This window comes from Balaenoptera physalus, assembly GCF_965194825.1.
Source record: "Balaenoptera physalus genome assembly, chromosome: 6".
Classification (NCBI taxonomy): domain Eukaryota; kingdom Metazoa; phylum Chordata; class Mammalia; order Artiodactyla; family Balaenopteridae; genus Balaenoptera; species Balaenoptera physalus.
The window spans coordinates 90147437-90391229 of NC_138885.1; the positions used below are offsets into that span (position 1 = coordinate 90147437).

Genomic DNA, 243793 nt, shown 5'->3' on the forward strand with positions numbered 1-243793 from the left:
AATAGAGCTGCAATGAACATTTTGGTACATGACTCTTTATCAAAAATAAGGTGACCATAAGTGCATGGGTGTATCTCTGGGCTTTCTATCCTGTTCCCTTGATCTATATTTCTGTTTTTGTGCCAATACCATACTGGCTTGATTACTGTAGCTTTGTAGTATAACCTGAAGTCAGGAAGCCTGATTCCTCCAGCTCCGTTTTTCTTTCTCAAGATTGCTTTGGCTATTCGGGGTCTTTTGTGTTTGCATACAAATTATGAAATTTTTTGTTCTAGTCCTGTGAAAAATGCCATTGGTAGTTTGATAGGGATTGCATTGAATCTGTAGATTGTTTTGGGTAGTATAGTCATTTCCACAATGTTGATTCTTCCAATCCAAGAACATGGTATCTCTCTCCATCTGTTTGTATCATCTTTAATTTCTTTCATCAGTGTCTTATAGTTTCCTGCATACAGGTCTTTTGTCTCCTTATGTAGGTTTATTCTTAGGTATTTTATTCTTTTTGTTTCAATGGTAAATGGGAGTGTTTCCTTAATTTCTATTTCAATTTTTCATCATTAGTGTATAGGAATACAAGAAATTTCTGTGCATTAATTTTGTATCCTGCTACTTTACCAAATTCATTAATTGGCTCTAGTAGTTTTCTGGTAGCATCTTTAGGATGCTCTATGTATAGTATCATGTCATCTGTAAACAGTGACAGTTTTAGTTCTTCTTTCCGATTTGGATTCCTTTTATTTCTTTTTCCTCTCCAATTGCTGTGGCTAAAATTTCCAAAACTATGTTGAAAAACAGTGGTGAGAGTGGGCAACCTTGTCTTGTTCCTGATCTTAGTGGAAATGGTTTTAGTTTCTCACCATTGAGAACGATGTTTGCCGTGGGTTTGTCATATGTGGTCTTTATTATGTTGAGGAAAGTTCCCTCTATGCCTACTTTCTGGAGGGTTTTTATCATAAATGGTGTTGAATTTTCTCAAAAGCTTTTTCTGCATCTATTGAGATGATCATATGTTTTTTATCCTTCATTTTGCTAATATGGTTTATCACATTGATTGATTTGCATATATTGAAGAATCCTTGCATTCCTGGGATGAAACCCACTTGATCATGGTGTATGGTCCTTTTAATGTGCTGTTGAATTCTGTTTGCTATTATTTTGCTGAGGATTTTTGCATATATGTTCATCAATGATTTTGGCCTGTAGTTTCCTTTTCTTGTGACATCTTTGTCTGGTTTTGGTATCAGGGTGAAGGCAGCCTCGTAGAATGAGTTTGGGAGTGTTCCTCCCTCTGCTATATTTTGGAAGAGTTTGAGAAGGATAGGTGTTAGCTCTTCTCTAAATGTTTGATAGAATTCACCTGTGAAGCCACCCGGTCCTGGGCTTTTATTTGTTGGAAATTTTTAATCACAGTTTCAATTTCAGTGCTTGTGATTTGTCTGTTTATATTTTCTATTTCTTCCTGGTTCAGTCTCAGAAGATTGTTCTACTCTAAGAATTTGTCCATTTCTTCCAGGTTTCCCATTTTATTGGCATATAGTTACTTGTAGTAATCTCTCATGATCTGTTGTATTTCTGCAGTGTCAGTTGTTACTTCTCCTTTTTCATTTCTAATTCTATTGATTTGAGTCTTCTCCCTTTTTTTCTTGATGAGCCTGGCTTATGGTTTATCAATTTTGTTTATCTTCTCAAAGAACCAACTTCTAGTTTTATTGATCTTTGCTATCGTTTCCTTCATTTTTTTTCATTTATTTCTGATCTGATCTTTATGATTTCTTTCCTTCTGCTAACTTTGGGTTTTTTTGTTCTTCTTTCTCTAATTGCTTTAGGTGTAAGGTTAGGTTGTTTATTTGAGATGTTTCTTGTTTCTTGAGGTAGGATTGTATTGCTATAAACTTCCCTCTTAGAACTGTTTTTGCTGCATCCCATAGGTTTTGGGTCATCGTGTTTTCATTGTCATTTGTTTCTAGATATTTTTTGATTTCCTCTTTGATTTCTTCAGTGATCTCTTGGTCCTCCAAGTGTTTGTACTTATTCACAGATTTTTTTCCTGTAAGTGATATCTACTCTCACAGTGTTGTGGTCGGAAAAGATACTTGATACGATTTCAATTTTCTTAAATTTACCAAGGCTTGATTTGTGACCCAAGATATGATCTATCCTGGAGAATATTCCATGAGCACTTGAGAAGAAAGTGTATTCTGTTGTTTTTGGATGGAATGGCCTATAAATATCAATTAAGTCCATCTTGTTTAATGTGTCATTTAAAGCTTGTGTTTCCTTATTTATTTTCATTTTGGATGATTTGTCCATTGATGAAAGTAGGGTGTTAAAGTTCCCTACAATTATTGCGTTACTGTTGATTTCCCCTTTTATGGCTGTTAACCTTTGCCTTATGTATTGAGGTGCTCCTATGTTGGATGCATAAATATTTACAATTGTTATATCTTCTTGTTGGATTGATCCCTTGATCATTATGTAGTGCCCTTCTTTGTCTCTTGTAATAGTCTTTATTTTAAAGTCTATTTTTTCTGATATGAGAATTGTTACTCCAGCTTTCTTTTGATTTCCATGTGCATGGAATATTTTTTTCCATCCCCTCACTTTCAGTCTCTATGTGTCCCTAGGTCTGAAATTGGTCTCTTGTAGACAGCATATATACGGGTCTTGTTTTTGTATCCATTCAGCCAGTCTATGTCTTTTGGTTGGAGCATTTAATCCATTTATGTTTAAGGTAATTATCGATATGTATGTTCCTATTACCATTTTCTTAATTGTTTTGGGTTTGTTATTGTAGGTCTTTTCCTTTTCTTGTGTTTCCTGCCTAGAGAAGTTCCTTTAGCATTTGTTGTAAAGCTGGTTTCGTGGTGCTGAATTCTCTTAGCTTTTGCTTGTCTGTAAAGGTTTGAATTTCTCCATCGAATCTGAATGAGATCCTTGCTAGCTAGAGTAATCTTGGTTGTAGGTTTTTCCCTTTCATCACTTTAAATACGTCCTGCCACTCCTTTCTGGCTTGCAGAGTTTCTGCTGAAAGATCAGCTGTTAACCCTTTGGGGATTCCCTTGTATGTTATTTGTTGCTTTTCCCTTGCTGCTTTTATATTTTTTCTTTGTATTTAATTTCTGATAGCTTGATTAATATTATCTTGGTGTGTTTCTCCTTGGATTTATCTTGTATGGGATTCTCTGTGGTCCCTGAACTTGATTGACTATTTTTTTTCCCATGTTAGGGAAGTTTTCAACTATAATCTCTTCAATAATTTTCTCAGTCCTTTTCTTTTTCTCTTCTTCTTCTGGGACCCCTATAATTTGAATGTTGGTGTGTTTAATGTTGTCCCAGAAGTCTCTGAGACTGTCCTCAATTCTTATCATTCTTTTTTCTTTATTCTGCTCTGCAGTAGTTATTTCCACTATTTTATCTTCCAGGTCACTTAGCAATTCTTCTGCCTCAGTTATGGTGCTATTGATTCCTTCTAGAGAATTTTTAATTTCATTTACTTTGTTGTTCATCATTGTGTGTTTGCTCTTTATTTCTTCTATGTCCTTGTTAAACATTTCTTTTATTTTCTCCATTCTATTTCCAAGATTTTGGATCATCTTTACTATCATTACTCTGCATTATTTTTCAGGTAGACTGCCTATTTCTTCTTCATTTGTTTGGTCTGGTGGGTTTGTACTTTGCTCCTTCATCTGCTGCATATTTCTCTGTCTTCTCATTTTGCTTAACTTACTGTGCTTGGGGTCTCCTTTTTGCAGGCTGCAAGTTTGTAGTTCCCGTTGTTTTTGGTGTCTGCCACCAGTGGGTAATGTTGGTTCAGTGGGTTGAGTAGGCTTCCTGGTGGAGGGGACTAGTGCCTGTGTTCTGGTGGATGAGGCTGGATCTTGTCTTTCTGGTGGGCAGGACCACGTCTGGTGGTGTGTTTTTGGGTGTCTGTGATCTAATTATGGTTTTAGGCAGCCTCTCTGCTAATGGGTGGGGTTGTGTTCCTGTCTTGATGGTTGTTTGGCATGGGGTGTCCAGCACTGTAGCTTGCTGGTCATTGAGTGGAGCCAGGTCTTAGTATTGAGATGGAGATCTCTGGGAGAGCTTTTGCTGTTTGATATTACATGGGGCCAGGAGTTCTCTTTTGGACCAATGTCCTGAACTCGGCTCTCCCACCTCAGAGGCTCAGGCCTGACACCCGGCCAGAGAACCAAGACCCTGTCAGCCACATGGCAGACATCTCAACAGCCACAAAGGGAGCAAGCAAGCATTTTAATAGCATTTTGAAAGTGCAGGGGCCGGTTGTAACTTATATAATAAATATTGAATTTAAAATATATATATTATAAAATAAAACTTATAATATATACCTTGATTACTTAATAATCCATCAAACTGAGCATTTAGACTGTTTCTAACTATTTGTTATTTAAATAATACTGTGATAAACATATACTATATATATAACTATACCTATGTCTGATTATTTCTTTAATAGTAATTTCTAGAAGTGGAAATGGTGAACTAAAAGGTACAAATATGTTTAAATCTCTCCCCATATATTGCTGAAATAGTTGCCAAGAAATAATAGTACCAATGTATGCTTTCATCAATAGACTATGATACTATTCAACCTAATAGCTTCCTGAATCTTATCAGTTTTTAAAATTTCTGCCAAAACAAACAGCCAGAAAAATAAAAAAGATAGGCCAAAGAAAACCACAACCTATCTGTTAAAAAGTTTTACAGATGTAAAAAATAAATTATATTTATAATTAATTTATGATGTGGTTTTTGTTTTGTTTTTTCTTTTTTTTTTTTTTTTTTTGTCTGTGTGCCCCTATAGATTATCAGTTCTATGAGGGCAAGTCTCCATGCCTGTTTGAGCCTAGCACAGGGCCTGGTACATAATTGGCGGTCAAAATTTTCATTGGGTGCATAAATGATTGTATCTTTATTTACATCCACTTTTGTATATCAGCATTTTTGCTTGACTTGAAATGACAAAGTTTATCTCTTTGACCAGACTCTAGTCAGGCTCCCCTGAGCCCTCTTCTTGACTAGGCCTCAACCTTGAGAACTGACAGACTCTCAACACAAATTATTTCATCCATCCCCCTCTCTTAACATTAAGTGACTTAAACAAACACTAAAATAGTTTCTAACAGTTCAAGGCTACACCCCTAGAATGATCCCAACCCCCTTCAAGTACCTGTCTGAGAAAGCTCAAGGCTGCCAAAATAATTTACTGTTTTTTCTAGCCAACGCCTGATAGTAGGCCACTCACCAGTTTTTCTTAGAACATTTACTAAAAAGGGGCTTACCATTGTTACTACTTCCTCTATCCCTTGGAGATGTATACATTTCTCCTATAACTGCAGGAGTGTCTTTCTCAAGGACCTGAAAGCCATTCCTTTAAAATGTAATCTTCAGGAAGGATAAAGCCTGTGTATCTCAGCCTCTGTGGGAGGATAGAATCCTAACTTCAATAATTTTCAGCTAACACACAGCTGACCCAGTTAGCGTCTACACTGACCAACCCTTTGTAATTTTTCACTTCCCCTACCCTGCAGAGCTCCTACTCACCCCCCTCCCTACTCCCTCATTCTCTCTTTGTACAAATTGAGTTCAGTTCACTCTGGACCCTCTGTACAAATTGAGTTCAGTTCACTCTGGACCCTCTTCCTTATTGCCATAGTATGTTACTGATTAAAATCTGTTCTTACCATTTTAACTAGTGTCTAGCTTCACTTATCTTTGACAGAAGCTTATCCTTGTCTTCTCTACCATTTTAGCTAATATTAGTGAACCAAATATTCTAACAAAATTAGTTGTAACGTGGTTCTTCAGGGAGTTTTATGACAATGGTATCAATCAACTGGCATTTTCTGTGTGGTTTGATACTTCTTTTGCTTACATCCCACTGGAAATATTGGGCTTATATATGGTTATAATTTGAATAATGTTAGACAACTATTTCCAAGCACAAAATCTCATAGGCCATTAAAATCTACAGAATCTTTTAACATGTGCCTAAAACTTTACTATCAGTCTCTTGGTTTGTGCCAAAAAGTATATTATCTACTCCAATTGAAAAAGTACCAAATCTCATGACCACCTTTTTAAAGGTTTTCCATATTTTAACCCTTCATTGTTTTCTGCATCTGCCTCTGTATTTTAACAGTTCACGAGTAAAGAGTAATAATGGCTACCATCAGTGGGTGCTGACAGTATCAGGCTCTGTTCATGACACTCCATGGGCTTCCCCTCAAAACCTACCAACAACACAATAAGATTGATATTCTTAAAGATAAGGAAACTGAGATGCAAAGAGGTTCAACAAATTGCCAAAGATCACAGACCCTGTACATAATGGAGCCATGATTTGAATCATAGACTGTTTGACTTCAAAGTCTGTGTTCTTTCTATTACACTTTACAACCTAAGTATATATAGTCATACATTGACGTGGGGCTTCTTCATATTTCTCATTTTTAATAACTAACACGTAGTCAAAACAAAAGTGAATGTGAGGGAAAATTACACTCAGAATAAATTTTGTAATTATAAAGAAAGGAAAAAGAAAATGTAGAAAACAGGCTGTGGCAAAGCAAACACCAAAGCAATAAAGAGGCTTCTAAAAGTCTACTTTTCTTCAAAGGAGCTATATTCATTTCTCTGAAAACTGTAGCTTTGGAATTGAAGGTGGCATACTGTTGGGAGACCAAGGAAATTAAACTTTTTTAATCTTATTGATTCCTATTTCTTTCATTCCATCTGTTTCCTTGGCATGGTGAAGGGGGTGACGATCAACGCAGAGTAAGTTGGCTCTGTCAGTCAGAAGATAGGAACTGACAAACCAGACACAGGCTTGGGAAGGCCTTCCATGAGGGAAAGAATCTGTGCCAGATGACAGGACTCACGGAGAGTCTGACAAAATGTTGCAGACAATCAGGAAGTGTCTGATCCAGATTTCTTAGATAATAAGCAGGCTCTTTTCCGTGTGCATGCGCATAGATTTGAATATTTCTGGTCAAGTGCCTCATTTTTGCATATAACAGGAAGTACATCACAGTGAAAAAGAAAGGAGGCAAGAAGGAGGGTCAAACATAAAGGAAAAGCAAACAACTAAGTTAGTAGTATAGAAACCCTAAGAATTTTGAGTCCATAGAGTATAATATAACGATGTGAGGAGGAAGATGCTTCAGAAGTTAATATTTCTAATATCATTCTTAGAGTTCAAATACACTGGAATTTTAGGATTTTCTATAGGTTAGAACCTTCTTTAAAATTATACAGCATTCAGTTGTTCTACCATAGAGAGCCTATTCTGCAATTTCTATGAGGTCTCCAACATAAACTCTCAAATAGCCATTAAAAAATGATAATTTTTTCACATGAAAGAATCTGAAGCAGATTACTAGACAGTCTTGTGATTAAATTCTATTAGGAGATATAAATTCTATATGTCCTTATTAAGAGCTTTGTACAGAAGGGGTTTCTACTTTGGCAGAGAAAAGACTAAAATGGAAAAGCAGTTCATCAAAGGAAGCTCATTTTGTTGGGAGCCAAGAGACCCATATATGGCAAGGCTGGAAAAGGAACCAATTTTACCATCTCATTGCTCTCCCCATCCCAGCCCCCACCACCATTAAGCTACTCTCATTCAGCAAAAGGCAAAAAGTTCTCCCTTTGCCTGCTTTCTCCTGGGTTTGAAGGTGCTCATCAAAACACGAGAAATGCCAAAAAATTGTAATCCTCTGAAAACGAGATTGATTGAGAAAATCCACACGTGAAAAATTTGATTGTAAAACCCTACTGATTCAACCCTTGTAATTCAACTTTTATGGGTGCCTCAGCATGTATCCTTATTTGGAGATAGGGTTTTTATAGAGGTAATCAAGTTAAAATGAGGTCCTTAGGGTGGGTCCTAATCCAATATGACTGGTGTCCTTATAAAAAGGGGAAATTTGGACAGAAAGAGGTATCACATAGAGAGATGCCATATGAAGAGACACAGAGAGAACGAGGTTACCTATCAGCCAAGGAGAGAGGCTTGAAAGAGCTCTTTCCCTCACAGCCCTAAAAGAACCAACACTGCCAGCACCTCGACTTCAGATTTCTAACCTTCAGAGCCATGAGACAACAAATTTCTATTGTTTAAGCCACCCAGCTGTGGTACTTTGTTATGGCAGCCCTAACAAATTAATATAGATTTTGGTATTGGGAAGTGGAGTGCTGCTATAACAAATACCTTAAAATGTGGAAGTGCTTTGGAATAGGATATGCATGGAAGCAGGAAGAGTTCTGAGGTACATGATGGAAAAAGCCTAAAATGCCTTGTATAGAATGTTGCTAGAAATGTGAAAGTTAAAAGTGCTTTTGGTGAAGTCTCAGGCGGAAATGAGGAACACGCTATTGGAAACTGGAGGCAAGATGGTCCTTGTTATAAAGCAGTAGAAGACTTGGCTGAATTGTATTCTGTGCAATGGAAAGTAGAACTTATAGCCAATGAACTTGAATATTTAGTTGAAGAGATTGCTAAGCAAAGTGCTGAAGGCCCACCCTGATTTCTCCTTGCTGCTTAAAGTAAAATGCAAGAGGAGACAGATAAGTTGAAGAGGCAGAAGGAACCACAACTTTTAGATTTGGAAAATACTCAGCCTATCCATGTTGTAAAAAAACGGAAGCACACTCTGGAGAGAGCTCCAAGGGTGTGGCTGGACAACCATTTGCTAAAGAGATTAGGCACGTGACTTGCGGATCCAGGCAACCGTCTCAGCAGAAACACTGCCAATCTGGACTGAAGGGGTCAGAGCCAGGACAAAATGAAGGAAGGCTATCAGACTTCTGGGATTCTACAGGCAGGAAATGAGCTTATACAACTATTTGGCTGCAAACATGTGATAGTGTTCAAGAAAAAGAATGACCTCGAATGTTGTTCAGAGGCTAGTGGTCCTGGTCCTGTTGATTCTTTCACTCTTCACAATCATTACTGTGGCAAATGTACATTTTTCTATTTTTAGTACTAAAAAGCCTTCTTAACTAGTTTTATGACAGTGTACTAAGAACTTTATGTGATTTTTGCTTTATAATATTTATAACAGTGCAATGAGATGGCGTGCTATGCATATTCATCTTACAGGTCAGGAAATTAAGGCTCAGAGAGGTACCAAATGACTATATTTGCCCAAGTTCACATAGTGATGAAGTGTCAAAGCACGGACTGGAAACAGATTTCCTGAGCCCTAAACCACAGTCTTCACTGACACACTCCCTCCTTTAAAACATCTCTCATTTTTGTCTCTTCCTTTCCATTCCCACTGTTACCAACCTAAGTTTCCTAATCCCTCACCCTTTTATTACTGCAAAAATCTTGCATTTCTCCCCAACTCCTGTCTCTCCTTTCAATCTGTAATTTTCATCTCATCTTAAAAAAAAGTCTAAAAGTCACTCAGCTCAAAAACTTTGTGCCTTCTCATTGCCTGTAGGATAAAGACAAAATATCATAAAATGGCATTTCACAATATCTTTACTCATCATGCCGCTTGTTAAAACCTTGCCCATCCTAAATGGCCCATCTCTTTGTGAAAACCTGTCTGTTAAACTTTGATCTGAGCGTTTCACTTAAAAAAATGTTCTCCCTCCTTAAAATTCTATCTGTGATATTCATCTAAACTGACCCCAGGATTGGTATGTCAACTACTGAGATTGAAATCATCATCTTGCCTCAAAACCACCTCTCCCAGAGTTGGTCCAACCAGAGTTCACCTGCCAACCCCTCACCATTCGCTTAAAATCGTGATGCTGCCTTTGACTCCCCTTCCTTTTCACATTATCTGCTGCTAAATCCTATTGTTCGTTCTGCCACTGAAGGTCTCTCAATCTATCCCTTCCTCTCTATTGTCCCTATTTCAGTTCTCATTTTCTCATTCATGCACCTTGGACTTGAGAGTTATCACTAGATTAAGTTTCCAACCTCAAACGAACAAAGATGGACAGGACAGAGGGGCCGGAGGAGGGAAGATGACGACAGCCTACATGGAAAGACCCAGCCCTGTTTCTTTTCTAATCCTACTTGTCTCAAAGTGGAATATTCACCTGTCTTACCTTCTCACTAGAATGTACACAGCCATAAAGGACTAAGGTTTGCTTATCTTGATACATCTAACCAATTATCTTACACAAAGTAGATACTCCATACATATTTACCAAAGCAAGTGACATTCCCAATGGCCTTCCTTATTTTTGCCGCTATTAAGCATTGAGGTGAGTTGTCCACAAGGTTTTGCATGGAAAAGCTTCTCATGGAAAATCTTAGCCTCTTTGTTATAGATGAAGCATCAATTAAAAGGCACAAAGTGACGCAGTCTGAACCTAGAATATATCCTGGGGCCCAGACCAAAGAAAGAGACAAATTTAAAGTTGTACAAACCAACAGTGGGAGGACCGTCTATACTTAGTGACTAGTCTGTCAGAGTGAAAAACCTCAAGTGGGTTGTAAATATAGGGTTGATTCTCTGGGAGATTTTTCTTCTATTTGCTGATTCAGCTCCTACAATCAAGAGATTTTGTTGTTGTTCAATTTTACTTAAGGCAGACTAAATCAACTGATTTTATGTTTATTCCTGATTTTTGTTTTTCTTACCTTGGCTTAACTCTGTGTTTTACAAGGCCCTTTCAGTTTCAGTGATCAGAAATATACTTTTACCCTTTTTATTTTTTTTAAGCCATTTACTTCTTTGCTTATGTCTTCTATGGAAAGCCAACTAATTTGTTACAAAATGTGATTTTTTTTCATTTGTAGGAATCCATAGAACCCTTGACATCTAACATTCTGGTTGATGATATTGATGGATTTTCTGCCAGCATTCATCAGGGCCCATTGTAATTTCACGTCTGCACAACATGTAGATGGAGATGGCTCCCTTGTTGGTACAAAATGGTTGTTTAATATTTTGTATTCCCAAATATACTCGTGTAACTCCTGCATGACTCTCATTCTCTTGAAATAGAAGATAATATTGAAGGCATATCTTTCAAGGGACTGCTTATTTCAGGAAATCTAGGCAACCCAGTGTTTACTTACGTATGATGACTTAAATGGGAAAATTAGCAAAACAACAATGATTAAAGTTTCCCAAGCATTGATTGGGCAGAGGTTTTAAAAGGCTTTTCTCCTAGAGCTACATGATATGGTCATTAGGCATTTAGGGGAAAACTAGAAGATTAGACAAAGCAGACCAGAACTCCTCCATCAGCCCCCCTACTTCTCACCAAAGTTCTAGGCCAAAGAAAGAAAAAGAAAGAAACCTTTTGGGCCCACCATGTATTAATTTCCAGCAGCCTATGTTCTTCTTGAACAATTGCTGACTTCCTCACCTTTCACGCATCTCTCCAAACAATGATCTTCCAAAACTAAGGCTCTGGTTTTTGACAATTCATCCCCATTGCAGGCGCTCACATATGTGCACACATTCACACACACACACACACACACAGAGTTTTTCTTTCATATTTGGATTTGCAGAAGGGTCAGAGGGAAAAGGGAGGAAAGACTTAAAAAAAAAAAAAGAAAAAGAAAAACTCCAGTAAGTTTGATCTAAACAAAATGGTTATTCAAATGGGTCCCCTACTAATTTCACAAAGATGCGTGATAATATCCAACATATGGCTTTAACTACGTTTTTTAATATTAGAAATTGAATGCACATTTTAAGACACAAGTTTTTCTGATAAGCTGTTGATAATACAGGAGAACTATTTTCCATTTGTTTCTAATTATCTTAAAGACAGCCTGGGGATCATTTACCCATGGTTTAAGAGCACTCAGATAAGTCCACAGATGCGACAGGCGGGCATGTGTGTCAGCTACTGCAGTGGGGCTACGTGAGCGTAGCTCAGCCAAGACTATCCTCTTATGTCTGAAACCACTAGATACGGTTCCTAAGGTCAACCAGTGCTGAAAAATAAAAGCCTTCCTTTGTCAACATTCTTAGGGTGTGGGCTCTGGAGCCAGACTGCCTGGCTCCACCGTTTCACTAGCTGGGTGACGTTGGGCAAGTTAGTTAACCTCTCCTTTCCTCAATTTCCTCATCTGAAAAATGGGAATGTAGGTTGTCATATGGCCATCATGAAGATGAAAACACTCAGAATGGTGCCCAAATCATCGAAAGTGCTTTCTAATCGATCTGGTCCTAGCTTAGCTCTCTGCTTCATCTCTCTCTACCCCCCCACAACCCCCAAATCTTCTCCCTGAATCTTACCAGAAGGATTTCTCCCAAGTCTTCCAAAATGAGTTCCCTTACCTCTCTGGGAACATTTTCTCCTCTTCTGGCTAACTCATGCACTCCCTCCAGTCTAAGTTCCATAGTCATCACCTCTGTGAGCTCCCTGGGTTTCCTATTATAGTGTATAACACACCATTTTAATACTTATGAACTACCCCCACTGGAGTCTAACCTCTGAAGTAAGGATTGAATCTGTCTTGGTCACTGTTGCAACGCCACCTTGTAAAAAAGTACTTTGCACTGGACTTAACTCTATTTTTTCTTTGCAAAGCAGAAAAAAAATCTTCCTCCTTCAGTGTACCCATCTAAAATAGATAATAATGCAGAGGAGGTAGGGGAGAATTATATGCTTACTTGAGAGCATTTTTTAATTTTAATCCAGCTTGAGATTTGATGAGCCCTTTCAATCTGAAAATTCAAGTGTTCCTGCAGCTCAGGGATTTATTCATACACATACACACATGCATGGTACCGCAAATGCATACATACCATTATTGCTTCATTTCTATTTCTTCCTCTTTCTCCTTCAGTAACTGTTATAATTTGTTTATTAGATCTCCTGGATTTGTTTTCCTTGTCTCTTATGCTATCTTTTCACTCCTGATTTTCATTTCTTTCACTTCATTTCTTTGCTATGTGTTTAAAATCGTCCCTCTATTTGAAGTTACAGATCACTAATTTTGTTTTGAGTGGTATGAATTCTCTTTATCCCTTCCACTAAGGAATTGTTTTCACTTGAAAATTATGGTTTTACTGTTCTCATCATTTCCTAAAGTACTGCTAAAGCATTCTCAATTTGTTTTTAATAATTTTTTTTTTAATTTTTGGCTGCGTTGGGTCTTTGTTGCTGTATGCAGACTTTCTCTAGTTGTGGTGAGCGGGGGCTACTCTTCGTTGTGGTGTGCGGGCTTCTCATTGCGGCAGCTTCTCTTGTTGCGGAGCACGGGCTCCAGGCACACGGGCTTCAGTAGTTGTGGCTCGTGGGTTTAGTTGGTCCGCGGCATGTGGGATCTTTCCGGACCAGGGCTTGAACCCACGTCCCCTGCATTGGCAGGCGGATTCTTAACCACTGCGCCACCAGGGAAGCCCCCTCAATTCTTTCGTTTGTTTTTCTTTCTTTGTTTTGTTTTTCAAGTTCTCTTCCTCTTCTTTCTTTAACTGTTCCTCTATACATGGCAACTGCATCTCTCTTCTTCAAGTAATTGAGCTCCCCTTGCTTACTCCTGTCAGCTCATGTCATGGAGCGAGTCCGTGAGTACCACGCAGCTCAAGCATCTGTAGTCTAGGGCAGTGCTGACTGGCTGGCTGTGAGGGAGAAGGTGGGAGTTTCTTCCCTCGAAGACTGGTCATGAAGGGCCAGCAGCCAGCTAGGGCCTCTGCACCGAGAGCGCAGGCCTTGTCTGCAGGATCCTGCTGCAGGCCTGCAGGATCTGCTCTCTCCTCCCCAGGCTCCAACAGCAAGGCTTCCCCTCACCACACACACACACACTCACACACACCAGTGGTACTGGAAACATCGGTGCTCTGCACCTGCAACCCCTTGCCCCTCAGGTCCTGACCTTCTTAAGGAGCCCAGATCTGGGGAGATTTTCTTTCAACCCAAGTATATCCTGCAGGGTTCCCAGAGGTAGATGGCAGTCATGGGCATGTTTTGGGGCTACCATTTCCCATTTTTTATTTTAAAATTATCTGAGGGGATGAGGGTAGGGGAGGACTATGACAAAGTCTTTTATATTAAAGAAAAAATTTTACACTCAAAAAAGTTGGCATGCTCAAAGTTAAAACAACCAGTTAGCAGCAATTTCCAATTTTTAAGAGAAAACTACAAAATTAAAACTTCTCTGAAGTTTAGTAAGATATCCTATAAGACACCCAAGTTCATATGGGAAAAATTAGCCTCAAAGCTTGATGTACTCTTTGAAATATAGCATGGCTGCCCTGAAACACTGAAGAGAATGGCAGCATGGTGATTAAGAACATAAACTCAGGGTTCATCACTTATCCTCACTGCCTCAGTTTCATCATCTGTAAGAGGGAGTTAATAATAGTGATTGCCTCATATAGTCATGTGAAATCAATATTTGAAAAGTGCTTAGAATAGTACTGGCATATAATAAATGCTATAAAAGTGTTTGCTAAATAAAGTAACATAAGATAAAATATAATAGGTCCAAGATTAGCATTTAAACCTATGAACATTATAGAAAATGTGATATCTGGGACATCATTATATTTTTTTTAACTTTTAAAAATACCTTTGCCACCAAAATGGGTTCACCATTGCCTATTCAAAAATGATTCTCTGATAGATGCAACCAGGACTATAGCACAGACAGTCCTGGAACGCCAAGAGTATCCAGTGAGAGGAAAGAAGAGGAAATTTTTATTTTACAATGTTTCCTAGAGGCATATGTTTTTATGTAGTCCATTTTCAACTTTATGGTAGAATACCAGTATCTCTATTGCTTAGATAATATTAGAAATGACCTTGAGTTTCACATGTTTTAGAGATCTGTGTGCTCTGGAGACACAGCAGAGGTGCGTCTCCCAGGACGCCCATTTGGAAGCACCCCTACACATTCATACAGTTGCTCCATTAGATCCTAACAGACGTGTACACACAAATGAACCACCTCCCTGTCCCGTTCCTACCTCTCCAGCCACGAAGACGAGAGGAAAATATCAGCATCTGAACACTGACAGAAGTGCCAAATGTCCTAGTGACAAATCATTGTCTAATACTAAAGAATAAAAGCTAACATTTATTGAGGCATCTTTTTTTAAAATATTTATTTATTTATTTGGCTGCATCGGGTCTTAGTTGTTGCATGCAGGATCTTCATTGTGGCATATGGGATCTCTCCTTGTGGTGCGCAGCCTTCTCTCTAATTGTGGCGCATGGGATCTAGAGCACGCACGCTCAGTAGTTGTGGCGCATGGGTTTAGTTGCCCCGCGGCATGTGGGATCCTAGTTCCCCCACCAGGGATCGAGCCCGTGTCCCCTGCACTGGAAGGTGGATTCTTAACTACTGGACCACCAGGGAAGTCCATTGTCTAATAATAAAGAATAAAAGCTAACATTTATTGAGGCATCTTGATAAACATGTTACATGCGTTATTTCATTTGATTTTCTAATAAGTAGTGTTTAATATTTTACTTCGCTGATTACCGCTTAGCTGTTTATGGCCTCTCAGGGTAGCTGTATCTTTTCCATTCCTAAAGGCCAGGAAACAAAACAACTAAGTCCATTTAATTGAGTCTTCATAATTTTGATGAGCTAAATGACAAGGTTTGGGATAAAAATGTGGTTTTGATCTGTGCAGAGGAGGGATGTTAAGTGGCTCGGCATAAATGAACCACTGAACAAGCTTCAGTCAGCTGTATAATTCACACAAAACGTTCAACCTGATCCAGACAACCAGGGACAACGTGGGATTTATCCTACTTCATCCAGAGTGGAAGCACTGACTCATTACATTCATTGTCAGCCTTCTATGTTACTTAATGTCATATGGAATCCAGTTCAAAGATAATCTTTTGGTAATATTTTTTTTTAAGAGCAGCCGAGGCTCAGACATTCAACAGAAAACAAATGTATGTGACACGCAGAGCCAGGGAGGAGGTCGAGTCAACCGCAAATTTGAATTTTCAAATCTACACCATTGCCCAGGTCTTGATCCTAACCTTCTGTCTCCCACCGGCAAAGAGAACCAAAGTGTTCTGCCTCACATAACATGAGAAGCCACTCTTCGGCGTGAAAGCCCACATCAATTTTGCAGAGGTTTTCTGCCATTACCATAGTCCAGGTAGGCAGTTGTCACGAATCATTAGAGCTGAAAGAGGCTGACAGCGTAACTGCGGGCGAGCTCGGGGCTCAGCCTGGTCCAGCACCTGCTGCCTGATCAGGCAGGAGTGGCCTCTGTCAAGACACTGCCTGGGAAGAGACGCAGGAATCCCTTTGTATCAGTGCCCTTCACTGACAGCACGCTGGAGGGCAGCCTGTCTAGCAAAAGCAGGACAGAAACCTTTGCCAGCCACCTGCCTGCCCCCATATGGTGGCCATTTAAAGACCCATCACTTTGATAAAGAAGCTCTCGTGTTATTCGTTCATCGAGTACAGTTTTGACTGGCCCAACTGCCTCACTGTACGATCACCTAACTCTGTGACTTGAAGAACTTTGTTTTCATGGGTGTTATTAAGGAAGAGATTGTGTAAATACACCTGGGTGAGCAAGTCAAGTCTCTTCTGCATTCCTGGCTCCCTGGGCTCCGAGAAGGGCATTGCTGGGGAGCAAGAGCGCTTTCACACCCGTGGATTCTGCAGACGCCCAGGAACCTCCCTCACCGCTCATGGACGGAGGGTCTGACCAGTCATACAATGTGGCACCTGGTTTCCTCACTCTCCAGGATCCAGAGGCAGACACTTAACAGGAGAGGAGATGGGGGGAGTTTATTCAGAAACCATAACAAAAAAAAAAAGAAAGTTACCTGAGTGTTCATCCTATAGATCAACAGATTTCAGAAAATTTAACAATGGAAATACACTATAAAGGCTCCCAGAAATCTGTTGGTACTCGCATGAATGTCAGCATTCTACCAATAATTTTTTCTTTTAAATTACATTCATGAGACAATGTAGGTGTATGGCAATGTTTCGATGGACATGCTAAAGTTTTCTTCCTTATTTATTTCTATGTTTTCTGAATATCACCCTTCACTATCATGTAAACTCCATGAGATTAGGGAGCCTTTGTGTCTTATACACCACTAGGACTACAGGGCCTAAACAACACTTGACACGTAGGAGATGCTCAATAAATATTTAGCGGAAAATTGGGCTAATAAATGCAAAAAAGAATGAATGAATGAATGACATTTGGAGAAAGCACCAGATGTCTTATGACATGGCTTCTCAAAATTTTTGCAGGTGTTGTGATAGAAGATATTGAGTGAAGTTGAGTGATGTGAGTAATTAAGATTTTTAAAAATTTTTAATTAGTCTTGATACATTTTGTTTGAAGATTTAAATTTAAAAAAAATGCAATAATAAAGAATGAATGAACTAGGCATCTGAAGGTTAGATGAAATTCTCTGCTGTTTGAACATGAGGTTCATTATACATGCCCTACCCCACAAAAGAGTGGTTTATAGAAGGCAGGTAGGTGAGAATTTACATCTTTTCTTCCAAAACCAGCTGCTAATCACCAGGTTCTTTTTCCTCACTCACTTTCTGCCAATCTCATCATCTACTCCTCTTTCTTCAAAAGACACCTGTACTGAGAGGCTTTCCACCCTGGGCCTCTCTTGTGAGACTGGGCTCTTCTATCTGACTGCTTCTTAGACCTCTAGCTCCACCTGGGGGTCCCACAGACCCTCAAATGCAACAGTCCCAGACTGAGCTCCTGACCACCCACCCACACAAGCTTTTTCTCCCCTGTCTTCCATCCCAGTGAACAAGGCACCAACATCAGCCAATCCAGAAATCTGGAGATATCCAGCATCCCTCTCAGACTTCACCTCCCACACCACATCCAATCAGTCACCAAACCCAATGAATTCTAATTCCTTAACCTCTCTCTTCCATCCTCTTCTCTCCTTTACTATAACCATTAACTTAGTTCAGCCTTTCATTATCTTCACTGGGATTATTGCAACCATCTCTCACTGGTTTCCCTGCCTCCAGTTTTGCCTGGGTGATCTTTATAAAATGAAAATGTGCACGTTACCCCACCTCTCCATGCAGCTTGACTTAAAACCTCCTCACTGTCTCATGGGATACGACTGAGCTTTCATGATCCAGACACCGTCCTACCTCTCAACAAGACTCTTCCTTTGCTTCCTCTCCTTCAACCATTTGAGCTACACAGAGCTTCTCAGTGGGTAAAATTGTTTCAGACACAGGGCCTTGGGGCTCACCGATGCATCTCGCCATAATCCAACATGCCATTTCTGCCCCCAATGCCAAAGGAGTTAGGCCTTGAAAAGGGAAGGTGGCACTCAAGAACTAAATCATCTCCTCCTCCAAAGTGTTGGAATGGGAGAGGTACTAAAAGAGAGAAACTTGTCTAATACTGCGACTGCTTACTAAGAAATCCCACCTGATACACTAACTCACTGAAGGTCTCAGTTATTCTCCTAAAATTTTGCTGTGAGAAAGTATCGGTCAGACCCACATGATTTCTTGCTTGGACCAGCAAAATGCCTTCTGTACTATCTTGCCTTCAGCCCTTCTCCTAATCCATTCTCCATACTGCTGTATGGAGAACATCTTCCCAAACCTCAAATAGATTCACATCACACCCCTACTTAAAGTCTTTAGCAGCTCCCAATCTTCTACTTGGTTCCTGAGAATGTCTTCCACGTATTCTCCAGGTGCAATGCGTGGCACACTCCACAACCTCCTGTTGGATGTCAGTGTGTTAGCAAATTGCAGATTGGTCCAACTACATGTTTAATGTTTAAGTGAGAATAGACAGGTTTAAAAAACAACAACAGCAAACATCAGCCTGGGACTTCCCTGGTGGCGCAGGGGTTAAGAATCCACCTGCCAGTGCAGGGGACACGGGTTCAAGCTGTGGTCCGGGAAGATCCCACATGCTGCGGAGCAACTAAGCCTGTGCGCCACAACTACTGAGCCTGCGCTCTAGAGCGCACGAGCCACAACTACTGAACTTGCATGCCACAACTACTGAAGCCCACGCACCTAGAGCCCGTGCTCCGCAACAAGAGAAGCCACCGCAGTGAGTAGCCCACACACCACAACGAAGAGTAGCCCCTGCTCGCTGCAACTAGAGAAAGCCCGCATGCAGCAACGAAGACCCAGCACAGCCAAAAAATAAAATAAATAAAATAAATACATTAAAAAAAACCCAGCCTGTCAGAGGCCACCACTCTTGTGACAGGAATTTGGGGCCTGTGGTTCAGGTTGCAAGCCTTGCCTCTTTGCCTCTCCCAAATTTAAGCAGCAGGAAGTGGCTGGAAAACTACTGGCTTTGGACGGCGTGGGCCGTGGTTCAAATCCTGGCCCCACCTGTGTATGATCATGTACAAATGCTTTACTCTGTGAGCCTTGGTTCCTTACCTATAGGTAGAGATCATAATTCCTATATCATAGTAATTGTGAGGATAAGTGGTAGGTATGCCTTTTTCAGAAGAGACATAACTCATCTTCTCTTAGTAATACAATATGCCTACCCATTCTATTGATAATTACTTACCTCAAATTTAAAAGGAATTATAGTTTCTTTCTATTAAAAACTATTGTTAAAATGAAACAAATAAGCAAAGACAACAACAAAAATGTTTAGCCCACAGCTGGAGGGAAGTTTGTGAGTCTGTAGGATAAGCTGGTTTTTTATTTGTTTGAGTTTCCTTCTCTTGCACAGATGCTGGGATGTGAGAGACTGGCTGAAATGGACACTGTCAGGAGATCATGTGACAGAAGGAGTAGACGCCAAGGGAAGGAAACCCTGCCTTTAATTCTTTTAAATCCTTAAGGTCAGCTTCAAATAGGGAGTTGGGATAACCTAACCAAATTGGCAGTGACTAGGAAGTGACCCAAGCCAGGTTGCAAATTACTAGCTAATAGAACAAAGTCACCTTTATCGCGACCCCCAGCTGAGTTCCAGGTTTGTCTGCCTGCCACTGACACACGCACGGTAGAGAGTGTGTCCTCAGAGGGACCACCTCCCACAGAGGCCGGCTCCAGTTTAAAGTCTGGATGGAAGGTATTTAGATAAACTAACAATTGCACAGGGATGTGGTTTGCGCTGGAGAAGTCAAGACTGTGTTTAAATGTCTGAAATTACTGGTGTCGCTAATAATTGTAACCTCTGCTTCAATAAAACACACAAATAATGTTACTGAAACATTTCCAATCACATGGTATTATTTTTGGTCTAAAACAGATGCAGCCCTCAGTACTTAAAAGGAGGGTGTCTGGTGGATATACCTCTGCTTGAAGGGAAACAAAACTCCTGGAACTTTGGCCAAGGCCCTAAATCTGAGAAGCATCTATTAGAACAGTGGCAGGTTAGCAGCATGACGATGGTACCATTCCCAGCACAAGTAAGGACCATACTGGGAGACCCACTTAAGGTGCTGGATGGAATATAAGCCAGTAGCTGGAAGGGAAATCAGCTGCCATTTTTGAACATATAATAATCGTCAGGCTGGGCATTAATATAGATGATCTCGTTCAAGCATCACAGCAATCTCATTTTACAGATAAGGAAATTGAATCCCAGAAAAGTTAAATAATGGACTCAAAGACACCCACCTATTAGGTGTAGAATTGGAATTTGAACCCAGGGCTGTCTATTCATAAGACCCAAGACTTTGCATTCTATCATATAGCCTACTTAGGGAATTATAAAGAGCTAACTGCAAACAAAGGGGTACCCAGGGTCAAACTGCCAGGCTTCAAATATCTGCTCCATCATTTGCTATTCATGACCAAGAAGGAGAAGGCATTTAACCTTATTTTGTCAGAATAAAATGGGAGCAAATACTAGTACCTACCTAACAGTGCTGTTAGGCAAATGAAAGAGGGCATACTATACGAGGCTCAGGGTTATACCTTTATCCTTGTACCCAGTCCAGACCCTCAGACGTCAAGCCGTCAGGCAAGCAAACTGGCTTCTCTGTTCAGGCAGGACTTCTGGATTAGCCCAGACACCACTTTCCCGAGCCTAACAGAGGACCCAACACTCCACTAAATACCCTGCAGATGCTTCAACGTCCCCAGGGTAATAAGTCACCTCCCACATTTTACATTGAGCTGTAAGCATGTACATTGTAAGCACGTACATTGAGTCTAAGCGTGCCATGAAGAACGCTCCTCAGACGCTGCGAACTCTTAGCCCAGTCACAGTAATTCACGTTTCTTTAGTATTTCACGTCGCGCTGGAGTACACCCATAAATATTTGCTGGGCACATGTGGAAAGCATTAGTTATTATGTGGATTCAGGCAAAAGGTAGTTAGTATCCAAATCAGATTGATGCTTTATCTAACCACCACTAAAGCAAAGCCTGAATGCAACATTTTCTGACTGCGGACAAGACTTAATATAAAAAAAAAAATCACCCCACCTGGAAAGAACTAAAGTCTTTAGTTAGGGTAGTGCTTTCTCCTTTGCCAAAAATAAATGTACACTAGTGTTCTAGAAGTTAATATCGTGCATGGGATATATTAAACAAAGATAAGGTACACAGCAATTGTATGGAATCATGAAAAATTAGGCAGTGGGGTAAAAGAAATCCTTCTTTTTTCAGGTTAATCATTAACATTTCTCCAGGACACAAACAACTGAGACTACTGTCTTATTTCCAAAGGTTGCCCAGGGGTGAGCAAAAAAGCTAATGTCATTAGATGCAATATATAATCCAAGGGCGGTCATACAATCATTGCATGCATATGTGCCTGACCATAAAAATACCTCAAGGACTAGGAAGTTTCAAAGTAAATGTAAACATAGGACACAGGAGGATATTTTCACACAGTGCTTAAACATGTGTATGTTTCAATAAAATGCACAAATAGTGTATTCATTTCTTAGATACAGCCAATTGGCCAATGTTCAATGCATGTCAGGTGTTAAAAGGGCAGAAACTGACTTCCTTTTCAATGCTGTTTTTGGATTCTTAAAACAAGAAGTAGAGAAACTTTGGAAACAATACATCATACAAAGTAATTGAAGAAAGCAGCAAGAGGGGGGAAAATCAGAATAAGTAAACGAGAATTTAAAAAGAGTTCTTTCCATGTTTATTCTCAAAGTTACACAGTCAATAACGTTATGAGTTAAATATTTTTCACTGCTAAATGTTATTAAATTTCATTAAATTTAACAACTATCAGTATGGGGCTTTGTAATATAAGGAGACCCCCTAGTATAGTGCCTGGCTCATATATGAACCTGTGATTATTATTAACTATTATTCTCTTTTCCTGACATTGATCTTAATAATGGAATATGTCACAGATTTTCCTGGTCTGAATGTTTCTTCGCTGGAAAGCAAATATTAAAGGAAGATAGTTGCCACCTTGGGATAAATCTTTGAAAAAGAGATTCACGTCATGTTAAGTCATGAAGACACACGTGACTCATGCTCAAAGACCTTGCCTATTTTTATTTGTTGAGGCTCCCAATGAAAGAGAAATGCCACAAAAAGATTACAAAACTTACACAGTGAATTCTAAATGTTTACCCTTTGCAAATTTACATTTTTAACACAAAAAAATACAATGGAGTGTATTCACAACATGATGACAAGATTTACTTTTAAGAAATTGAAATGTATGACCCTGTAGTTGGAGAGACATTTAAATTTGTCTGATGTCTGCTATCCTCCCTCAACTGCCATAACTAGATGTAGAGCCTCAGAGATCCATCCAGTCTAAATATGAGGATTCCTGGTGTTATGGGGTAAGCTATGTCCCCCCATAAAAATCATTTTTAAAAAGATATGTCGAAGACCTAACCCTCAATACCTCAGAATGTGAACTTATTTAGAAATAGGATCTTTACAGAAGTAAGCAGGTTAAAATGAAGTCTAATTTGTGGACCCTAATCCAATATGACTGGTGTCCTTATAACAGGGGGAAATTTGGATATATAGACACACACAGAGGGAAGACTATGAAAAGACACAGGGAGAACATTAATGTGAGGACAGAGGATTGGATGACGCATCTACTAGTCAAGGAACACCAAAGATTGCTGGCAAACCACCAGAAGCTAGGAAGAGGCAAGGGAGGCTTCCCCTATCAGTTTCAGAGGGAGTATGGCCCTGCTGACACCTTGGTTTCAGAGTTCTGTTGTCTTAAGCCACTCAGTTTGTGATATTTGTTAAGTAGCCCTTAAAAACTAATACAGCTTGGAATGGGAGGTGTTCCTGGCAGCTGTCATGGCCTCTTGCCCCTGCTTCGTTACTGACCTCAGGGTCCCTCCCCTTAGACCTACCTGTGAGGTAGCACGTAAGAATTCCAACCAGTAGCCAACCCGACTTCAGCAACTAGACTGGAATTTGTCCGCAGTATTATCATGGTTTCTTTAGATGTGCTGTGCACATGAGGAGAAATAGACATCTCATGAAAATATTTTTATACATTACAAAATAAAGTTCCAAAAGGAAAGCAAGGAAAGGGGGCAACAATCTTCTATTACATGTTCATTTTAGCTGCATTAGTAATTAGCTATTACAGAGTTATCAGAGATCACTTAGGTAGGTCTTTGATCTTTCTGTGATGGTAAAACTCAACATAATTTTCTAAGCTGGCAGTAGTTCTTGGTTAAAAAAAAATGACAAACAGTGAGTGTGGTCAAAATATACAAAGACACATGTCCACATCACAACCTATGTCAAATTACTATGCCAAGCTGGTTGGAGTATATTTTAGTATATGTTCAGCTCAGTTTTCTTACTTTTGAGTAATTTTTACATTTCCTTTTCCCTAAACCTCCTCTGCTCCGGAAAGAGTCCCTGGATCTAATAATAATAATGATTATGATTATAACAACAACAATAAGAGCTCACATATACCATATGCCACCCACCATACCAAAACTTTTATGTGCTTTATTTCATTTAAGCCTCACATTGGTCTGTTGAAGTAGGTACTATTATTTTTGGAGATGAATAGACAAAATCAGAAGATATAAGTCAGTTGCTCAAGATAAGACGTTGAGTAAGAGGGGCAGAGCTTGAGCCCTGGTTTGTAGAATCCAAAGCCCCATATTCTTCAGCACTGCACAATTCCCCCCCTGCTAGATGTTTCCACCTCTTGTGTAATATGGGATAAGCCTAAATGCTATGACAAAGATGCTTGGATACTTCCTGATTAGACTGGCAGCTCTCATTCTCAATCAGGCAGCCTTGAGCTCTGTGGCGTGACTGGTCAGCACACACATATATAAATACTGACAAAAATCCTGATTGTCATTTGGTGGTGTTTATACTCTCTCCATTGATTTGAAGTACTTCATTTTTAAACTCTTAGTGAGCCAGTCAGAGGTTATTTTCAACATCATTTGACAATTTATACTTAAAAGCACCCAGAGAGTTGATTTTGACTTCAGGTCAACTATAGTTATTAGTCAAACTACCATTCTCTTTACGATAAAGGGCTCAAAATGAAACTTACAACAAATGCACAGTTGCACAACAAATATCTTACAGTTCCAGGTCTCTGGTGATTCAAGACATCAGGTCAAATCTGGGTCAATTTAACTCTGTCACACAGAAATACTACATCTATTGGCAGTACAACTTGATGAAAGATTATTTAAATAGGAACAAATAATCCAACAAAACAACAGGAACATCTGGCATTGGTTGAGTGTCTACTTAATCAACGTGCCAGACCCAATGCTGAGCACTCCTGTGTCCAAAACTATCATAAGTTCCTCATTTAACAGATGAAGAAACTGATGTTCAGGTGATGTCAGAACTTGCTGGTGGCCTCACAGCCAGTCAAAGGAAGCACTAGGATTCCAACAGAGAACAGTCTAAGTCTTAACAGTCTCACTGCCCTAACTCTCTAGGCACATTATCAGGGTGTTGACCTGGAAGACAGACAAGAAGAGTAGACAGTGACTTGGGCAGAGTCTGGAGTCCTGCCTCTGACTCCACTTAAATCACTTTTTCTGTCTGGAGACATTTTTTTCTGGAGACAAAATGAAGAGTTACCATCAATTATGACTATTCTGATTAAATAATCCTGCCTCTGGAGAATCTGTGAGTTTTAAATCCAGATTATCCAAAAAGATCAGAAAATCATTTCTCATTCATCATCTGCTCTAAGCATAAAATAGAATTCACGGAGGGAGCCAGTGGTGCTCATCTCTTAGGTGGGGTATGCTTTGAAGTAATGCTTTGATGAGTCAAGAACACACTTACTCCAAAGTGGTCCTTGGTGCTATAACCACGTAATGAGTGCTCACATTATTTTGTGGAAGCCACTGAGCTCAGAGTCAGGCTCAGTTATTCTTCTATCAGCTGTTACCCTGAAAAAGGCCCCCAAGTATCTCTGTACCCAGTTTACCAATTGGGGGTATAGTGAAAACCATATCTGCATGCCAGGAATATCAAGTACTACACAATTTGATGCACTAATGCTACCAGCATTTCCTTTTCCTTTTATTAGCCTTAATAATAACATGCCCCGGACTTCCCTGGTGGCACAGTGGTTAAGAATCTGCCTGCCAATGCAGGGGACACGGGTTCGATTCCTGGTCCAGAAGATCCCACATGCCGTGGAGCAACTAAGCCCGGGCACCACAACTACTGAGCCTGCGCTCTAGAGCCCGCGAGCCACAACTACTGAGCCCACGTGCCACAACTGCTGAAGCCCGCACGCCTAGAGCCTGTGCTCTGCAACAAGAGAAGCCACCGCAATGAAAAGCCCGCGCACCGCAACAAAAATTAGCCCCTGCTCGCTGCAACTAGAGAAAGCCTGCGCACAGCAACGAAGACCTAACGCAGCCAAAAATAAATAAAAATTTAAATAATAATAATAATAATAATAAATAAATAATATGCCCCCTCATAGTTCACCACCAAATACTAGGAAAGTTACTATTTATGCAAATTCTCTCACTTACTTCCATGAATACCTCAAGTAGAAAATCTCAGGAATAGTTTTGTTTTTCCTGGATCTTCACCCTGAACTTGTCAGCAGCAGGCCCAGGGCCACCCAGTAGCAACGTACTACTCCTCCCCCACTCCCCACTCCACCTTGTCTACCTGGTAAAAAATTGGACCTGCAATGGATAAAAGATATGTTCAAACACTGTCATTCTTGGCTTGCTAAATAATACTATTGGCCTAAACTCCTAATTCATCTTCACAGCCTCCTAATTTCTTCCGTTTAGTCTGACTGACATACATTCATTCTTACCGAGAAGAAAAACCAATTGGCTCACTTTCGGCTCAACATTTATTAAGTACATTAAAATTTGTTTCTTTTTCCTTGATAGTATCAAATCTCTCTTGAGCCTTCTTTTACTTTTTTTTTTTCCTCTCTCTCAGAGGGGAAGGTAAGAAAAGCTAGATCAATTACATTCTTTCGCTCATCCTTCTCTGACACAGAACAATTATTCTGGTATTGGCAAATAGCTGCCTAACACAAGGCTTATTAACCAGTTACTTAGAGCGCTAGCTCTCAGACTTGGCTGCCCATCGGCATCATTTGGAGAGCTTTAAAAATGCTAATGCCCAGATCCCATCCTCAGAAATCCTGATATAATTCATCTGGAGTGTGGCCTGAACACTGAGATTTTTTAAAGCTCCCTATGGGGTTCCAAATGCAGTCAAGTCTGAAAGCTACTGATTTAGAGCTTAAAGACTAGTTTGAGTAGATTTAGCAAGTCAGGGGGAGAAAATTATAATAATAGGGATAAAGATATCTTGATTTCTCTTTGGTAAAGCAGCCTTACAACTGGCAATTCCTGATATACTCCAGGACATACTGGTACAAAGTTCTAGGGTTTGACTACCTCTACAATTTCCCTGTGAGCCTCCTTTCTTATGGAGTTTACTCCTTAGTTTTCTTTGATTTTTATTTACAGTGGAGGTATTTTTAAGACAGTATTGAAATCAATTATGATCTTTCTTTTGCAATGCCGCAATTTTTAATAAAGAGAGTCAACTTTCAGGTAAAGTTGAAACAAACAAGCCCTTCTGTTTGAAGTTGCTTAGCCAAAATTCTAAATACCAATCCCAGCAAAGAAAACAGGATAGATAACCTGAGGGAGTGGAGATCATTTCTCTGTGAGTAGTGACTAAGTTGCTGAGTGTCAAAATGAAAAGCCAAGAAAACACCAAGTGAAGAAAGAATCCTGGTAACACATCAATGTGGCTGAAAAGGCAGTGTGGTCCTGAATATCTGACCTTAATTTGGAATTTCCTTGTTTCGGTGACTTTAAATCCTTCGCCTAATGTCATGCAGTTATTTTTATATGGTTTATTTTCTTCTCCTTTTTTTGTCATTTAATATTCAAAACGATGTGAAATGTACATTCTTCATCACATGGAGAATGAATTCAGCAACAACTCAAGCACGTAATTCTTCTCTGCATGGAAGATGCTGGACATCTGCTCATCCCAGATCTACAGAACAATGTGGTACATTTACACAGAGTAACTGAGGGAGGAATTCTCCTGTGAGGCTCTCACATACACTTCAGGAGAGGTGCAAAAATACAAGCTTTATGAGAGGCAAGGAACCTAGAAATACCATATTTAAGAAAAGAAAATCTGTTTATTATTTGCCTGTCTGCCCCCTTGAGAATGAAGGCTCTGTGAGACCAGTACAGCCTGTTCAAGCTGTATCCCTGAGCCTAAATAATGCCTGGCATAGAGTAGATACTCAATAAATACATGTTAAATGAATGAAAGATTCCTCCTTCAAATACCAAGTCATGAAGACGAAGAAAAGTACAATGTATTTCCTTAGTCTCAATGCAAAGAAATGGGATTAAACTGAGTGTTTTTCTCCTAAACTCCATAGACAAGTTTTTGCACCTGGAAAAACTAACCCCTAACACCTATCCTAACACCGTCTATCCTAACACCTTCTGCAGGCATCCTCTGCAGCCCAGGCAAGCTCAGCCACTCCAGGTAACATGCAGGAAGGGTCCCTTGGAGCAGACAGGCGTCCACATGGAGCTCCAGCTTGTTCCTCATGCTGTCAAGCCAAGCTTGGCTCTATCTCTGCCTTGATTCCTGACTCCCCATCAGTAGCCCAGGACAGTCTTTCAAGTCTTAGTGCATATTAGGATCACATGGAGCACTTGTTAAAATAGTTTCTGGGACCCCACATTCACGTCACAACAGAATATACCTGTTTAATAAAAGAGCTTCTGCTTAGGGCTTAGTTAAAGAAACTGAGTTTGCACTTAGATTAGGAAAACTGGCTCTTAGTTTTGAGCCTCTGCTCCTGAGTTCTTCTCTGGATAACCTACTTCCATGGTAATTGCTTGAGTGGCTTCAGCGAGCTACTTAATTTCTCTGTGTCCTGAGCCTCAGATTTCTCATCTACGAAATAGACACATTTCTTGAAAAAATAATAATACTTTTTTCAAGCAGTTTTATATTCGCAAAAAGATTGAGCAATATGTTTCTATATACTGTCCCTCCATACGGTTTCCCCACACTTTGCATTAGGGTGGTACCTTTGTTAAAATTAAGGAATAAATATTGATACATTATTCGGAACTAAAGTTCATAGTTTACATTAAGGTTCACTCTTCGCATTGTACACTGTTGTGGGGTTTGACAAGTGTCTAATGTCCTGTCCACCATTACAGTGTCATACAGAATGATGACACGTTTTTAGTTTTATTGTTCTAAAAATGTCCACCTATTCCTTCCTACCTTCCTTCTTTTGAACCCTTGGCAACCACTGACCTTTTTGCTATCTTCATAGTTTTGTCTTTTGAGAATGTCATACAGTTGGAACCTTACAGGAGATAGCCCATTAAAACTGCTTTCTTTCACTTAGCAATATGCATTTAGATTTCCTACATGTCTTTTCATGATTTGTGCTCATTTCTCTATCACTGAATAAGATTTCATCGTATGGATGTACCAGTTTGTTTATCCATTCACCTATTATGAAAGAACATTTGGTTGCTTCCAAGTTTTGGCAATTATGTATAAAGCTGGTATAAACTCTCTTGTGCAGGTTTTTGTGTGGACATGTTTTCAGCTCAACTGGGTAAATACCTAGGATCAGGCATAGGGTAAGATTATGTTTACCTTTATGAGAAGTTGTCAAACTCTCTTCCAAAGTGGTTGTACCATTTTGTACTCCCATCAGCAATGAATGAGAGTTCTTGTTGCTACACACCCTTGCCAACATTTGGTCAGTGTTTTGAATTTTACTATTCTAATGTGTGTGTAGTGGTATCGTATTGTTGCATTAATTAGCATTTCCCTAATGACATATGATATGAAGCATATTTTCACGTGCTTGTCATCTGTATATCTTCTTTGATGAGGTGTCGGTTCAACTCTTTTGTCTATTTTCTATTTAGGTTGTTTGTCTTCCTATTATTGACTCTTAAGAATTATTTTTATATTTTGGATACAAGTCTTTATCAATATTTGTTCGGCAAATATTTTCCCCCAGTCTGTGGTTTGTCTTTTCATTCTCTTAATAGTGTCTTTCACAGAGCAGGAGCTTTTCACTTTAATAAAATTCAACTTAGCAATTTTTTTTCTTTCATGGATCATGATTTGGGTGTTGTATCTAAAAACTGATCACCAAACCCGAAGTCCCCTAGATTTTCTCCTATGTCATCTTCTGGAAGTTTTGTAGTTTTATGTTTACATTTAGGTTTATCATGTTTTGAGTTAAGTTTTGTGAAAGACGTAAGGTGTAAGGTCTGTGTCTCAGTTTTGTTTTTTTTTTTTTTTGCACAAGGATGTCCAGTTTGTTGAAAACACTGTCCTTTCTCCATTAACTTGACTTTGCTCCTTTGTCAAAGATCAGTTGACTGTATTTGTGTGAATCTATTTCTGGGATCTGTATTCTGTTCCATTGATCTATTCGTCTATTGTTTCATGACTATCACACTGTCTTAATTACTGTAGGTTTATAGTAAATCTTGAATTCAAGTAGTGTCAGTCCTCCAACTTTGTTCTCCTGCTTCGATGTTGTGTTGGCTATTCTGGGTCTTTTGTCTTTCCTTATAAGCTTTAGAATCAATTTGTCAATATCTACAAAATAACTTTCTAGAATTTTGACTGGGATTGTGTTGAATCTATAGATCAATTTAGGAAGAACTGACGTCTTGACAATATCGAATCTTCCTAGCCATGAACATGGAATATCTTTCCATTTATTGAGATATTTTTGTCTTTTTAAAAACACTTTATGCACAGCAAAGGAAACCGTAAATGAGATGAAAAGACAACCCTCAGAATGGGAGAAAATATTTGCAAATGAAACAACGGACAAAGGATTAATCTCCAAAATATACAAACAGCTCATGGATCTCAATATCAAAAAACAAACAACCTAATTAAAAAATGGGCAGAAGACCTAAATAGACACTTCACCAAAGAAGACATACAGATGGCCAAGAGGCACATGAAAAGATGCTCAACATCACTAATTATTAGAGAAATGCAAATCAAAACTACAATGAGGTTATCACCTCACACTGGTCAGAATGGCCATCATCAAAAAATCTAGAAACAATAAATGCTGGAGAGGGTGTGGTGAAAAGGGAACCCTCCTGCACTCTTGGTGGGAATATAAATTGATACAGCCACTATGGAGAACAGTATGGAGGTTCCTTAAAAAGCTAAAAATAGAACTACCATATGACCCAACAATCCCAGTACTGGGCATATATCCAGAGGAAACCATAATTCAAAAAGAGACATGCACCCCAATGTTCACTGCAGCACTATTTACAATAGCCAGGACATGGAAGCAATCTAAATGTCCATCGACAGATGAATGGATAAACAAGATGTGGCACATATATACAATGGAATATTACTCAGCCATAAAAAGAAACGAAATTGAGTTATTTGTAGTGAGGTGGATGGACCTAGAGTCTGTCATAGAGTGAAGTAAGTCAGAAAAAGAAAAACAAATACTGTATGCTAACACATATATATGGAATCTAAAAAAAATGGTACTGATGAATCTAGTAGTAGGGCAGGAATAAAGATGCAGACATAGAGAATGGACTTGAGGACATGGTGGGAGGGGAAGCTGGGACGAAGTGAGAGTAGCATTGACATACATACACTACCAAATGTAAAATAGATAGTGGGAAGCAGCCGCATAGCACAGGGAGATCAGCTTGGTGCTTTGTGACCACCTAGAGAGGTGGGATAGGGAGGGTGGGAGGGAGGCTCAAGAGGGAGGACATATGGAGATATATGTATACATAGAGCTGATTCACTTTGTTGTACAACAGAAACTAACACAACATTGTAAAGCAATTATATTCCAATAAATATGTAAAAAAAAAAACTTTAGGCATGACTGACATCCAGAAAACTGTACATATTTAATGTGTACAACTTGGTGAGTTTAGAGATAAGTATACATCCGTGAAACCAAGTATACACCCATGAAACTGTCATCACAGTCTATGCCAAAAATCTATCCACTTTCAAAAGTTTTCTCCCTCTGTCTAATTATTTGTAATAAGAACACTTAACATAAGATCAACCCTCTTAGCATATGTTAGATATACAGTACAGTATTGTTAACTATAGGCACTATGCTGTACTGTAGGTGACTGGACTTTCTCATCTTGTATAATTGAAATTTTGTACCCTTTGGCTAATACCTCCTTGTTCCCCTCCCCCCCACCCCTGGCAACAACCATTCCACTCTCTGCTTATATGCATTTAACTACTTTTGAGTCATCATATAAATTTTTATAGCATTTGTCCTTCTGTGTCTGGTTTATTTCACTTAGCATAAGGTCCTCCAGTCATTCATGTTGCTGCAATGGCAGGATTTCCTTCATTTTTAAGGCTGACTAATATTCTATTGTATGTATATACCATATTCTTTATCCATTCATTCATTTATGGACACTTAGGTTGCTCCCATGTCTTGGTAACTGTAAATAATGCTGCAATAAACATAGAAGTACTGATATCTTTTTGAGAATTATTTCAATTCTTTCATATATATATTCCCAGAAGCAGGATTGCTGGATCATACGGTAGTTCTATTTTTAATTTTTTAAGAAAACTTCATACTGTTCACCATAGTGGCTGCACCAATTTACTTTCCCACCAACAGTGTACATGGACTCCCTTTTCTCCACATCCTTGCTAATATCTGTTATCTTTTTGTTTTGTATAATAGCCAGCCCAACAGGTGTGATGTGATATCTCATTGTGGTTTTAATTTTCATTTCCCTGATGATCAGTAACGTTGGGACCTTTTTTTTCCCCTGTTGGCCATGTATCTCATCTTTGGAGGAACGTCTATTTAATTCCTTTGCCCATTTTTTAAAAATATTTATTTATTTGGCTGCGCTGGGTCTTAGTTGCCGTGTGCGGGATATTTTTAGTTGCGGCATGCGGGATCTAGTTCCCTGACCAAGGATTGAACCCGGGGCCCCTGCATTGGGAGCGCAGAGTCTTAACCACTGGACCACCAGGGAAGTCCCTCCTTTGCCCATTTTTAAAACTGAGTTATTTGTCTTTTTGCTATTGAATAGGAGTTTTATATTTTTTGAATATTAACCCTTTCAGGTATGATTTGCAAACATTTCCTCCCATCCTGTAGGTTGCCTTTTCATTTTGTTGATATGTTCCCTTGCTGTGCAAATGCTGTTTAGTTTGATGTTATCCCATTTGTCCATTTTTTGCTTTTGCTGCCTGTGCTTTTGGTGCCATATCCAAGAAATCATTGCCAAGGCCAATGTCGAGAAGTTTTTTCCTATTTTTCTTCTAGGAGTTTTATGGTTTCAGGTTTTATGTTTAAGTCTTTAATCCATTTTAAGTTGATTTTGTGTACAGTGTAAGAAAAGGGTCCAATTTCTTTCTCTTGCTTGTAGATATTTTTTCCCAATACTGCTCATTGAAGAGACTATCTTTTCCCCATTGTGTACTGTTGGCAGCCTTGTAGAAAATCGATCACTTTCAGAAGTACTTTACATGTATTAATTAATTCTCACAACAACGCTATAACGTAGGCAAAATTATTATTCCCATTTTATACTGGTGGAAACTGAGGTACATAGAGCTTTTAAACTTCATCGAGGATTCAAACCTGAAAAGTCAAGCTTCAGGACATAGACTGGCATAGTCAACGTCCCCACCCAATCCAGTCCCACCTTCACCAGACCCTGCCTTTTTCTGACCTCTTATCCCAGGGGCTGGACTCAGGCCTCTGTACCCATCTCACGGCTGAAGTCCTGTTACTGCAGCCAGATATCCTTGACTCTGTGCAGCTTGATGGCTTTGGAGCCACTCGATTATTTTAATTCACTAGCCTTTCTAGATCTGCCTGCCAGGTACATCTGTCCCCTAGTCTGTCTCACACCCCTGACTGATGCTTTAGAGTTCCCATCCTGACCTCACTCAAGTTACAGATGGAAAATTAGAAGAAAAACATTTAAAAGATGAGTTGTGAACTAACAACAACAAAAATGTTTGCTTGTGGATTAACAACAACACACACTCACTTAACAAAGTCTGTGTGGGTCTCAGAGATCCTGTCCTAACAAGGGGGATGATCAGAGACTTGAATACGCTGTTCAATCAGTTTCTTGCGGCCAGCAATGATAAAATGTGAATAAAGACAAACAAGCCAATTAATTTGACACAGCGTTAAATTAAGGGTCTCGGTGTTCCTGGTTAGTTAAAGCCGGATCTCCTTTCCAGTGAAAGGGAAGACACTCTTGTTCCAGGAGAGGCCCCAGGTGAGGGTGAGAAACTACAAGTCCTCCCCCAAGACCAGCTGCTCAGGCCCACAGACCTAGTGGCCTCAGCCATTTTCTTGACTCTCTCCTAGTGGATGGCACATGACTTCTGAGAATTATTCTTCCATGGGAACTACAGGGAGTGAATGGCGGCAAGAGACTCGGTGGTCACTCCAAACCTTCCTTGTCGCCTCTCTGGTGCGTGCTGTCTTTAGGAAGAGCCCTGGCAAAACCGCACCCGCCCCCAAAACAAAAAAAACAAAAAAAACCTTGACTTCCCAATTAGTACCTCACCCATTGATCTAAACAGCCCTCTATAAGGGATCAATTTACATCAGGAGATCAGTATTCCACCATTGGTATTCATTAGAATTCACTAACAGCTAAAATCAATTTCCCATTCTGTGCATTTTACTGCCCTGAAATCATCTATTCAGCCTAGATTTTTAACAAGTTTGGTTCAATTTAATACCTACTATCCCACTTTTGCACTAAGAAGAAGGATCAGTGTCTAACCAATGGTGTACTGGTAAGTGTTTAACAACCAACTCTCCCCAAAAAAGAGAGGGTGCTGATTTGTAGCATTTGCCAATTCATAGGCTACAAATACTGCCACCATGGCCAGTTTTGAACTACCAACATGACATCATCAAGCACTGAGTTGGGAAGAGATTCAGGGTAGCACATCATTCTATAGTGTTTCCATCATACACAGGTGTAAATAACCTCAAGAGCACAAACGATAGTAACTGGTTGGAAAATAACTATGTAGTGATAAGTTTTGAGTACTTATAATCTTCACTTTAATATAATTCATTTAATTCAAAGTTTATATAATTTAATTTTTAAAAGTTAGCTCACAACATTCCCAAATATGTAACGATCAGCAAGCTGGTTTGAGTGGGCTCCAGCATGCTCTGGAAAGGCTGCATGGTGGAGGAATGGAACGATCATTGCAGTAAGAAAAAGGGCCCTGGATTTTGGTTAAGAGACTGTGGGCAACCTGCTGAACTTTTCTGGCTTTAGTGGTTAGAGTAGGTAATCTCTTAAGACACATCCTACTCAAGTTGTAGGGCTCTGATTTATTGTTATTTCCGTTGCCACCTCAAAGAACTCTATTCTGTTGCCCTTTGCATTTGACACTCAGATTCCTTTCTACCCAAACACAAGTGAAATAAATGAATAATTTTTCAATAATAGCTAACACTTGAGCATATACCACATGCCAGGAATATATTAATTTATTAAATTTCCACATGCCAGGAATATGTTAACTTATTAAATTCCCATCAACTCCATGAGATTGATACTGTGACTATAACCATTTCAAAGATGGGTAGAATGAATGCACTGAGAGGCTAAATAAATTACAGAAGATCTCATACCTGGCCCCCTTGCATTTAATCATTCCACGCTAAGTAAGTGAACCACAGCATTTCTATTATGGAGGGGGCATTTTGAGGACTCTTTGGAATTATGATTTCTAAAGGAAAACCTGATAAAATGAGAAGTGTGTCTCTGGAAGCAAACATGTGAAAGGAATGTCCTATTTTTCCAGGGTAAATTTTTTTCAGGGTAAATTTCTTTTAATAGGGCTTAAATTTTGAAAAGTTTATTACAATGACGCATGGCCCCTTCCTTCCTTTTTTACTCTCTATAACAGTTCCTGACAAAGGAACAGTTCTTCATTAAGTTTTTAAAATATTCCCTTACTATATAATGAGAAAGATGGCAGCATTCAGTAACATAAACTTCCATAAACAAATTAGATATTCCCTCACCCCCCAATAAAAATCTTATAAGAAACCACCAATTACTATGAGAATTATCTTCATTTTAACCATCTGGTTCTTCTGAATAGAGAGAGTGTGTGCACATGAGCCTGAGATCAAGATAGAGGACTGTTAGCTTGATATATTGCAACACGTGAAAATAATTGTTTTTAGTGTGGTTAATACTCATATCACACACAATACAACTTTAGGGCAAAATCCTTGTCTGTGTTCCATATAAATAATTTGACTCCCACATTCAACAAAATTGACTAGACATTCTAAGACTGACTTAATTTTGCATAAAATTTTCCTAACTAACTCAGTGATGAAAACTCATAGACAAGAAGAAAAGGTCGTCCTTTTCCAAAATGTTCACGAACATGTGATCTGAGTTTTAAAGAAAGATAATGTGTACTCAGTGTGCTGGTTATTCTCTATTCGGCTCTCAAATCTACCCCACACCCTCCATTCTCTGCTGCATGTCCTGGAGGCTGATCTCTGTTGCTTCACCACCCAGGACCATTTGCCCTCTGGATTCAGGTTGTTCTGGAAATGGAAGGAACTGACAGGAGATTGGAACGTGGAGAGAAGGGATGGTTTATGCCCTTACCTTGCTGTGGTGCTGAAGGACTTCAATATTCTGAGACCAGAGATTCTGTCGCGCAGCCCCTCTTACCTTTCCACATCCTGGCTCCTTCAGACCGACCTGTGGTAACAGCTTCCGCTGTTGTTACTCCCTGGGTTGCCCAACATCCCTTCCTGGTTCCTTTAACAATAGCCACACCTTTATAGACAGGCCCTTCATTAACCTCATTTTGGTTAAATACTTTGCATCTGCTATCTGTTCCCTGCCCAGGCATTCATAGAAACACCGCACTTCAAAGAAATTAAATATGGATATCAAAGATGTTTTAAATGATGGGGTTGATTATTTGTTATATATGATAACTTGTCATATCTATCTATCTATCTATCATCTATCTATCTATCATCTGTCTACATATCCACTCCCTTAATATTCCTTTAAACAGAGAGTAAGTCCTAAATTATTTGATTCAGGTAAAACTGACTTAAAGCAACTTTTCAGGAGACACACCTGTTTGCATAAATTGAGGGATCCTGGAAATTGTAGTTTGATGCTGAAGAAATGTTTAAAGATGCACCTTGGTCTCTAGCCATGGTTTTAGCTGCTAAATAGTGAAAGCCGACAGAGCCCAGAAGAAAATAAGTCCCATTCTATTCCAAGTTGTAGGGCTTTGATTTCAGTTTCTTTTTTTTTAATCACCTCAAAGAACTTGACTTTGCTGCCTTTTGCACTTTATAGCTATAGATTCCTTTCCAGTCAAACACAAACAAATGAATCAATAATAATTTTCAATAACAATAATAATAGCTAACATTTATTGAGCCCATACAAATGATGTATGGGGCGTATGTATATTAAAAATTGTCTGTTGTTTATCTGAAATTCAAATTAACTAGGTGCCCTGCTTCTTTAAATTTGGAGGCTTTGTTTTGTTTTGTTTTTGCTCAGTCTGGCAACTCTACACATGTGTGAGGGGCTATTAGTCAACAAAGATGTAGAACGTTTCCATCATTGCAGGAAATTCTATTGGAGAGCTTTGTTCTAGATTGTTATGAGCTCAGTTTACATTATGTGTTTATTAGTAATAAAAACCAACGGTAATGCTACTCATCACACTCTTGCTGTCTAAAGGGCAACACACGTGGATAAAAACAGGCATTTGTGTAGTTGATAGTCTGAGCAATTACATTTATTTTATTGGTTTTTAAGGGGACATAGAGACTGAGCTTTCTGACACCAGCTTTCAAGTTAACATATTAGGGAGCTGGATAGTCATTTTTCCCAACAACATACCTTTTGAGGTGGTCTTCCTTTCAATATCACACAAGGCATTCTTTTAAAAAAACTGTTATTGCAAAATGCAATCTCCATAGAGAAATGTTTAATACATATTTGTACAGTTTCAAAAATAATCATAAGTCGACATTCTTTTGTCATGTGTGTTAGAAGCTGGTTACTTTCAAGGGATCATTTTGGTCTCTTCTCTTATAATTTTCTAAATTTAGCCAGAAATATTTTTTTATGTTGTACACTCCTCTTCAATCAGCACCTGGTAAATCTGTAGTTATAATCCTCAATAAATTACTTAGAAAATAAAGGAATAGATTGTATTAAAGGAAGGTATTAAGAAAATCGACCTCTGTTTCTCTAATAAAAGTGGGAGAGACAGGATCCTTACAGCCCAATCAATGCCATTAATTGGTTATTGGAGCAAACGAATGATTCTCTTTACCTGTTCTCCTCTAGGTTTAAGAGGCACTGATCTGGTCAATTAACCTTTGGCATCATGGATTCGAAGCAATTTGGAAGAAGGCTATTTTTCATTTCCCTGGGCTATCCTTTTGTCCCATGCACTTGAAGAGAAAACTCTATCCAAGACATTCCAACAAATCCAGAAGGAAAAAAATCCCGATTCCCCTGATGCTTGCGAAGTGAGAATCACAAGCAGGCCGTGGGCCTTTATTTCTGGAGGGAGACAGCTGGAGCGCCTCTCTGAGGGGCTAAGAGCATCTTGCTCTTTATTCGGCTTCTCTGATCAGGCCTTGCGTTGGGCATCAGTTTACCCACTGGTAAATGGAGTTGAATAATATATACTTACCACTCCATAGTAAATGAATATTGAAGATCTTTGGCTAAAGAGGGCTATGAATATGCAAAAGCACTATGAATACAAATCAAGAATTCATGACTTAGTAAAAGCTCAATATGTTGATAAATCTTGAATTTTTGCAAATGCTGAGATGTTTCGCTTTTATTCAGAATATATAATAGTCAGGGATTGAGGTTTAGCCAGAGAGGTTTTATGCAAAGGACACATATGTAACTACATACAGTAAGAAGCTGTACATCTGGCATGTTGCGGGAAACTGGAGGCACCAATCAGTCAAAAGTTCTGACTAACAATTTTTCACTGCTTTTGGTAGCTCTCTTGTTTCTTGTCTTGGCCTGTCTGCTAAAGCCTAGATGGGAAAAAAGAAAAAAGAAAAAAAGAAGGTTGGCGATTTCACTCAGGCAAAGCTCTGTCGTTCGTCCAAAGTCCACTGAAGCAGAGATGTAGCTCCGCCCCACAGAGTGCAAAGCCCAAGACAGCCTAGGAGAGCTCCCTGTTCACAGATCATGAGATCTTTCCATGAGGCATTCTGACCTCGGAGGAGCAAATGCTGGAATGCAATACATATCCACAAATGGACTGTGCACGAGTACAGGCAGAGGCACTCCTGGCCCGTTCTGTACCTTGGTGTTAATTAGAGAGACGGGCCCCTTTCTCTGTCAGAAGCACACCCCACACCAGAGCACAGGATTTGGTGAGCCTCCACTTGACCCTTTTCCTGCACACCTGTGCTATGAAGAACGGCACATTCATATGAGGTGGCCCCGAGTATGAACTTGGGGGAGCTCTTTGGTTTCTTTAGAAGAATGGATTTGCCTGTATGAAGAAATTTTGTTAGGTTAAATTTTTAATGACTTGCTACTAAAACCCCTGTACTCTCCAAACTCAGCTTTCTGGGTAATTCGAGGTGTCACCTCCTTCCCATTTAGAAGTCAGGGTAATTCAGCAGCTATGAGTACACATTCGAGTTAACGCTGAGCTTCCTAGTGGCTAGGGCAAAAAAAGGCAACTCAAGAAGTTCAGTTGCTCTCATTAACAGAAAAAGTAAATAACATATCCATTCTACTGGAGAGACAAAGATCTTTTTTACTTTCAACTGGAAAAGAAATTTCTCAAGTGGAATTTCACTTGGGAGCCACTGAGAGACATTACAGGCAAGAGTGGCATCAAAAATGTAACAGCAAGTGCAATAGCAAGGTCCATATAAGTAGGTTCTTGTAACAAACCTTGATACCAGCAAAGCGCAGTTGAGTCAGTTCTGAGAAGGCTGAGCTAATTTTGGCTTCACTGTGGATCTTTTGGTGCCTGATTCAATCAAAAGATAAGAGTTTCTGGGGAAGTAAATATCCAGCCTAATACTCAGAACGGTGGTTCTCAAATGTCCATCTGCAGTTAACTTCTGGGCGGTGACAAAGTTTTCACTCCTCCCCAGAAAAAGGAGAAAAAGAAGAGCAAGACACACACATTTCATTGCAAATTGGCTAACTTTCCTCACTTGTTTAGGACCTATTTCATTGTAAGAGTATGTGCCCCAAATTTGGGAGAGATTAAAGGTCCTTTCTCTGATGTAATGATGGTAGAGCAGATGGTAGTTTTATAATTTTTATTGTTTGTTGAATGTCTTTATTTGCCAATATGAATTTTTGACAACACTGTTGGCCACCGAGTCTGAGGGGGTGGCTATTACTGCTCCCTAAAATCCCAGTGTTTGGCAGTGATAACCATGGACTATCTTCCCAACATAGGATTTCCCAAAATAGCAAATATTTGAGAGCCATACTTGCTGACAAGGGCTGGGCATAAGTGCATCTTTCTACGCTGATGCTGGAGATTACAAAGTCTCCCCACTATTCCCAGGGCTGGACCTCCTCACTGCCACCAGACCTGGGCCTCAAGAAGGAAGCAATGTTGGATATGTGCAAACATCTTGACACACAATTTGTTGAAACCCCATTGTTCCACGATTTTTTGTTGTTGTTCCACACCTTGCAGCTTGTGGGACCTTAGTTCCCTGACCAGGGGTTGAACCCGGACCCGGCAGTGAAAGCACCGAGTCCTAACCACTGGACTGCCAGGGAATTCCCTTCATGATTTGAGTCTGGAGGCTTTCAAAGCTGTGTCATCTCTGACTTGTCTTTGATATAGAAAAAATTCTCCTATGTTTTGACCATCCTTCTGCTATTAAGCACCCCAACTTGATGCTTGCCCACCATGGAATTAGTTATAAAACATGTTCCCAGATAATCTGATGAGTTGGCCTGCCATCAGGAAATATTTAGTAGATCGAATTGAATACAGAAGAAAGAAGAAAAATGGTTCATGGAGATAATTTTACCTTTGACCAAGTGCACACTGAGTCACACTTATAGGAGTGAGATAGCAGGACTATGATGTGAGGCCACTCCTAGTTTCTGCTAATAGAGCAGTCATCAGCACCTTGGAGGACACTGACCTTCCCATCCACAGTGGATCTAAGTTGTTCCATCTTGGGTTTTAGTATTTTGGGGTTTACATGTTACCTACCCACTGAAATATTTTTCTTGAAGACAAATACCATGACTTCTACAAACATTCCCACATTAAAAAAAAAATTGAACACTGTGTACCAGGCTCCATCCTTGGTAATGGGGATATAAAGATGTTAAGGGAAAACTTTCATGTATAGGCAGGCACTGTGCTTTAGAAGCTTTAACCATGCTTCTCAAACACAAAAATACTGCAAGGTAGGTATTATTTTCCTCTTTTTACAGATGTGGAAACTGAGATCCAGGTTAAACAATAGCCCAAAGTCACAAAGAGCTAAGAAGTGGAGTAGTCAGGATTCATACCAGATCTTTCTGATTTCAGACCAAACACCATGTTGTCTGAATAAGACACAGTATCTTTCCTCAAAGAGCTCACAGTCTAATAATCTCATTGCTGTTGGCATTTGGCATGCTTTGGGGCCCTGAGTACCTCTGACTATTTCTCCTATGTTTAGAGAATTTCCCACCTATGAATCTGTACTTCCCCAAGACAGAAGACAGAAATTCACTTCCCCAACCTTCCTTTCATATGACTTAGACTATTTCATTCAGTCGCATCTGCACGAGACATTGACTGGGAAGGGAGTGGAATGAAGAAAAATGTGCCACGTGGATTCCATTCTGTAAAGGGCAGTAGCAGAGCCCCTTCCTTCAGAGGCAGCAAGGGTAGAGGTTCTACAGGTGGCATCCATGCCCCGGATCAGGGAGCCAAGTTCTGATGCCTGCACCTCATGGGACGGCAGTGTCGTCTCCACTGGAGTAGTCTTAGACCTTGACCATCACCTCTGAACTTGATTTTCTGACCCTCCCAGAAATTCTCTGAGCACTCTCGTGTCTTTTAGTAAATTCCTTTTTTCTGCTTAACTAGCTAGAGTTAGTTCTGTTGTTGTCAACTAAAGATCCTAACTTTGTTTCTCCCACAGTGATTTCAATCCAATAGTCGTTTCATAAATTTGGCTTGTTGGTCGATGAATAAGAAAATGATTGAACCGAATAAATTAATAGGAAATAAGCTCTCCAGGTCCTTCGCCATCCTGATCACCCTGTGTCTTCTGGATATACCTCAGTTTACTGATACATTTCCAAAATGTCATCAGAATTGAAAATAATGCCGTAATGTGGCCTGACAGGCTTGAAGAGGGTAGGGTGATCACTTCCCTTGACCTAAGCGGTGTATCTCTATTCTTGCAGTCTGAATGACGTAAGCTCTCTTTGTGGCTACATCACATGGTTAATAAAAGAAACCTAAGAACTTAAGGGATTTAGTGGTCCTAAATCCAATGTGAGTTCAAATACGTGAGGTGGTTACTGGAAGAGCCCGTGCAGTCTTAGGCGGCATCCATAAGAGCTCAGGGACAGCAGAGCTGACCCCAGGTGGACTGGGCTGAGTCCCACAGTCATAAGCTCCTAGTCATGGATGGACGAAGACTGCCTGGCCTCCAGCCGAAGACGCCGCCAACCTGAAAAGGGATTTCTGCTTCGAATAGAGGATGCGCTAGACAACAGAATCCGTGCTTCAGTGATTCTATCTTCCAAGACAGCATAGAATCACAGGCTGTAAATTACCCACATGTGGGCTTACAAATGTCCGTCTTGGAAGTTCCTGAGGCCTCAGGTACCTTGGTTATGCACTAAAGAAATATTCAGATGAAGTTCATCTCTAGAAAGTAATTGAAATCCTTAATCCAGGCTGAAGTTGGGAAAATTGAAAAATCCAACTAGGTGAAAACTGTTAGGAAATGTAGTCCACTTAAATGTTGATTGGTCTAAAAAGAAACAGGCTTTGTGCCCTCCTGGTGTTTTCACTGGGGTTAAGGAACCGACAAGTAGGCAAAAACATGAAAAATAAGTAAATTATACATTATGTTAGAAGCTATGAAAAAAAATAAGGTAGGGCTTCCCTGGTGGCGCAGTGGTTGAGAATCTGCCTGCCAATGGAGGGGACATGGGTTCGAGCCCTGGTCTGGGAAGATCCCACATGCCGCGGAGCGACTAGGCCCGTGAGCCACAATTGCTGAGCCTGCGCGTCGGGAGCCTGTGCTCCGCAACAGGAGAGGCCGCGATAGTGAGAGGCCCGCGCACCGCGATGAAGAGTGGCCCACACTTGCCACAGCTAGAGAAAGCCCTCGCACAGAAACGAAGACCCAACACAGCCATAAATAAATAAATAAATAAACAAAATTTAAAAATAAATAAATAAGGTAGGGTAGGATAAAAGGGATCCAGAAGGTGGGCGTGGGGTCTGTTGCAATTTTTTTTTTAATAAATTAATTTATTTATTTGTTTATTTTCTGCTGTGTTGGGTCTTCGTTGCTGTGTGCAGGCTTTCTCTAGTTGCGGCGAGCGGGGGCTACTCTTCCTTGCAGTGCGTGGGCTTCTCATTGTCATGGCTTCTCTTGCTGTGGAGCACGGGCTCTAGGTGCGCGGGCTTCAGTAGTTGTGGCATGCAGTCTCAGTAGTTGTGGCTCACAGGCTCAAGAGTGCAGGCTCAGGGGTTGTGGCACATGGGTTTAGTTGCTCCGCGGCATGTGGGATCTTCCCGGATCAGGGCTCGAACCAGGGTCTCCTTCATTGGCAGGCGGATGCTTAACCACTGCGTCCCCAGGGAAGCCCTATTGCAATTTTAAATAAGGTGGTCAGAGTAGTTGTCATTGAGGAGGTGACGTCTGAGCAAACTGAGGGGGACTGAGGAGTGAGTGTGCAGCTGTCTGGGGGAAAAGCTCTCCTGGCAGAGTGAAGAGGGAGAAGAGTAAAGGCCCTAAGGCCAGAGTGAGCCCTGTATTCCAGGGACAGCCAGGAGGCCGATGTGGCTGGAGCCCAGGAAGCAGGAGGAAAGCGGAAGGGAAGGAGGTTAGAGAGGGTCAGATCAGGTGAGAGAGGATGGTGTCTCTGACCGAGCTGGTAGCGGTAGTGAAGGTGAGAGACCGTCAGACCGTGAATGTGTTTTGAAGGTAGAGCCACAAGAACTTTGCTGACAGAAAAATAATAAAGGATAAAGACAAGGTTTTAGGTCCAAGTGACTGGAAGTTTGGAGTTGTCATCAGCTGGGTGGACCAAATTTGGGGAGGAAGATAAGGTCACCTGGGGACATGTTCAGTGGAAGTGTGAGCAGGCAGTACAACTGGACAGTTTGGAGACCCGGAAAAGGTCTAGGCTGCAGGTAGAAAGTGGAGGTCGTCGGCACATGGGGACACTTAGTGTCCCGATAGCGGATGAGGAAGGAGTGTAGATCTGGGAAGAGGAGGCTCAAAGAAGGCACCTGCAGCACCTGAGCATTCATGGAGGGAAAAGAAGGAATCCGCAGAACACAGCAGAACCGAGCAGGAGTGAAGCAGGAGAAAAACAAGAGAGTGGGTGCCATTCGTGTTTAAAGATCTAATTTTGAAGACTTCGGAAGGCTACTAAACCGTCTCTTTCATTTTCTTACTCATTTAGAAAGAAAACCATATTATAGCTCTTGACAGGAAGAAGGAAAGAGAGGAAGAGAGGGAGGGACAGAAAGAGATTGTAATAAGAGACAGTGGAAGAAAGAGAGGGACAAAGGAGGGACAAAAGCAGGACGTAAACAGCGCACACAGTAGCCCTTCAGGCACAAATGCTTTAAATAATGTAAAACAACTTGTAAAAACATTAGACTTAATCCTACTCTAAAACTCATCTGAAGTATTTTAAGTCATTTATAGTATCTTACTATATCCTGCTTCTCTTTCTCTCTTGGAAGGAAGGAAGAAAGAAAGGAAGGATTTGTTCTAGATGCTTCTACCTAGTTATTTTCTTTAATCATAACAACAGTTCTGAGATCTATGAATTATCAGCCCCATTTTATGGATGAAGAAACTGAGGATCTGAAAAATAACAAGCTGCAAAACTGGTAAGAAATAGAACCTAGGATAGCTCACTGCCTTCTCACAATCAACTTGAGAGAGAGTAAATCTAGAAAGAATTTTCTCCTTACCTTTTCCTTAAGGTGGAAGAGGGCTCCTAGGACTGCACAGTCCAAAGTTGCTACAGAGACTACCAGGACTCCCTTAGTCTGTGCTGTTTTGCGTTAAAACGGGATTATGGTTGTTAATGGATAGTGAATAAATTATAGTTCTCTCTTTAATTAATCATTGCTCTGCACTATTCATTACAGTGCTAATGGAATATTTTTGTAGTTATTTCTCCATATGTGAAGGTAACACTTTAAACCTCTTAAAAGGTCTCCTAAGAAGCTACTTCTAGATTTTTTTCTGGGACAGTTTTACAAGCAGAACATGGTGTTTTTTTAAATAAGTTTTTCCTTTAGAACAAAACTCCATCAGAAATGTCATACTCAGACAAGATGATGAAAAAGTGTGTGAAGAGAAGTCAAAAGGTCATTTCATACAAAATATGTTGGCCAATAAATTGATGTTCAGTTCATACAGCCTTTCTAGGACACACTAGGACATAAAGAGAGGTGGTGTGATACTGGGGGTGGAAATGTAAGCTTTGGAGACATGCAGGCTTGGCTTTAGGTCCTAGCTCTACCGTCTCCCTGCAATATTGAGCTGGCAGAGTTCTAAATCACCTGGCTCTCGCTGCACTTTTCATTCTTCATTTCTGTCTCCAACTCAATGTGCCAGTCCTAGACATGCTCATCCAGAGGAAACATTGTCACACCTATTTCCCCAGGGCTCATGCCACCTCCACCAGCCCACCCCTGTTCTCTGCATGGATAAATGCAAAGAAAAACTTCACACTTTCCCACTGGGCAAATACAGCAACCACAATATGCCACAAGAACTGGGACAGTCCTGTGATGGTGGAATACTCTGAATGTTATGTGAGCACAGGAGGATTTGTAACCACACTGGCAGGGCAGATCAGAAAGGCTTCCTGGAAGAAGTGGTGCTTGGACTGATTCCTAAAGTTAGCAAGGAAAAGAACTCAGGGTGGGAAGGAGGAAGAGGTACAAGGTACCAGAAGTGGCAGCAGGATAAATGTGCCTTTTCACTATCTTCTTCTTATCTATTATCTTCAACATCCTTCTGGATACCTTCTCTGGCAGAGGCTGTGAGTTGCCTACCAAAATATCCACTCTACCCTTCTCTCTGGAATTCATGGAACAGCTAGAAACATTTACCAGTCTCCCTTGCATTTAGGTGGGGGACTTGAAGAAGTCCCATAAAAGAAAGGGAGTATGCCATTCTTCACTCTTCTTCCACCCTGGTGTCTGAAAGGTGGATGTGATGGCGAGGCTCTAGCAATCATCCTGGACTAAGAGGAAGAAGGAACACAGGAACATAGGGAAAAATGGAGCTGGGAGCTGGAAGGAGTTTGAGTCCCTGACAACTTCGTGAAGCCAGAATACCTCAGCAATTTCTTTTATGTAAGAAATAGGTAAACTCTTCTCTTATGATTACTTTGTATTTTTTAAAATTATATGCAGCCAATCCTAAGTAATGCACCTTTCAAGACCATTCTAGTTCACAGATAATGATAATTTCTTTCTCTACATTATAGCACATGTTTGTACCACTCACTAAACAAATAAACATCTGGAGACAACCGTTGAATGACAATATCACTTTTCCTGGATTTATATCATACATGTCCAGTAAGTTATAAGCTCCTTGAGGGGAGAGCATTAAATCAGTTTTCCTTGTCACCTCAGTTCTTAGCAAATTATCTGCTATAGAGTACATGTTTAATAAGTGTTTACTGTCTAATTATGCCATGATTGCTCTTTAGAAAAAATGTGGGGACTTTTAAATCTTTGTTTAAAACTTTGCAGAAAGCGAAATAACAGAGTAAAGGAAAGTATCTCTTCTAAGGAAAAAAAAAAAAAGAAAAGACAAAAACTCAACCTGTAAAGTGATGGCTCTGAGATGACATGACTTAACATATAGTCAAGAAATCTCTGACTTTGTTTTCTTGGAAATAAAAGTTGTTAGCACAGAGACCACCTTCTAGGCCAAAGCCAATCCATCCGTGGGCAGAGCCACCCGGTTTTGAGTTTGTCACCTCCAGTGAATTATGACCCCCCAGAACACAACCTCAGGCAGGTGGAAAGCATTTGTGTTAAAAGGCAGACTATCTCACACATGCTTTACTTCTATGTCTTTATCCCAAATGCAGAATTCATGTACATTTGCATAAGCAACTTGTTTCACCCTCTACTGAATCTCTAATTTTTCTTTAAAAACCTTTAGCACTGTGCTGTGGGGCTGTCTGCCTTTCTGCAAACACCCAGTTTCCACAAACTGTCCTTAAAACTTATCTACACAGTCCACGGGCTGTCATCTATCATGTGAAAAAAGGCAAGTGAAACTGAGGAAGAAAGGAAAGAAAAATTACATCTGTATGCCAACCAAATGAACAAAAAAGAAAAAAGAAAGAAAACCCGGGAAGAACAATTTACCATATCAAAAGAAAAAAAACACTTTTTAATTGACATTCTCTTTGTCAGTTCTGAAGCTAAGCACTTGCTCCTTCCTTATTAACTTTAGTCTTTAGAGCAATTTTTTCCGTTGTGAGCACTTTCTAAAAAATCATTTTCACACATTTCTCAGATACATCAATCCTTCCGGCATTCCTCTATGCTCACATTATGGTACCCAGCTCTAAATATAAAAGACTTTTATTATGTCCATTAACCATGGACATATGTGCTCCAAAAGTTTCCTGACACGCAGTCATTTGTGGGTTTTTAATTATAAACAGAAAATATTCACTAGAAAAATAAAGAAGCCCATAAATATATCTTTATAAATTGAGTTTTGTTTGTATACAACAAAACATCTGGGCAAATGACTCCCCCAGTTGCCAGCTCCAGGATGTGAGCATGCATACGTTTATAAACACACAGAGGTGCACATACATTCACATGTGCAATTAAATTCTTGCACTGGACCGGACGCAAACATCTGTAACTGCAGGTACAGCTGTCTTGTAAATAAAGCAATGGATTTTCCTTACACTCACCAGGTCTCCTTCCACACAAAAAATCAAGTGGGAAAGAGGGCAATGCCCAGTAAAATACTTGACAAAGTCATATTTTTTGAATGCATTTTATTTTAACAACCAAAAAATTCTAACAGCCTAACAATGCACATAAGTTAAAAATTAATTATCACTTAGTGATAACAAAGATAGTTGATTTACATGGAAAAAAGAACATTTACAATATGTTAATCCTTATTCACATTGTTGATATCGCAATAAAACACAATTTGTTTTTTCATTTCACAAAAAAAAAAAAAAAGGCGGGAAATTGTGCTTTGTCAAGAGGCACTACAAGAGAAAGTTTCTTCTTCCAAATAGATATTATATGACAGATATTGAATAAATAGACATATATGCATTGTAATTCGCAAAGATCTGGCAAGACCACAGGCTAAAATGCCCACAGATTCACTTAGAACCACTGCACACTTGGCAGTGAAATTAAAAAATAAAAGGCAAGACTTAGCATTGAAAAATACCTAATAAATTTTTGGTTGAAGTGTAAAAGATACCAAATGCGGATGCCATCGATAGATGAACCACCTTGTAAGAGCTTGGCAAAATCAGTTTCCATTACGTGTACAGAGTGACCTTCAGCAACAGTGTAAGAAGACAATTTGGAAAAGTAACTCGGGTATTAGGAAGCAGCAACCATGGACGTTCTGATTAAAGCTGCAGCGTACTACAGAAAATCGGAAGGACGGGCCCAGGGCTTGACTGCAAACAACCATCCTTTTGCAAAGGTATACGACGCTCATGTCAAGATAATTTTTTAAACATCATTATTTGAAAAAGTACAGGAAAATGTCCCTTTAAAAACTCCAGAGGTTACTGAGCAGCTAGAATTAGCTTGTATTGCAACATGTCTTCTCCCTGTATATTGTTAAGTTCTGAGTTAATATCTACACATAGAGGTTTGTTTTTTTTTAACTCCGACCTTTTATACCTTTCAAATATATAAATAGTATTAACAGTTATATTACAATGTTTGTGTAGTAAACAGAAAATAACTTTCAAAGTGATATTGCATGAGGTCTTTGAAAAGGTTGCATGAGAGCACGACTCTAAAAAAAATCCAACCGTGTGGGACTGTTTGATGGCCACCTTGAAGCATGAGATTAGTTTCACTTGGCCAGTCCTGAAGGTGAGGTCTCCTCTTGCAATGACTAGAAGTAGAAGTGGGAAGTAATGGTTTCTGATGGGAAGCTAGAGGCGGTGGGAGGACTATAGTAGATTGCAGCTTTAATGCTCATTCCACTAAACAGCCAGTCGGCATTAGTTCTGTTTTATGTAAGGTAACTGCTACGTAGGTAACTGGGAAAATGTTTCCATTTACGACGAGTACGTGATTCCACTGAAATTGCTTTGCTTACTCTATTGCCTGGAGCTGCACAATGATTCAAAAACGGGTTCTTGTTAGGGCTGCCCCCATAGTAGGGAAGGGATGAGGCGCGTGAGAGCAAGGACTGAAAACGTCTGGTTAGGTGGACGGAATACGTACAAAGAGGAAGCCCAAAGTGAAACAGAAATGAGAAACGTCTTTCGGGAGATGAAGGGATGGAGATTTATTTGAGAGGGAGCCCCTTTAACTGGGCAGCAACTTCTTTTCTAACTTAATATTACATTGAACTATTTTCTATTTAAAAAAAAAAAAGAAAAAGAAAACAGCAACAATAAACAAGTTTTAAATGAGCAGGCTTATTAATTTTAAGATCTGAAGCCACAAGCAGGTAAATTAATTTCACAATAAAATGTGGCTCATACTGTGAATTCCATTTGTCTGACATCAGTATGTCATTTTATCGAGACTGCACTAATGGACAAGTTATCTCTGTACTGAATTTCAGCTTTACTCATTTGGAATTCCACAGAAATGCATCTGTTCACTACAGTAACGACAAGTTGAATAACGGAACGCGAGTCATTTTAAGTGTGCATTGTGTCTTTAAGATTAATTTGACTGGTATCATTTTAAGGTGCCCTGATTTTTTTTTCACTTTACTTTCTTCTTCTTTCTTTCTTCCTTTCTTTTTTTTTTTTTTTTTTTTTTTGGCAGTGTTGATTTGTTTTGTTAAATACATACCTCAAAAATTACCCATCAAGCTGCCAGATAGGAAGCCATAGAATTAAAAAAAAAAAAAAATCAGGGACAAACACAGAAAATAAATAGGAATTCAAAAATAGTCACCCCACCCTGAGAGCAGGCCGCAGTTTATCAAAAAGCCAAAGCGACTCACTGTGAAGTGGTTTTTTTAATACATAAACAAGTCTCTTCTTTAAGAACTCATTTCACAGTCTATTCTTTCGGATTGTAAAGTTCTCTGTCCCATGCAATTTAATATATATATGTAAATATATAGATATATACATATACATATACACACACACTTGTAGCTTCCTTCATTTATTTCATAGGTCTTTCCATCCTGGAACTTGCCTGGTGTCTCTTCCATGAGTGCAAGGATAATGAAGGCAGAGTCTCCTGTGATTATAATGACTATGATCCAGTCCATTGTAAAGCGTTAACACTTTAGTGTCTTTGCCAAGGCGATGTCTGATTCAGAAATACTGAACTTACTCAGTCTACAGGTGTATCCTGTGCAACAGAGAGATGTCAAAAAAAGGTAAGGAAAACAAAACAGACCAAAAAAAGACAAAAATAAAATAAAGCAAAAAAAAAAAAAATGTTTTTAAAGAAACTAAAACAGAAAATCCTTGGACCGATGTATTGCTTTGCCTGGTGGCAGTTCACATTATCTCTGGTCAATTTCAGCAGGCACAGCCTTGCTTTTCTCCGCATTCTCCTCCTCAGCCTCCACTTTGTACATCTCCTCCGAGCCTTCCTCGCTGTCATTCTCCTCCGACTCTGTCAGCAGCTCCTCGTCCTTATACTCGGCCACGTCCACCACCGAGCCCAGGTGTTCCTTGAGCTTCCCGTGATGCTTCACGTGGTACCGCTGGTTCTGGAAGAACTTGATGATGGTGTGTTTGGGGAGATCCAGCTGAGCAGAAAGAGTGTGGATGGCTTCCTGGTCAGGGTACAGGCCCACATCATGGATGAAGCTTTGGAGGATCCCGAGGGCTTCCAAAGAGATCTTTGTGCGAGACCGAGGCTTTTTGGTGCAACTGTCTTCAGCCGGAGGAGGCGGGGGAGGCGCTTCTTCTCTGGGAGGGGAGCTCTCCTTGGCTGGCTGAGACTGCTGTCTATGAAGGACCTGATAATTAAAATTTAAACAAAATTAATATGTGATTCACAATCTCACCTTTCAAAAGCCATCGTCCCTCTGAAATACGTGTTGTCTAGCTAGCACTGTAGTGATGCTGTAGTCATGGTAAGTTCAGGTCTTCTGAAAACTTAAAAGAATTTCTGGAGATTCAGAATCTCATCTACAAAACAAGAGGTTAATAATAGTAATGTCTCCATTCTGAGGCACAAAGAAGTTAAGTCATTTGTTGCCAAAGGTCATTCGAATTCAAAGGATCTGTGGCTCCAGGGCCTTGCTGTTAACCAGCGTGGTGTGCCACCTCTCTGAAGCCCAATCACAAAGAAGCTGGACCCAGAGGAAAAGTGCAGGCTCTACAGATGAGATCACACGGGCTCACGTCCAGACTCTTCCCCTTAGCTGGATGTCCTTGTGCAGGACACTCAACATCTTTAAGCCTCAATTTCATCATCTATGAAAGAAAGATAAGACACTGACTTCCTAGGGATGTTGGAAGGATTAAATGACATAATGCACGTAAAGAACAGTGCTTGCCTTAAACCAGAGGCTGACAAACTTTTTCAGCAAAGGGCCAAATAGGAAATATTTCAGCCTTAGCAGGGCCATGCCGTCTCTGTTGTGATGCCTCAACTCTATAGTGTGAACATAAACAAATGAGCATGGCTACGTTCCAGTAAACTTTATTTATAAAAACAAGTGGCAGGGACTTCCCTGGTGGTCCAGTGGTAAAGAATCTGCCTTCCAATGCAGGAGACTCGGGTTCAATCCCTGGTCTGGGAACTAAGATCCGACATGCCGCAAGGCAACTAAGCCCACGCGCCACAACTAGAGAGAGAAAAATCCACACGCCACAACTAGAGAGAAGCCCACGCGCCGCAATGAAAGATCCCGTGTGCCACAACTAAGACCCAATGTGCCAAAAAAATTAATTAATTAAAAAAAAAACAAAAAACAGGTGGCAGACTGGATTTGGTCCATGGGCCAGAGTTTGTTCACCTCTGGCTTAGGGCAAACATCCGATAAATGATAGTCATTATTATATCAGCCTCATAATTACTCTTAGAGTATAACAGTGGAATAAGTCAGTATTTGAGTCAGAAAATCAATTCTCCATAAAATTAGGAACAACTTCTGTTTATTTTCTTTTAGCCCTGATCTTAATCCTTAAACAAGAATGTTTTTTAAAAATATAAAAACTTCCAAATTAATTAAAAGATATAATTTTTCATTAAATTATGCCCTTTAAATGACTAGATTATACTCATATAAATGGACCTCCCCAATATTACTGATGTCGAGGAGACAGCAGTGAGTGGTGGCTTGAAGCGAGATTTTGGTTCCCTGCCCAGGAATTGAACCTGGGTAGCCTGGGTGAAAACCAGGAATCCTAGCCACCAGAGGCTAGAGAACAAACTATTCATCCTTTGTTCTGCAATCCACTTCCTTTTTTTTGTGTTATCCTTCATGTCAAGGTTTTCTAGTTGTAATTAATTTAAATTTCTCTTTCATTTCTACCTATTCCCCACTCATTAGAAAACAAAACAAAACCAAAAAAAAAAAAAAAACCCTCTAGTATTTAAATACTAGATCCTAGTTGGAGCTACTCCTGCCTGGGGTGCCACATCAGCAGATTGAACTTTCATGTTGCTATAAATGCTCTGCTTGACCAGAAACACAGTATCCTGTCAGCAAATCCCCAAATGCAACGCCAGCTCTGGGCTCCATACTTATTTCTTTGTTCTCTGATCTTTCTAAATAAGGTCAGATATGCAACCCCAGCCAATCACGCCCTGTTTTCTGTGGCGCCACTTCTAATGCTCTATAAAACTGGCCCAAAATCCCTCCGGAAGAGTGTTCCACTGCTTGTGAGGAACTGTACCCACTACAACCCATGGACTGTTCCCCTTGAATAAAGGACATCAAACTGATTACTACATTGGTTTAGTTTTGTCATTTGCCACTCGTTAGGCAAGCTTATTCTTGATCCTCATAACTGCTTCTTCAGCGTCATCTCTGCATGAAATAGTTTCCCATTTTAATATGTATTTATGAACTTTTTCAATCTGACTAAAGAAAGAGAAAGCAATACAGAGGAATCGTCCAAACAACTCGCCCCTGTCCCCCTCAGAGGCCTATGTGAGAAGGGCTTCCTGGAGAGGGCGCATGGGACCCTGAAGAGGAACTCAGCCGCTGCTCACGCCTTGCAACATCAGCGGCAGTGCTGTAACAGTAAAAGGCTACCATGAAGGTCCCCATTAGAAAGTATTATGTCAACTCCAAAGGCAAAGACCGAATTTCCTCCACTCAGATCAGTGTCTAACGTCCTGGAAGTTCCCAAGACCTTTAAGAATAGTGAGTTCACTTTTTAAAAAACACATGTTTCTCTTTTACCATTCTCTCCTATTTTAGGTGGTGTTTTCCATGTTAGAGTAACAAATTAAACATTTTCCAAAGCTCAGGGGGAACTCAGTCCAATCAATGAAGAAGAAAACACGTCTAGTTACACGAGAGAAACATTGGTACCACCACTACCAGCACCACCACACACTACCCAGGTGACAAATTTTTTTTAAACTACAAAACATCAACATCAAAGCAAGCATTTAAGAAAACAATCTCTGCCATTTATCCTAGTCTCAGGGACTACCTGATGAAAAACTAGTTTCTTACCAATGTGAAAATGTCAGTCTTTTCTGTAGAATTTAATAGATATTAGGGCAGATGGCATTGTTACTTAGGTAACAGAAGAGGATGAAACTTTTAAAATAATAATTCATAACAAGTAACAATCAAAATAACAATAAAAGGATAATCAAATGCAAATAAGAATACCCATTATAATAAGCTGATGGCTGGTGGCAGAAAGAAATCTAAAACAGAAGACCATAAAACAGTGGCACTAAAGGTCCATATAGTGTCGACCAATTAAAATGAATGTTCTTGGCATTTTCTTTACCACTTTCAACTAAGAGTAAACGCATGTGGTCTGCTGTGGTAAGCTGGCATCAGCAAAAAAGTGAGAGCTCCATTACTTCAACATCCTAATTATAGCTGGCAGGGAGAGGAGATCTGCACGGTGGACCCACGCTGCTCATGGCAGCTTCGATGGCAGGAAGATATTTGCTCTGAGGTTGTAATCTGGGCAGCTTGAGCACTGTAATAAATGAACCTCTACATCAACAGGTGAAGATTTTTTTTGGGGGGGGGGGTTGGTAAGAAGGAGAGAGAGAGACTGAAATTACGTAGGAATATGTACTCACAGAACATGTATACTCAAGCACAAGGACCCCCTTTTAGAGCAAATGCGTTAATTGGAAAACAAAAGAGAATTAAAATGCCCCGTTTTTTAAATTATGCTTGCCTTCTGTAGTAAAAGTCAGCATAACGGTTCCACTTAATTAAATAATTAGATTGGTTCTTTAGGGGTTTTCCATTGTGCATTGGTTAGATTTAAAGAGATTTTCCAAAACTATACTTTGAAGTTACTGTAATCTTTCTGCATGATAGGGTTTGTTCTTCTCCTGAGGTCCCACCAATTGGCCTATTTCACTCCCCCTTCTAACTCTGAACCTAGCAGTAGTAACACACAGATACAGAGAAGCCACACATGAAATGGAGAAACAATAATCATAATAGCTACCACTTACTGAACGCTTACTCTGTGCCAGACAGTTTTAAGATCTTTACATGGATTAACTCATTTAGCCCTCACAGTTCCTTGTGAAGGTGCTACTTGGATCCAGAACAACCTAGAAACATGGAGCATCTCAGGAACACCCTCAAAATTGGAAATTTTAAACACAGAGAGCTGTCAGTCTAAGACAGTAGGTTTCCACGGAACAATGACAATGTCGCTGCCATCATAGGAGAGGAAGATGTTTCTCAGAGACCTAACAGCAATGGAAATGATCTACAAAGTGAGATATCCTGTGTCAGGCCAGACAGTGTTCCATATTGAGTTGGGAGGCATGACAATATTTGCATGAAGGTTAAATAATATTTCTAGTATCTTCAAGCAGATAGGAAGGAGCACAATATTCATAATATCTGAGATGAAAAGCGTCCCCAAGTTACTCTGTCCCAACTATCTTCATTCCCCTGAAATATTCCGATTACTCCAGGCAGTTATTTATTGTCTTACATAATTTTTAGCAAAAAGAACTGCATACACTTCCTCACTAGCCACCTGCAGTAGCTTATTATTATGACAATCAGGAAATTCTTCTGACTGTCGTGTAATGCTTCTTCCCGTGGTGTGAATACTCTGAACAAAAGCAGAGTAGAGCCTACTGCTTACGATGTGGTATTCCCCAGGCGGGGAAATCAGTCCAATGCTCTCCCCAAATCTTCCATCTAAACAGCGGGATCAAGTCACCTTTTCTGCACTTTCCCACATCTTGACTAACTAATGCCAACTCTTTTAGTCTCTTCTTCATAGGACAGGTTTCTGAACACCCACTTAACTGAATTTTAGTTTTTCTGTCTGAACTTCTCAGAGATGTTTGAAATTCCTTGTTGGTTAACTAGAATGACTCAAGTTTGGTCCTGTCCCCAGCCAGTGCCCTGAGTAACTCCGGCCTGAGGCCATGTCATTGACTCCTGCTGGATGGCCTACACGCCATCCTGTTCCTCAGCTCATTTGAGGAACATATAGGCATATATTTCAGGCATTTATTTCTCACTGATTGACTTTTTGAAACCACAAAATTTACAGTTACTGCAACCAAGACAGAGGATGCCTTGCCAACTGAAGAGAGATATGCTCTTTCCTAACAAGTTCTTCCCAAGCCCAGATTATTGTTTTCTGGTATTTTTTAAAAAAGGTAAGTATAATGGAGCAGCTACCCAGGTATTTATGTAAATCTGCCCAAGTCTGCACACTTTCCAGACTCATCCTTTTTCCCCTTTTTCAAAATGGGCCCAGCAGTTGACCTTTCTATTCCTAAAGTCTCTCATCTCTCTTCACATGACTTTCCCAAATAACAGAATATATCATTCTGTAAAGATAGCTATCCATCCCTTTCCTCTTGACCTTTGCAAACTGAAGCCTGACAGTTCATCCTATCTCATTTTGGTTTGGATTTTTCTCCATCACAACTGAACTTAAATTAATCTGGTCAGCAATTCATTTCTGATATTGATAATTTCTACAAAGAGAGTTTTAAAGGGTTTATTTAAAAGCCTCTTTCTTTTTTTGTAGCTTCTATTGTTAGTTTCTTAGGGTTCGCAGCAGTGAAATATCAAGGTAGCTTCAATAATAATGATAATACTATTAATATTAATAATAGGTGCTGGCATTCATATAAAGTTTATTATGAGCCTAACACTGGCCTAAATGCTATAAATATATTTTATTTTCACAGTAATCCTGGAGTAAGCATTTTTACTCCATTTATGATGAGAAAACTGGGGTTCAGAGAGTGTAGGTAATTTGTGTGAGGCCTCATAGCTTCTAATTAGCAGGACTGGATATCCAAAACATATCTGATTTTAAATCCCATGCCCTTAAACATTATGTTCCCCTGTCTTCTGTGAGCAAGATCACCTAAGAAAATCGAACAAAGGCTCTAGAGTAGAGGAGACAGACCATAAATAAGATATCAGGTAGTAATAAATACTATAAGCAAAAACAGAGCCAAGCATAAGGAGGAGAATTGGGGGAAGAGGAAGCTATTTTAGATTCGGTGGTTCAAGGAAGGCTCCCTAAGGAGGTAGGATTTGAGCAGAGGCCTGAAGGAAGTGAGGACCAAACCATGAAAAAGAGCATCCCAGACGAAGGGAAACAGCAAGCGAAAAGGCAGGGAGGCAGGAGTACACTTGGTATATCTGAAGAACAGCAAGGAAGGCAGCGTGTTAGAGCCGTGCCACCCAGTACAACAGATACTAGCCACATACGGCTATGGACATCTAAATTCATTAAAACTAAAAAAAGAAAAAACTGAGTTCCCTCACTCACACGAGCCACGTTTCCAGTGCTAGATAACCACTCTGTGCAACACCATACTAGACAGCACAGGTACAGCACATTGCCACCAGCGCTGCCATCACAGGAACAGCTCGGACAGCCCTCCGCTGGAGAGAAATGACAACTGAGGGGCTGCCAGGGCCAGAGCCAGAGCAGCAGGGCCTTGGCATTCTACTGTCAGTAAGGTCTACCCTTACTGTGACCTGCAGTCATGTCCTCTGATCTAGCCCAAAACACAGTAGGACTTGAAACCACCACTAACACTAGAGAGAAGAGAAATATTCATGTATCCACATACTAAGTAAGAAATACTCAGCTCATAATATCAATATATTACTGGACTTTCAACATAGTATCACAAATAGCAACACTATCATAAAAACAACCAGAGGGATGCATCAGCACTTCTATCCTCAAGAGAACAGGGACTTCCCCGGTGGCGCAATGGTTAAGAATCCGCCTGCCAATGCAGGGGACATAGGCTCGAGCCCTGGTCCGGGAAGATCCCATATGCCACGGAGCAACTAAGCCAGTGCGCCACAACTAGTGAGTCTGCGCTCTAGAGCCTGCGAGCCACAACTACTGAGCCCGTGTGCCATGACTACTGAAGCCCTCGTGCCTAGAGCCCGTGCCCCGCAACAAGAGAAGCCACCGCAATGAGAAGCCCGCGCACTGCAACGAAGAGTAGCTCCCACTCGCCGCAAGTAGAGAAAGCCTGCTCGCAGCAACGAAGACCCAATGCGGCCAAAATAAATAAATAAATAAATGAATTGGAAAAAAAAAAGAGAGAATGGTAAACTTACATTTAACTGATGGCTGCCTTCTTCATCAGAAGTGCTTATCATGTCTAAAAGAAATTATGTTTAAAACCATCGACCTTGGGTTGAGTAAAAAAAAAAAAAATTCCATTTATCAAATATTTATGGAGTGTATAGTAACTGGACCTATTAATTTACAAAGCTTTCTAGTAAGGAGTCCTGTCTCCAACAGTTGGGTGTTGATGAATAAGTTATGGGTAAGACATGATCAAATAGAAACTTAGAAGTTTAATAAGTCTTGCCTTCCTATTTATTCACTAAAATCTCATCAGGCTGAAATATGACATACATGTGTATAAATGAACATGAAGATGGCGATGAAGAAAGAAAAGGTTGTAAATATATTCAAAAGAGATATCAACTTCTAAATAAAACCCAACACCTCCTTGCCCAGTGACAAAACACAATCGTAATAAGGATATACGTTGTTTTTCTGCCTTCGAAACTGAAAATTTAAAAAACACAAGGACAAAATGGTACTGTGACAAAAGCTGACTAAGAAAGATAAAGCAGCTCTTCTTAAACCGCTCAGTGTTCAAATAGATTTTGAAGGCCTCAATGAAAACCAGCTGGAAGCCATGTGTAAAAAATAATGGCTTTTGCCTGCAGGGAAGGAAGTGAGATCCTAAATGATTAAGTTTAGGAAAGTATATAATTCACTGTATCATTATGGGGTGAACTGGATTACTTATAATATGCCAAGACTTTGTGGTCTTTTTTATATAGAGAAAATGAGAAATTATTAAGGAGGTGACTGTACAGGGCGGCTGATCCAGTGCGGTAATAGGTAATAGGTTAAAATCGGCTCCCAGGTGGCCACATCCCCCTCTCTCTGACAAGCCTCACCCATAGGAGCGAGCCTCACCAGAGCTTCAGGTCCTACATGGTGATGCGCATCAATAGGAGATGACTTCTCACCGCATTTGAGTTAATATCAGAATTATTTTTACTTGTTTAATTTTACCTCACCTAAAATAACAGAATGTAATATAGTTGATCCGAAGAAGGAAAGCATTCTTCCGCTAAAAATCCTGAGAAAATATATTTACCAGGCAGTAAGAACAATTGGTTAGAACAACTGGAAAGCCCTCATGCATAACTCAATTTGAATTTGTTTAATGAATAAGTGCTGCTATTTTTAAAATATACTATATATAAAATACCATATAACTGAGATATTTGTCTTAAGTTTCAGCAACCTAGCTTTACCCCTTAATTTTCCCTTTTTTTCAAAATCAGCAATTAAGACTATTAATTTTAGCTCAAAACCTCAGTGGGGAGAATTTAGCTTTAGTAATTAATAATTAATAGAACTATTATACATCTATCTCATTATTGGACTCTGAGCTACATATTGGCACACATAAGTGCTCAGTACATCTTTGTTCTGCTGTACTGGATTAATTCCATATTCTCTCTTTCTTTAATTGCAGACCAGTTACTATTTTTGTTCTGTACAACTTATTGTTTTTTCTTTCTATTATTCATTTTTAGCAAAACTATGTTTTAAAAGTAAAGAAACTGTCACTCATTATAGGAATTTACATCTAGCAGCTATCTGAGAGCAAATATATATATAATATATATATTTTTTTTAACCATTTTTTTTGTGTTAAAAACAATTCCAGGGCATCACATAATCCTTAAGATTGCTTTCACATAAACCTTGTCAGCAGGAGTTGTGAGGTCACAAAGTTCTGGTTTTGAATCCAATCTTTATCCCCAAAAGCACATCTGCTTACTAGCCTTGCAGCTGTGAGCAAGTTTCTTTCTCAGAGCCACAGCGTTTGTTAATCTGTAAAATCTTCCTTGTAGTTTTATGAGGATTAAGTGAGATAATGCATGCTAAGTACTTAGCAGAGTTCTTGTCATAAGTAAGGTTTCCGGAAGTAGTTTCTGTCATTAAAAAATGAGAGGAGGATTTAAGAATCAGCAGTATAATGCCTCACGTAGTTTTCTGTAACTACACTTATTATGAAAATTAGCAACAAATTCAGAGATTTGTCTGTCCTTTTCACTCCAAAAATCTACAGATCTACAAAGGAGAAAGTCCACCAATAAGTTGTCTTATTTCTTTCATCCATATACTGCACACATCTTTGTTCTTCCACATGGCACCTAGCACGTGGAAGTTGCCGCTAAAGCATCTGTCACATGGAATTACACCTCATAATCATAATCTCTTTCAGGGTGACACCTTCTATATGCACAGCCTGGGATCCTCTTAAGATGACCTCCTTTATCGGTTCTAGAAATGTGATCCACGGTCCCCTGGGGGAATCCCGATATCCCCACAGAGAGGTCCATGAATCAAAACTATTTTCATAGCAAAACTGAGACATTAGTTGCCTCTTTGACAGTGCTAAAACTTGTACTGATGGTACAAAAGCAATGGTGGGGAAACTGCTGGCCTGTTAGCATAAGTCAAGTCAGTGGCACCAAACTTCAACAGTAGTTGTGTTCTTCACTGCCACATACACACAGTAAAAATGCAACTTTCATTTAAGAATATCCTTGATGAAGCAGTAATGTGGTATTAATTATATTAAATCTCAACTCTTGAGTATACTTCATTTTAATAGTCTGTGTGAGAAACTGTGAAGTACACATAATGCAATTCCGTGGCATACTGAAGTTAAGGTGGTTCTCATGAGAAAGAGCATTTGTGAGATTGTATGAGCTGAGAGCTGAACTAGCACCTTTGTCTTGGAATAAATATCATTTTTACTTGAAAGAACAACCAACAGGCAAACTATGATTATTCAGACTTGGGTATGTGGCAGATATTTTCTTAAAAATAAAGTAAGCCTGTCAATTCAAAAAAAAAAAAATCTGGTAGTATTTGTTGCCAATGATTAAATTTTACCTTTCAAGCAAAAATCAGAATTTTGGGAAACTTGTAGCTTCCACTAAAAGCTTAACAGTTCCCTAATACTTAAAGACTTCCCTGATGATATTGGTGGTGATTTAAGAAATTTTAAAAAATATGTCATACAATGAAATGTGTCAATATTTAGAAGATCTGAATAACTCAATATATCAATATTTTCCAAATGAGCAATGCATGATATTATAAAACTATGAATAGATAAAAGATCCATTCAAAGTGCAAGGCAGACCAATGAATTACAATGTAAAAAAGTATGAAAGTTCACTGATATGATTTTAGATTCTATTTTGCAGCTAACCTTTAAGAAACTACCACTTGTAGAGTTTTGTATCAAAGAAGAATGATCATAATTTCCTGGGAAGGCTATTAAAATATCCCTTCCTTTTCTAATTGCATGTCTGTGTGACGCTTGATTTTCTTCATTTACTTCAACCAAAACTACACTTTGTATCAGAATGAATGAGAAGCAATTATGAGAATCCAGTTGTCTTCGATTAAGTCAGACATTAAAAGTATTTGCAAATATATATGTAAAACAATGGTACTCTTCTTATTTTTTTTTGTTTTAGAGATAGTTATCTTCATAAAAATATATCATTTACACGTAAATGTTATTTATAATTATTTTCAAACAAACATTTAAAAGATTTCTCAGAACTAATTTCTAATATGGTAAATATTGACAGATATGCACATTTTTGGAGTCCTTAATAGTAAGAGTGAAAGGGGACTCTGACACCAAAAAGTTTGAAAACTCTGTACCACATGAATCGCTTTGAATATATAGCCTTGTCTTTCCCCTAATGAAAACCAAGCACTTTACTATAAAATACAAAATGGACCTTACAGTTAATAACATCCTTACTTGATCTCAGTCACCTAGGAAAGTCTGAAAGAACGAGTGTAGGAGAAAGCACACATGCATTACGATTTGCCTCTTGACTTTATCTCTCAGAGACATTTTCACAGGCAAAACATATCCGCCTAGGTACACAACTCAGCACTATTTCTAACTTCAAATGATGTTACTTGAGTTGGCTCTTATGGTTGTAATTTCACATCCTAACATTATAAGACTTATTAAAAACCGTGGTTTAGTTTTGTTGCTTTTTTTGGATTATACAGTATCCTAAGGTCAAAACTCAGGAAATCTGTTATTAAAAAAAAAAAAAGTATCCATGAAGCGATGACAAATTGCGGACTACAGGTGTTAGATTACATTTTGACTCCAGGCAGGTTTAATATAAGTTGGTCTCCTTTTACAATTGCTCTTAGCACATACAGCTATGGGAAGGGGGTTGGGGGTCGGGGGTCGGGGGAGAGAATAAGAACCAAAAAAAAGAGTAGAGTTCAATAAAAGAAGACCATGTCGAGAGAAATCAATACAAACAAGCAAAATGGTAGGAAGTCTAACATGGAAATATGTGTTCAATTTCATCCAGCCTCAGTCTGAGTTTCCTTTAATATTGTAACCAAGATGGTATTGGAACATCGTGTATGTTTTTAATGCAGTTTAATAATTGTTTCTCAAAATAAACACTTTGGCCAAAGATGAAAGCATAAAAACACTGTGACACAATAATCTGTTAAAATAAACTTGGGGGTTTAGAGGAAGCTTCTTAAAACAGGCTTTGGCTTATATCATTTCCTCTTTGGTAACAAATTGAGAACAACTATACCAACGACTTTGGTATGGTTTGGGTTAAAAAATGTGTCATAGTCATCAATCTGACTTTGGGGAGTGGCCAGAATCTGTAAAGCCTGAAGAGGTATCTAGCTGCGTGAGCTTCTCCAATATAAGGAGATGAGCTGATAGCAAATTAAGCAGGGTCAAGAGGAGTAGCTATATTTCAATCAAATAGACTCCATGACACATAAAAAACAATTCTCTCTCCTATTAGAATGTACGAGAGATAAAACATAGACATATATTGAACCTAATGGCAATTATAACTTTCCCTTCATCGGCATCATATGATAAATAGGTTTATTTGCCCATTTAGGACCTAACATGTCCAAAATCATTCCACAAACATAACAGAATTCATGGGAGAATTCAGGAAGAGCACTCTTCAGGAAAGTCCAGGCCACAACCATGTGTCCTTCTTCCTGGGAGAAACCATCTCCCAGCCCACCCACCCCAATCCCACTTGCCCGACACCCATGAGCATCCATTTCCTCCTGTTTCCATACACCTCCACCACCCTTCCCAATGTCGTCTCAAATCACAAAACTTTGCCTCAAAATGAATAGAGAAGGCATATATTTTGAAGATCAGATTCAAGGTACAGATAATATTAAAGTGTCTTTAAAGACCTTATATTTGAGTTAAAATGAGTAAAGAGTAACATGACCAGAGCTGACAGTTACCTCTGGGATTCTGATTTCTAAATGACTGCATGACTTGTTTCATTGGTATAGTTGAGAAAAGAGTGGCTTTTGCACCAGCATGGATGAAAGAAGAGCTCCTACATCAAGTTAAAGTTAAGTTAAAGATAATGAAGAGTGTAAAACGTTAGGATGATATACGTACCTGGAATTCATAATGGTATTAAAAGAATCAACATGGAAATTCATGACACTTCATCAATGGCAAAAGGGCAAGAGAGAAAGATGTGCAAAGGTTCAGGATAAGAATGATCCAGTAGAATTCTTAAACAGTTAATCCAGTTGGCTAAATAATTCTCAAGTGAAGTAAAGTGTAAACCAAATGAAAACAACTTCATCAAATGCCAGTGATACATGACCCAGTAAGCTCTGAAATTTGACTTCTTAAAACAGATTCAAGGTAAGCTTGAAAGAATAGAATACATTATTGAGCTTTGCTTTATTGTACTTCTCAGATACTGCGTTTTTTACAACGCAATTTTTATGAATGTTTGTGGCAACCCGACATTGTCAGATGATGGGTAGCATTTTTTTAGCAGTAAAGTATTTTTAAATTAAGGTATACACATTGTTTTTTCTTTTCTTTTTAAGACAAAATGCTCCTGCACAACTAATATACTACAGTATAGTGTAAACATCATTTTCATATACAGTGGCTTGCTTTATTGTGATATTCGCTTTATTGTGGTGGTCTGAAACTGAACTGTCAATATCTCTGAGTTATGCTTGTACAGAAACTGCTTCAGATAAATAAATTTCATCCAACAAGTTTAACTAGAGCTGAGTTTCAATTCCTTTTAAGTGAAAACATGTTAAGTTAAAGGAGGTAGAGAATATATATATTCTACAAGAGCAAACATCTTGTAGGCAGCCAAGAACTGCATCAACGAAGACTTAAAATAATGATTCCTGAGGTAAAGCACTAGAGTCAAAATTCAAACCACTTAGAAATCTCTTACTATTTAGAAATCCAATGACAAAAATAACTTGAAAACACCTATTTGGTAAAGAATGACTTAGAAACAAAGATGATATGGGGGGAAAGAATGTGTACACTTTAAGTCATAGGATCTCAATAAATTAAATAAGCTTCATTGAACTAAAGCATCATTCTTCCTGATTTACATACATATTATATGATGTGAGTTGGGGGTCGTATGTTAAATTTAATCATTCAAATCCTATAATTAGTATGTATTCAAAGTGGTTCGCCATCCTTTGGACTTCTTGTTTCTTAAAAACAATAACAAACTAATCTCACAATGGCGATAGGTCCTGTTGTATTTATTCTTCAGATGAGAAAATGCATACACAAAATTGAACTCTGATCCACAAATCACAAACCCCTGAGTCTAACATATAACAAACATGCCCTTACTGCTGGTTTAGCTGGAAAATTGAGAAAAATACAAAAATTATTCTGTTTAAAAGTTTTGAACAAAAATTCATTTTAGTGTGAATAAACACCTTCCAATTAAGATATAAAAATAACACTAAAAATGACAGAGGAAACTATTCAGTGTTTCAAGTGTATGGTTAAAAGTGAAGACAAACAAGTTAAGAAAATTTATAATACATTATGGAGAAGCTCCTCTCCCAAATGTTAATTTTGAGCGGGTAATAAAGGAATTTTTACTTTTTCTATCTTTGGATACCATTTAAAAATATATGTATACCCAACTTTGTCAAAATTTGCCAGAACAAAAAAGAGAGATTTTGCCTGACACAACTCAGCCAAGACTCAGTATAAGATGAAAAATCCCCATAATTGTAATGGCACTGGTGACACTGCAGTTATGTTGCATTCTAGCTTCTTAAAGAAGAGTGTTTAAATTATTTAAGGAGAAAGGGTGTTTGGATTAGATTTTTTATTAGGGGGGTGGGGGTAAGAAAGAAGGTAATCCATGTGTTTGAGGTCTCACATGGGGCTGTTTAGAATCCCTTGATAGGCCACATTTTCTGTATAATTTTTACAGTTGGGGCACTCAGAAGTCAGAACAATCTGACAGTTATGGTTAGTGAAAATATTAGATGTTCACCAACAAAATACTACCTCAGCATATTTTTTGCTTTCTGGATGTAACCACTTAATAACAGGACTTGAGAAAACTGCACTGTGTGAATCAAACACATAAAAGTACAAATATTCCTTTTATAGAAAGCAAATCTTAAGCAGTGCATTATAATCAACCCCTCTGGTAAAAGACAAAGTATCTAGAATTACCACACCACGGACATATTATGGTTTATTATTCCCTAACATCCAAACTGGGTAAACAAAGTCAAATGATCAAAGAAGGGTTTTCCCCTCAGACTGTGAGGTAAGGGCCACTGATCTCTAGGGAGTGTCAACAGAGATTCCTTGGGGCTTAGCAGTGAAAAGGTGTCAAATGAGAGCTTATCAAACACAGCCTTTAGTTTTCAATTTCATTTAATTTCATCAGAGACTGGCATCCTTGGTTTTATTTTCTTTCAAGGAAAAAAGAATATGGAAAAATTAAATCATGTGAGGTGAAACTTCTGAAAGGTTAATTCTAGAGTATTCTTTTAAATTTGAAACCATGTTTAATTCATTACGAGGATACTGGTTTTACAATGTCCACATCGATCATCTTACTAACGGTAATCAGGTATGGAGAAACTTTTGGTTCTAAACTTTGTGGTAAATACACCAGGTGCGAGATGAAAAGCAGACAGGGCCAGGCACTCTTACTCAGACCGTGGTTTACTCAAAAAAATAAGTCTTTTGCTCCCAGGGTACCAAGGATGGTCACTGGGAAGAGAAATCCCAGTTCCTAATTCCCCGGGGCAAAGTAACTGGATTGGCAATTCCTTTTCCCACAAGAAAGACTCTAGTCTCCAAGCTGCAGATGAACCATTATATTCCCGTGAGGCTGGTCATGCAGCATCCTTATCTACTCAGATTCACAAAGCAAGTCCAATTTTGTCTCTGTGCCACATTGCCTTGGCTTTTCTAAGCATATTTGCTTATCCTGTGTAGGTCGTCCTCAGAAACTAGAACTGTGAAGTCATTACACTTCCAAATGTGAATCTGCTTAGGGGTGGATTTAATTTAATAGCTGAAAACTCAGTACAAAACAAACACACTTACAACTGACATTATCAGGGAATTAATCATTACTGCTCTCAACTGGTGTTCCAAGACCTCACATTGCCCCAGCTAGGATCTGAGAGTTCTCGCTGACTCCTTCCCCTCATCTGAGCCTCCACATCTAGCCAATCCCACGTGCTGTTGATTATCTTTTAAATAGTTCCTGGGTTAATTTTCCCCTTTCCATTCTTCTCTCACTGCTGTTATTTAGGCTTTAAAATCTCTTGCCTGAATTAGTAACTATTACTTCGCAAAAGGCTCCCGGCCACAGCCAACACAGCATCTTGCGAAAGGCCTTCAGTGGTCTCAAGCTGGGTCAAGGCCTCTCGCACATCCAAGAAAGCTCCATGACCTGACTGCAGCATGTGACCCTGCTCCGTCCTTGGCTCCTCAACCCTGCCTTTCAGGCTGTGCTCCAATGGTTCTAAAAGCTATAGTTCCCACCCTCATGCTGTTTTGCCCCTCTAATCTCAGTGCCTGTGCCTCCTCTGTCCCCTCTACCTGGAAAGCTCCTCCAGTGAGGTATTCTGTAAGGAACCTTGAGCAGCACTATTTCCTGGAAGCCTTCTGGGTCCTCCGGCCCACTCGGTTTTGGGCATATGTGCCCATTTTTTGTGCTTTTCTTTCTCTGTACTTACTTACATGCTGTACTACAGTCATCTGTCCACACACCTGTCTCTCCACGAATCTGTGAGCTCCTTAGGGATAGATTCTGTGCTACATTCTCCTCCACACACTCAGCACTTAGCACAGGGTCAGGCACTGTGTTCTGAGAGAATAGTGGAAACTTAAAATTTATCCTAAAACTTCCAGAATACTTCTGTATTGGTAATAGCCATATTATATAGGCCAAAAGTCTTAAAAATTAGAACACGTCTAATAGCTGTAAGGGGGGAAAATGTGGCCAGTTCACACCGACACTCATTTAAAAACACACTTAGTACTGAAAAGGGCTAAATCACAGTAGTTTGTAATGACTTACTAGACTCACAGACACACACACTTGGCACAAGCCACCAGTACCATACAGCGGCTCAAGCAGTTCTTTAATTCCGCTCCTGCCCCCCCCCAATTATCTGCCTGAAAATTACTGACATTCAGAGGCATGCATTTCAGGTGTGACTGTTGTCAGGGGTAAAAACTGACATATTCATCAGCTCGCTTCACTGCCCCCCTCCCCAATCTCCAGAAATATTTCTACTATCAAGAGAATTCAAAAGGCCTGCAGCAGACAGTTTCTATGACCAAAAAAAAAGCTGCTGGCGGCAAAACAACAAGTAACAATGAGAGAAAATTATAAAAACTAGATGTATTTGCTTAAAAGTGGATCATAGGTAGCACAGTAAAGCCTGAGACAGTAATGGCCCTCAATGGAATGAAATGCGAAGGAATGCTGCCTATCTACACAATGCTATGGAAAGGGAAAGCACTGTAGGTCTTTTCCAAAACAAATATTAAATGCCTATCCTTAGAGTAGAAAGAATGACGTTAACTCGCGTGGGAAGAACCAACAAAGAAAGGAAAGTAACAAAATTATTTTCAAAGTATGTATTTTTGCCGCCACTTTGAGTCAACCACTGTGGTTCCAACACCACACAGTCCAAAGCGAGTAAGGCCAATGGTTTAAAGTTAGGGTCAGAAATGGCCTTTGCTGCTTCCTGGCCACCTCTGTAGTTTATTTAGATTTTATTAAAATTTGTTTTTAGAAACATTCAACTAAAACTAAATAAACTGTGGGGGGAAAAAAATCCATGAAGAAAGAATCTAGAAACTAAATATAAGCCATCTCATTTATACTTACAGAGACCAGAAAAGCATTTTGGCATTAAAGAACATTTTTGTTTTCAGGTGCAGTGCTTTTAAGGTATTATATAATTACCCTTATTGAGAGCATACTTTTTAGCTTTGTCAGATTCTCTGTTGGAATTATAATTCCAGACTGAGCAAAGAATTCTATCAAAACTCTATTATCATATTAAAACACTTGATCATGTGTTCCCTCAAGATTCCCAACTTTCTATTTCTGAGAAGAGAACAGATTTAATGAGATATTTTCAAAGTAGAGCTGGTAAAGGGAATATTTGTGAAAAGCACTGCCAAAAAGACAATTCATTTGGTAGACACAGAAAAGGCAAATTTTACCACATATACTGGAGCGATGGATATTAAATAATCATCTCTGAATAAACTCTACAAATAAATACAGTCCTTTTGGTCTAAACTGAAGACGGCATTGCCTAAAGGAAATCTCTAAGGTCAGCCAGCAATTAACTGAAAGGTTTTGATTGAATGCTATTGACTGCTTTCATATCAGACAGCTTCCTGGTTATTATACTTCATGGGCTAAGTAGGTGCCAAGACATTAAACTGTCAATAATCTATTAATACTGGACTGTTCAGCTCACTCTCCCTGAATCTGCAGGAAAAGGCCTTCAAGCCAAGACCTGCTGAGAACTAATGCAAATTCGCCAACCCTGATATGGAAATCATATCTTTATTACCTCCCAGCTTAAGTGCCTAGGAGTGTTGACACAGTATAAGAAGAATATGCAGATAATAAATGCTTATTCAGATGAGTTAAACTAATTTTTTTTTTTTAAGAAATTGCTGAAGGGATGAGCATGTCCTGAAATCTTTTTAACAGTTTCTAAATTGAATGTAATAAACACTTTCAAAGAGAAATGAGAAGTTATTTAAAGTGAGCCTCACAGGTCCCTGCCACTCTGCATCTGGAAAGCAGTTATACACATTGTGGGGTTGGGGGAGAACTTTTAATGAATTTAATAGAGAAAAGCACTTTAATTAAATGCTGTCAAAGTGGATTGTATTAATGACTATACACAGAGGAATTTAAAGCAGCCAAGTTTATTTAGCAAATAGAAACTGGGCTTTCGAAGCCTGCAAGTATTTATGTTTCTGCAGTTGCAGTACATCTAGATGACGATGATGGTGCCAAATGAAACCGTTGAGTTATTAGATATGATTTTATTTATTGTGTATTATTAAAGTTTCAAAGGCCTCAGGGGAATTAATTTCATTTTCAAAATGAAATACCACATCTGATCAGAAAGGGTTAAGAAAAGTGAATATTGTCCCCCAGTTTTTTCTGGGCCCTGGAATTTTGAAGCAGCTAAGTGGCTAATGGGGACAGCCTTCTTTAGGTTCACCTGGTCAGAATTCACATCATCTCATGGTAGTGCAAAGTCAATGACAGTATTTCTTCTATGACTTCTTCTTCTGTTTTTTTTTTCCCCCAGTGATTGGTCACTAAACATAATTCATTCTGTTTCACATAGCAATAAGTTGAAAAATGACCAAAACTCCTAAAAATCTCCATGAAAATTTGGTTGCCATAACTTTTTAAATGAAAAACACGAGTAACACAAACTTCTACAAAGGAAAAGGTATCGAATGTTTGACTTAGGGCAAATGGGGAAAAAAGGGTCTTCCTCAGTATCTTCTACTCAGAGGTTGACCGCAGAACAAACCTATTATTAATGATAGTATTTTAAAAATAAACAAAGAAAATATGAGCCTTAATGCATGAAAGCTGTAAAAGATTGAAAAGCTGGTCTGGCTAGAAAATACTATGTGTGTGTCAAAATGATTTTCTCTACCGTTTGTAAAAATGTAATTATCCATGATATGCTATTATCCATGATAGGCTACAAGGGTGAGGGATTTCAAGTAAATCCACTGGAAGCTAAGGATTCGCCTTTGGTCTTCAGCCCCTGACACCACCATGTCTGTGAGATCACAAACTTCTGCCATGATTTACCACATCCTTTTTGCAGTTATATATACTCTTTCAGTCTGTCTTTAGGTTTTAATTCAAACCATGAGGAAGGGGGAGGAGGGAAACGTGAGGATTGGAGCAAAAAAATAAAACACAAAATCCAGCACCTATTTCCTTTCAAGAACAGAGTAATGATCACAAATGGAGACCTTCAACTTTCTAAATAAATAACCTAATTTTTAATCCTTCCCCTCCCCCCATCCAAGCTATTTATTAATATCATATGTTTGATCTGTGTCTTTGTAGTTCTGGAACTTATAAGCAACTCTGCTTTCCCCATCTGTGCCAAGATGTTTCAGACTAGTCTTTGAAATGCTGCAAATGCAGATGAATGTGACATAAAATAGGAACTGATTACATACACGTTCTATACGTGAGTAATGGTGACATAGAACACAGAGGACGTTACATGTTCATAGAGTGTACTGGGCAACTGTGCTTCACATATGCAAACGTGAAGAGATCATCAAAGTACAGCATGCCATCTCTAGCATATCCATTCTAGGAGCTCAAAATAAATTGGTTGATTTCTTGCAAATAAAGTGACAAGAAAACTTCTCCTCTGGTACCTCAGTAGTTCTAAAATAAAGATATATCAAAGAATCATCAACTGATAGAACATACTGATGCATTTGATCCAGATTATGTTTTACAAGCAAAAGAATCCGTCAATTTGCTTCTCTCCTTTCATTACTAAGGAAATGACTTTATTAACTTACTACACACACTGTTTGACTATTTTAGCTTTATCTCTTTGGGAGGCTTTCATTTCACATGAAGCACAAACTCAAATAAGGATTTCTCTCAAAAGTATACTCCTAAATTATACCTACATGGAAATATTTGACATGGGTCGACCACAATTCCCTTTCTGCTCTTCTAGTACCACGGTTTTGAGTACACTGTTGACATGAATTGTCAAAAAACTGAAATGAGAAAAACTATATTTAAGAAATCATTTGCATGTATATATTGCACTTAAACAGTATATGCTCATTTTGGCACATTCTGTTCATTTAGATCATAATAGAAATAAAAAGACCTTTCCATATCCACATATGTTTAAGCATTCACATCATAGATTTTAGCTCCCTAAGTCTAGAGTACTTTTAAAAAATAATCGACTCCTCATTTTGAAGTGCACTGTCAGTGTTCACTTCATCATATCTAACAAAGTAACTCTGTTAAAATAACTTCCCCAGTGTTCTACCCAAATCTGTTGGGTGTTTGGCACTAGGGAATCCCAGACTCTGGACTCATTACGTTAAATGGCTCTGATTCTGCAAAATGAATCTAACCAGGTACTTCAGTTAGCCTTGTATACCACATACAGAAAGAAATACAAAGACAAATGCCATGAACATGAAGCAATAAATGTAAACTAAAGGAGAGCATGAAGAGGAAAGAGTAGAAACAACGACTGTTTAAATATATATTTCTGATACCTGGGTGATCAAGTTAGCTGTAATACCAATCAGCCATTCAGCTATGGAAACACCTAAACCTTTCTTTCATACAATGGTTTTTGGCATGTCTTACTTATGAAAAATAAATACATGGATATCCGCAGAGCTTTAAAAAAAAAAAAAAGCTAATTGGAGTCTATTCAGTGTTGTGTTGGTAAATGTTTAACAACTGACTCTCTACAGAAAAAAAGCTCCAATTGAATCATTTGCCAGTTCTTGTAGTGTGAATAATTCAACCATGGCCAGTTCCATTCTACTAATGGTGTAAAAACCAGCTTCCAAAATTCCTGAAAACTTAACCATCAGTTCCTGCTAACTGGTGTAAGCTTACTCCAGCAGACCCTGATCTGCTATCCTGTGCTTTCCAGACTTGGTCACTGGAATTCCTTCACCTGGCCCAACTTACCTGTCATTTTCCCAGCCCCAAAGGGGTTAGGATGACCTTGATGTGATATACAATTCCCTAAAAGCTTCCATATCAAAAGGTGAAGGGCTATATGATTTGCAGTGAATTAGATCTAGAAACAACTTGTGAGGAAATTGAACTTGTGACCTCAGAACTGTCAAATCTATCTAGTTTGCTTGATCTCCCATTTCTAGGGTTAAACCGAGTAATAATAAAATAAATGAATTTCAGGACTTTGGCAGTTTTCCTTTAATTGAAAGTATGCTTGTCTATCATTACAAGGGGAAGTTCTAGACTTCAACTTAACAAAAATCAGCAGTAGTTTTCAGCTACATTAGATTTCCACACTAAACAGAAACAGCTGAGAAGCCACAGTAGGTAGGTTTGGCTACGATAGTTTAAAACAGTGGCTGGCTTTCTCTTGTAATTGTCGTAACTATCAATCATAAGAAAATCAACTGGATCTCTCTGAGCCCATATAAGGTGTTCATAATTTGTTATGTTGTTGCTAATTTGTTTTTCCAAAAAGCATGTAAACCTCCCAGGGGCCATGTGTTTTTGTGTTATTTTTTGTTTTTTACATTTGCATGAAAATACTCAAATGGGGATCATAAATAGATGAACCAACTCACAGAATGAGTGTTTCATGTGGGAAGAGTCTCTGCGATCACCCAATCCAGGTTATAACTGTTTACGAAACAGTAAAAGTAAATTCTAAGGGATAAAACCCCTTGTCCAAGGTCACAGCCCTGTGACTGGAGTCAGTGTCACTTACAGGCCCTTTTCTTTACCTTATCATCTTTTTTCCCATTTGGTCAAAGGTTCATTGAAAATAGAAAGTAGTTTCTTTCTTTACAAGATGCTCTAGTTCCTGAAACACTGAATAGAAAGGCTTAGGGGTTAACAAACATATACAGAAAAATTTTTTGTATTTAAGAACTTTTCAACTACACTCAGATTTAAGCAAATCCCAGTCATCTACTTTATATGTGCTTTTAAAAATTATAATCAGAAGGTACTGACTTCAAAAGAATCATTTATGTTTGTTTCTACCATTATGTGAGCAAGGCATCATGATTTTTCGAAATTAAAATCAAATGGTTATATTTATCATTAGGTTCTTAACCCTGTGTCGTTCAATCATGGAGTTCATGACACATTTGTCATGAACTACACTTTAAATAATTTGTTACCATCAATAGTAAAATTTGCAAATGTTTTACGTTTTTACCTTTGTTTTGATTTTGGTAAATTAGAACTGATTCTATTCTTCTACAATGACACTATTCATACATACTTCCTCTTCTGTTTACTTGCTTATCTAGAAGGGAAAGAGGTAGAATTCCAGGTTGTGATGCCAGGAATTGAATCACTTAACACAAAAACCACCCATTATTATTTTCAGTATGTGGGACCCATTAAAGACTGTCTTAAGATCTTAGCAAATTCTGTACCTCTGCTCAACCTACGAATGCATAGCCTGTTCTGCAGAAGTCTGTATTCATTTCCCTGGTGGCCTCCAAGCGACTCAAGACCAGAGAAAATTTCATTCCCCTTAAGTCTATCAGAGCCTGTACAGAGCTGCTGATAGTAAATGCTTATTTAATACTGGACCAAAGAGACTAAAACATCACCACTGCATCTTCACAACTTTGTGGATTCGAATGTGTTACAGAAGTGATTAACATAGTTTTACAAAGAACTGCATATGTAGATTAGTGACCCAAGTAGCATTTTTAAAGACAGTTTTGATGAAAAACAGATGGATAATAATAAGCATGTCTACTCCACCTCTAACTTCACCCCGACCACACAGACGGACACTTCGTTTTTTGTCCTGGTCATGTTCTCTCTCTCCACCCAGGGTGATTTCTCCAAGTGGCAACCTTATTATTTGGCACTAGGGCATGGGCTAATTCATTGTTTTGAACCAACCACCTGGCTCATTGGTGTTGATAAAGCTGGGGCCTCTGGAGGGTCAGGTGTGTGAACTAGTCCCTCTTAATAATGAGCTTGTTGTGGCAGAAAATGTGTTGTTCAAGGACTATGGGAGCTGCTTCTCACTATCTCCTTAAAATTTCTACTGGAATGCTTCTCATTCATAGTTAATTGTTGATATGAAAGGTATTCGTTGTCTTTGCAGAAGCAACAGAAACGTACATCTGCAGAGAAGGGCTTCTCCACATGGATGAAGTTCTTTGGACTCTAGAGAATACACTCAGAAGATCTGTTAGCTTTGGTATCTTCAAACATTTTTTTTAAGATAATGTCATCTCTGAGAGGCTCTATGTGTTTTAAAGATATGACCCAGTACATTCGGGAAACAGCTGGAAAAACTGAGGCACAGAGATGGCACCCAAGGTCGGGATCGGAGAAAGGAATACAATCTATGGATTCCACTAAATCGTAGTCTGAATTCTAGGTTAAGGCAAGGCAGCCAGAGGGAAAATGAAGTCTGTTTAAAAATGCAATATATGTGAGTAAAGGGGAAAGCTGCTCATTAGATGTGTGAAATTCTGTTTTATGTACTGTTAAATACGTGGTGCCTAGAATGCTACCTGGCACAGTGAAAGAACCCAACCAGTATTTGTTGAATAAATGAATAAAAATGGCAACCTCTCAATTGTGTCTGCAGCTTGGGTCTGAAAACAGTTTTATCTGTCAATTTTAATCATCCTTGCCAAAAGCCAGACTTTGCTAGGTATCTATAAAAGTATAAAGGAAGGTATTTTCCTTCTCACAGATGAAATATGGCAAGGCCCTTCATTAGGACAATGACACTTCAATGTCCACAAGTGCCTTAGTTTAAGTTTATTGTTGTTGTTTTTGTGGGTGGGGAAGAAGGCAGGATGCATGTGAACGCACTGACTTGGTCTATTTTGCCTCTCTTTCTCAATTTGCTCCACATTGCTCATACTTAATCAGTTTGCCCCATCACAAAATTTATTAGTCATTGCCCTAAGCTCTCTCAGCTTAAAAAAAAAAGTGTTTCAGATGTTTCAGATTATGGAAAGAAAGGAGAGTGACAGGAAGGAAGGAAGTAGGGAGGGAGGGAGAAAATAGCCACATTGAGTTGGCCAATAGAACAATAGCAAGAACGTTCTCTAACTCTTCCATAGCAATACATATTTTTTAAAAGACAACTAAGCTTTATGTCTGAAAGTATTATGTTTAGTCTCATTTTCTATCAGAACATCAAGAAAAGGCCACGGTGCTAAAGGTTTTATAATATTCTTATTTTAATTTTACCAGAAGGAAAAGAATATGACAGTATATATGAGGAGTACCTTGCTGTCCCAAAACCTTTAAAAACAGACATAAATAAATGTAATTTATATTAGTGATGTTAGTGGTTTCTGAGCACTGAGCAGTGCAGAAACTCATATCAGTGAGGAGTATTTGTCCTGATGTAAGTGACACAGCTAATCCTGCTTCTTCCCTTCACCTATAGAGTGGCACTGGGCTAAGTGCCTTCTACTCAGTTTTAGGATCTGAGAAACAAGGAGTATATGAGTAACCCACAGCATGAGCTGAAGGGATTGCGCTGCCTCTCAAAAATGCAATTAGACTATTATTTAAAGAACACAGCAATTATGGAAGAGCAAGCTACTCAGGAAACCAAGGTTCTCTATGCTGCCACAGGACAGGAAAAGACTGGGAGAAGTGGAACCCAGCTGCTTGACATTTCACTTCCAACCAATAGCTAACCCTGAATGTTTAATTTGGAAGGTGGTGTGTTGTGAAGATTTAGCACTCATAGGGCAAGCTCTGCTTGGCAAAAACACTGGAATAACCAGTGTATTCTCATGAAGAATGAGAAATAGAAAGCTAACTCCAATTATTAAAATGATAAGCCTGGTAAAATGTTGAACCTGCTTTAAAGCAGTAAATAGGCAGACCCAGAACAGAGTACTATAAAATTTTAAGTTTAATTCCTATCAGGATCTATAGCACAGTGCCTGAAAGCATGGATGTACATGATAAATGTTAGAAAAACTGCAATGAAATATAAAGGCATAATACTTTGGATACACACAAACTTAAAATCACTCTTAGGCATTAGTTTCTTACTGCTTACATGTCCACAGCACTTTATATTTAAAAAGTCATATAAATCTCCCTTGATACGAGAATTTTATATTAGACTTGTTAATCATACCTGCTACCATCTATCCTGATAAATGCAGGGCTCCTAAACGGCCTTAACTTTCCAGCGCAAGGACATACCATTCACAGGTTACCTGTAGGTGGTCTGCAGCCAGCTAGCTTTCTACTTCCCAAGCTCCTTGAGGTTATTCTAACCTTGTGCCCAACAAAACTCTTTCTCTAAAATGCAGTGACTTCCAAATTAAGCATTCACATTACTGGTTGGACATTAAGTGTCAAGAAAGTTTGCCTTCATGGGGATAAGGTGGACCAGCCAATTTCTCTCTTATAAGAATTTAAAGTAATAAGAGTGGGTAACAGAAGCTGGATTTCATAAAGGCATACAAAAAAGTCATGAGGTAGAGCAGAGGTCATGGGCAGGCCAAGGTTTTGAGAAGGTAGAACTATAATTCAGAGAAACTATGCATAGTAAGCAGAAGTCATATGGTAGACAAATATAGAGTAAATGGTAAATCAGATGATAGCAGAAAGAAAAAGATTGATAGCAGGAAGAAGCTGATATGGGGAGGGGGTATGTTATATCCAGGATTGCAAAGGAGGGGGTGAATCCATGAACTGCAGCTGCTGAATTACAAGTCCCAGGTTCAGAGAAACCTACCCATATTCACAGTCCTACACCTGGATTTTCATGAAGTTCTTTCACCCTCAATTTCTTTGAATATATCTCCAATAATTAAGCTGGAATTTCTATGTCTTGCAAAAGAAAAAAAAATACTTTAAGAAACTTTAAATTTAAAAAGTAGACAAGCAACTTGCTTAAATCTCTAGAGAAAACAAAGCCATAGCTAATGTCCAATCTATCAGCTAGCAACTCTGTGGAGGTTATTCAACTTTTTCACATCACCACCAAGAGAAACCTGTTCACTACACTTTGGAAGAAGCTGAACCCAAGATAGAAATGTCCATGCCCTAGAATAAAAAGAGTTAGTTGTAAATAACCTCCAAATCTTTCTATATTCCCGGTGACAAATTTAAAAGTTTGGATGTGCTGAAAGGCTAACTGGTAACAAAGAAATGAGGAACGCTCTCCAAGTTGAATAAATGCATGCAGGATAGCATAATGTTAATAAGAAAAAGGCTAGTGTGGGTCCTGACTGATGGTCAGGGACTCCCAAAGTTTTCCCAACTGAGGACCTACGTATACCCAACTGCTGTAATACTTCATCTAAAATGGCAGGTGTCTATCTGCACATTTCCTCACAACTAGGGTAGAGTTTCAAACCTCTAGAGCCACATTCAGATAGCAGGCTTTGAATAGGAGCTTGGAATGAATCCAAAATGGGAGAAATTTTAGTAACCTGGTTAAAGAATTTGCAAACATCCTTAATTAATTAATTAATTAGCTTATTTATATTCTTAGATACTGTCCTTTTGAAAGCAAATTCACAAATCAAAATATACCTACAGCTGAAGCAGAAAGCTATGATCAAATGCTCAGGGCTTAATCATAATCATAGACTTCAAATACCCTTAAACACTAGCAATGAGAGTCACATTCCAAAGCTACCTCAAAAATGCCGAAGAAGCTTAACAAAAAGTGAAAATTTCAGTCACATCAGTTCTTTGACATCACACCAATGAGCTACAGGTTTCACAGCACTGAATATCCTGTAAAAAAGAAGCTAACAAAACTAGATCTATTCAGTAGGATGACTAAAAATTAAATGATGTACATAAACAGCTCTGCCTAATATCAGACAGCTAAGGGCAAGTATTCAGGGAAGACTGGCTGCTGCATGTTTAGCAGTTCTTTCTAGCACAGAGAAAAAAGTCAGACGCTGAAGGTAGACTAATGTGGATTTAAGGTCCCACTTTGAGCAGGTTACTAAACTTCTCTAAGCTTCAGTTTCTCACATGTGAAAGTAGATACTGCTCCCCCCAACCTTGGTGGGGTTTCTACATGGGTTTCTCAGCCCCAGCACTATTGACAACTGTGGAACAGATAAGTCTTTGGTGGGGAGGCTGTCGTGTGCATTATGGGACATTTGACAGCATCCCTGGCCTCCACCCAGTAGATATCAGTAGAATCCCCAAGTTACAGTAATCAAAAATGTCTCCAGACACTGCCAAATATCCCATGGGGGCAAAGTCACCGCTGGTTGAGAACCACTGGTTGACATCAGCACAGGGATTCGGTAGCTTAGAAAATGCTGAGAATCCCCTGAGTGGGTGGCAATCCAGACAAGCTGAAGTATAAAGCTGGTGTCAGCGGTGATCCACCAGGTCTCACATTCTTACTCAGTGTACGGCATGGAATTTTAAAACAAGTACTTGTCAGGAAACCACATAGCAGCAAGCTCAGAATTCCTGAACTTACAAAATAACTCATGGAAACACTGTGGTGGAAATATAATAAAGCAATAAAGCACAAACTACACAGACATGAACAGTTTGGCAAATGCTTCCCAATCAACCCCACTCAGTGACCTAGTCATAGCATGAGCAATGTCCTTTCTTCTCTACTGCATTGAGAGTGAAGTCAGAGGAAAGATTGAATGCCAAAAACTCCTGTGTTTTCATTCAGCTGGCGATCCTGGCTTCAGGCGAGGCTCTTCGTCTCTGCTCCAGTTTTCCCAATTGTAAAATGGAGTTGGTAATAATGAATACCCTGACCTAACTAGTTTTTGATTCTAAGTTGAGGATATCCCCTCGCTATAGGGCCTCAGGTCATAATAACCACTAGGGGTAAAATCACTACAACCACAAGAAATAATTTTGTCTCCAACCTTTTGGTGTAAAAGATGGAATTTATTTCACCTTTTTCATGGAATGTTTTAGCTTGTCATACCATTTCATCTCACCTATGTTGGTCTTCTTTGTGCTATCCATACATGAACTAGAAATATTATGTATATTAGCATTTTGCAACATTTATTTTTCATTATTATTCCCCAAAGGAGCCTTTGTAGGCATTTTTTCCTAATCATTTTCCCTGCATCATGAAATTTTAATACCAGATATACAGAATATCTCTTTATGTACTATGTCCCTTTGGAGGGCAATAAACAACTGTAAACAAGATTTTTATGCCCCCAAGAATCAATTTTTACTCCCTGGGGCAATATTGCCCCCACTGAGGGTCCATAGTGTAGGTGAATCTAGTTTGCAAAGTGTGTTCAGAGCCTGGAAAATCACCTTTTAGACAGCAGGAACTTAAATGGGGGTTTGAAAGAGATTTAGAATATCAGAAAGAAAACTGGAGAAATGGGATAATTCCATATGACATCAAATCTACATCACCTGGAGAGACCTGAATTCCCAAGGAAAAAACATCTCGTTCTTCCAGGACCCCCAAGTCTCTGGGGCCGACTATACACCTTAGCGGCCCCAAACCCAACTATAACCTAGCTTCATCCCTGAAGGGAAATTCCATCAAATATGCATTTCAAGGATTGTTAGGTGTTAAAATTATAAAAATAAATGGCACACAATGGCTACCATGGAAGAAATCAGAAGCACAGGGCAAAGGCGTGTGTGGCTTTAGTGTGACAGCTTCGGATGTAGGACTTGTGGGGCAAGCTGGCCTCACTGGGACAGAGTGACGGGACAGGAGCAGCCTAAATGAACAAAGTGGATGGGACATATGCACATGGAAACAGCATGTGGGCAGTGGGGATCCTGCAGCAGGATGGCAAGCGTGTGCCCTGAATAGAGTATGTCAGCTCCAGCCATGTGGCCCAGTGGGTCAGATCTTCTGAATTTCTGGATTGTTATGTGAAATCCAGATTTTAAATGAAATCTCCTAATTTCTAAATGTGGGCTTGAATTTTTCAAACCTTTCATGGGCTTAAAAAAAAGAAACACATCTGCATACAATATAAGACTACCAATTAGTAAACTACGTTCAAACAAAGGGCAAGAAAATTTTCCTTCCTTCTGTGAGGAAAGAGGCTCTGACTCTAAGGGACTTCTCAACATCACAGAAAGCACTGAATGGGGAGGGGGTGATTCCAAGCTCTTTCTTTTATCCAGTACATCTGTGGAGCCCTAATTTAACAGACTATATCTGGTGAGTAATTATGCACAAAGGTCACCACTTCATATCTTTATAATTTAAGAAAAATTAGGGAATAGTGTACCCTAACTACTTAAAGAAATTTAAATGGTACCTTTCTGTGACCACAAGTGGGGTGGACTTCTGTGTGCATTTTAACATGCTGCATCATCAGAGACTCTTAATAATCACTGATTTCACCCATACTTAACAATTTAATAACCTAAGGAGACAAAAGACCTGTATGCAGAAAACTATAAGACACTGATGAAAGAAATTAAAGACAATACAAACAGATGGAGGGATATACCATGTTCTTGGATTGGAAGAATCAACATTGTGAAAATGACTATGCTACCCAAAGCAATCTACAGATTCAATGCAATCCCTATCAAACTACCAATGACATTTTTCACAGAACTAGAACAAAAAATTTCACAATTTGTATGGAAACACAAAAACCCCAAATAGCCAAAGCAATCTTGAGAAAGAAAAACGGAGCTGGAGGAATCAGGCTCCCTGACTTCAGACTATACCAGAAAGCTACAGTAATCAAGACAGTATGGTACTGGCACTAAAACAGAAATATAGATCAATGGAACAGGATAGAAAGCCCAGAGATAAACCCACTCACATATGGTCACCTTATCTTTAATAAAGGAGGCAAGAATATATAATGGAGAAAAGACAGCCTCTTCAATAAGTGGTGCTGGGAAAACTGGACAGCTACATGTAAAAGAATGAAATTGTGTATGGTGTTAGAACACTCCTAACACCACACACAAAAATAAACTCAAAATGGATTAAAGACCTAAATGTAAGGCCAGACACTATCAAACTTTTAGAGGAAAACATAGGCAGAACACTCTATGACATAAATCACAGCAAGATCCTTTTTGACCCACCTCCTAGAGAAATGGAAATAAAAACAAAAATAAACAAATGGGACCTAATGAAGCTTAAAAGCTTTTGCACAGCAAAGGAAACCATAAACAAGATGAAAAGACAACCCTCAGAAGGGGAGAAAATATTTGCAAATGTAGCAACTGACAAAGAATTAATCTCCAAAATATACACGCAGCTCATGCAGTTCAATATCAGAAAAACAAACAACCCAATCCAAAAATGGGCAGAAGACCTAAATAGACATTTCTCCAAAGAAGATATACAGATTGCCAACAAACACATGAAAGGGTGCTCCACTAATAATTAGAGAAATGCAAATCAAAACTACAATGAGGTATCACCTCACACCGGTCAGAATGGCCATCATCAAAAAATCTACAAACAATAAATGCTGGAGAGGGTGTGGAGAAAAGGGAACCCTCTTGCACTGTGGGTGGGAATGTAAATTGATACAGCCACTATGGAGAACATATGGACGTTCCTTAAAAAGCTAAAAATAGAACTACCATACAACCCAGCAATCCCACTACTGGGCATACACCCTGAGAAAACCATAAATCAAAAAGAGTCAAAAAAAAAAAAAAAAAAGAGTCATGTACCACAATGTTCATTGCAGCTCTATTTACAATAGCCAGGACATGGAAGCAACCTAAGTGTCCATCGACAGATGAATGCATAAAGAAGATGTGGCACATACATGCAATGGAATATTACTCAGCAATAAAAAGAAACAAAATCGAGTTATTTGTAGTGAGGTGGATGGACCTAGAGTCTGTCATACAGAGTGAAGTAAGTCAGAAAGAGAAAAACAAATACTGTATGCTAACACATGTATATGGAATCTAAAAAAAAAGAAAGAAAAAAGATGGTTCTGAAGAACCTAGCGGCAGGACAGGAATAAAGACGCAGACGTAGTGGATGGACTTGAGGACACGGGGAGGGGGAAGGGTAAGCTGGGACGAAGTGAGAGAGTGGCATGGACACATATACACTACCAAATGTAAAATAGCTAGCTAGTGGGAAGCAGCCACATAGCACATGGAGATTAGCTCAGTGCTTTGAGACCACCTAGAGGGGTGGGATAGGGAGGGTGGGAGGGAGGGAGATGCAAGAGGGAGGAGATATGGGGATATATGTATATGTATAGTTGATTCACTTTGTTATAAAGTAGAAACTAACACACCGTTGTAAAGCAATTATACTCCAATAAAGAGGTTAAAAATTTTTTAAATTTAAAAACGGCGTGTTTTCTGCCTAATTAGACAAAATGTAACGTCACCAAACTAGTATTACCGACATATGAATTTTTAAATTCCTAAAACATGTAAGCAATTATATCTTCCTAAAATTTTAATTGATACAAAGGCACAAGTGAATCCCAACCCTGAGTCCAATGGCTTAACTTCTGGACAATTACAGACATTTTTAAGTAGTCTGGGACCTTTTTGAATATAGTCCTTCCCAAGTCACAGAGGCTGTGCTAACTCTATTCTCCAGTCTCACGAGTTTTGCTGGTTAGTTCAAGTTCTCTTCACTTTTCATATCACGAAAGAGAAATACAGCATTCAAAGCAGTGTCACTGAGACACGTATGGCATAAAAAAAAAAAAAAAAAGTGATGTATTGGAGAGTTTCACAGTTGTTATGGGATCAAGGTCAACGGCTAAGACAAAGTCAGTGTAGAGAAAATTACCTTATTTGTAAACTCTTTAGGGAGGAAAGAGTGATAGGAATAACCTTTTATAAAATAAGTGAATTCTCTTAGTGATATCAGAAGTTAATGTTAATAGCCACAGACTGCTTAAAACTAAAAAGGAAAATTACAGACTGACTCTTAGCCATTAAATATTGTTAGCACACTTTAGTTCTGACACACTCACATAAAAGGTAATAAAACTCGTAAATCAATTGGCTGTCTGCTTCTAAGATTTACTTTACTCAGAATGGTGAGTTAAAAGACAAAATATGATGTTGAATGTCATTTTAGCTACCTAAACACAGGGACCTCACAGAGATGAGAATTTCTGGACAGAGTGGAGACAGGAATATACAAGAGCCATCATCCAAATGAAGGGAGGTCCTCATTTTAATGGAAAACAGGTATTAGTATTCTTATCTCAAACGTCTCTAAATTTTCAACTTTGTCATCATCCTATGATAAAAAAGAAATGCTATTAATGTCTATAATAAATCAATTTTTTTCACTCCTGTTCTGTTTCCAGCTTGCTTGGATTGACTAAGATGGACCCTGAATGAAAAGTCCACACAAAGTCAGTAGTTTCCTGAAGCTAGTCATTGGCCCTGTGTTGGTTCAACACAGAAGTTTGGATCAAGTCACATCAAAATGAGAAAAACAAGGGTGATGGTGAGTTTTTCATATGACTGAATTTATACATTTGTAAGATCTTTTGCCTAAGGCTATCCTTTTCATTAGTTTGTTATTTTATTGTATGAAGTATATGAATAACAAATGTGAGTGCCCATTGAATTTTTTTTTTTACTTAGACAATTTTATTAAGTTTTATTTGTAAATATATTTTATAACAACTAATTTTAATGGTCTTTCTAATTCAGCCAAAGTAATATTTTTAAAGTACATTCCATTTCAGTATTTGCTCTTACTTCCACCACCTTGAATTTTTTGAATAAATTTATTTTCTAAAGTAAAAGGTTGGTGAACCTACAATGTGCCCCTCTTTAATTTTAATTTCTACTAAATCCCAAAATCTAAAAACCACCACTCCATGTGACTCAGCACATTGGTCTAATTATCGATAAGGAGGTGCCCTGGTGTTTGGATGAGGCCCCAGCCGGGAAAGGACAAGAGAGGGAAGGCTGGTCCTGAAGGGTAAGACTTGGGGCTCATCTCTGGGGAATGAGTCACCCAAGCACTAATCCAGAGCCTGGACAGTGGGCTCTCCCACTTATTAACCAAGTACCCCTCTTTACCTCCCCTCTGAGTTCACTGTGGATATTATAAGAGACTCCTGCGTGTGTTTATAGCTCTATGAACTCATGAGTCTAATGATCTGGGCGATTCACTCCATGACTGTGGAAAGTGACCAATGAGAGCATGAGAGCACTGACTGAGATGTCAATATTTGGATGAAAAGTGATATAATGGTCCCACTGGCTTCTGGCTTCTCCCCCGGGGATGTGAGGGTGGAGCAAGGGGAAAGGAGACAGGAAACCTCAGGCAGAGCATTTCACTGTGTCCTTTACCACCTCTCCTATGCTCTCTGATCAAGACCCCATGCCCCACACTTCCTTCATCCTCATCTCCCATTCTTCACACACATGTGCACACGTGCATGCACTCCTGCCTCAATGGCTCTCTTCTTGCTACGCACAAGGAGATTCAGACCGGCCTGAGAGGATCCTCTTTGGTGGCAGTTGGGATTGGTGGTACTGGGCAGGAGGACAAGTCTCACAGTCCAACAAAACAATTGGTGGCACAACTCGAAGAGGTGTAACCGTAGAAACCTTCATTAATATTTCTTCCCGAAAGTAACTGACTTTAGGCTACAGCAAGCGTCGGTAGTTAAGCTCAATGACTCTCAGAAATAAATATTATTTCTCTCAGTGAGAGCAAAAATCTAAGCAAACAAAACATGCAACCCAAATGAAGGTAGATTTCTGAAAGACAGGAAACCAAACACAGCAGGAACTCATCTAAAAAATACTAAGATCTGTCACAATTTCTCTCAAAAAGGTTCAACTGAGTTCAGTGGTATTCCCTAGCTCATGTGGATATTTCTTTTCCTCAGCCTAATGAAATATTCCTTGAGGAATTTTGGATCAATTCATTGGCTACTTCAGAGTTTTTTCTTTAGAAAATGAACTGATGGAAACAATGAACTATGGTTTCTAATTGGGAGATTTAATTCTCCATGAGTTCTCTGGCTTCACAATCCCACAAGTAAAATGCTCTCAGGAAAGCAGCTGCCTATGGATTAGACTTCTCAGTCATTTGTGTGTGTGTGTGTGTGTGTGTGTGTGTGTGTGTGAGAGAGAGAGAGAGAGCATGTGTGCACATGCACACACACACACACACACTGTGCCCACTGTGAAAACAGGGCCCTCTGTTTTTGGGGACATGGCATGAGACACCTTCCGAGGGGAGGTGATGTGGTGTGCCCCTTTGACCCTTCACGGTTACTGGCACCAACAGCTTTGTTCTGGTTTGGGGGAGAAGGGGACACCCACCTGCACTGGCTCAGGGGGAAGCTGGACCACGTGTTGCATGCGCTCGCTGTGATGGTGCCTCGATTCCTCCTCATAAATCACATCCCTCTCGTGTTGGGGAAGGTTCAGGAAGCGACGGATGGTACAGAGGTTCTCCCAGAGGGTGCGGTTTTCTGGGCTGGGGTTCTCCTTCCAGCGGAGCAGTTCACACAGCCAGCCCTAGAAACAGAGAAGGTCACCTGAATTAACCTGCAGAGTGCAGAGCAGCAGAGGGGGGTTTGAGTGCAGTCAAGTAACCATACCGGTTTATCGTATTTTTACGTCAAACTTGTTCTCACCAAACTGGGAAAATAGTGATACAGCCTGACAACTCTGAAAACCAACCAATGACCACGCATATAGTTACACCAATACCTGAGAATCTTTGGTCTTTATTAATTATCTTATCACCCTTCCTATTGAATATATTCTCAATTAATTTACAGTTCCTTTGTAAAAGATACTCAAGGAAGATTGTAGCTATCCAATTCTCAGAAAGAGTAATTCATGTTGGTCAGCAACAATTTTTTAAAACTACCCAATTGGATAGTACTCCATTCCAAGAAAAAAGTGAAGATGAACAAATATGTATTGCAAAATGGCAAATTCTAAAGAAGAAAAAATACCTAAGTATAAATAGGGAGGAAATAGTCTCACAATTATCAGTAACTCTTCCATAACAACCTTAGCTAGAATGAAAAACTGTATTCCTGCTCGATCTCTGAATGCCATGGGCTCCAGGCCCTTTTAACCATCACCTTCCTGCCTCAGCCACACCTGCAGGAAGGTAGGCAGTCGGACGGGTCACACCTGCAAATGTCTGCCTCCCAACTCTGGCATCTGGATGTTCTCTTGCAACTGCACAAGAAAGAAAATGTAATGCAAATAATGATGGATTATATGAAAATAATACAGAGGATGCTGTCAACATCGCTCACTGACTCATGTCAAAATATTTTACCCAGTAGCTTTCTAACCCATCATTTCCAAGCTACGTTGCTGATTTTTAAAACAAGAACTGTCCCACATCACGCCTCCTGCAAGAGTAAGAATTTTTCTAAAAAGGTGCATAAGTAAACACAAACGACTTTGTAAAAACTAAATCCCGAACCTCAACAAATTCTATATCATAACTTGTAAGCCAATGAAAGTTCCTGACACGCATTATAAAAACCCCTTATAATATCATAAGCTGTTGTTTGTCTAACTCTCCACTGTGTCTTCTGCCTTTACCCAAAAAAAGGCAAGATTTGATTATCTCCGCTGCATCAGCCAAGACAGCAACACCAGCTGTTCTCATTGTGCAGCCTCTTCCTCGCGGCCTCCATGTTAATAACCTGATCATTCCATTTTCTCCTTCAACTGCCGGCTGCAGCACCGCAAAGAGACAAAAACCCAGGCCCATCTGCAGCAGCTGTAGGCACTGAACTGTGAAGCCACTGGGGATTTATAAACTAATCTGTAACACAACACTGCCTTGTTTTTACAAGTGAGAGGCCACATTTGTGCAGACCTGATCTTTTCTTGCAATAAACTGGGAGCTGGGGAGAGTTAGAGGGTTAGGAAGAAGAATGAAAACAAGATATCTAATCATTTGCTTGGAAATGTTTTTCCAAGTATTTTCATAGATTTCTTTTTTTCCAACTCAATTGAGAGACAGGTAATGGTTGATTTTCAAGGTGCAACATATATGAAAATTGAAGACGATTAAATTTTTATCCCTATCAGAAAATAAATTATATTTTTAAAAACCTCCTAGTCCCAAAGTGTTTCCTCAAGGGTTTCTTTGTACAAAGCAAAGAATTCTTGAAATGGAAAGCAAACCATCTGTGGAAAAAGTAAGCTCTTATTTCTCTGTCTTTTCACAGATCTGAATAAGTCTCCAGCTGAACTCTTTCAAATGTTTCAAACAGGTATGTTTAACATCTCCCAGGGGAGACTACAGCATGGAGACCAATCGTTTAACAGAAAATAAAAACAAAAACCTGCATCTGTTAAAAGATGAAGTTCTGAGATACCCAGACCTTAAGGAGGACAGCACCTGCTGTTCCGCATGAGGAGTGAACTGCATTGTGGGAAGCCACAGCTTGAAAGGAGACAGGTGACAGCTGAGTGGTATCTCCACTTATGATACTCGGAATGTCTCGCACAACATTCATTGCCACATTTGATTTATATGCGCTGTTATAATCTGCACTCATTACAACCACTTAGAACAAACTACAGAGCTCGTTATGGACTGTGTGCTGTCTGCCATCAGTCTTTAAGAAGTGTAGAGCTCAATTTGCCCACTGACATGCAAGGTCCTGACCTTGAAGCTATTAGGGAGCGGATTAGACACAAGTGTGATCATGTGTGCAGACATAAGCAAACCAAATTAATTTCTGGCACAGGGAGGTAGGCAACAAGACCCTGTTCTTAGGGCACCAGAGAACTTCCTCAAATCCCTGATGGAGCTGAGCTAATAGCATGTTTAAGGGAACCCAGTTTTGAAGACGAAGCACATTCATGGTATTTAGAGGGTTATTAATCTAGTTTCCCCACAAAGTGTTTGCTTGGCTGATCAGATTAAGGGATGGAGCCTTCAACAGCGCACCCTCACCACAGCAGGCCCCAAGAAATCTGTGATACTTCACAGCCTTGGACATATTGCACCATGTGTACCCAGCTGCTTCAATAATTAGCTTACGAATGTATCAGCTGGTTCTGTGATTTTTATAAATAATAACTAACCTACTGAGCAGAAACAGTGGCACAAAACTGCAAGGTGCTCCTAACTCTAACTTGCTCTTCTACTAAATGCCGATATTCCCTGCGGGTGGAGCTCCTCTGATGCCATCTATAAATATTTATTCTGCATCGGAAATGGCAGCGTATTTTTGTCAGTTTTCTTCACGGCAGCCAGGATTCGCTTTCCCCTCACTCTGACTCACTTGCTCACTCCACAGATCTGTACGCTTATCTCCCGGAAATCTATTCTTCCACCTCACTTCCCATCTCATCCTCCATCTTTTTATTCACATGATCCTTCCACCAGCCCACTTGGCATGCTTATCTCTGTTTTCTCAATAGTGTCTCTTATTAGCTTGTTTGATGGCTAGTGAACGTGCCAGAAAGTGCCACGCTATTGCCTGAACACACACGTATGTAACCGAGTGAACCCATCACAGAAGAGATAGAGTCCCCACATTGGAACTTTTTTCATTTATATAATTTTTGCATGCCATCCAAGAAAGTTTTGCAGTATCAGGCAAAAAAAAAAAAAAAAAAAAAAGTGTAAATGTCAAATAAAACAGTGACAGATGACAGTATTCTCTATTGAATAGCACTGTTTCTGTCGTGCATGTTCAATGGGAACTCATGAATTATTAATAAACAAATCTCCTTTTTCTGTTAAAATCTCAAGTAGGTTTTTTGTTGTTGCTCCCTATGTGTTATGTGGAGCATTCCAGGAGAATTATTTTCATTTCGGACATGCTGATACAGAAGTTCATCTGATTTCCAGCCTTGTCCAGCCTTGTGAGCAGGCACAAGGAACTGTGGTGTATATACCTAGCTGTGATTTCTCTTTTAGTCTGGTTGTAAGCTTTGACCAAAGGTTGGCTGAATATTCATATAGTCAGTTTCGCATTTTTAGTATGGGAAAACTGAGGCTAAGTAAGTTACATGTGCCAGAGCACAGCTAGGAAGCACAGAATATTCAATTTGGAGACCAAACTGCTAAGTTCCTGCTCTGACATTAAATTATTGGGTGACCTTTGGATAAGTGGTTACCCTCTTGGATCTTCTGGAAGCTTAACTATAAAAGAAGGGGTTTACAAAAGATGATCTCTAAGTTCCCTTCCAGGTCCACATTCCCTGATTTATTACCTTGTTATTTGTCAGAAACAACAGATAATGATTAGCCATCAGGGTCAAAGTACAAAGAATAAAACCACCTTGGTCAAGTGATCAAGGTCAACATCACCAGTGATGACATATTCACAACCATGAACTCCGCGATATGATTCACTGCAAAGGACACAACATAGTATCTGAGGTCTTGCCCAAAATGCATAACCTCAGTCCAAACATGACAAACCCTAACTGAGAGATTTCCAACAAAATAACCAATCAGTACTCTTTAAAAGTGGCAAGATCATTTAAAAAAAAAAAAAAAAGGAAAGACTGAAGAATGGTCACAGACTGCAGAAAACTAAGGATAAATAACTAAACGCAATATGGTTCCTGATTGAGATCCTGGCACAAAAAATGGACATTAGTGGAAATACTATTAATATTTAGTATAATGTTAATTTAAAAAATTAGTGAAATTAGAATAAAGTTTTCAGTTTAGTTAATGTATTAAAACAATGCTAACTTCCTGGTTTTGAGCATTGCACTACGGTGATGTAGCTGTTACATTAGGGGAAGCTAGGTGAGAAATATATGGAAACTGTACTATTTTCCAAAATCTGTGAGTCTAAAATGTGTTCAAAATTAAAAATTAAAAAAATTACAGAGAATACCTGGAACTTACATAGGAAAATGTACATGGAACCTAAGTAAAATGATGCTAAGGAATTTATGATTAAAACACTTTTACCTTCAAAATCTGAACCCAGAGAAAGAATGTTAAGTTCAAAGGCTACATCCTTGTCATCAACGGATAAAGAGTTCCCAAGCATTCAGGGCATAAGCAAATAATACCTATTAACATCTCATTTTAGTCATCTCATCAGCCTCTTAAACAAATATATTTCCCTCAGTAGAAAAAACAACTCTGACCACCTTTGCTCAACTATGCAGGTGAGGTGACACTCACACCAGTCAAGATATATTTTGTTTACAATCCACATGTTCCTACAAAGTTGTACGTCAATCTAAATTTACAAAGCAAATAATGTTGTAAATGTATTAGGAATCCTTACTACTTGAAGAAAGGTATCATTATTTCTTTTTGAAAGATGAATAATAACCCCATAGTTTATCTTTTAGTAAACTGATAGTTTTATTGAGGGTTTACTTAAATGAGACACCTCTAGTTCACAATTCAAGAGCATTAGAAGAGGCAACAATAAGAACCACAATTGGCTCCTGTTTTTCCTTCATGGTCTCATCTCCCCTCAATTTCCCCATGGACCTTGTCCTCCGGCCACTGTGAATTACGCACAGTCCCTGAATAGGCTTGGTATATTCCCATCTTCATGCTTTTGCTCATGTTACTCCCTTTCCTGGAAAATCTCACTCAACCCTCTACCCTCGCTATGAGAAGTTGTACTTCAAGGCTCAGCTGACATGGTCTCAGCTGATCTCTTGTAAGAATTGCTTACTCACTCCTGCATAATTTGAAAGCATGTTGCTTATACCTTTTCACAATTTGATGATTATTTTTGTTACTGCTGGGCATGCCTGCACCCCTATCAGAACAGTCAGCTTCTTAATGGGGGTGGAGGGAAACTGTTGATTTCTTACTCACTTTAGCATTTTCAGGGTATAGTTTCTTGCACATAATAGATGTTCAATAAATGCTCAATAGATTGAACTGAAATTATTAGAGTGCATAGAAATTAGCCCAGACAAATGTTTCATGGCCTCAAATTAAAAGAGTTAGTGTTGGGGGAGAGCACTAGTTTTCAAAAGCAACCCTGTCAACATTCTGAGGGCTCTTTTTCCCCCATCTCTAATGCATGAATAAGATAAAGAAAAGAGGGTGATCCAGTTTACCACATTATATAAATGCAAACAGTGACAGAGGTCTCTCAGAACATTAGTTTATAAGCTTGCACTGATCACCCATTTACTGTGGGCCATGCTTTTTACTTAAAAGGTTAATTGAGATCACCAAAGCTTAAGTAGGTAATTCTGACCATGAAGTTCAGGGAATATGTGATCACAGAGAACAGGACTCATAAGGGGGGCCTTGAAAGATGAAGATGAATTTCACCAGGTGGGGAGAGGAAGTGATTGGAATCACATTCCAAGCAGAGATAACATTATCAGCAAATGCAGGGGCTTATAAAATTATCACATTCAAGGAATCAGAAACAACTTTGTGGGGCTAAAGCACAGTCTAGAAATGGAGGTGGGGGTCAGGTCATAAAGAATACCATGCAAAGAAATTTCATCTTAATCCTATGGGCCATGGGAGTTATTGAAGGCTTTTAAACTGATATGACAAAGAATTCTTTTCTTTCTTCTTTCCTTTCCCTTCCTACTTTCCTTCCTTCCTTCTTTTTTAACAAGAAGTTCTTGGAGAAAAGACTATGATAAAGTCAAGAACACCACTTACCCTAGCCTAGATATCTTTTTTTTTCATAGTGAAATCATGTTGCTGGGTACCAATGAAGGCCCACAGCAGCCTGCTAGTGGTAAATTACATACTTGGTAAGCTTCATCTTCCAGAAGTTTTCATTCTTAAAAAAATGACATATATCATAAGCACCAAACTATATCAATCATTTAAAAAAATCTATTCTCATCATTTTAACCATTTTCGTGTATGTGTGTGTGCGTGTGTATGTTGTTGTTGTTCAAATGAGAATTTTTAAAGCTCTCTCACATTGAAAATGAATGAGGAAGGACAATATCTATTACACTTATAAAAATATTGAAAGGTTTAAAAATTCAAGTAGATAATAAATGAGTGACATATTCTCCAAACTACATACCAAATGCTGAGACTATTCAAATGAACAAGGAGGTCTTTCAGAAGACAATAATACAGCCCAGGGTCTGAATTTGGAGCCCATCAGATATGGGTTTGAATCGTAGCTCCAAGCCTTAGGTTTAAGTGATGGGGGAGGGGAAGGAGATGGAAAGAGTGGGGTTCCTGTCCGTGGTACTGAAATTTCATTGTGTACTAAGTTACTTGTTTTCCTACCCCAGGACACAGGTAATAACTCCAACGTGTCCCTGTTCCCATATTTTTTCCTTTAAAAAGAAAAGTAAGTTCTGTGTTAGTGACAAATTTCCTAGTTTTTATAATATTTCAAACCGAATACAAACCAGGACTTGCTAAGAAACAAATGCAAGTTCACAGTCTGCTCTGATCTCCAAAAAGAGATGTAGTAAATACGTTTGTTCCTGTTAAGTAAGGTTGTACTGGCCTTGAAAGGAAGACCTTGTCACAGTCATTACTGTTCCCTCTGATGTACCTATCACAGAGCTGACGCGTGAACTCAATCTACAAATAGTAAGAAGCCTCCTCCCCCTTTGCCCATCTAGGAACCCCAATGAATAAGTCGGCAAATGAACAGTTCTTCAGGAGAATGACACAAGGCTTCTTGCAACAGAAATGTAAAAGGCCATTTACTCACCCACATCTTCAATACAGAAAATGTCAGCATATGTAACCAAAAGGAAATGTTTTCTGAGCGTCTCAAAAGAAAGTTCGTATTATTAACCACAGGCAGTTCACTTTCTAAACGGAAGCACATAAAGTCCCCAAACAAACTTTTGTAACTGTGAAAGAATTTCTCTTCAGCTGGTTGAGACTCTTCTGAAGTGTGAAATGAGCCAGATAATATTCAGCTCTTGTTTCTTAGTCACCGAATTCTCCTTTCATGAATCCAATAAGTGTCTATTAAAATAAATAAACCCCCTAATGATTCAAGATAACCTAATCAAGAAAACTGAAATGGATAAAAGGCTAAACTGCAAGGGAGACTTGTCAAGGGCTTCAATGAATCCCTGACGAGGAGGTCATCTAAACCTGAAAAAAGATTTGTGCTGAGCATTTGGTTACAGTTCAAGGTTAATTATTTTATACCTTGAACGTAATAAGTAAAAATGATCTGCTTCTTTTTTTATTTCTCAAAATTGTACACTAAGTTCTAAACTGTATTTTCACGGGGACTAATTTTCAGCTGTCTCTGGGCATGTGTCTCACATATCTATGGATGTGTTTGTAAAGAGTGAATCTGTAATTGAGAGTAATGAAAATTTTATTTCTGAACAACTCCTTAACCTCTGTTATAAACGGCCCAAGTCAAGAGGGGATTTCATAAAATCTTGTTGCCTTCCTTACCGTAGAAATATGGGCTATACATAGCTATATAATAGTACAGAGATTTAGTATGACTTTATTTAAGTATGTACACACATACATATACACAGAGATGGGAACATGTACCTGAAAAAAGCCATCCATATCTGTCAAAAAAAAAATGAATCTGGAGTCTTCTCCACTTAAATACTAGAAAGATATTAACAGCAAAATGTACTAGACTAAAATATCAAGGAGAAAACAACCGAAACATTTCTAGTCCCTGACTTCAGGTCCAAATTCCAGCATACCTATGATACAAAACTACATATTATGCCCACTGCCTCAAAAACTCATAAGTGCAGGGGGGAAAAAAAGCAGACACAGCAGAAAACCAGGCATGAGACTTGTTTGAAAGATCAGGGCTGGGACTAGAGTGAGGCAAGCAAGCGACTAATGTGCAAAATTTAAGGAATGTGACTCTGAAAGTGTGTGCCTCCTTGAATTTTGCACCCGAAGACCTAGCAAGCCTACATGCCTAACCCTAGTCTTGGCCCTGTGAAAAAAAGATGATCTTTTTTTTTTTTTTTTTTTTGGCTGCGTTGGGTCTTTGTTGCTGCACGCGGTCTTTCTCTAGTTGCGGCGAGTGGGGGCTACTCTTGGTTGCGGTGCGCGAGCTTCTCATTGCGGTGGCTTCTCTTGTTGCGGGGCATGGGCTCTAGGCGCGCGGGCTTCAGTAGTTTCAGCACGCAGGCTCAGTAGTTGTGGCTCACGGGCTCTAGAGCACAAGCCCAGTAGTTGTGGCGCACGGGCTTAGTTGCTCCGCGGCATGTGGGATCTTCCGGGACCGGGATTAAACCCGTGTCCCCTGCATTGGCAGGCAGATTCTTAACCACTGTGCCATCAGGGAAGTCCCAAGCAAGATGATTAAACAGTCTCTACAGCAAAACAGTAGGAACCACTCACAGGCACCAACATTCTCCAACTGTAAGAACCATGGTTTAACTCAATGTCATCTTTGAAAGAGGGCTGTAGAGTTCAGAAAGATGGCTTTTAATATGTCAACCTGATTTGCTTCAAAGTCAAATGCAAGTTCCTAAAGGTGCCATGTCATGAACAGGCAAAATAATGCAACTCAAGGGTTTCTGCAGTACATAAAAATGTGCTTAAAACCAGTACAGAAACTTTAGCAATGGATAAAGGTATATGACATTTTATAAACTGCATACAAACTGTAATTAACCTTCATTGATATCTAATTATGGGTTCCCATAAAGGCTAGTTTTAGGGCATGAAACATTAACATAATTAATTGCAGGAGTGGTAAAAAGAACCCAATTCCTCATTATAAGACTGATGTAAAAACTGAGATCTTGAGGGAATTTCTGTTGATCACTTCTCAAAAGAATCTAATCCTTTGAATTATGCTGAGAGATAAAGGAAGAAAGTGAAGGGTTCAACTTGACGCTTAGGCATCACTGTATTGACTGCCCACTTAGTTTGGCATTTGAGAATATTGAGAAGCCTAACTTCTTCACTACTTGGTAATAACAGTTTTCTAAAAATGGTAACTGTAGTGTAAATATATTAATTTTTTTCATTTGAATTTGGTGGACAGATCTGACATTGTAGTGTATATGCCCCAGTTGACAAGAGTAGAAACTGCTTTTTGATAGGTTGTCAAAATGTGTTCCAAAGAAACCTGCCCAGCAGGAAGGGGCAGCTACTCAGTCAAGGCCACATGCCTCATTTTAATCTGCCTTACACACTGAAGACAAGACGACAAAAGCAAAAGCATTGCAAGTGAGACTTAGACCACCAACTCATCACCAACTGGCATCATACGGCCAGTTTTTCCTGTCACTTTTTATACCAGAGATTGGGGTAATCAAACATTTACTTCCAATAGCCTGAGCAATCCCAGCCCCAATAAAGCCATCTCCATAAAGAGAACTTAATAAATAAGGTAACTGTCAAACCACTCTTTGTGCAAAGTGGCAAAACCGATCCTTGGGCAATAGTTTCTAAAGGCTAAGAAACAAAACAATGAGACTGAAGATATTTTATAATTCATAAATTTACTCTCCCACATGAAAAGTTGACCTTAAGAAAATTATAGTTTTAACTTATTACAGTGTGATCCCAACTAGGATATAAACACGTGTGTGCAAACCCACACTTACGCATTAGAAGACTCTAAAAGGTTAATGGCAACTACCTCTGGATTGTGGAATTATGGGTGATTCATGTTTTCGCCTTTACACTTTTCTTCAATTTCTAAATTTTTAAAAATGAAGCTGGGGCATGCAGGTGACAGTTCGGGGGTGCGCAGTCTCTTCCTGTCGCCTGCCGCCCCACAAATGGCAGGTGGCACTCATCTCGATGGGCCTCTGCAGTGCTTGCATGGGCCCACAGGCCCCAGAGGGGAGGTGGGCCCCGGCAGGAGTGCAGTAGGGCGGCGTGCGGCTCCATCCCCAGATGCCGCTGCAGGGGAGCCAGACCAGACCACTAGCTTGGGACCTGCCTGCGGGAGCCCTAGCTTCACTTTCAGGGGCCCAACTCATGCGAGAGGGAGATGTGGGAGGTTCCAGTTGTTAAGGGTTTTGTTTTGTTTTGTTTTTGTTTATAGTAAATGTTTTATATTTGCCAAAACTGTAGTCAGCTGAGTCATTTAAAATGTCTTAGGTGAGGGTATAGGGGCTGGGACCCTCAGGCATTGCTGGCAAGGAGGTCAATTGGAATGTAAACACCATCATTTTTAATATGGAAGGATTGGAAACAATTTACATATCCACCAAAGGAAGAGAGTCAAATAAATCATGATACATCCATTCTACTGAATACTATACAGCAGCTTAAAAGAAGAAGGGCTCTGTGTGCTGATGTGGCAAGATCTTTGAGATTTATAAGAAAAAAATCAAGCAGAATCACATGTAAAGTACGCTAGTCATTTGTGCATAGGGACAAAAAAAGTATATACATTTGTGTTTCCAAAGATAGAGGAGAAATGTTAGCAGTGGCTGCCTCTGAGGATGGCTAAGGGGGTGAGGGATGGAGGAGAACTATTCACTGTATACGCTTCTGTTTCTTTTTCAAGCTTGTACAATGAACATATGCTACCTATTCAAAATAAATAACATTAAAGAAGAAAAGAAATGCCTTTGAGAATTAAAAATAAAAAATACAAAATGAAACGAGGATGTTTTACTTAAGTAATCATAAAATAGAAGCTATTTCTTTAAAAAGGAAATATGTACAACTAACTTGTGCCTGGGATATTTTTAAGAAGAGACACAAAAGCAAAGATTAATATAGTAACCCATGATTGAATGAAAAAATTATGTTAGCACATATACTGAATGTGCTATAAACTCCAATAGCAAAGAGCGATAAAAGGAAGGAAACAAACCAAATAATATACCAATTATTTTTCTTTATGTACAGCTGTCTGTCTTTATTTTTGCTTATAAAAGGATCTGCCGTGAAGACCTGTATATATTTTTTCTAGTTTATTTATTTATTTATTTAACATCTGCATTGGAGTGTAATTGCTTTACAATGGTGTGTTAGTTTCTGCTTTATAACAAAGTGAATCAGCTATACATATACATATATCTCCCTATCTCCTCCCTCTTGGGTCTCCCTCCCACCCTGCCTATCCCACCCCTCTAGGTGGTCACAAAGCACCGAGCTGATCTCCCTGTGCTATGTGGCTGCTTCCCACTAGCTATCTATTTTACATTTGGTAATGTATATATGTCCTTGCCACTCTCTCACTTCGTCCCAGCTTCCCCTTCCCCCTCCCCGTGTCCTCAAGTCCACTCTCTATGTCTGAAAGACATGTATATTTTAAATCATTTAGCCTGTTAAGCAAATTAGATCATCTGTAAGGAGATATTTTACAATAAAGAAGAATGTCCATAAAATCTGAGTTTGTAATCTACATCTAAAGCTTAAGAAGCCTTCTATTTAGGATTATAACTTGTTAAGTCAGTAGGTGAGAACACGGAATTTTTTTTTTTTTTTGGTGAGACAGTGATAAGGAATAAAGGCCAGTCAGTACACAAAATCTATTTAATACTAACGTACGTAAAGCATAGGACACATTGAAATCCAATCACCATGAAGAACACAGCTTCTATGGAAGAAATGATTTCAGAATTGTATACTGAAGGCCAGAAACTCCTTCTCCCCAGATGCAGTGGGATCACAATTGTGCCTCCCTCCCTCTTCTGTAGTAGGAGTGAGGACTCCCCCATTCCTGATCCCAGTGGTAGCTCCTGCAGCCTGTGGGCCTGGGAAGGTGTGCGTGGCAGGGAGGAGAACTGGAGGATTGGCAGGGGTCTTGAAATCTTGGTGGAGATGGGGGCACCTCCAATGTCATCTCATCAGAGACCCCTCTGGGTCCATTTATTCCCAGATCACTCCCTTTCTTTTATCCCAGAAGACTCTGGGATTGGCCCTTTCATTACCACCAACTGAGCTTTACAACCAGGTTGTCTATTTCTCCTTTTTGCAATGTCTCAGATTCTCTCTACCTTCCTAATATAGAAAGCAAGACCCCACCCCCGCCAAAAAAAAAAAAGGAAGAAAGAAAAGAAAAGAAACAAGAAAGCAAACCCAGTGCCCTTCTAACATTTTTGTTCATTTGTTTGTTTTTATTTTTTTAATGGGGGCAAGGTAGAACAGGGATTAAAATAAGCCCCTTCCCATTCCTCTACCTACTCTGTTTTCACCCAAACCTAGTAGGAAAAGACAGTCATATACGTAGACTTGGGTCTTTGGGTATACAAATAACAAAGAAAGTTTCACTCTCTTTTCAAAAGAAAACCAGCCTCGGATGATCCTCAGCATTCCATGAGCTGAACACTGTAAGCAATATAAAAAAGAGAAGAGGGCAGGAGAGAAACAGTGAATTAATGTCTGGAGAAGGGGGCAACTGATGTCAAAGGAAAGAAATGTGGCTGAATATGCTGTCGCAAGGCACATGGCCGGCCCTGGAGGACTGCAGTGAGGGTGCCCACGGTCACTGTGTTTGCTCCCTACTGGATTTCCACTGCCCAGATCACATTTGATAAGCTGCAGTTGGGGAGGAAAGGGGAAAGTAACCCTACAGAATTTGAGTAAGAGGGACAGGGAGATTACAAGAAGCTATTAAGGGACAAAGAGTTCCCGTAGCCGCTTAAATTGCATGCTGGGGCACTCATTCCCTGGCGGCCGTTTGTATGTAAGGGCCATACTGAAGGTGTGCAGAGAATGCCATATGCCTTTGCACTATGGCTCCTACTGAGGACCGCCACTCCTAGTTCACAGAGAACAACCATGGACCATAGTACATCCTATCCCATGAAGACCAATAATCTGAATATTCTGCAGAAAGAAAAGGAAAACAGTCTTCAGAACAACACACACACACACACAAAACACCTAAAATTGATCCTAAATTGAAAATGAAGCAAAAGTAAAAGGTGAAATGTGCATAAGCATACTTTTTCCTCTTATTTTTACCCCTGCTTTACGTTTTTGACTTCTCTCCCATGAAGAAAGGGGCAAGGGTCAGATAGGAGGCACTCAGTGGAATCAGATGATGGACTGGCCTGGCCATGACAAAGGAGCGGAAGCCCAATTAAAGGAACAGGTGGTCTACGACCCTACAAATGCGCCCTGATGTAACCCACCCACTAAGAAAACACACACTTTCCAGTAATACTATTTTCCCCAACAGGACCACAGGCAAAACTGCAAACGTTTGTCACTCTTTCAGTTCCTTTTCTGAACCCCTCCTCCAACTGTGCCTGTTCCCTAAACACTTACAGCCCTCAAGGACCATCTTGGCCCACCACCCTTAATCTCTAAAAATTTCCTCCCTTTTTCCTACTCTTCATTCAAAGCGTGCCTAACACACAGGCAGTGTTAGGTATTATTCTTAATATGGTGACAGTAATTCACACCACGCAGTGAATGAGATTTTATGAGGGTTTCCTTTCTATTTTAAAAGACATTTAAAATGGAAGGGGAGGGGTTACTATACATGTTTGAACTGGGCCTCCCAGGCTCTAAACCTACTACAGTTCACAAGCGTTCCTGTTAAAGGTTCTCCTAATTTCACCTCCAAGAGAATGGAGTGCCCTTGCTCTTCGTCTGCCTTCTTAGCCACTCCATACATACACACACACACATCTTAGGGATACACACCAAATACATGTGCAAAGTACCACATCAATTGATTTCACTAAGTATGCTTTTTATCAAGCAAATGCTGGTAGTGCTTACAAAGTAGAGTGAATAACTTATGTTAAATTGCCTTTGAAACTGTCGGTTAAGTTCATTTTGTTTGGCAATGCCGTTTTTAAAAAACTTAATGCCTGATTTGCAAATCTAGTCAGCTATTTACAAATAAAGTTCCCTATTCATAAATGAGAATGAAATCATTGTCCCAAAGGAAAAAAGAAAAACAAAGCATCTTATCCCCACTTAGGCTCAATCTCATCCTTCAGCATATTAATTCCTAGTACTATGTTTTCCTCCAGATTCGGCAAAAACAGGGCTACTGAGTTCTTCAGGAGGCAACAAAAATTTGGAGAGCTAAGTTTGTCCAACTGGCAAACACACTTTTCAATCAGCCACCTGAATTACTTGGGGAGGCTGGAGGCATCACTATTTCCAGAAGCAATAGTGCCAAGTCAACAGGAAGATTACAAGCATTCTGAGTCAAGTTCTCAGACTGTGGTCTTCAGTTTTTCTTGAAAGCTGCTTATAAAAGGAGGACTGAGTGAAACTTTGATATTTATGTCAAGTCACAACTAAGGGGCAGGTTTGCAGAATCAATTGTGTAGCTTTATACTTACTGCACATTTACCACATATGTCCTTTATTACACAGTGGAAAACCATTAAATGCACAGTAGTTTTGCCAAGTGGCATTATGCATTTAACAGCTTTATTCGTTTAACAGCTCCAACTCTCATTATATTTTGCCATGTGGTACACGGGATTTTATGCATTTAACAGTTTAAGAAAGCTCTATGGCATTTTCTTTTCATGTATTTCATACTATGGTTGGACATTATATCTTAGCAAACTGTATTTCAATGACTTCATTGTGAGAGAAAGAATAATCTGGAAAAATTACTACATCAAAATTGAAATGGGAAACCAATATTTCAATCCTCTTTGAAATTGCTGGATATTCTACTGCTCTCCCTTTATTAACATCTGAAAAATAACAAGTCAGGTTACTGCAAAACCACAGGTAAAAAAGGCTATTCCCAAAACCATATAATTAGTATAAATATAGCATTTAACTATCATTTTAAAAACTTAATTTTCATTAAAAACCACCTTGCTTAATACAATATTCAGTAACTTCCTTCCTTTATAGCACACAACAGAAGATTTGTTAGGGAGATGGTGGACCATTTTACCATTTACATATGTAGGGACGAAAACATTTGTCATGCAAGGCCACAGAGGAAATCAAGCTCAGAATCAAAGGACTCTCAAAATTAAGCTTTAACTAACTTTTGTTTCCTCTACCCTGCATTTGGGTAATTGTTCAACCCAGGGATAAATAAGTAGGCACCTCAACCTAACCCATTCTAGGATAGGGCAGTAGTTGTCCCTTTAAATGAATTGAAACAGAGTAGATCCCATCAACTGTTTCTGCTTTCAGAAATAAAAAACCTAAGCATCTGTCTACCCTTTTCCCTGGAGCATTCCATTCCCCACAATCCCAGCACTCTGGAAAATTGTACTGGATAAGCGTCTATGTTTTTCTGTTAAAGATTTTAGCACTCACTCTGCACCCGATGTGTGTTTTCTCCTGGAAAAACAACTGTACTCTATACATAAAAGAAACACCTGACATTGCAAGGTGTCTCTGGGGCTGAGGAAAAGCAGTTATTATAACAAACTCATCCATTTCCCTGGTGGGAATAAGAGAGGTGATGAGACCTGGCTAAAACTTGGTCTCAGGAAGATGCTCTTTTGGACACACTAAGCTTCACTCAAATACCAAAAGGAAAGAAAGAAAGAAAGGATACATAGCAATATTCAGAATTAGGAGAGAAATCATTCAAGGCTGATTCCTTTTGAAAAAAAATTTCTGTAAAAGAAAAAAAAAACCTGGGTTTTGACTTAGTCTCTATTCTGAACTCTGATGGGAATAAAAGCAAACCATAGAGCAAAATGCAGAACACGACAGGTTCTCTAGGGATTATTATTGTTGTTATTATTATTATAGGAACAGATGTATTTTTATTGGTGGGAGGAGGAGAACAGTCTAATTCCAGCCCTCACTTCTGCTCTTTTAAAAACCACTCACCTGACTTTTATTTGCAGCCACTTTGGCAAACAGGGCTTGAGACACCTTGGCCCTTTTCATCTCCTGTTGGATCTCGTCATAAATGGCAGCTGTGATGTTGACGTTGGCGCCGTCCACCTTAATGGGGAGGTCTGTTGTCGGTGTCGAGGTTTTGGCCTACCAAGAGACCATGAAAATAATAATTTAAAAAGTGCTGCATTCAGCCCAGCCATCTGTGCAGAAATTATCAAAGGATTTCAGTCAGCTGATGCCAAACTGCATTAGCTACAGAGGGACACTTCCTGTCCATTATTCTAATCAGGTTAATTGTGATTGGAAATAATTGCAGTGCATTCCTATAGGACATGCAGAGTCCTGTCAACCTTGTTCTTTCCCTCACAGTAGCTGAGACAGTTCACAGGTACGATGGCTACTCTGGGCACCAAACTCAAGCAATCACTTAACTGCAACACAAGCATGCAGAACACACACAGTTACCTTTTTCTTTCTGAAAATAGTACACCTTGGAGGAAGAGCCAATTCTTCCAGAAAAAAATGAGTAAATGGGTAGAGGTCTCTAAATAATAAATTATTACTCAATTTAATGCACTCCCCTGAGTCTCTCATTCTTTATTAAAGCTTTACGTATGTCATTCGAGTATGTATGGCTTCCCACCGTTATCATCATTATGCTACCCAGACAGTCACCTAATTTCACCTAGGAAATCAGTGGAAATGAAACAAAATTTCATTTCATAAAACGAGGCTTCAGAATGCCTTTGAAGTGCCGTTTTCATTTTCTTAAACTCATATTGTGGTTTTATGTATTCTGCCGTGCTCGTTTTAATTGAATGATTTCCCATCAGCTTCAGAGACAAATGAAGGACAATACAGAAGGTGTCTGTACTTCTTGGGGTTAGGATAACCCTAAAACGTTTGAATCTACTTGATCCAAAAGACTACAGAGCATTTGCTCTGGTGTGTAAGGAGAGGGGGCTGGGCAGCCTTCTCAGAACCCCGGGCAACAGGACAAAGGGAAAAGTCTGCCCCAACCGTTGGATTCCTGAGCATGGCCAGCTGATTTGGTCTAAAGTGGATTTTGTTTTCTTTTCATCCCCACCCACCCTAGAATCCTAAACCACTATGTTCCCTCTGTGGATGTCCTGAGCTGTTGTTCCTCTGCTGGATTGACAGTATGCAGGTTTGGAGAAAGACATGGCATGAAGGGTGGACACCATGGGGTCATTCTCAACAGTGTCTTGAAGCCGGAGTTATGTCCTAAGTTTCCAGGAAGGCTTTGATTCCTACGAGCGCTCAGTGACCTTTGCCATTCTCCTTTGAATTTCCTGTCTCATACTATTTTCTAATTACTGCAAAGTAATAATAAGAATAATTGATGTAGTACTTTTTACGTGCCAGGCACTCCAAAAAGTGCTTTTTTGTTGTTGTTATCACAGTTTATTCTTTTTTTTTTTTAATTAATTAATTTATTTATTTATGGCTGTGTTGGGTCTTCGTTTCTGCGCGAGGGCTTCCTCCAGTTGCGGCAAGTGGGGGCCACTCTTCATCGCGGTGCGCGGGCCTCTCACTATCGCGGCCTCTCTTGTTGCGGAGCACAGGCTCCAGACGCGCAGGCTCAGTAATTGTGGCTCACGGGCCCAGTCGCTCCGCGGCATGTGGGATCTTCCCAGACCAGGGCTCGAACCCGTGTCCCCTGCATTGGCAGGCAGATTCTCAACCACTGCGCCACCAGGGAAGCCCACGTTTTATTCTTTTAAGAACACAATGAGTTAGACATTATTATTTTCACTTTACAGATGAAGACAACTGAAAATAAAAGAGGATATTTAACTTGCTGGCAGGACATGCAGCAGCAAGTGAAATAACCATGATCTGAACTCAAGTCTCTCAGGCTCCAAAGCACAGGCTCAGGAATCACTGTGCTACCCTGCCTCCAAAACCTCCAATTCATACTGGTGCTGTTTTTACATGTTTCTTCTTGCCCTCAAGTTTGAGCTGTTCCCGTAATAGTCCAATCCTCTCTCATCTTTTTCAAGAAAACTCCCTTTTCTTCTTAAAACTTCTAATTAACGTCCAGTGCTTTTCCTGTTAAGTGCATATTTTAGCATACCATTTCTGCCTTTCTCAGTGCAGGTTTCTTATTAGCCTCACTGACTAACTAATCTTACCTGACTGGTCAAATCTTCTCTAGAACACTGACGGCTAAAGTCAAAGCATTGAAATATATGGTTAGGGGCCCAGCCTTGGAATCAGAATAACCAGAGTTCAAAGTCTAGCTCTACCACTCAGCCATGTGACCTTACACAAGGTATTTAATCCATCTAAACCTCAGTTTCCTCATCTGTAAAATGAGAACAACAGTGCAAAATGGCAAGGATCCAATTCATGCAAAACGTTTGCAGTACCTGATACAATAAGTGCTCAGTAAATGATCATTCTTATACTTGTATTGTTGTTTGGTTATTTTTAAGTACATTGAGGAATACTGGCCAACTGAAGGTTATGAGAAGAGGCTCTGGAGGTTGAATTTGAAACCTGAAAGTCTTCAATTTGTTTTAAACCGATAACAAAGTACTGACGGAGTCTGGAAAATAATCTCCATGGACCTATGCAAGGTTCTGTGTGTGTGTGCCCTGCACTGCTGGCTCCAACTCAAAGGCTGAATCACTGGGTACCCCTCTGACATTTACTTGCACAATGAAAGAGCCTTATAGTACTATGGATCTTTGCTACTGAGATAGTTCTGTAAAGAATTTTGAATTAAGTAGGTAATCATGAAATGTGTTAAAAGTCTTTAGTAACTTTCTCAATGTTTAACCAACAGAAAAAGAAGAATGTTCCAGACAATGTAAAAATGTCGGTGCCATGACTGTAGTCTCAAAACTATTTTGAGAAAAACATTTTATATTTATTTTCAGAAATTTCAAACTGTGAAATTAAACGTTCAATTTCCCTGCTATACTTGTCCCTAAAGGGCACCTTTATCTAGGAATTTTCTAGACAGGATTTTTTGCTGTTTAAAAAAGCAAAATACTGACCTTAACTGTGTGGTGTTGTAAGTTGGTCTGGCTCTGAAAGCTACCAGGTCTTTGAAAAGATGCCTAAGATGTAATCTTGTTGGAAAAATATTACGAAGGAGCGGAAAACAAAACACACAGACCTGTGTGATTTTCTAACAAGGAGGAGTGATTTTCTGAGAAGAGTTGCCCAATTAAATGGCCATGAAGCATGGCTGGATTCTCCTGTAATGGTTTAATGGGCTTCAAAAGTGGCAAAAATGTTGGTGAATTTAATAGAAGTAAATATTAGTGTATATTAACAACTCGTCCAACTCAATAGCTCAACAGGTATGCCCCAAAATTTTTAAAAAATAAAAGTAAAGATAAAAAAGCTTGGTTACACTGGTCCAAAGTAAGCAGTCAAGAGACTTATTTTTGGTTTAACAGTAACTAAAATTCATAATTCACTAAACACTAAAGTCTAAGTATCACAGTTTGGCAGTGCACGATAGAAAATTATCTTCAGTTAAAAAAATCTATTGCAGAGTGCAAAATATAAAAAGAGTTAAGATGTGTGAAAAAATGGATATACTTGAAAAAGCTCAAATATTTCTATTAGAATAAGATTCTGCTTAATCAGTTCCTTAGAACTTATCAGGAAACAAACTCCTAAACCCAAAACTATAGTATCTAAGCAAAAAAAAAAAAAAACCCTTTATTTTCAAAGTACCCATTTTTCTGATTTGTACAAATGTGTACCTGTTAAATATTTGTTTTCAAAACTCAAGAACTTGCAACCATGCTAGCAACAGTAAATGGGGTGGCTTTACCATAAATCCATTGATGAGTAAAAGTTTAGGCGAAGTAGGGAGTAGGCTAAAAATAAGTGGGCTCAGATCTGAATTGGAAATGACTCTTGGCTGACTTGAGATCTTGACCCTTCAGTTAAAATCTTTAAATCACACAACATTACTAGATGTATGCATCTGCAGGAGGACCTGAGAACAGAATGCTTTTAAAGTGTGAAGAAAGGAGGGATGGAAAGCTGAGTCAGGGTCCTGTGGACATCACTGTAGGAAGGAAAATAATTAAGGCCTACATTTCCACTACCATTTTCTAAGGGATCACTGAATGAGCTCCCAGACATTCTGATCTAGCCGCTGCATTTGCATGTTTCCATCACACACAGGTTCCTCCCTGATTTTGTCTCTTTCAGATTGCATCAAGCAGAACTTGGACTACTCTAGCTGTCGCGTGCTCCCAGCTACCCTACCCCCATCCAAATAAATACACAATTGAAGGAAAAGCAATGCTTCGCAAACTCAGCTTCAATACAAATCCCCTAGCCCCTTCTGTGATAACCAAACAGCTGTATGTAGACATCTAGTGCTTACCCTTCCACCCACTCCTGCCTTCCTGCCACATGTGGAAGAATGGGACTTTCTTAAAGGGACAGAAATGGCATGGATGATATAGTAAAAGATAACCACTAGCATATGGTCAGAGGTTCATATCCTCTGACCCACATGTTCAGTGGATTAAAAAGTCCTGGCATTATGTCTCTTAGTTTTTGAGGGAAAACACAGTAGCAGTGAAGGCAAGATATCTCCAAGGCAAAGAGTGAAAAGTCAATGGAGCGAATATCTCACCTGAGGGGTTCGGGAGGAGCTGGGACTGCTGGAGGCCGATGAGACCATGCTCACATTGGGGTTCATGCTCCGCTCTCTCTCATCCTGGTATATGCGGTCCCGCTCCACTTCCGGCAGATTGAGGAAATTCTGCATAGCCCTCAGGTTTACTAAAAGAGACTGAGATGCTGTCCGAGGGTCTTCTTCCTTACGCAGAATCTCAGACAACAATCCCTGATTAAGTGGAAAAAAAAAAAAGTAGGCCAAGTTATATCTGCAGGTATGCGTGTGTGGTTTCCGCCTTGCGCCCCTCTTCCCCTTTATTTGTTTGGTGTAACCAGCTGGCTGTGACGTCAAGAACCTCAGTCTAATTCCTGAGGGTTCTCCAGCAGGAAGATTTGGTGGGAACGTGCTTGCTCTCTGGGGGCTGTGCCTTATTTTGGAACATTCTATTCTGACACTTTATCATCACTGTAATAATCATCAGTGTACAGAGATGCCAGCTAGCAAGGTAGGCGCTCAGAAGAATTGTGAAACTGCAATTACCACCAGGTGCCTCCTACAAGTATTTCAGGAACTGTTAGAACTCTCTCTGCTTGAAACTGGGAACACTTGGCAGTCCTGCTCAGCTTTACAAATCTGCCAAGTTTGGTAAATTTAGTTCCGACATTTAAACAGCATGGGAGATTTACATCGACTTAAAAAAAAAAGTTTGGCTGAATTTCTGTGTGACCGGCCACTGTTTTCAATATAGATGTTTCTTATGGCAAGAAGAAGAAAAAAAAAGACACAAAGCAAATGGCTATAACTTGGCCTCTATTAACTTCCCAATCCACACACATAATAGGTTTCCTTGCATATGTACTAGAGGGCACCCAAACCTTTTTATGAGATGCCCTCATGGGGACGCTCCAATCCCACCATTAAAGCAACGGAAGTATAGTCACATCCGGTAACAGGCCACAGCGCACCTCAGAGAATGCCAGGATAGGCTCAGATACTTTCTGATTGTGTGAACCATCCAAATAGAATGCTTTACATAAAAAAAAAACTGGTGTTTTCATGTGCTCTGCTGACAGAGAATTCACAAAGAAAAGAAAAATGTTGACAAGTCTAAAGAAAAGTAGTACAGACGCAAAAAAAAGGCTAGAGACCTGAGTTAGAACACTGCAGTACTTGGGGCAAAAGCAGATCCATTTCCATTCTGCACACTTGTTAGATTATCACACAGAAGCATCACTTTACATTCCCAGCTAACATCCCTTCTCAGGGCAGTATGAGATCAGGGCCCAGGATTATCCCCCAGAAAAAGCTAAGATGTTAACCTCTGTATCTTACAACAGATGGGGATAACCCCAAATCGTAAAAGTAGATGATGCCAAAGGCATTTCCACTTAGGGGATATTAATGCAAAGAAACACTATCAGATGTGTAATAGATGGCTAAATAGGTCGTATTTGGCCAATAGGCCAAAAAGGCATTGGATACCAAAGAAATATACCATCTCTAGTTGGCCAAAAATCCTCAGGGTAAGGTAGGCGGTTTTTTGTTTTAAAAAATAATGCATTACAATATAGTGAAGCAAATGTCACTTACAGGAATGTGCATCACACAGTTATCAGCTTCGGGAGTAATCACCACTCAAAACATCATGTAAGACAATTTTACTATAACAAACCTACAAGAGGCATGCCATCTGATACCTCTTGCCAGTTTGGTTGTCATTACTTTGATAAGTCTTTACAAATGAGACTATAATATGCCATACAATGAAGCTAGAAAAAAAATGTTAACAAGTGTGTGTCTGTGTGCGTGAGTGCCCAAGGAAAGGTCAAGGTAGGGCATGTATATAAAACTACCCTACTGCTGAAATGATTCTAAGAAAATCTTGATTTCTTGTCATGCTTTCAGAAAGAAGCAACAAGTGAGACACTTGTCTTCCAGAAAATGTTATACAATCTAAGTATTAATTCTCTTTCTGAAATTAAAAGTCAGCTCTGCCTTAAGTTATCCTACTTTCCACTTGGGCTAAGCAACCTGAAATATTAATAACAAATCTGTTTCTAAGACAAAATTCTCCAAATTAATATGTGCAGAAGCAAGAGGGATGTGAATTTAAAATCAATACCAATTTCCTATATATACAATGGAATACTACACAGCCATAAAAAAGAATGAAATAATGCCATTTGCACCAACATGGATGGACCTAGAGATTGTCATACTAAGTGAAGTAAGTCTGACAGAGAAAGACAAATATCATATGATATCACTTATATGTGGAATCTAAAACATGATACAAATGAACTTATTCACAAAACAGAAACAGACTCACAGACATAGAAAACAAACTTATGGTTATCAAAGGGGAAAGGGCAGGGGAGGAAGTTTGGGATTAGCAGATACAAACTACTATATATAAAACAGATAAACAACAAGGTCCTACTGTATAGCACAGGGAACTATATTCAGTAGCTTGTAATAAACCATAATGGAAAAGAATACGAAAAAGAATATATATATATATATATATATATATATATATATATATATATATATATATGAATAATTTTGCTGCATACCAGAAACTAACATGACATTGTAAATCAACTATACTTCAATAAAATTAAAAAATTAAAATTAAATAAATTAAAAATTAAAGCATAAAAGACGATCAATACCAATTTCCAATACTAATAAGATACTAAGATTGATATTTTCTGAGCTTTCTTTAACAATGAACTTTGCACATGAAGGACAAGTTGGTACCCACTCCCCTTCTCTCTGTCTTTTTCTCTCTCTCATAAGTGACTTTAGCATTTTACTAAATGTCAGACTACCAAATTTGGAAAAGTTTTAGGATCTACATGGATATATTCTTTATCCTGGTTATATGATTACACTTAAGATCTCTCAAAGGCGAAGTCTGTAAACTCTTTCTTCCGTGAAATTATTTTCACAAATTGTGGAGGACACTATGGCCAAGATCTTCCATACAAAACATTGAAAAACCAAAAAATATTGTTCTAATGGACCAGGTTCAAAATTGTAAGTCTGTTTATTCCTAATCAATAGAAAACAAAATCCCTCCTAAGGATAGAGTTCTTTCATTTATTTTTTTGTTCAGCTTGGTTTACCTTTTTTTCCCACATTGAAATTGTGGAGTTCCTTCCCCTGCATTTTTTACATGTTGGACAACCTTACAGGGAAATGAAATTCATCTCTAAGAAAAATCAAGACAAAGCATCCTTGTAAATGACAGCTCATCAGCATCACTTCTGAAGTGAATGAGACACAATATTTGTATTTTAAGGGGTTGGTGGAATAGACTGCTGCCTCTGTTTTATTCGCCTAATTGAAGATAAAGTCTCAAACCAACAAGGTGGCCATTGCTGCCCCAGAGAATGAGAACACTGTTCTGAATTATTTACTTAAAGTCTCATCTGTGTAACCCTGGTCCCAAAGCAGAGTCTTTTCACCGCAGACATTTTCAATAACAAGTGGCTAACTGGTGGGTACAAGAAGAGTTTTAGTTGTCTTGTTGAGCCTTCTTCATTTTGGTTACGTGCTTTTAATGACTTAAGCAGGGATTTTTAAAAACATAGTCAAAATTCTGCAGGCACATAAATGTAAAGCACGTTTTATTTAGTTAGTTTAAAATCATCATAGGGGAAACAGATCAGAAGAAAAATGTACGGCATAACTTAAATATACCACAAATCACCCCATCTAACTATCAAGATAAGTAAATGTTTATCATATTGAAACTGTCTTGAATAGAACATAAATTAATAATTTATCTTGCATAAATATTTCTAAAGCCCTTGCTACTATGCTGTCTGGCATTTAATTATCAACCAGCCAGGCAGGAGGTGTCACTTGGACATTCCCATTATGCAGCCTGAGATACAGAGAACATGGCATGGCACCTGGGCACTGAAAAAAAGGTGTACTTTTATGAATAGAAAGGTCATGAATATTGAGAATGTGAAAATTGAGGGAAATTAATAAATTAACCAGGATATTGCTTATTAAAATTTCATATCAGTAATCTTATTAAAACATATTGCAAGTATTCAGTAAAGTGGTCATTAAGTATTTTCCTCATCATAGGCAACAGAGCCTTCTCAAGGGAGAGATTATAAACAATTCTCTCCATGGTGTTAGCTGAGGTTGTGTAAGACCAGGAAACATGTTGACTGAAAAGGAGTAGAACAATCCTCTGCACAGGGTAGAAAGGCACCTTCTACCAGAGCTCTTGGGTTACAGGTCACTGAAAAAAGAAGGGAGCTGGGCAAAAAGAGCCTCAAATTGGCCTTCTCCCTAGTCTTTTTAATGGAGGAATTTGTAAGCTCCATATTTTTTCCAGCACCAGCAAAGAATACATGAGGTTGGCAGAAAAATTCAATAAAAGCAAAATAATTCAAAGCACAAAACAAGAGATAATATAATGCCATCTAGCTTCATTGCTAATACAGGCTATCCCTACAGACAAAACAAAGAACTGGGGCTGGGAATTCCCTGGTGGTCCAGGGGTAAGGACTTGGCTCTTTCACTGCTGAGGGTGCAGGTTCAAGCCCTGATGGGGGAACTAAGATCCCACGAGCCACGTGATGTGGCACCAAAAAAAAAAAAAAAAAAGAACTAGGGCTAATTTTTTAAATAAAAAATTGCTATGCTTATTATTACTAGTATTTTAATAATATTTGTGACATCTTAAATGACCTTAGAGTTTCTGAATCTGCAATTTCTGTTGAAGCGCTTTCTTATTTGAAGAGCTTTTCTTATTATTATGATTTTCATATCCCTTCAACAATTTATATAGTTTGCTCCAAATCGTTAGTGTGTAAAATACACGCTGATACTCAGAAATATTTGGGAAACATTACCATGACTGGCTCTATAAAATTTACTTCCAAGTTTCTGTACTAGCCCTTGAGGCTTCGTCTGGGACGGGTGAGAAACTGCCTTTGATCGGCCCTTAAATCCTCTTAAATCCTTTAAGAGAGCAAGAAGAGAACCCAAGCCTGGGCCAGGTTTTAGGAATCTGAGCCTGAGCCCATCAGACCTCCCAGGTCACTCGAGGAGAGGTCACTGAAGATCATTACTGACTAGATTTCAACAGATATCTCTTCTTCATACTTCATAGACATTTGTAATTCTCTACGATTAGGTTATGTCTCCCATTGATTATCTAGAGAACCCCCAAATTCAATACGCCTATTGCCAAAAAAATGACAGATCAGTCTAGTAATTCACTCCCTATTTACAACTTGGTACAAAGCTCATAAAAGAATGGAAAGATTAATAAGACATAGATTCTGCTGCCAAGGAGTTTACTATACAATGGTTTACAGAAGCACAATGTGAAATATAAGCGTCATAAATTTCAGACAGAACTAGTACCATCTCAGTTCAAAAGAGGGTGAAAGTATTGCCAATCGCAAGACTCAGGGAAAACGTTTTGGAAGAGGTGGTATTTAACTTGGCGGGGATTCAAAATGTGCATAACGCATAGACATAGAGATAGTGATGAGACCAGGCGAAGGGGGAGGGCGAATGAGGGACTGGACAGTATTAGAACACTTGAAGAAAAAGAAAGAGCATGACTAATCCAGAATACCAAGAGAAGTTTCTGTTTCCTTAAAAGCTTAAAAAATAAAAAGTGCAAAAACTGATAAAGTGGTAGAAGACTTTTTGAAGTGAAAATAATACAGTCCACATTAATATAATTCAGAACTACTGGAGTAAGCACAAACTAACCAGCAAACACTACCCCCAGAATGAAGTGATATTAGATAATCTGTTCAGCCTCTTTGTCACCTGCAACAAATTAGGCTTTCAATATGCAAAACATCTTCCTTCCAGAAAAACAAATGATCATGATTCCATTTAATTGTAATTTAATGAGGCATAATTTACTTTTTAAAGTGATATACACCAGGTGTGTATTGAAAAAACTGACCCAGCCAAACCCCAGTGCTATTCTTTGGAAAAAGCCTCAAACTAGCCGGAGACTATTTTCATTTCTGTAAATTATATTTCTGTTCACATATTTATTCTAACATAAACTTTTGAAGTTAACCTCCGAAATACTCATATATCATATAACATACATAGCATATCATAGTTTGAGAGTGTTAGGTTCCAAACAAAGATAGATATTAGAATGTCATATAAATCCCAAAGAAAGCTTATATGTACTACTGATTGCAATGCCAAAGGGAAAAATGTGTGCTTGCCACTTCTACAGAATCATTTGGACTGGTTATTTTAGAGAAAATTAGCCCTATTCCTTTATAATGTATTTTAATTATTAATTGTTGGATGTATTGATAAAGTATATAAACTTTTAAAATGAAGGTCCTTTTCAGAAATCAAGTTACATCTCTTTAAGGGTGTATGGGTTGAAACATATTTGCTTTGCAGTAGTGAGTCTGAAAATACATTTTAGTTCATCATTTGCTTAAAACAAATGATGTCCTAACCAATCAAGTTTCAAAGGCACATATACCCCCATTTTACAGATTAAAATTACAGAGGGTCAGAGGTGGAAGTGGCCTTGGCACCCATATGGGCTAACCCCACATCCTGCCACTGAGCATGACCTATTACATAGTTCCCTCTGAAGGTACTCTTCACGTTTCACCACCCCTTTTGCATGCTTATTGGTTAGCCTTAACTTTATACAATTCTGAAATGTCTGGTTCCAGCTGACATGAGAGCCAAAAAATGGTATCCTCTTATGAAAACCAGGTGATTCCAAATTCTTAGCCTAATTGTACAAAGTGAACTCTTCAGTTTCAGTGGTTAATGCACAGTTAGTTGAAGCTGTGAACTCAGCTCTTGGCTGAACAGAGTATTGACATCCTACCACCTGAAAGCTGACCTAACGGAATCAGTTCTCTCCTAACCTCCAGTCTCATTTCCTTCTAGATGTGTCTGAGAGGCATGTTCTCCTCTGCTCACAAATATAAACAGGTTTCCCTGAGTCCCATATTCATAATCTACAACCCCATTACAAAGCTTACTGCTGAAATTCATTTGTGTTATGCTAAAAAATACTCACCTCCCCCATCACCCCCTAGAGTACCGCTTAGCCATGAAGCCAGAGTACTTAGTCTGATTTGAATAAAAGGTATACAGGGCACAACAATGACAATTTGATTTTTATTATTAAAAATGATGTGTTAAATCCTCAAAGAAAATGTTGTTATTGCATTAGTTTAATAAAAACCTCTCTTTTACTATAATATTTCTTTATTAGAAAAGACAGCCTATGCATATAGCACTTTTGTACCGTGGGGGTAGATAGAATTGAGCATCTAAAGGGAATTAATGTACTCTGCAAATATAAATGCATATACAAAAGTAACATTTGCAGACAAATGTTGTTGCTGTAGAGATGTATTCTGTAATGCACTGAAAGACTATGTATATATCTGTATATGTATATACACTGCAGTTGGCAATACTTTCTCCCTCCTTTGAAGGGAGATGGCACTAGTTCTATTTCACATTTATGACACTTATCATCTTTACATTGTGTACTATAAAACCTCTTTCTCCCATCATATAGTAAACTCCTTCGGAGGAGAATCTGTACATTTTGTGCTTAGTGGTTAGTTGGGGATATACAGGAATATAGGGCCCTAAGAAAGCATCAAATGCATATTTCTCATTTTTCTGGAAGTGGGAGTCCCATCTTTGCTAAACAGTCAGCAGCAGGCCCTGATGGACCACATGTTAAAAGCCTAACTCACAATAACTCAAGATCTTCTCATACAACCTATTGACAACGATAAGATAATAAATACTGAAATTTTGTGCCATGCAAACTCCACTTTAGAACAAATATTCCATGCACCCCAAACCTACAATTTATTAAACGAAACACTTCCCTCACAGACAGGTTTCTTTCTAGTATATATAATAAAACTTCGCTTGTGCCATCTGACACATCAGAATACTGTAAGCATGCAAAGCAAAGTTAGTAGGTGCAACAGAACATTCTTGAAACCAAAGCAGTCTGTGCTTTCTTAACTGCAATCCCCTTGTCCAAGCCACACTTCAGCATGTACCATGGAGGAACTTAGCCAAAACCAGATTCCTGGCAACTTTACTACTTTTTACCTACCTAATCTATACAACGATAGATGCAATTAAATAAACAGTCCTATGTCATTTTCTTCCTTCCCTTCTTATCTCTAGGAAGTCTTACGTACTGGAATGGGGGATGGTGCACAATCTAAGTCAAAATTTTCTAAACACATTAGCACCAAAAAGCAAAAGCAAATACGGAACTGAACAGGTTCCTTTTGGAAACATTTACCAGTGGTGTTCTCAGCTCTGGGCACATACATGGTTTCTACTAACACCTCAAGTACCTGGCACCATGACTATTGAATTCACAAAGTGCTGGGCCCTGGTTATTCCTAGTTTCCATGAGTATTCTGCGAAACAACTGTTGGCAAACTTCCAAAAAATTTACTAGCTTTGGCTACTTTGTCAAAACATTGGCAAAAATAGTACTTTCAAAAACAAAACAAAACAAAAACATACATTTATTGCATATTTATATCTCAAATGTATCAAATGCATTCAGATATAAGAAGAAAAGCAGTCTATTAACATATGAGTTGACTCCGTCCTGAAATAATTATAAAACATTATTTTTTCTTGCTGAACATTTTCTGCCTTAGCTTCAATCACCTCCAGGGTCAAAAGCATCTGTTCTTACACAGTACATGCAACATATTACACTACTTATCATACCACAATGGGATTACTGGTTTAAAAGTCTGTTTATTCCTCGTACCTCCTTGAAGGAGGGACTGTGTCTTTCTGCTCTATGATAACAGAAATGATTGAGAAAAAAAGGGGATATGAGTATGAGTTCTGAAGTTAGAACTGCCGGGCTCAAAACTGGGCTTCAACTGGACAAGGATTAATTAATCTCCCTATGGCACAGTTTCCTCACCTGTAAAATTGAGATAATAATTGCACTTCCCTCATAGGATTCCCTAGAGAGCTTATAACTGTACCCTATATGTGTTAAATGTTCAATAACCGTTAGCCCTCATTATAACCCTAGCATAGTCTCTGAATGCTTAATAAATATTTGTTAAATGAACGGATAAATAAAGACAGAACTAACATCAAAGTACATTTCTTATTTTAAATTTGCAACTTCAAATATTCAAGGCCCTCCACTTATATTTTGCTAGATGTATGTCTTCCCATACAGAACACAGAAAATATTAAAAAAAAATTTTTAGGAAGTATAATAATTAAAATTATTTGGGATAGAGGAGAATGTAAAACAAGATTGAATAAATTATCTAAAGCGAAATGACCATATGGACATTCAGGACAGCACTAAACTAAGATATTCATTTATACTTCAAGGAAGTAAAACCACTTTCCTTCCTTAAGTAACTTTTAAAATCAGCCTTAATCTGCATCACTGTTGAAGCATGGGTCACAATTATTAGTGGATGATAAAATTAATTTAGCATATCATAACTAGTTTTTTATAACAAAATGCAATTAAATAGATTAGAAATTACCACAGTGCTTCATACACGTATTGTTTCATGAAGGCTTTTTTTTTTCTTTCATGAATAAATATACAGACAGATAAAGATACAGTTGGAAATGAGATAGAACTCAAAACAGACATACACACATATGTGAACAAATGTGTGAGTGTGTGTATGTGTACTAGCTCATGATGTAAAAATTACTTCTTACTGGGTGTTGCAGTCAGAGAAATTTGAAAGTAAATACTGTTGTCTACAGGAATAATTTTAGGCACAAAGCTTGCAGATAGAATTTAAACAACCTTGTAATTTCCAATTGACTTCAAAGTGATTCAGTTATATTTTTCTCACAGAATTTTTGGCCTTTAAACTTAATTCACTTTATTTGAACAAACATGCACTTAACCCCAGGCCAAATGGTCATCATTTCAATCAATGGCCAAAAAAGGAACCATTTATGTATTTTTTAGTTACTTTGAATAAGCAAAGGTGAAAAGCATATAAATAATGGAATCTAAAGCTAGTGTTTCCTTATATTTCTTCTGTAAAAATTCTACTTTAATTATAAACATCACCCAGGACTTGGAGAAACTAGTTAAATAATAAAACTAGGCTTTCCCACTAAAAGTGCAGGTCTCTACTGAGACACACTCACTAGAAGTGAAATACCTTATTTAGGACAGAGACCCCCTCATCTGTGTGAAATGAGTCAATCACTCCTTGTTAGAGAATAGTGACAAAAACTTATAAAACCATCATCAAAAGGCAGTCTTTTTGAGTAAAGTAGAAAAACCTGAATTTTCTATAATAGTTCAGCAACTAATTTTTAAGGACTTTGCACACTGATCAGGGATGAAAGGAATAGATAGAAGAGTGTACTGTCATATTTCTTTCCTCTGATTCTTCAGTACAAGTTTTGTGAAGGACGGGGAAAAAGGAGTCTTCATATTTTCTTTTACATAAAATGCTCTATTTCAATTAGATTTAGGAATAGGAATAGGGGTGGCATACGTCTGACAGCTACTGAATCAACATTCTCTTTATGCAAAGCACAAACAGAACCAGCATCTCCCCCATGCTTTTTGGCTGAAATTGCCTAAAAAGTGCTAATTAATGATAGTCTTTATATGTAAGGAGGACTAAATTGAGACCACTATCTAGAGGGCCATCCTTAAGTCACTGAATAACTCTGAGACACTGCTATCCTAGGAGATATTAATATTATTACAATCTTTAAATCTATGAATTCAAGCCAGTGATTCTGAAATGAAAGAGTACCTATTTTATGAAGCTTTGCAGGGCCATCTTTTCCTACTTTATTAATTTAATGCTGAAATCAAAAGAGGGTATGTTATTTGCTTCAAAACCCAATAACATGTTCATGCCTGATCTGCAGCATTTCATATTTACAGCCCATCTTTCAGCTGGAGGACTTCCTTTTTCTCACAGGTTTCCTTGTCATTTTATAACCAGCTTACTGGACCATGGAGTCAGGACCCCTGGATTTACATTGTATTCTATTCCTGTATGACTTGCTGAGTGCCTATATCTCTACTGGATATTGAGAAGTAATGACTTGAGACCAGAGGTCAGCTGAGGAAGAATTCTAAATATCTTGGAGGTCAAGTTTTCTACAAATATAAACCGTACATGTAATTAAATCATGCCTACCTTTGGCTAACAATATGTATAAATCAAACACAAAGTTAGAAGAGAAGATTCCCCCCAACCCCAAAAAAACTAACTGGTAACACACTAAAAGCTCAGACTTCCAAATATTTTGGTTGCTAAAATTTTCATTTTGTTGCTACACACCTCTTCCTAACTGTGCCACTTCGAAATATGTTTAGTAAGTCCTTAGACATTTTTAACCTTAATAATACGGGTGGGCAAATACTATAAACACAGTGCCAATAAAGCATAAAAGCAAAGTCCATGTCATTTCACACAAAGACATTTACATTTCTAGCTGTTGACCTTACTGCCAATTTTCCTGATACATAATTCAATTTAATTTTCCAATCTGTTGAAAACATTCTCTGGTTGCTGAGTGACTTCATGAGCTGTATTTATGACCCTGGCCTTAAGTTTTTTCAACTGATGTGGCTTTGATAGGTAAACAGCAGATTTTTTACAAAGTCTCATAAAAAATAAAAAGTAGGCAAATAAGGACAGGTCAACCAAATGAGTTCCCAAAGGATTTAAAAAATCCTCTTCTCTATCAGGTAAAACCAAGATGAACAGCTTTCTCAAAAAAGGTCTTTGACAAAAGGTTGTAAATTGTGTAACTTTGTGACTTTTTCATCAAACTAAAGAAGGAGCAAGACACCAAATTAGAGGCCTTTCTGTTGCAGAAGAATAACACATTTTGCAAAACACACAAGAGCTTCTACTGAAAACATGTTTCTAAGAATTGGCTCAGGAAAGCTACCTGAGACACAAAATGAACCCGAACTTTCTGAGTTATGGCATAATCTGCTAGAGGAAAAAGAAAAATAACTACACTGTGTAAATAACGAATGTGGCAAAAGTCTCGTTTTCAAACAATACAAACCTCTTAATGCCAATTCTTTGTGTATGGATATTCCCTGAACCCCACCTTCAAGGTAAGGGGATAGTGGTGCAGACAGGGGCAGAGAATCACACCTCATTTCCCTTTGCTGGCATTCTAATGCTCCCATTCACACGTGGCAGGGCATTCGTTCCGATGGATTTAGCCTAGTTTCGATCAAAGCTTCCTCTACTTCATTTAACAGATTTGCTCAGATGGAAGGTCTCAGAGGAGAAATAATGTTAGTAAATGGGGGATTTCTGAACATATGAATATGTAGGTCATTGGATTTTTAAATAAATTAGAGAATAGTTTATCTATTAAGGAAGATTTACTGTACATATTTCATGAAACCATTCTTATTATAGGTCAGTGGACATCCCCTAACCATTCCTGGGCAATATTAAGCCTTGTAAAATAGTCACAAACCTTTTCATATAGTCATAAGCCCCTGATTGATTTTTTTTAAGTCCATAAAGTGACAGGAGCAAAAGAATGCTTTAGGTTAGGATTCATAATTAAACTGTCAAAATGCAAAGATGTAAACACAGTAAATAGCCAAGCAACTTATTTCATGTCCGTAGGACTGATAAGTGAAAGTGTGCCAACACTGAAATAAATTTGGGATAGAAGCAAGGAAAAATGAATATGCAAAAAAATAAAACCTGACAGAGCACTGGTCTTATTACTTCTTGAAACTATCAGCCTAACAGACCCATTTGCATCATTGACAGAGCACTGGCGATGCGGCAGGGCTGAGAAGCAAAGTTACTCTGAAACACACATAAATCACATAATTCATCTTTGAGACTCAGTAAGGATGGCTTTAAGTCAAGTTTGAAAGATCTCATAGGGCCACATATTCAATGTCTGTTTCTGTCTTATTCCTTCTCTCTCTCTCCCCCATCCCTCTAACCAAGCCCCCCCACATTCAATATCCACAAGTAAATCTGGCTAATATCAATATCAGCCCACTGAATTCAGGGGACTCAGTTTAAAATAACAATAATGATAATATTTTCAAGAGAAAGTGGTACAGTAAAAAATTCTATACAATTCTATATTATTTCCTTAACAACATCTTGCTCATGATTTATGAACAATACTGATAATATTTTCAAAACAAAGTAGTACAATAAAAACCTCTATACTATTCCCATAATAACATCTTGCCTTAGATTTGTGAAGGTAGTAGGTATAAAACTGAAGATAAGTTTTATTCAAACTACTATCCCATGGCATAACCAAATGCCAATTAGACTAGCAATGACCTTGATCTATAATCTGGGATAAAAAGCACATCCTGAGATAAAGATTCCTGTGCAAGTGATTTATTCAGGAAGTGCTTCTGAGGGAAACTGGTGGAGGAGTGGGAGAAGCAGGTCAGAAAAGGGAGGAGATCCAAACAAAGTCCCAGCCTCAGCCCGATCCTGCAGAGAGCTCTGGAGGAGAAGTCACACTTCAGTGCTGTCCCTGCTATGGAGGCAAGGAGCTGGCTTTTCACCCTCCTGCACCTATCAGACATTGGTTAAGCATTTCCAGCTCTCTGAAGAACCTAGGGGCAGGACAGGAATAAAGACACAGACGTAGAGAATGGCCTTGAGGACATGGGAAGGGGAAAGGGTAAGCTGGGACGAAGTGAGAGAGTGGCATGGACTTATATATACTACCAAATGTAAAATAGATAGCTAGTGGGAAGCAGCCGCATAGCACAGGGAGATCAGCTCGGTGCTTTGTGACCACCTAGAGGGATGGGATAGGGAGGGTGGGAGGGAGACGCAAGAGGGAGGAGATATGGCGACATATGTATGTGTATAGCTGATTCACTCTGTTATACAGCAGAAACTAACACAACATTGTAAAGAAATTATACTCCAATAAAGATGTTAAATATATATATATATATATATGGAAATTGAAAGAAAAAAATATAATACAGGATACAAGAATATCTGAGACTCATGAAACAACCTGATAAAATTGATTAAATCCAGTTTATTCTGAAAAAAAAAAAAAAGACACATGCAACCCAATGTTCATTGCAGCACTATTTACAATAGTCAGGTCACGGAAGCAACCTAAATGCCCATGGACAGACAAATGGATAACGAAGATGTGGTACAGCAATCAGAGAAGAAAAAGAAATAAAAGGAATCCAAATCGGAAAAGAAGAAGTAAAGCTGTCACTGTTTGCAGATGACATGATACTATACATAGAGAATCCTAAGGATGCTACCAGAAAACTACTAGAGCTAATCAATAAATTTGGTAAAGTAGCAGGATACAAAATTAATGCACAGAAATCTCTTGCATTCCTATACACTAATGATGAAAAATCTGAAAGTGAAATTAAGAAAGCACTCCCATTTACCACTGTAACAAAAAGAATAAAATATCTAGGAATAAACCTACCTAAGGAGACAAAAGACCTGTATGCAGAAAATTATAAGACACTGATGAAAGAAATTAAAGATGATACAAATAGATGGAGAGATATACCATGTTCTTGGATTGGAAGAATCAACATTGTGAAAATGACTATACTACCCAAAGCAATCTACAGATTCAGTGCAATCCCTATCAAATTACCAATGGCATTTTTCACAGAACTAGAACAAAAAATTTCACAATGTGTATGGAAACACAAAAGACCCCGAATAGCCAAAGCAATCTTGAGAAAGAAAAACGGAGCTGGAGGAATCAGGCTCCCAGACTTCAGACTATACTACAAAGCTACAGTAATCAAGACAGGATGGTACTGGCACAAAAACAGAAATATAGATCAACGGAACAGGATAGAAAGCCCAGAGATAAACCCACGCACACATGGTCACCTTATCTTTGATAAAGGAGGCAAGAATATACAGTGGAGAAAAGACAGCCTCTTCAATAAGTGGTGCTGGGAAAAGTGGATAGCTACACGTAAAAGAATGAAATTAGAACACTCCCTAACACCATACACAAATATAAACTCAAAATGGATTAAAGACCTAAATGTAAGACCAGACACCATCAAACTCTTAGAGGAAAACACAGGCAGAACACTCTGCCTATGTTTTAATAGACATAAATCACATCAAGATCCTTTTTGACCCACCTCCTAGAGAAATGGAAATAAAAACAAAAATACACAAATGGGACCTAATGAAACTTAAAGCTTTTGCACAGCAAAGGAAACCATAAACAAGACGAAAAGACAACCCTCAGAATGGGAGAAAATATTTGCTAATGAAGCAACTGACAAAGGATTAATCTCCAAAATTTACAAGCAGCTCATGCAGCTCAATATCAAAAAAACAAACAACCCAATCCAAAAATGGGCAGCAGACCTAAATAGACATTTCTCCAAAGAAGATATACAGATTGCCAACAAACACATGAAAGGATGCTCAACATCGTTAATCATTAGAGAAATGCAAATCAAAACTACAATGCGATATCATCTCACACCGGTCAGAATGGCCATCATCAAAAAATCTACAAACAATAAATGCTGGAGAGGGTGTGGAGAAAAGGGAACCCTCCTGCACTGTTGGTGGGAATGTAAATTGATACAGCCACTATGGAGAACAGTATGGAGGTTCCTTAAAAAACTAAAACTAGAACTACCATACGACCCAGCAATCCCACTACTGGGCATATACCCAGAGAAAACCATAATTCAAAAAGAGTCATGTACCACAATGTTCACTGCAGCTCTATTTACAATAGCCAGGACATGGAAGCAACCTAAGTGTCCATCAACAGATGAATGTGTAAAGAAGATGTGGCACATATATACAATGGAATATTATTCAGCCATAAAAAGGAACAAAATGGGGTCATTTGTAGAGTCTCTAGGATGGACCTAGAGACTGTCATACAGAGTGAAGTAGTCAGAAAGAGAAAAACAAGTATTGTATATTAACATATATATGTGGAATCTAGAAAAATGGTACAAATGATCCGGTTTGCAAGGCAGAAATAGAGACGCAGATGTAGAGAACAAATGTATGGACACCGAGGGGGGAAAGCAGTGAGGAGAGGGGGGGGGATGAATTGGGAGATTGGGATTGACATGTATACACTAATATGTATAAAATAGATAACTAATAAGAACCTGCTGTATAAAAAATTAAATTAAATTAAATTTTTAAAAAAGAAAAAAAAAGAAGTAAATCATGGCGTGGGACAGTGGGGGTTGGTGCCGGGGGAGGCATGAAGCATGGAAAAAAGGGCAGGCTTGTGATCTGCCTCAGCCTCCTCTGGTGTATCACATTACTTTGTGACCACAGGTAACAGAAATGCTTAGAAATTTGTCATAGGATTGCCTGAATATTAATGATCAGGTCAGAAAACATCACGTTTATCTTACTCTTCTCATAGGGTCCCATTTGCCATAAAAGTCTTTAGAGACATGAAAAGTAGGGCTAACCTTTTCTTTCAAAAGTCTAGCACAGAAGTAAGCGATGGTGCTCCGAGTATATTTTATATAAGGTCATAAGGACAAAAATAGGCTTCTACTATGCTGATGGCTCAGATAGGATGTGATGCTCTGCTACTTCCTGCATCTAGAATTACATTAGTCTCATGTCCAAGCTGAAGATTCGACATCTTGGCATTACATGATCTCAAACGTGCTGTTTCCCTTGCCCAGAACATGTGACTTAATTTATGTTCTTAGTTTGGACAGTATTAAGAAACCAATAGAGAAATGTAAAAAATAATAATAAATAATAAAATCAGATTGGCAAAAGGTTGTCTATCTCTGACTCTGGCAGAAGTCATGACCTTGCCATGAAGTATGGGTAGGGGATCATTTTCTCAAACAAATATATTTTATGTTTTTAAAAGACACACTGATTAAAATTAAAATGTATTAAAAAGCAAGTTCTTGGAAATATAGCTCCATTCCCTTAATTATGTTACTTTACAACACCAAATGATATAGTGGCAATGGATCAGACACACAAAGTAATTAATCGTTTTTCTTTGAAGAACTGTTATTTTCAAATGCTATTTATTATGAATTTGAGCTTTTCATCTGGAAGTCTTAAACATGAAAAACTAGACTATTTTTTTTTTACAATTCTAGATTCATTTATGAATGTTGTGCATGTGATTTTTTGTTCTACACACACGCACACACACACACACACACACACACACACACACACAGAGGAACTAATTGCTAGATTTGTTCTTAGCCTAATCATCAAGAACAAATCCAGGAGCACAAACTATAGGGTGACAAATCAAATTGCTTTTTATTGAATTTGATAATAAATGAGTAATAGTTATCATGAACTATTTCTGAAAAATATTCAGTAAGCTGAGGATATGCTACATATCAGTAAAACAACTGAGTACAAGACTAATATTGGCCTTAGGTGTCCATCTAAACTCTGATTTTGTTTGCTTTAAGAAAAAAATGTTGAGATTCTTTTCTATACAAAGATTAACAAGTTGTTTATGTTATTATCCATAAAGTTAATTATTTGTTTATTATAGCTGACAAATCATTTTACCACTCATGTGATTAAAAAAAAAAAGCCTACCATTTGGAAAATCCACAGTTGGTTTCATGGGGCATAGTACACCATATTTTCCATTTAACAATGCTGCTGGTGAAACCTAGCTGTCCAACCTTGCTGTTAGTGACTACAGTATATACAGCAGAAACAATCTGTCTGTTGACCTCCAGCTTAAGTTCAAACTATGTCATTCTGTCAATACCATCTACCTTGATTAGGTTGGGCTTTATACACAACAGGTTATGATCCCAGAGGGATGAAAAGCTTTCCCAAATTAAAAGCAGAAATTTAAAAGGAAATACTCATACATTCCTATGCAGTTTCCATTTGATATCCTCAAGGCTCGCCCATGAACTCAAGCTCATGTTGATTGAATGTGAATGTTTCTTTCTGGGTGTAGCCATCTTACAAATTTAATGGCAGGAGGAAAATAATAAAATGCGTTCCATGCTTCAATTAGACCTTTTATAACTTGGCACTTGAAAGATGGCAATGCCAAAGAAAAATCATTAATCCCCAAAAATAGACAAAAGGAGTTGTGCAGGAGAAGACAGACCTCCAGGAGTCTAGGGCCTTGGCAGAGCATTTCCTCACACCAACACGGCCCGCCTTTTGTCTAGCCTCATCGTGAGTCTTCTTCTCTCATGCTTCACGCTATTTGGATTAAATGTATACTGTATTTGATTCTAAAATCCAGAGCAATACGACCATGCTCTCAATTTTATCCTTATCCAAAGGAGCGGTATAAATAACCAGCAATAAAATATTGGCTAGCCTTGAAATGCCTATTCGTGAACATGAATGATAGATGAAAGAACGCACACGCACACACACACAGACACACACACAGAGAGAGAGAACTGCAAGATACAGACTAAAAGACACATCCTTCTACTTTGTGTTTTATAATAGTATGCAACAGACTTGCCCAAAAGGATCAGAGTTCTTCATAACCCCAGTTCAGATAACTGTGGACACACAAATGCAGCCCCAGTACTTTGAGTCACAAGAGAATAGCGGTGGAGTGATGTTTGGAACATGTGCAGCCCTCTGTGAACCTCCAAACTCATTTTCAAATGATGTATTGACTCTGTCAATAATAGAATGTATAAGTTAGCTAGGAGTCATGGAGCAAGAGATTTCACCCCTCTTGGTCTCCTGCCACACCTAAGCTGTCAGCACCAAACCTCAAACAATCCCACTGCGTTTCTTCCCTGCTCCTACTCCTGCGGTTCCAGCGTGGCTGAAGACTGTTACCAAACCACAGTGGTTGGTTCCATCACTAGTTCATGCTGTTTGACTTCAGCTGAGGCCCCAAACTACCTCACAAATTCTTCTATCTCAAATTGACTCCCTCTCACATTCAAACTGTCAACCCATTTCTGGTCTCCCTTTCAACACCAAATTTTGGAAAGAGTAATTTGCAGCCACTGCTTCTGTATCCTCAAGAGTTAATCACTCCTGAACTCCTAAATTCTCTCTCCTGCCTTCACCACTCTAATGAAATTATACTCTGAAGTTTGCCAAAGATCTCTCCCAACCAATCGCCAAATCTCATGGCACGGTTTCAAGCTTCCCCTTCCCAGACTTCTTAGTTTTCCAGACACGGACCAGTCTCCTTCTGGAAACTCTTTACCCAGGTCCTCTCTACTTTTATCAGCATCTCCCTTTTCTTCCACCTCCACCTGCCCCCACCTCTCTGGGCATTTCTCTGTCTCTTTTTCTGGTGTTAGTAGTGCTGGTGGCCTCTCCCCTCCTTCCCCCGTCTCTTTAAATCCCAGGCTCTGTGAATAAACTTCTAATCTCTTTCTCTAACCCCGACAACTCTTCTTAGCACTAAACTGTTATTTTCAATGACTGCTGCACATCTTCACTTAAGAAGTCTGCTAGCACTTCAAAGTCAAAACAGCCCAATCCAAAATAATCACTTTAACCTTACTCGAACCATCTCTTTCAACGCCCTCCTGGATTCTCTAAATAATTTCACTTTATTCTCAGTCACCAGGCTCAAACCTTGGTGTTATCTCCACTCCAGGCAGTTGCACTGTCAACTTTACTCTCACGATGCTTTTTGACTGTACCGTCTACTCCATCGCCGTCAGTCTTGTTCAAAACTTCTACACGTTTCAGCTGGACACTTAAGGTGGCTTCCTAAATGATATTCCTAACCCTCTTGCTATCATTAAGGGGAAGAAAGTCTTCCTAAGATCCAATTCTGATCACTGGATTATAGCATATTCCTACGTAAAACCTTCAGGGTTTCCAGTGCTTATTAAATAGAGTTCAAAGTTCTTAGCACGGCCTCAAGACCTTTTCAGATCTGTTCCCTCCACCTTCAGTTTTATTATCTAGCGTTGCTATCAACTACCAACTAATCCCGCCTTTTTCTGAATCAACACTTCTTGTGAATTTTTTTAGCCTAAAATACTCTTCTTCTCCATGTTTTCCTGTTAAATTTTATTTATCCTTCAAGGTCTAACTGCCCAGCAACCTCATACTCAAATCAGTTGTTCACATACGTGCTCACCCACGATCTTTTTCATCTTTGCATCTGCACAGAGCTTGGCTTCCTGCCTTGCATTTAGTAGGGTGGCTAACTTAAACCCACCGTCCTCTTAAAAGACTTACCATACTCACTCTACTGGCAGCTAATGACTCCTCATGAACACCCCCTGCAATCACTGCTCACATTATCCTGCATTATTCACCTTACTTCATATTTTACTCTAATTATCTGCATATATATTTTTTTTCACTACCAGGTTGTTAGCTCCTTAAGATTATGCACTTTTACTTTTTCGTTACTCATACAGTTGGTCCTCTGTATCTGCGGATGTGAAATCCACAGATATGAAGGTCCAACTGTACTGCACCATTTTATATAAGGGACTTGAGCACCTGTGGAGTTTGGTGTTCGTGGGGGGTTCCTGGAACCAATCCCTTGCAGATATCAGAGGGACAACAGTATAAGAGCCAGATTACTAGTTCGCAAAGTGTGACCCAGACCAGCAGTATCAGCATCACCTGGGACCTTGTTAGACATGCAAACTTCTGGGTCCCACCCTAGACCTGGTGAATCAGAAACTCTGGGAAGAGGCCCAGCAATCTGTGTTTTAACTGCCTTAAAACAGTGTGATTCCGATGCACACTCACGTTTAGCACTGGTGGGAAAGAACTTCTTAATTATAAGCAGCCCTCAATAAAATAAGACATAAATAAATAAATTGTTTACCGTCTTATCATTTAATATTACTTTGGCATATAATTCCCTCAAAACATTAAAAATATGAGTAATTTACCCATTTTTACTTTATCAATATCTTAAATCTAACTTGTACATTTTGAAGGGTTTATTAAAAAATTATAGAAATGATGACATATAGTGATATTCTCTTTATAAAGTTCAAAGACAAGGTAAATAATAGATTGTTTGGGCATGAATAGTTCTAGAACTAGTTTTTTTAAAAAACAAGGAATGATAACCACAAAATTCAAGATCAGGGTTACGTCCGGGGAAAAGCAAACGAAAAAAAGGGAGGAGAGGAGGAGCACATAAAGAGACCCAAGTCATTGGTAACATTTCAGGTCCTGAGCTGGGTGGTGGGTTCACAGACATCCATTACATTACTGAAACTGATTAATTAATTACGGCCAAGTGTGGATCAATGGTGATAGTATTTCATGAACCGAGGATTATTAATTACTCTAATTCTACATGCTCTGAGATCCATAAAAAAAGTTTTAAAGAGATAAGAAAGAACTAATACTTGCCACAATCTGTCCTTAGTATTATTCTGAATCACCAATTGTGATGTTCACTGCTAACGGTACCTGTGTGCGATTGAATGCCACTCTTGCAAAGACAGCTTGGGACACACTGGCCCTCTTCAGCTCATCTCTGACTTGCTGGTAGATATCTGGAGATACTTCCACAGAAGAGTTGGTTGGCTCCGGCTTAACTGCTCTGGGAATGGGTGGATGGTTCAGGAACTGCTGGTTGATGGCTTGAGGGTGCTGGTGAGCCAGGAGCCGGCTAACGGCAATCTGCTGGTTTATCAGATGGGCCATGGCGATTTGTTGCCTGACAAGTTGTGGACTGAGCTGGGGAGAAAGAAGACCAGGGCTCATGATGGGCTGTAACGCGGGCACTTGGTTTCGGATTGGAGTACTGTGGTGGATTTGGCTATGAGAAGACTGTTCGTTGGCTTTCCCCAGGGATGCCAGCTGGTTCATATTTGGTAAATGCATTGGACGCTGGCCCAGAACACAATAGTCTGAAAGGTTTTCTCGTTCCACTCTTTCCACTGTTAAAAGATAAAAATGATACTGCATCATTATCAACATTGGCATAATTTGTTTCTGATACATGTAGTATTAAATTATATTTTTGGTATATTAATGACGTAGACTTTCTTCATACAAAGCTGGAAGCCCCGGAGTAAAAGTGAGTTATCCTTTCCTGGAAATGTTACAATAATAGATTTTTCCATAGGTTATGATATGAAAGTAAAAATATTTGCCACTTCAATCTTCTTTAATTCCTAAAACTAGGCATTTTATTAAATAGCCAAGACAGAAACCACTAACCATTACAAATTCTAAATCCTCTCATATTCCCAAGCCGTATCATCTCCCTCTGTGATAAAAACACCAGCTGTTTTCATCTTCTGTAGTTTGTGGTTAATGGTGTAGTTCATGGTTATCAGGAAATGACAAGGACAACGTCTCCTGTCAAAGTAACTGCTACCTCCTAATAAAAATCTCACATAAATACTATTATCCAGCTATGGAAACATTTATACAAAATGTCTGTCACATAGTATATCCTTTCATCTCCTCACTTGCTATCTTTTTTATAGGAATATTTCTTTAAGAAATGGATATTTTAATGATGGTGATATGCACTAGGATAAGAAAAAAGTCTCACAAAATTAATAACATCGCCTTGATTTGCCATTAAATAAAATTCTCCCTTTCTCCAGGTTATCTATCTTTTAAGTTTTGTTGAACTTTAGTAAAGATTTAAGGAATAACCTTGAAAGGGAGAAAAAAAGAAAGTATCATATATGTTCATACATGAGGCAGATTCTTTTCTTCCCTCAGGCATATTCCTCAGGAAAGAGTCACATCAGAGTCAAATCCTTACCTAAAACTCTGTATTACATTATTATGTAAAGCAAAGGTTTGTTTGGGGAAAACACATTAAGCTGAAACAACCTCTATCCTTACTAGCTTTAAATGCTTATAGATGTAATCTAACAAAATCTGTTTTTTAAAGCAAAAATTCCTCACAGATTTAGTAAATTTTTCCTACAATTGAAAGTGTTTGATATGATAATGCAAAAGCGTATTAACATAACGTTAAAGAACATTGGAGTGGTTACATGCTGGAGAGCAGAAAAGTATTCACCTATAAGACAAATTTTTAAAATAACTACCCCCCTTATACACAAATAGTGCTTGTAAATTGGTATATGGTTTACAGTGACAGAATCATATTTGATCAAAAAAGTACTGAGTCTCAAAAAATTTAGGAAATTATGTGTGCTGGAAAACTAGTTGAGATGACTCAAAGTGATGACAAAGTCACTAGAACCAAATCACATGCAAAAAATTTGAATAAAATCAACCAATGAACTATAAAGGCAAGGAAAGTGATATTTCTAAATTAATATTTTATGTAATATGTGATTTTCAAATACATATGTGGAAGTAAATTAATACATTAACAACATGTAAATAGATATCTGATCATTTTATCTATATTTCTAAAGGTTTTATATATTTAAAACTTCTCATTGGGAAAATAGATAAACATCCACATCTTGGGAGCACCTTATATTCAGACATATACAGTATTTCTTCCTGCTTTCTAAAAAAACTGAGTGATTGCTTAACTTTCCTATGAACCCCTAAATAAGTCAAAAGTTTACCTCAAACTTCTTTAAGAGTTCAATTTCCAACCTAATCCTTTCAATGTAATTCATATAGTTTGTAGTCACCTTTCCTTCATAAGGTTCAAGGTGAACAAATTATTTTAATCTTATTCTCTAAAGGCAAACATTTTTCAGTCATTGTATTAATTAAACCTTAAGGTATACAGTCTGGAAAACCAAACCAAGCAAATGGTCAAGAGCCTTTAAACAAGGTAATCTAACACAGTTTTCATAGAACAGAAGTTACTATTGTAAGTTCCTTATTGAAAGAAGTAAAGAGACCACGGACTGCTTCCAGAGTAAAGTCATACTTTATAGGCAGAAATATTTGCCCTCAGGTAGACATTTGATTCGCTTTTGTTTGTTTGTTTGCTTTTTAATTCAGCCAAGATAAAGGTAAATTCAAGTAGCAAATTATGTTTTCGGGTACTTAAGAAGCAGACGGTTTATCCATTTCTTTTTCTACTTAAAGAGCATAGAAACACCCTCTTAATGCATACATTCTTTGATCAAAAGCCAATTTTCCAAAATGTCAGTATTTTCATCTTTCAATGACTTAATTACATTTGAGTTACTTTCTTAAGATACATCTAAATCCCATCATTAATAAAAAAACATGTCAGAGCTCCATGAAACCTCTATGAAATTGGTGCAATAAGAATCAGAATAATGTCAGTCCACAGTCCTTTAAGATTATACATAATAATTCTCCTTTTTCTTATGAGTTCCCAGAGCATCATAGTCTCATATAGTTAAGAACAGTAACTATGGAAGCATCCTTAGAGACATGTGGTAAGACCATGTAGTACTAACTGATTAGTAAGCCGTAATGAAGGCATTGCAAATGCAAATGCCTACACATGCAGGTAGAGCACAACAGCCAGAGAAGCCAGACGCAGAGATACTAGGAGAGAGAGAAACCCTGCCCACTCCAAACAAGGCAGCCACTAACTTGATTCAGCCAGTTGTCTTTCTCATATTGTCATTTCTTTAGATTTTTTTCAAAAAAATGAAAAATCTGGATTTTTACATGATAGCTCCTAAATTTAGGTATTGGCAAATAATTCTACTTTCAAAACACAATAAAAGCCAAACAAAACATTTCTGAAAACTAGATCCTGCCCATCCATGGGCTACCAGTGTCAAAATTTTGCCTACGAGACTAAAGACACCCCCTATGCTGTTAAAGAAAAAAATATTCAACAACACTTGTTGAAGATGTTAAGGCAGACCTTATCCAGGACCATCGCAATGGGTATAGGGACCACAGCGATGGGATTTTACAGTGGGGAGAGAGATTGGGCCCAACTCCAAATACAGCATGGGCAAGTGGGAATTTATAGCCAAGGAGCAGGGTGGAGGTCAGGGGATGGAAAATTACTAAAAGGAAACATCAGGAGTAAGTGGGATTCTGGCTAAACCAACCTAACAGGATTCTTTGCTAAAGACAGGCCAGGCTGATCAGACATCACCTGGGGGATGGTGGAGGATGAGGAACCCGATGAGAATGAGATACCGAGGGTGATCAGATACAAGGCTGGGGGGTTCTGGTTAAACTGACTTAGCAGGGTTCTTGTAAAACTGGATTTTACAAGGAAGTGCACAGATGGGCCTAGGCGAAGGTTCAGGAGCCTGTCTAAAGTTTGGTCAAGCAAAGAATCTTTGTCAATGTTCTCCAGTCCCTGACAGCTCTATCAATAAAAGCCAAGTTCTTTACTTCCAAGAATAAAGAAAAAAAAAAAACTGATCATCCCAACTTTAAGGATGCCTAAAAATCAAATGCTCACCAACAGGCTGCATCTCTCCTGACCAAGGCGGTTCATGGTTTCAGGAACGGTTTGCACAGATTTTGCCAAATCTGAAAAACTTTTTCTTTTTTTTTCTGCTGCCACTCTTATACAGATAATATCAGAATATATTTTAACCTCTTATGTCACAGCAGATGAAATACAAACGCTTAAAAAAAAGTCAGAGGAGCATCACAATGTACCAGACTCAATCTGAAAACTGAGCCTGGGCCTTCAGTATTTCTTTTCCCTTTTCTTTCTGGCCTTCCTTCCTTCCTTCCTTCCTTCCCTCCCTCCCTCCTTCCCCTCTCTTCCTCCCTTTTTCTTTCTTTCTTTTTAAATTATTTGAAAGTAACCACAATGACTGAAATGTAGACCTAACAGCAGTGCCTGATTTTGTGTTTTGCTTTTTCATTCTGATAGAAAACATCATGTTAAGTCTATCTTAAACTAAACCAAGACCAAAGGTAACTCCCTGGCTCTGAGGGCCCATCTTATCTCTGCAATACTCAGCCATGGATCAGAAATCCTTAAAAACATGAAGGATAAAAGGCAGCAGTGCCCCTCGTGACGAACGCAATGTTCACATTCACAACAGAAAATATTCTCAATAAAGCCAAAATGCTTACTTATTAAAGAGACATTAAAAACACAACTGCTTCCAGGACTTTACGTCAGAGCTGCAATTTAATTCACAGTGAATTTGATTCTACGGTTGCCAAAGTCCTAAAGGTAATGTGTGGAGTGGGAAGTGCCTGGGAAGGAATGATTACCCCAGCTTCAAGTACAAGTCCCCAAACAGAATGTGGCTTGAGGCTGTTGAGGCAAGTGGGGCTGAAATATTTCTACATCGGGTAGCTGAGCAGCTCTCTGTAGCTATTTTAACCTCTGGAGGAGGGTCCCAGTCCTGGGGCCTTGCCGGTGGATAATTCAGATCTGGAGTCTGCTCAGGTTTCTGAGAAACTCCCAGTTCCAGTAGGACCTTGCCAATTCCTTTGAGCTTTCTGGGATTGAGTGAAAATTGCAAAGACTGGGAAACGATTATGTAATCACCCTCTGAGCTTCTGGGGTTCTATATAACTCCAAAGTAGGAGAGGCCTTTGCAGCCCTGTATTGGAATCCCATGGGCTCCTGAAGCCTTCCCAAACTCAGAGAGTTGATGTTCTAACCAAGATCACCCTATGAACATTAGCTATTCAATGTCCAAGACCGCTGGCTATGGCAGGTTGTTCACAGGCAAGAAAGTGACACCCCTCCCCAGGGATTTATCCACATTACAATGAAAAGATATTCGGTCCAAAAATCTCATTTTATTTCATGCAATTTTAAGTACATTTTGAAGTCAAGTACTCATTTTAATAATCACAAATCCCTGATATACACATATGTATTTTAGGTGGTTGCAAGAACATTCTAAATACTCAAAAAAATGTATGTCTATATATAAATCTTGTCTTATATTCCTCTCTGGCACTTAATTTTTATTATAATTTCTTTATTGCAATTTTGGGTAAATATGTTTTCAGCTGTTGGGAAAGATGTATGGTATAATAGTTAAAAGCAGAGATTTCTAAGCCAAACTGCCAGGGTTTAAATCTCAGCTCTACCATTTGGTAGATGTGTGACCTCGGGTAGCTTACTTAACTTCCCTGTGCCTTAGTTTCCTTGTATATTTAATGTGGGTTAAAACTTATGCCTACCATGAAGGATTACTGTGTGATTAAATGAGAATATATATCAACACTTAGAACAGTATCTGTCACTATGCAGTTTACCATTACTATTACATTCACCTTGCCTGTGTGTGTCTGTGTCTGTGTCTGTGTGTGTACTGGCATAGATGGATGGACGTAAACTGTACATTTCAGTTTTGCGCTAGATCAGAGATATTCAAAATACAGTCCCTTGAACCATCAACATCCATATTACCTGGAAGACTCTTAGAAATACAAATTCAGGATCTCTTAGAGTTCTTATGTACAGCAAATTTCCAATGATTCTTATGTACACTAAAGTTTGAGAATCAATGTCTATATCATTTTTGCTTTTACTTACTGTCTTTTGAGATTATACAAAATACAGCTTCCCAGGTGATTTTTATGCATGCTAAAGTTTGACAATCACTGTTCTATATTGTCTTTGCTTTTATGTTGTTGTTGTCTTTTGAGATTATACCAGACATTTATAACTGTCATAGTCCATTTTTTTGCCATTTCCATTCCATTTGTCATATTCAATCTGACTGAACATTCACTATCCTATAAATGTATCTAAACATTTTAAATTTTCTTCTCTATGATATATTTTTAGTTTTGTTGATGATTAGTTTAGTTTTTGTTATACTGAAGAAGCATTGACTGGACCTGATACTAGAAAACTGCATTCAAATCTACATTCTAACTCTTACTAGCTGTGGGGTCTCTTTGAGCAAACTGGAGATTCTCTGGATCTCAGTTTTGCCATAGGGAAAATATTATTATCTTAGAATTGTAAGAGTAAATTTTAGATGATCAGTGTCTATGTGAAAGATCTTTATTAAAGTGCTACTGTAAATTTCAGAAAATATCTATATAATTATGATTAACAGATTAGGCTTGACATTTCAAAATTTCCTGATTAGGACATTCTGACCAATGTCTGCTGTTTCCCAAAGGTCATCTAAAGAATTGCAACCTTTCCTTTGGTTTAAGTAACTATGCCATGTTACATCATGTTACTTTTTAAACAAATCCCTACAATTTAGAAGAATTCGTTGTCAATTTAGAATCACATGCTTCATGGCATATGCAGGAATATGTTGGATTCAGCTTCTCCAAATGAGGCTTAATAGTTCATATCCTGACCTTCAAATTAGGAGACAGCAGAATCGATGGGAAATAAAATGACAATCTCACAACTCTTGAAATTAAATTTACAGGAATGCTACATAAACATGGCTTTAAGTTTCAAAATTTATTATAAATAAAAAATGGAAAGAAAACTTAAGGAATAAAACATGCTTTGAATGTATACATGTTACATTTACATTAACCAAAAGAAAGAAGGAAAGTGTCCTACAGTTTTTTGAATTGAAGCATAGTTGATTTACAATATTGTGTTGGTTTCATGTGTATAGCAAAGTGATTCAGTTATACATATATATGTATATATCTTTTTTTTTTAATTCTTTTCCATTATAGTTTATTACAACAGTATTTTAAAAAAGCAAATGTTTAATGGATTGCTTTTATTTTCCAGGGAATGAGTAGGTATCAAAAAGGTCCTAACTAAAAGAAATACACACACACACACACACACACACACACACACACACTAGTTTTTCTTCTTCAGTCTAGTGTTTCTGTTAGATTTCCTTATTTTTATTACATCTATATTTGCTATAGATGCTATGTAAAGTAATCCCAGTAAAATTTCAATACTCCAAATATACTCCAATGACTTTATGCCCCAAAGTATACTTTCTGAAGAGGATTTATGAGCAAAAGGTAAAGCATCTGATATGTAGAGATGTCTGTCAATCAAAGCAAGATAGCATAGGATAGGTGGAAAGAAGAGCAAACCGGGATTCCTAAACCTGAGTTCTAACTAGCTGGGTGATCTTGGGATTACCTGTAAAATGAGAAAGATTACCTGCAAACTGGTTTTAAAGCAACCTTCCAGCATCTTGATAGCATCTTAAAGAGTACTGCCGCTAGGATTTTCAAAACAATTCCCTTTCTCAGAATAATTGCTTCTGTTTTTTGACTCTTCGGCAAAAATTCAAGACTTTCCCAAGATATCTCTCTTTGTGAAACTCCCCAATGCAACAGGAATAACAGTAGATTATAGTGGCAATAGCAGGAGTTGTAGTATTGATCTTGCAAGTTTATCTATCAATACTGCTTAAAAGACTGATAATTTTTTCCAGAACTATGAACCTAGTGTTTCAATGCAAACCTTAACACAATTGCCTTTGAGAAATAAGCCCTGGGGTTTTGTCCATAGTTATAATGAGTGGAAAGAAATGAACTGGGTAAAAGGCTTTGCACTGAGAAATTTCTGGAATTTCTGGCCTATGGATTTTTCCTTAAACCATTAAGATGCTTATGCAAATGTAAACAGATTAGCAAGAATGAGTGCTAATGGATTCCTTAATAAGCGAACACTGCAGTATTGCCCAGAACAAATCCTGGAAACCCTGGATAGAAGAATATAAGCCAAATAAAAGAGGATAGTGCATTTCTCTGTGGCTCCTTCAGCCTCAGAAAGTACTCTGGAAGTGATTCTACAAGGTAAGACATAGGCTGGCCATTTGGCACTCTTGGTGGGAAAGTTGCCAATCAAATCGACAATTTTGAATGGGCACCCAAACCTTGAGCGTAGGGAAAAGATATTCTTGAGCATATCATTGCCTTGGACTTCCAAACCTCCACCCCAAGCTCCCTGCTCCCGTGACACTAAACCCCAACACTGGACCCCAATTTTAAGGATAATGATCCTGTCTAATACCAGAGAAGTCAGGGAACTTGTTCAGGGACAAATAGCAGTCCAAACGTAGACAAATATTTAGGAAAAATTAAAATGATTAGGACTACTGGCTCTAGCCTCATAAGCATAATAAACAAATCACAAGACCAGTGAAAACTAGTGGGTTTTTTTTCTCTTTTTCTGCATAACTCAAAGTGAAGTTCTCAGGGCCTAAATGTTTCACAAGCACTTTTGTTGTATTTCCTTTAGAGGAAAATGTTTTTATTATAAGTGCATTGCAGGTAACATCAAGCCTTCTACCATTTATATAGTAGCTGAGGCACTGAGCTAAACCCTTTCACACATCACTGTCATTTAATTCTCACATAACAATCGTATGACATAGATATTATTATGCCCACTTTATTGAAGAGAAGTTGAAGCTCAGAAAAAAACAATGTCGCAAACCTATTAAAGCAAGTAGCAGAAATCAAACCAATGTCTTTAGGACCTTTAAAGTCTTTGTTCCACGGCTTACGCTAAACTGCCCAACTTGGGACATGTGGTTGTTATTAATTTTAGGGTTCAAGTCAGGACTCATCAACTTTCCAACAGACGAGCCCTGCTTTCTGTTTGTATGTGTGTGTGCATGTGCACATGCCGCATGAAAATGCATAGGTGACATGATGAGTGGGCGAGTTATCTGAATGGTGAGGGCTCAACCTGAAGCCTCCACTCTATGCCCTGTAAACCTTCCTGATGTGACAGACTACAGAAATCGGTCAGTTCTAAACAGTGAGGAAATTAATGATTCTTCCCAACTGAATGAGCTAATCACTAAAATAGGATTATTTGCGTTTGCTTGTTTATTGTTTTAATTCATACGATAGATATTTATTAATCAACTACTATGTACCAGAATGATGACAGCCCCTACAGATGCAGTACTGAATAATGAAAGAACTCCATCTACAGATTTGCTTCAGACAATGTAACTGAGTATAGATGGGCCTGTAACAACTGCCTATGATATAAAATGCATTTCTATTTGATGATAAAACATAGCTCCTTTTAATCCCTATTTTGTTGTTTATTAGCAGCTCATTCTAGTCATCTGTAATACTATTTCACACTCACTATATTTATTTTCATGAATCCTTCCATTCTTTTATTTTTTTTGCAGCCAAAAGGCTTTATCCCCAAATGAGTGTCATCAGCACGGAGTCCCACCTGACATGAAAGACATGAATCACGCAACTGAGAGCTCTTGCAAGTACTCTTTACAAACTCTGTAAATATGAAGTGTTTGTTTGAAACAGGTACCCAACAAAAAATAAAATGGGGTATGCACACTCATACAACATGGTAATAACCTGAGAATCTCAGGCAATCACAATAAATTCATATATGATTGAACTACTATATGAAATTGGTGACATACAACAATTTTGACCTATGAAAATGGCATTTACATATGATTCAACCTGATATTTATTTAGACTCCTCTCTCTGAACTAGGCTACACATTAACATTAAAAAGCCCTACTGTCCACCCAAAGTCTTTCACTGAGTTAAAACTCTTTTTAGAATGTAAACATAACACTAATTTTCCTGACAAACCAGAACAGCATCCTGTCTGCCAACACTGAACATGCCCAATCACTGAAAATACTCCTGACTTATTCTCTCCTAGTCAATAACTGTAGGTACAAAGTCAATTTGTTATATAAAAACTGCTTTTCTGTTAACACAAACATAGACAGACATGATCTCAAGAGCTAAAGCCGATATTCCATATATACCAGATATAAATCCCACACTATTGGAAATTAAAAACAAAACTATAACCAGAAGAGTTCACTATATATAATTAAAGAAAATATTAGGAGTCTGAAAGGGCTGAAGGGCAAAAGAAAAAAAATAAGTCTTTTAGGACTAGGAAACCTAAAGATTTTTTTTTTTCCTCTAAATTTGTTAAAGAGAATCTGTCTCTGGGTTGAGAACTTGCTTGCAAAGTCTCTGCCTAGAGCAAGATATTCAGAGCCAACTTGTTAACTCCTAATAAAACAAGACTTGGAAGGAAAATGCTTCCAGCCCCAAAAGCGAAGTGTACCAGCCGGCATTGTGATAATACCATATGACTGGTTTTCTTAGGTATATTTTCCCCTTATTATCAACTTCCTTTTTCCATCATATTAAGATCCACAAAAATATATATTATCTACCATAAAGCAACTTGAAGCTGAACACTTTGTTTTTTGACAATAAAAGTTCATAGGGCCCATTATGTTCCATGGAAAAAGTAAGCATTGTCCACCTTTACTGTGTCTGAATGCCATTGTCCCTTTTGGTTTCAAACAATGCTTTATAATAGTTTGATAACACTGATCATTTCAAATATTCCTATAGCTTTCTGTATAGGTTAAAGCTACTTAGATCTAATAATATCTTGATTTTTACTCTTTGTTTTAATTTAAAACTATAATTTCAGAGGTGAATTCACACATGATAGGAAAAAAATGACATTTCAGAAACTTAACATTATCATTCAGGAGCATTCTCTGTGGATTAATTCTTTAATTCAACCTAATAAGGAAAAGTGGATCAAAGAAATAATCAATCCATAATTCATTATTTTCCATTGGCCATTCTCTCTGATTTCACAGGACTTAAATGTTTGGGGCCATTATTTTAAGTAAAATACTCAATAAACTAGCTGGAAACACCTCAAAGGGATGTTTTTCTTAGGCTACATAAATGGTCCCTAATTTTTACTTAACAAAGGTGTTACTGTCTCTTTCAGTGGAATTGATTAACAATTGCTAAATCTTTAGCTCAATAACTAATTAACAGAAAAAAAGAATATTTTAACCGATAATTTGCTAAGGACATTTGTAATATGAATTAAACAAGCAAAGGTTTTCTTTTTTTTTTTAATATATATTTTTTTCCAGACCTTCTGAGTTTATTCTGAACATGTATATGTGATTATATCATGTTACAACTTTCATCAGACTTAATGTATTTATGACATCTTTCACTTCTGCCCCAACCTCCAAACCTGACACAAGTCCCCACAGAATATTCCTTTTTACCCACTGATTTCCAAATGCAAGTCCTTATCACTCCTAACATTAAGTCTCTTCTAACCTTTGGGAGATGAGGGCTCCACCAGAAAGTAGGCATAGAGGGAACTTACCTCAACATAATAAAGGCCATATATGACAAACCCACAGCCAACATCGTTCTCAATGGTGAAAAACTGAAACCATTTCCACTAAGATCAGGAACAAGACAAAGGTTTTCTTTCTTCTCTCAACTGAGACGTCCGATAGCAAATAAGATTTAGTAAAAATATAATATGTGCAAAAATAAAACTGTTCTAAGTGCATATGTTCAAATAAATTCATCTATATTACATTCAATTCTATTAATATTTACTAAGCATCTACAATATACAAAGTCCTATGTTCACAGGGCTTGGAGGATGGCACAAAATGGATGAGTCCCCCAGATGTTCTTTCAAGGGATTTTTGGTCTAGTAGGGAGATTATTCAAGAATCAAAATTACTACGGAACATGGAACTTGGAAGGTGACAGCTTGAAAGGCCAAATGTTATAACTCATAGCCTGGCTTGTACTCTAGATGATTCTAGATTTATGTCCATTCCCTTGAGAGTTCAGAAGTCCAAGGTCAGATAATCTCAAATTCCTGCATAGGGTAAGAATCATATCACCAGTCAGACAAAGAGCAAGTTAAACAACTGTCTACCATAGACAATTGTCATGGTAGTCCTAGCATCTTACATAGCACTTATATTTAAGAGCTTCAAGCACCTTGCAAACATAAGTGCTTTTCAGCTTTTAACTCTGTAAATCATCTGAGGAAACGCAAATAATAATTTTTATTTAGTCGATCAAGAGACCAAGAGAATTCTCTGATTTTAACCTATGGGTTTCCCCCAAATAAGAGGATGTCACCACAATCATACCAGATTTTAAATAAGCTGGATATTTCCTGGTCTACACACAAAAGCTCTCATTTCACAACTCTGTAGATTCTTCATCAAGCACCGCCAGATCTTTGTTTTTGAGTTTTTAATTTTGTTTCTCAGCAAGACAAAAGGAAATCTGAAACGATGAGAAATCTAAAGCTCACTATAAGAAAAAGCTAAGAACTAAAGAGACCTGGACCACAAGCCTTAACTATGTCATCTCAGTTCAACTCCCTGCTTCTCTCTCATTGTTTCCCAAACATAGTTGGTCCAGAACCTGTTTCAGGGCTCGCCACCAAGCCCCCATACCAACCATTCTCTCCTTCACTGCTAGATAATCACAACAGCCCACCCCCACCCCTACCACATGGCATGAGCTGCCTCATTCTCTACCACTCACTCCATCTCCAAAAACTTGTCTCCTTATCCATCTTCCTTCCTTTCCTCCAGGTTCTGAAGCAAAGCTATTTCTCTTTCTTTCAAAGGCAAAGCATCCTCTGTGCCCCATCCCTTCCTAGTTTGTGAACTGTTGCTTACCACCCCTCTTCCCCTTCAGAGCCCTTGGCCTCCTGTGGCTCCATCGTCTTTCTCCTGAGTATTGGGGTGGGGTGGAAGTATGGGTTACACTTAACCCTAATGCTGCAGTTAGCTGCTCTTATATCCTTTCCTCATTCACTCAGTACCTGCTATCCTCGTTTCCTTGCCATCTTCCATCTCAGATGCATACAGTTTCTCTTTGTTCTCACACGACAGGGAAATAGCTCCCTTTAGTGTCATTATGGTCCCTTTATTGCCAAAGTTAAGACCCTCCAATCACCTCTTCTCCTTTTCCTCCTCCTGTCACCCTTGATAACATTTCTCCACTGGTAACCCATCTTCCCGTGGCCTCCATGAAATCTCACTTTCTTCCTAATCATGTCTTCTTAACCCCTGGCCCTTTTACCTCTCAAAGCTTCCAACCCCTGTCCTCACCCTCCCCTTCAGAGAATCCTCTTTTGGTATCATTTTAACTATTACATCTAAAAAATTAGCTCCAGAATCTATTCTCTAGTCCTGTCTTTTGGTCAGGTGGCTCCACACCTTGAACAGCCCAGTGGGTATTTCTACCTAGTTCACCAACTCTCACTGAAGCATCAGCAACTTCCTCTCAGTTTATATCATCCCATTTCTGTCAAAACCATCAAGAGTCACTTAAGCTCAAAACCTTGGACTCCACTTTGATTTCCCTTTCTCTTCCCACACACACTGCATTGGCCACTTCTCTCTTTCTCATTCCTGCCACCAGAGCCAAAGCTCTACCTCCCTCACCATCTTCACTTCCACATACTACTGCAATAGATTCTATTTTGTCTGCATCCTCCAGGGTGTGCACACCACCCTTTCTCCCTCCCATTTGCCTCCCCTCCTGCCATAAACATATTCATATCCATACATGGTTTTAGATGGCTTCTAGAGGATGTGTTTGGTTTTTTTTTTTTTTTAAACCACCATTTTCATTATTGCTTCATTGTTGAAAAACCTTCATTGATTCTCAGACTATCTCAGCTGGGCTTTCAGAGTTCCCTAAGATGTGTTTACTACCTTCCCAACTTTATTTTTCATCACTATAACACGAACGCTCCCCACAGCCAGGTCCCAAACATTTCTGCTCTTTCACCAATGTTTGGTGCCACCATCAGTCCCACACCCAGCCATGCTCTTATCTTTTCCTTTTCACCAATCAAAATTCTTGGCCATTCTGGGCACGTTATATTACAGTATCATGATAAATGCACTGCCATTCTAGACGTACTGAACAACCACCCATAATTTCCAAAATAAATCATGCTCTTCTGCACCCCTGCATCTATACTCATGAACTTGCATCTGCCTGAAGTGTTCTTCCTTCTCCTTGTCCTCTCTGCAAAACTCTATTTGTCCTTAAGGTATAACTCATGTGCTACTTCTTCTCGAACTATCCCCTGACACCCAGCAGGTATAATTTATGGACCTTTCTCTGTGTTACCACTATACTAGTTTATACCACTGTTATATATTTGCCAGATATACTTATACGGCCACCTCCCTGCTAGGTTGAGGGCGACACAGCTAGAGGTAGGAACCATATCTTAAGTGTTTCTGAATGTCTCTCACTGCTTCTAGCACTGAATATGGGGCTGTAGTAGAGATACTCACTAAACATTTTATTAAAATTAATTATCTAATTGTAACTGTAACTTTCTTGCAAGGAAGGACTAGGTAATGATCCCCACTTAAAATCCTGCCAGGTATATATAGTAGATGCTCAAATTTCTTTTTGAATGGTAGTAAAATATGTTATATTGTTAATTATTTCACAGAGAACATAGGCTTTTTGAAACCAGGAATTGTGTCTCATAATTCTTTCAAATAGTTAAGTATAGATGATGGATGGATGGATGGATGGATGAAGAAAGGAAGGGGTTAGAAAAGCAGATCCTTTTTCCCTTTCCATTCTTTTTTAAATGGCTTATAAATATGAGAAGATAGCAAGTTTGTTTCTTTCCATCTACAAACCACACTGTTGACAAATGATTGTTTTTACTTCTTTAAACATTTATGAATAAACACATTCAGGCTAAAGAAGCAGCTACCAGTACAGCTAGAATAAGCTTCTTAAGATCCAAGCAAGAAATGAGTCCACATCTGAGCTTAGGGTCCAAGGCATTCCCCACATACCATTCTTCCACTTGGTGACACTACCAATAAGCTCCTAATTGGAAGGTTAGGAAGGGTAAGGTGATCAATGAAGGCACATCAGTGATTACCATTGTAAACGCACAAGGTTCTTTCAATTTTTGGAAAACCAGTAAGATGGAAAGTGCTTGTTTGCAGAAGTGATGTTTCTACTTCAATGAATCTAATATATATATAAAATTCAAGGACTTGATGTTGTCATTACTTTAGACAAGGTGCAATATAGGCAGAGGGCAGACAAACTTCCTTGCCAAGCACCTTAATTTAGATCCAAAACTGAAAGCAAATCTCTTTCATGACCCAGAAGAATTAGGTAGACAAAAGTTAAGTTACTGGTAGGAGGGAGATGCAAGAGGGAGGAGATATGGGGATGTATGTATATGTATAGCTGATTCACTTTGTTATAAAGCAGAAACTAACACACCATTGTAAAGCAATTATAGTCCAATAAAGATGTTAAAAAAAAAAAAAAGTTAAGTTACTTTTACCTCATCAGAGCTAAACAACAGCAGAGGCAGAAGTACCAGCAGTTGATTAAAGGCATTGTCCTGACCACCATGGCTAAGCCAGGGCTGCCTTATGGAACCAGGTCAGGGGACACTGATTCCTCTATTCAACTTCGAGGCACCACTTTGTAAATGACACAATCATTTTTGGGTACAAGAGGTGCTTTAAATGTGGTAACATTATATCATTTCAGCTATAATGATCGTAATTACTTATTTCTTTTAATCACAACCCACTTAACCACTTTAGTACAGAGAACTAGTTCAAGGAGTTTAATTTTCATTCAACATCTAATCTTTGTGTTTACTGAAACCCTTCACAGGCTTTGTTTACTGTCTGCTTGCTGGCCTGGACGTTTGATCTTGCAAGACTAGATCAGACAGGGTCAGATAAAATACTGATTACTAGAATAAACCAGGCTTGAGGAAGTAACACTGGGTTTTAAAATCCTCGTTTCTCCCAGCTTTTTAATATTTTGCAAAATAAGCTCAAATAAACAAACAGAATTAAGACAACTAGCAATCAGGGGCTCCTTGAGCAATGACTGAGAAAAGGAAAGTGATGGGGATAATTTTGCTTTCTGGCCACAGTATAGGGTTTGGTTAGGTCCATTCATTCTAGTGGTATTATTTTATGACACAAATAATTTTGAGATATCCACTAGAATTGTGTGAACTTTCAATGACCCCTTAATTCTTGTGACATATTAAATACTTGAAACCGACCTGACCAAAGACGGCAGTTCATTTTGCTTTTGGTGCCAGATGAAAAACACTTTAAATATAAAATTATTTTCTTTTAATTGATTAATTTTTAATTAGGAAACATTTAAAACATATGAGCGCTTCTTTGTTAAGGTACTTTCTTATTCTTATAAGATCCCTTGCAGAATTAGATTGCCATAATAGTATAATTAATAATAGTACTGCACACAATTGCCACTTAGTTTCATAAAACTGATGGGGCAAGTGTATGTCTAAATAGACTTAATCCAAAAGAAGAGTGAGGTTAAAAATATTGTTTTAATAAAATGCGTAGAACCTATGAAAGAAAAATTGATAGGTAAATCCCACATAACCCCCAAAATTCTTGAAAATAATTAATAGCATGAATGTTTCTAGGTCCCAGTGGATTATCCTTGGGTCCAACACTAAGACTCCTACACATTAAACAACCGTTAATATTGGTCTTTTTGTTTTGTTTTGTTTTTCCACAAAATGTATGTATTTTTCTGAATCCTGGGAGCTTATGAGAGCTACATCGTAAAATCTAGGCCAGAAGCAATTACAGTATGAGATGAACAGCAATTAAAAAAATGCCATCTGAACCAACCAACTACCACATTCAACCACTTCATTTTCTTCAGTATCGAAAACTCCTGGGAAGCAGGTTCATGGTTCTGAACTTTAAAACCAGAGTACACAAACTGTCTCCCCATCTATCCTGAATTAACACTAATGTTAACTCAAATATGTCTGTGTCAACTATGATTGCCTTTGAAATTAAAGGAAAAAGGTAAACAGAATGTGCTTTGCTGTGATCACTGGGGAAAATAACGTTAACATGCTAAGCCAAACCAACTTAAGACTTTTTAAAGAATAAGTGTAAATAGTTTAGCTATAATAACAACAAATTCAAAAAATGCACATTAAAATGTTTACTTCAAAATTTAGACAATTCCATTTGTATATAGTCTTTACATCTGTTTTTAATGATATCAAATTATTGATTATTCATTTTTCTCATATTTATTTAAGCATTAACTATAGAATTTGCAATCTGATCTTTTTTTCCTAAAACCTTTCAGTAGACTTTTATTTTTGCCAGGTTTTAGTCATGTTTACTTTGATCTTTCAGAGTATATAATTATTTTACTGTTTATTTCTATGAGAAGAGAAAAAAAATTTGACCTAGGAGATCTATATGTGGCAATTTGTAACAGAATCACATAGCTTATGTTTGGGAAATCATGGTTTTGATTAAGAAGCAACCATTTAGTTCCCACTGTTTTATTAAAACAGACATTAGCAGATAATAGGAAACATATTTAACAATGTAGCCTGCATTTAGTTTGAGACATCAGTAAGCTAGCTTGAGATTTTCTTCTATACTGAATATCAGCAATGATACATGTAAACTGGTAACTATGGAATGGAAACAAGGTGGGGGAGGGGAGACAAGGAAAGACAGAGAACTCTGACTTCTGCGCTCTCAGGAAGAGCCCTAAGGTAGAATTCTGGTTTTGCTACTTTATTTCCAGATTTGAAATTCATTGCTTTTTTTTTTTTTTTTTTTTTGAAAATGGATGGACACAAATAGAAATTTTACAAACAAAATCATTGCTTTCTCATGAGAAATGGATTCTACTAGATTAGGAACTCCCACAGTGACATCTATTCACAGCATAAAGCTTCTAAGGACTGAAATGTTCCTGTATAGGTCCAACACTTCCTTTTCTCTGAAGGTGGAAAGTTAATAAAATGCACTTCTCTGGGGTGTTTATTTTCTCTACACCATTATACCTGTCATGAATTCTTTGTTTTTCCTCCCACTCCCTTGGTTGATGAATCAACACCACTTGAACTGTTTTACGGCAGCTTGTGTTTACTTCACACATACCTTAACCTTCCCTTTTCTCCTCCTACTGACACACACACACGCACACACACACTTTTTAACAGCAATGACTAGCTCCATCTCTTTGAACAGCATGTGTACACAGCGGCTGGCCGCCTCTTCAGGTGTGGATCCTTGACCTCCTGATGGAAATCAAGGTCTCAGTCTGCTTTTATGGCACTTAAAGATTTAACTGTGCATTTACTATCTTGAAGAAAAAAATAGAGCTTGAAGAATTGACTTGCTAAGAAAGAAAGGAGAAGAGTAGAAGACATAAGTGTTAATGTGTGTGTGAACACATATATACACACACAAACCACACACACACACAGATTCTGTAGTGGCGATTCTGAAGACACTAGAGTGAAGAGTTTCCAGTCTTTCTGAATCTGGAATTATACTCCAGACTATTAAAAGAGAACGCTCTCTTCCTTTCTCTTATAATAGAAAGTAAATTGGATCTAACAAATGACCTTGAAGCTGCGTGATTCTTTTGATTTTTAGCCAAAGAGGATGTTGTTCAAGCACTTTAACAATCTGATTTTAAAGGAAAAACTTGGAGACAACACTTACAGAAAAGAAACACTTCCGAACCACACAATCATGTCTTATAATGAGAAGGAGTTATTCATCTTATCCTGTACAAGAGTTAGTATTAATAACATTGTAAAGCAAGTACCCAAGCCAGAAACTAGAGGGTCCTAAGAATTTTAGAATATATTGAAAAGGAATGGATCTTAATTCAATTTTTAGTGAACTTAATTTCTCCTGGGTAGTTCAACGACTTGACTTTCCTTATAAACTGTATATTTAGCATAAAATGCTCTCATTCCTTTGTAATCAGAAATGTGCCACCAATGCAAATAAAGCTCATTTTCTCCAAAGGTAACCTTGTAAACAAACTCCCAAATACTCAACAGCCAAGAGGCATTACTTCCATACTGTCTCCCTAGAGGAAAACTACAGGTAGTAAAAACAAATAAATTAATCCTTTACTTTTACCTGCCCACCATAAATTGTCATTTAACCCTCTCAACAGGGGCAGTGAACCATCAGCAAGTCTCTGAATACCTATAATAAAGCACGATGAATGATGTCATAATCATGCAAAATATGAACTAGAAGGACCCTCAAACATCAACCTGTTCTGTTACCAAAATATCCCCCAATCCCCTCAGGGGTTGGTAGCATTTGAATTGAATAGCAATTGAAGTGGGGTGAGAACAACAGAATTTTTCCAGCATTGACAAATTTGCAAAGGCAAAATATCACATATATTTAAAGGGCTGGATGGCCTAAATAGCATGCCATTTATTATATGAGAATGGTATATTCAGGATCAGATATAATTCTATATATAATATATTGCTGTTAGTAGAATTACTACTATTAATTATTGTTACAATATTATAGCTATTGTTTATTAAGAGATTACTTTGTGCCAGTATTAACGTATTTTAGTCCTCACAGCTAGCCAGTGACTTACTTACTTTTATTACTTCCAATTTTCAGATAAGGAGATTGAGTCTTGGTGAAGTTAAATAATTTGTTCAAGCTCACACAGCCAGTAAACAGAACACAAAGATTTGAATACAAGTCCTCCTGACTGCAGAGTCCCTTTGCTTTAACCACTGTTCTGGAATTGTCTCCAAATAAACACAACATCAAAACTCCATTTCTGACCAAAGATTTCCTGATACCGCACAGTCATTTCAATTTGCTAATTGGTACTTAAACTATAAGTGCTGATTTAACCTAGAATGACTGCTTTTTTCATTAATAAATTAATGAAAATGATTTATTGATTGAGCTTTTTAAATAGACATGCCTATCTGAAATATACAACTTCAAAATATTTTTAAAGATCTCAGCCTTCACAAGCATCTCTTGTGAAAACTACACACTTCATATATTATGCTAAGAATTTTACTTTAGTTCTAACACCATCTTAGTTTTAAGGGAGCTAATCTGGATCTCTTGATGGAAATATTAATAGTCTTATCTTGCACCCCAATGTTCATAGCAGCACTATTTACAACAGCCAAGGCATGGAAGCAACTTAAGTGTCCATCAGCGGATGAATGGATAAAGATGTGGTATATACATACAACAGAATATTACTCAGTCACAGGAAAACAATGAAATATTGCCATTTGCAGCAACATGGATGGACCTAGAGATCATCATACTGACTGAAGTCAGACAGAGAAAGACAAATATTATATGATATCACTTATATGTGGAATCTCGAAAAAATAATGCAAATGAACTTATTTACAAAACAGAAACAGAATCACAGACATAGAAAACAAACTTGTGGCTGCCAAAGGAGAAGGGGGCAGATAAATTAGGAGTATGGAATTAACAGATAAACACCACTATATATAAAATAGATAAATAACAAGGCTTTCCTGTATAGCACAGGGAACTATATTCAATATCTTATAATAACCTAAAATGGAAAAGAATCTGAAAAAAATACACATATATATATATACATATATATATATATATATACACATGTATAACTGAATCACTTTGCTGTATACCTGAAACTAATACAATATTGTAAACCAACTGTACTTACAATTAAAAAAAAGAATCCTACCTTTATAAAAAAGTATATGAAATTTTATTAACAATTGTATCTAAATTAGCATAAATTCCCAAGAATCAACAACTCCTTGACCTAAGAAACTGAAAATAGGCTTCAAAAATAAAAGTCAGTTTACCTTTAATCTTCTTGTACTTCTTATACCATCTCCCAAACTCCTGGCACTTGGTTGCTGACACGTTGGCATAATATGTGCTATTTACAATGGATGAGATCATACTCTGTAAAGAAAAAAAAAACAGTTATTTTTCCATAAATATGAGTATTCCTTTTCAGGGACAAGAAAAGGCACATTATATAGTCCATACCAATCTCCTTTGTCTTTTAAATTTGAAGCAGTCACCCTCCTGCAAACTAAACTATTAAATATGATTAACAAAACTTACTATCCCTTTAACTTGTACGATGACAGTGCATTCTCCATAAAACCAACCCTGGAGCAATGTCAAAGATGGAGGGCGCAGGACACACAGATTGAATGCAAAGGGAAAGAACAGTTGTGATTTAGGAACCCGAGCAAAAGGTGAGATCAGATGCTCCTGCATCTGTAATCCAAATAATGCCTCTCAGATGTTTCTGTTCTGCTTCCAACTGCACCAAGCTTACACAGCCAAGAATCTGAGAACATCCGTGCTACACACTACAGAACAACATTTAGGGAAATAAGTTAAATTAATATGATTTATAGAAACGTGTGATTAGCACTTGTGTGAAAATTCACCAAATGAAAAAATTAACAGTGCTATTTTAGAGCAGGGGAAACTAAACATAACACTTGTTCTGTGTTTCAAGCAAAAATGCATCAAAGCTAAAACTTTGAGTGTTTAAGTACCTGATTCCTTCTTGTTCTTCATACTCCTCTCTCTCCTCAGCTCAACCCTTTAGCTGATTTGTTTGAAATTGCAGTTAACAGGAAAGAGAAAGGGAGCATAACCTAACTTACCACTGAAAAATTAAAAATTATAACTGCACACTTTGAATTCAATTTCATACAGAGATATGTTTTCAGTCAACACGGCATGTTTGGACCAACATTCGTGGCAGATGTTAACTTACACCTGAATGACTGTGATAGTACATGTGTATGTTTTATACATAGATTTTATTTCTGCAAATTCTTTCTAAAAACAAATGGACATAAACGAGTCAAGAGATCCAAATGACCTACGTAAGGCTTTATATCCTGCCTTGAAATCTCATCTTTCTTAAAAAAGTTTTCCCCAGATATGGAACAGTTGAGGGAAATCTTGGAACTTCTAATGTCATTTCGACAAAGTAGTCAAGATAAAAAGGATAACAATAAATCAAGGCATTGACAAGTTATTTAGGTTCAAATGCCAGTAGACAGTCCTGCATAGACTCCCATTTAAGACAGTTTCCTCTTTGAGCCCACAGACTCCCTCTTTTTTAATCACTATGCAGTACTGATGGGGGAGGGAGGTCCTAATTCAATTCACAGAAACCTCTGGTTCTTTCTATATAGCAGATGGCTATCCTCCCTGCAGTTGCTGATCTCTAAATGACAATTCTGTTCTCTAAGGGGAGATAGTAAAGGGAACTCTTTTAATCTGAGGATCTGGACACAGCCCTGGAACAGAAGGAGCCAGTATCACCTGAGTGTATCACAGAACTTGGAGCCTTGCCTGCTGCCTTAGAGGATCAATGGAATCCTAATCTTCCTGAGGCAGGGTTCTGCTTTGTATGTTACTAAAACAAAGGAGTAAAGAAGTCTCTTGGCTAGCTGGGCTAGTTCCTTCCCTCTCTGGGCTGAGCTTTTCTCTCTGTCCCAGTTCGTGAGATCCTTGAGAACAGTGACTCTGTCTGTTTCTTTTTTTTTCTCTCCCTTGTGTCTAACACGGTTCTGATGTGGGATATCTGAGTCACTGAAATATAACAGATGAAAAGGGACAAAGATGAAATTTAAAAATGCCAAACTGAAATGTCAAAATAATGAAAAATTTAACATGAAAGCAGCCTAATAACAGATGCACCAGCTACTCTGGTGTATGTGAATAACTGCAAATGTACTTGTCATCTTTCTATGTTGTTTGTATGAATGTTACCCTCTGGAAAGGCATAAGATATATAGCCATGGCAGAAGCCAGAGCTAAACCTTCTATCACAAAGTGATCTAGAAAGCAGATTAAAATGGAAAGTGTTTTAAGTACTGCCTGCAGCTGCCCCTCAACTCTTCCTGGCCCATAAGACCAGGACACAAATCCATATTACTCTGGTCTCAGATAATCCACATTTCCCCCACTCCCTGGACGTCCTACTTTGTCTTTGCTCCAGATGCATCTTCATTAACACTCTTGTGTTAGTGGCCAGTGTCAATCTATGTGGCAAGAAAATGAATACCTGGGCTTCTGCTGGTTTCATCACCAGATGGTCTTACACTAGAGTCGGTTCACACTCATTTAAAAAGGAGTTGGCAGATGTGGTATATATACACAGAGGAATACTACTCAGCCATAAAAAAAGAATGAAATCCTGCCATTTGCAACAACATGGATGGACCTTGAAGGCATTATGCTAAGTGAAATAAATCAGAGAAACACAAATGCTGTATGATTTCACTCGTGGTATCCTAAAAAAAATAAAAATAAAATAAAAACAAACTAATAGATACAGAGATCAGATTAGTGGTTACCAGAGGGGAGGAGGGTTTTGGGGTGGGTGAAATTGGTGAAGGGGCTCAACTGTATGGTGATGGATGGCAACTGTACTTGTGGTGGTGATCACTTTGTAGTACACACAGATGTCAAACAGTAAACGCTGTACATCTGAAACTCATATAATAAAATAATAACAATAATAATAATTAAAAGGTAATAGGAAAAAAAAGGAGTTGGCTACCCAGAGACTCAGTCAGGTTTGTTCTCTTCCCCATATTATTATAAGCGAGTTTCTAACTCTGCTGACCACAGAACAAAAAATAAATAGGTTTAAGCTATGAACTGAGCAAAGGAACTGGGTAGCAAATAAAGACAGTTTCCTATAACATGAGAAACTTTAGTCACCAGAAATGTCTCTTCAAATGTGTGGCACCTTTTATTCATATTAACTCCCTGCAGGTCTTTACAGTTAGTTGACCCTTAAAGTAGCTCTACTGATACAAATTTTTATAATTCAACCTGAGAGAGCTTTAAAAACAGAAGAGGTACATCTTGGGGATATTTAAGATGAAAGGTCATGTTATGTCTTACCATTACAGTTTCAATTATGAACATTTTCTAACCCTAAATTAGACTGCTATATTCTCAAAGCCTGAGTCTGAACCACTAGGCCTCGCTAGAATACTCTGGACGCACACTACGAGGTCATCTTAATGTTATGTCAATTTACTTTTAAAACATCAAAACTTAATTCATTATAAACAAAATTGAAAGGGGCTAACACAGACCCAGCACATGCTGACTTTTACTCTACAAGGAATAGTGTTCTCCAGAGGTCCTGGGGCACAGAGAATCTGTATTTACCACATTGCATCCATTCTACAGCCACGTTTTAAAAATACAGTCATCCCTCCATATCCATGGGTTCCTCATCCAGGGATTCAAACAACTGTGGATTGAAAATATTTGGGAAAAAAAAAATTCCAGAAAGTTCCAAAAAGCAAAACTTGAATTTTCTACACACACCCCAGCAACTATTAACATAGCATTTAATCTAGAGATGACTTAAAGTATATGGGAGGATGTGCGTAGGTTATATGCAAGTACTATGTCATTTTATACAAGGGACTTGAGAATCTGAGGATTTTGGTATCCGCGTGGAGGTCCTGAAACCAATCTCCTGGGATACCAAGGGATGACTGTACTTTTTTTTTTTTTTTTTTTTTTTTTGGCTGTGTGTTGGGTCTTCGTTTCTGTGCGAGGGCTTTCTCTAGTTGCGGCAAGCGGGGGCCACTCTTCATCGGTGCGCGGGCCTCTCACTATCGTGGCCTCTCTTGTTGCGGAGCACAGGCTCCAGACGCGCAGGCTCAGTAGTTGTGGCTCACGGGCCTAGTTGCTCCGCGGCATGTGGGATCTTCCCGGACCAGGGCTCGAACCCGTGTCCCCTGCATTGGCAGGCAGATTCTCAACCACTGCGCCACCAGGGAAGCCCTGACTGTATTTTAATATCACTGAAATTGGGATGCATCTTACAATCAGTAGCATCTTAGACCTGATGAGATACAGTTGCTGCAAAATGGGATGAGTAATAATTAAAATCTCTCCCACCTACCACCCTGCCAAAAAATATCTAATTTCCATTCACTGCTTTTAAAAATATGTATATAATTTTGTAGTCTACATTGCTCTTTTATGTTTTCCAATCATTCAAGAGCAACCATACAATTGGACTTTTAGAATACCTCCACCTTTTTGATAAATGAACACGATATGAATCACTTTTTCAATCCAGAATACAACCACCTCCTCAGTATCCATGTTAATATAAAGCAATACTGATGCAAATAACCCAGAAGATATGTGTGCTGTTATTTGTAACACTTAAACAAAGGGACTATGTTTTATTAAATATCAATATTTATATTATAATTAAATAGGCTAATATTAAATGACTAATAATATTAAAATGACTTTGCATTTAGGGAGCATGCTTCACTTCTCATGGTGGTGGGATGTGAGAAAGAAAGGAGGAGGACATGTGCGATGGGCAATCGAGGCAGCCCCTCTCATCCTTAGTCACAGCCATAAATAGCACACAGACAGTGATCGTAGACAAAGCTATTTTATGAAAAATATTACGTATTAAAATAAATAGGAAGGTTTAACATGTCTTCCTAATTACAGAAAAATTTTTGAAAGTTTCAGGCTTCTTTGTAATCAATCATGGAATTTTAAATATGAAGACTGTAGATGGGGGATAAAAATCTAAGTTTCCTCATTTGCGGTCACTCTGACACATGTGCCACTTATATTTAAAAGTTATTTTTTAATAAAATAAGGTTTTGAGGAATCAAGATATATCAGAATTAGTTACTGCAAAGCTTATTAGCTAATTTGAATTTGCTCTAAGCCAACTGCAAGAGAATATTATAGTATTGTTATTAATACTTGTTACAGCTAAGTAGAAATATAGCTAAGAAAAATAAATTTTCTTTTAGCTTCCTGAGACAAACTTTAAACTCACTTGTTTTTGACTAGCCCAGAGAAGAGACGTCACCTGTGATTATAAGTGTGGTTGCATTTTTCAAACCAAGGGCTCAGAAACTCGGAATGAAGAAGCATCTTGCCCAAAGTCAAACAGCAGCAGGAAGCACCACAAAGAGACACTACCACCAGGCCACACTATTTCACGGGACATGTTCATCACCATCTCCATCTGCTAGCACAAGCTCAAAGTGGATTCTGCAACCAATGTTTTAGACAAAGCAAGAAACAAGGTGACAAAAACTAAAACAAAAAGTTTCAGCCCCTTATATGAGTTAAGAAGTGTAGAATCAGAGAAAGCTAAGGAACCTAAAGGCAATTTAAAACTTAATAGAAAGAGCAAAACAATAAACACAGGTTAAGATGATTTGTACAATATACTTGGAAAGACAGAGATCTGAGCATCCCCTTTTCCTCCCCCCAAAAAAGAAAGATAAAATAATTGGGTATCTCTCACCACTTTCCCTTTGGCTTAGTGAGATTTGTTTGAACAGCAAAATTATACTAAGAGTAGCTAAACTGCAGATGCATAATAGACTCACTGTAAAAAACAACATTTTAAAACCAAAGTGAATGGTTACATGTTCCATAGGTGAGAATGCCCTGTCTGAGCAAGAAGTAGGGGGAGAAGCTGGCATCTCACGGCCTCCCTTCCCACCTGAACACAGAGGACAGAGCATGATGCAGGCAATGAATGATATATGCATTCTTCGCTTGTTTTCAGCCTTGTCATTCTGCTTGGTAATATGTTAAATAACATATTAAACATGAGATCATAATGATACTCCAATTAAGGTTATAGGAAAGGGAAAAAAGTAATTTGGAGGAATTACTTTATCATGAAAAATTAATGTTACTTGGCCACTTTCTACTATCCCTTTTCATCCCCATTTCTGAGTTATACTATCAGAATGGAAAGCTTTTGCCATTCTAGCTGAAAGAAACACTTCCTCTGGGCCGATTCGAGAGCTCCTCCCCTAGGGGACTGCCGAATGGTTTGCTTGTCTGACAGGGGCACCCTCGTCTGTGAAAGGGGAATACTGATACCTGCCTCAGAGGCTGTAAGGATTCAGAGTTGATCTGCATAGAAGGCTTAGCGCAGAAGAGGTGGAGCCAGCGGACGCCAGCTCTCTCCTCTTCATGCAATCATTTCAGATGGTCATCTCAATCACCCACTGGGAATTATTTAGAAGTTGTCACCTGTGAGCCCTCTTCAACAACAGTTCATGAGGTTGGGCCGTGATCTAAAACAACCTTGCATGAAAATAACTGAAATGGACAGTTGGCACCTCGTTAACACGGGACAGGATGCATCCCCACTACACCCGTGAATTTAAGATTAAATGAAATGAACAGTTGGCAACTGGTTAAGACAATACTGGTCCAGGCAGTTGATCAGCCACTTGTCTGTAGATGAGGGCATGATCAATTTGTTCTTTTCTATTGACCCAATTGGCTGCTTGATTTCACTGCCTCATTATTTTGGCATATTGTACATTTAAGTTGTTCCTTTAATGATCCCCAAATGGGCAAGACTTGCCTAGGATGGCAGAAATCATTATCCTACAATCTATGTCTTTAAAAGACTATATAACCGCTACATCACCATCATACTGGAAATCTAGTAACCTTTTCACAGTTCAAAAACCCCCATCAGTCCTCTTGCTCCTCAAATATTTGGCAATAAAACCTCAACTAGGGGCATGGGACAGAGCTGCTTTAAAAACGTATCTGTATGCTAAGTGAAATGAGCCGGCACAAAAGGACAAATATTCTATGATTCTACTTTTATGAGACATCTAGAATAAGCAAATTCATAGAGACACAAAACAGAATAGAGGTTACCAGGGGCTGTTGGGGGAGAGAAGAATGGGTAATTATTGCTTAATGATTACAGACCTTTTGTCTGGGGCGATGAAAAATTTTGGAAATAGATCGGGGGAGGAGGGGGCGGGTGGGTGATGGTCGTACAACATGTAAATGTAATTAATACCACTGAATTGTAAACTTAAAAACTGTAAACTTAAAACTTGTTAAAATGATAAATTTCATGTTACGTATTTTTACCACAAAAAAAATTTTTTAAAGCATGTCTAGTGTCGCAGAGATAAAATTAGGAGGAGAGGCAGGGGGACACTGGAAGGTGCACCTACATTTGCAAATTGTCTCCATTGGATCATCCTAATAACCTATGAGGTGATCAAGGCAGGCACTGTTAGCTCTTCTTAGTTTAATGGATTGAAACCCTGAGGACCTGGGGTTTTGTCTTTTAACTCTTCCTTCAGTAAAAAAATTAGTGAGCCGTAGAAAGATGTGTTCGTAATGTTTTCAAATTGGAACAGTTAGAGACCATTTTAATAAGGGAGACCTGGGTCTAAAGTATAGGAAATTAGGATGCTTGGGACAGACTATGGGCTGATGGAAGAGGCTGGAAGTGGTGACTCAGGGGGACATCAGAGGAAAAGGAAGAGGCTGTCAGCATTTAAACACATTTTGAAAGGTGAAATCAAAAATAAATACACAGACACACAAATACAACCTATACTTTCCAAGCACCTGGCCAGACAGAGTACAGCTAAATCATGACTTCCCTCCCTTTAAATATATATGCCTCAGCCTACAATTGTTGCCCTTTTATGGACTTTTCCACTCTTTCCTTCTGCCTTCAAGGCTGCTCTTTTGAAATGTAGACCACTGGGATGTTCAAGAAAATATATACTAGCCACGGAATCATTCTTTTATGCAATTGCCAAACTTAAGTGAGGAAACACCTAATATGGTTTGGCTTGGGGTTAGTAAGGGAGAATTATGTTAAAAGCAGGCATCTTTTCCTCATGAACTGAGAATATTTTAGATAGCCCAATAATCTACCGTTCTGCTTTAAAGTAAGTAGCATTTGGTGCTCCACTCTCTTCGTCCTACACTGAAAGCTTCATCTCTCTCTCATCCTCACCTCTGTACCCCCAGCCCATTGTAAAGTACCTGACTCTTAACTGGGACTCCACTAAAGCTGGTAAAATACATTTTTTAATTACCGTTTCACTGTCTCAGAACAAAATTCATTCTTTTTCACACTGCACAGAATGAACAAAAATGTATGCACCTATTCTATGACAGCCACCAACAAAATGAGTGAGCTTATCTCCACACCAAAATGCAATCCAGCTATGCAATTTAAGTGGATAATCTGGAACGTTTCAGGGTAACAGCCATAGGATTAATTCAGGCGCCCACATTACATGCCCATGCTGGCTGAGAAGGACTACCCCAGTGAGATTTTCCATAATCACACAGCATACCAGAAGCCTAAATCAAAGCTCCTCCATATCTAAGCAACAGAACTGAGCCCCCGGTTGATTGAAAATGTACTGGGCATCAACCACCAAAGTACTGTATTCACTGTTTCTCGTTCAAAACATTTTAGAGCTGCCAAGAACACTGTAAATAATCAAACTTTACATTTTATAAAACTTTCTAAAACATTTTAATATTGAATGTATTAAATACACTAGAGCAGTGGCTCTCAAGCAAGAGTGATTTTCCTCCCATCAAAGGACACTTGGCAATGTCCGGAGACATTTTGGTTGTCACAGGGCGGGGGGTTTGGGTAGGGGGGATGTTACCGGCGTCTAGTGGATAGAGATCAGAGATGCTGCTGAAGACCCCACAATACACAGGACCACAGGACATTCCCCCACCACTAAGAATATGCAGCCCCAAAGCTCAACTGGGCCAAAGTTTAGAACTCCTGCATTAGAGTAACCACAACATGCAAGACATACATTGTGCTGAATGCTGAGAACACGGAGATAAGAGATGGCTTCCCCTATTGTGGGCAGTGCAGTAAGTGATGAGAACTGGCAGATAACACTGACAACAGGCTGTGATAAGTGCTGTGACAGGGGTGTGTCCAAAAGGCTACTAAAAGCAGAAGCAGCAACTACTTTAATCAGAAGGTCAGGGTTCTTCACCAGCAGTGACTTTCCAGCTGGAATTTGAAAGATTTCCTCAAGCAGAAGAGAGTAGCGCATGCTAGCCAAGAGAAATCGCATAGCAAAAGCAAGGTAGTGTCACGCTGAAGGACTCTGAGGTCACCATCATTGTGTGCAGGGGCCACCAAAGCCACAGGTTAACATGGCACATCTCCCTTGAGGACTACTCTCATGTGGACAGGGGAGGTTAATAATTTAACAGGTAAAGCGATTTGTATGGCATTTTTAAAAATAGCAAAAACACAGGTATATGGAGTAAACTGTGTATTGTTTTTCATGAATTGTACAAGTAACATAAGAAGTTGCTTTGTCAGACTTGAAGTGCTAATGGGACTAATTAGGTTGCTCCCACCCTTGGGAATATTTTGGTGAAGTTTGAGCAATGGTAAATGTTTCAAAACGATTAATTGCATGGTTTGCAGCACAGAGTGGATGCAGGTAGAGGGAGGAAGGCGACTGGTGGGAAATCAGGTTAGGGGCATCTTGACGGTATACACGGGCTATGCTATGCAGTCTGTTCTTCCTACAGGCTGAGCAGGGGGAGTCGCTGGAGGCTTGTAGACGAGGAAATGGCACAATGTTAGCTTTGGAGAAGCAGGTGGCAGGAGAAAGATTATGATGCGGGATGACTGAAAATATTTCACAGGAGAGGTGACAAAAGTCTAAACAAGGCAGTGGCACAAAGGAGGAAGATTTTAGATACAGAGGTGGTAGAATCCATTATATCTAATATGAGAGTGACAGCAAAGAAACTTTTTAGGTTGGGCAACTAGGTGGGCAAGCAATGAGAACAGAAAATGGGGGAGAAAAGAGGATTCTTACAGCAGGGGTAAAGATGTTCTCATTTGAATCTCAACACAGCCCTGCAAATTATGTGACATATGTGGATACAATCATGCCCAGTTTACAGACGAGTTTAATGAGGTTCTGAGAGTGGATGGGCTTGCCCAGGATCACACATTCAACATAAAAGAACTGAGATTCGGGAATTCCCTGGCGGTGCAGTGGTTAGGACTCAGTGCTTTCATTGCCGGGGCCCGGGTTCAATGCCACAAGCCACGTGGTACGGCCGAAAAAACAAACAAAAAAATTACTGAGATGAGAGCTCAGGGTGCTCAGCCCCTAATGTGGGTTCTTTCCACTCAGGCTGTCCCTCTAGCCACAGTTTATAGTTATAACCAAACCTAATAATCACAGTAGATCAATTTTGACCAAATTCCCATAGGCCTCAAAAGCCCTGGATAAAATTCTGAACTGGTGATATTGTTAGGAGCTTGTCCACTTCTAGGCAAAGCCCAATTTGACTTTCAAGTAAATCCAAGAGAAAATTAATTGTGACTGATTGTAAAATTTAGGAGAAATGATTGAAATTTTTTTTCCCTAAATTGTTCTTTATCCATTCCCTGTATATGATCAGAATAATTCAAAATATTTATTTTTAGAACCTCATAAGCAATCACATTGGAATAAATCAAAATTCTAGCAACAAGCTTTAGCACCTATGTACATACCTACAGGTAGGTATTGAAATGGCCTATGTGAAAGGCGTAAGCACAAAAGTAGGGATGTACCTGATGGTGTCCCCTTCAATCTACCACTCAGGTACATGCCGTCCTGATTTTTTGGAAGCAAAAATATTAATAGCAGGCTTTGTCTCAGAGCATCTAAATTCCAAAACGCTCTCCAAGACGCATATAAAAATTATTCAGTTCACACCAATAATATCACGTCTCAGGAATAACAGCTGGTACTATTCATGGAGTATCACTGTATGCGACGTACCAGGCCAAGAATTTATGTGATTTATCTCATTACTCCTCATTATATGACTTAGAACTATTACTCTCCTGGTTTTACATACAAAGAAACAGGCTCATAAAGATGAGGTCACAAACGCTTGTAAGCCAGAATCCAGATCTGACTGATTCCACAATGCAAGCTCTCAACCACTAGGCTTCCTGCTTCCCCCAAAGACTATTATCCTGGAACATAGCTCAGGACACATCAAGTTTCTATGGTTCTTGTCATCGTCCCTTGAATTTGACAGACATGTAGTCAGTCTACGGTCTTAAATCAAGTGTAGCAACTCACACCAGAAAACGGATTTCCATTCATGGCTTTAAATAATGTTAACCTGAGTTCATTTCACAGCAGTTCTAAGCCACTCCCCATAGCCACCAAAATATTATCTTATCATTAGAAAAAGTGGGGCCTTCTTCACCCATGAACACAAATGGAACCGCAAGCCCTTTCTTCTGCTGTTCCTCCCTTTGATCCTCTCAATCTCTTATTTTTGTGGCTTGTTTTAGTTTATGATCAGTTCAGTAAAAACAGAGTACCACTTTTTCTCGTGAGGCATTTTCATGTGGTGAACTCACTCCCAAATCTCTACAAGTGTGTATGATGCAAAGATCATCTCTCTCTGCTAGACCCAGAAAAGGCTCAATAAACAAATAAAAACAAATTAAGATGGGTTTGGCATGGCTGACCCATTTCACTGACCAAGTAACACAGTAATTTGGAGCCTGAGCTTTGGCAAGGGAGGTCTCAGCTGGGGTTGCAACCTGTCACTTAACCAGCTGAGTAAGCTTAGGCAGGTAAAGTGCTTCTCTGAGCCTTGTTTTCTTGATCTATAAAATGGAGACACTGATACCTACCTCCTACGACATATGTGAGAAGTTAAAGACTGTGAGTTTAAAATGTTTTAATGTGACTCCCACTATATCAGAGCTCTCAGTAAGTGATAAGCTCTCCTCTACAAAAAAAAAAAGCATCACAACCTCCATATTTTTTTCCACCTAAGATGTAGTGTGAATATAAATAAAAGACAGCTGTCTGAGCAGGAGTGCCCCTCCTGCCAGACAGCCCACCCTTGGCTTCTTCATTTCTCCTGAAGACACTGACCTGGGAGAGAGGGCATTCTTTGGCTAATGTGCTCTGGTTCATCTCTTTGAGCAGTTCCTTTAAGGCATTGCGGACCGTGGCGTGGTTCCACTGCTCCGCAGGCAAGTCTTCCAACTTCGAACAACTGGAAAACAGAGCAAGAATGAATGACATGCAAACCCTTAAATGCAGAGTACAGCAGTCACCCCTGGGTCCTATGAAGCATTAGGAGAACCACCAAAGAACAGGGTTGAATGTGGGCCCAAAATGAGGGAAAGGGAGCAAAACTGCTTCTCTAGGACCTTGATAGAGCCCATCACGGTCTCTTTCAGTTGGTTCTCACACTAGCCTGAGAAAACCGGTCACTTCGGATACGAAGAAATGCCAATTTTTTTAAAATAGGATTTCTCCAATCTACTGAAAGAAATGGCATGACAGTGTGATTATAAACTTCCACAATTTAAACTTAATTATTGGACATTCCTAAGGTTAAATGTAAACAAATGCTTCATCAAATTTGAAGGCCTACCCTTCACCCTCATAGAACAATCCAGAGATGTCACTTCGCTAACAAAAAACTAACTAAAGAAAAGACATTAAAGCATTCTTAGACAAGGACAGGAATGGTGGGTCCCTATTAAAGTGTAAATTCTCCGAAAGAGGTAGATTCAAAACCTTTACAATAAAGGACAATATTCATTAAATCACATGAGTTGCAGGCACTTTACAATACAAGACTCTGCAGAGAAACTCTAGATTCTTCAGAGGCATAATTTGTTCTGGATGCTGTATCTGAAAAAAAGGAATCATCCCCAGAACTTCTGCAGGCCACCAGAGAGGAAAGCAAGAGACGTTCAGTGCCAGCACCTTCTTGGTAAGCAGGCTACAAGGGCACCAAACTCACCCCTCAAACGCAAGCCTGAAACAGCAGAGGTGTTTATTCTTCAAATATTATGTGCTAAGCATTTAACCAGAGGACTCATTAAATTAGGGGCTGTGGAAAGTTCCCCTTTAAAGGCTGCAGATTTTTAATGATTTATCAAGCTTCCCCTAGGTTACCACTTCACTGCTTCTGAAAACAAAACATAAAACAGTTGGAATGCGGACTATAAAGATGCCTGGTGACGCCCCCCCTAACTTCTTCTTTTTTTTTCATTTCATCCAATGTCTAGAAATTAACAAAGACAGGATGAGCTGATCTCTGTAGCGACTCTATGATCAACAGAGCAGCTCTGAGAGTTAGGAAGGGCAGATGTTCAGAGACACCCACCTTTGTAATTGGATTTTCAACGTCACAACGTGATAGACATCTTGCAGCATGTCGGCCACTGTCGCATCGGGTGCATCTGTCACATAACTGAGGGGGAGAGGGTTCCACCTCCCAAGCTTGATTATTCCTGCACAGGGAAGAAAAACATAATAAACACATATCTGCTATTTATTAAACCCTCCCATTGTTTGTTCAATGTTAGGAAGGTCATCCAATAGTCAACATTCAAGGCCCACTCAGAGATATTTTACAACCCAGTGCAATAGACTATTTCTTTCTGGCTGACAACTGAGTTAACTATACAGGAAGATGAGAATGAAAGGATGAGGTTTAATCATGGACAATCAGTTTTTTTATGTTTTCCTCTTTCTTAAATTACTTAGAAAACCATACGGATACTTCCTTCCCCCAAAGTCTTGTTTCACAGTCTAACTTAAGACTGATGCTAAATATACCGAACTGCTGATTTCATAGACAAAAAAAAAAAAAAAGCAAGCCTTAAGTAAATATAAGATTCGGTTTTGAATTGTACAAGAAAATTCCTGTGTGTGGGCTCAGCACACACACAGTCACATCCTGGTTGTGGTGTGAACCCCAGTGCGAATAGCATCTGGAGCTGAAGAAGCAGTGAGAGTTCACTTCCAGATTCACATTTCACCAGGCAGAGGGCTTGTTTTCCATAGCACAATGATTGACCACAGATCAGAAATAGCAGAGATGCCTTCAACTTCCTTTTTTTTCCTTTTTTAATTCCTCAGTTCTTTTCACAGTGACAGTGGTACCCTTTCCCTGCGGGTTTCCTGCTACATATGGTAAACACTCGTGACAATGGAGAGAGAATAAAAATCCTGGTCAAACTTGGGCAGACTCATGGGACAGCTTCAGCAACGCGTGGTGAAAATACTAAGTTATTCACAAGACGGACCCATCTTATCTGGTGCACAGGGCGCACATAACACAGATGAAGAAAAATAAAGAGAAGCCCATTTCACAAACAACACAGCAACAAACATTTTATTTGTATGCTATGAAAAATCCAATGGTCCCCAGGATATCAAAAATTGTCACACATCCAAAACAGCTATGTTTTAGCGTTAGAAGAGAAACAGCATTTTTATTTTTATTTTTGACAATGCAGGTGAGTCCAACTACACTGTTCTTTCAAAAAATATATTTTATCACCAAAGGCAGAGAACACCTGTATACCCAAGGGAACTTTTAAAAGCTTCACAAAATGCTGCTTTATAGCTATGGGGCGAAATTTCAATAATAGGAAATGAACTTTCTGGTCAGGGCACACGTCCTGTCCAAGATGAAATCAATGAATGCGCAATGCTTGACATAATGCTTGAAAACAGGGAATAAACAGAACAAAAATATTAAAATGATGCACTGTTTCAGTATTAAGATTTAACAATCTGGTGCTGAATATGCTGCAGTATAAATAGTTCCTGGACTCAGATCCAATAAAGTAACACAGCTCCCATTCATAGTACCGTATGTCTCCAGTTCTGGCTCCTTAAGTCACATCTCACTTGCCAAGAAAAGCTGTGTTCTTGTGGGGATAGTCTTCCTAACATTCTCTCTCATGACAATGAAAAGTGCACAGCACACAGCATGCAGTAGTCATGAAAATGAACATCCAGGGCCCGCCGGACAGCCATCCAGGAGAGGCTGGGTCTGCTTCGCTGCTTCCCTTACTCCTTCTGACATTTGAAAGTACTAAAAAGATACCACGTGACATGCCTAACATAGTTCCTTTTTAAAAAAAATCACTCCACGATTTTAATCCCCTTAAAACGTCATTATCGTGATAGCCCACAAGTTGAGTATAAACAGACCATCTTCTAAAGATGATATTTTATTATAAGAGATTAGAGGGAGAAAAAATGAAGTCAGCAATTGCACACTATCGTAGGCAAGTCGAAGAAGCCAATTTTGTGGGTCATTTTGGTTACTAAGAATATGAAGGTAGCAGGAAGCAAATGAATCCCGTAAACTTTAACGCATAACCCTAGAGGCAATTCATCCATGCTATTGTGTGTGTCATTGTTCATTCCTTTTTATTGTTGAGGAGTGTTTCGCTGTAAGTTTATACCACAGTGCAGCCAGAGACAACAGAATATCTCTGAATGATTTCATTTATATAAAATACAAGAACAGGCAAGACTCATCTATGAGAAGTCAGAATGCGGTTACCTCCAGACAGCAGGGGCATGACTGGAAAGGTACATAAAGGGGATTTTCTAGTTTTGGCTGGTGGTTGCACGGGTATGAAAATTGTCAAAATCCATGTAACCGAACACTTAATATGCATATATCTTATTGTATGTAAATTATACCTCAATTTTAAAAAAGGTGGAGGGGGAAGAATCTCTACAGGAAATGACAGACAAGTCACTCTATTGAAAATAGTAATCTCCATTTAGATAAGTTCTCTCCCCACCTTGATGAGCCGGAAGGAGACTTGTTTGGGCTGGAATTAGACACATACAGGTGTCTTCACAACAGTTAATGCCTCCACAGAGAGCAGCTGCTACAGGGTGGTTTCTACATCTTGGAAGAGAGCTGCTGACACATGCTATTTTCAGGCAATGCGAAGTGCGTGTGCTTTTTCTTTTTCGCACCATATTGACTAACCTGCACCTAGAAGTCATGCTCTTTGCTCAACTACCTACCAGAGTCTGCAGGAACCAGATCTGGTAGGACAGTGGTGTCCAGAGGCTGCTCTCCTCCAGCCTGGCAGGGACTTGGAGTAACTCTTTTTAATAAGCCTTTCCTCCAAATAAGGTCTCTGTCTAAAGTATTAACCCTCTTTGGAAATACAGTCCTCCTTCCCTGATATAAAATAGACAAAAATATTTCTTGGGCTGGTGTCGAGTGTTAATTGAGGAAATCAAAATGGGAAGCAGTAGACCATAGTGACAAAGAATTCCGGCTCCCAAGTCAAATTGCCTCTGTTCATATCCTGCCTCCTCCACCTACTAACCATGTAACTGTAGCAAGTTACTTAATTTCTCTACGCCTCAGTCCTCTCATGTGTAAAATGGAACAATAAACGTACTGACCTCATAGGAATATTGTGCAGATTGAATGTAGGGCCCTTAGTACAGAGCCTGGATATCATTAATCCCAACAATTAATCATTTACAGTAATCATTTAGACATCTTTTAACGCTCCCTAAAAGAAAGATACAGTCAATTTATTTCAAAAATATTTACTCAAGGATGACTTCAATATCATTTAATCTTTAATTTAGTCAAGTGCCTATAAAAGGCCCTCATTATTTTAAATCACAAAGGAAGACTGTACATCAATCACTCGCTCTTCTTAGTAGCCTGTAAGTCATACTGGTTCAAGTGTGAGGCACTTCAGAAGCAAAGACTGGAAAAGATCTTGGTTCCAAGTCTGGAAGGCCTCATATGCCCAGCTCAGTAATGCACCGTATGGGTCAGAGGTCAGGAGCAAGGCCTGGAGTCAGAGGTGACTCCATGCCCAGCCTCCTCTGCTTGTCAGCTGCAAGATTCTGGGCAAGTTATTTAGTTGGTCTCTCTAAGGCTTGGCTTCCATTATCTGTAAGATGGGGATAATAACAGTGCCTACTCTTCAGGGTTGCCACGAGGCTTAAAATGAGAATCAGAATGTAGCAGCAGTGGGATGGTACACAATAAGTGCTCAGTAAAAGTTAGGGGAAAACAGATCTTTGAAAGTTCTTGGGTGTAGATGTAACACCATCAAGCAAAGCTTTAGGATGATTAACCTATACTGGAATTCAGGTGGATTAAAAAAGGGAAGCATTCTGAGGGGAGAAAAAAAGAGCTGAAATAATCCAGATAGGTGTATCTAACATCTATAACAGCCTCTTCCTGGCTCCCTCTAAGGAGGGATACTGACCCCAAGAAATGCTTCAGTACAGTGAAGGCGAACAAAGAAGGAAGAGAGGTTATGTTCCCACTGGGGATATCTGACTCGCAGTGTTGGAGAAATCTCAATAAAAACAGCATAACTATAAGTATACAGAATTATTTCTAATGCTTACACTCCATGAGTAGGTTTTATAGCCCCAATCCAAAATATGAGGAAAACTAATGATGATTAGATAGTACTCTACACACACACACACACACACACACACACACACACACACTCAAGCCCAGTCAGGCACACAGTACATGCTCAATAAATGGCAATTCCCAATTCTTCTCTGAATATATATCACACTCTCACTCTGTCTGGAGTACTGATCCCATGCATTCACTTCTAGAAATCGTACACATTCTTCAAATTCTGCACCAAGAATAATTCCAACTCTGATCAACCCAGCCTGAAGTAACTCCTTTCTCTATACAGCTGCACAATAAATACTCTTGGTTAGTTTGTGTATCTTAGAAGGAGCTTAACTTTATCACAATATCCCTTTATGTTACTTTACAGTTTACAAAGTGTTTTTTTCCAAACCATTAGTTCCTCCTCACGAGGAGAGCAGGGGGTCAGTATTACACCTGAAAGTGAGGTGAAGATCAGAGAAGAGTGAGTGTTCCAGGACATCTGTGTGTGACAGCCAGAACTAGGCCCCAGGGCTTCATCTGACAAGTTTTCCAACTCCTGGACCAATATCCTTTCTACTCAGCTCTGCCCGTGTGCCAGTGCCCAATCACACAGTCACACATGGGGCAGGGTCTTGACATTTAATGTTAAACAAAGGAACATATGAGACCAATGAGCAAACAGGTGACAGGGCCTGAAGAGCCAGCTTCTCTGGAAAAAATCGTCTCCCTCAACAGTGCCATTTCAGACATAAACATTGTTTCCCACATCATCTTTCCTATTTCCAAAGAATTTATCATCTGTGAACATTTACAAAATGCCTGGTGCTGAGGATCATTACAGATGCAATTTCAAGGTCTTTGAGTCCCAAATTATGGGCCTTTATTTTGGGGTTGAAATTCATACAAATGTTAACATGATTGAATTGAGCATAATATAAATAAAATTGTTTATATCTAGACAAATCTGTTCACTAAAATACAGAAGACCAATCCACTCTTCATGTTATGCTTTTAGACCAAATAACAACATGCACTTGTAGGTAAATTTCCCATTAGTGACATAAAATTAGGTTGGGAATGGAGGCAATTTTTGTCTAAAATTAAAAAGATGCAATAATGGAAACCAGTTTTTTACTCTCTCAATGCAGTATTCTGCCAGAGTGGACGTATCACAAAGAGAAATATCAATAGCTGTTTGTGTTCATACGTATTTGTTATTTTTATCAGTTTATAACCTATCTCAAAGAAACCAAATACTCTTCTCAGTAGATGCATAATTCATATGCATCATTCATATCATTTGTACCTCTAACTATGTGAAAACAAGAGTGGTGATAATACACGTTACAGTTCATCAATATTTGATTCAAGTTTTTAGAAAGTCGATCACTTCTGAGTGATAAATAAAATGTGCCGATAATACAATATAAGCAATAAAACATCACAAGGGTTTGTATTAAGCATTAATCATCATTCATTTAACAAATTTTTCATTCGTGTCTCCAGCATAAGTCACTAAGATGCAAAGATAACCCAGTACACACTATCCCTGTAATTATGGAGCTCACAATTGAGTAGAGAAGCTTATTATTACTAAACACATAGTTAAGTGAAACCATTCTTAAAATAAACCAAAATGATAGTTTTATCCCCTGTACCTCAAATATAAGAAATATTTATTTCACGAAGGCCTGCAACAGATCACCTATAAAGTACAAGAGAACAGCCCTCACAGTTTGTGGTAGCATAGAGATAGATGCTGATAAAATAGGTATATGTTGGGTATATTGTAGAATAAAGCCCACAAATTATCTGTGAGACAGATATAGGAAACCAGCAAGATATCAGCAGTATTCCTGTACAACAGCTCAGTGAATAATTTTCTTTTATTCCAGGTGCATTTTAACATTAATTTTCAAAGCAAAATGAAAACTCAGCCTGGGAAAAAAATGAGACATTAGCTTTAATATCTAAAGGCTAGGGTTTATACATTTCGTTAACTCCCTGAAAAGATCTCAGCAAAAGAGTATCAATAAAAAAAATCCCAGTCTCAGAGTAACTAAGCCTTGGGGCTTCTGGTTAGCGGTATTATTTCCACAATACACCAACTGCTGATGAGGCCCCTTTTAAAAATAGGAGAACTCATGACATTGATCGCATCTGTTTATCCTCCTCAGAGTGGTCGTGTCCCTATGCTATAGCGTGTAATTTTCTGTTGTTCAGCTATGCTTTGTTAAAGAAATTAAAAACTGTCCTATATAATAAGAACATAGAATTATTTATCCATAAATCAGTTCACAGGAAATCACTACCCAGCAGTATATAATAACTCAGCCTGTGTTTCTAACCTGTGGCCTGACTGTGGTATATCATCAAACTGTAGCAGCATAAGGACATAAATTGTAGTTATTATTGTGAAACCTGTGGTAGGAATGACTTTTCAATGAGGAAGGAGAAAAAAGGCAAAACAAAAATGGTTTTTGAAGTGTACATATTTTCCTTTTTTAATCCATAGCTTAGCAGTACCCGAGTACAATTTACTGAAACTCTCCTACACATTCAGTGTTGATTTTAAAGACTATCTATATTTCAAATGTCTTGCATTGAGGTAAAAGTAAATGGTAAATGAAATAGCATTCTTCCAGCATTTTACATTATTCAAGTACCATTATAACTTACACAAATTAATGAAACCTCAAAACATACTTGTCTGGGAACCTACAATACATTAATCCTGTATTTATAACAATACAAAAGAAAACACTGGACCAAAACAGATGATTTGACAATTCAGAATAAATACTGAGGCTGTACTGTAAATGAATTTATCTAAAAATACACACACACACACAAATAAACACACAGAGAAAGCTCCACCTGCAGCAATTTGGATATTAGTGACAAACACAAATAAGGTAGGTTTCTACTCTTTAGGACATTAACGTTAATCTTAAATCATATCTGTATCAGGAGAAATGATCATAAGGAATATTATTGGCCTTGAAAAACTGAAATATGAATTTTAGAGCACTTTCTGAATAAACTATAGTGATACACAGCTGTCTGCCAATCTTTTCTTGAGCTGACTACCCCCTTATGCTACAAAAATGTTCTACTTAAAAAAATACATACAGTACCATTTGATGCCTTGTAACTCTATACATGGTTTTTACATTTTGCAGCATAAAGATTTTGTCTCATGTAATAGATGCTGCTTCACATTTGGGAAACGTTATGTTATAACCCTTACTTTTATTAGATTATTTAATATAAGCACTAAGTAACTAGACTAAATTAATAAAGACCCTATTAAAAAAAAAAGAGAGAACAAAATTATTCCACAAATTAAATAAAACTTTCTGAAGTTGGTATTTTAGAAACCTTTATTTAATTTTCAGAATTCCGATTCTTCTGAAAAACAGCCAAAATATTGTTCAGGATATGAAAAAAATATGGTTGGTGTTTAGTTATTTATTTCATAAGAGTGACATTTAAAACTATTACATGGGGGAATAGGACAAATGAGAAAGAAAAGCGTTATGAGAAATTATTTGTGATCAGTTCTAAGCTTCTGCCACTGCTTAAAAACTATTTCATCTGGTATATATTTTCTTATTATTGTTCTCAGTTTAATCATTATCTGAAAGAGTTTAGAATTAAATGATTAATTTTGGCAGGTAACACAAACTTCTCTTCTCCTCCTTTCAACTCAGAAATACATTTGCATAAAGAGATTTTCCTCTAGCATTTGTCCCCCTAAAGTATCTTCAATAATCAAAGACACAGGGGAAAATGTATACTCTTTTAAACATGCTTTGCTATATTCTAGCAGATGCTATTCATAACTTAGGTTTAGCCACTGTTTCTGCATCCTCTGGGGTAAGAAGTATGCACTGAAGATCTAAAAATACAGTTATGCATGAATATTTCCCATCTTAATTAATTACATGTATTTTTTTCAGATGGAAGCTCAAATGCTGCAACAAATTTTCCCTAAGGACCCAGCTTTCCAGGTACCTTGTCACTGGGCTCAGCACCCTTGGAAATTCTATCAACTGCATGCTCCCAATTATATATTGCAGAATTGTCCTTCAGGCATATGCTGTTTCCTATAATTTAAGGTTACATAATATCTGATCTTAAGGGCAATATTATGAGGGCATGTCGATTATCAAAGAAAATGTCGCCATATAATATGAAGGCAAAAGTATACTCATTTATGTTGTACATTTATTCATGTTCCAACTAACCTAATTTCACAGTAATTTGTTAAGAAACTACAAAACATGGAAGCAAATACAGCTATAATGATTACAAAATGGCAACTGCTATTAATTTGGAGGAGTTTTGTTTTGTTTAAATTCTTGGGGGTTTCCTTTAAGAACATTTTAATAATTTTTACTTTCAGTACATCTTCACATATACTCTACTATTAAATCTAAAAATGTACATGGTTTGCAGGTTTCAGATATTTTACATTCAAAGAAGTTCTGATAGTTCCTTGATTTCCATTTTTTGGAAATGTCATATTTAAAAGCGGCAAACCAAACTTTTAAATATGGCACTACCATTTTAACGGCTATACTAAAGAAGCGAAAGGCCCAATACATATGAGGTATGCTCTCATTAGATATATGTTTCTTGAAGTGAATAAAAGGTAGATCTATAGTCACAACATACATGGTGATGAATAATGACAGTGGTCTATCTGAGCCCCCTAAAATATTCAGCCATGTCAGAAAGATGCCATATGAATCAATGGGTAACTGAACTGTAGTACAGACTTAGCAATTATCCCTGACAGGATGTCTAGTTATCCCATGGTAGCTGGGCTGAACAGTTACAGATGATCTGGAGGGTAGGGGAAGGTCAGAAATGGATTTTTTTTCTCCCCATTCCCAGGAATTTGCAGTTTAGTAAAGACTGTCCTGTTGAGAGTGGTCATATTAAGTGAATGGCTAAAGCATTCAAGATCAAGTTCATCCCTAGAGCAGTTGTGGGCCCCACCCGGACTTGTGGAACAGGAGCTCCAGAGTAGATCTTTGGAGATACTGAGGATGAGCCAGGTTTGGGAAGCACTGCCCAAGCGTCTAGTATAAATGAGAACCTGAGCAAGGAGAAGATCAATCCACTGATTCTCCTCAAAAGAAGGGCAGGAAACCAAGAGATTCCCAGATTCCTTTTTTCCAACTCACCAGCAAACACCCTCACTACTGTCAAGGAGGATAAGCAAAGAGAAAGGAGAAAGTTCTGGCACGTGAGAAGGAAAATAGAGTTAGGAGTGCATTGTAACAAAGTTACAGACCCCCTTAAGTTTGCAGGATATGGCATGGGCAGAATAGGTGATGGCAGAAGAAAACGGTTTCCTGTATAGGCATAAACTCCAGAAACTCTTTACCTTATTTAGATTATATGCTTCCAGAAGGCAAGGGCCGTGTCAGTTTAACTGTTCATACAACCCTAGCTACAGCCCCATAAGCATGAGGATGCCTAAAATACAGTGTGTGCATGACAGTCATGAAACAAGAAAGCCACTCTGTCTGAAAGAGCAGCAGACTGGGAATCAGGACACCCAGGTCTGGTGTTGGATCTGAACCTTGTTGGCTGTAGCTCTGCACCTATGGGGAACTCACTTAACCTCTCTGGGCACCTATTTTCTCTTCTATAAAATGGGGATTTAAAAGCAAAACCAGAATAAAACCACCAACAACAAAAATTCCCCTGCCTGACTCACAAAATGGTAATTATAATAAAATAACATGAGCTAAATGGCACTGAAAATTATAAAGTGCTGTATAAACATACACTGGTGTTCATGAATTGTAAGTTAACATAAAAGAGGTAAGCATTACATTTTTTACAATGTTTTTACTTAAGCAAAAACGTGTATCTTCTAAAATGTCACTGGCCAACATGGCAAGTCACCTGACGTAGTCAAAAGAGCCTGGGCTTGGAAATTGTTCTCTCAGTGACTGGGGCAGGTCACTTAATTTCTTTGAGCTTCCACCTTACCATCTTTAGGAGTGGCCGCAATCTGACAGGGATGTCAGGAACTGCATCTCACCCCTGCCCTCTGCTGCAAAGCATCCCAGAGATCCTCTGCACTTGTAAATACTTATTGTCTCGATTCCTCACTAGACTGTAAGCACAGTTCCTGGCAGACGGTAGAGGCACAAAGATATGAGAGGAAGGGAGGTAGAAAGGGAGGAAGGAGGGAAGAAAGAGGGAGGAAGGGAGGAAGGAAGGAAGGAAGGAAGGGAGGGAGGGAAGAAGGAGAGATGGGAAGGGAGGGAGGAAGGGAGGAAGGAGAGATGGGAAGGGAAGAAGGAGGGAAGGGGGCCGGCCACTCTGCCAATGGCCCATGGGCAGCACTAGCTCACCTGGCAGGTTCAACTGATGTTTCCTACCCAGACTCCATCCCTAGCATCCTGTTAACCCTCAACAAGTAGAAAATTGAGCCCTCACACTCTTGGCACCCTGGACATCCAGGAAGACCGGATATTCTAGACAGCTGTTGAAGCCACGGAGAAAGGCCTGAGGGATTGAAACCCTCAAGCCAAATCTTCTCAAGGAATCCACCCCACCCACAGAGACTTACTGATGATCTCCCCCTCGCAGCTCTGACACTCTAAGTCAAAACACTGTCTGAATACTTTGGGGCCCAATAATGGTGGCTTTGATTACTATCATTTAAAAAACACATTAAGACTTCAAAACTGTGAAAATAAACTCAACATTGAATTGGTGGATTGATTTTTCTTTCATTAAAATTCTACTTTTCTATAAAAAAATCAAAAAATGGCAAGCACCCAGCTTTTTGTTTCTCAAGGAGGGCTCATTTTTAAACTTTCGAAGTATAGTAAACAACTTCTAAATTCAGGATAATTGAAGGTCTGCCAGTTGGTGAGCAAAACAACAATGGCTTTCATATCAACCAAAAAAGGGAACGTGGCTCAATCAGGATTGTTTTTAACTGAATATCATTCTGCCAACTGCACTTCTAACTAAAATAACAAAAGCTGCTGCCTACAGACTACTAATGGACTACTACCTGAATAAATATAATTGTGCTCATCACTTCTTTACATTAAAATTATTAGCTAACAGTGGCTTTCCGCAGGGGTTATTTTATGTGAATGAAAGACAATAACACAATTATTAGAAAAGTAAGTTACACTCAGATCAATTTTGCATTTCCATAGCACAAAATAGAAGAAATATAGTGTTTATATACCTCCACAAATAAGTAATTTCCTCTCCTTAAAGATATATTTGTATATGAACTAAGCCCCTAGCATAACCCACATAAGTAAATAAATCTAATTCATTCAGGAAGTATTCTGAAAATTAAGAGCAAGGTACTGAAATTTCAAAATTATCTAATTATAAATACTAAGAAATTCCCTAGGAATCATTGATACACAAGATCCTCAAAATGTAAACAGACTTATTTTTATTCAGGGCATTAAAAAATAAAAACCGGTAAGGAAGACAAGGAGAAGACAGGGATTATATGAGACCTAATACTGTAAATTTTTGTTGTGTTCCATTAGAAAAAAAGGCTGGAAAGAAGCCCACAGGGGCTGTGATATCAAGCGGACTTTTAATTCAATTATTCTTGAAACATCTTGAGTGGTGTTTCATTTTGATTCTAATATCAAGCCACCATCACCTTCCCACCTCTAACAGGAAGGAAAAATCACAAATCTTAAAAACATAGTCAGATCACTAAGTCAAATGTAAAAAAAAAAAAGATCAGTTTATTTCACTTTTCGTTATTTTATTTTGTTGTTTTAACATATATATTCTACAATATATGGGAGGAGTATAGAAAATATTCACTACAAGAAGACTGATTTTCTTCATGTCTACTCTTTCATATACTAATAAGCAGCATGTACCTTCATGCGCCCAAATTTTCCTTTTATGTTCATTTTAGTTGTTCAACAGTATATTATTATAGTCACTTTATAATGATCCAGCAATAAACTGGGTGTTTATTTTATGTTTATCATGGTATTGCTATGTTGCTATACTAGAAGAAAGCAGTTAACCAAGTTATCCAATATCACAGTAAAATTATTTCACACCAGAAACAAAGAATAAGTTATTAAATTTTAAGTTCTGATAAAATACTTTTCCATATCATTCACAGTTCATTAAATGTACTTAAGTTAAATGCCCATGGACATTTATTTATCAATTTGTGGTTTTTACACACTTGGAAACAACTCATAACTAGTTTTAATCAATCAGAGACTATCTCATTCATCTGAGTGCCCTCACCTGATGACTGGCACTTAGTAGAGGCTCAAAAAAATGCTGTAATAGTAATACTGAAACATGATTATGTTCTAAGAACTATGAGTTCAAAAATGATTACAAATTTCTTCCCCAATCACATCTATATGACTATTAATTTTAGCATTCAATTTGCATTTTACCAAGTAAAATAAAGAAATTAGCAACAAGAGCTTTGTAATTCTTGTCCCTGTTACTGAATTACCTGATGGTAATTAATTAATTATGCAAAATGTTGTGGTGGGGTGGTGCATGTAATAATGCTTATAATAAACCAGAATAAGAGCTCTAAAAAACAAATTTTTTTATTCATCCATAAACCATTCCATGTGAAGCAAACCAACGTAAAGAACTTATTACAGTATTTGGGGCACAGTTACTTCTCTCTCTGGTCTAGTCATGATGACATAGACTATGTCAACTATTTAATATGTTTCTTGCTCCTCCACTGGCAAAAAAATAATTTGAGTTACAAAATGACTCCATAGGAGATACTGCTCACATTAAATATGCAGCAATTTTCAAAATGCACTTGATTTAGATGACTGACAAAGTTGACTCTATTTTCTATAACTCTTTATGCACCCAAATCTGGAGATAGGGCCCCAATTTTTTTCGTCCTGAACTTCCAGCCCCTGCTTGGTCATGCAAACCTTTTATTCTTCTTTTCCTACAAAATGCAATCATTGCTATCAAAATATTTCCTTAAAATCTGCTCTAATAGAGACATAAGAGATGCTTGAGATTTCCATATTTGCTGTCTCAATTATCTTTTTGGAAGATAATTAATGCTTCACCCTGAGGCACTGAAAATAACTGTTGCAATAATCCAAAAACTCAATTGCCCAGAGTGGGTATCCTTAAACAAACATTCATTCTGGACAATTTAAGGTATTTGCTTTTGCAAACGTAAAGCCTACAGATGTGTTTTACCAAAAAAAAAAAAAAAAAAAAAAAGACAATAACACTTTGCCTTTGGAATGCAGAGGAAAATGACCTTTCAAAGTCATCATAGCACAAAGGGAAGTCACAGTCTCACTGGTCTCTGGAAACCCCAAAGTCCTCAGGGAGTAGAAGCCAAATGAAAGTGAAGGAAATCCTAAATGCCCAGGTTAGTCTGCTTCATCTACACTGAGAAACTGTCCAAGTATAACGGTTATACCCACGGTTATACCCACGGTTATTAGTGAAAATATCACCTCTGTTGTTAACTTATTCCCAGCAAATATATTTCTATTTCAATGGAAAAGAAGATCTGGGTTGACACTAATCAGACCCAACTGGAAGGCCATATTAGCAATTTGGCAGGTGCCTGAGGGCCATACCTAATCTGCATAAAATGGAGCAGATTGCAACCGCCCTCATCTTTTTTATTTTTAAACTGGTTTTTGAAGCCGAGCATACATAAAATCTCAGAGGGAGAGACAAGGAGATGGTAGCGCATACATTTTCCTTCATGCCTTTATTTTCATTCTTTTTGTGCAAAACCATCTTCCTGAATGCCTATTTACTAAAACAAAGATAAAATAAAAGGTGCTAGGCAAAGGAGTGGGCAGGGATCACAAATGCTTAAAAAAAAAAAAAAAAAAAGTCATATCTTGTAATAGATCTTCACATCCTCTACAGTGTAATTTTTAATCAATTTGAATTTGAATTTAGTGTTTTTATATTTTGTAAAGACGTGCTAAATGGAAATATACCCTGAATGTGGGAAACAAGCTGCAGCTAGCAGAGATTCCAAGACTAATCATTATTTATAAACCTATGATCTGTCTAACAGAGAAAAACATTATATTAAGTATCACCATTATCATCTCAACACCGGCTTCTGCTGCTCGTAGAATAATTTAAAATGACAGTGCTCGTTATATCCCAAGAATTTATAATCTAAGTCATTCAGTTCAAGCCTGGGTGACTCTGAAAAAATAACTCAGCAATAATGAATGATGAGTCATGTAAGCCACACAAAATCTAGAAAAGAAGAATAAACTCACAAAGGTAAGTATATCAAATAATTTTTTTAAATGGAGTTAATATAGACATGGGTGTCCCAAGAGAGAGCCATCATGGAAGAATTTGGTTTCTACTGTTTTAGAAAGACATGTAGAAGGTGCTTAGCAGGGTGCTAAGGAGCCCAAGGGTGTTACAAGAAAAATGGCTCCACTTCAGAGAAGCCACATCTTAAGTACACTCCATACCTCAACAAGATGGTGGAATTAAGGTCAAGAAATGAAGAATCAGGGGTTTCCCTGGTGGCACAGTGGTTAAGAATCCGCCTGCCAATGCAGGGGACACGGCTTTCAGCCCTGGTCCAAGAAGATCCCACATGCCACGTAGCAACTAAGTCCGTGCGCCACAACTACTGAGCCTGCGCTCTAGAGCCCGCGAGCCACAACTACTGAAGTCCGTGCACCTAGAGCCTGTGCTCCGCAACAAAAGAAGCCCGCCCACCGCAACAAAGAGCAGCCCCCGCTCACTGCAACTAGAGAAAGCCCATGCGCGGCAACGAAGACCCAAAGCTGCCAAAAATAAATAAATAAAAATTTAAAAATTTATTAAAAACAAAAAAAGAAATGAAGAATCACTGGTGGTTTTGAGGGGGAATGTAAAAGGATCCTGAAGTTGCTTCATGGGGCAATGAGAAGCCACTGGAGAGCATCAAGAAATTATGGAGAAATACCAATCTATCAAAATCAACAAAAGGCAGGTACAAGCTTTCCTAGAGCTACAGAATCTAGTTCATAGGAGACTGCTGCATAACCCGGGCCATACAGAACTAAACAAGACTGCTGCAGTCTAAAGGAAAAAGGAGGATGAATGCTGGCAACCTTGGAAGGAATGATGGGATCCGAAGACAGGCAAAAGAGAAAGGCAGGTGTGCTATCAAGTTAGAAGTACTGGATTAGAATCAGAAGACCAAGTCATTTACCCCTCCATGCCTCTCCATCGCCTCCCCTGTAAACAAGATCATAATGGCCTCCAACTCAAGGGTTGTTGAGAGCATTCAATGAAGTAATATGAATTCAGGTTCTCTGTAAATTCTAAACTGCTAACCAAACGTAAGCTGCCATTGTTGTTGACGTTATAAAGAGTAAGCAGGATGACAAAGAGTTTAAAATGACTGATTTCTTGTTTAGAATCCCAGAGGAAGGAGGACGGTATTTTCTCTGACCATGAGTGAGAGTGAAATTCCTAAAGAGCCAAGTAAATGTTCTAACAAACTGAATTTGAAGTGGTGATGAATAGTCAATCTTTGAACTTTTAAAAACAAAGATCTAAAAAAGATTTAACCAAGTGAAAAAAATTCATGTTTGACCAGATAAAGACAGTATAACTATGGACCCATGGGAGTGGAGGTCATTTTGTAATTTCCTGTGATAGAGGACAAAATTCCAGGTGGTTGCAAAGAACCCACATATATAAGTCCTTACTATGAGCTGAACACTTTCTCACTGTATTAACTTTCACAAAAATCCTATGACATAGATATGAGAGGCTCCATTTTAGATTAAGCTAAATAACTTGCCTAACATCGCAAAGATGTTAAATAGCAGAGACTGGAAGCCAGGTTTGCCTGATGCCATAGCCGATATTTTTTCCCCATATCATGGCACCTCTTACCCTTTGAAGAACTCCTGCTTAGCCTTTGAAATCCAACTCCAACAATACCTCCAGATGGAACAGCCCTTTTCCTATTCCCCCCAAGATAATTAATCTCACTATGCTGGTATTTATTCATGAGATAAATTACTAAACAGTTCATGTAAAATCCCCTTTCCCCATTAAACTGTAGGCCACTCCGTGGAGCTTCATCTTAGCCATCCTTGCAGCTGTAGCACTGAGCCAAGCACCTGGCATAAAACAGACACCCCATAAGTATGTACTGAATGAATCAATGGAATTTAAAGACTCCAAATTCCCACTAAGTAACTTGATCTCAAGTCCTTTTTTATCAATCACCCTTATTCATTGATTGAGGGTCAACTATGATTCAGGTAGAATTGCTCTAGATGTCCTACATCAATACACTCATACATTGTATCATTTAATCCTCAAGTTATTCCCATAAAGTAAGAATTATCCCCATTTTACAGATTAAGAAATAGTAGCAGGAAAAGATTAAGCAGCTTGCTATAGGCACATAGCTTCTAATAATAATTATGAAAATAATAATATCATGAATTAAGTGCCTATTTTGTGGGAAGCACAGCGCTAGGATTTAACATATATTACCTCCTTTGATCTTCTCAACAAACCAATAAGGTAGATGTTATCATCACATTTTGCAGATGAGAACACCAGAGGACAGAAAGGTTAAGTAGTTTCCAAAGATTATACAGCTAACAAACAGCATAACTACTATTTAAACTCAAGTTTTTATGACTCCAAAGCCAACATTCTTTCCATTATATCAAGATCCTTTCTACTATATTATGTTGCCTAAATCTTTCTATTTTAAATACCTATGATAAGCACTTGAGAGAAAATAAATCCCTAATGGAGTATTTAAACCTAAATTGCTCACATTTAATAAATGGGTCAGTCAGAATTAAAAATAATACATTTATGCAAGCAAAAGGAGGTACAGGGATGTAGACCTAATTCAATGAACTGAATCAGTTGTATTTTGTTGGACCAAAATAACATATATCATTTTTGAACATAAAAATCTTTGTAATATTAATATTCTCTTCCAAATGCAGCATTAAATTATTTCATTCAATTGTTTTAACATTTCTGGAGTGTTTACCCAGGTATTAGAAGTACAGGGTAGTGAACAAGATAGGCATGGTGCCTACACTCGTGAAACTTAAGAGTCTACTAGGTCTAACCAATAAGCAAAGACAAAATGAAAAATTCAACAAGTGCTAAGCACAAAATAATAGGATGCTATGAGAAAGAATAATCAGATAGGGAAAATGGCTCAAGGAATGAAAAGGAAAGTTTTCACTAAAACGTGGTGAAAACAGGGTAGTGAGCAAAAGTGGGCGAAAGAATGTATACGGTCATGAAGCAGGAAAGATCTGGCCTAGGCTTACTTAAAGAAGGCCCGTGTGGCTGAGAGCAGAAATGGGGAGAGTAAGTGCTTAAGGATGGAGGCCAGGACAGGTTAGAAAGAGCTTTGCAGGTCACAGCAAGTATTTGAATTTTAGTCTAAATCAAACAGAAAACCAGGGAAGGGTTTTGGGCAGATGAATGGCATTATCCAGTTTTTGCATTTAAGCCATGACTCTGGCAGGCTGGGGTGGAGGCAGTGTTGTGTTGAGGTCCTGAACTAAAGTGGCTCAGGAGTGAAAGGCAGAGAAGCCAGTTTGGAGGCTGTTGCAACAGGCTAGGTGAGAAGGGATGGTCAACTGGATGAGATGGAAGCAGTGGAACTGAAGACGATTAAACATTTACAAATCTTCTTACCCAGTATCACTGAGCTCCTTGACATTGAAAACGAACACAAACACAGATGACAACAAACACCAATCATATTGAGAACATGAAGAAGTTTCATAGGTACTGGTAATATTCTATTTCCTAAGCAGAGTGGTGAATACAAGGGTACTTGTCTTATTATCTACTCTTTAGTGTTAAGCGTATACATGACATATTCTTGTTGAGTGTGGCATGTTTCATAATAAAACATTTAAATATTATGAATGCTATGCATTTTAAATGACTGCTATACCTTAGAATACTCAGATATAGCTGTCTTGTAATTGCAGGCGTGCTTTATAAATTCTTCAGTTTGACCCTTAAATCAGGACAATAAAGCCCTTCACCAGCCCGAATTCTACTTAAAGTATTTTCTAACTCCAGGTTAACTATAATAACAAGAAAACTCATTAAGTTTTAAGTTAAATTTAAAGTCTGAAGTCTGACAATTTAACATCTTAAATATCAGTGAAAATTAATCATGAATTTGTCACCTGGGAATATAGTCGAGAATTTAAAAAGTATTGAACATTACTCCAATTAGTCATAAACATAGAAGGACATCAAATACAAAGATATTTATTAAAGAGTTATCTGTAAAAATGAAAAGCTCTAAACAACCTAAATGCCTAAAAAAACGGGATGGTTAAGTAAATTATGGTATAACCCACACCATCAACGTTAGGAAATCATTAAAAATTAATGCCTCGGAAAATGTTTGCTATATTAAGTATACACAGATATAGTCCTGTGCCCATGAGGAGGGAAAGGAAAAGAAACTAAAAGGGATGTAGAAATCTTTAACTTTATCAGCAAAACTTTTAAGATAAGAAATATCTTGGACCACACACAGGTGATATCAAAGGGCAATTTTACTTTATCCTTCCCACTGTTTTGTATTTTTCAAACTTCCTACAACGGATGAATTTATTACTGTTAAAATTCTGTGCTTTCCTTGCAAATTATTAAGCAAAACAACCTACACACGAAAGGAAGCTATTTGCATTCAGAAATCTCTGTTCTTTTATACATTCTAGACTATTTTCAGATGAGAAATCGTCCAATTTAGAAAACTTTAGATAGAAACATGAACAGTTCCGATGTTGCCTAAAAGGATATTAAGCAAGAAAGCCTGATATTCAAAGTGGCTGGACAGGAACACCAACAAATTAAATCAATCTGGTCAGTTAGCAGAAATTTACTCCTCTCCTAGTCTTCATCCTCTATTCAGCCAACATCTACACGGTGCCTCCTGGGATGGCAGGACACCAAACCACAGGGGGACACAGAAGTCAGAAAACAACGTCTGTCAACAAGGGGCTTCTTATCACCTGGCTGGAGAAAGAGTAGGTAAGGCAAGGACACCAGGGACAAATCAGCAAGTAAATGATCCCTGGACGGATGCCCAGTGAGGGAAAGAAGGGCCCCTGAGTGCTGGATGAGTAAGACTTCCCCTTTGGAAATACTAAAGAGGGTTACCAAACAGGACAAGCAGCCAATGCCTATTCAGTGAAAGCAATGGTAACATCATGACAAGGAAGGAGATAAGAACTTCTCAGAGGCTAACACTCCTGACTCCTGACATGGACCTGCTTGCTCTGATTTAGCTCACTTCCCTTTGTGGGCTGCCTAAAGAATGATTATTATGTTAACAGATAGAAGATAAAATATAAGTGGCAGCTCTAATTGACATAACCAATAACTCTCAGTTAATGGTTACTTACCTTAATTAAAATAGTGCACATTATTTAGAAGAAAGTTTTAAAATACCATGGTAAAGAGCAATACAGGATATAAAATGGCTCAGTATAATTTTGGGTGAAACCGCAAAAGAAAAATATGCCAGTTAAGCCAGAGATTACTCATTTACCATGTATACTTAGCATAAAGAAAGTATACTCATTTAAAAAAATACGAACACTGTGAATAGTGCTTTAATGCTATGTGAGTCTTTTTAGGCCCCCAGAATTTTAAATAACATTTATAAAAACATTGCGTTAAATTAAAAGACATTTTAAATAAAATCATGCAAATCCCAAACAAGTAATTTTTTAAAAAGCTATTTGGCATTCTTTATTTTTGCCTTCAAAGTATTATATTACTTTGATTAGAATACCGGACTACCCATTTTTTCCCCTTTTTGGTTATGCCCTTAAAATAACTGTGATGCTCCCATAGCTAAGAGCTTTAAACTTGTAAATAACCCCTCCCAGAAGCCTAAATCTCCATATCTTAATATCATGAAAGCTGGAACTGTAAAATAAAATCTGTTAGCAGCTGAAATCTTAATGAGGTTCTACAAAGAAGCGGCTTTTCTGCAATGACTCAATGCATGGAAACAGTTGAGTAATTATAAATGCATGGGCTGAATATGAGTTGGCAAATATAATACCACAGAATGTACCCAGAACTAGGGTTGTCCCAGTTCAAATGAGACTATATTCCTTTACCAGTGCAGGCACACGACTAACCTGAAATGTCTTTGGCTGAGAGATAGGTGTGAGCCCATAAAATTATGTCCCTTGACACCCCATTTACATGGTGACAATCTGTTCTGGCCCACCAGCAGCCTGTTCTTCAACAACAAAGCACTTCGAAAGGAACACTGCATAATGTTGGTTTCATCTGACATTATAGAAGCCAACGACAATTGGACTGGAGAGGTGGTTCTCAAAACTTGGGGACATGAGATCCCCCCCACCAAAAAAAGAATTTACGAAAATGAAGATTCTGGGGTCTGCCACCACGGGACAGGATGCACCGGGTCAGGATGAGCCCAGGAATCTGCACTTACAGAATTACCTCACAGCCAAGCAGGCCTCTCAGGGAGATACTAGAATAGAGAGTGTCTCCCCAGGGGAAGTGTAGGAAGGCCAGAGGGAACAGGCAAGTGATGGGTGACAGAGGGGAGCTACATTTTTTTTAAGTACTCCACCACTATCATTTTTTCAGGAAAAACGAAAGGAGTTTCCTCAAAAGTATTCTCTGAACCTTCGCACATAGAGCTGCAAACTTAGAACATGTCCTAGAAATATTTTAGTACAATTATTCATGGTAAAGAAATCAAACTCCACATGCTTATTTCTATATATAAATATATATTCTTAAAAAGGAAAAAAGAAGAAAAAAGCTCTCAGGGCCAGACACTTTCAAATTCATTCTTACTTAGGAATTCCAAAAATTTAGGAATGCTTAATTATATGAATATTGCATGGTCCGTGGTAAGTACTATTATTTATTCTCTGCATACTACAGATAAAAAGCAGGCAGTCTTTACAATTAACACACCTAACAAGGTAGGAAGTTAAAATGTAAACACGGTGAAACCCTGTATTTTCATAATTATGTTTCCACAATTCTTACTTATTTTTCCCTAAGCCCACTAAATTCCCGGCCCTACATGCTAATAATACGTTTAGTTTTCACCATGTGCAGTCCTTTGTGAGAAAACCCAGGGAAATACCAACATTCTCAGCTGACAGTCTACCCCCTTGAAGAATAGAGGTTTCCACAGAGCCTTCTGAGAGCTTAGTATCTTAAGAGCCATAAGCCACCCCCAGAAGTCATCTGGCTCATGGTACTCACTATGGAAAGCACATGGAACACCTTTATGAAGCTAAACTATGCTGGGCTTAAATCAAAAGAATAAACTTGAAAGATATGGAGCCATAGGAGTCTCAGAGGTACAAAAGCCCGCTTCTCCTGAAACTTACAGTACGTTAAGCAATGACATTGTTAGAAAGAGGTATGTAGTCTATAGCTTAGGAAAGCAGACATCAAAAAGCTGAAAGAAAGTATGGGTGTGATTCTGCGGATAGTGCTGTTTTGAGGGAGATGGTTTAAAAGAGATGTGAGGCTGTAAAAATGCCTGTACAGTCACAAAACTGGGAAAGAATATGAATGGGCATCGTCATGAAACATAATAGTAATAAGAATAACATTCATTGAATATGATGCCACTCACTGGTCATTAAAATAATCTCACTTCATCTTTAAAACTGTCCTAAAGTAAGGTGGGCTCTGAACCCATTCTAGAGATGAAGTGTAGAGAATTTCAGGTACTCTCCTAAGGTCAGCTCCCCTAGTAAGAAGTGAGGTCAGGATCTGAACACTGCACTAGAAAGCCTTCTGTGTGGTTGCTTAGGAAGTTCTCCTATGAGCTTAAAACTTGAAAATTACACAAAAAGTGTAGAAAGTAGAGTGGAGAAATAAGCAGGAATCTCTAAAAGAATCTTAACGAAGAGGTCACAGCCCAGAAACACCTGAGACAAACGAAACCTGCTAACATTCACAAAGGTGTTTGGTAAAATCAGGGACCAAATGATGATCTACGAAAAGACAGGACAACTGTTTACGGAAGATGATGTCATGTAAAAAGATGAAAAGACTGGAGGCAAAACTACCCAATTACCCATCTATCCCCATTTTCTTCTGCTAAAGCAAAAGAAGCTTCAAACTAGAAATGCTAGAACAATGGCTGAGAAGGCCCTGAAAGCTAATATAGGAAATAAAGCCATAAAAGAACACTGGGGGGATTCCCTGGTGGCGCAGTGGTTGAGAATGTGCCTGCTAATGCAGGGGACACAGGTTCGAGCCCTGGTCTGGGAAGATCCCACATGCCGCGGAGCAACTAGGCCCGTGAGCCACAACTACTGAGCCTGCGCGTCTGGAGCCCGTGCTCCGCAACAAGAGAGGCCACAATAGTGAGAGGCCCGCGCACCACAATGAAGAGTGGCCCCCGCTTGCCGCAACTAGAGAAAGCCCTCGCACAGAAACGAAGACCCAACACAGCCAAAAATAAATAAATCAATTAATTAATTAAAAAAAAAAAAAAGAACGTTGGGCTGCTGTAAACGAGTGTAAGTCTCCTGGCCCAGAAAACTCACATCCCAGGGTATTGGAGGAATTTGTACATGTGATATCCAATAGTAAAAATAAGTAAATACATACATACATAAAATCATGAAGAAATAGAAGAATTCCAGAACAAGTCAAACTGTTAACTCCAAGTTCAAAATGTAAGAATCAAAAAAAGTTCAGTCCACAAAGAAAGTATAAAGCCAAATTAAAATCATGTCCTTTGACCAGGGGTATAAGAATGGCAGAAATATTTGAGAAAAGCTTTCATGATACCTTAGTGGACCAGACAGACAGTACAGTTAGGTAGTTTATGTCTTGCTCAATAATAACTAGTCTCCAAGTAAACAGTCAGCCTCCAAGGTGGTCTTCAGGGTTATGACCCAGCATTCTGTGTTTGGCCCTGCCCATTCAACATTTTGCTAATGATTTGGAGGAAGATGCTTATAAAATGTGTAGAGTCCACAAAGCCAATATAGTTGATAATATAATTTAGATTAAAAATTATCTCAGGACTTCCCAGGTGGCGCAGTGGTTAAGAATCCACCTGCCAATGCAGGGGACACAGCTTCGAGCCCTGGTCTGGGAAGATCCCACATGCCGCGGAGCAACTAGGCCCGTGAACCACAACTACTGAGCCTGTGCTCTAGAGCCTGCAAGCCACAGCTACTGAAGCCCGCGTGCCTAGAGCCTGTGCTCCACAACAAGAGAAGCCACCGCAACGAGAAGCCCACGCACCGCAACAAAGAGTAGCCCCCACTCGCCACAACTAGAGAAAGCCTGCGCACAGCAATGAAGACCCAACGCAGCCAAAAAATTAATTAATTAATTAAAAAATTATCTCAGCGGGCCATTAACACTTGAATAAATAAGGCAAAATGAAATTTACCAAGAATTAATATATTAGTGTCATGTATACTGATATATATACAATATATACGACAGATATATATATAAATTCTGACCTTCTCTAAATTCTTGCGAAAAAAACAAAAGAACAAATATCTTGATTACATTAAGGTTATTCAATATGAGCCACTACTGTGAACATCTGCCAGAAACAATTAATGCATTTCTAGAAAGTCAAGATCACATGTGAGGTAATGAGATGAGTTAGTTTCAAAGGGCCATGGACAACTAGAGAGCAACCAAAGACAAGGGTGATACAGAGCATGAAAGGATAGAAAAGGGACCAAATATACACGCAGACATCTGTGGTTGTTTAGCCGACAGAAAGGAAGTCTTAGAGAGGGCATGATCGTTACTTTCCAAATATCTGAGCTATCCTACAAAGGAAGTAGTATTGGTACACTCTGTCTGAAGACTATTTCCTTTTTTCTTTTACAATCCTCAGGAAATGATAAAACTAGAGCAACGTGACAGACATCTATAGCCTCGACAAGGAGTGAGTTCCCCATCCCTAGAAGCACAGGCTAGTAACACTCCACCAGAGAAACTGGAGGAGATTCCTGAATATGGTGAGAGGTGGGAAGAGATGATCTCTAATTATATTTTAGGGCTCAACCCCAATCCTAAGAGTCCATTCCAGTTTTTCCCTTTTCACAGGCAGCCCTACACACTACTCAGCTGTGATCGACACTGCACTGGAGGGGGAGGGAATTTATAGTAGATTTATTGATGTACAAAAGGCATTGAATAAAATAATAGGTAGAAAGCTGAATTCAGATCGTGTGTAAATCTCCAACATTTTACAGAGCAATATTCAGCTATAAGATATTGCACAGTTAATACCACTTCCCTGAGGAATAGCTTTTTCCATGGACAAGATGGTGGATTAACACATTTATCATGGCTAAATTAATCTGTGCCCTACAGCTCTGCCTACTTTATATTTTCAATACCTTACTTAAAAAATCAAAACTAGATTTTTCTATACCATGGTGTTATAACACCACCTGCAACAAATGTCAAGTTTTTATAAAGGAGGAATCTTTGCTTAAAATATGCATGCTGTTTAGCATTGGTTTGTTTTTAAAGATTGGTCACAGTGCGAATGCCCTTTCTACTGCAGGGGGTAATGTTAAGAAATTCAACTTCAAAAGAGTCTGTGGCTCATCTTCCCAATGTAATGATACCGCTGCTAAGTCTGGATTTAATCACAGGAGTGCAAAGAATGAAGCGGAGAGGAAGTGCGTCAGCACGGCTCCCTCTCTCTCCATCAATGCCATCCCCCACCCCACTGACTTTTCTTTTTGGTTTGTACACACTCTATAGGCCAGAGTCATTAATAACCTGTGTAAACAGACTATTTTAGAGACTATGAACTGCCTTTCTCTGTGTTATTTTAGCAGTTAAGGGTATTTGAGGGATTGTTAAAACTCTGTAGAACAAAATCTTTGTTGAAAATGTATCAAGAGCAGGTTGTCTTCCCTGCTCCCTGAAACTTTACCAGGACTCCTTGAACTCTGACCTGAAAAGGACACTTGGTCAGCCAAACTTAATCCCAGGCTCTGAGATTAGTTTAATGATATTTGAGGCAGCTAGGATCAACCATGCTGAATTTTGTGGCCACATTGTAAAACGAGCCATTGTTCCTGGGGCGGAATACTCTCATCTCAATTGGTATTTGAGTTAAACTGCTATTACAGATCACCCACCCATTCCTCAATGCAAATAACCCGACAGTCAGAATAGGACCTATTAATGCCTCATTTATCAGAACTCAGTATTTTCCAGTATCATCTTCCCAAAGAATTGGACAAAGAATGCTGGGGATTGTCATCTTTACCAATTTCCAATCTTGAAGGGAGATGACAACTCTGAAAAACTGACCTCCCAGTGCATGTTGTTACAACTTTAACTATGGAATATTTTAGGTTGCAGTTCAAGATGAATGCTCCATTATTTTAACTGACTTCTCAGGGCGGTCACTTTATTTTTTAATGCAATGTACTACACAAGAATGACATCATAAGGTTATCATAAAAGCAAGTGTTAAAACCTATGATGAATTTTCCTACTATAAGCAGTTAATAAGTGTAAAAGTAGATCAAAACATACACTTAAGGCCTGGTAAAACATTTACATTCACCTTTGTAAATACAAAAATACAAAGTTTTCTAAAAAGTCATAAAAGTCCTTTGTGCCTCGTACTTCTAAAGCTCTATTAGTGATCTTAGACGCCTAGCGGCTTTTTTCTAATTAAAGAAGCCCAAATAGTAATTGCTAATAAATGGCATTTACTGATCTTGTGTAGTTTCTTTCTTCTTATGATAAAGATCTCATCTTTATTGAGTAGAGTTTGTCATCCAGAAGCTCACCCAGCATATTTATGCATGACAACCCCCTTTAATTTTCCTTGCTTATATTTACATTCAAACAAAAAGTGAAAGAGGCGGTAGACAGTATTACCACCAAATGAGTATTGTTCTATTTATTAACATATTTTTTAACAAATATTCTATTAACATGAATATCTACCATGTTCTAGTCACTATGCTAAGAACATTACTTGTATGTCATCTTATCCTCACAACATTGTGAGGGTAGGTACTATTCTTATTTATAGATAAACAAACTGAGGTTCATGGAAGTTTGCACACTTTTTCAATGTCACAAAGCAAGCAAGTGGTAGTCAACATATGCACTCCGGCAGTGTGACTCTAAAGCCAGTATTTTAGCAATAAGAGTGATTATAATGTATCAAAAGTATGGACTGTATGGCAAGCAGTGGGTGTGGATAGTACATGGTCTCTAGACTAGAATAACTCACAGACCAGGGGAGAAAAGATAGGTAAACAGATAAACTATAATCTATCGTGCTAACTGCTGTTACAAAGATAAGTGCGCCAGGAGCATAGAGAAGAAAGCACTAATTAATGCTATTTGGTGAATGGACAGTGGACGATCCTCCTAGGATGAAAACTACAATTGTAATCGGTTCTGAAGCGTTCCACGTAACCTGGAGAGAGAGCAAACATTTCAGAAAATGCATAAAGACAAAGATTCACGAAAGAATATGGTGCATCTGAGGAACAATGAGAAATTCAGCTCTGAATGAGGGCAGAAAACGCAAGCCGTTACATGATTGGAAGGGGATGAAAAGAGGACAAGCTAGATCATGGGGCCCCTAAATTTGGTGACTAGAAAAGCACTGTGAAAAGTGATTTGAGATGGATGGAAGCTAGATGAGAAGAATGGAGTGATGCAAACTTTGAATACATTTAACAAGGAAAAGATAGAATATGGTGGTAGCCTGAGTCAGGGACTAAATACTGAGAATCTCTGTTTCAGTTTGGGGCAGTCTTGATTGAGCATTTCTGTAGACCAAACAGAAAGAGGCGACAGAAAGGGAGAAATCAAAGCTACAAGAACTCTCAGGACAAATGATGAAGAAAAGCCCCCAAAAAGGGGAGAGAGTAAGCAAGTGAGTGAGCCAGGAAAGGACCCCTCATATGGCTGCTCGCCCCACTAACACACACCCACCCCCCAACACACAGAGACGACAATGCCTGCTCCAGCACTTCGTTAGTTCGTCTTTTGTACTGTTCTCAATTCTATGTGTCTTTGTCTTCTCTTCCCAACTAAGTAATAAGTCCCTCAAGGGCGGCGGCCAGGTTTTCTATTTCTCTGAATCTCCCTCCTTACTTAAAACAATGTGGACACATCTGAGCTAGGCATGTGTACCTTGTCATGGTGGGTCTGGGAGGAAATCAGGGATGGATCAAAAGAGACAACACCTCCCCTAACGGGAACAAGTCACAGATGAAAAATAGAAACTGTGCAAGTTTGCTTTGCATGGTACGAGCTGTCCCAGATGGAACTGTAAAATACATGGAGAATGTAATTGAGCTATTTATCAGGAAAAGACCGTGTAATAAATTGTCACATTATAAATAATCCTGTTAGAGCAGGGGCTCAGGGGTGAATCTGTTATCTCCTACTTCCCTTACAGTAACTAAATGCAAGTATAGTTGATAACAGAAAACGCCAGTGCCAAGGAATATTACAATGTTGTTTTAAAAAATTTATTTAAAATTAATACATGAAATGCTTTTGCTAGCTCTCTGGTTCCTCAAATTAGAAGAAAACATTTCTAAATAAAATTTATATCTTCTCATAATCCGTATGTTTATTTTTATAACTTACTCAGTGTTTAATCTGAAAATAGTATTCAAAAGCACATATGCAATCATTTCTTAGCATCATAGATTTTGGCTCACAGGTTTTGAAGTCCTCAATTTTATAGATAAGAAAACTGAAGTTCAGAGAAGTGACTTCTTCAAAAACGTGCATTTTTAATAATAGTGCCAGATTTAAAGCCTAGTTTCCCTAACTCATTGTCCCATAGTCTTTCACTAAGCAAACCTAAAACTGAAACCAAACTCTGAAGTTTTCCTCTCTGAATCTAATCAGAAATCCTTGCTGGCACGATTAGCTTTCTGCCCCTCTGCTCTCAGTCTTCCCTGATTTCCCACGATAGATTCACAAACAAGCTGCGGCCAACACTGCTACTTATCTACCCAATATCCACTCTCCCTTTCTTTCTTCCCAAAGAATCCCAATTTTTTTCTTAGAAGCACTGTGTCAAATAAAAAATTTGATTTCCCAGGCTCTCTAGACCTGAAACTGAGATAAATGACAAAGTCCTAGGGGATGAAATCCCTTCCAGAATAATAAAGACAGAGCTTCATGAGGAGAGGTATTTGGCCTTTTGCCCTTCTTTCCCCACCCTCTTCCTGCCTGGAATCCGCACTGGATGTCTAGAGGTACAGCAGCCATTTTGCAAACATAAGAAGAGAAGCCAGGAAGAGAGCTGGAGGCTGTGTCCCTGGCAGCACTGGGAAATACTGTATTATCCTGGATTGGTCACTACGTAAGACAAATAAAGCCCTTATTTGGTTAAACTACCACCGTAGAGTTTCTGCTACATGTAGTCACTTGCAATCTTAACTGATTAATACCTAAACTAACATCTTACTATGCACTGACATATTCCTAACATAGCATTGCCCAGACTCAAAAACCTTTCAGCGGAGGTCTCAAGCAGGAGACCACTAAATCAACATTAACTCTTCAACCTGGCATCCAAAGCTCTTTATGATAGATTCTTGAGTCCTGATATCGCCCCTGAACACATCCTGCCTACCAGCTAAACAGAACTCCCTGCCAACTGCCTCTCTCACCTCATCTCTGCCCATCAAAATCCTACCGTCTTGTCAAGGCTCCTATCACATATCACTTCCCTCATCAGTCTAAATGGATCCTTCCAACCTGGTAAGATTTCTCCCCATTTTGAACTCTCAAAGTAATTTTGTTTGCCCCCTCCAAGATTACTCTTTATGACAGCCCCTGCACTCGTGTGCCCTCCTAGGCAAGAGGCACCTTGAAGGCAGGACCTTGTCATTCTGGCATGGAAGCGCCACCTCCAACCCCGGCACAGTGCCTGACACAGAGCAGATGATGAATAGCACTTCTTAAATTGAATTAATAAACACTTCCCCCTCTCCTAATGCATCTCTGACTGCTCCCGGAAAGAGTCCACGCCAACACTCTAATGACTTACGAGGGAGCATGTGTGACAGCAGGAGTAAGCTGAGCTGCACTTCAAACTGCGGTATTGTTTTGACACCAGCACAAGTGATAATGGGCTGTTACTCGGTGTGTCAAAGCGCTCACTCAAGACTCCTGCGCCAGCCTCTCCTGCCTGTAACAAACCCCAGTCTGCAAAAACCTTCCATTCGGAGCACCATGTGGCTTCTGCTTAAGAAAAGCCTCTAGCTGGTCACTGCTCTCCCTGTGGATCACAAATGAAACAGAACGATTCCAGCAGGAGCAGGGATCCGTCAGCACACACCTGTCCTTCCAGAAATGATCCCCGGCAGCTAGACAGGGGTAAAGAGCAGGATGTGGTGGCCAAGGGCAGAAGAACAGCGTGTTCTGGTCAGGTAAAGGCTACCCCTCAGCAATACTGAGGAAGCATTCAGTTCAGACGGCAAAAAGCTGGGAATCATAAAAGGAGGAAAAACCTACAGGATGAGAGCCTGTGCAATTTGAATACAATCTAAAAAACAAAATAACTCAAATAAGAATGAGAGCCATAAAATCTACATATTAAAATATAGGACCTGAAGTGAGAAATATGCTGTCCTTCTTCGCAGTACAGGGTTACTATAACTCGTACTAGCTCCACGACCGCAAGTCCCTAAAGAAAATGTTATCTTCCGTAACAGAATAGTTAAGTTTGGGCATTCCCTGGTGGTCCAGCGGTTTTAAGACTCAGCACTTTCACTGCCGTGGGCCCGGGTTCAATCCCTGATCAGGGAACTAAGATCTCACAAGCCATGTGGCACAGCCAAAAAGAAAAAAACCCCAGAAGAGTTAAGTTTGTCATCTGCCCAATGGCCAAGTAAGTGTTCAAAGTAAGCTAAAACAAAGTACACTATTACATACACTATTAATTGGAATGGAGACTAAGTCATCAATATTACTGTAAATCTCTGAGAAAAGTTGCAAATCATTAGCCATATGTATCACTGACGGTGCTACAGAGTATTGTTTTAACTTATTAGCTACTATGTATACTATAATTAAAAATGATATTGCTTTAACAAGCATTTAATACTAAATGCATGCTGGCTAAAAAGTAACTGAATGAACATTAATAACATACACCAATATCAAAATTGCATTAAAATCTGTAGATATTTGATTTGATGGGAAGGTGACTCCTTCATTCATGAGAAATTGCGTTAAATGAAGTCATCCCTCACTCCCCAAATGAGATTGTGCTTGCTAGGTGTCCAGTGACCCATTACCTCTCTAATGCCTCCCCCACAGGTCTGTGGTGGCCACGTAAACCTTTACGATTCAAAGCTAGTCCCCGTGACACCTGCACTGTGCCCCTCCTGGTCTAGCCTGTCTCCTTCCTGACCTGATACTCCACCCTACTCTCCAAGCCCTCTGAGGGCAGCCTCCAGGCCCAGCACCACTCCCTGTGAGCTGCCCTTCTCTGCAGGCTGCTCCCAGCCCCATCAAGCCTGTCAGCCGACTTGTAGCACCACCGCTGCTCCCACTGCCACTGCAAATGGCCACAGGGTAAAGAGGTAGCTGTCATATGCACAGGCCTCGGCAGGGGTGAGTACTCGGGAAAGTTAAAAATAGGACAACTGGATCCAGAAGGCAGTGGGCACCAGGACTTGGCAGGAGTCATCATAATATTTGGCAGAAGAAACATTATATTTCTATTTTAGTGTGTTTTAGTTATTTCGATATAGGTGTGGTTCTATTATACCAAAGTGGGTTATTTTGCTTAAAATCTAGTGGATTATACTTTGTGGGAAATTGAATGAATTTTAAAAATACACAATTTTAAAAACACTACTTTATGTACAAATCTATGAATGGATAATTATCAAATAGGAGACTATCCCCTAATAATTATATTTGACTTTGAGGTACACCATGCAATTTTTGATACAGATTTACCTTCATAATTATACTTTTCTTAGAGTATTAATAGCTTTCAGTTGGTAATTCTAATATTAAAATAAACACACACCAAAACACAGTGGGACCACACATCTACTAGCTGGCAGGGAAAAGGTCTTCAAATGCTGCATTTCCCCACAAGTAATAAATGCATGCTTAATTTTTTTTTTAATAATAGAATATTGCTCAAAAAAGGGCAGGGAGGGGAGACAGGAATTTTTTTTTTTCTAATTTAAACTTTGAATTTTATTCACATTGACACTGGATCTGGCATACCCAAAAGAACAATATTAAGGGGAAAAAAAAGAAATATTGACTTATGTAATCAGAAGAGTAACACTGAGACAGGAATATTTTAAATACTAAGAAAAGGGAGAGAAACGGTGAGAATGGAAGAAGACTACAGAAATCAGGGGAAAGAAATTAATAAATCACAATAAATTAAAACTGCTACTTTGGAGTTCACTGCCGGTTCGTTTCTTATTGCCCTATTTACAAGCTAACTGCATCACGCTGCAACGTAACTGAATATAGCATAACGTGACCTAATATCTTTATCTAGTTGGGCTCTTTAGTCGCACAAATATCACTATTTACTTTTTTTTTCTTTAAGCTGTGATCATTTAGTCCAGGTAAAAGTGTACCAAAGTGAAGCTATCTCCTGTGAGATGCTCCAGGAAGGAGAATGAAAAGAAGGAGCCGTGATTCAAAGGTAACATGACATTCAAATTTTCTAGGACACAAATACCTATTGACAATGTGTCCCCAGGGAAAACATTTACATTCCTTCCGCTGCACACAGCCCCAGATTTGCTTTGAGGCAGTTCCACAAGTGGAACCACATCAGAAGAAAAGATATGAACAACTATTTTGGAAGAGGAATGAGAGGGGAAATAGCCTCGTTTTCAATCCAACTGTGGAAACGCTGTGTTAAACTAGATGGTTTCACTGTAGTCAAGCTGCATTTGTACTGAGGTAACTTGAGATTTAGAACGCTATAGAAGGAGAAGATAGAACAGACACAAAGTGTTTGTCACTTGACTTAAAAACTAGCTCATTTTATTACAAAGCCATTAGTGAAATGTAAAACTTTTTAAATTTGTTATTAATAAGGCAATTTCATTTTTTAAAATACACAATTTCAACCAGATGACTTGGGGGAAGAAATTTTATAAAATTTCTGTCAGCATATATAAAATACAGATTAAATTCTTTGAAGAAAGTGGAGTCAATGTAGTACAGAATACTTTGTCTACAAAAAAAGAAATCAATTCTTTTCCAAGTTGATGCAGAGCCATGGAATAGGATTTTGTTGATCAAAACACAATGAATATCAGAGGATCTATTCTTCCTATACTGTAAGAAAATCAAAATGATTACGGAAATAATATTGGTAATTCACATCCAGAATCTCAGAATGAGGGGCTATATGAATGAAGACCACAGAAAACAAAAGAAATTAACACATAATGTCTAGCTTCTGCTTTGTAAAGTAATAATAATAACAATAGTAATTATACTAGCAACTAACAGGTACCCAGCTCTTACCCTGTGTAGGATCTTAGTTCCCCGACCAGGGTTCTAATCCGCACCCCCTGCAGTGGAAGCATGGAGTCTTAACCACTAGATCGCCAGGAAAGTCCCTGTTACCCCTACTTTATAGATGAGGATGAGGGGCAGAGAGTCACAGAGCTGGGAAGTGGTAAAAGCAAGATTAAAAGGCCAGCAGTCACTCTCCCGGGTTCACAACACCTAACAACACACTCTACTATCCTGTCCTCAACAAGAGCAGCAGCATAGAAGACACAGAACTGGAGGCCCAAGGCCCTGTCCCACCACGTTAGATAGCTCTCAGCTGGTCTGACAGGAGACACTTGATCAACTGTTCACCACGAGCAATTCCTAACAATGTCTTAAAGAAAAACTGGGAAATCCATATGCTTTTAACCATTTATGTTCGTTAAGTTGGAAATTAAATACTTTTTTTAAAACTAATGTACAACTGTGAAATGTTATCAGTGACTTTTACTTTCAAAACTTAGCCTGGTTTCCTTCTGCATCCTCACAGTGTTGTACAATACTATTTGTTGTTTGATTTGGTTTGTTTAATAAACTCTCACATTTAAATTGGACAACCATTTTCAACCACCTTTTTGTTACACATAATAAAAAATGTACCCAACAAGAAAACATTAAATAAAGCATCTAATTCAAGTATTAGTGATACACAATAACATCTCCTGTTATGTCTGAATTCATCCATCGGGCTGGAATCTCATACAAAATAAACCAAGATCTGCCTTATGGAGTTCTGTTTCTGTCTTTGACCCGAAGATCTGATCTCCCCTCCTGTTCCTACCCACCCATCATAAATCACCTGTCATGGATCACAAAAGGGACCAGGTGAGTGATTTTGGCAGACTCAGTGAAAAATCCATCACCGCCCAACAAAACCAACACAATGATTAGGTGCTACCAGCAATCAACCCATTATCAATCTCTCCAACACAGAAGACAACACTTATTTTCCCAGATTCCCTAGTACTACAAACAGAACTATTTTTGGTTCCACACATTTCAAAGACTTTTAAAAATTCAGGGCAAACAAAAAGGAATTATTACTCAATCTTACTATGAATAAATTACCCTCCAGAAGAACAACACATACCTTCCAGGAAACTATTAACTGCACTTAAGACAGAATTTTCTAAATGTCACTCCCCCAGGGCCCTGAAAATAGTACATTCTCTCCACAGGATAAAACAACCTTATTTCTGAAGAGTAAGTTAATGCTAAAGAAGGTCAGTTAGAAAAATATATCTGCATTCCATGACTTTAGAAGTTCAACCTGGGCTTTGCCTGACACTGTTTCAAAAAAATTTTTAGTACGGGTTGTAAATCACCTCGGGATGCCCGTGTGAAAGTAGTGCTGCCTGGGAACGTTTGTGTCATATCGTAGCACACTCAGCTGCTGCATCCCCACGAACGGCACTTGCAATGAAAACACTGCCATATATCTTGATTTGTCAGAGAACAAATCAGTTTTATCTGTTCATTTTGTGGTTTAGTGTCATAGGTATTTTAGAAAACATAATTTATAATTCCTCATGCAATTATATATGAAATTAAGTCATCTCACTTTTCCAGAAGCATCAAAATATTTCAGATTAAGTAGAATGTACTCATAATGTCTTTGAAGTTCTTGTCTCCCAATCTACTACAAGAAGAAAAGATAAATAAATAAAGGAAAAAGAGGGGAAAATAAGTAGCATTTTAATGAGTTAGTCTAGTTATATCAGGCCTTGTAGAGGCTTTTATTTATATTCACTATCACAACAATGTCTAATGATGCCATAGAGAGGCAGGGGATAGTGACTAAGCCACTGTCTCAAGAAGCAGAACGCCTGGGTTTGAACATCTGAATCCTGGCTCCATCACTTACTTGCTGGACGCCCTGGGGTAATTCACTTAACCTCTCTGTGCCTTAGTTTCCTCAGCTGTAAAATGTAGATAATCGTACTTATGCCACACATGGTTTGTGAGCATTAAATGTGCCACATGCCTGGCACACAGTAAGCTCTGTGTTCACTAGCACTATAATTAGCAACAATATACACACCACTCTTCTTTTTTTTTTTTGAAGGACTAAACATACATGAAAACATAACAAAACTATGTCTTACTGATTAATACCGAGGTATTCCAATGATAGACAAGAGAAAAATATCCTATTGGTGTGTCCTTTTGGGGGTGATAAATTGGTTATTTTTGTAAACTTCAAGACAATGCAGCCAAGATTCCTTACCAAGTACTAAATGACACCTCAGTCTCCTGGGGGAACACACCACACCCATGAGTGTTTTAATCCCCCTGATTTACAACAGAGTCGGGCCTATTCTTTTTCATTTACCTGGCTGAATTAGTATCTGCTGAGAGACTCAGACAAATTCATAATCTTATTAGTCACAACAGGAAATTTCCCTTTAATAAGTAAGACAGAAAAGCAGTTATTGATCTTAACTGCATTTGTTTAAGCTGCAAATGGGTGCATTTTAATATCCACTAGGGGTTACAAGTGAAAAAAGGAAACTAGTAGCAAATTATAACTTAATGTGTCATGTAAGATATCTCACGATAAAACACTGGTTTCATAATTAAAACTCTTTGTTCATATGAATTGATATTTTTGGTCACATGAGTACATTTTAACATCTATTATCTGATTTGGGTTACATAAATCCTGACCAATCCTTGCTATGCCCATTATGAAAACCCACCTAACTATTTATTGCAGTCAAATACTTCTCTCTATCCAAGAGCCACCAACATAATCACATAGGAAGACAGTGGTCCCTACCTCTGAAGACAGACCTCAGTGTGAGCTGAATGATTCCAGAAAAGCACACAAAAGGGAGATGATCGGAATGGTACCAATGACACTGTTAGGAAAGGGTGCAGGGTAGGTGGACAAATACATTTGACTTCTAACTAGGACCATCTCACACCTTCTAAGCTACAGAGAAGTCCATGAAAAGAAGCTGGGTCAGTCTTAGAACTATAAAATACAGAAGGGAGACAGAGAGATGATCATCTCTTTCCCATGCCCAGCAGGATCTGAGGTCCTCTAGAAACAAACCACCAAAAAGGGATTACAGCTCAGTGCTCCTGCAAGCCTGGGAGTTTTCATCATTTGTTTGACAAATTCCCTACCTCCCATAGTGAGCTGTGCTCAATCAATTCAAACACAGGAGAAACCTTCCCTAAGAGTTTTCCCCAATGACTCTTTCAGAAAATCTCCATCTTACTGCACAGAGCAAAAACCAGAGGCTAAAAAATAGACAAACTGTCATCAGTTATTAATTCCTGGGCCAAGGGACATCGTTAACACAGGACTGTCATTGTGAAACTAGTAAGCGCTCAGTAACTAACCCACACAATGCTGTGTATGTGTTTTTAAAGAGGAGAATGACCAAAATGTGGTAAGAACGAGACTATTATAAAAACAAAATATGCAATCAATTAACTAAGGTTTCCTGAATGACACAATGTCTTTTAACTCTTCTCCCACATTAAAAAACTTAACTCTTTACCACAAGGCAGAGGTAAGGAAGAAAGCAGGTCAATGCCAAAATTATTTTTTAAATAATCAGCCTTTCACCTGCAATGAACTAACTTAGCCATTTTTTTTTTTTTGGCCACGTATTATGTGGGATATTAGTTCCCCGACCAGGGATCGAACCCACGGCCCCGGCATTGGAAGCTTGGAGTCTTAACCACTGGACCGCCAGGGAAGTCCCTGCAATGAAATAACTTACAAGAAACTTATTTTCAAAGGATAACTATGTTCTCACATAAACAGTGGAGTTGGTCACTCTGATTGTCCAGCATGGCCTAGGCACAGCGTCTGTACTTAACACCTAATTTACTGATCACTCCTAAATCCTTCTAGATCATCAAAAGAAAATGAATCTTTCACATTTGCTTTGAAAACCAAAAACTTGACTATTATAAAATATTAGAAATAATAACAAAGAATATGTAAATTATACATTATAATATTAAGTGAAAAACCACAGATGAAAGTACTGTATATATGACCTCAACTATGTAAAAAAAATGCCTAAACTGTAACTAAAGAGGAGTGTCCTAAAATGTTACCTACATTTATTTCTAGGTGGTTGGTCCAATGCGGGGGTCGGGGGGGGGTTTGTCTTCTTTTTCCATTTTCTGTATTTTTTAGTTTTCTATAATTAACAAGCACTAGTTTGTTATTAGAAAAAGTTGTTTTTTAATTTATAAGTTTATAAGGAGCTTAGGTATACAAAAATGGGGTCTCACAAAATAAATTCTCATAAAATGCCATCCCAAGACAGCAAGTTCAATTTTGTTATTTAAACTCAAAACAAGCTCCCCACTCAATTTAAACATATATATGTTCAGTTACCAATTCCAAAATGTCAATCTTTGGTTTATGCCTGTAAAATATAGTTACTATTAGTCTGAATTCTAGACTAAACTGGCAGGCTACAAATATAATGCCACAGAATGGGATATTGGTTAAGTACACATTCTCTGAAGCTGGTTTTTAGTGTCAGCTAAGCTGTTTACCTCTTTGAATGTCAGTTTCCTCATTGGTAAAATGTGGACAATTATATCATGTACTTCATGGGGGTTATTATGAGGACTGAATGAGCAAATATATGTGAAGCACCTAGAACAGTACCTGGTGTATAAGAAGCAGTAAATAAATAGTAGAACTTAATATTACTAATCAGTTAATAATATTAACTCTATCAAATATATTCATAGCATGTCTATCATGTAAAAGTTTCAGTTTCCCTCGCAAAAACTAAACTATGGCTTAATCTAAGCTAATTCTGACATATTACATTTATCCTCTTCCAAACATGAGATAGTCCAAATAGGTAAATTTCTCAGAAAACTGAGGCTTACCCTTTTCAGTACCTACATCATTTTATTTTTAATCCTCAAACCCCATTCAAAACCTTCAAGTTTGTTCTGGCTAAACGGCTACTCTCCAGAAGCCTAAACTTGCCAAAATCTCCTTCTAGACAAGATTGAGAGAACAGAGTCAACATAAGCATAACTTATTGCCAGGTCCTACCAAACATTTTATTATATATTTATAATTTATTTTCTATCTTTCCTACTGGAATGTATCTTGAGGGCGGAGGCATTGTATGTTCGGTTCTTCACCAGCACATAACAGGCACTCAAGAAATATTTGTTAAGTGAATGAATGATATCATAGTGTGTGAAAGAACCAGAAAATTAAGGTATAATCTTTAAAAGTTTCTGTATTGTGTTCCTCTCCATGAAAAGGGAACAGTAAAACTCAACTGCACTTCTTCCAATGATGCTCTAAAAGACTAACGATCTTAATAAAGTGCTTCCTTCCCAAATAATTCTGGTATCTCTCTTCCCTTGCAGAGTATCTAAAGCAGACGTCCTTTCAAAGAAGTCTCCCCCTTCCCTTAAGGAATCACTGTATTCATAATAATAAAACACGACACTTACATTTTTATTTATTACTCTGGCTCTGGAGTATCACCTTAAGCTGGTAAAACTGGTCAAAGCTTTTGATTAAGAACAGACCACCCTCTTGACTTGGCTCCCAGGATGGTGGGCCCAGTTTTCACACCTGGGAGATTATTAGGCCTTGTAGAGCCAAATCACTGAGGACAGAGGTTTGACCGTGCTATGAGCCTTCCAGCATCTCATTCTTTGATTTACAAAACCGACAGAAAGAATGTGTTGGATGCATTTCTCTGCCGAGCTGGAGCTGGAAACTGGGAGAAACCTCGGCACTATTTGCATATAGCCTGCAGCGATCTTTTCCAACCCGAGTAACGAGCTTGTAAAACAAGAGCGCAGATTCGCGGTTCTGTCCTGGGTGGTATTTCTTCAAACCAAAAAGGGGCAGACAGGGAAAAACCTTTGTGTTTTCCCTCATTGACACACAAATAATTTTGCCAATTACTGCTTTTGAGCAAGTAGAACCTTGATATAAGACTCTTTAAAACTCTCAAAGCTACTGTCAAAAAAAAAAATTGCTTTTCAAAGCACTGGATTTTAAATGCTCATCACCATCATGTGAAATCTACGTGGCACCTCGGAAACCAAACCAAGGAGCCTCTGAGTGACCAACGGCCAGCTGCACGCTTGCTCTATACCCTTGCCTCCCCACAGCCCGCCTCTGAGCTCTGTCACACTGCAGACAGTAGGGGCCCCTGATACTGCAGGGCTCCTCTTCGTGTGCCAAGGTGCCTACATAAGTCACAAATAAGCTGCCCACCAACTGACACTATGCAATGAATGAATTACTGTGGAGTCGATATCCCATAAATATGCTTAAATACAATTATAATTGCATCTGAGAAAATTTGGACATTCAAAGTATAAAGTAAAATGTACACTAAAATAAGAAGTAAAAGGACCTACGATTCTGAAATTTCACAATTTCGCAAAGAATTAACTGAAATTACAAGATTTAGATGACAGAGCTCTTATCCACATAAAAAAGGAAAAAAAGAAAAGAAAGCAGGGAGTTTTTAAAAAGCGTTTGAATATTACAAAATGCTCTATGGCCAAGAATTTTTCACTGTTTATCATAATTGTCAAAGCAGATTTTATTAAGAGTTGGAATATGATTAGTATAGCACCAAAACTGAGAGTTGTACCAATGGAGAGCTTTAAGTATAAAGGATCTACCCAAAAGGTAACAGCACTGTCTATTGTATCATTATTGAATGTGCTTTTTACCAAATGAGTTCCTTTAACGGAATCGCTACCGCATCTTCTTAAAGCACAAAAAAGAGTGGGTCTTCAGCAAATGACTCTACCCTGCATTTTAAATCTATACATTAGTAAAAGAAAGTTATACTCTTGAAGGGAATAGAATAAAAAATTAATCACAATATAAATTTTATCAGAGTATCACCAGTTTTAGATTGTAGGTTTCCTACTCATAACTCCTCAAGAGCTATATATTTTTAATGGGACATACTTTAATTATTAAATAAAAGTTATATATCACTGTGGGTCAATCTGTTTAACCTGGATCATTTTACATGAATGTCAAAACGCAGAACTAAGATGATCAGTCCCCTCCAGGTCATAGGTATTAATGCCCAAATTCCAAAAAGAAGGATTTTAAGCAGTTTTAAAATACACCAAAGCTAATGGCCACCATGGCCAATTGCCCCAAACAAAACAGATAACTGTAAACATTGCTAAACCCTTCCATCATAATAGAGAAAATAATGAGCCTGTTTTTTTAAATGAATTATTTCCACTGATAATGATTTTTTCAACTGTACATTCTGGCAGAAATTGCAAGGTCAGATGTAAAGTGAGATAAGATTTTTTTTTTAATTCACTGCCCTTAACACTTCTTATCAAGTACTTCCTACCCAACAGCTAGGCATTCCACAAATCAAACTGGACGGGGTGTTCACCCTCTACAAATTTACCTGTAGACAATAATTCCATCAGCTGACCTTTAAACGAGCCATAATTACACATTTATATATTTTAAATAACATATTTATGACAATATAAACAAATATAAGGAATACAGAACTATAAACACTTGTATTAGATATTCATTTTTAAGTATATATTAGACAAAGAAGTAAGATGAGCATTATTTTTCCCCTGGCATTTAGTTAAAAAGTAGTGTTTCAGGTTTTGCTATGTGCCGGTGAACAAATATGTATGCACACACATACATGAATATTTAATTTTATATAGCAGAGGAGGGAAGAGCATGGGGGCTTGTTAGACATTTGTGTCAGCCCAGCCAGTGTTTTATATTTTGGCCCATCCAGCTCTAATGAGGGTTGAAACATGGTTAACAGCAATTTTGGGTAACTTTTTTAGCTCTTTTTTGAGAGCCACAGAATTTTGTAAAAAGCAGCTTGTTTGTTAAAAGTTTGCTCCAAGGCCTAAAATTTCTAAATATGTACCTTTTTTTCAACGTTGCCCTTATGAAGAAAAAACTTCTGAGAGTCTCCCAAACATAAGAGTTTAATTAAAGAAGAAAACGTGGAAAAAGAGAGAGAACCAAAGAAAGAAACTAAGGAAGACAAGGCAAGAGATCATTTAAAACATTTTCAGTAGGGAGAATGTCAAACTTTTAGAACATGAAAAACCTTTCAGCTCTAGACAACATATGTCTTTTAACTATCGTCTCTCAAAAAGAAAAACAAAAGTGATTTTTCTGAATTCCTTTCCAAGGTTATGATTAAGCTTGTTAATTTTTTATTTGAAATCATAGTATTTGCAGGCATTTATAGGATTAGGGTTTTCATTAAGTTTAGCAAAATAAAAATAACTCTGAATTAAAGCAGCAAACATAAGTTTTAGAATTTTTTAAAATTTAAGAGAATGGGAAACCCACAGATTCAAAGACTTAAGAGACATCAACCAAGAGCAATGTATAGATTTGTATGGTTCCTGATGTGAATAAACACTAAAAATATATACATATATATAAAATAATTAGGAAAATTTGAAGCCTGACTGGATATTTTATGATATTAAGGAATCATTATCTTTCTTTTTAGGCGTCATGCTGGTATTGTGGTTATGTTTTTAAAATAGTCTTTAAGAGACACTTAGTAAAATATTTATGGTCAAAATACGAGGTCTAGGATTATTTTAAATAATCCAGTGGGAGAGAGGTGCGAAACGGGTAAGGCACAGATGAAACAAAATCAACCATAAATTGCTAATTGGTGATCCTAGCTAATGAGTTTGTGAGTATTTAATACACTAGTCTCTCAACTTTGTATATGTTATATATTCCCATAATAAAATATTTTAGAGAACTAATTTAAGAACAGAGCATTTCAAGCACTGAATAACTTAAAATGAAAGTGTATTCATTTCTAACGATGAAATTTACCTTAACAGTAGCTTCTATGTAAAGCTCTTCCCAATATGTGGTATGTTGTAGAGCTAGTCCACTGGAAAGTGTATGATAATTAATAAATGAATAATATATAAAATAATAAATAAATAATACATAAATTAAGCCATTCCATTCCTTTTTTTTAATGTAAAATATTTTTTATTTAAAAAGGTTTTTTAAATTTGTTATACAATTTTTAAAGGTTACTTTACATTTAGTTAGTACAAAATATTGGCCATATTCCTTGTGTTGTACAATACATCCTTGAGCCTATCTTACACCAAATAGTTTATACCTCCTACTCTCCCATCCCTGTATTGCCCCTCCCCCTCCCAACTGGTATCCCCTAGTTTGTTCTCCATATCTGTGAGCCTGCTTCTTTTTTTTGTTATATTCACTAGTTTATTTTTTAGATTCCACATATAAGTGATATTATACAGTATTTGTTTTTCTCTGTCTGACTTATTTCACTTAGCATAATGCCCTCCAAGTCCATCCCTGTTGCTGCAAATGGCAAAATTTCGTACTCTTTTTATGGTTGAGTAGTATTCCATTGCATATATGTACCACCTCTTCTGTATCCATTCACTGTTGATGTACACTTAGATTGCTTCCATATCTTGGCAATTGTAAATAATGCTACTATAAACATTGGGTGCATGTATCTTTTAGAATTAGTGTTTTTGGGGTGTTTTTAGGATATATACCCAAGAGTGGAATTGCTGTGTTATATGGTAGTTCTTTTTTTTTTTTTAATTGGGGTATAGTTGTTTTACAATGTTGTGTTAGTTTCTACTGTATAGAGAAGATGGATGGACCTAGACACTGTCATACAGAGTGAAGTAAGTCAGAAAAACAAGTATCATATATTAACACGTATATGTGGAATCTAGAAAAATGGTACAGATGAACTGGTTTGCAAGGCAGAAATAGAGACACAGATGTAGAGAACAAACATACCGACATCAAGGGGGTAAAGCGGGGGCAGGGGGGGATGAATTGGGAGATTGGGATTGACATATATACCCTAATATGTATAAAATAGATAACTAATAAGAACCTGCTGTATAGCACAGGGAATGCTACTTCCATTCTTTTTTATATAAAGATTCTCACTGCTTTGGTTTTAAATCTTATTCTATTTATTCTTATCATAGTTTCTAGTTCATAGACTGAAATTATTCACCCTACATACAATGCCTTCAAACAGATGAGGTCTAGATAAATACTGACAAAACATCTCTAAGTTTTGATCAGAAGAATCTGGATCTCAGCAATCCCCTAAGTACCCTTTGAATAACTACTTCTTTGAGTCTAACAGTTATTATTGGAGTGTTTTGTCACCCCGAGCATAGCCAAAACATCACTGACTATGGAATGATGACACAGAATAACCTGGAAATGGTGACAGCTGATCAATAAGGAGTTAAATTATATTTCAGTTCTGATAAAAATAGCTAATGAATGGGAGCCAACTTCACAGTGATATACACACACAAAAATTCTTCATGGATAAAGTTTAGCAAAAATGAACCTTAAAAACTGTTTTCATTCAGTCAGAAAACAATTACTGCATTCCTACAGACTTCACATTGTGCTATGTATCACTCTGTTATAAGGGAACAACATAGTTTCCAGTTCGTAAGTCCAAATCTAATAATTAAAGACAGTAAACTGGCACTTTTTAGGAATCCATATTTCTCCAGGGTAATAAATATCTTCAAGTTCATTTGTTCATTCTTCTAACATCGACTAAATGCCTAGCACAAGTACCACCCTTGTGTTCTGAAGAAATGGGCCTGTGAGAGCGGAAGAGTTTCACCAATAAAAATCAAAGCCAACATTAGGCCTATTTTTAAAATGAAGACAACAATGGACAGAAGAGGCAAATAAACAGCTTTCCTTTAATAAAGCAAAGTAAGATTTCCTAGAAGTTTTAACCCATTATTTCCCATCTCGTCATCTATTTCCAAAAGCTAACAAGAGGAAGAGAAATTCTTAAGTGTTTTTTTCAGGAGTAAAATGAACATTTAGTTAAAAATTAGCACCAGACCTGTAAACAAATTTTATATGCATTTCTATTCTCTGAGCCTCAATATTCAATATTTCTGAGCTCAGAGGGTGAAAATCAACTAGTCATCCACATACTAAACTTTTCTCTGTAAGCTCCATGAAAGCAAGACTTTTTTTTTCAGTTCTTTATCCCCAGAACCTAGAGCAATGACTGACACACAGCAGGCATTTCATACTACTGAATTAATTAATTTGAAGATGAGAATTGCTAAGGAATATGCTTTATTTGCATATCAGGAATCATTTTGGCTTCATAAGCAAAAAATGTATATTTGAATTACTCAACCTACTGTAGGCCCGTTTTTCAGTTTTAGGAGTTGGCTTCAATAAACAGTTCTGTGAGGTTCCTGTTTTTAATGAAATCTGTCTCAGTTACCTTGAAGAAATATCTCTATATATTTCATCATGGAAATGAAATATATATAATTTATCATTATTGAATATATGTAATCATTAGCAAATAAATATAATCATTATATATTTAGTAAGCACCCAATCCAAAAAGTCCTGCCTTTCAGGCCTTATGTCAAAGAGCAAAAGAACAAGCATTAAATAAGAATGCACTCCTACCCCAAGTCTACATTCCCAGTGATCAGGTCTGTCACCGGACAGCCCTGTGGTTAAGGACTCTGACTCAGGAGGTGGTTAACTAGCCTTCAGATCTCAACTCTTCCACCCACTAGCCCTGTGCACCAGGGAAAGTTACTTCTCTCTCTTTATTTGCCTCAGTTTCCTCATCTATGAAATGGGAAACATATAACTTACTTCAAAGAGCTGTTATGAGAATTCAATGAGTCAGTACATGTAAATCTCTTAGAATAGTGTCTGACAAATAGCAATTGCTCAATTTACGTTACCTAGCACTATTAAAACTCTGAGAAATCCTTGTACATCAACTATACTTCAATAAATAAATTTTTTAAAAAAACTCTAAGAAATCCCTTGTTTTATACATCACAGGGGCTCATTAATGACTTACTGATTCTTTTTTTAATATTAAACTGAAAAAACAACAGAAATGCATCTGTATCATGTACAAGTTTTCACACTTATGGACAAATTAGGGACAAAGTGAACTGTTTATCAAAACTGGATAATATGGTGGAAATAACAACTTCCCACTTATTCAGAGAGGAATTCAGAGAGGAAGTGGAATTTCGTACTTTTTTTTTTCTGATTAGAAAAAAAAGAAAATCCCACATAATCCCACTACCCACCCAGTTGATATTTTAATATATTTCCTTTGTTTTTTTCTATGCATATAAGTGAAATTTTATATAATTGAGACTGTATTTGGCACTCTGCTTGATTCACATAACATTGTATTAAACGCACTTTTGTGTCACTTGTTAAAAACATCATTTTAAATGACTATATACATTTAATTTCTCTAACACAAATAAGAAAAACTGGTGACTAATAACACTTCCTCTTGAACTCATGACTTTTACATACTCATGACCCCAAAAATAACCAGCCAGAAAGGATTTTTGCTTATTTATTGTTCAGCATGTTTGTTCTTAAATAAAATTTTCTGGTCAAAAATAAATTTTAATATAAATTTTAAAATAAATTTTAAATAGGAAGCAGGAAAAAGATACGATATCCATTTACAAATTAAGTCAAATGTACACAGTGAGGAATCACGTTGCCATCACTGCCACCTCCCAGAGTCCACCAACCACCTTGGTAAGTACAAATAGCTACTTAATCAGTGAGATAAAGAACCCTCTCGACAATGCAGAGAGGCCCATGACTATTACCAAAAGCATTATGGAGCAAAACTGAAAGGATGAAAAGGAAACAAGAAAGACGAATAAAGGGAATCAAGAGTTTAGTGGGGGACGGTTACTGCAGAGTAATTCCCTAGGTTAATACTCCTCTTCCAAAAGACTGGAAGACTACTTTTGATTCACATATATTGACTCATAGTTCAACATATAACATAAAACGTGCTTGTTGTTCATTAGACTTTAGGCTACCTATTCCGGAAAAAGCCAAGAGCTTGCCATCTTTAGGCTTTTTGCATATGCAAAACAGCAGGTTAGATGAATCCTGCATCTCATATCCTTGAGAATCACAGAGAGTAAATGGTATGTGTTCTGGGATATGGAGGGTTTAGGTCAGTTAAAAACATAATGCCCATGATTTATGACATTATCTTGTGCCCTTATCCTCTCTTGGGTCCAAATATCTGGCTTCAAATAAAGAAGGTACTGTAAAATGGGGAGGGGGGGCAGGATTGGCAACCCCTAAATTCCATTTTAGTGGAATTTCTATCATTCTTTATAAGCAAATATTCTTTCTTAATAAAATCTCTTCAGCTCACCTGGAGGAAATGCCATCTCAGAAAAAGAAACTGACTATACTATGCTCACAAGAACATGGGTATGCTGTCTCTCATTGGAACATGAGTATCACTCCAAAATAATGACATTGCTAATCTGAATACTACTCCAATTCAATTAATGAAGCTCTTTTCTGGTCATGTCAAAATGAAAAATCACATTTCAAGAGTCTCAATTTGTAAAATAGGCTCACGAAACCAGCTCTCCTTGAAGTTTAGTTTGGCCCAACTTTTCCAACACAGGAAGAAGAGGTTCAGAAACACTCAGTTTCTCTGCCACAAATGCATTTGCTAGCAGGTCACCCAATGACTTTCCCATCTTGGGGGAATTATCTAAACTAACAAACAAATAAAACCAAAACAAAACAAAAAACTAGACACATAAAACCTCAGGCCTCAGATATGCAGTCACATTTTGTTCTGCCTCCTTTTCTAGATTCCTCCCACTCTGCTGTTTCTCTAGCACATGAACGACCTGTCTTATCGTGCATTCTGTTTCATCTATAATAAATATGCAGCAAAATGCACAAGTGTGATGATCTGAATGACAACAAAGATCTAATACATTCATTTCCAAATAAACAATTCTAAGTTTTTCCATTTACCCAAAACAGAGATCAGCAATCTAATTTAAAACAAAATAAACAAACTGTGATTTTCTTCCCCCTCTGTAAAATTATAGTACAGGACCTAGCGATAAAACCCTTGTTTACCTACAAAATAAACTATATCATGATCTAGAGCACCTTCAGGATGTTGATTCAACTTTTAAAAAGTGTTAATATTTAGTCATTTTTAACCATGGCTTTCAAAAACTTTGGGGAAGCAAATATTCACTTTTGACTTTTTTCTTCTTTAACCCTCCACTGCAGACCATATATTTCTTGCTAGTGGATCTCACCTTGGTGAGCAAAACTCTCAGTCCACACCACTGAATGGAACAGTGTGGCTCCCTCGTGCAAATTTCCTGAGAGCTCCTTCCCTGAGCATGTGCCAAGAATCAAATCTTGGCCACTTAGTGCTCTGTGCTCCACATGTGAGCTCACGGCGCGTTGAGCAGCCATGCTAACTGAGATGGATAGCCCTGTCAAACAGGAAGCTGGCACACCAGGATGCAAGCAGTGGGATACAATGACCTTTACATTCAGAGAAAAATATCCCTAAAATGGCATGAAAAGTTTACGGTGGGGGAAGGAGGGGGGGATTCTTTTATTTCATTTAGGTACATAGCATGAAATAAAAGCAGTGGTGCCCAGTATGCAATTTGCTCGGGATCAAATCTTGAATCCCTCACACAAGAAGGAAAGTTGTCGGGGAAAGGAAATGAATCATCCTTTATCACGCTGCTTTGAAAGCAGCGGACTCTACGACTCAGCTGTATGTATTACTGCGCCCAGACAGGCCAAGTGCTGGGATTCAGACTGCACTTCAACTCACAATAATCCACGGCCCCGGGAAAACATTCTTGACCTCCCGGTTTCAGATGAGTTGCTTTCTTGGTAGAACTATGATATAATTTGAACATTTAATTAAAACTTTTTTTAAACAGTAATAATCTGCTTACAAAATCAGAATCAAGAGCTGGGGAATTTAAATCCCATGTCCTTGGTCACCATATTTTGTAACTTTTTATAAACTGTTTAATCTCTCATAGTTTCCTTCTCTCAATAAATACAGGCTTGGACTAATAGTTCTTAGGAAGTACATGAAGAGGAATTCATTTGAAAAAGTAGCAAAAATCCATGGCACATACACGAATGTTAAGTAAGGACAGTAATAAAGGAAATAAATATATGGCATAAGACCTGGAAGTCACTTGTTTCTATCCTTTAGTTCTAACCATTATCATAATCTATACAGTTCAATAATTTCAGCTAAAAAACAAAGATAATCATTCCATTGGGTCAAAAATTTATTTTTCCATTCTCCAAGGTTTGGGGATATTTTTGCTATCTGTTTTGTCAATTATCTGGCATAAAAGAACAATGGGCAACACAAGCTCACAATGGATTCCCCAGTGCTGTACAATTCACACTGAAATAATGATGCAATTTTAATATTTAATTATATTTAATTAAATAGGTAAAATGAATTGATCACAAAGACACTGAGCATTTTTTTTTTTTAATGAATGGACCACATCAGAACTACAGAGAGGTTTTCAAAGATACAAAAGTACAGTATATAAGAGGCATACATTTTTTTCTATTTAACTAAAAGCTGATCATAATGTGCAAAAGCGGCAGGCCCAAAGCAATAAATAAATTTAGAAAACTGAAAGCTTATAATTCACATATTAAAGTTTGGATAAGTTAGGAGTCAAATGTCTCAGCACTCTGAGAATACCGATTTGGGGACTTAGAGAAAATAAGAGAGTTATTAATGCAACAAAACCCATGATGAGCACTCTGAAATGCAAGTGATGGCTTGAAATGGGATTTTGGTGGCTCTAGAGGTACTGGTCAAATGCTTCCCAACGCAACCAGAAAACCAGACTCTCCATGAAACATCCTGCTGTTCACTGTTTGGGAAAGATGTTAGATGTAACCACTCTCCTCCGATCCCTGTTTGGAGAATTATTTCGGGGAACACACTCTTCCTCAAATCATGACACACCCGAGGCACGGGGAGGAGAGGGGAGACGCGAGAATACCTTGTGCCTGCGCCGCGGAGCTGTGGGAGTAGCCCAGGGCCAGGAGCGCGGTCTCCACCAGCTGGCTGAAAAGCACGTCCTTGCGAACCAGGACAAACTCCGCGTGTTCTTCCCTGTTGTCATATTCAAGAGAGCCGTCCAACTGCTCTACCACACAAAAGACCGGAATCATCAAACCTGCAGGGACAAAACCCAAGAGCAAAACACAAACATTACAAAGCAAACCCCAGTCATCATGAGAAGGGAAGAGACAGTTATCATCTGTGGACAGTGGTTTGGATTAAACAAGCCTCTTAGTCAGATGGGCCTAATGGGAAAACTGTGGGGGTTTTTTCCCTCCATTATTACTATCAGACTGCAGCAGAATTGCCCCGAGCAGTGGCAGAAGCCCTCAGAGTCTAGTCATTAAAAAGTGGAGCACACCAATCAGAGGTGTCCTGACTGAGAGACCTCAAGTTCACAGCCGGCGCATAGGTGAGATCAAAGTGACCTTCCAGACCCTAGCATCCTCGTATCTATGGTCCTATCATTAACTATTAATCAGGACTAGTACTTTCAGATCAGATCTGCTTTTGTCTAGAAATGTTGTAAGATACCTAGTAATGGTCCTAAGCTATTATGTGACTATGTACCAGAAAATCAATAGGAGTTTAAAAGAAGCCCCTCTTGTATCTTCTCTTTTTCTAAATCCTGGTAAACAGGCCATCAACTAACCTGAAAATACCCTGCTCATGTAAGTCTTAACTGACATTTAATTTATGTCAAAATATACATACAAATATGAAACTTTGTTTTTTAAAAAAATTATTATTTTATATAATAACACCAGTTATCACTGGAAAGGAATATCTCTGCTTGGTTTTCAAAGAAAAGAAGTAAACTACCCTAAAGAATAAAACAAATTAGTGTAGTTGAAAATCTGCTGAAATCCGTTGTCACTGAAATAGTTCTCTCCTTTGTATCAATATGTGAAAAGCTAAAAAATGTTTAATTCACCAAAGGTGTTTTATAAAATGTTTTTTATTTTTTTAAAAAGCCATACAGGTATTTAAATTTAAACATAGCCATGGCAAAAGAAGATCAAAGTTTTACCAACATACGAGTAATAAACATGGACTCTGCCCTACGTAATTGACACAAATTAGTATGTTACAGAGTAAGGATCTGCTCCAGGTCTTCTCTTCGCGCAAGAAAAATCAAAGGTTATGAAGGATGAGTGGGGCAGGTGGAGAGATGGGGGAGGTGGAAGATGGGCTGGCTGTTCATGATGATGGCACTTCACAATAAAAATAAGACCTCTGTGTAAAATGACACGTGCAAGTATGGCCTCTCACGCACAGAATGCAGAGGAGTTTCTCTAGAAGCCCCTCCCTGTTGCCCAGACACTAGAAGCCTCCTGACTCACTCTGATCTGGAAAGCAGAGGGTGGGAACAGATACTCTGCAAACTACCAGGTCACAGATTTAGATTTTTCTTCTAAAGATGATACAATGGTGCAACTGGTTCCCATGTGCTAATTATTATTATTAAAGATAATAAGTGTTGGATGTAATTATTAAATATAATAATTATTAACAATAATAATACTCATTAAGAGTTGTTATCATTAAAGATCACAGTAATTATTACTAAGCCTGCACGACAGACTAGCAAGCCACACAATACCAGACCTGGGACAACTATTAACTTAGGGTTCACGCCAAGGAACAACAAAGCAGCATTATTGTCCATTGCTCATATACTATCCATGGTACAGACTCACGGAACATAGGAAATAAGGGTGGAGCAGACTGATTGTTTTACATAAAGAGGAGAATTTAGCCTAGCCACATGGTGCCTTACAAAATATTTTTTTTAATTGTGACCAGCACTGGCATATCAAATGCTTATTTACTTATATGTCCGGTTTATTCCCCATTGCATGTAAGACATGTAGTGAATAATATAAAATAGATTTCCTCCAAATTATCTCTGTGGTCATTCATTTATCCAACTCTTACTCCCTGAACACCTACTGTGTGCCAGCTATCCCTCGTGGCTCCAGTGATACAAATGAAAACAAGCCTTACCTTGCTCCTGCCCTCAATGCAGTTGAAAAGTGTTGTAAAATCTTCCTAAGCAAGCATAATGGCATTTTATAGGACCCATTCATGAGAGTCCTTACCAGCAGGGAATAGCCCCCATTTAGACCTTTTAACTCTTACATACTAGTATATGATCTTTGTCCAAGGAAGTAGGTTGATTTCTGTTTTTAATGATTTAAACGTAAGCACACATAAGGCCGTGCAGTCAGTGGTGCCATAAGCTACTTCACCACTAATACCTGTGTGTACATAAGTTTCAATGCTGAAAATCCATGTGCAGTTCCTAATGTCAACATCTAAGTGTCACTCATCTGGGAATCACAGATAAGACCTTTAAATGAATCCAGTTGCTCCACAAGCTATCATGTATCCATTACTTAGGAACCATAAATCTTCCTCAAGTCTATGGTCAACTGAAAAAACTTAAGACCCCATTAATTTTTTTAAATAATATTAACAGTTCATGAGTTAGAGATGAAATACAATACTAAAGCACAAGGATCTATATACCATGCAGAGATTTATGTTTTGAAAATGGCAATGACCAAAATATTTCCTAAATATTTTAGTTCAGTGAGTAAAGGAAGCAATTGTTATGACATGACAGCAATAACTCCTCACAGTCAAAAAGCACCAGTCCCTCATAGGCAATCACCTACTTTCAAAAAAAGAAGAAAAAAAAAGGACTTTGAAGTCATTTATAAAACAAAACAGTATTAATCAGAAGTGTACAATAATAGAATCTGTTCTGAAAGCACGTATACATCTGATACCAAAAACAATCATAAACAGGTTATATTTAATGACTAAAAAATGTACCTTTTTAGTAGAATTGGATCAACCTAAACAATGAAATCTTTACAATGAAACGCAATTTTTACAAAAGAAGAAGAAGTCAGGAAAAATAGATGCAGTTACTAGTGACAATGACAAGAGAAATGAAAACGAGTAAAACAGTACAACTGAAGTCAAATGTAAGGAAGAAGAAAATTAAGGCATAGGTTTTAAATGCATTTAAAAACAGCAAATCCCTAGGAAAGAAAACTATAAAAGGATGAGTAGAAATATATATCAAAAAATATACTTATCCATTTTGTCCCCCCATTTGCTCCAGGAAAAAAGAGGGGAAAAAAAGGAAGAAAAAGAAAAAAGTGACAATGGATGAAAGGATAGGGTGAGTATGTGGAAAGCACCTCAAAAAATAAAGAATGGGAAGAATTAATAGATAAGTTCCAACAAAAGAATAACAGCAATAAAACTAAACTGCATCTATAAAAATTCAGAAATGATCAAGAAGAAAAAGAAAGACACTCTTGTTCTAGCCCTATACCTACAGCTTATGGCATTATTTTTCTTTTATTGTAGCACAGACCCATCTTCAGATGATCAAGTAGAGAACTTTGAACCTTTTGATTATAAGCCTCGCTAAGCCTTTTACAATTGCAGGAGGTAAGCAAATGGTTTAATCTAGAGGACAGGCACACAGCCCTAGCCATTTGCTAAAAATTAAGAGCTGTCCTGACAATTGGGATAAATGGTTAATTCTGTTATCACAGAGGAAAAATAAGCAACGGGACTTTCTCTACTGGAAAAACGCATTTTCCCAACTGTCATTAGTTACGATGCTCAATTGTCACTTTCATTATGACATGATCTCTGAAGAAACGCGCATAATGATGAAGCGTGAACCTGGTCTTCACCAGCACAGCCCTGGGAACAGAGGGAACAGAGGCGTGCGGGGAGAGGGCCGCTCTGCACCCGGGGGCAGGCACTCTTAGGTGGAGTCCTGGCACTGCCTTACTAACCTGTGGGAGTGACCCTGGGAAATTTATCTGACCTCTCTGAGGCTCAAACTCCTCCCAGCTGAAATGCGAACAACAGCATCTACATCCTAGACTGGTTGTGACAATTAAACAGTGGAAGGTAGTTAAATTGTCTGACAGGTAGCCCTCAAATAATGAAACCTATTTGGTTTTCTTTTTTATAAATTTATTTATTTATTTATTTTTGGTCGTGCTGGGTCTTCGTTGCTGCGTGCGGGCTTTCTCTAGTTGCGGTGAGCGGGGGCTACTCTTCCTTGTGGTGTGCGGGCTTCTCATTGCGGTGGCTTCTCTTGTTGCGGAGCATGGGCTCTAGGTGCAGGGGCTTCAGTAGTTGTGGCACGCGGGCTCAGTAGTTGTGGCTCGCGGGCTCTAGAGCGCAGGCTCAGTAGTTGTGGTGCACGGGCTTAGTTGCTCTGCGGCATGTGGGATCTTCCCGGACCAGGGCTCGAACCCATGTCCCCTGCATTGGCAGGCAGATTCTTAACCACTGCACCACCAGGAAGTCCCTATTTGGTTTTCTTTTTACAAAATCAGTATTAATACCACTTTACAGAGGAAAAAAAGAGACCAATCATTTTTTTCAGGGTCCATAATCAATGCCCATAATACTTCCTAAAAAGCATTTCTTCAGAATAAAAATTATACTAATAATCACTGAATGGCCTAATTACTGAAGATGCAAATAATAAAGGCTTAAAATGTTCAACAGGCCCACAGCAAAAGGGTGAAAGTGTTAAAAGCACCATACTTTATATTCTAAAATATATTCTAAAATTGCCTGTCCAATACAGGAGCCACAAGTGGTGACGGAGCACTTGAATGTTGACTAGTCCTGCGTTGAGATATGGTGTGTGACATACACACTCAATTTCAACAATTTAATACCAAAAAATAAAAAAATAATTATATTTAACACAAAAAAAATTTTTATGAACTGCATGTAGAGATAATATTTTAGATACATTGAGTTAAACAAAATGTATTATTAAAATTAATTTCACCTGTTTCTTTACCATTTCTTTAAAAGAAGCTACAAGAAAATTTAAAATTATACACACGGCTCTTATTACATTTCGATCAGACAAAGCTGCTCTAAGCAATCTGCCAAATACCAACATATACAACGGTTTTTCTGACCCAGGATAAATACACCACAAACTGATAAGCAGGACAATTGTGCGATTGTCTTGATGCCCCTCACTTATCTTTCCTCTGTGTTCCAGATCTTAGGAGACTTGAGTACAGATGTATTCTTGGTTAAACTCCAAAATCTAACGTGATATCTTCTCCGCATCACTGAGCAAATTGTAGGCTATTGTTTAATTCCTAATTATATTAATCCAACTTCTTTATTAAAGAAAAGCTTTTTTCCCCCTTCCCTTCATTGTAGAGAACAATTACAGTGTTCAGGAAATGACAAGACATTGGCATGAATGTGATCCGAGGAACAAGTACTCTTTAATGGGCTAGATCTAACCTAACAGAGAAAGATGAAAGAAGGTCCAGAGGCAGGGGGTCTAGATGACAGGGTTCTACCGCCTTCTGCGAAAGCTGGACACAAAACAACACTCTCATTTGCACAGGGCCTCCTAAGTCATCGTGTACTCTGACATACATACTTACCTTTGTTTCCTCCCCACGTTTACCCTGTGGGAGGGTTATTATTACTCTCATCTGATAAATGAGAAAGCTGAAACTACAGGAAAATAAGTAAGATGTCCAAAGAAAGCAAGAGAGGAAAGAATAGAGCAGCTCCGATTAACCAACTTTAAAACCCAAGCACGCAGCTTTCTTGGGGGTCGAAAACAACACTCCAAAACCCATGTCCACAGAAATCTAAAGGCGTGGGCTTTTAGTAAAGGACCGTTCACCACACTTGCTGTGTCCAGTGGGTGACCTGCGTCGCTTGTAAGTGAATTTACCTTTCAATGGCCTGTCACCTGTCAGGCACTGTGCTGGGCGCAGAGGAGGAACCAAACACAGATCCTGCCCTTCAGTCACTCACAGACAAAGAAAGGCTCAAATAATGGGTCCTTCTCTAGTGTGGTGCGCACGGGCTCCGGTCTCCTTCCCAGCCCCTTCGCCTCCTGGGTCCACCTTCATTCCTGGACCTGCCCCCTGAATGACAGGAGCCAGTCTGAGATGACAGGAGGCCAGCCTTTGTCCTCCCCTCTTTCAAAGGGCTCCTAAAACCATCTGTTTCCAAAAGGAAGGCAGCCACAGGGCCCACTCCCTTCCCTTGGGCCGGCAGTAGATCTGGTTCTATTACCTGAGAAGGTCCCTGGGCTAAATGAAGATTACAAAGGCTTTAGGGCAGAGTCTCTCATATGTGTCTGTTCTTTGTATAAAACTGAACCTGGAGTAAAACATCACGCTCAGCAACCACCACAATCAATAAATCATAGAACCCCAGAAACACTGAAACAAATTCTACCCCGGAAAGCAAGTGAATAATACAGGGTTTTCCAGAGGACTGGCAGGGAAGGGAGTGAGGGGTGGCAACTATCTTTTCTTATTGCAAATTTACTAGAAAAACAAAACCACCACTTCCTTGCTCTATAACCTCATATCCTCTCCCTCTCTGTCTCTCTTTCTCTCACACACGCACGAGCACACACTCACATTCACACACACACCCTGCGTCACAGACAAGAATAGAAAGAACTCGCCAATATTAACCTCTAGATGCTTCCTCCCACCCTAAAACAATAAAGGCAAGTTTGAGCGCCAAGAATTGCTCCCGGAAATAGAAAGAAAGGATAGGGGGTTCCTCACCTCCTTCTTGGGGTCCCAGGCAAAATTTCAAAATGGATCAAGTGTGTCTTCCCTACTCTCTTCTTTTCTGCTCCTGCCCTTCACTCCCAGGGACTAACCTCCTGAGCTCTGGTGGCCCCAGGCTCCACATTCCACTCCAGCCTCCCATTCCCCCAGGGGCTGAAATTCCAAAGAGATTAATAGATAAAAAGATGCTACACTTCGCTGTTTTAATGGCTTGGTAGTCCCTTAATTTCCTCAGATATATTTTCATTGTAAAAGAAGTACATTGGGGCTTCCCTGGTGGCGCAGTGGTTGGGAGTCTGCCTGCTAATGCAGAGGACACGGGTTCGAGCCCTGGTCTGGGAGGATCCCACATGCCGCGGAGCGGCTGGGCCCGTGAGCCACAACTGCTGAGCCTGCGCGTCTGGAGCCTGTGCTCCGCAACAAGAGGGGCCGCGACAGTGAGAGGCCCGCGCACCGTGATGGAGAGTGGCCCCCACTTGCCACAACTAGAGAGAGCCCTCGCACAGAAATGAAGACCCAACACAGCCAAAAAAAAAAAAAAAGAAGTACATTGTATCCCACATTAACTTCTAATGGAAAGAATTTCAGGTACTGTCATAAAGAAAAACATGCTTTCACCAGTCTTGGGGGGGAGAGCAAAAGCATCTGGGGGCAAAGGAGCCACCCACAGGTGGCCCAGAGGACCTCCAAGCTCCCCTAAACTGCTCCACTTTCCAAAGTTCCTTTCTGTCTTTTGCTTGTGAACTACAGATTCTCAGAAGGATTCATTCATTTGTTTTTGTTGTTGGTTTTGTTTTTAACTCTTCCCGAAGAGGAAGCAGGAGCTGAGACAGAGGTGGGACAGCTGAAAGTCCCGGGTCTTTAACAGGTGGAGGACCAGTCAATCCTACAATTATGGGGAAGGCAAAATGCGCTTAATAATTACTCTACATGCAAATGAAGCCACATATGCAGAAATTCGATCTCCTGTTCATCCATGACCCAGCTGCTTAGACCTCAGAATTAGGCCTCCGAGTAAAGTTTTAACAATATAGCTCCTTGATGCCACTTCCTCTATGGGGAGGTGAGGAGAGGTAAGACTACCAAGAAATATTTTATTTTCAGAAATCTCTCTAGTAAAACCAGACACTACTTTGCAGCCCCTGGGCCAGATCTTAACTTTGGAAGATAAGAACAAAAAATAGGCCAGGGGTAGGGATGGCCTAGTAAACTCTGGTCCTCTCACTTATCACCTCAAAGGCTCAAATTGGGTTTAAAGTGGTAGGGAAGGGAGATGGGTTCTGGTCTTCCAGACCTCTGATTCCAGGCCTGTCCCCAAACTGAGAGGCCACAATTCAACCTGAAGTCAGATCTGAAGGCTGAAGGATAAACTCCAGGTCTCTCAATACTCTTCAGTTATAGAAATGCAGTGGCAGGATCAAGTTGGCCTGGCAATCTGCAAAACAGGATTTTATAGGCACACAGGAGGCACCGTGTGGCTACTTATCTAAACAAAAATGCCTGAGCTACACCTGGGAACACAGCCACAGCAAGCCTGACCCAAGGAACTCAATTCCCAGCTGTCAGGAATGTCCAGTTAGAGTGAACGAGAGGCCGGTCTTTTCCTTCTCCAACATGAACTGGACTTAGATTAAGTCTTCACCCTCCCACTCTCCCTTCCACTCCCAGGCTGACCTGCAGCAGGCCCAAAAGAAATGTTTGTTTATTTTAACAAAATGCTAATTCCACCTAGACATTAGTAACCACCATTAATAGGCAGTGTCCGTTCTGGAAGTCCCATGACTCCCTAGCCACCTAACTTGTCCACATCACTTTGGCCCGACTACACAGCATTCAGCATTGGTAGACAAGGAAAGCTTTCTAGGAAAGGATCCGCACAAGTGGATTCAGGAGCTCACTCCATGTTCTCCGGGGGAAGCGCACCAGACCACAGGGCCCTGCACGACCACCGTCCACAGAAATTGTTGGTTTATCACCACGAAGGCATCACAGTCAACTGGCGTAGGACTCTGTTGGGTAGCAGCACTGTGCTCTGTGACTGTGCACATCCTGGAGCCCTAGGCATCTTAGCTGCAGTCCTACCCATGTCCTGCACTGAAGGACTGCGGCATCTCTTCTAAATGTAGTAACTACAGAGAGACAAAATGTTTACTGATCCCAGAATAAAAAAAAAAATTTTAAGAAAAGGAAAAAGTGTGGAATATGCAAGTTTGTGTATCACAGAAGAGTTCAAACATACGGCATACTGTGTAAGTATCCCCAAGTTCAAAACTAAATTCTTGAGGTTCTTTTCTCACTGGGTTAGAAATGCATATATTAGTAAGCCTTGAGACTCAATGGCATGCTGAAATGACTATACCATAATTCATCAACATTAGGATTTCCTTCCTCCGTTAAGTAGAATTTTATTCTGGAGGTTTCTGGGAGGATAATTTTTTAAATAGTATTGAACTAGAGATGTACTTGCCGCTCCCTTCATTCTTATTATCCTCTCTGGAAAAGCTATTTGCAACTCACAGTCCCAGGAGTCAAAAAAGGCGTTAATAAAAATTATCTTTATACTAACATTTGCTTCGTCATCTCAGGTTTTGAGCTCTGCCTTAAATGTTATTTTATCTAATTTAATAATTAAAATAAAAACCCTTGATTAATTTCTCCAGTGTAGTGGTAAGGAAAGCTTAACTGTACTGAGGTTCTCTAGCAAGGAATTAATAAAGGAATCAAGCACTCGGCTCTCAATAAGACAAGACTACCCAGATTTCTAGTGGGAATATTTCAGAGCACAGGCATGTTTTCTTTGGGGAGTTTAACTCACCAAAATTATTAAAAATTGAGATCAAACACTGGTGCAAAGCCCCAAAGGAAATCATACTAGAGTGGAGAGATTTTTATCAAATAAAACCCTGAAAAGGTAAAGTTTTTATAGTGAAAAGTAAAGACTTTCTCCCTTACGAGAGGAAATCCTACTGTCTATGTTTAGGGTTCAAACAGCAAAACATATATGGATGTTTAATAGATGTATAAAGATCGTCAGTGTGAAATGAACGCAGATTTCACAAGGCCGAGCTTAAACAGACAGGCAGCCATTACCATCCTTTCCCAACCACTAAAAGCCACTCTCATTCTTACACCCAACAAATGCCTCCACTGAGATGTAATAGCAACCAGGTCCTTGAAATGGCTAACACTGGGAGAAGAAAAAGAAAAGAACAGGAGGAGAGAGCAAGAAAGTCAAAATCATGCTGTGTATTCTGCAGTTCCCTACGGGGACACTGGGCCCTCTGGTTGGCAATACACAGGATATTATTATGGTGACTGAGATGAAGTTAATAAAACCCAGCACACAGACTGGGGAAACTCGGGTCCCCACTGATGGAATACTTCCCACACAAGATATTTTACACTTATATGTACCTGTACAATTTACAGCAATTACTTAAACAAGAAAAACAGAACAGAGAAAACTAGTATATTGGTTTTTTTCACGTTAGGATTCTAAGACATCCCCTTTATAATTTATATCATTTCCAAAAGACACTATTAAGTTTGATATTAAAAAACCAAAGAGACCATTTCAGCCACTGCACGTAAATCCATTGAAACTCTTATTCTCATTCTTAATGTTATCTAAAGGATACCACCCAACCAAAGGAGGAAAGTTATTCCATTTTTAACTCTTTGAAAAGTGTCACAAAAAACCTTTTTTTTTTTTCTCCTGGAAAAAAAAAAGTCATAAATCTTTATCCTAAAGAAAATGTTAAGTTTCTAACCTTCCTTAAAGCACAGAAACCCTGGAAGAGCACTGTACTATTTTAAATTGGGGGTAATCCCAGATATGGAATATCTCAACCTCAGAAAGACTTCATTCTCCCTAGATTCCCTGGATTCACAAGCTCTTTAACTCTAGAATAACTTCTGAGCCATAAAACGAAGCATATTAGTATAGTTTCTCCCCATCCCCTGAGAGGCCACAATTTCAAAACAGTTCTCATCTCACAAGCTCAACACAAGACAGAAAGACAAGGCAAAGGCTCTTTTTCAAAATCTGCATTAAAGGAGAAAGGGGTTCTTTTGGAGGCTAACTCAGAGGTGTAGGTTTAGGCTTGTGGGTGAACTCCTTCAACCTCCTGCCGTACTGACAGCAACGCTGTTATCTTAGCACCATCACTGCCCAGGTCCAGGTAAAGATGATAAAAGAAACTATACCGAACAGCTTCGGTGAATATAGGTTCATTTCTTTATTTTGCTAATAGAAGTAGGATCGACAAACAGATATGTTTTCAGAGAGCAAGCCTGTGTTTATCATATACAGGAGAGGCTGGCTGTGAGAAACACGACTTCACTGACTCACATCAAAGGAAGAAAAGAGCTGCGTCTCAGAAGCCTTCCTTGGTTAAAAAGAACTGTCTCCCTCAAACCTGCTTTCAAGCTATACATCAATCTTCAATATAATTATGTTTGACAGAATATAACCTCTCGGCAGTTAACTTGTTTACAATAAATGCTTAGTTTGGGTACATGGACTGTATTTCAGTCTTATAAATATCAAACGCAAACCTACAACACTCCCATTATGGAGCTGAGAATTACCTAGCTATAAATCTTTTTATTGGGGGACTGAGGGAATTGCTTTGCAGCTTGTTTTCCACTAACCACTTGGAACAGTGTGAAAAGAGGTACATTTATACTCTGACCCTGTGCTAATTGGAATTCTATACATTTCCATGGGAGAGTGTGCAGTATCAATTCTGAATATGAAGGTCAGCCCCCAGACAGTTTTGCCATGGCAGCAAAAATATACACATGTAGCAAAATGGTTCTTACTGAAGTCATGGCATTTTCCTCCAGTTCTTTTTCTCCTCCAAGTCTCTTGGGAACTAATGGCCATTTGTGATGGCACTGGCAGGCTTTCAATAGTAAGCTCTAGTTTGGGGGGCGGTGGGGTTTGGTTATAAGTTACCTGTAAAAACGTGCTAAAGGCTCAAGCTTACTATATGAATGGACCTGTAAATAGAGTGAGTTGTGCTGAATATTACCTGGAGATCCATTTGAGAAGGAAAAAAAAAATCTGAATCACCTGGTTTACCCTTGTAAAATGTCTTTACTTGGGTCTTAAACGTGTAATAACTTCCCTTTTCACTAACAATTTGCTCCTCTTATAAATACTGCTCCTCAGTAATGAAGGGTGTTTGGTCATCTAATACCACATCTGCCAAACCTACATACAGGACAAAATCTTGTCTAAATGGAGCCTGGTAAGCTGAAAGCCGGCAAAGCTTCAGGAGAACCCTGGCTTAGCCTCACTCTCCTCCATGAGCGATTTCCAGGCATGCATTCTTCCTAGCGTTCTGAACACTTTCTGGTTTGCAGATCATGACAACTGATCATCACAGAGTTTCCTCAATTGTTTCTTAATTTCACAATTACCTTGTAACCAGATTCCTATAATAACTCAACTTTAACATAGTATTAATATCATATATTTAAAAGATCATTTTAAGAATCCTAGTTTAAGTATATTTTCCAAAATAACAAATACTGGGAAATTTAGTCCCTTTATTACTTAATACTGAGATCCCAACTTCTTTCCTTCTAGTCAATGCTATAATTTCAGGTGACATAAAGAATTTTTTACATCTCTCAGCTTCTAATAAGACAGGTAACTGATTTGTAAGTTTCAAAGGTCCTCAAATATACTTTATTAAGAAAAATTTGCCACATGACTTTAGTATGAGAGAGGGGAAAAATATTTTCATTGTATTAGCAACCTCACAGATCTTTTTTGTTAATATCAAAAGCACTAGTTTGCAATATGAACTAATGGAAAATTGTTAAATTCACCTAAAATAATCACTTCTTTTTTTGATTTAAATAAGCCCTTTTAAAACCTTGACTATTTAACTGCTATTTACTTAGGGGAGGCGAGACATGGAGAAGGTGACTGTATGAAAAAAAAAAAAAAGGTTTTTTTTTTCTGATTGTACAACAAAAATTCCCTCCAAGGCAAAAAGGCATTATGCCAAGTTCCACCCAGAATTAATGTTTAGGTTTAAATTATAAAGCCCAGAAAAAAAACGGAACCACTAATAGACCCTTAAAGCTCGTGGCATTCGTCGATGATGTTAGGTTATGTAAATGTTAAAACTGAAAAACCTTTTGCTGACAAAAGTATTTTAATGAAGGCACTATTAACTAGACTCTCTAAACTGAATTTTTTTTTTAAAAAAAGAAGCTTTTTGAGCTGTATGACATAAATTCCAGTCTGAAAGGGATTATGCTTGGGACAATTCTGGGATCATGAGACCTCCACCAGGAAGGGTTTACTGCCTATCTTATTCCTTTCATTTTGCTCTCAGGAAGGTTTTTAAATATTGAACCCAAGAAAACTCTTAGCTACAGACCAAAGAAACAGTCTCCTCTAACTCTGTCAACTAAGTCCAACCTTGGGCTCCAGCTGCTTTGATGGCCAACACCATTTGCGGTTTTAGTATCCGCACAACGAGCAGGGGTTAACTCCACTGTCTGGGCTAACTCCACTTTCAACACCCAAGTTTCCAGGCACACGCAATTCTATGAATAGAGTAAGAAATACAGCCTAGGGTGAAAGAACGCTAGCCACTGATTTCAGCGGCTGCCAGCCAGCTCGCTCCAAGTTGCTGAAAGCTCTACTCTGGGTAATGAGGGCTGGAGGCTCAGCAGTGTGAAGGATTATCGATTCATTGGTTCCAATGATTGCAGATGGAGGCCAGAGCCTGTGCATCTCAGGTGACAGTCTATGTCACCTACATGAATGGCAGGTGATGTGTCCATGTGGAAACTCGGGGCCCCCAACAACCCCACGTGAACCGAGAAAAAATAATGGTGCTCATTATTCACCTTCAACTTTCTCCCTCCCCTTCAGCCAGGGGAGGAAGAACAGCAGATCCAGGGACCACACCTAACCCTTACTTTGCAGGACTTTGTAACAAGAGGAACATTCATTACTTTTTACTTCCATTTACATAGGTGAAAAAGAGAAAGAGAGAGAGAGAGAGAGAGAGAGAGAGAAGGTAGTTACACCTCAGGTAGAATATAAGAAACTGATTTCCCGTCGTAAACTGTATACGAAGACAAATCAGTGAGCACTTCTCATGTCTCCTGAGCAACTACCTCCCGGGGGCTCCTCTCTGAACTTCCCAGGGAGAAGCAAGAACCAAATTGTCTCTCCCCAAAACAGATTTTAGCTAATAAATACAGCAGAGTAAGTGAAAAGTACTTGAGTTATTCTGCATCTTCTTCAAGACTAAAAATTTGTACGTTGTGTGACAGGTCCCCCTCATTTTTCTTAATGATGTTTTTATTATTCTTTCACTCAATTAAAGCAGAAATGGATATTGCATCTTCTGACTGTATAATTGTTATTGTAATCTGTTTTCGATCACTGCTTGGGAAATGGGTCCGAAACAACATAAACTCTCCACTGCCTCAGAAGGCATGTCATTTTCTTTTACTACGACACTTAAAGAGACATTTATCATGCCGCTCTGTTAGCATCTTTGGGTTATGACTAAAGAAAGCTCTTGTTCTGTTAACCAAAAAGAAATAATAATAATGTTTTGAAAACATTGCTATTTGAAGAGTTTTGATATGAATGCGTTTTCCTCACAAGCTAGCAATTTTTGCTTTTCTTATATGTATATATAAATAATTGGAACAAACGCAAGAAAAACATGCAATTTTAATACGGGGAATAATCAGGAAATTTGAAAATCAATCTTAGTCAGTTATAAAAGAATGGATACATTTGCTTTCTAGCCAAATTTTTTTTAAAAAGTAAAAAATATTTTTAAAAGATATAAAAAGATATCTGTGCTTAACATTATGAAATTAAAATTGTTTCTATGAAAAGTGAAAATCACCTCTGTCAGATCTTAGTGCTTTGGAAAACATTTTCTCTAACTAGAGTCTCTATTAATTTTGTTCATATCTGTGCAAGTCTTCAACAAAACAAAGAAAGTCACTGAGCTGCTGTGCACATTTCAATAACTGTGCAACCATCAGTAGGCACCAAACATTTACTCTGGTGTGAAATGCACCCCTTTTCATATACGGTAGCTTGAAGGGTTTCCCCTTAACTTTTTAATCTTTTTTGTTACGTTATGCTATAGTTTAACAGCCCACTGTGCTAAGGTAGAACTCCATTCCAATGATAAGGCAACTAGTTAAGGGCAGAACCTAATCTACCTCACCCACTAGCCAACAGTAATAATACTGGGAGCAATTTAAATTGAAATATACATCCCCCAGAGAGTTTTACTACCCTAATGTGTCATAAACACAAATAATATTCTTACTACAATATAAGACTGCCATAATTTGCTCATAACTTTATTGCAAGGTTCAAATTCTTGAAATTTCTATTAAGGATTTTTCTTCATTTTAAGCATTTGTCAAACTAATAACTATAATATTCACTAGTTTATTTAAAAAAATTTTAACGGTATACACATCAATTAAAAATGGAAAAAATACACACCATAAACCCAATTGCCATAATTGTATATCTATGGCACATTTACTCCATTTTAGGTCATTTTTACCTGGTTAATAAAAAATCTGGAATAAGTAAAACTTTGCAAATGAGAAGCCAAAGACAAGTTGTAGAAGACAATTTCTGATGCAGCCTTTCACTGCCTCGTAATTATACTGATTTTACCACAATTTTTAAATCACTTGCTATTAAACAGCAAAACAATTCTGTTAATTGAAAGCAAAAAAAATTATATGTATAGATGGAGTTCCATGATTTTGAAAACTCCACCATAGAGCATTTTTACATAAACACTATACAGCATGAAGTCCTTGTGGGGCTTGTTTCATGTAAAAGAAGAAAATAAATGTTTGGTTGCTCACTGACTTCAGAAAATAAAGAGAATCACACACTATAGAGGCCACAACTGTACTTTTTTGGAAATCTGTAAATCCTCAACTGGCTTTTGTTTTAACTCATACCTCAATTCCACTCAGGGCGGTCTACTTTGACTTTGAAATATCTATCGTATTACCCGTAAGCAGTAGGATGATGAATCCTTTGTATATAAAAATCAATTTTTAACACATAGACATTTCCAAACCTCTGTTGCACCTTAAAATAAAAGGAATTCACGGCTCTCCACATTGACACCCTAAATTAAGGATGGAGAGCAGTGATAACTGGAAGTGAGAAAGGCCCAATACAAAGTCAGCAGAAGGAAATCACTCATTTTTAAATCGCTATAAGGAAAACAAAAGGCAAACTATCTTCTTCATTTTTTGCGCTAAGCAAAAATGTCTCCTGCCTGAAACCATTTTCAGTTCTTTTCTTTCTCTCTCTCCCTCTCCCTGTCCCTTCCTTCCTTCCTTCCCTGCTTCCTTCCTTCCTTTCTTTCTTTCTTTTTTTCCAAAAAGTAATGACTTAAAATGTATGAGTTAGATCCAACATTTCACTGCTGTTCTTATTCTTGGGGAGTTCGGGGGGGAGGGGGAACTTGCTGCCAAAGCTTCAGAAAAGAGAGTTTAGGCTGCTAATTTTCCGTTCACAAAACCTAAATTCCCCTTATGCATCTCACACAACTCATGAAATAATATGAAACAGTATTATATCACTGCAAATTGAGACATTTTTATCAAAATAAAGAGTGATGATGCCAACATTTCATTTGTCATTTCCCACTTGTCACTTTCCACTGACAAACTGTTACACATACAACTTTTGTCAAATGCTCCATCCTTAAATATGTTCCAAAATGCCATTGTATCTCAGCATTCATGTAAGGAAGATAGTAAAGCTATGTTACCACACGTTAGTTACATAGGTTAAAAAAAAAAAAAAGCCTACTTATTAGGTAAAAGAGTATAAATAACTTTATTTACATGCTATGTAAGATAAAGCATGGCTTCTTGAAATTAAATAAACTATGTACATATTTTTTGCACCTAATGTGAGATTACTAGTTATAAAAAACGTTTTAGTGATGAGAAATTGTCATTTTGCTCTATACTGGAAACATAAAGTTTTCTACCTTATTTTCAGTCAAAAAAAAAAAAGAAACCTAAAAACTCTAAAAAGACCAAAGAAAATAATACAATTTGAAATTCATCTAACTCTGTCAATTTGTCTTTTTTATATATCATATAAACTGTCTCCACATTGAATCTTAAAAAAAAAAAAAAGAGTTTTAAATTATCAAAGTAGCACCACCAAATTTGACTGCTTACCAGATACGCCTTGTCAGATATACCAAATAATTACCGTGTCTTGCCTGGAATAAAACTGATTTCCATATTCTTAAAATAACTCAAAATTAATATTCTTAGCTATCTAATAAATTATGATTAGTCTGTTTCCCTCCCTACAGAGATAGATAGGCAAAATATATACACACATTCACACAAGGAGAAAAGAATTAACACAGGATATCTAATATGTACAGACTGATACTCTTAGTCACAACCCCCTGAAAAAAGAGGATACTGCTTATTGTCTGCAGTGGTTAAAAAACAGATGCCTTAAGGGACATCTATGTAGTTCTAACACACACACACACACACACACACACACACATTTCACTGCAGATGATCTTGAATATATAATGGTCAGTGGGGTTTCTACTGATGGAATATAAGGCTTCCAAAATTACTCAAAACATCAAATTATGCTCAAGACTTTGAGGGGCGGATACCCTATGTTCTGTTTAATGTGTATGTTCCATTGCATATATTTTTTTAACCAAGTATATCTTTATTTTAATAACAGGCCAAGGACTGAAAACACTTTAGAGAGGGCTATTTTTCTACCTCAGCAAAACTACAGAGGACATGCTAGATTGTTGGATGACCCCAAAGCCTAAGTTCATTCTATTTAAAAGATCTTAAACCCTTAAAAAAAAAAAAAAAAAAAAAAGTGGAGTACAAGACCGAAATACAACCTTTTCACTTTTAAAGTAATAACGTGAGTCTTCCCTACAAGCATAATGGTATACATCCTAGGTTAAAATGAATTTAATGAGTTTTCTCCATTTTGCCTATGTTGACAATACGTTTCAAATTTCTAAATATTTTATACATTTCAATAGGTCAATATCTATACTCTTTCATATCTGCCCTCCTTTCAAAAAGTAAAACATCTCTCTACAACTGCTCATATGGTGACTACACCTGACCTGAACTGCATTTCTTTTACTCTTATCTAAAAGGAAATGTTCCACATGCAGACAATTAAACTAACTGTCGTTGTAGACAGTGTTCAGCTCTAAACGAGGCCCTGCGCAACAATCATGATCCCATTTGCTTCCCTATTTGAGTGCATCAGTGTGTATTGCATAATGATTTTTTTCCCCTTGCAACAAGACAGTTATGTTCTTGAAAAGGCTGCCTGGTAGCAAGAAGAATAGGTTTACTTCGGGTCAGAGAGTTACAAGATAACTTCAATAGACAATTCTTCAACAAAACTGAAGTTATTTTAAAAACTAATTTTTCCCAAAAAAAGCTAATTTTTTTCAAAAAAATCAAGATATTCTCAGTGTTTAAACATTTTTCCTTGAACTCTAGAAGATCTAACACAAAAAAAGTCATCAAAATTCATAGGAAAATGAAAAATATCAAAAAGATTTCTGATGTTTAATGCCTCCTATCAGCAAATACACCATCTGGTATACTCAAGCGCTGTTCATTCAGTTTAAATAAAGCTGTCTGAAAAGTTCTTCTTTAAGCCAAACATTAAAAAATGAAAATGCTTGTGTTAACAATGAATGAAGCACAGTAATTTATTGCTATTAAAGCACAACTGGCCAGCGCCTTTCAGCAGTCCAGGAGGAAAGCAGAATGCCTTGCTTCCTCTGGAAACTTGATTGGCATCACTTTCATTTTATGCTGTAGGTTGTGTGGCTGAAGCATTACATACAGCAGAACATTTTAGGTACTTATGTTAATGGTGGTAAAAGGATCATCTGATTCTTATAGTCATCATCCTTAATAATCTTTTCTTTTTCTAAATCTTCAAATAGATCTGTAAGTTTTAATCAACAATTTCACAAATATAAATTTCCCCACCATTAATCATCCTTTTTCAAAATCCTTATGGAGTGAATTACTAGCTGAGAGAGGACGCCAATTCTAGTAAGTGAATGTTACCCAGCAGGGATATAAAGCTGTCAACACCATGGTGCTCTTGCTTGCTCTAAACTCTCTCCCAGCCTTCATATGTTTTTTAAAGAGATATTAGCCTTTTTTTTTTTCCAGGACCTTCTATAAAAGCTGACTGTCATACACATCTGAGCACTTATATTTTATTACATACATGCTTTAAAACGCACTGCTTAGATAAGAGCAAATATAGCCTACAAAGTGTTAGAAATACAAAACAAAATTGATCTACTTTCTAATAGTCTTCTAAAGCTAACCACATTGTAAACAACACACTCTTAAGCCCCCTATTAAAACAGAACCCTGAAGACTGTGACAGTGTTTCTACCACCTCATCCAGTCAAATCCAGACACTAAAATTATGTCTCTCTCTTTTTTTTAGTTCTCATCAAAAACATAGCAAACTCTCTCTCCCTAAAAAAGGTAGATAACAGCAACAGAATTTATTAGGGCAACCAATGCATTCAGAAGCATTTATTCACCTATTTATCAGAAGCGTAAGATAAACTGACATTTTATTGAGCAACCAATTAACTTAATGATTTCCCCTATTTTTATGGGGAGAGCATTTAAAAAGAGAATCACTAAAGATTGACAAATACTTCCTCCCAAATTTTGAGCTCTATTTTTAAAATATATATTATTATAGCCATCTTTACAACATTGACAAGACTGCAATATATCTGAAAATGGTAATAAATGATGCAGAGCTACAAATATTTTTGTAGTTGTCTATACTTATTATATTGCTTCATAAAGAAAATTTAAACAAAAGGAGGTAGGGTGATAGAAATATAATCTACTTTATATTTACTCTGTTCTAAAAAAAAAAACTTATTTCAATTATAAAAGAACTGCTCAATAGAAATATATTTTCAACATTTTTAAAATTTAGAATGTGCATTTTTAAAAAGGCTTTGCTTTTCTCCAGTCTATATACATGATTAAAAGTCATAATGAAATAAAATTATTAACATCTCAATGTACATTTGGAAACTATATAAACTTAAACCCACAAAATAATCATTAACATTCATAAGAAAACTCTGTACTATTGAAATTTTATGTTCTAAGTTGATATATTTGAAAGCTTTCTAAATTAAAATCTTTCCAAACAATCTATTAAGATCTATCGAGTAAAATCTTTCTTTTAAAAAAAAATCTTTAAAAATCCACCACAGGTAAACTATTGTAACCACTTTACTGTTAAGTATCATAAATGGTACTTACTGAGACAAAATAATGTCATCTTTATTTTCAGTTTGGGAAGCAGCTAAGACCTTTGATATTACTAAATTAAGTTAAGGCTCAGAAAAAAGTGACTATACCAGCTTGTCGAAACAACTTTATTATTCCTCACCAAGACTTAATAATATTTGTCTATATCAAATTTATGGTAAGTGGCCAAATGTGAATTATAGTCTCAGAAAATATGAAAAGTAACCACTATTTTACACTGAGGGTATCCCTGGGTCAACAAAATCAGGCAGTTTCCTTCAGTAAGATATAGGGGGAAAAAAAACTTTTTGTAGGGAAGCACAATTGGTAACCATTACATTCTAAAATGTTTAGAGACTTCTTTCAATTTAGTGAGCTTAGAAAGAAACCAGAATTTCAGTCCAGGTTTTTCTCTTTAATGCATAAGGCCACTTTGAGAACACATCCTCTCCAAGGACTTCCAAAAGTTTTTCAATCCAACATTACCAGCACTTATCATACCATCTCACATTGGGTCCCACCATATTCACCATATATTTTTCTTTCTTATATGCATATACTAAAAAATGATCCGAAAAGTCCGAAGTTATTGCTTCACTCTCAAGACAACACATTAATAAACACTATTTCTAAAAAGTGAGTCACAAAACTACCAAGTTTTCTTTTGCTTCATTAAAGTATATCTTCAAGTCCCTAAAATGAAAGATACATAAGCCACAATCTATGGTCAAATAATTTTGTTAAACCTTTTAAAACTGAGAGAATGAGTGCTTCTCAAGGGAGATGATTAATATAAGGAACTAAGGCAAACCATCTTGGATGTCTACCATGAAGAAATAGTAATAGCAAAATAAGTAAAAATAAAAACCTGTTCTTTTATAAATTGTCTGTTGTCTGTTTATAAAATGTCTTTAAAAGGGACTGGATATTTCGAATTAAGGCTTTACTTGGAAATACAAACTATGGCTCTTTAGAACATGGGAATTTATCACTAACTTTTGCCAGGGTTTTGTTTCATTTCAGGCTGGCTAATATAAGAATCATATTAAACAGGCTACTACTGAAAATATTAGGGGGGAAAAAAAAAACCTTTAGAAGCAAAAAAAAAAAAAAGATTAAACTAGTAATTTATGTCAAACAAAAAAACTGCATGCCATGTAAAACTGTGCATTTACATTTAAAAAACAACTAAGGAGATGTCAAATAAACCTCAAAATATTTTAATAATGTTTAAATTTCTTGCATATCTTTATTTTATAAAATTACTTTCCCTAACCACTTTAAAAGAAAGTGGTTGTTTAAGTAGCAAAAACTACGAAAGATTTTAAGTAATATTAAATTCTTGGAAAGAAAAACAGCACGTAGTCAATAAGACTACTATGCTATTTTTACCTGTTGTGCTATAATTCATAACAAAGTTACAAATGCATATGACTTTAAACTTTATTTTAAAAAAACGGTAGCATTAAAGTCTCTAAGGGCCTGACAGATTCGTAGTGATTCTTTATTTCCCACTTGAAATGTGGCTGGAAATATTCCCAGTTGTTAATCATTTGTCTCGAAGCACTGTCCTAACTACAAAGTAACACCAACACTTGCTCCTGTACTAACCTGAGCATTAAACATTAGTCCATAAAAGCGAACGCACCTAAACTTCATCCCTACAGCAGATACTCTGAGGCAAGGCAAAAGAGTTAAATCACTAAAAAGCTCTCTAGGAAAATCTAGAAACAGTTAGCTGGCTGTGACATAAACCTGCCAACACCTCAGCACACAGTGGCAAAGTGCCCAAAAAATGCCACCCTCCGGGTAAACCACTTTCTTGTTTTAACTCGAGATGAAGCTACCAGTTGCAGAGGAGAGGCGACGGGGGCATTATTTGGCAACCTGGAATTCACTTCCTGTAATCCTACACCGCGACATCGCCTAATCAACCTGAACCCTGACACCCGGGCCTTTATCACCCGGCCGCGGGCTGCGCGCGCCTCCCTGCTCCGGGCTGTTACCTCCCACGGCCTTGGCCACGGCGCCGTTGGGCCTCCCGCGGGCTCCCATGGGGCTGCCGTTCTGCTCCAGCCGGGCCACCTTCACCGGGGGAGGACCCTTGACGTCGGGGCTGCCGCTCCGCCGGTCGGGGCTGTCCCGCAGACACGGGCTCTCGCTCCGCCGCTCCATGCTGCTCCGACTCGGAGACAAAGTTCCCACCGGCAGGTCGCAATAAAATGCACAGGGACCTAGGGAGGGGGCGGGGGGGGAAAGGGGGAGGGAAAAAAAAGAGGGAAAACCGCTCACACACGTGATAGACGTTTAGGCCAGTGGCAGAGCGCTGCACCAAAGCCACACAAACTTCCTCCCACGCTGCCCGAGGGGCCCGAACAGGGAAGCCGGTCCCAACCTTACACTGGGCGGCCCAAAGGAAACCCAGAACTTGGGGTGCCGCGACTCTGCCCAGTCGCTGCTCCCAGAAGTTAGCTCTGGGTCACGAAGTCCGCCCAGGGCGCCCAGAAGTAATCCATTCAATGGGACAGGGTTGACATAAACCGTTCTCCGGTGCGCCGACCTTGCTGTCGGGGGGGTCAGGGTTGCGGAAGAAGTTAACTTCCTAAGAAGACATCTCACTCACTCAAGGAGTGGGTGCGGGTGTACGTAAGTCCATATGAAAACAAATTAACCACAAGAAGAATGCGCTCTGAATCGCGGGGCAGTAGGCAAAGGCCTGCCAAAAAGACCCTTGAATCCCCGCTTTTTACCTTTACCGAGCACGTCCTGGGACACACACACACACTGCACAAAATCAACCCTGATTCCACATTAATAAGCATCCCAAAACACTTGGCGGTATTCATCAGAATAACCTCAAGCTGGGTCTACAATCGTTATTATTTTGGAATGTTCTAATCTTCATCCGATCCTGAGTGATTTTTTTAAATGCTCTTCCACATAAATTACAAAAGCAAAAGCATTTAAATTATTAGGTGCGGGAGCAGCCTTCATCAACCCCAATTTTTAAATCTCTCCAAAAAGTTTTCTCCTGGGTCGCCTGGCTGGCAGCGCGCTCCTCACGGAACCCGCAGATCTCGGCACCCCCGGATTTTTGGGGGGCGGCGGAGGAGGAGGAAACACCTGATGAAACGGCACTCACATTGTCACTGACATCCCCAAGAAGCAGGAGGAACCCGGCACAACAAAGTGCGCTGGGAATCCTCGCGGGCGCTCTGGCCGTGGGAGAAGCCGCGTCGCCACGGCTCAAGGAGACAAGGTGGGGGTGGCAGAGGAGAAGTGAGAAGAGATGCGAGTGATGCAGAGACGGAGCGCCAGGGCTGAGGGCGAAGGTTCCGCCCGGACTCCCTCGCTGCGCTGTCTAACAAACAGAGCGAGAGCTGCGGGGAGGGAACTTAGCAGGACCCGGGGCTTCCCCGAACTCCCGAGCTTGGCGCGGGCGCCTTCGCCCTGAGTACTTACTGCTCACAGTCTGTCTGTAACTTGGCTGGCTGGGGCTCTGTCCATGGAGCAAAAGTAGAGAATCCAGGGTGGAAAGTTTCTGGTGATTTGCCTTGCAGTGTTCTCCTAGTCTTCCTTTCTCTTTACTCCTTTCCCTTTCCTCTTTCCCAGGTCCAAACGTTTAGGGTCCTGGGTCAGGGTGTCTTCTTAGTGCGGCGATGCTTGTTATGATGATGATGATGGGGGGTGGGGGGAGTAGAGGGAGGAGGAGAAGAGGGAAAGGAGGGCTCCTCCAAAGGAACACCCGAGCGAGCGCGGGAGGAGGCGACGGAGGAGGGGAGAAGAGAGAAGGAGGCTGAAAAAGCCTTTTCACACCTTCGGGAAAGAGACCCGTTCTGGCGAGAAAGGGCTGAAAACTGGGAGGCGGCGGAGGCGGGTCGGGGCTGCCGCTTCGCAGGGCTGCTAGCTCGAGAGGAGGCGCGGCCGGAGCCGTAGGGCCGGTGCCACCGAGAAGCGAGAAGGCGCAGGGACCTGGGACCGCACGCGGGAGGAAAAGCGGCGGCCGCCCAAGCTGTCACCTCCAGCCTCTCCCCTCTCGGCCGCCGCCGCCAGCAGCCGAAGCCGGACTCACTGACAAGCCGCAGAGAGAGACACAGTGAGAGGGAGATGATTATTAGTTGCGTTGAGTCATCAGGCAAAGTGAGTCCTTTTGGGTTGTCCTCGGTTTCCGATTTCTCCCCCTCCCCCTTTCCGTCCCCAGATCTAGCGCCTTCAAAATAATAATTTGGGGTGGGGGTAGGGGAAGTCTCTGGGTTATTTCGGGATGGGGGTTGGGGGGGAAAGATCTAAACCCGAGCCAGACTGGTCCACCGCATTGAAGGAGGAGAGTGGGGGGGCGGGGAGGAGGGCCGGGGAGGTTGCGGGGGGAGGGGGCCCCGCCTGGCAGGAAATTAAACATCAATCAATCAATCGCTGTGAGGCCGGCGACCGAACAGCGGCGGAGCTGCAGAGGAGGCAGAGGGACTGGAGAGGGGCGGGTGGGAAGCAGGGAGGAGGGAGAAGAAGGAAGGAGAGAGTCGGCGATGGGAGAGCGGTGTGGCGAGGACCGCGCGCGCGCGGCGCGGCGGGGGACCTATGGCAGGGAACCGAGTGCCGCGCGAGGCGGTGGCCGCGGCTGGTGGGTGGGTGCGCCCGGGTGCAGGCGGGAGCTGGGGCCCGGGGTCTCGTCCTCCTCCTCCTCCTCGCGGCGGGTCCCGGGCGCGGCCGCCTCGCCCAGCCCTGAGGCGCACTAGTCCCGGCTCGGAGGCGGCGGCCAGGCAGGCGCTGGTTGCCTCGTCTCCCGGCGGAGGCACAGACCCACGCGCAGGAGGCAATCACGGCTGCCTCGGCTCCGGGTTCTGCTAACTACGCGGAGTACTTTCGACTTTGGAGATAGGAGGGCTATCACCTCCCCCACCCACCGCCTCCGCCCACCACGCACCGCCTCCGCCCCTCCGAACAACTTTTCCCGGTGCCTGCGAGCTCCCCCTCCGTGCGGAGCCAGCCGTCCGGGCCCGCCGCGCCGCCGCACGCGCTAGGAAGGCCGACTCTCCCTCAGAGCTGGCACTGCCGTGGGTCCAGAACAATAGCCCGGGTGTCCCGAATGGCAGGAGCACCAGCACTGCCCGCCGGGCGGCGGGTGGCACAGGGAAGGGGGCTGCAGGAGGGTCGCAGGGCGGGGAGCATCCCTGGATGACGTCCCTGGAGCGCTCGCAGCGCCGGCGACATCTCGAGCGGCGCAGCCCGGGCCGCCTGCAGGCCGTGACGCGGTGGCAGCGAGGGCGGCGGGGCTCCCTGTCCGCTGGCTGCTGGGCTGGGACTCCTGGGATCCCAAGCCGCTCGGGCCCTAGGCTGAGAGCGCGGTCAGAGCTGTGCGGTGGGGACCCGGCCTCCCCATCCCGGGGGAGGCCGTGCGGGGGCGTCCCCAGCAGGTCCCGCGAAGGCGTAACTGAGCCACAAACTTTTGCCGACTCCCGCGGCCGCAGTCGCCCGTAGCCCGGCTCCAGCCGCGGTGCTCATTTAAGGTGGCCCGGGCGCTAGCCGAGCAGGCCGGGCTCTGGCCGCGCTTTTGTCCCTAAGATCCCTCTTGGACGCGGAACCTCCTTAAAGAAAGCACGTGGGCAGGAGCCGCGGCCCCCGCGAGACCCCGGGGGCGCCGGCTGACACTCGCGGTCCCGACCTGAAGCGGGAAAATGTGGACGCGTCCCCGCTCGTCTTGAGGCCAATGAAGCCCCCTGAGCTGGCGGTATCTCTAGTCGCTCCCGCACACCTTGGTTCTCCCTCCTAACCCCTAGGACCCCGAGGACTCCCCACCATCTCGTCGCCTGAGCCGCCGGTCTCCCTTAAGAAGCGCTGACTCTACGGCGGCGCCAGAGGGCCAAACTAAATTCGATCTCGGGAAACGCGCTCGGGGGGCAATTATGGAAATCTCTGTCGGGTGCACCCGCCGCGGGAAGCCGCGTCAGCCCAGTGTACCCGGGGCCAGGCCGCCGTCCACTCGCCGCACCCAACCGGCGCGCGGCGTGCACCTGGCCTCCCCTCAAAAGCAGGAAACTGGGAGGCGGGGGAGACTCTGGAAGAGAAAGGGTCCCAGAAGTGAAACCTGCCCCCGGCCTAAGTCTCAGAGCCCAGAATCCGAAGGACCCTGCACCCAGTCGCCGCCCACCAAGTTCCAAAGGAGCGCGAGGCGACCCGAGAGGCGGTGGGAGCCGAGCGGAGAAAGGAAGCGAGATGGATAGCAAAGCTTCGGGGAGCCAGCCTGGGGGTTTTAGGCTGCGTTTGCTTTTCCCTGTGCCCTCCACAACCTCATCCCCCTCCCACCTCCCCAAAAGAACGAGTTAGAGAAAACGCACAATTCGGAGTCTGTGAGAACAAAGTGGCTCTAGCAAACCAACTTCGTGGTGGTAGCTAAAAGGTTTGGGGCTGCAAAGAAACAAACTGTAAGTTCGATTGACAAACTTTTTTAAAAAATCTGTAATATCAAGTCGGAATGGGAAGAGGGTGTTGCAAAAGCCAACTACTACCACTGTCAAAAGTTTAAGCCCGTTTTCAAAATGGGGAAAAGGCGCATTTCTTATTAATACCTTAACAACGATAATAATGCTGTTTCTTTCCTTACCTTGGTGTTGAACTGCAGAATCCTCCTCCGGATCAATGTCCAGGAACTTAGAAGAATTGGTGATATTAGGACTTCAGTACTTCTGGAAAAAAATGCAAATGGTTTAGCCAGGATCTTTCCTGTCTGATTCGTCACTATTATTATATCTGATGATGCGAATGGTTGGAGCGATTCAATCTTAAGTCATTAATGAGCTATTTTATAAACACCACTGTCTGAAGATCTTCATTTACATTTTGCGAAGGATCACTTCGCTAACCTCACAGGCTTATGTCAACAGCATGATTATGGGGACTTCAGTTACACTCTTATAAACAACACAGCCGTATAGTTAATCGGTTAATATTTTATAAAGTGTAAATATTTTATTATGTTTTGAAAGGAACTATTGATTCTAAATTATTAAACCCCTGAGACGGGCGATTTGAATAAAATTTACAGTTAAGTACAATTAAATGTACATTGTGGCTAGTTTGTTTTCAGATTCTGCACTCTTTTTAATTCATTGATTTTTCTCTTAATTGGAGTTTACTCTTGATCATTTTTGGTAATGAACAAATCTATCATTTGGGGCAAAAGAACTCAAAAAATTTTAACTGCATTTAACGTAGAAGAAAATGTCAAATACTATGAATTATTACCAGAAATGTATTTTGAATGTTTGGAGATATGTGTTTAGAAATTTTACAAATTTCTTTCGATTTAAAAAGGAAGAATTTTAGGGATTTTTGTGATATATGCCCGGTATGGGGTTTTTTTTTTTCCCCTTGAGTTTTGTCCCTAATGAAGGCCTTTTCTGTTTCAAATTACATAAGCTTTTTACTGCACAATTTTTGTATTGACCTTATTTCAACTGAAGTAAGTGATTATTTCCAGCATGTTTAATTTCGACAATAAGAAATTTTAAATAACATTTTTACCTTTTGCTAGGATATTCTACTTTTTAAAACAGTAAATAAATTATGATGATTCAAAAGTTTTGCTTGGTTTTGTTTTATATTCCTCAAGTGGCTTATTTCCAAACACTTTTAAAACAAAATCACACTCAAGAAAAAAATTGGTTTTAATTACTTTTTAAAAAAATAATTTGATCCCAAACGCATTTTTGCGCATTACATGATAGTTTGCTCTGGTGCTCAAAGCATAAAGTTCACTTTGGGGGACATTTTTATACCTCAGATTGCTTCTCACTGACGTTTTTGTCGGGAATCTACTCAGACTTTTCCCCCCTTCCTCCCCCACTCCCAATTTTTTTCATATGTCATTTAGTCAAAGGTCGTCTGTCTTTCATAATCACACCGAGATTTGTTATTTTAAAAAATCAACGGGTCTTTATACGCTGGGCTTAAGTATATATGCTTTTTCTTATTTCCATGTTCTCCCTTTTTCTCTCTATCTATCTCTCGTCAGGCCTTTCTTCTCCTTTATTTTATGGCCTGCACTTTTAATGACAACATTTCTTGATTTCTGTCTCTCGACACCGAGGTTTGTGCTGTGCTAGCTGTCGACTCTGGCCAACCTTCCTTCCCTGATGCCCGCGCAGGACGGCCTAGGCCCGACTGCCCCGGCGCAGGGTGCCGGGTGCTGGGCGTGGGATCCTGGCTCTCTGCTGGGCCGCCGTGGCCTGTGCCCAGCATTTATCACCAGGCTCCCAGGATTTCAGGTCTGGTCACCCAAGAGGCCCTCCCGGCCGTGCGCTGCATCTTAGAGAACACGGGAAAGTTGTGCCGCGTTTTCCCTCCACTGCCGCAAGCACAGGAGGAAAATTCTATGGGAATGGCCAGCGTCAACAACCTTTGACGGCTCCTAGGAACCCACGCGGGCCTGCCTCTCCCCCACCCCACCCCCCCGCCCGGGGCTTGCTCTGCTGGGGGCGAGAGGAGGCGGGAGGGAATCGTTCCTTTCACTTGAAGCCCACACCAGCTCTGAAGCCAATTTCCGCCACTGACTGTCCGAGGAGAGCTGGGTGACCAACATTTTCGCAGGCCGCATAACTGCGCGGGTCTTGGATTGGAAATTGGATGCGCCGAGGGGACAAGGGCCCGGCGCCAGAATGCCCCGTGGGGAACGCGCCTAGAAGGACCGATCGACCAGGGTGGGCTCCTGCCCTTTCCCAGGCTGCCCCGGGGCGTCTGGGGACTGGCCGGAGCGCAGGGGCGGGGGACACTTACTTCGTTACCCGCACGTCTTCCTCGTTGGCATCAGAGCCGGACAAATCCCAGCCCGCGCCAGTCAAAGATAAATTCCTCCTGGCTCCCCCAGCGGCTCCAGGGGCCTGGGCGGGGGCGGAGCGGTGAGGAGACCGTCGGGCCGCCTAAGGCAGGGGCAGTGGAGGTCGTGCTCCCATCCTCAAATGAACGAGCCCCTGCAGCCCGGACAGCGAGATGCGTCCCAGGGAGACGGCTGATGGGGGAAAGGTGGTGAGCAACTAGTCCGCGTTAGACGGTGAGCGGAACACCCAAGATGCCAGAAGGTCGGGGGTCAGGGGAACAGACAGTGCAGAGGCCCAGAGCTCGGGAGGGAACGCGCGAAGGTCGGCCCCCGGAGCTGCCTCGGGCGAAGACGGAGAGCTTTCGGCACCAGGGTCCCACATGTAGGGGATGGGAGAGGGCGTCGGGGGTGGGCACTGACTGCCCGGAGCAAGGAAAGTCAGCGGACAGGTTTCGAAGCCAAGGGGAGTCGCTGGGTGTGCTTTCGCCGTGGCCGCGGGCCGGGAGGCCCGGGAGGGCGGAGGGCCTGCGGGCACCGAGCACTACTCCAGCGACACAGGACAACGCCCCCGGGGCTCCCGGATCCCTTCATTCTTTTTCAGACCCAAGAGCTTAAGAGCTGGATCTCCTGCTGCAGCCGCGCAGCGAGAGAACGATGGCCCTGCTAATCTAGTTGGGGTTTTGTTGTTGTTGTTGTTGTTGTTTTAAATAGAAATCGACTTTCAACCACGGGGTAACAAGGCAAAGGGGAAAAGAAAACGAAAAGCCAAAGAAGCCGCCGCTACCTCCCCGCCCCCACCCCGGGGCGGCCGGGATGGGAGCCCAGAGTCGCGTTCCGGACCCGCTGCTTTTTCTGTCGGGAAACACTGAGCCAAGAAGAAGATGGTCGGTCCCATCTCCAAATCCCGGGCCCAAGGTGGCGGCGAAGACACCCACGGCCTCGACTCTTCGTCGCGGCCCCGTCACCCTCAAGCCCGGGTCAAGACCCGTGTCCCAGACCTGAGCTGAGGCGTCCTCTCCCGACAGCGCCACCGCGTGGGCTGCAGCCCCAACCTGCGGCGCCGGATCAGTCCGCTGCGTCCCGGAGCCGGCCTTACACGTCGCCGCAAGTCCTGGGGTTCAGAATGCGGCGAGGCAGGGGCAGGTCCCCGGCCCCGGGCACAACCGGACCACCCAACACAAAAACGCGCCCGGCAGACACAACATCTGCGCCCTCAGTTTGCCCCAACCCCTTGTAATGAAAAGCACACCTGGAAATTCCAGGCCGCGGCGCCCCACCCGAACCCCAAACTCCAGGCAGGCCGGCCCGCGTTGTGAAATCCGCGCCCACCCCTAGCTGGGGCGAGCGAGCCCAGGAAGCCGAATCCGAGGCAGCCCAAGACGGAGCGGCTCCAGGAGCGTTTCGCGGCTCTGGGCCCACGCCGGTCTCGAACCGCGCCAGAGAGACCGAGAGCGCTTGCTGCGGGACCCAAGGTCCCAGGCACTTACTGGGACCGAGGACCAAGCGGGTGTCGGTCTATCCGGCGGCCCAAAGCCGTCCGGAGTGGCGTGGAACCTGGAGGGCTTTCTGGGCTGGCGACTCGCCAGTTCTCTCGGTCTCACGAACCCCAAAGCCCCACCCTCTCAGTCCGGCAAGGCTTGACCCCCGGGCTAAGGCCCAGGCAGCGTTAGTGTCCTGGAGCTCGGTTCACAATGTCCTGGGGCTCGGTTCTTCCCCACCCCGCGATGCCTTGCCTCCGAGCCCAGAGGCTAAGCCCCGCCGAACCGGGCATCACCTGGCGCTGCCCGGCCGCTACGTCAGGACTCCAGAGCCACCACGTCGGGCTTAGAGGACTTTAGTGGGTAGGCTGGGGCTTATCTTAAAACAAATTCAATTGTTCCCCGTGCGCGCCCTAGCGCGCACACACACGCACATACGTTTTGAGACTGTCAGCTATGGAAAAGGACAACGACGCAAAGGTGGAAATTCACCTGGTGCCCACTCTGTTACAAAGCTCCCAGCCCCACACAAAAGAGGAGCGAGCCCTGGACGCCCAAGCGGCCGCTCGGCCGGCGGCCAGAAGCTGCACTCTCGCAGGGCGCCCGGCCAGCCGCGCCAGTTCGCGCGCTCCAGCCCCGGCCGGTGCCCAGCGGCGCCCTAGGGAAGCTGCGCCGGCCTGCTGAGTTCCGGCGCTGGGCGTCCGCCTGGCTTGCTCATCCACGCCTTATCACCTGTCTCTGAATTCTAATTTCTGAAATCTAATCCCCGTAGGCCACGCAGAGCTGTCTCCAAGCGGGCCAGGCCCGGCACCCCTGCCAAGTGGCTCACCTCTGCTTACGGCGCCTGCCTTTACCCCCGGTGCCAAGGACCGAGCGAGGGGCGGCAGGTCAGGGCGCAGACGCCGTCTGCTCTCCTCCAGGAGTAGACAGCGGGAGCCTGCGGCGTCGCTCGTCCGGCCCTGGGGCTGATTTAAATAACTAATAAGCTCAGAGACATTTTACGAGGGGAACTTTTCCTTTTAGTATCAATAAAGCCTAGTAATTGGGTTTGTTGGTTACCTAAGCTCGAGTTTCCCAGTCTCTCTCTCTCTCTCTCCCTCTTACTCTCTCTTTCCCTCTCTCTCTCATTCAGAAGCAATGTTTTAAAAAACCGGCAACTGTGGGTGCGTTTGTGTCGGGTGTGCGAGTGTGTGAAAGAAGTTGTTTCAAAAGTCCTTCTCCTGGAGAACAATCATCATTGTCGTTCTGTGGTGAAGAGTTTTGAAAGGTGAACTGTTGTTATTTCAGAGGAGGAAAATGTTAACAACAATTCAAGTCTCACAATACACGTATAATATAAGAAGGGCAGGGGTCCTTAAGATTTTTCCCTTTGAATGTGACAAAGACTTTTGCAGTGCTTCCTTAATAGTTTGCATTGTAATTAAGTCTCACTACATTTTAACTTCAACTCCTAGATTGTAATGATATCTGTTGTTTTCAGTAAAGACTTCTATACTATAATTCCATCTAATTTTTTGTTTTGATTTTCTAATCTTTTTGAAAGCATATTCTTAGTCGTAAGGAATTTTTCCACCTGGGAACAAGCCTCAATTTAAAAATATAAAAGACCTTTCATGAATAACTGCAAATAGCCCATTCGTTAGTGTCCACAGAGGTGTTGGCGCCTACACGAAATCTCGGAAATCTAAAGGCAATCTAAGCATGTTTCTCTACAATCACAGCAATATATATATTTCATCTCTGTTGTATGGAAGTAAAAAAGTATTTTAAAATACTTTAAAGAAAAGTGTCATGCTAAAATTTACCTGAACTTAAATTCCCCACTAGATACAACATAGCTAGTGCCCACCAATGTCAGCCTAAACGAAATGAAGAGTACTGCTGAACCAGATTATTGTTGAGGTCAGAAGCTATTCAGTGAAAAGCGAAGAGAATTCAAGTTTGCAAACCAGGTTGGGGAGAGAGGGAAACCGGCTTCTGAAGTTCCAAGGAACACACCCCAACCTGTGCGCTCACACCTTCAGTGTTTACACACTGTGGAGAACTTTTGCTTTCCACTTTTAGTTTAAAACTTGATGAGCTTTCCTTAGCTCGGCTTGTTTTAGTCTGTGAGACCCAAAGTCAGCGGAAGGTAGCCTTCTGCCTTGTAACTTCCGGAGGACCAGAGTTACCTGGCGACAGACCCAGCCCTTTGCGCGTTCCCAGCGGAGAAGGGCGTCTTACCGACTCTTCTCTGAGCCACCACTTCCCCAACCTCTCCTCCGCACCCGCAGGCTGAGGGCATCAGAGCACCCGACCCGCTTCTCCCTTCTCCAGATAATGCCCCAGTGTTGGTGCTTCGCTGCAGAGGGAGCGAACCTTGAGCTGTGGGTGTATACACGCCATCCCCTGCTTTCCCAGAAGGTTACAGACAACTTGCCTTACCATCTGCTGTGGGCCAGCCTCCAGCTCCCGCCCATCCTCCCCAGCGTTGCCAACTCCAGGCTCCAAGTGCTCAGGGCACTCACAGGGTTGCTCCCTTGTCCCCCAAGCTGACCATATTAAGGAAGAACGTGTCCTCTTGGTGCAGTCCTCCGAGTGACAGGAAGTTGAAAACAGTGGCAGGGAAAGATGGAAGGATTAGCAAGGAAAGGGCTGAGTAGGGTCACTTAGAACCTCAGCAATGGGCACCTCAGCCTCCCCCAAAAGCCCGGGGCCTCCCCTTCCCTCCCTTCCCTTCCACTCAGGTCCCGCCTTGGGCTGCGGGTTCCTGTCAGAGCTGCTCTGTGAACTCAAGTGGTGCCTAGGCTTTTAAGTACCCCCTTACCCCCGCCATTACCTCCCTGCCATCCTATGTTTTGGTTTCAGTTAACCTGTTTTCTGAGGCTGTGGAAACTCCACTTTTATTCTTTTTCTCTTTGACTTATTCACGCTCCTTTTAAAAAAAAGAGCATCCCCCCAAGCCAGGCTTCTGCCAGACCCCATGCGACCTCCCAGAGCTCTGTGTGCAAGAGGAGAAGTGATTTGTCTGTTTATAACAGGTTTAATTAAGATAGTTATGTGCCATGAACTCTTTGGGCCCCAGTCAATGCATTTTGATTTGGAAAGTCAAATAGAATCACATCTTGAACTCGTGGGGCCCCAGTTTGCCACCCAGGCTGGGGACAGACACTGTTGTCTGTCTACACCAGCCTCACTGGACCTGGATGAGTCCCCTGCAGAGCTTGCCACCCTGTTTGTCCCTGGTGACCTCCAGTTGGCTCTTCCGGCAAGATCGAGGCCTTCCTGGGAAGGACACGGAAAGCTGAGCTCCCAGAGCACTCCTGGTGGCCCTTGGCTAAGTAGCCAAGTGCCCAGCTTCTGCGGATCTGGCTTCCCAACTGCGGAAGAGCTTCCCCGGCCCCAGGCCTTAGTCCCCTGCCCTCC

The 243793-nt window shown here is 39.2% G+C and overlaps 1 protein-coding gene and 1 long non-coding RNA gene across 4 annotated transcripts in view; both read right to left on the minus strand.

Moving 5' to 3' along the window:
- The window catches only part of LOC309663430, a 355502-nt gene extending 321345 nt beyond the window's left edge, over positions 1-34157 (minus strand). Inside the window, exon 1 of the long non-coding RNA XR_014265265.1 lies at positions 25548-34157. This is a non-coding gene — a long non-coding RNA (uncharacterized lncRNA). The remainder of the gene's footprint in view (positions 1-25547) is intronic.
- Positions 34158-49643: 15486 nt separating this feature from the next.
- SATB2 (SATB homeobox 2) lies at positions 49644-236779 on the minus strand. Of its 3 annotated transcripts, none has more exons than XM_082467077.1 (11): positions 236700-236779; positions 232108-232335; positions 210034-210210; positions 161443-161569; positions 160194-160317; positions 148257-148359; positions 127354-127826; positions 105938-106150; positions 101290-101445; positions 84984-85181; positions 49644-50861 (listed from the first exon to the last, which is right to left on the minus strand). In XM_082467077.1, the coding sequence occupies exons 2-11, from the start codon at positions 232274-232276 to the stop codon at positions 50400-50402; spliced, it is 2202 nt and encodes a 733-aa protein (XP_082323203.1). In that variant the 5' UTR covers positions 232277-232335; positions 236700-236779; the 3' UTR covers positions 49644-50399. The 3 variants fall into 3 exon arrangements, with proteins under 3 accessions (XP_082323203.1, XP_082323202.1, XP_082323204.1); XM_082467076.1 differs by having other exon boundaries at positions 233564-236722; XM_082467078.1 differs by lacking the exon at positions 236700-236779 and adding an exon at positions 233244-233508.
- Between the last annotated feature and the right edge of the window lie 7014 nt (positions 236780-243793).

Coding starts and splice junctions, on each gene's coding strand:
- SATB2 (XM_082467077.1), bottom strand. CDS start 232,276: ATGGAGCGGCGGAGCGAGAGCCCGTGTCTGCGGGACAGCCCCGACCGG. Junction 127,827..148,256: donor GAAGTACAAGAAGATTAAAG/GTAAACTGACTT, acceptor ATCTTTTAACAG/TGGAAAGAGTGGAACGAGAA. Junction 85,182..101,289: donor TGGCTGCAAATAAAAGTCAG/GTGAGTGGTTTT, acceptor CTCTGTTTCTAG/GGCTGGCTGTGTGAACTGCT.